The following is a 268,790-nucleotide window of genomic DNA, read 5'->3' on the forward strand; positions in this document are numbered from 1 at the left end:
CACATTATTGGCATCAATATCTTCATATCTTATTTGTTCTTTTTAAATTCATTATTCAGAAGTTAAATCCCAGGTATTAAGGTTGGCTGAAACAAAACAGTGGAAGAGGTAAAGTTTCTCCTGCTCCTTCGTTGGGTCTTCCTTTCCCCCTTAACCTCCATCTCAGCTTCCCAGTGCCATCTGAAAGCCTCTGGCTGTGCCTCACAAGCATTGCAATGCTGCCAAAGCTTTAGGCCCTCATGAGTATTGCCAGGTCCAGATCCTCCCATTCTTCTTCCTCCATCAATACACCAGAGCCCTGATTTCTGTCTAGCTGACAAGACTGAGAATGGGCTAAACAGATAAACCAGACTTAACCCGTTTCTGTCGGTGGCCCTCTTAATAACACAGTATCCTGATAGCAACAGTGGCCTCCCCAGAACAGCTCCCCAACCTCAGTTTCTGTCAGTTGCTACACCTACATCTTCCCCAACCTCTCCACCTCCCTATGCCCACCCTGCCACAGTTAGAACACATGCTCTAATATGGACAAAATAATTCTTGTAGACCACAAAATAAGAATGCCTAAAAGCAGGATTGCTCCAGAAAATCTGAGGCTAGCCATTGCTTCCTGGTTTCTTCTCAGGAACCCAAATCTGCTCTTCCCTCTGGACCAGAATCTGATCTCAAGTTCTCTAAGACCATCAACTCGGGACTAGGAGCCCCGTAGCTCCAGCATCTGCGTGACCGGAAATGGGATGATGTGGCCACTTGCTGGAGACGTTTCAGCACGTTGATTGCAAAGCCCAATGAGTTTCTTTCAGGTTTTGTTTCAGCTGCCAAGAGCCCAGGGCCTCAAGCCTTGTGAGCAGCTCCAGGAATCTCAGGGAATCGAGAAGAGATCCAGGGCACTGGCATTGGCAAAGATGTTGCTGGTGTGGCCGGGTGTGGTGCTGAAGTGGCCTGGAGGGTGCAGCCCATTCGGAAGAGCTGTGGCTGGAAGGAGTCTGTACATAAGGGACAGGTAAAAATGAGCAATTATATTTGAGACAGATCCATTCATTCCGTGGCAATGTATTTTTTTCACATGCTTTTCTTTTTACAGCAAGCAAAAGCACATGAAGCCAGTGACTATGAAGTCAGTCAAATTGAATTGACTCAGTTTTTCTCAAGTCTTCAAGCGTGAAGCATTGCAAACCTTCGAGTGTACACTGGGGAAAGAAAGGAAGGAAAAAAAAAAAAGGACTTCACGGCGAAAACTAAGGAAATGCCTGTGAAAAGAAAACGGCAAGATAAAGCAACACGATTTCAAATCTTAATCTCCTGAAATGGTGGTTCTAAAGCTGCACTTTCCACACTTCTGAGTGAGACTCTTCAAAACTCCGTGTCGAATCATGTTATAACCTTGCTTCTTATCTGTCTGCGATGGCTTTCAAGGGCCAGTAATTCCCCACATGCAGCAGAAAAGTTCACAGTAGAGATCTGCGCGCTTGGCTAAGCTTCCCGCCTTGCTTTTTGTGGAGCGCTGGTGGAGGAGAGAGCTTTGTTTCTTTCAGAACTAATGCAACTGCCAAGGACACAGGCTAGAAGCAAACCCAATCACTCACTTGGACACATACTCCACAGGACAACAACTTAATATTAGACTCTCTGCTTTTGTCCAGTAAAACACATGGCCAGGTAGAATGCCCCTGCAATTTTTTAAATTAAAAACTAGCAGACGAGACCACAACTACGGGGGAGACTTTTTTGTTGCCCTCTTGCCAGACACCCTCCCTTGCCCCATCACCAGAGATGACCTGGAGTCTTGGGCGCTGCCTGCTGGGGTGACAGCAGTGCTGGCGGCTGAGGAAAGAAGAGTCATGGAAATCCTAAACTGCAGAGAGAGGACGTCATCTGCCATAGGAAGGGTGGAGGCCAACTCACCGTCTCTTTCTCTACCTGCCTACTGGCCCTTGGACTGGCCTGAGGATTTGTACAGGAAGAGGCAGGCGTGAAGAGCTATGAACAGCATTCCCTGTATCAGGAGCCATAAATGCAAGTGTCAGCCAGGGTCTGGCAGGTAACATCAGCAAGTAAAATGGGTGAGGTCTAAGAAAAGAAAAGGAAGGAAGACATTATCTACTATGTTATTTGTTTTTGTTTTTTAATAAAGACTTTTATTTCTTTTAAAAAAAGATTAAGATGGCCGAGGCAGGTGGATGACTTGAGGTTAGGAGTTCGAGACCAGCCTGAGCAATATGGTGAAACCCCATCTCTACTAAAAATGCAAAAATTAGCCAGTCGTGGAGGTGGGCACCTGTAATCCTAGCTACTCGGGAGCCGCAGCAGAATTGCTTGAACCCAGGAGGCAGAGGTTGCAATGGGCCAAGATTGTACCACTGCACTCCAGCCTGGGAGACAGAGCGAGACTTCACCTCAAAAATAAATAAATAAATAAATGAAAATAATAATAATTAAAACAGAGATAACATTCCAAAACAAAAACAAAATTAATTCCTCTTGGCAAGCTGATATACTTTCTTGTATTAGGCACGAGATCTATTGTTCCCATTTTCCCCTGACTTCCAAGAGGCTCAAACCTATATTTTGTGCTTCCCTTTGATTTTTTTGGACACAGCTGTCTTTCTCTTATTCCCACCTGTCTCCTCTCCCAATGTACACACACAATTTGTACACACATACATTATATGCACACATATATATGCCACATACACATATAAGAGCATCATAGGCTCTTCTATTTTTACCTCTGGCATTTTTCCCTTTATTGGAAGTTTTATCACAAATCCTTAAAATAGTATGCAGAGTAAAGTAATAAATTAATAAAACGAATGCTTTCTACACTCAGGAGGCTGATGTTTCCAATTCTTTAACCAGACTGCCATACCATTAGGTGCCAAGGAATCCAGACAATGTAGAAACACAGACCAGATTCCACCCTTGGTTCCTACAGTGGTGTGGAGGACAAAACCTACAGGATTCTGCCCACTCTTGGGTGAAAAAAGTCCAAAATAGCAGAATCCGGAGCCCTATTTTTTAACCACCTTGAAGCACCTTCTCCTGTTCCTCCCACTCTCTCACTCTCTCGCTCTCTCTCACACACACACACACACACACACAGACACACACACCTGGTACACAGATGTGGCATAGATAACGGAAGTATAATACTAGTTTAAACATTCCAGAGTTCTTAATTCCTTACTATCAAGTCGTGTATTAATATGTGCCAAATTGGCCAGGCATGGTGGCTCACGCTTGTAATCCCAGTGCTTTGGGAGACTGAGGCAGGAGGATCATTTGAGCCCAGGAGTTGGAGATCAGCCTAGGCAACATAGCAAAACCACAATTTCTCCAAAAAAAAAAAAAAAAAAATTTTAATTAGCCAGGCATGGTGATGCATGCCTGTAGTCCTCACTACTTGGGAGGCTGAGGAAGGAAGACCACTTGAGCTCAGGAGTTCAAGGCTGTAGTGAGCTGTAATCATGCCACTGCACTCCAGCCTAGGCAATAGAGAAAAAAAACACAGATATATATATATATATATATATATATATATATATATATATATGCCAATGTCTTATGTTTTATTTTCTTCTTTTTTAGGTTTTTGGTTTTGTTTTGGAGATGGAGTCTCACTGTCACCTAGGCTGGAATACAGTGGCGTGATCTCATCTCACTGCAACCTCCACCTCCTGGGTTCAAGGGATTTTCCTGCCTCAGCCTCCCAAGTACCTGGGATTATAGGTGCCTGCCAACACGCCCGGCTAATTTTTGTACTTTTAGTAGAAATGGGGTTTTACCATGTTGGCCAGGCTGGTTCGCACTCCCGATCTCAAATGATCCGCCTGCCTCTGCCTCCCAAAGTGCTGGGATTACAGGTGTGAGCCACTGCACCTGACCCGTTTTAGGTATTTCTATGTAAAACTCTGTACCAAATGTCCAAACTCAATGGAAAGGACCATTAAATTAATTCCAAATTCTAACTCCAAAAGTATTCTAATTTTTAAAACATCCTGTTATTTTCATTTTAAGGATTCAAAGGATTTCTCTTTGGAAATTTTTTGCTTTTGTTTCTGTTTTCACTATTTTCTCTGTCTGCAAGCCAAAATTATGAATAGAGATGATATACATTAGGAAGGAGCTATAGATTCAAAATTAATCTCCACCAAAGTTAATTCCTGCATAAATTAAGCTGAATGTGTTTTTTCAACACCATGAATCAAGTTTAATAGCTATAAATAAAACATGAACTTGAGTTTCCTCATTTATAACTTCAAATCCATGATACTTTAGCACAGGAGGGGCAACATTTTCTTTTTTCTTCTTTTTTAGAGCTCTGAGGCTAGTCATCTCAGAGATTGTAGTAAATATTGTTGGTTCAAATAAATTCCTCTCTATGGCTGAAAAAGCTAATACTAAGAAGCCCACAGAAAAATTCTCTCTGCATTCCTTTGTATGCTTATGCGAAACATCATGACTCTCCTTTTAGGACCAGCAAACCGGTAGAAAAATTGCCAGAGATTTGAGCTTTGGGGATTGGGAAGGCTGTTCTGCTGCACGAAGTGCATGGCCAGTTGTTGGCCTCAAGTTACTCTATGGCTATAATTAAACCCTGAACTGGTATTAAAACAGGATGTCAGGGTGACCCTGTTGAGACCTAACCTGTAGTAGGCGCTGTGGTGCACCCCACCCAGTTTGCTTGGCCCAGTGCACCCTCCCCAGCTGTGTGAATGTCTAGTGTCAACACACTTACCAGGGAAATTATGCCCTGCCCCACCCTCCCACCAAGGCCAAGGCAGCCCACAGCCAATGAGAGCACAAGAGGCCAACCCCCTTGCCTCCATTTTTGTCTTGAGGTTTATACTCCATAACTGCATTGTTTAATGTGGTAACCATTAGCCATACTGACTATTTAAATTTACATTTAATTTAATTAAACATTTAGACCCTCAGTTATACTAGCCACATTGTAAGTGCTCAATGGCCATAGGTAGCCAGTGACAACTCTACTGAACAGTGCAGATTTTATAGAACATTTCTATCATCACGGTAAGTTCTACTGGCCAGCACTGCTTTAGTGTCTACCCCTATGGATCAGACCAGTGTGAGGCTTCCCCTGAAGCAACGTCCTTGCTCAGCTCTTTCCCTCTCCCTATCCAGCTTTCATACCGCCCCCTTTAAGTTTTTAAATTCTGTTTCTTAAGAACACTCCCTCAATAAATCTTCTGCATTTGAATCCCTGTTGTGGACGCTGCTTCTAGGGAATGCTATCCAAGATACCATCTCTATTGCTTTCAGCTTATTGTGAACCAAAGGGTAAGCATTTATGCATGGACGCCTTGGATTTCCTTACTCTAGAGATAAAGTGTAGTCATGTTTTCTGCAGTTTGGCTTGAAGCATCAGTGAGCCTAAATTTCATAAAAGGAAAGGGGTTCTGAGATCATAATGAAGTAGTTTCATTTCCCCACCGGAGCGGAAGTGACTGAGGGCTGCAAGTCTCTGCAAGAAGCTGGGTCCTGTGCTCCACTTGCATGCAATGGCCAGATGGGGGCACTAGCTGAGGCGTGCTGGGAAAGCCGACGGTAAGAGCTATGGGTGTGAAAGCAGAATACATGGTCCGCAGTGGGAGACAAGCTATTGACGATGTGGCCAACAAGGACTAAGCAGTAGGCCACCACCCCATTTGTATCTAGAGGTAAGTTATGCTCTAATGACAGAGGGAAGGGAGCCCCAATACTAATACCGAATAACCAGGCTGCTGAGTGGACTTCCAGAACTGGATAAAATGTGTTATAAACACACAAGTGTAGCCATCAGGGAAATGCAAATCAAAACCACAAGGAGATTTCACTTTACACCCATGAGGATGGCTATGCTGAAGAGGAAAAAAACAAATGTTGGCGAGCATGTGGAGAAACTGGAACCCTCGAGCATTGCTTGTAGGAATGTAAAATGGTGCAATCACTTTGAAAAACAGTCCAACAGTTCCTCAACAAACTACCCATAGAGTTACCATATGACCTAGCGATTCCACTCCTAGGCATGTACCCAAAAGAAATGAAACATATGAAATGATACAAAAAAAAAAAAAGTGTGTAGGTGAATGTTCATAGCAGCATTGTTCATAATAGCCACACAGTAGAAAAAACCCAAAAGTCCATCAACTGGTGAATGCATAAATAAAATGTGGTATACCGACAAAATATTATGCAACGACAAAAAAGAATGGAGTATTGACATGTGCTACAACATCAACAAACCGTGAAAGGACACAACATGAATGGATCTTGAAATGTCAAAAATAGATAAATCTATGGAGACATAAAGTTGATTAGTGGCTGCCAGTGGCTGGGGAGGTTTGGAGGAAGTGTGGAGTGACAGATAATGAGTTATAAAGTTTCTTTTTGGGGTGATGACAGTGTTCTAAATGTGATTGTAGGGATGGTTGCACAACTCTGAACATACTAAAAAAACACTTTAAATGGGTGAATTGTATGGGATGTGAATTACATCTCAATAAAGCTGTTAGAAACACACACACACACACACAAGCAATGTGAGTTTTTTGCACCGTAGCTGTGTGACAAAATCATTTACATTGCAATGTTTGTTTATCTTTAAATTTATACCTGGGGACCCCTCCTATACTTTTTCAGATGAGCCTGTGACTCAGGCTAAATGACTGGCAACGGCACACTAACCTCTCAATTTCTTGAATATGTTCTATTTTATCTTTGTCTTCTGAAGTAACTGGTCAGATAAATATTAAATCAGAAGTATTGTCTGATGAATGGATCACCAACAGCTTCACGCAAGGAATGTAAAAGCTAATGTGAAAATAAGGGCATGCCACATTCATCCTCAAACAGGAACACATACTGGGAAGATTATGAAATTTAATACTCTCAATATAAACTTTCTCATCCTAAACAGGAGAATAGATGTTAAATAGAGAAAATCAATGTATTCCCTGTTCTGACCTAAGTCTTCCCTTTGAGTCTTCAAATAAGTAGGTTTTCCCTTCCCAAATAGTCCAACCTGGAACTGTCCAATAGAAATAAAATGCAAGCCACCTATGTAATTTTAAATTTTCTGAAAGTCACATTTTTAAAAATCCAAATAAAGGTGTGAAATTAATTTTAAGAGTATATTTTAACCAAATAGATCCAAAATATTAACAATTCAACACGCAACCAATATAAAAAAGTATTGGCCGGGCGCGGTGGCTCAAGCCTGTAATCCCAGCACTTTGGGAGGCCGAGACGGGCGGATCACGAGGTCAGGAGATCGAGACCATCCTGGCTGACACGGTGAAACCCCGTCTCTACTAAAAAATACAAAAAAACTAGCCGGGCGAGGTGGCGGGCGCCTGTAGTCCCAGCTACTCGGGAGGCTGAGGCAGGAGAATGGCATGAACCCGGGAGGCGGAGCTTGCAGTGAGCCAAGATCACGCCACTGCACTCCAGCCTGGGCGGCAGAGCGAGACTCTGTCTCAAAAAAAAAAAAAAAAAAAAGTATTGAGGCATTACTTTTTTTAATATTAAGTCTTCAAAATCCTGTTTGTAGTTTACACTTATAATAGACCTCAACTTAAACTACATTTCAAGTGCTTGTGGTTGCTGTATTGGACAGCTACTACCTTAAACTTAAAATCTATGCATCAGTCTGCCTGGCACGGTGGTTCACGCCTGTAATCCCAGCACTTTGGGGACTGAGGTGGGCGGATCACCTGAGGTCAGGAGTTCGAGACCAGCCTGGCCAACATGGTGAAACCCTGTCTCTACTAAAAATACAAAAAAAAAAAAAAAAAGCTAGGCATGGTGCCGGACACCTATAATCCCAGCTACTCGGGAGACTGAGGCAGGAGAATCACTTGAACCCAGGAGGCAGAGGTTGCAGTGAGCTGAGATCATGCCATTGTACTCCAGCCTGGGCAACAAAACTGAAACTCTGTCTCAAAAAAAAAAAAAAAAATCTATCCATCAGTCAGTAGACCAGTGATTATTTTCAGTGATCAAGTATAGATAAGTTGGTCTTCCAGGGCCTCATCTAAAACTACCTGAACCCTAATATCCCTTTAAGCTAAAAAAATCTGAAGCTCTGGGATTTCTCATTCTAAAATCTCCTCCAGCATATCTAACCAGTCTGATTTTTAGTCATGCCTCCTACCAATCAACCACAATTTGAAATACTTTTGTATGTGTTTGGGCCTGTGCAAAAATTGGCCCATTTTCAGATGATGTGGTCCATGTGCAAATTGAGGAATGAGACAGGTCGAGGAAAAGAGAATATTTTGGTTCATGGCTTCAGGATAATTAAATCAATTTTTAAACCATGTTTTATTTAGTCTAAAAGCGATCAGTTTTACCTACATGTGTGCAAAATGTAATAATATATCCATACAATATTAAGTAAATACAAACATACAGGCCAGGCGTGGTGGCTCACACCTGTAATCCCAGCACTTTGGGAGGCTGAGGTGGGCAGATCACCTGAGGTCAGGAGTTCGAGACCAGCCTGGCCAACATGGTGAAACCCCATCTCTACTAAATATACAAAACTTAGCTGGGTGTGGTGGCAGGTGCCTGTAATCCCAGCGACTCGGGAGGCTGAGGCAGGAGAATCACTTGAACCCAGGAGGCAGAGGTTGCAGTGAGCCGAGACAGCGCTGCTGCACTCTGCCTGGGCGACAGAGGGAGACTCTGCTTGACCCTGGGAAGCAGAGGTTGCAGTGAGCTGAGATGGTGCCACTGCACTCCAATTTGAGTTACAGAGAGACTTCATCTCAAAAAAAACCAAAAAACAAAAAAACTAACAAACATGCACACAAGGATATTTATTGCTGTGCTTTTTCTTATAGTAAAATATTATAAATTAATTAAACGTTCACCCAAAGACAGTTGCTTTTTTTTTTTTTGTAAATCAGTGAGGCAGTTCCAGACTAAGGTTGAAAGATCCCCAAGATATTTTGTAAAGTGAAAAAAGCTAGATCCAGGACAATGGATATCTTTCTGTGTATGAGGAAAAGAATGTGTTTTTATAATATATTTTATCCAGTTCTAAGCCAATTTCTTACAATTTCTTATAATAAATTTATACACACACACGCACACATTTAGCTATTGATTGTTTTTCTAGAGAACCCTGACTAACATAGGTAGTTCATACAAAAGCCCATCACACAGTGGTGTTAACAAGTGCTCAATAAGTGTTATGTGGTTCTGTGGTTAAGGCTAGCTTCTTGTAACCTCAGGCATTCCTTGGCTTGTACATTCATCGCTCCAATCTTCCATCTTTACATGGGTATTTTCTGCCTGTGTGTCTTCACATTATCTTCCTTCTGTGCATGTCTATCTCTATGTCTGAATTTCCCTTTTTTATGAGGACATCAGTCATGTTGAATAGGGCCTAGCCTAATTCTCTCATTTTAAATGGACTGCCCTTTTTCTCTTAAGATGCATAACCCTATTTCCAAGCAGTTACCACATTCTGAGGTGACTGTGGGTTTGAAGTTCAACATCTATTTAGGGGGACACAAATCAATCTATTACATGATCCAATGACAGCATCCAGGGAAGACAAAAACCTGAGAAAGCGTTGGGAGCCAGCAGCTACGGACAGAAGAACTACATTAGTCATGATGCTGTAGATTGCATTTCATTAGAGAGTTAAGGGTTTGGCGGGGAATAGAGGCAGCTAGATATGAGCATCTCCTTTCATCTTTGTTTCTAGCCAAGGAAACCAACTGCAATTCTGAAGAACACAAAGAGAAGCACTCCAAAACATACTGCAAAATGCCTGTTCCCTAAGGCCAATGCAGTTGGCCTGTGCTGTACTGAAACTAAAATGAAAATAAAAAGTAGAAGAAAACACAACTTTGTACTTATTTTGCTCCAGTCCCAAGGGTATAATGAAAACAGATACTTTCAGCTCAAGATTTTGCTGCCAGGATTCTAGTCGGATTTGTCACAATGCCCTAGCCAACTATACATTCATTATTTATTGGGAATCCAACTTCCAAAGGAGGCATTTTCACAACCCATTCAGATCCCATCAGCATCCAAATCTTCCTAGAGGGATATTTGTTGATTTTATTTCATCCAGTTGAGTATCCTGGTTGGAGCCCTTAAGTATGCATCGCTTAGATATTACTCACTCAGAGTTTCATTAAGGACCAAAGAAAGCCATCCAAACACATTCTGAAGCAATAGCCAGATCTGCTGAGCCTAAAGCAAGGAAAACTCTGGCTTTTTGTGCTTAGGAGTCTCTTCTTGGCAACCCTCTTTAAAGACAGAGCATCTTTTAATGGTCTGTCAGACAAGCCCTGGATGCTGTTCATGTTTAGATTTGTGAGATTACTTGTGAAGTGGGAGTGGAGGGAAGAAAGTAAAGCTGAAGGCAAAAAAGGTGAGATGCACCGGGGAGGTGACGGTGGAGATGAGTAGATTGACACCCTGACAGATGGTAATCAATGGCCTTGATTACACACAATGACCACTGTGAGGGTAAATTCAGAAGTAATAATAATAATAATAATTTCTCCTTACATTTACTGAACACTTACTAAGTGCTCTGAGTATTATTTTATATAAGCCTCATAATAACTATGAAGTGGGAACTACTATTGCTCCCATTTTAAGGATGAGAATACTGAGACTTAGAAAGATGAAGTGATTTACCCAAGGTTGCACAACCACTTAAGTAGTAGTGCCCGGACTGAAAATCAGACACTCCTACTTGGAAGCCAGCCTCACAACTCCCACTATTTATTCTTTTGTATGTAATACTTGATATATACACAATGTATATATAAGACACATATGTTATTGTCTTAGTCTGTTTTGTGTTGCTATAAAAGAATACCTAAGGCTGAGTACAAGAAGCATGGCACTGGCACCTGCTTGGCTTCTGGTGAAAGCCTTGGACTGCTTCCACTTATGGCAGAAGGTGAAAGGGATCCAGCATGTGCAGCGATCACACGGAAAAACAGGAGGAAGCAGTGGCCAGGCTGAAGGGAGTGGCAGGGAGGAGAGGTGCCAGGCTCTTTTTAACAACCAGCTCTCTTGGAAACTAATGGAGTGAGAGCTCACTCACTCTCAAGGGAGGGCATTAACCTTTTTATGAGAGAGCCACCCCTATGACCCAAACACTTCCCATTAGGCCCCACCTCTCAACAGTACCACACTGGGCATGAGGTTTGGTGGGGACAAACAAACCATATCTAAACCATAGCAGTTATACAGCATCGTAATAACATGAACACCCATGAACCTATCATGCAACTTAAGAACTGTCACTCTTTGTCTGATACCTTTGAAGTGACCTGTGTGCCTCTACTCATCCCCTCTCCTCTCGACCCCTAGCAGGATCCATCATTTTGAATTTTGTGTGTATCATTCTCTTGGTTTTATAAAATAGCTTTACCAAATAGGTAAATATCCTTAACATTTTAGTTTTAGTTTGCTTTTTGAGCTTCTATAAAATGGGGTCAATCTTCTATACACAATTCTGTGACTTACCTTTTTTTTAACTCAATGTTATTTACCTAAAATTTGTCAATGTGGTATCAGTTAGCTGTACTTTGATCCTTTTCACAGAGTCCATTTGTGTAAATAGACCACAATTTATTTATACATTCTCCCATTGAGGAGCATTTGGGTTATTTCCAGTTTTTGCTGTTACAAGCAATGATGCTATAAACATTCTTGAACTTGCTAATGGGTGCACATGTGCAAGAATTTCCCTGGGGTATTGCATGGTGGTAAAGCATGCTTAATTTTATGAGATAATGTCAAATTATTTTCCAAAGTGCTTATACCCATTTACACTCTTCAGTCATGTTTTAAGAGTCCTTCTTGCTCCACATACTCACCAACAATAGATATTGTCAGGCTTTCTAGTGTTTTCTAAGTTAGTGGGAGTAAAATGATATCTCCTTTGGTTACAATTTGTATTTGTACATTATTATTGTTACTATAAGTCATATCCAGACAATATTTGTTTGCATTTACCTCAGTTTAACCCTCATGTTTACTGGGTATTTCTGAAACTGGCCCAATATCCCCATATAACTGATGCTTATAGTCTTTGGATAGACATAGAAATTGACCCTCTTGGTCTTTAAGCTTGAAATTTACATTTGTCTTATCTGAGTTCCTTTCTCAGGAAACTGATCCTCAGGCCTCCTAGACAGTATCAAGGAAATGAAACTTACCAGATCACCACATCCATACAATAAGACACCAGACCCCTCATCTGTCATGATTGCTTCCTTCCTTCTCCCTAATTCCTGTTTTCCTACACATAGTTACATTTCTTCCCTGCTATATAAATCCCTAATTTTAGTCAGTTGAGAAGACAGATTTAAGACTTACCTCCCCTTCTCCTTGGCTGCAGCACCTTGATGAAGCTTTCTTCCCTGGCAGTGTTTGTTGTCTCAGGGATTGGCTTTCTGTGCAGTGAGCAACAGGACCCAGACCGAAACCCTAGCATTTCAGTAACATTTCTGTTCCTCATTTTTGCTTATATTGCTGAACTTCCTAATGGGATAAGTATTCTTCTTCCTGAATTACATCCTTTAGAACTTCATTTAATTAAGAATCATTGGTTGTAAATTATCTCATTCTTTGCTACTCTAAAGATGTCTTTATTTAGCCCCTTTTCCTGGGAAAGTACTTTTCCTGGAACACAGTATGTTAATCAGTTGGAAGATATTATTCTGTTGTTGTCTAGTTTCCCTTGTCAAGGAGTCTCCTGTCAGCCAACTTGTTTTTATTTTGTAGGTGATCTTTTTCTCTGGCTATTTTTAAGATCTTCTTTTCGCCTTCAGTATTTTGTTCTATTATACAAAAATGTGCCTAGGTGTGGAATTTTAGTTTGCTTAGTATATGTTGGTCTTCCTATAGCTGTGGATTCATCGCTGTCATCTTATTTGGAAAATTATAATCCATGATATGTCAAATATTATCTCTCCTCTACTTGTTCATTTTATCCTTTGTATTGCTTAATTTCTCTGCCATACTTTTTATCTCCCTATGCCCTTATCTAGCACTAACAATAATTTATCCTACTTTTTTTGATAGCTCACCAATTTTCTTGTCAGCTATTTCAAATCTGTTGTTTAATCAATCCTTTGTGTTATTAATATCTAGGTTATGGCTGGGTGTGGTGGCTCATACCTGTAATCCCAGCACTTTGAGAGGCCAAGGCAGGCGGATCACTTGAGCCCAGGAGTTTGAACCTAGCCTGGGCAAGATGGCAAAACCTCATCTCTACAAAAAATAAAAAAAAAAGTTAGCCAGGTGTGGTAGTGTGTGCCTGTGGTCCCAACTAGGAAGGCTAGGGTGGGAGGATCCCTTGAGCCCAAGAGTTCAAGGCAGCAGAGAGCTGTGATCACATCACTGCACTCCAGCCTGGGTGACAAAATGAGACCTCGTCTCTATTTTTTTTAATTACAAAAATTTTATTTATATAATTATATATATAGAGAGAGAGAGACAGAGAGAGAGAGAGGTTATAATTTTTCATTTCTTCATTTTATTTCAAATCATAAAATGAATGCCATTTCTGATTTTCCAGGTCACTTTATAATCTCTTCCATGCATATTTTCTAAGTAAATTTTTTTATCTTTAACTTTTCTTTAAAATGCTAGGTATCTAATAATTACAATATCTGAAATCTGTGGAGTATGGGTCTATATCTGTTTTTAGTTTCAGCTGACACTCAATATGTATTCATTTCCTAGTGATTTCTATACAAATTATGATCAAATTGGTAACTTAAGACAACACAAACTTATTATCACATAGTTTGGGGTCAGAAGTCCAAAAGCACTGAGCTAAAGTCAAGGCTGATTCTTTTGGAGACTGTAGGAATGATGTTCCCTTGCCTTTTCTAGCTTCTAGGGGCTTCCATCATTCCGTGGCCTATGACACCTTCCTTACATCATTCCATCCTCCAACCTCTTGCATCTTTTTCTTTCTTTCTTTCTTTCTTTCTTTCTTTCTTTCTTTCTTTCTTTTCTTTCTTTCTTTCTCCTTCTTTCTTTTCTTTGTTTCTCTTTCTTTTTCTTTCTTTCTTTTCTCTTTCTTTCTTTTTCTTTCTCTTTCTCTCTTTTTCTTTCTTTTCTCTTTCTTTCTTTTTCTTTCTTTCTTTTCTTTCTTTCTCTTTCTCTCTCTTTCTTTCTTCCTTTCTCTTTCTCTCTCTTTCTTTCTTCCTTTCTTCCTTTTTCTTTCTTTCCTTTTGTAAAATGAAATGAGGTCTTGCTATGTTGCCTAGGTTGGTCTGGAACTCCTGAGCTCATACAATCCTCCCACCTCAGTCTCCCAAAGTGCTGGGATTACAGGCACGAGCCACCACACCCAGCCAACATCCTCTGCTTCTGTAGTCACACTTTCCTCTGCCTCCCTCTTGTAAGGACACTTACACAAGTGTGATAATACAGAATAATCTCTTCACTGCAAGATCCTTAATCACATCTGCAAGGTCCTTTTTGCCATGTAAGGTGATACTAACAGTGCAATGTTGACAGGTTCCCTTACCAGGTTACTTAAAAGTATATGCCCGCTGCCTGAACCCTGAAGGCCAGATAGTAAGCCATGGCCATGGTACCCAGCTGAGGAGCAGGTGTCCCTGAGAGCCTAAACATCCCAGGGAGTATGTGAGAACCTACCAAAGAAAACAGTACCATCACATAAACACAGCAGGCAAAGGGCCCGAAAATTAGCTTAAAAACAGCTTAGAGAAGGGAGGTGGTACAGATCTCTAGAGCTGTGCTGCTGCCACTCAGGAGTGCCCTGACCAATATGTCTCAATAAACTCATCTACTTGACAAGCGGGACTTCTCTAAATCATTCTTTGGTCTTTCGGCACCTTCCCAACTTGGGAGGGAAGGGGATATTACAGTCTCAAGTTTTTCTCTTAATACACAGGATCCAGGGCTTAGGACTGAAATATTTGGGGGTGCCATTTTTTTAGCTCATTACATACTCTCTGTGTCAGAGACTCAGTTGACAATAAGTATCCATTCCCCAACTCCCTTGCTAGTAATGAAAACACTAATTTTTAGTCAAGTTTGTTGTTGGCCAGTTAAAACTCCCTAGTTTTTGTTCACATCAAGACGTGATCATTGTGGTTAAATTTTTGACAATAAATTTTAAGTGGCAGTACTGTGTGCAACCTTCAGAATGTATTTTTTTAAAATAGGCATGCGCTTCATCCTTTTCCTTCCACAACCGGCCTGGAATGTGAGCATCTGGAGCTCTAGCTGCCATCTTGGGTCACAAGAACAAGAAGCATAACATAGATTTGGGAGGATCCATGAACTGTAAAGAAACAGGTCCCTGATGAATTTTTGATGAATCTGTCCTGGACACCTACCTCATGACGTCTTTTAGATGAAAACAAATAAACTGTGTGTGTCTAAGCCACCATTATTTGTTCTGCTGCGTGAGGCTAAACTTAGTCCTAACTCATACCATCATTATGTCTTTTGTTTCTTTGTATATTGGGGGATTTTTTCATTGTAATTATCCATTTGGTTTCACATAATCTATAGGAATCCTGAAAACCTGAATTAATGACACCTTCCTCCAAAAGGGATTTGAATGTATGTATTTCTGGAATTACATATGCTAACAACAGGGGACAGCGTTAGCCTTCTTAATTAGGCACAGGGCCTGGCAGCAGCCTCAGAGCTCAGCTTTCAATCCCTCATTTGTGGCTGACATTGGCATTTCTCCTCCAAGTTTTGCAGTTTGTTTACCATGCAATGCTAGCTTTAGCTTACTATGCATGTTTGCATGTTGTTGTTCTATTTTGTTTTGTTGACATTGGAAAGTTCCCTTTGTTTCTTGTAAGAGCTCAATGTATTAAAAAAAACATGTTATAATCTGATTGTATTGTCATTGTAGTGGAATACGACTTCAGAGGCTTGTTCACCATTCACCCAGAAGCAGCACTGATGCCCCTCCCATGCCAGTTTCACCATTAAATGTGTTATGAAGGGTTTATGTCTGATTGACCCATCCAAGACTTTGATGCAAGCTTGGTACAAGCAGAGCTCTTCTGAAAACAAGCTTGTTAACACTTTCTATATGTGGTAACAATTCACTCATTTATTTGTATTGGGGATTCGGTTTGCACTCATTACTATTATTTTCTTTTAGAGTGTCTGGGACCTCTTTCAAATAACACGAGTTCATTCCTCTGCCTGCAAAGATTCTGACCCCTCCCCAGGGATGTGTGTAACAAAAGTCTACTAAGGGAAATATACTATTACTCTGCAACTTGCTTTTTTAATTAATAATATGTCATTTGGCCTTTCAGTACCTATAATCACCTCATTCTTCCTTCATAGCTGAATAGTATTCCATGGTACGTACCACAATTTATTAGACAATTTTACCATTGATAGGCCCTTAGGTTGTTTCCAATATTTTGATATTATTAATACTGCTGTGCTATAATAAGCATATATATACTTGTATATGTGCATATTTGTGAGTAAATTTATAGAAAGACTCTGTAGAAGATAAACTTATTGGTTCAAGGGGTATGAATATTTAACGTTTTGATGGATGTTGCCAATTTGTCTCCCCCAAAAGCCATGCTAATGTAATGTGTTTGTGACAGAGACTACTAATGCCAACTTAATATTAATTTTCCCGAATTCTATACTGAAAGAATCCCTATTTTGTTTCAGAGTGGTGGTGTACCTAGCCAAAGGCAACATCTCACAGCCTCACTCTGAGCTAAGTGTGGTCACAGGACTAACTTCTGTCCGCTGAACTATGAATGAAAGTGTGTGGGGCATGCTGGAGTGCCACTTACTGGAAGATGTGCCACTTTCCGCCCTTCTACCTTTATTCCTTCTTCAAACCTTCTCAGTGGTTTGATGGCAAAGTCCTTGCAGTCATCATGAATCATGTAATCATATTGAGGATAGGGGTAGCAGAGAAGAAAGAATGGAGGCTGAATCATGGAGAGCCACTATGCAATTTTAGACTACCTACAGCTTGACTTTCATTATATGAGAGAATTAACCCATTATTTTCCAGGTCTTTGCTACGTGCAGGTAAATGCTATTCCTAAATAACACAGCGCCCCTCTCAATCATGTAAACAATACACTAGTCCCACTGAGTACTTGCTGTGGTCCCTGTCATGTGCTGTGGACTGTCACTGCAGTGTCCTTGCTTACTACCACAGTGGCTGTCCTTTCTGCATGGGTCAGTGCAACCAGGTAGGTGGCCTTGTACATTGACTTCTCATCCTTTCCTTCCCAACTGGTGACCTCAGTCCACAGGACTAGTAGAACAAACTTTAAATTTTCATTTTTGGCTCAGATCATCTAGGGAAATCAGTCTACACAAATACACACACACACACACACACACACACACACACACACACATCCAGTACATACAGAATACCAAATGACTTTTCAGAATCCACGAATCTTCCCATACTTGAAGTAATCCTTACTTCAGTCTGAAGAGTTTTCCAAAATAACCCTTCAGCCCCTTTTAATAGAAGGCCTATCTAATGAAAAATGTAACCGTTCTGTGGAATAAAACATTACAGACTTAATCATTCAAAACTGCTACTAAATCAATGTACTGCTTGTTGGTTTGTCAATACAGCTTTTTCAATTAGACAATTCTATTACAGTGATGAATACCAATGGCACAATTGAGAGACTGCTGTTCTAAATTATGGTCTGTTTAGCCTAACAATCCATATTTGCTACTGAACAAATGCGATGACTATAGCCTTCTGAAGATGAATGGTCCTCTACTGGCAGCTGACCTGTCCCTGGTGAGGACTGGGCAGGAATGATTCTCATCATATTCCTTCATGGGATCCTTCTGGCTGACCATTGTAATGGCACTTCGCCTCCCTTCACAGTGCCCTCTCCTACACCAGGAACACCTACCCTGCTGGTGATGGGTGTTGTAGATAGTGCCTGACAAGTAAGTTCTGAGTTCCACACCAAATCCCACTTTTCCTGGTAAATAAAAACAGCACGAGGTGAGGCTCATGGGCTTTTTTTCCCAGCACTTAGGGAGGTCAAGGCAGGAGGATCGCTTGAGGCCAAGAGTAAGAGCCCGGGCCGGGTGCGGTGGCTAACATCTGTAATCCCAGCACTTTGGCAGGCCGAGATGGGTGGATCACCTGTGGTCAGGGGTTCGAGACTAAGCTGGCTAACATGGCAAAACCCGTCTCTACTAAAAATACAAAAATTAGTCAGGCGTGGTGATGCATGCCTGTAGTCCCAGCTACTTGGGAGGCTGAGGCAGGAGAATCACTTGAACCTGAGAGGAGGAGGTTGCAATGAACCAAAATTGCACCATTGTATTCCAGCCTGGGTAACAGAGTGAGGCTCTGTCTCAAAAAGAAAAAACAAAACAAAAAAAACCAAAACCTGGTTTCCTTATCAGCAGAATGAGGATAATAATCTCTACTTTCTAGAGTTGTAATAATTACATTAAAAGTGTATGTACGTTCCTCTGACACATAGCGGATACTCAGAAAAGGTTACTTGACTTTGAATCTATCAAACATATGGATACAGCAAGCCCTATTCCTCAAGGAAGAGGCAGGAGCCTCCACTTCTCCATGACAACATTTTGTTATTGCTTTCCTCCTCATCCTTAGCAGAAGTACCTGCTTTGGGGTCCACGAATGTCAGTGGGCAGCATTTTTGCTTCTTCCCTGACTTTGTTGTAGTCTCTTAGCTTCCAAGTCTTCCATGTTCAATGCCAAAACGGGCTCGCCTGCATTTAAGCGAATGACAAAGCACGAGAAGGCAGACAACTTGACTTCTTTCCTTGTTTTATGCCCCCAAGGCATGGGCAGGCAAGGTCCGAGTTGTCTCTGTTTGCCCTCCCTACCACCCTTCCCGACACACTTCTGGGCCTCTCCTTGGAACCTCCACAGAGGACAATTCAATTTAGCTCATAAAGGTGGGGCAGGGCAACCAACTCATCTTGCTTTTCCTGGGAATTTCTGGTTTTCATACTAAAAGGCCAGCAGCACCCCAGGACAGATGGTCACTGGAGGTGGGGGGCACCACGGGCATGTGGATCTGAACGGCTTCTTTTGGGGGCCTTTGCCTACTGGGTGTTGAGTAGGCCTTGTGAATCAGTGCCTGACCCTCTGGGTTTCCACTGCCTTCCGTCTTGACTTCAGAGACTCCTCCCTAAGGACCAGCACCAGGGTCACCACCTGTGGTCTCACTAGGCCTTGTAAATAACAGTCCAGCCAGAGGGAGCAGCGCTTCTCAGCGTGCCCTTTCCTCACGGCAGATTGGCCGTTAGATGTGAGCTGCACTACTTAACAATCCCCATTTTCCCCTCACTTTCCCAGGTTGCTCATAACAGAACCATGAGGAGAGGCAGGTCCTGGGGCCCCAAACTGAAGCCTGGTCTCCCTGCTGGTAACTAATGAGAGCCTCCGAGGGCTGAGGCCCGCATTTGTTACTGTGTTGACTCTTTTGTGAGGTATTTATCCTTTGGTAACATATGCCCTCATACATATATATACACACACAATTTTTTTTAAGGTATAGTCTCGCTCTGTCTCCCAGGCTGGAGTGCAGAGGTGTGATCTCGGCTCACTGCAACCTCCACCTCCTGAGTTCAAGCAATTCTCCTGCCTCAGCCTCCTGAGTAGCTGGGACTACAGGCGTGCGCTAACACACCCGGCTAATTTTTGTATTTTTAGTAGAGACAGGGTTTCACCATGTTAGCCAGACTGGTCTTGATCTCCTAACCTCATGATCCGCCCACCTCTGCCTCCCAAAGTGCTGGGATTACAAGTATGAGCCACCACACCTGGCCTATGCCCTCATATTTAACATCAAATAGTTACTCAGCACCCACACTAGCTGCCCAGCATGGCACCATGGGGCATATTCCCCTGCCCTTGAGGAGTCCCTTGTCTGTGTTCCTATGTCCTCTTCAGGGTTCTGTGACATCCATCCTAGGCACTTTATTTCTCATACACTTGCTCTGGCTGGGCTCCCAACATTGTGGGAGGCCAAGGCAGGAGGATTGCTTGAGTTCAGGAGTTCAACACCAGCATGGGCAACATAGGGAGATCCTGTCTATACAAAAAATAAAAAATTAGCTGTGCATGGTGGCGCATGTCTGTAGTCCCAGCTACTCAGGAGGCTGAGATGAAAGGATTGCTTCAGCCTAAGAGGTGTTGCAGTGAGCCATGTTTGCACCACTGCACTCCAGCCTGGGAGACAGAATGAGACCCTGTCTCAAAAAACAAAACAAGGCCAGACATGGTGACTCACGCCTGTAATCCCAACACTTTGGGAGGCTGAGGCGGGTGGATCACTTGAGGTCAGGAGTTCGAGACCAGCCTGGCCAACATGGTGAAATCCCATCTCTACTAAAAATACGGGGGAAAAAAAAATAGCTGCATGTAGTGGCACGCACCTGTAGTCCCAGCTACTCGGGAGGCTGAGGCAGGATAATTGCCTGAAGCTGGGAGGCGGAAGTTGCAGTGAGTAGAGATCGAGTCACTGCACTCCAGCCTGTGTGACAGAGCAAGACTCCATCTCAAAAAACAAAACAAAATAAACACACACATATACTTGCTCTAAGTGTTCTTTCTTGTCTGATCAGGCTGGTCTCCTCTTAACAATGGCTCTTGAGATTTGCAGGAGGCTCTGTCTTTTCAGAGAGCTTATGCAGACCTTATCCTGTTTGATTGGCAGACTCTCTATCGCCCGTTTTTCGGGTTACAGGTAGAGGCCTGCAAAGGTTGAATGACTTGTCCAAAGATCTAGAGCTCATGAAGAGCTGGGCTGGGACTGAGTCCTCCAAAGGCATCTGCTGTTCTTGCCTGCCCAGTGTCAGTTCCCCTTCTCATGGTGGCAGCCTGACTTTGCTGTGGGAACTACCTCAATACCCTCTCTGTTGTTTGAAATTTGTGGGCTGATGATTGGGCCTGAATAATGAGAGCACCCATCCTCCCTGACTGTCACAATTAGCTCAAGGATGGGCTGGTGACCCAGCCAGGCCCATGAGCCTCAATCCCAAGGCCTTTGCAGGAACTGATGGAGGGGAAATTGTTCTCTGCCCACTGGGGTTGTTCAGCTGGGATGATATACACCCAGTCACTTTTGCCACCATGGAGGAAAAGCCTGCCTGAGAATACAGTCAACCCAGAGGAAAGAGATCCAAGACTCTAACAGACACTGCCCTGGAAGCATGATCTGAGCTTTTCGTGTTTCATTCAGCATGCCAGAAGGTAATTTATCCCTGCACTTCATGGTTTCACACCTCCTCTTTTTGTATTAACTCAATGTGAGTTGGGTTCCTGTGTCTCGAAGCCAAAAAGTCATTACTGACACAATCACAGCCTCTTTCTCTGTGATCAGCGTCTCTCTTTCTCCCAACATGCCACATGCACTCCCATCATCAACATCTTCACTCCAAGTGATCTCCCCTGGCCTGTCCCACCATCCCTCCACCCCAGGCCAAGGCTTCTTCCCCCTCTGTCCAGCCTTCCTTAGCTTCCGTGTCCTGCACTGCTCTGCCCCCTTCTTGATTTCTGTATATGTTGGAACCACACAATTTAACACTTAATGCCACAGTTGTTGGCTCTTGTTTCCATATGTTGCTCTTGTCTCTTCGATTAAGTTTTAAGTTCTTCAAAATCAGAGATTGTGTCCCACCCTTCTACAGATCCTGAAGCAATGTTGGGAAATAGTAACTAAATTTGTGTTGAGCACATCCTGTGCACCAGACACAAGCCTAAGACCACTATGTGCACTAATCATTAAATCCTCACAACAAATCTGTGAGGTAACTATGATCATTACCCCTATTTTACAGATGAGGAAATCAAGGCATAAAACGGTTGAGGAACTTCCTCAACAGGCTAGGAAGTGGTAGAATTAGGATTTTAACTCAGGCATTCTGGGCTTCAGAGCCCAGACTTAATTATTACACTACACAGCTTCTTAATCCATCTTTGATAAATATCAATTGATTGAACATACAGAATTGCGGAGTTACACCAAACCTAAAGCAGTAGGTGGTAGCCTCTAGGGAGTCACTCTGATCATCTGAAACGTTTTGTACCCTTCTGGAAATTGCATGTGCACACACACACACACACACACACACACACACGCACCCCTGACAGAAGGAAGAGTGGTAACTAGAAGCCCTGATTCTGGGGCTGCTTTGCTGTCTTCACCCTAAACTTCAGTCCTTTGTCATGATTAGGCATTGGGAAGAGCATGAGAAAGATGTTGTCTTCACTCTCCAAAAGCTTGACTTCAGAGTAAGGCTAGAAGCTGACCTGAGCAGCAAAGAAATTTGCTTTCAATGCCTCCTGCCTCCCTATTCTGTAGCATTCACAGGGCAGTAAGCATTCATCATGTCTGTCTGCCCAGCATCCACTTCTCTCACTCTCATGACAGCGCTTTGATTTCCCTTTGGGGGACCAGCATTCCCCCATTGCATGCAATGATATTGGACAGTCAACCAAGTGTCCACCCTCCCCCGGCCAAGGAGTAAGTACATGACCCACAAGAGCCACCTGGCCTCTGCCCTGGGAATTTGAGCAGCACAAGGAGGAAATTCAGTTGGAGGTAATTCAAAGACGTAGAGCATGAGTGCCCATCTGCCACACCGAACTCCTGAGCTTCTTTGCTTTCTTTCCTGTCCAAAACCTGATTCTTGAGCTTTCTCCTCAGTTCCACATGCTACCCGAGGTGGCTTTATAAATGCCAACCTGGCAAGGTTGAATTACATTTCCCAGAATTTGCTTTCCTGTATGTTTCCAGTTAGGGTGGGCCATGTAGAAGCTCCTGGTGTGAGATTTGCAGGGTGGAAGTGAAGCGGCAGCAGTTTTTGTAGCTTGCACACCTTGTCACTTTCCACTGGCTCACCGCGTCAGCAGGAGGCAGGGGCTGGGCCTGTAGCTGCTCTACCCTTCTCAGGATCCTCCTTCAGCTTTCCCGACTTCTGAGCCAGACAGGTCTGCTGAGCTCTGTGATGAAGGATCCTGACTTCTGCAGGAGACCCATGCCACCCAAATCAGAGGCACGGTTTCAGTCCCTCCTCACGGTCTCCAGCGGGTGGTTTCCAGCTTGTTCTTGTTCACCGCATCTCTCTGACCCAGCTGCCTGCCCTGCGGACTGCAAGTTCAGCATCAGACCCGAGGGCAAGAGCCTTACAGAGACTGCGTCAGCAGCTCCCACGGATGGGTAAGATCAAATCCTGGTAAGAAGTCCCTAGTGCTGATTCCTGTTACGCTGCTTTCTGGAAGGCAGTGCCATGTGGAACCTCTAAACTACAGCATTCAGAGCTCCAGGAAGGGAAAATTTCAAGTCAAATAGAATTCTATACACCTTGTCTTTGGAACCTTCAGCCCTCAAGATTCCAACATCATGACCTCAGTTTCAACACAGTTGTCCTTAGTTCTCATGTCACGCCTTTGATGCTGCCTGTTGTCGAAGCAGTAGAAGCCAACGATGCAATCACTCTCTTGATAGGTGTGGTTCTCAGCATTACAGGCATCTATGCTTGCTTGAAGGTATATGCAGAAAAGAGATATGGACAGATGTGACTTTGAAGGGCTTACTGAATCAAACCTCACCCTGAAAACCTTTGTGCTATTGAGGCTAAACCTGAGCTTTGGTGTCTGACAGTTTCCAAGAATCAGTAAATAAGGGAGTTTTACATTCTTCATTGTTTCCCTGAAATGGGAACAAACAGATACATATATAAAAATTTTAAAAAATGTTTTCTTTACAACAAATAATGTGCAGAAAAAATGCAGCCTATAATTTGTATTTGCTGTTTAGAAAGGAAGTCAAAGAAGTAAGATGGCTGAAATTGACACAAGTAATATTTCATAGTTTTAGACTTCTCAAAGCATGTGAAATAGGAAGAAGGAAGTTCTTGCCCAGAATCTTAGGAAACCATCACTGTTCAGTTATAATTGCTGCCTCCTGATTCGTTGAGGAGTCTTTTCTCCATATTTTTATTAGATTTTTGTTTTGTTGTCTTTCGAGGTAATATTGTATTTAAATATCAGATGGTCAGCCAAAAAGGGAAACTTCTATCTCTGGGGAAAAAAATGTTTAGAAAAATGTATTTAAGGGCTATGCACGGTGGCTCACACCTGTAATCCCAGCACTTTGGGAGGCTGAGGCGGGCAGATCACGAGGTCACGAGATTGAGATCATCCTGGTTAACACGACGAAACCCTGTCTCTACTAAAAATACAAAAAAAAAAAAAAAAAATTAGCCGAGCGTGGTGGCAGGTGCCTGTAGTACCAGCTACACAGAAGGCTGAGGCAGGAGAATGGCTTGAACCTGGGAGGCGGAGGTTGCAGTGAGCCGGGATCGTGCCACTGCACTCCAGCCTGGGTAACAGAGCGAGACTCCATCCCAAAAAAAAAAAAAAGAAAAATGTATTCAGTGTATCTAATATTGAAATGAAATGCAGAAAAGATTTAATATTTAAAAAAAAAAAAAACAACAACACTATAGGCCGGGCACAGTGGCTCATGCCTGTAATCCCAGCACTTTGGGAAGCCAAGGCGGGTGGATCATGAGCTCAGGAGTTCAAGACCATCCTGGCCAACATGGTGAAACCCCGTCTCTACTAAAAATACAATAATTAGCTGGGCATGGTGGCATACACCTGTAATCTCAGCTACTCGGGAGGCTGAGGCAGGAGAATTGCTTGAACTGGGACCCGGATCTGAGAGGTGGAACTTGCAGTGAGCCGAGATTGCACCACTGCACCACTCCAGCCTGGGCTACAGAGCAAGACCCCGTCTCAAAAAATAAAAATAAAAATAAAAAAATAAATAATTAAAAAAAACAGAAAAAACACTATAGACATTGACATAGAAAAGAGATTTAATGTTAAGAAAACAACTTTATATTAACTGAGTAACATCCTCCTGATGAGAAGTACTATAGTAAATACCCATTATGTTATTAAAAAAAAAAAAAAAAAAGAAAGAGGCCGGTTGCGGTGGCTCACACCTGTAATCCCAGCACTTTGGGCAGCCAAGGTGGGTGGATCACTTGAGGTCAGGAGTTTGAGACCAGCCTGGCCAACATGGTGAAACCCCATCTCTACTAAAAATACAAAAATTAGCCAGGGGTGCTGGCACATGCCTATAATCACAGCTACTTGGGAGGCTGAGGCAGGAGAATTGCTTGAACCTCGGAGGTGGAGGTTGCAGTGAGCCAAGATGGCGCCATTGCATTTCAGCCTGGGTGAAGAAGCAAGACTCTGCCTAAAAAAAAAAAAAAGAAAAGAAAAGAAAAGAAAAAGAACTCCCTAGTGCTTTGCTTCTCTAATTGATCCCTGACTAATTTACTACCCTAAATCTTCCTAAGAGTCCTCTTTCATGTAAGTTATTCAGAGTCTATTTCTGTTGCTTGCAGCCAAAAAATTCCAACTGTACACATTCCATAATATATAAGAAAATACTTACAAATTATAAAGCACCACATACATGCATGTTCCAATTACATTTGTTAGTACAGACTATGCTGGAAAGATGAAGTCTTGGATCAGACAGACAGATTCAAAACCGAATGCTGCCAGGTCATAGTTGCATGTCTTTGGACGGTTACTTACTTTTACTGAGCCTGTTTCGCCTCTTTAAAAATTTTTACAAGTGAGTAGCTAGTAGTTAGGATTAGGTGTCTGCTATGGTTTAGATATGGTTGGTTTGTCACCACCAAAGCTCATGTTGCAATTTGAGCCCTGATGCGGTGCTGTTGGGGTATCGGGTCCAGTGGGAAGTGTCTGGGTGATAGCGGTGGATCCCTCATAAATGGCTTGGTGCTCTTCTCCCAGTAGTGAGCTCTGTCTCTTGTGAGACTGAATTAGTTCTCATGCGGATGGAATCATTCCCCTGAGAGTGGGTTGTTATAAAGTCAGGAGCCCTTCGGCTTTCCCTCTCTTCTCGTGTGTCTGCTTCCCCTTTGACCTTCTCCACCATCTTGGGAGGCAGCATGAATAAGGGCCCTCACCAGAAAGCAGGGCTGTGTCCTCGAACTTCTCAGCCAGCAGCACTATGAGCTAAATAAACGTCTTTCTTTTATAAATTATCCAGCCTCAGGTATTCTTTTATAGCATCACAAAATGGAGGAAGACAGTCATCCACGCATACAAGGCAAACTTCGCATACAAAGCCTGACCTCTCATTGGCTTAAACAAGAAACAAGTATTTTTGTCTATTGTCAAAGTTGTCAAGGTAAACAGCCTAGGGCAGGTATGGTGGCTCCCAAATCACCAGCGACAGACTCCTTATGCTTTTGTTTTTACCCCTCTGGACAATAGGCCCATCTTCATGCTCCACAGTGTCCACACCTTGCTGATAGGGAGACTGGGAAATATAGTCTTTATTCTGTGCTGTGATTAAAATGGGCTCCTGTTGTTGAGGTGGGAGGGGAGAGTGGACATGGGGAGGCAACCTGCTGCTCTGCTGCCACGGAGACAGTAACAGGCTGTGGCGAGAGTGTGGAAATCCCTTCCCTCTCCTCCCCTTTCAGGCTCCTGTGCTCTCTCCCTGTTCTCCCCAGCACCCTTCCGAATGCCAACATTCACTGTGACAACAGTTTGTGATAGGACTTTCATCCTTAAGCCCAAGTAGCAAAATAAATGGAAAAAGTGCTCTGACAACCTCCACTTCTATACAAAAATGGTGAGGTTAAGAGTTTATTATCATGCCTGTAATCCTAGCACTTTGGGAGGCCAAGGCTGGTGGATCACCTGAGGTTAGGAATTCAAGACCAGCCTGGCCAACATGGTGAAACCCCATCTCTACTAAAAATACAAAAATTAGCCGGACATGGTGGCTAACGCCTATAATCCCGGCTACTCGAGAGGCTGAGGCAGGAGCATCACTTGAACCGGGGTAGTGGAGGTTGGAGTGAGCTGAGATCATGCCACTGCACTCCAGCCTGGGCAACACAGTGACTCCATCTCAAAACAACAACAACAAATGATAGCACTTACCCCAGAGTTTTGTGGTGGGGATTTAAAAATATAACATATGAGAAACAATATAGTAAGCACTCCACAAATATTAGCAGCTATTATTATTACTCTTATTGTCAACAGTATCATGTTCAAAAGGTGATCCTGATCAAGACTCTAGAGACAGGCCACTTGTTTCCCTCTGAGTTTACTCTTCACTGCCTTCTTTTTCTTTCCCTTTTTTTGGAGATGGAGTCTCACTCTGTCATCCGGGCTGGAGTGCAGTGGCGTGATCTCGGCTCACTGCAACCTCTGCCTCCCAGGTTCAAGCGATTCTCCTGCCTCAGCCTCCTGAGTAGCTGGGACTACAGGCATGTGCCACCACATGCAGCTAATTTTTTGTATTTTTAGTAGAGATGGGGTTTCACTATGTTGGCCAGGCTGGTCTCAAACTCCTGGCCTCAAGTGATCCACCTGCCTTGGCCTCCCAAAGTGATGGGATTACAGGCGTGAGCCACCGCGCCTGGCATACACTGCTTTCTTTAGCTTCCGTAACCTCAACAGTGAGCAAGAAAATAAGGCTTCTGACATTCTTCCTAGGAAGCTTCATGGAGCAGATTATAAAACATGCCCTAAGTGGCCCATAGTGCATTTGTGGGGACTGTGGCCATCAGGACTCCCCTAGCTGAGGCTTCTCTGTCTGTTTTCTTAGGGCCCGTTAGCCTACGAGCTCTTAGGAGTGCAGGAAGACCCTCTCTTTCCCCCTGGGTGGTAACAAAATTTCCCCTGGTCCCTCGTTCCTGAGCCCTAGTTCAGTCCCTGTGGCGTGCTGGCCAGGTCAGTGCTCAACAGGATTCCAAACCTGTTGGCTGCAAGCACAGACCCCCTCTGAGTGTGAATGTTATCTCTCACCAGATAAGGCAGGTGCTCAGCCCAGATCAAACACTTGTTTATCTACAGGGTGGTGAGAGCCAAAACTCTGCTTCTGTTTCTCCCTGGGGGTTTATTTGCTTACCCTTATCACCTCTGAGCAGTGGTGTTGTTTGCATAGAGTTCTCGGTTTCTGGCTTGTTAAATTGAGAGGCACCCCAGCTTCTTGGAGGGATTGGAGTGTTGAGCGACTCCTCAGGGAGGTGCAGGAGAACAGCACTGGATGACGGGTCAGGAGATGAGGGTCTGCGTCCGTCTTCAAATGCAGAAATTGAGAGCAGAGTTCTCGAAGGCCTCTTCCAGCACTGACGTTTTCTGACCATGAAAGCCTTGGGCGTGATAAAGAAGAAAAGTTGAAGACTTAAAAGGAGGAAGTGTGAGTGTCTTCAGCCTCCTGTGTGAGGGAGAACTGTGAGTCTCTTTTGACCACAGTTTATTTTGTGTTGCTTCTTTTAGCTGCATGGTCCATAAGCCAAAGGTGAGCAGGTGGAGGGCTGCTACTCACTAACTTGGTAGTGCAGAAATGGCTTTTAAAAACAGTGGCTATATGGCTGGGCACGGTGGTTCATGCCTGTAATCCAAGGCAGGCAGATCACCTGAGGTCGGGAGATCGAGACCAGTCTGACCAACACAGAGAAACCCCGTCTCTCCTAAAAATGCAAAATTAGCCGGGCATGGTGGCGGATGCCTGTAATCCCAGCTACTCGGGAGGCTGAGGCAGGAGAACTGCTTGAACCTGGGAGGCAGAGGTTGCATTGAGCCGAGATTGCGCCATTGCACTCCAGCCTGGGCAACAAGAGTAAAACTCCGTGTCCAAAAAAAAAAAAGTAGCTATATCCCACGTGAATCTGGAAAGCAAAGAAGATGGGGAGAAATTCTAAAATTCCTGCAGGAAGTTTAGTGATGGTATAAAGAAGTCCTTACTCTGAGAAATACTTCATTAAAATCAGAACTTACAGAATAAATGGTTGGTGGAAGATAGAGGCATGTACTATTTACTTTACAAAATAGTTCCTCACTTTATAAAAAGCCAAATATTTTCTCTTGGAAGTCAGCCTTGTGATGCTACCAGTAAGACTGAATCTATAATAAAGCTAACGATCCAACTTTTGGTTAAAAAACCCATTCTGCAAAAACAAGCATAGGCATGCTATGCAGTGCTGTTATATACGAAGTGGGTTTTTTTCATAAACACAATCACATTTTTTATTGGAAGACATTTCTGTAAGATAATGTTTTTCTCAAGGTCCAATTTGGCTTGCGTGCCTCCTGGGAATTAAAAAAGGACAGATTTTTCCAGCCGCATTTGAAAGACAAATTCCGTGTCCTTGTGATGAAAGGTCTGCAATGCCCACATCTCCCACAAGGGGGCAGCGCACCACTGGGTCTTCAGTTACAAGGACGGCCTGGGGTTCCGAACGCGCGGCTGGAGGAGGGCCTCCTTCGCAGAGGAAGAAAATCCACTGCAAGTCGAGAAGAGGCGGACCTGATGTACCACGACATAATTGAATTTCATGGCTCACGAACTCTGTGTATTTGCCAGAAACTTTTGGGCTGTTCTCATTCAAAAAAGGATGAAATCATTTTGTGTGTTGAACAGTCCTTAGACATTCCCAGAAAAAAATATATATATATTTTTTTCATGTATATATACAAAGTGTATCCAGCTAAATCACAAGCAAAAGTGATTTTAAGCAGGTACCAAGACACGCCGGATCATAAAGACACTGTTCTCCCTTCAAGCTCCTTTGGTGAGTTTATGGACACGCATGAGGTAAGCTGCGCCGTTCATGTTCTACTGCGTGTGACTTTGTACTGACCTTGAGTGGAAAAGGTATTTGGGATTCGAAAAAAGTTATTAAGTAAAAATAAATTCGCAAGAAAAGAAATGTAGTATGAAAGATCCATTTGAGTGTTTAGGGGGAGTTTTCCTTTCCTATTTTTGTACTGGGCTGGGCTTGCATTGATGCACATAAAGGATAATAAAAGTAACTTAAAAAACCAAGGGATTCCACGGTGTCTGGTTTACAACAGCTGATGGAGAAGATACAATTGCCAAAAAGGAGTATTGGGTGCCAGGACCCAGCTCTGGCCTAAAGAAGCACGCATTGGTCGCGCCCTAGTTGTCACCTCATGGGAGGAGCAGCCAGGAGCGCTGTGTTTGATGGCTCTGTGAGGCCACAGCAGAATCCAGCTACCCCTCCCAACATCCATTTCCCTGCTTCCTCAGTACCAGAACTCCCAAACGCTGGCCGGGTATATGATTGCACACAATCAGGTTTATTCTTCTCAGTCTCACTGTGATAGGTGTGAACACAGGACCAAATCATGATCAATGGATACAAGCAAAAGTGTTCTTCAAAGTGGCAAGATGTTCTTTTTCTTACTTTTCCTACTTTTCTGCTGTCTGGAATGTGGATGTGATGGTTCAACTGGAACAGGCACACTGTTCCATGAGAATGGCGGGGGAAGAAGACACAGGGCAGCAGGTCCCTGGTCACTGTGGAGCCACTAGAGCAGCCCAGACTGCTTACCTAGATTTTGATGAGAGACATAAATCATTTTAATCACCAATCAACATTTTCATTTATTTATTTATTTATTTATTTATTTGTTTTTGAGACAGGGTCTCTCATTTTGCTCAGACTGGAGTGCAGTGGCACGGTCACCACTCACTGCAGCTTCAACCTCCTGGGCTCAAGTGATCCTCCTGCCTCAGCCTCCCAAGCAGCTGGGACTATAAGCTGTGGTACCACACCCAGCTACTTTTTTAAAAAAAATTTTCTGTAGAGACAAGTGTCTCACTATGTTGCCCAGGCTGGTCTTGAACTCCTGGCCTCCCAAAGTGCTAGGATTACAAGCATAAGCCACTGTGCCTGGCCCAACATTTATTAAATGTTGTATAAAGGGGCCAGGGGCAGTGGCTCATGCTTATAATTCCAGCACTTTGGGAGGCCAAGGCAGGCAGATCACTTGAGGTGAGGAGTTTGAGACTAGCCTGGCCAACATGGCAAAACCCCATCCCTACTAAAAATAAAAAAATTAGCTGCGCGTGGTGGCACATGCCTGTAATCCCAGCTACTTGGGAGCCTGAGGTGGGAGAAGTGCTTGAACCCAGGAGGCGGAGGTTGCGGTGAGCTGAGATCATGCCACTGCACTCTTCCTGGGTGACACAGTGAGACTCAATCTCAATTAAAATTTAAAAAAAAAAGTGTTGTATAAAGGGTATTGCTGAGTGATCTGGTTTTAAGTTGGCTTAGGGATAGAGCTGGATCAGAACACCATAAGCAAAGCTCAGTTGTTAAAGAATACTTCATAAAATTGATCCATGACTATATAAATGCAGCTGTATTTGGTCACAGCCCTTTTACCTAGAATCTCCTCTTATGCTCTAAGTTAAAAACACAAAATCCTGTTCCTTCATTCAAGCTTGATGTTTGATGTAAAATATACAAAACCTATGGACAACTGCATTCATGGCCATGGCACTGTGAGGATAATCTGCCATCTGCTTCCTCTGTGCTGTTCTACTAACAACCATTTTTCTGGTTCTGGAGTTGAGGACAAGGGTTTAGCCTCTAGATCCCTACACAGTGACAAAGATTCACAGAGTTTTCATACTGCCACTTGTTCATCCTAAACCTGGTAGGGAAAACTGATGGTTAAAGAATTTCTCACCACTCCAGGCAATATGCAGGTACTTAGGGTGGAATAACAGAGGACATTGTCCTAGCAGCTCTGAGTCCTCAGCTGGTTGGACATGGGACAGGACTTCTGTCAGCAGGTCCTGATAAGTCTGAGGGCAGCATGGGCCCAGTGCCCCCAAGCTCTCAGAAGAGCAGCATTAGGCCCCATTTTATTGGGATGGCTGGGTATGGCCCTGAGAATGGTGCCTGGCAGTCTAGTCTCATCCAAAGCAGGGAGGTGGGGCTCCACAACACAGTGAGAGTGGCCAGACATTCAGAGATAGAGGCTTCCTGGGTAAGTGTAACCAACCCGCCTTTTAAAAAACATAGCTAGCAGATGCTGACGCCGCCAGGAGCCCAGTACTACCAGCCATGGTCAACTCCACCGTGTTCTTCAAAATCGCCATTGACGGTGAGCCCTCAGGCTGCATCTCCATCGAGCTGTTTGCAGACAATATTTCAAAGACAGCAGAAAACTTCTGTGCTCTGAGCACTGGAGAGAAAGGATTTGGGTATAAGGGTTCCTGCTTTCACAGAATTATTCCAGGGTCTATGTGTCAGGGTGGTGACTTCACACACCATAATGGCACCGGTCCATCTATGGGGAGAAATTTGATGACGAGAACTTCATCCTAGAACACAGAGGTTCTGGCTTCTTGTCCATAGCAAATGCTGGGCCCAACACAGACGGTTCCCAGTTTTTCATCTGCACTGCCAAGACTGAGTGGTTGGATGGCGAGCATGTGGTCTTTGGCAAGGTGAAAGAAGGCATGAAGATTGTGGAGGCCATGGAGCGCTCTCGGTCCAGGAACGGCAAGACCAGCAAGATCACCATTGCTGACTGTGGACATCTCTAATCAGTGTGACTCATGTTTTGTCTTAACCACCAGACCATTCCTTCTGTAGCTCAGGAGAGCACCCTTCCACCCCACTTGCTCATAGTATCCTAGAATCTTTGTGCTCTTGCTGCAGTTCCATGCTTTCCTTATTCCCTTCCATGCCTTCCTTATTCCCTTACATGCCTAGCTGGATGAATTGCAGAGTTAAGTTTATGATTATGAAATAAAAACTAAATAATAACAACAGCAACAAAAACATAGCTAAAAGCCAATTGCCCACATATTTTTCAAACGAGCCATAGCACCTGATTGCAGACTGCTATGTTATAATCAGGTTGCACAAGCCAGCTTCATATCTGAAGTCTGCATGTCTCACTTACTTTAGAGGACAGTCTGGTGGTCAAAAGAAAAAAAAAAAAAAAGTCATTACAAAGTAGCATTTCCCTGGAAGGTTCCCTGCAACCCCCATGAGAATTATTCCAGAAATCCCTTACTAAAACAGTCTACAATTTACCACCACACCCAGCAAAGTTAAAGAATGGAAACATATTTGCAGTAAAAAGTGCACAATAGCCTAGAGCTTCATGGTTCTGAGACTGTTTTTTTTTTTTTAGGCTTCACTAAGGCCTGGATGCATTATTCTAAATACTGTCAACACCTGTCTCTAATTCCACTCTCACAGAAAGACTTCAAAACAATTACACAGAATCTCAGATAAATGGACATGAAGAAGGTTCTCAGTTGGCAAACCTAGGCATTTTGGCACCTAAGGGTTTATCCCTCACTACATATGAATGAAGCGCCATTTTGGTTTTTGCATCAGTTTGGTTTATATGGTCTAGTGCTGGAGAGCCTCATCATTTCCTGGCATACTGAAACACAAAGCCACGGGCTGGGGGAGAGGGATGTCCAGTGACTCCTGGTCCAGGAGGCTACCTGTTTTTCACTCTGTAGATTCAGGAGAGTAAATACTTTTTATCTCACTTGCCAGCAGTTGGTAGTGGCTCCTAGCAGAGTGTCATAAAGCTTGTGAGGCTCAGGGAGAATGAGTGGCATGATTGATTAGTCGTGTCTGCAACAAATTAGGGGCAGGGAGGGGTGTATGTAGATGGGTGGAATAGGAGTATCTGCATTTGAAGCAATGCATTTCATCAATTCGAATGAGAACATCCTTCTGTCCATTCATGCATCTTTGAAATTAGGATGAATCTTATAATCACTGCACCAGATTGTCTTTTCTAAAACTAGCCACAGTATTTCAAAGTCTCACATGCTTTTTTTTTTTCTTGAGACAGGGTCTCACTCTGTCGCACAGGCAGGAGTCCAGTGGCATGATCTCAGCTCACTACACGCCTTCACCTCCCAGGTTCAAGCAATTCTCCCACCTCAGCCTCCCAAGTAACTGGGATTACAGGGGTGTACGACCACGCCCAGCTAATTTTTGTATTTTTAGTGGAGACGGGGTTTCACCATGTTGGCCAGACTGGTCTCAAACTTCTGACCTCAGGTGATCCACCTGCCCTGGCATTCCAAAGTGCTGGGATTCCAGGCATGAGCCACCACAACCAGTTCACATGCTTTTTCGGAACCTAGTCAAGACCCCATCAAAAAGTAGAATTTACTTCATCTCCACAAAAAATTTTAAAAATGTAGCTGGGCGTGGCAGCACACACCTGTAGTCCCAGCTACTCTGGTAGCTGAGGTGGAAGGATTCCTTAAGCCCAGGTCGAGGCTGTAGTGAGCTATGATGGCGCCACTGCACTCCAGCCTGGGCAGCATAGCAACAGAGTAAGACCTTGTGTCTCTCTCTCTCTCTCTCTCTCTCTTTCTCTCTCTCTCTCTCTCACACACACACACACAGAAAAAGGAAGCAGAGTTTATGTCCTCTGCCCTTGAACTTGGGATAGGAGGTTGTGATTGCCTCAACTAATAGAGTGTGGCAAAGTGATGCTAAGTAAAGTATGAAGCTAGGTCATTAATAAAACAAGATAGCTTCTGCCTGGTGTTTTCCTGGGATGCTCACCCTTGGAACCTGGCCACCATGCTCAGAAACCCTATGCCATGTGGTGAGCTCTGCCCCTGCTTCTCAGATCTGGTTGAGGTCCCAGCTAACAGCCAGCACCAACCTGCAAGTAGTATGAGTGAGTGCCATCTTGGAAGCAGGTCCACTAGCCTTTAGTAGAGCTGCCTGCCTCACGCTATCTGGAGCACAGATGAGGCTTCCTTGCTGAACCCTGCCCAAATCAGACTCCTAAGCAAAATAAATGATCGTTAGTATTATAAGATATGAAGGTCTGCAGTGGTTTGTTATACAGCAATAGACAACTGAAATAATCGTGGTCAGCCAGCAGTCTTGACAGTTGTCACTGCCTGCACGTATGTATACACAAAAACATGTTGAAGAAGCGTAAGTAAATTGAAAGAAATCCCCGAAGGCAATAGTGGAACATGTTTTAAAGAAATGCTACATACCAACATTTTTATGCACAAACGACAATATTATTATTATTATTATTATTATTATTTTTTGAGATGGAGTCTCGCTCTGTCGCCCAGGCTGGAGTGCAGTGGCCGGATCTTAGCTCACTGCAAGCTCCGCCTCCCGGGTTTACGCCATTCTCCTGCCTCAGCCTCCCGAGTAGCTGGGACTACAGGCGCCCGCAACCTCGCCCGGCTACTTTTTTGTATTTTTTAGTAGAGACGGGGTTTCACCGTGTTCGTCAGGATGGTCTCGATCTCCTGACCTCGTGATCCGCCCGTCTCAGCCTCCCAAAGTGCTGGGATTACAGGCTTGAGCCACCGCGCCCGGCACAAACGACAATATTATAAGGAAAACCATGAACACTGATGGCTCTGAATTCAAAAAGTGATTTACAAGAATTAAACTCTGAATATGAAGGAATCCGAGGAATAGCATACCAAATTTATTTTGTATAAATTTTCCTCTATTTTAATTTTTTTATTTCCATAAGTTTGGGGGAAACAAGTGGTATTTGGGTACATGAGTAAGTTATTTAGTGGTGATTTGTGAGATTTTGGTGCGCCCATCACCCGAGCAGTATACACTGAACCTGATTTGTAGTCTCTTATCCCTCATCCCCTTCCCATCTTTCCCCAAGTCCCCAAAGCCCATTGTGTCATTCTTATGCCTCTGCATCCTCATAGCTTAGCTCCCACTTAGGAGAAATGCAATGTTTGGTTTTCCATTCCTGAGTTACTTTACTTAGGATAATAGTCTCCTGTATATATTTTTCTTTTTAAGGATGCACACAAGTGATACATAATGGAAAAAAAACTATGTGTAAATAAAAAGAACACTCAATTAATATAAAGCAAACAGTAAGTGATAAAAAAAAAAACCATTTTATCATAGTTTCATCATATCAGCCTAGCATCAGTGGTATCAATGATATCTTAGATTTAATGAAATACAGGTGTTTATTGTTGTTGACTCTATTATATTACCAAATACAAGTGTCCTAGGAGAGATTTCCACAAATTTTCCATTTTTTCTTTGCAAATTAAGAAAAAGCAGATATAAACTTTTTAAAAGTTCAATTTAATTTTTACTTTCATAATTATATCCCATTGTTCTATAAAACATTGGGGCTGGGTGCGGTGGCTCACACCTGTAATCCCAACATTTTGGGAGGCTAAGGTGGGCGGATCATGAGGTCAGGAGTTCAAGACCAGCCTGGCCAACATGGCGAAACCCCATCTCTACTAAATATACAAAAATTAGCAGGACATGGTGGCACATGCCTGTAATCCCAGCTACTCGGGAGACTGAGGCAGGAGAATTGCTTGAACCCAGGAGGCAGAGGTTGCAGTAAGCCAAGATCGTGACATTGCACTCCCGCCTGGGCGACAGAGCAAGACTCCATCTCCAAAAAAAAAAAAAATGGAAACAACAACAAAAAAATGCTTAATTTTCTCAACTTAATATTCCAAACAAGTGACTCTCCATGATCACTTGAAATCACATACATTTTACATATTATGAATGTTTTAGTTGGCTCCATTTTCTTGAATGGCATAGCATCAGTGGTATCGATGACATCTTAGATTTCATAAAATACAGGTATTTATTGTTGTTGACTCTATTACCAAATACAAGTGTTCTAAGAGAGACTTCTGCGAAGTTTCCTTTTTTTCATTGCAAATTTTAAAAAAACCTGCAGATATAAGCTTTTTTAAAGTTCAATTTAATTTTTATCTTCATAATTATATCCACAGCATTATTCTATAAAACACTGGGAAACTAAAAATAAAAAAACACCTTAATTTTCTTAATATTTCAAATAAGTGACTCTCCATGATCCCCTGAAATCACATATATTTCACATATTATGAATGTTTTAGGTGGCTGAATTCTCTTCAATGGAGGTGGGGGAGGGTAGGCTTAATGAAAGTGTGATAAAGTCAATAATTCCAAAGGCTTAAAGATAAGGTGAACATTAAAGAAACAAAGTGAATTAACTACTAATTAAGCATTTATAAAGCAAAATGATGTGACAATGTTAACTTTACTACTACTGTTAAGGTAACAGAATCAAAGCTTCCGTAGATCTCAAAAACAAGTTTATTCATAAAATGCATTTTTAAAGTATGACCAAAAATAAGACTACAAAACCCCTACAATCTTGTACATTTCACCACCACTTACCACAGTCAATAACCAAAAGTCTCACCAATTCAATTCCTGTATTTTAAGTAAAAAAGAGCTTTATAAATCATAGCATTTTGTTTTATGAATTAAATTGCTGAAAATAGTTACCCAAATCTAGACCAACCGTGCCATTTTGAGAGAGAGAGAGAGATATATATATATATATTTTTAAGACAGAGTCTCACTCTGTCGCCAGGGCTGGAGTGCAGTGGTGCGATCTCGGCTCACTGCAACCTCCACCTCCCGGAGTAGCTGGGATTACAGGCGCCCGCCACTACGCCCAGCTAATTTTTTGTATTTTTAGTAGAGATAGGGTTTCATCATGTTGGCCAGGCTGGTCTCGAATTACTGACCTCGTGATTCGCCCGCCTAAGCCTCCCAAAGTGCTGGAATTACAGGCGTGAGCTACCATGCCTGGCCCACCATTTTGATATTTTATACAATAATATTATGTCCAGAAACTTACTGACACTGAAATCTCTCAAAATGTATTTCTGAAGGTTAATTCCGTTTTTCCAAGGCAAACTCTTTTAAACCAAATGAAATGATTCCCACCACAACATTATAGACACTAAAACATAACACAAGCATAAAGATCAAATATGGAACTTCACGGACACAGAACAAATCTGAAATATGTTTAATTATAGACAACTATTGACTTAGAAATGGAAGGGAGAAGAAAAGCACTGGCCCTGGAGACAGTTTACTCCGTGCTTCTGATACCCACGCGCAGCAGCAAGCAAGTTGGCAAACACGCCCCAGGAGAGGCTGGAGGCTGGCCCAGGGGCTTGTGTCTGGGGGCTTTTGTCATCAGCCAAATCCAGCTTTGTTCAATGAGGGTCAGAGGATTCCAGAACCTATCTTAAATTCTGTGAGTCCAAAGTCTTGAAGTCAAATTTTATGGAGTTTCGTAACGATTAGTACTCTCACCGTTTGGTCAAATGAACTACAGACGCAAAGACCCCTTTTATCTGGACTCCAATCCAAACTTGAAATGGGCTGGGTGGACAACGTAACATTCTGCAGAAGGCTTACAGAACCTGCGACTCCCATTTCTATTCCCTCAGAATCTTTCTTTGACCGCTGAACAGGGTATTCACTGAAAACAAGATCAAAGTAAGAGCGCGTAAATCTTAGCTTTCACCATTTTATTTCTACACATACACTTCAATGACTCTAGTTCTCAGTTGGTTACTGGGACTGATAAATACTTACAGAATCTTTCTAATACTGAGTTGTTTGCAAATAAAGAGACAATTTCAACCTCAATCCTATCCCCAAAACATGTCATAAAAAGGGTTATTAGTTCTACTAAAAACTTCTAAAAGTCATTTCTGTTCAACATGTATCTATGTTTTCTCTTTTAATATGAAAGTTCTAGGTTGATCTAGGATTCTTTAATACATTTACTTGGTGCTTTTGATAACCTTTGATTTATTGTAATTTTCCTCCAGATTTAGATTGCTGGATATCACAGGCAAACAATGTGCAAAGGCAATGGCTGTGAGTAACATTTGCAGAACTTCATCTAAACACTTCCAGAATGAAAAACATGCCAGCTTCTAACCCCCAAGCTCCGTTACACAGACCCAAGCCTAAGGACCTTTTGTATACCACTTCTATGGGAAGGCGTCACAGAGTGGAGATGTTAGACCTAAATGTCATTGTTTCCAACAAGAAAAAAGTGGTTCTGAGAACATTTGATTTTTTTCAGCTGAAAATATAAATTGATACGGTAAGAGAAGCAGAAGGTTAAAGTCATAAATCCCATCTGGTCTAGATTGGAAAAGGAGAAAGAAAACACTCCTCCCCAGTGGAGATGTGCTCCTGATAAAATACAGAAGCATCACTCCTCAGACGGCCTTTTAAAACCTACTAGTATCAATTATGACAGCATCTTTATTTCATAAATGCTGGCAAAGGCCAAGAACGTAAGAAGCACAAAGCCAATCAGAAGCAAAATGGAAATGGAAGAAGAATCTACAGGTAGATGATCTACTATTTTCTCTTCCTCTCAAACCCTACAAATCATTTTGATGAAAAGAAAGAAAACATTCAGATGAATAAACGGTTTAAATACAGACGTCTTTCACGTATCTCTTGGCAAAGGCTGCAGTTATTTAGTATTCAAAAGATAACATAAAGATTTTTAAAAACCTTCCATATTACCTGTTGAAGTTTTAAAAGAATATGTGTATGTGATTCAAATAATACTCAAAAAAAAAAAAAAAAAAAAAACAGCATGTTGAAGTTATTCAAAAAACAAGTCATGAATAACTAGATGATTTCTTCTAGGAGCTGTTGGTTCAGCGGCCAATAAATATTTACAATTTAATTGCATTACTACCAAGACAGACTGGCAAATGAAAATAAAGCTAAATATCATTGTACTTAAACCAATTCCCTTTGCTGGTACAATACTTGACAGTAAAACTCCAAACCGATTTGAAGATTAGACTGCACATCTGTTCTGGTTAAGTGTAAAGTTTACATTGCACTAAGCTTCAAATTTGCATACAGACCTAACTTTACCGACAGAACGAAATCCACTGTAGTAAAAACTTCCAGCTGCAAAAGTGTTTGTGTGTCTTATGGAATACAAATCCACGTGTGGATTACAAAGAAAACTGGAACTATTTCTTCAAGTAAGCAGCCTAAAGATTTGGTCACCAAGTAAAATAGTGATGTGCCACCACATGGCTTCACTAAGGGGACTGGCAGAGCCTAACATGGGGAGGAGACTGGGGTGGAAGAATCAGGGAAGAACAACGGGCAAAGGTGCTAGAAGAAGGGAAAGTAGCAAGTGATCGGTCTACCCCACATTCTCCCAGAACGCCTCAAACTTTTCCTCTGCTTTTCACTCACAGAAACCATACTGTTTGTGTGTTTTTTGAGACAGAAAAAATCTCTGTTGCTCTGTCTCACTCTGTCGCCCAGGCTGGAGTGCAGTGGTGTGATCTTGACTCACTGAGACCTCCACCTCCCAGATTCAGGCAACTCTCGTGCCTCAGCCTCCCGAGTAGCTGGGATTACAGACGTGTGCCACCACGCCCAGCTAATTCTTGTATTTTTTGTAGAGACAGAGTTTTGCCATAACCATACTGTTTTGATCTACAGCGTTCACCCTGGCCAGGTGCGGTGGTTCATGCCTGTAATCCCAGTACTTTGGGAGGCCGAGGCGGGTGGATCACCTGAGGTCAGGAGTTCGGGACCAGCCTGGCCAACATGGTGAAACCCGTCTCTACTAAAAATATAAAAATTAGCTGGGCATGGTAGTGGGCACCTGTAATCCCAGCTAATCGGGAGGCTGAGGCAGGAGAATCGCTTGAACCTGGAGGTGGAGGCTGCGGTGAGATGAGATCATGCCACTGCACTCCAGCCTGGGCAACAGAGCAAGACTCTGTCAGAAAATATAAAATAAAGCATTCACTCTGGTTTTTTGTCAGTGGTATCCCTGCACACAGTACTTAAACAAGTACTTTCCAACTGTAGCCCTGTTTTTCAGAACCCCTTCCAGCTTCTCAAAGGAGCTAATAGAGAAGAATTTTATAAATGTGAAAGTCCCAGATATATTGAGGATGGTGTTTTTCTTCTTACATTATTAATGAAACTTTATTTTTGAAAGATCCTTCATTTATAGGCTTGCTATTTTTTCCGAGTGACATTTAAGAAAGATATAATTTTTCCCCTCCAAGTACATATTGCTTAGCTAATAAAGTATTCAGAAATACCATTAACTCACAATTTTTATCAGATCTTTAATTTTTGTTTTGTTTTGCTTTTTCTCCTTTTCACAGGCCAACCCTGAGCAAGTATATCAGACCTTTTAAATGATCTAGTATCTACGATGTTAGCGCCCTTGGGATTCAGAGAGTAGCATGCACAGTAAAGCATTCACCGGAACTCACCCAGCCTAGATATGCAGAAAGCAAACTCAGTGATAAGGTCTTTCCTGAAGACCATTCAGGAGCCTCAGGCTCTGTTGGGGTCTATCACAATGATGTTATCTAAATTTAGGCAAGGAACCCTTTCCCCATCTCTTAGAGGCAGTGAGTGTTCTAATCACTTCAAGATAATATCTGATAAAAGTCTTGGGCGAACTTTTACATACTTAGAAGACACAACTAAAATTATAAATAGACTTAATGTATCAAAAGAAGATTAGTGTACAGTTTACTAAATGTAAAGTGTACTCATACAAAATGCTTAGAAAACAAGTTATGTAATACCATGAAATTTTAAATCATATCAAAATGAACTAAGTCAAAGCAGGGAAAAAAAAAAAGATAAAAAAGTTCAATCTAATCCTACTTTACACCCACAGGTAACTTTAAAAGGAGCAGTGTGCACTGGCAGACTTACTACTTCCAGAGGTGAAGGCCGCCGGCGCCTCCAGCTGTCAGAAAGAGCTCCCTGTTCTGCGGCAGGTGTCGGACCTGCCACACAGTAGATTTATGAGCCTAAACAGAACAAGAGGCACACAACTGGTTTATATGCTAAATGGTGCCCTGGAAGAGAAACTCTGCAAATAAAGAACTTTTACTGCTATAATTTCAATGGTTATAAAAGTAATTAAGGTTATTTTCTGGCACGCTTCTTTATAATGGCTACAGAGATTTATAGGAGCACATAAGAAATTAGAAAAAGCATCATTTTTCTTTATTGCTTTATGAAACAAAGTTCTACTGCATTTTTAAAAAGACAGGTATTAAATTTAAAGTCCATTTAAGTTTACAGTACCAAATACATTATGAATAGATTTTACATATGTAAATACCTCTAGTTCATTCTGAGGGGGAAGACACTCAAAATATAAAAATATATACTTTTGTTTATGTATACAAAAAATGTGGACTGAATTTTTAAAAATGCACTTTGGTTCTGAGAACAGTTTGAAGTTCACAGCAAAACTCAGCAATAAGTATAGCGTTCTTATAGACTGAATTTTAACTAAAATTTATAGACTGAATTTTAACAGCTCCCAGAGCCTTATTTTCAATGTATTGCCATTGACCTGTCCAGTCTTCAAAATACAGACCACGAGGACTTATAGACAATGTTTATGGTCATAATAAGCTAAGGTCTTTATCATTCACATTAGACTAAAGACTAAAAACCAGCAGCTGGAAGGTTAACAGTTTGTTAGCACCTCAATAGCAACCCCTAAATCCATCCCGGCAATACTGCATTAACTGGGGGGAATTTAGGAGACAGAGAGAGACAGAGGGAGGGAGAGAAAGGAGGTGGGAGGGAATGAATGACTGCTGCTTTGTAGAAGCAGCGGGGCTGGCTATTGTGGAACACCACATTTTAGTGAGTGATTAGTCTTGACCTTTGATTTCAATAGTCTTTTGAGAGAATTACCATTAGCTGATAAAGACTCATATCTCAAAACACATATTTTAAGTGTGTAACGGTCTCCCAGTGATTAGGTTCAAGCTGTTGAGACATTTTATTTTGTAGCTTAAACTTCTCTTCTTCTTCAGGAAGTTGAGAAAAACACAAAAAGCAAGAGGGGAAATGACCTCTTAAAATATACCAGAGTCATCTATTTGGCAGATTTAGCAATTACTGGGTTAACTAAATATAAGTTTAAAAAACTGGGCCAGGTATAGTGGCTCACGCCTATAATCCCAGCACTTTGGGAGGCTGAGGTGGATCACTTGAGGTCAGGTTTCAAGTCCAGACTGGGCAACACAGCAAGACTCTGTCTCTATGAAAAAAAAAAAATTTCTAATTAGCCAGATGCGGTGGCGTGTGCCTATACTCCCAGCAACTTGGGAGCCTGAGGCAGGAGGATCACTTGAGCCCAGGACTGCAGTGAGCCATAATCATGCCACTGCACACCAGCCTGGGTAAGAGGGCAAGATTCTGTCTCCAAAAAGAAAAAAAAAAAAAAAAAAGCCAAACAAACAAAATAAAAAATTGGAGATGACACTATTATTTATAGATAATGATATATGTGTTGCAAATTATACATGTAACAGTTTAGTAAAGTGATCTATGTTGTTGATAGATATTTAATATATTCTGAAATGACAAAAGCAAACCAATACTTTATAATTATCTTGTTAAGAATTTCGTTTTCATAAGGCAGTGACAATAATTTACACACAATAATAATAATGAGACAAATAGGAAGGTTCAAGAAATCCTAACTGAATCCACAGGAGAGAGAGAAGCAAGGGAGTAAATTCTTACTTCATGAGCAACTTGTATATTTTAATCTTACGGAAACAAGGAATCCATAATTGATATTTCTTTCCTTTTATACTTTAGGAAGCTCAAATCACATTTCCAATCCATTTCTTGTGAATGACAGGACCTTTTTGCATGAATTTTATGTAATGCCCCCAGTCCAGAAACTATCTTTTTTTCAAACCAGTATTTTCCTTTTGCCCTGCTTTCCTCATCTATTGGTCTAATGCTGTAATACCATATTTCCCTCTCAGCTACCTCAAATGCAAGGCAAAGTTAAGTAAGTAAATAAAATATTTTTGAACATCTACTATAATCACAGTACTCAGTGCTTTCAATAATTTCATTTAATATAGCAAACTGGAATATAAAATAAAATGTAATGACATCATGTACATATGGTTATATTTTGAAAAATATATAACCAGGTATTAGCACAAGTATTATATATTTATTAGGAAACACGAGGATGGGTTTTGTTGATCAAATTCCTATTATCAGCTAGGTTTCTTCTAATTGCCCCTAAACTACAAAATAAGATTCCTACCTAACTGAGATCTTTATTATAATCAAGAAGTCTAAAGTTGATAAACTTTGGGGAAGTACTCTTTGCACAGAAAAACTTGTCAAGATCTCACAGGAATATATCAAAAATAGCTCCCCTCACATAAAGACCTGGAAGAAACCTTGGTGACTAATTCTACTTATCAGTCTAAGCCAAGCTATCATTCTTCTTCATATAAAGACATTTCCCTCATATTTACCTTTTCTGAAACAGAGGCAAAACCTTTGGTTGGATGCTGTGTTCTCATGTCAAAAACATGGAACTTTCCTTCCAGAGATGTGGCTACTAACTTATTCATACTTATGTCTTTTCTGTCAAACTCCAAGCTACATACCTGAAAACAGAGAATATTTATTATTGGTAGTCTCACCAGTATTAACTCAGGAGGCTCTTTTAAACTAAGTAAAACAGCTTTAAAATGGTCAGATAATGTGAAAGCACTCCAACAATCATTTTCTCTTTTAACTTTTACCATAAAAATTTTTTTCCAGCCGGGCGTGGTGGCTCATGCCTGTAATCCTAACACGTTGGGAAGCCAAGGCAGGTGGATCATGAGGTCAGGAGATCAAGACCAGCCTGGCCAACATGGTGAAACCCTGTCTCTACTAAAAATACAAAAATTAGCTGGGCATGGTGGCGTGTGCCTGTAGTCCCAGCTACTTGGGAGGCTGAGGCAGGAGAATCGCTTGAACCTGGGAGGCGGAGGTTACAGTGAGCTGAGATCACGCCCTTACCCTCTAGCCTGGGTGACAGAGTAAGACTCCATCTCAAAAAAAAATCCTTTTTTTTTGGCCAGGCATGGTGGCTCACACCTGTAATCCCAGCACTTTGGGAGGCTGAGGAGGGCGGATCACGAGGTCAGGAGATTGAGACCATCCTGGCTAACACGATGAAACCCCATTTCTACTAAAAAATATGAAAAATTAGCCGGGCGTGGTGACAGGCACCTGTAGTCTCAGCTACTTGGGAGGCTGAGGCAGGAGAATGGCGTGAACCTGGGAGGCAGAGCTTGCAGTGAGCCAAGATCGCGCCACTGCACTCTAGCCTAGGCAACAGAGCAAGACTCCATCTCAAAAAAAAAAGAAAAAACCATTTTTTTTTTCCATTAGTAAGATCAACAAAACTATCTTGGGTTCCCATGCTCAGTGAATGCCTTTGGGGAATCATTATTTAACTTTTTATGTTATTTAACAGTTAAGTAAAGGCTGACAGTAGAAAACAGGAGGAAACCACAATCTTTGCTAAAGGTGTACAACTGAGGAACCAAAAATCTGAGCTGGGGAGGTGACTACTGTTTCAGACTTTCTGTATTGGCATAAAAAGGCCTTTTACTTGCTTATTTTGAAATCTTACTACATGGCCCACAGGGGTCTGCAGACAGGCTGAAGGGGCTGGTGACTCCCCCAACATTGTACATACCACATGTGGGTGTGAGCTCATTTTCTGAAGAGAGGATTCAGGATTTTCATTAGATTCTCAAACGAGTTTGGCCCCAAAAAGTTAAGAACCATTGGCAGAGGCGTTGACTGAGATGAGTTACTAGAGGTGTCTTCCTTTTGTAGTAATTCAGAGGTGAATGGAAACATGCGTAGAGAAACCAAAAAGCATCAGAATGTACTTTACCCCATTTTTGATGTTTGTCTCCCACCGTAATGCCATATTTCTGAGATCAAATAGTTTGATATCCCCATTGTCATAACCAGCACAAACAACACGTTCTTCTTGATTATAAGCATTGCCTGGAAATCAAAATACAACATTTCACATCCTTATAAATGCATTCATATAAAGGTTGCTTAAAAAAATCTTATGAAACTATACATATAGCTTATACTAAATCAGATTTTAAAAATCACACTGGATAGAATCCCACCTTATCAATCCTGACAGGACATCAAGATTATTAATGTGGTTTCCAATAGTTTTTTGGTTTGTTTAAATCTCTCATAAGAGTTTGGATATTTGTCCCCCCAAATCTCATGCTGATGTAAGATCCTCAATGTCAGAGGTGGGGCCTGATGGGAGGTGCTGGGTCATGGGGCTGGATCCCTCGTGAATGGCTCAGTGCAGTCTTTGTGGTAATGAGTTTTCACTCTTCTAGTTCATGAGAGGTCTGGTTGTTCAAGAGTCTGGCGCCTCCCTCCTCCCCTCTCTCTTGCTCCCTCTCTCGCCATGTGACATGCCTGCTCCCCTTTTGCCTTCTGCCATGAGCAGACACTTCCGAGGTCTCACCAGAAGCAGATACTGGCACCATGCTTCTTGTATACTCTTGCAGAACCATGAGCCAAATAAACCTCTTTTCTTTATAAACTACCCAGTCTCAGGTATTCCTTTATAGCAATAAAGGAATTCAATGCAAAACAGACTAATATAAGCTCATTCACTGTAATTCCATACTGAAAGGATATGTGAAAGCGTTTATTGAATTCAATTTAAAGAAAATGTTTTATAGGAGATGGAGACCATCCTGGCTAACACAGTGAAACCCCATCTCTACTTAAAATAAAAAAAAAGTTAGCTGGGCGTGATAGCGGGCGCCTGTAGTCCCAGCTGCTCGGGATGCTGAGGCAGGAGAATGGCGTGAACCCGGGAGGCGGAGCTTGCAGTGAGCCGAGATCGCGCCACTGCACTCCAGCCTGGGCGACAGAGCCAGACTCCGTCTCAAAAAAAAAAAAAAAAAAAAAAAAATGCTTTATAGTATATCTGCAAAGGCTAGCAGGCCAACTATAACTCAAACACAAAGGGGTCTCGGAGAATAAACACAGTTATACTTCTGTTGCTTTCTTGGCAGTAACTATATTTGAACGCAAACAGAAATTTTAAAACTAATTTATCTTGAAAAATGCTGTTCTGGTGTGATCCCATCTTTCCAAGGAAATCTGAAAATAAGCTGTAGCACACTGTAACATATTTTTAGTAGTGTGGATGATCATACCTGAAGTAAGTTTATAATCTGTAGTTAAACTCATCCTCCTGGAATTCAAGGATTTTTTTCCAAGTATCTCTTGCTGAGGAAAGAGTGTTAAGTGAGAAGGAGGCCCCTGTCACTGTGCTAGGCTATCTGGGCATCCTGTCCCCAAGCTTTCATTCTCTACTGCCTCTAACTTCATTTTTCTCATAAACTCCAGCCCTGCATTTCCACTGTGGGCCCCACCTAGATGGTACGCCATCATCTTAAACTCATGATGTCCCAAAATGACCTTACCATTTTCCTTTACAAATTATCCCACCCCTTGTATAATAACATCATTCACCCCACAATCAGCCTGAAAACTCAGTCATCTTGGACATAATCCTTTTCTTTGTTCTTCATATCCAAAAAAATTCCCCAATTCTATGTATTCTGCATAATATTATCTTCTGAATCATCCACTCTGCTCCCTTCTCAGTGCTTGTAACTTAGGTCTTCCCTGGAATACTGCCAAGAGCTCTTGAACTCATATTCTCTGTGCCACCCATCACTCCCGCTAAATACCATTAGTTCATTGTCCTAAAGCTCGGATTTCATCTCCTCCTTGCAAAAACCGTCAAAAACTTAGAACGATCTTCAGGCCATCCTAACACCTCTGGCCATTGTCCTGAGCCATCTCTAAGGATATTCCTACTATTATTCTCTTCTACCATCAGCCCGCCCTATCCACGGGTTCTGCATCTATAGGCAACCAACCATGGATCGAAAATATTTGGAAAAAAATTCGAATCTACACTAAAAATGTACAGACTTCTTGTGCTTGTCATTATTCCCTAAACAATACAACAATGATTGATGCAACATTTACATCATATTAGGTATTATAAGTAATCCAGAGGTGATTTAAAGTATACGGGAGGATGTGTTAAACCATTCATGAGAACTCTGCCCCCATTAATCTCCTCCCACGAGGCCCCACCTCCAACAGTGGGGATTACAATTCGACATGAGATTTGGTGGGGACATAGATCCAAACCATATCAAAGGGCAAATGTCAATTAGTCTTACAAAATCAATATTCATTTTAAGTAAATTAATAAAGGAACACAGTTATCAAAATTTATAAGAAATAACTTTGCAATGGCAAACTATTTTCTGGAAAATAAACATACTCTGTACACAGTGTAATGTATGATTTGTTAGGTTACCGTTTGCATCTGAGGCTTGGTTTATCCCCTTTAATGGTGTCTGATTTTAAATTAGGTCACTATTATCTAATTAAACAGAAACACATAATAATAAGCACAATTCTCAGCACTTTACATGTAATTAACTCATTGAATCTTCATGACGACACAACTAAGTAAATTCTATTATTAATTCCATTTTATAAATGAAACAACCAAGGAACAGATAACTTTGGTAACTTGCTCCAGGCCCCACAGCCAATATACTTATTGCAGGTGAGAATTCAAATCCAGGATCCAGAGGCTGACATTAACCACCATGTATATTTGCCTCAGTAAATAATCCACAAAACAGACTATAAAGAGACTAGTGTGAAATTTCTTGCAGGATCGTGCTTTTTACCATCTGATAATTCAAATGCAAGAATTCTTCAATAATTTACCAAATGCCACAGTCCAACAGTCTCTCTTGTTTTCTCCTTGTACAGGTTCCATATTAGCAACAGGATCATCTTTTTGCCTTGGGTCCCATACCTTCACAGTTCCTGCCATGCATAAAAGTAAGTTGGCAAAAATTCAAAAGTGAATGATCATGTTTCTTTTCTACATTGTTCTTCTATGGCTTCCTATGTACATGGCAATATGACAGATGTTATGGCATCTGAAAATATCCACATTGTTCTGACTTCTAATTGGGTAAGTTTTATTTAATATCAGAGATATCACCCATATGTGACTATCTGGCTTGGTTTCCAAATTAATAGACACACAGAAAAGCCAACAAGTGTTCCTAAGTTATCTACAAATGATGATTGACAAGGCAAATGTGAATGTTACGTAATTCAAATCATGAGCCTAAAACAAATGTGTTATTTATTAGAGAAAATACCAGTGTTGTTTTCATTTTTACTTTTTTCCTTACTACCCATTTAACCATCGGCATGAATACACTCTAATTTTGAATTAATGGTTTCTTATGTTGTGAGTTCTAGAATACTATTTCTTTTCTTTTTTTTTGAGATGGAGTCTCACTCTGTCACCCAGGAGTGCAACAGCATGATCTTGGCTCACTGCAACCTCCACCTCCCAGGTGCAAGCGATTCTCTATCCTCAGTCTCCCGAGTAGCTGGGACTACAGGCACCCACCACCATGCCCAGCTAAATTTTGTATTTTTTTAGTAGAGATGGGGTTTTGCCATGTTGGCCAGGCTGGTCTCAAACTCCTGACCTCAGGTGATCCACCTGCCTCGGCCTCCCAAAGTGCTGAGATTACAGGCATGAGCCACTGTGCCTGGTCTAGAATACTATTTCATATACAATTAAGTTTAATTTTCCTGTGGCAATGGTGAAGAGGAAAATGTTAAATAAAACTAACAAATTCTCAATTTAATTTCAACCCCCTCGTTTTAATTCATGTTATGGGACTACTTACTAAAATAGTGTCACTACCTACAAGAAATGCAAATGCATGTAATAAAATGGCTAAAAGGCAAGTACCTGAGAGAGAATAAGAAAAGGGCAAAAAAAAAAAAAAATCCTTAAAAGGAAAGTAACTCAGGAAAGGTGGAGGTACAACATTAGATTTACCTCCAGGGATAAAATAAAGATCATTAAGAGGCTGCTTGACTTTAATATTTATTTATTTAGAGACAGGGTCTTGCTCTGTCACCCAGGATGGAGTGCAGTCATGCGATCATGGTTCACTGGAGCCTCGACCTCCTGGGTCCAAGTGATCCTCCTACCTCAGCCTCCCAAGTAGCTGGGACTATACCACCATGCCTGGCTAATTTTTAAAGTTTTTGTAAAGATGGCATCTCCCTATGTTGCCCAAGCTGGTTTCGAGTGATCTTCCCACCTCAGCCTCCCAAGTGCTGGGATTACAGAGATGAGCCACTGCACCCAGCAAAAGCCTGTTTAAAAAAAAAAAAAAAAAAACCCATATATAGAGATAAGAGATTATCTTTCTCTACCGGATTTATACACATTGATAGGATTTATAGTAAGTTTGCAAAAGATAAATGAGCAAAGAACACAGAGTATTCATAAAACAAAATTAACTAGTAAATATAGAAAAAAACACAAATTGGAAAGGAATACCATTTTGTCTACAAAATAAGATAGAAAAAAAGAAAATCAACGCTAACAGGGTAGACTTGAAATCTACCTCATCTACTGTAGCTAACTATAAATAAGTACTTTGGAACGCTTGTCAGTAAATTTTAAACTTTTTTTTTTTTTTGAGACGGAGTCCCACTCTGTTGCCCAGGCTAGAGTGCAGTGGTGCAATCTCAGCTCACTTCAACCTCCCACTGCCAGGTTCAAGCAAAACTTGTGCCTCAGCCTCCTGAGTAGCTGGGATTACAGATGTGTGCCACCACACTGGCTAATTTTTGTATTTCAGTAGAGACAGGGTTTCGCTACATTGCCCAAGCTGGTCTCAAACTCCTGGTCTCAAGTTATCCGTCCACTTCGGCCTCCCAAAGTTGTGGCATTATAGGCATGAATGACTGTACCTGGCCCAATACATTTTTTTAAAAATCATCAAATAAAATATGTTTATTCCAAAAGAGTTACTACATATGACAATACTCATTTACTCATTATTTTTAAGCCACTCTCATAAGACAACAAAAAAAGCAAACTGAAGGCTTATAGGGGAATGGTTAAGTATGGCCATATGATGGAATATTATATAGTCATTAAAATGATAACTGTGGAAACAGCAATATGTGCATATGACAAAACATTAAATGAAAAAAGTTTCTAAGATACAAATTCATATTCACACTTATAACTATGCAAAATTATATATAAGACCTAAAAGAAAAAGAAAAATCTAATGGTTGTGGTAGTGTGGTAGACTGAATATTATTTTTTCCCTCTATACTCAATATTGCTTTTATGAGTAAAAAAAAATAAGTGATTTCTAAAACACAGCTGCTCTTGAGTACCTATTAGAAAATTATATCTCACTTTTCTTTTAAAGCAATTTCCTCATGGTCTTGAGCAGTCATTAAACAACTAGGCAAATCAATTATAATAGGTACCAAATTTCTCGTGTACCCCTCGTGAAGCAAAAACATTTCTGACTCTATTAAAGTCATGCAGTACCACTTTGGACACCAAAAGACCTGGCCCTTCCTTGTTGGTCACTGCAGGGTGGAAGAGCTGAGCTGGTGCCTTTGGAACTCTCCAGTGGATGGATCACAGAACTTCAGTTTTCAACCAGCTGTCAATATGACAATTTTCACAAGTACTAACTCTGCCTTTTAAAAAAAGAAAATGAAAAGCTGCCACCCACATTATATCGTCAGCTGCCTCAAAAGCCTGTAAAGACATTTTAAATCCTTCAGGGTTCAGAGGAAACCATCATTGTTAGTAGCTGAACCGGCTCAACACTAAAATAGTGGTAAGAAGTGCTATGAATCTATCTCCAAATACCCAAAAGTCTGAAACAATCGAGAGAGAAGCAATCAAACTTGCCTGTTAAAAAAGTAGCAGCAAGACTGTTAGATTTAGGGAGTCAAGGTAACTGAAGGGGATTTTTACTCAGAGAGGACGTACTGCTGCATAGAGATTTCCATTAAAATAAATAAACAAAATACATAGAATACATGGACTCACCATCTCGGCTGCCGGTCACAATTTCAGGAGCTCCTTCTCCAATTCCTAGTCCACCTACGCCATCTATGGCATTTATAATTTCTTTATGGCCCTTTACAGAATATACTGGCATCTCTGGAGCTTCTAAATTCCTAAACAACAAACACAGCTTTTTACACCACATGTCCCAAACATTTAAGTCTGCTACTGAAATTCAAAAATACATATTACAGTTAGATTTTTTTTTGTATAGAAATTAAGGTTTTGCTATGAAGATAGTGTATACATTTATTTACACTTCTGAAATTTTCTCTCCATTTAGCTTCTTTCAAGTCCCCAATGAGAACTGTCATCATTCAACTTGAAATTCCAATCCTGAGCTCACTATACGTAGTGTTCAAAGACGATCTCTCCAAGACCCCCACAGATGAATTACCAGGTATGCTTGTTGATAAACATGGATTCAAGGGCTTCTCCTCAAACATAAGGAATCAGGATCTCAGATGGGTCCCCAAAACAATGACTGTGGTGCACTGAAGTCTGAAAAAATACTGCTTCAAATATACAGTAAAGCTCAGGGAGGTCAAGGCTGCAGTGAGCTGAGATCATGCCACTGCCCTCCTGCCTGGGTGACAGAGCAAGACCCTGTTTCAGGAAAAAAAAAAAAAAAGAAAAAGAAAAAGAAAAGAAAAGAAAAAACCACCATGTATCTGAGGACCTGGCTCTCAGGACAATTTTTTTCAATTCTGGGTTTTAGTGGCTGTTACAAAAATATGGGAAGTGAACAGAAGATGGACACCATTAGCTGGCCTTACTAAATCATCATACTCATTAGAATTCTTCCAAAGCAGGCCTCAGTAGTTGGATCTTATGACTGTTTTAAAGGATAAAATATGAGTAGTGTTTACTTTGTACACATTTCTTCCTTTATAAGGTACTATTTTCCCACTGAAGTCCACACTGATTTTCATCTATTGACATATTTTTCAGTGTGTCATCGTACAACAATATGTATTACTGAAAGACAGGCTGAAGTTCGTCTAATAGGTCAATTCACAGAAAGGCATTCAGGAAAGTATTGATTACCACAGTTGCACTACTGGGCAATGAATGGCTTGACTAGGTGATCCTCACACATTCCTTTTCTTGCCCATCTCCATTTCTCCCCTTCTTTTGCTTTTCTACTGGAACTTCTATTTATATTTCTCTTAATAATTTAGTTTTCAATAACTTACGGATATTTAAAATGAATGTGGCTATTCATGAAATATAATCCCAATTTATTATTGGGCCAAGATTTATTAGTAAAACCTTACTAATAAAAAATTTGTGGCCAGGTGCAGTGGTTCATGCCTGTAATCCCAGGACTTTGGGAGGCCAAGGTGAGTAGATCACCTGAGGTCAGGAGTTTGAGACCAGCCTGGCCAACATGGCAAAACTCTGTCTCTACTAAAAATGCAAAAAATTGTCAGGCGTGGTGGTGGGCACCTGTAATCCTAGCTACTCGGGAGGCTGAGGCAGGAGAATCACTTGAACCCGGGAGGTGGACGTTGCAGTAAGCCGAGATCGCATCACTATGCACCAGCCTAGGCAACAGAGCGAGACTACATCTCAAAAACAAGAAAAATTTTTTGAGATATTTCAACCTAGTTTAGAAATTACATTTACCATCATTATGAACTAATCAAGAGATTAAACAAGATTGTGGTTCTACTTGAAATGACTGTTTTACTATTTTATAGACTTTAAAACATTATTTTTTAACATGAAATTATACGACTTATCATGAAAGTAAGTTGGTAATATCTGTACTATACTAGGAAACTATATTAGAAAGATGGTCAATGGTACTATTTAATATTTTGAATACTCTTGTGTTGAAATATATTTATTTTTTAAAATAGCATTCAAACTTGCCCCTCTCCCACTATCTCTCAAAGCATATGACAAAGCATCTAAGAACTAACGAATACATGCTAATTTAATTATTAAGGAGTTAAAGCAAGGAGAAATTAAAATAGTTTCATTTTGTTTAATGTTATGATTCTAAGAGATAAATATGTTAAAGTAATGTAACTATAAAGTAGCAGGTTCTAAGTGAGACTCAAGAAAGTCATGTTAGAAAACATGATGCAGGAAAGACAGTTTTTCTAGAACACTCTAGAACTTTCTCCATAATATTTTAGAACACTGCTGTATACTATAAATGATTACAATAATAGATTTTCCTGCAAAGTAATTAAAAAGGAATTTCAATTCATTCCACTCTAAATAAGAAACAACTCTAGGTAAAATATGAAAAAGGCATTTGGCAGAATTGTGATTTTGCCCATTCAAAACAAGTTTATTTTGATTTGTTCAACAGATATGCTTCTAAAAAGTTGTGCTTAGATGTTAAAGCTTGAAAAAACAAACATTCTGCAGTGCTAAATCTATTGCTGAAATATAAATAATTAATACCTACTTTTTCAATGTTATTCATGTGCATTTTTATATACTATATTTTTAAAGTTGGAGGGGGAATAGACCTGTATTTACAAATACATGGCATTAAATGCTAGCACCAAACAGTGTGTGTGAAAATAAGCATTGATAATATTATCCAAAATATCTAAAGAAAAATAGGTTAGTATTTTTAAATGGATTTTGAATATGAAATCTAGAAATATGTATTAAGAGAAAATTCTCATATTTTTATAGTTAAAATGGAACATATAAAGAAAGATTTTAAAATTAAAATTCTCTCTTTCAGAGAAAGAGTAATGAAACTATCAAATAAATTGCCTGTCTCATCTGTCTGAATACTGACTAAATCATCTTACCATATATGAAGGTTTCCACCAAAATCTCCAGTAGCTAAATATCTCTGCTGTAAAGATGTTGCACCAAATGTTCCACATTTAATAGGTTTGGCCTTTTCAATCTTGATAGAAAGGAGGAAGACAGGATATATTATTTATGTAACCAGATATTTATAATCTATTAATATCATATTTACGGCTCTATTATGGCATTTAAATAAGACAATATAAAAGGCAATTAAAACATCTTCTGATGAAAATAATCATACACTTTTTCCTTTAGTCATTTTTCTTTAAAGTATGTAACTGTCAAAAAGAAAAAGTGTTAATTTGCCTTTCCTCTCCTCTCACTAATGAGACATTCAAATGCTGACAGCTCTACAATCTCTATTGCAGATATGAAAGTTTCAGCATTTCATGTGATATTCTTTAAGATCCTCAACAGAAATGAGAACATAATGAAGATATTATCTTTCCAGATGGTTATGGGAACAAAAATATTACGTGTCTCTTATAGTTTTCCCTGCAGAACCCTATAAACTAAAGATGTTTATGTCCCACTTTCTCTGGGGCCTTTTCAATGCAGAGAGATTTATAAACCTGTGTGTATCAAGGCACTACTATTGGTATGGATCAGCCAATCTTTTGAGGTTTCTTTAAAAGGCTACTGCTCCAAGTATCATATATAATCACATTAGTAAAACAATCATATACAAATATATTATTTAAGGTATGGGGCTTATGGAAATCAGGTGAAGAAGACTATGTAGCCAAAAAGGTCCTTGGAAAGGATCTAATACAATACTCTCCTGTCATAAAAGGAGACCAAAGCATACGGCTTTAGAGATTCGCCCACTCATACAACATTCAACATTTAATGGTTGCTACCACATGCAAGTCACTGAACTAGGCAAAAAACGATACAAAGATGAATGAGATTGGCCAGTCCCTCAAAAAGCTAACAACTCAAATATCAGTTCCCATCTGGTTCCTCCAAAATATACATATTCATTATACTACTCCTACACCTCCCCGGGTCTTCCATTCACCTTCTTTTACTTCCTGATGTTTCTGATTTCTCCACGGCCCCTCCCGCCGCCAACTCTACCTGCCCAGGTCACTAAAGTCCCTCCTACAGTCTAACTGCTTTTCCTGCTGCCTTGGCTCCTGAGATCTCTGCAATCTGGAATTAGATGAGGCCACTGATGTCTGTCCCACACCACACTCTTGCCATATAACACTTCCCATTGACTGTCAGCCTCAATGGGGCAAAACTATCCCTCTTGGTCTCTAACAATTTTTACATTTTAAAATTCTTAATGTTTATAAAAGTAATACCTGCTCCCTATAAAAATTCAAACAAAACAAAAGGATGGAAGGAAAAAGTAAGTCCCTTTAACACTTTCCAGAAGTAATCCCCATCCTTCTAGATCTTCTACATATTTACAAACACACACGCGTTTGTTTCAGTACAAGGCAAATCACAGCACACTGTCGTTTGATTTGTTTCACTTAACAATACATCTAGATAAACTTTATTCCTTTTGCAGGGTTCTCCAGTTTCCAGGACATCTCCCCTTGTAACTCTTCAGTTTTCATGCCTCCCAGGTTGGCCTGTTTCAAATAATTTTAAAAATAATTTCCCTGCCACTTTCAGTGTTTATCCAGGCATTTCCATATAGGTATACATACCAATTTCCACGAATAAAATAAAAGTCACTTAACACAAACTATAACAACTTTTTTCTCTGATTCAGAAGATACCATTATATGGCATAGGGCTTTGGAAACTCCCAGACTGTTGAACTTTCCTACTATTTGTGATCTGGATAAACTGGAGTTACTATGGCCAAGTCTAAAAGCATTCATACCCTCCTCAGAATTGTCTAGTAAATGAAATCAGTCATCTACGGTAACGTCTGTAAAACACCCTATTGATGAGAAGCACAGAACCACAGAATGTTTCTCTTTTTAATGCACAAGTGGTCTGAGATGGCATCAGTTATTCACTGCACCAGAAAATTAATACTCGTTTATTCCTATTTTCCCCCAATTTTATGAAAAAGAGTATCTTAAAATGGGGCAACACAGAAGATCAAAATTTTGTCAACTTAACAACACACACAGTTTCTAACTCCAATTTATGTTTTCCTCACCTTTCCCTTCTCCTCAAAGTACCTAAAAATATATTAATAGTGCTGGCCGGGCGCGGTGGCTCACGCCTGTAATCCCAGCACTTTAGGAGGCCGAGGCGGGCGGATCACGAGGTCAGGAGATCGAGACCATCCTGGCTAACACGGTGAAACCCCGTCTCTACTAAAAATACAAAAAACTAGCCGGGTGCGGTGGCGGGCGCCTGCAGTCCCAGCTACACAGGAGGCTGAGGCAGGAGAATGGCGTGAACCCGGGAGGCGGAGCTTGCAGTGAGATTGCGCCACTGTAGTCCAGCCTGGGCAACTGAGCGAGACTCCGTCTCAAAAAATATATATATATATATGTAAAATAGTGCTAAAGCACTTAATCACTATTAGGGCATGATTTCTATGGTGAAATTAATTCAGAGTTCCAACCTACACCAACTGATGAAACAGCTATCCACCTCTCCCTCCCCTTGGTCTCACACTGAACCTGGGTCTTGCCAGCTCTAAGTCATTGATAATGGCTTCCATGTTCTGAGGCAGAGGGTGGAAGCAGACCCTCTGAGGTAAGAAGCTGGTAGTCCTGATGCACAGCAATGTGGTTCCAGGAGACAGGGGATTAGAAGCTGTGGAGAGCTTGCATCATCTATTGACCCAATTCTCTGGGAACATTTTTCTCAGAGAAGCACTGGGAAGACTGGTCACCCATTTTCTTCCCCCCAACCAGCTAAAGCATTCTGCTTCCCAGAATTCCACTGCTATCCCCTGAAACCTCTGATGAGGGTTTCTGTGCTTCCTAGGCCATGGAAGAGGTAAAAACTAACCTACACTCTTTGGTCCCTACAGTCTTCTAAAATTTTACGGTTGGTAATACAAAACTGGAAGCAAAAACTTTCCTCCCTGTTATTCTTTTACTTAACTTTCACTTTTAGACTCTGTAGACTAGAGAATCTCAAACTATACTCCTGGAACACACTGATCTTCTGTTACTAACATAATACATTAATTAGAAAACTCGCCAAGAACAAAAGCTGATGGATGTTTTTTTTTCAAATTTTAAAGTTTAAAAAAAAATAATTTTCTTAGCTTGCCTGGTAGAAAATACTAGCAAATGAACACCAGTTAAAAAAACTTGGACCATGCGCAATGGCTCATGCCTGTAATCTCAGCACTTTGGGAGGCCAAGGAGGATGGATCACTTGAGGTCAGGAGTTCAAGACCAGCCTGGCCAAAATGGCGAAACCCCATCTCTACTAAATATACAAAAATTCGCCAGGCGTGGTGGTGGACACCTGTAATCCCAGCTACTGGGGAGGCTGAGGCAGGAGAACTGCTTGAACCCAGAGGGCGGAGGTTGCAGTAAGCCAAGAGCGCACCACCACTCTCCAGCCTGGGAGACAAAGAGAGATTCCGTTTCAAAAAATAAATAAAATAAAATAAAATAAAACAAATTAATAAAAATAAAAAACCTTGGAAGTGAAGACTTAAAAACTGTGTGGTTACTTGCGATGTAAAAATCAGAATATCTATATATATAGAGATATAGATATATAGATATAGATATATAGATATATGTATAGAGAGAGAGTCAGATTTTTCTGCTGAAAATCTCTTCCCTGTACAAAGATGGAACTGACTACTCCAATATTTTATGGTGTTCCAAAAACAGCACTGCAATGTACAGATTCTTTGACACCTGCACAAAAATATTTTATTCACGCAATTGTGTCCCCCTTTCTAAAATGTGAGCACCATGAGAGCAGAGCCTTGCCTAATTTTTTTAACGCATAGTAGGCACTCAACATTTGTTGAATGAAGGTATAAATGACCATCCATGAATCTCTCAGCCCTGAGACTAGGGACAGACAAACCAGGGCTGGAGTTCACTTTCTTTGTTCTCTCTTTTCTCCTGCCATACTTTCACGTGCCAGGGTTCTGACAAACTGTTCAGTTTCTGGTGTCACTGACATGCAATCATGAAAATAGCATCCATCTATTGAATACCTACATATCAGATATGTTTTAGATATTCTTCCAGTCTAGACCATCCCTTTTCTAATATATAGAACACTGCAAACTAAGTGTTCAGAACACCACTTTCAAGATGACAAAACAGGTTCAGAGGACTGAGTGACTTGCCTAAGGTCCCAAGAGCCAGGTAGAACCCAGGCTTTTTCTTTTAAACTAGGCTGCCTCCAGGTTTATATGCAAATCGATTAAATAAACATTTTATTATTGGAGTCCTCATTCTGTAAACCTGAGAGTTATTGGAAATATCAAAGGAATGTTCCAATCTTGATTGCTGAGGTAAATGGTACAACGGCATGAATTAAATCTACTTTCAGATCTCTGTCCTTTGGTTTTTACCTTCATTCATGTCTTTACAAGATATAAGATATTATGCTTCCCTCATGTTCTTTGTTCTTTTCTTATATTAAAGAAACACAAAGATATTTATAGACACTAGTGGTCTGTTGTGTAAGAACCAAATTAAACTCAAATTGTACATCTTGAACATATTAAACGTATTAAAACTGATCAATTGTGTGCACTGAGGACTGCACTTTGCTCAGAAGGGCTGAGCTCTGTTGGCAAACGGACTTACAAAGTAGGCATGTTTCCTCTTTCCTCAGACATTTATGGAAATAATAATAATAGCTAAATTAACAGGACAAAGGTGAAGCTAATTTTTCATAGTTCACAAAAGGGTTCCCTCTTTGCCCCGATAGATAGTTTACCTACGGAAAAGAAAAGATGAAAATAAGTTAGTGCCAAATCAAAATTTTTCTTGCTAGAAAACTAACTGGCAAAAAAAAAAAAAGTTCTATCTTGCAAAAATTGTTCAACAAAGAAAATCTGTATATGCTAACAATTTTTGCTATATGATACTGAAAATGGCCATCAATGATGGTCATAATTGACCTAGCTGTTCGTTTTCTTGCTATAATAAGAAGTTAAAATGATTAAAGAAGCTCAAGATCAATAATTTCTGTGTGAGCTATTTTTGTTCTGCATGTGGGTGGGTCTAGTACAGCTTGTCAGTACTTCCTCCTCCACATCCTGGCAATACTTAATTAACATTAAAAGATTTAGCCAACCAAATGCTAACAAGCAGTAAATTCAGTAGCACCGGGACTAAAAAAGCAGAATTTTATTAGCTTATTGCTTTTTTTTAAATATAAACATCTACAACTGTGATTCCATTTTTCAGGGCCATCCCTAGTCCATATGGTATCTTTGTGCCAATTAGAAAAAAGTTGCCCTTTAGAGGCTGATGAAGCCTCACACATGTAAGCCTTAATGAAAGAAAAAGAGCGTTTAACTCCCATTTGAGCACTCAGCCAGACACCTTTGTGTGGTGCAAAAAACTGCTCAACGGAACATGGAGGCCCTGCCCTCCATTCCTTATCTATCCTTTTAGAACTAAGATAAAGAAGACTTCCGACAAAGACTGATATGCTTCCTTTACATCTTTTTTTCTTATATGCACGCGCTTTGCAAGCTCCAAGTCAGTGATAAATTTAAAAAAAAAAAAAGAAAGATGCATGAGCTTTGGAGCACATGACTTAGGGGTAGCTCTACAATGATAAATCAAGTCTGTTTCCTAATATTATAATAAGTGACCCATCTAGTTCAATGGTTCTCAGCCCTGGGACTCATTAGAATCACCTCGCAGAAGTTTAAAAAAATTCTGATTTCTAAACCTTACTTAGATGCAATAAAGAGGTACCACTGCGTCAGAATTTCTAGGGGTGGGACCAAGGCACAAATGTTTTTTTTTTTTTTTTTTTTGAGACGGAGGCTCGCTCTGTCGCCCAGGCTGGAGTGCAGTGGCCGGATCTCAGCTCACTGCAAGCTCTGCCTCCCGGGTTCACGCCATTCTCCGGCCTCAGCCTCCCGAGTAGCTGGGACTACAGGCGCCCGCCACCTCGCCCGGCTAGTTTTTTGTATTTCTTAATAGAGACGGGGTTTCACCGTGTTAGCCAGGATGGTCTCGATCTCCTGACCTCGTGATCCGCCCGTCTCGGCCTCCCAAAGTGCTGGGATTACAGGCGTCAGCCACCGCGCCCGGCCGCACAAATGTTTTAAAACACACACACATACACACAAGCCACAAAATGCACTCAAATGATCCTGATGCACAGTAAGGAGTGGGAGTTACTGGAACAGTATTTAACCTATATTTTTAATCTTTTTTCCACTGCACCAGAGCAGCCAAATACAATGTAAGTTCTTTTTTGTTTTGGTTTGGTTTTTAGACAGTCTTCCTCTGTTGCCAGGCTGGAATGCAACGGCGGATCTCGGCTCACTGTAACTTCCGCCTCCTGGGTTCAAGTGATTCTCATGCCTCAGCCTCCTGAGTAGCTGGGATTACAGGCACGCACCACCACGCCTAGCTAATTTGAGATGGGGTTTCACCATGTTGGCCAGGATGGTCTCGCTCTCCTGACCTTGTGATCCACCCGCCTCAGCCTCCCTTAGTGCTGAGATTACAGGCTTGAGCACTGCACCCGGCCCACTGTAAGTTCTAAAAGGTATTTCTGTATTAGTTGTACCCTCTTTTTGGACAGACAGTAGGCTCTTTAGAAGAAAGGACTCAACTTTTAAATATCTTTGGTCCTTGTTAAACACAGTACCTTGAAATAGTGTGTTCTCAGATCTAATTCATGGTAGAAAAAAAGATCTAAAGGATCCAGGTGAAAATACACTTAGTGGTTATTCCTGGCATTGAGATTATGGGTGATATTTTCTTCATTTTCCTATTTTCTAAATGTTCTATCATGAATACATATTACTTTTCCTGCAAAAGAAAATTATCTTTTTAAAATTTGCTGAAACTCCCCAGAGTCGCTACGAAAGACAAAGTACTCTATTCCACTTGATGGAGTAAGTGTAGTTTTGAAATATGTTCAAATCATATATTTTCATTTTATTATTTTTTGAGACAGAGTCTCTCTCTGTCACCCAGGGCAGAGTGCAGTGGTGCGAACATGGTAGCCTTGACCTCCTGGGCTCAAGAGATCCTCCCACCACAGCCTCCCAAGTAGCTGGGACTACAAGCTCGCATCACTATGCCCAGCTAATTTTTGTATTCTTTTTTATACAAAAAGTAGAGACAGGGTTTCGCCATGTTGCCCAGGTTGGTCTTGAATTCCTGGGCTCAAGCAATCCACCCCTCTGCCTCTCAAAGTGTTGAGATTGCAGGCATTAGCCACTGCACCAGGCCTGTTCTTATTTTAAAAAGTCACAAGTCTGAGCCCTGATCCTGCCACTGCACTCCATCCTAGGCAAGAGTGAGACCCTCTCTCAAAAAAAAGAAAAAAGAAAAAAGAAAAACAATCATGTCCCATTTTTCTTTGAAAAAGGAATAAATGGCTAGGCGCGATGGCTCATCTCTGTAATCCCAGCACTTTGGGAGGCCGAGCTGAGTGGATCACCTGAGGTCAGAGTTCGAGACCAGCCTGACCAACATGGTGAAACCCCATCTCCACTAAAAATACAAAACAATTAGCTGGGCATGGTGGCAGGCGCCTGTAATCCCAGCTACTAGGGAGGCTGAGGCAGGGGAATCACTTGAACCTGGGAGGCAGAGGTTGCAGTGAGCCAAGATCACGCCACTGCACTCAAGCTTGGGTGACAGAGCAAGACTCTGTCTTAAAAAAAAAAAAAAAGAAAAAGAAAAAGAAAGAGAAAAGAAAAAGGAATAAATCCTTTAAATGCCTTTTTTTTAAAATGGTGGTTCACACCTGATCCAGCACTTTGGGAGGCAGAGGCGGGAGGATGGTTTGAGCCCAGGAGTTCCAGGCTGCAATGAGCTATGACAGTACCACTGCACTCCAGACTGGGACAGAGCTACGCCATCTCTAAACAACAACAACAAAAAACAAAAACAACCCAAAATGCAATGTAAAGAAATTTTCCTTTGTGTAGAAATCAGGAAGGGCATCATACATTAGATAATCTGAACTGGACATTAGAATAGCAACAGGTAGCCAGGCTTGGTGGCTCACGCCTGTAATCCCAGTATTATGGGAGGCCGAGGCAGGCAGACTGCTTGAGCCCAGGAGTCGGAGACCAGCCTGGGCAACATGGCAAAACCCAATCTCGACCAAAAAAAAAAAAAAAAAGTACAAAATAATTAGGTGTGGTGGCACACACCTGTAGTCCTAGCTACTTGGGAGGCTGGGGTGGGAGGATTCCTTGAGCTGAGAAGGCGAAGGTTGCAGTGACAGTGAGCTGTGTTTGCACCACAGCACTCCGGGCTGGGTGACAGATTGAGACCCTGTCTCCAAAAAAAAAAAAAAAAAAAGCCACTGGTTACCGGAAGCTAAGTGATGAACAATATAAGGAAAGGTAGAAAAGAATAAGCCATGTTTCATGTTTGTCATTCAGGGAAATTTAAAGCGGAATGGGGTCTTACATACTTTTTATTCTAGGCGTAACAGTCCAAATTGTATCCATCCTTTATCTACCAGTTTAATCCCTACCTCCTTCAAGCCGATTTTCTCCATAGATTTTGATCCCCAGAGTTCTTAACCTACCCTGCACTTGTAGTCTATTACAACTCTGATCTGACTACGACTGATCTTTTTTTTTTCAGGTAACCGAAATCAAGACTTTTTAAAAACTATAAACAGCTACAAAATGCTAGTTACTATCATTATTCTCTAATTCTTTCACTAGTAATCTTCAAAAAAAAACAAAAACAAAAAGTTGTAAACCTAATCTTTCCACACCCTGCTTAAATCCTTTCAATCGTGTCCCGTTTTTCTTAGAAAAAAGGCATAAATTCCTTTGAATGTCCTACAGATCTTGCAATGTCTGGTTCCTGCTTATCCCTCTAGTTTCTTAAGAGGATAAATTTCTTCCCATCACTGAGCTTCTGCATGTGCAGAAGCCCTGGAAACCGTGTCCTTTACTCCTAGTTTGGCCTAGTTAGCTCCCGCACATACCAAAATCTGTTTTCACTCATCCCAAACCTGTTTTCACTCTCACTGAACCGTAACCGTGTTCCTTTGTGTGAGACAACTCATCTCGGTTTGTACTTATGTATCGTTGCTTTGATTATTGAACTGAGTATCTCTCCCACTAGAAAACAAACTCCATGAGATCGGGGACATTGCCATTCACATGCCTAGGAATACCAGGCACTCAATTGATACCTGCCGAATGTGTTAGGTTGCCTCTTCCAACCACACCGCAGGCATCCTGGTGCCCGCTTTGGCTGGACTGCACTTGGGGTGGCAGGAGGGTTGGGCGCGGAGGAACTACCCCGCGGATGAGAAAGAGGTTTTAAATGGGAAACATTCCTCAGTCGGCGGTCAGCTTCTCTGGTCTCGCGCGGCTCAAGCCATGCTTTGGGGGACGCTGGACGAAGGCTCTGGCAAAGAGGAATGCAGACCCCAGGATCCGCACTCGCCCCCAACGGCAGTCCGGATCGTCGATCTGGCACCCACCTCTCGAAGCAGCTTCAGGTCCCCGTGCTGGATCTCGTACAGCTGAATGACGCCGGTGCCCCGTGCGAAGTTGCCCATGGTCACAAATTTGGCGCTGCAGGGCACCCATTTACAGTCAAACACCGTGTAGTTGAAGCCCTTCTGGATATGGGCGATGATCTGAGGCTTCTCGAAGGCCGACATGGTGCAGCCGATTTCAGTTCTGACAACCGCCACACCCAAAGCCCCCCAAAACACTAACCTGGAAACCAGACTCCAAACATTGGCAATTTGTCCCTCCTGCTTTCCGTATTCTGCCCCAGATGCCCTAGGAAGTTGGCTGTAGTTATCTCTAGATAATGCCAGATGCGCTCTGGCGATCGCACAGAATGTTCCTTCACAACAGCACAAATTTCTTTATTGCGTTTACCCACTGCCTTTCGCACACATACATATTAGAGATTATAAAATGCTTGAGCTCGGAGTTGCACGGCTGGAGTGAGACCATGAGCATCAGGCATACCTTAGGACAGCCGAAATCCCGTTTTCCCCCGGCCCCAAATCCTGCAGGTCCCCGGCCTGTGACGTTTTAGGAAAGGGGCGGAGCTGCGGGGTTAGTTGACGGAGGCTGGGTCCTGCGCGGTGCAGCAGCGCACGTGTTTCAGCCGGAAGCGCCTTAAGATTCCGGGGGATGGAATCCGAAATGGAAGCGCAGAGCGCCGGGGCAGAGGAGGGCTTTACCCAGGTCACCCGTAAGGGTGGCCGGCGGGCGAAGAAACGACAGGCTGAACAGCTGTCCGCAGCGGGAGAGGGCGGGGATGCGGGCCAGATGGACACAGAGGAGGCCAGGCCGGCGAAGAGGCCCGTCTTCCCACCCCTCTGTGGGGACGGGCTCCTGGTATGTGGCTAGGACCCTAGGACAGCAACCAGGCAGGGGCCAGACGCGGATCAAGCCGGTGGCCTCTGGGGAATGTTGAAGCTGCGGTGGGGCTGTTCTGCCGCGATGCTCAGAGAGAAGTGATTCTTTGAAGTGTAACTAGTTCAGTTAAAGGAAGCCCTTTATGGATCAGATGTTATTTTACAACTCCATCACCATCCCTCCATAGCCTTTTGAGTTGTGTGTTCTTTTATTACAGAGTGGAAAAGAAGAAACAAGGAAAATTCCAGTCCCAGCTAACAGATACACACCATTGAAAGAAAACTGGATGAAGATATTTACTCCTATTGTGGAACATTTGGGACTTCAGATACGCTTTAACTTGAAATCAAGGAATGTAGAAATCAGGGTAAGGAAAATCTCAACCATTTCCCAATACACCAGGCTTTCTCTCCTACAGAGATGAAAAGGCGTGAATAGACTTTAGTTAATGGGACTTATTGTGTTGAATAGTTTTTGTCCAGTTTAAAAACTTACCATATTGAGTTTGAACTTCCCAAATGCCTTAAAAATCTGCGTTTGATACAAATATTAATTGAATTTGTAAATTAGTTCTGAGATCATACCAAAATACTGTCTCTGCTTCTGTGTATCTTTTGTAATGTTCTGTGTCAAATTCAGAAAAGGTCGAGTAAAGAGATTGTCATAAACAGAAGTAAGTAAATAATGAACATAAGTACTTGGTGCTTTACAAGAAGTATATACAGTCAGCGTCGGGGATATGTTATGGGATATGTTTTGTAAGATGACTTAGTCCTTGTGCGAAGAGTGTATTTACACAAACCTAGATGGCATGTGCATATTTATGTATTTTTTCATATGGAAAACCAAATGTTCCAGCACCATTACTATCAGTCATTTCATCTACTTGATCTGCATTGCCAGTATCCAGTGCCATATATCAGATTTCTGTATATTTTCCATTATACTGTTATGAGACCACCATGGTATGAGCAGTTGGTCATTGATCAAAATGTCATTATGCAGTGCATGACTGTGTTTTAATGGTGCTTTTTTGATAAAACTATTATTTTGATAAGAAACATATGCACATATGTGTGTGTGTGTGTGTGTATATATTTTTTTTTTAATTTTGCGCTTTCGCCCAAGCTGGAGTGCAGTGGCACGCTCTCGGCTCACTGTTAACAGGCGCCCGCTACCACACCTGGCTAATTTGTGTATTTTTAGTAGAGACTGGGTTTTAGCATGTTGGCCAGGCTGGTCTTGAACTCCTGACCTCAGGTGGTCCGCCCATCTCAGCCTCCCAAAGTGCTGGGATTACAGGCATGAGCTGCCCTGCCCGGCCTATATATGTGTATTTTAAATTCTATGCTGTCAATCCAGGAACTAGACATTTAAAATTAATTTACTTTGGGCTTTCTGTTCTGGGTGCCAGTTTCATACCAGAATGTCCATTTTTCAGTCATATCTTCAGTGCCTAAACTTTTCATGTGCTTTACTGTCCTATTTATTGCGGGATAATCACTTTGGATTCCACTAACATTTATTGATGCTGCCATATACCAGACACATAGTGGTATTACAACATGCTCTGCATCATTTAGTCTTCAGGATATTCCCATCTTAAAGATGTGAGGAAACTTGGCCATAGTCATCAGGCTAATAAGGGAAACTTCCTATTATACTAGTAGGGAACACTCAGGATCTTCTCCTCTGACCTCCTTATTTTACTGATGAGAAAACTCAAGACCTAAAGTAACTAGGAGACTTGTCTAAGGTCACATGTAGGATTGGAACTAGGGTCTAGTTCTAAATGGGAAAGCCCCGGGGACTTTGCCATTACACAAACCCATATGGTTTTAAATTTGTTGAGTACATGGTCTCCTCAACTAGATTGTGAATGTGCATGGTACAGTGGAGATAACAATTTTGAAATCAAACCTGTGTTTGAATCTTAGCATTTTTGCTTTTTAGTACTTTAGTTTCCTCACATGCAAAGGTAGTCATATGACTTAACATTCAAAGTTGTTGTGAGGGTTAGAGTTATGGTGTGTAAAGCATGTTATTTATAGTGCATGTTATTTACAGTGTGTGTTATTTACAGTGGTAGGCATTTTATGAATAACAGTTATTTCTGCATTTCTCAAATAAAGTTTGAGAACAGGTTCAGTGCTTCAGTTATTCTTTATTTCCCCAGTCAGCGGGTGCAGGTAGTGAGGCCTGGAGCTATTGGTTTAAGAAACATCAGCATGTAATTGATAACTAAGAAGATTAAGTCAGGAATCCCAGGGAAGACTGCCTTGAGAGAGAAGAGAAGAGGACAAGCTTGGGCATTGAAGGGATGGACAGAAGGTAGAGGTTCTTCAGAATGCAAGAAATTAGGTTGTGCCAGAGGAGTCTTGCTGTTAACCCCAAAATCTGATCATATAGTGTGGTTAGTTATTTGACACTCTTTGGGTGAAACAGCCAAGCTTTGGAGCTGGAAAGGTTTTGTTTTGCCAATAAAATATAGCACTTACCCAACCAGAACCTGTGTCACACAGATTATATTAGGGAAAGGTGGTGGTGAAGGAAATTCTCTGATAATGGGAAAGGACATTTCTAGTATTTCGTTAAGACATTTTCTGTTTGAGTCTCAACGGTATTTTGTACCCTTTTTTGTTTTTTAACAGACTTGTAAAGAAACCAAAGATGTTAGTGCTCTGACAAAAGCAGCTGATTTTGTGAAAGCTTTTATTCTAGGCTTTCAGGTGGAGGTGAGTAATTCTATGATATCTAAAATGGGGACTTGAAAAATACTCAATGTGAACATCTCAATGGATTAGGCATTAAAAAAAAAAAAAAAAAAAAGGCCAGGCGCAGTGGCTCACACCTGTAATCCCAGCACTCTGGGAGGCCGAGGCAGGTGGATCACTTGAGGCCAGGAGTTCGAAACCAGCCTGGCCAACATGGCGATGCCCTCCGTCTCTACTAAAATTACAAAAAAATTAGCCGGGTGTGGTGGCACAAGCCTGTGGTCCCAGCTACTCGGGAGTCTGAGGTGGGACAATCACTTGAACCTGGGCGGCAGAGGTTGCAGTGAGCCAAGATCACACCACTGCACTCCAGCCTGGGTGACAGCGTAAGACTGTGTCTCCAAAAAAAAAAAAAAAAGCTTTCTAGCTCTAGAGTTTGTGGATTTTCGTTCCATAGTGCTTTGCACTTTACTCTTTTTCAGGTGTGCAAACGGAAGGGGCTTCACAGTGTTTGTTTTATATTATAGGATGCACTTGCCCTCATCAGGTTGGATGACCTCTTCCTAGAGTCTTTTGAAATTACAGATGGTGAGTGTGTGGTGGTCTGTGCTCTTGTGTCGCTGACTTTATATTGTGATGTGACTCTCAGTTTTCTAATAGCATCAATTGAGCTGTATTTTTAGCAACTTTTTAATATGTATATATACACTTTGTGTCATTTAGAGAAATTTAGTTTATAATTAAACTTCATGTGGAAGTGGGTGGTGCACTAGAATGGCTTGCCTCCTGAGATGTTGCTTTTCTTGTTTAGTTAAACCCCTAAAGGGAGACCATCTATCCAGGGCAATAGGAAGAATCGCTGGCAAAGGAGGAAAAACCAAATTCACCATAGAGAATGTGACACGGACGCGGATAGTTTTGGCTGATGTGTAAGTATCTGATCTTGAGAAAATTATTGTCATAATTTTTATTTGATCTTTTAAGAAAGTCGTAACAGTTGTATTTCATGTATAATGTTGCTGCTAAATCTTTGTCAGTACAGATGCTCATAAACCCATTGTAAATTGAAAATATCAGAAGTCTAAAGTGCATTTAATATACCTGACTTGTGGAACATTATAGCTTAGCCTAGCCTATCATAAACGTGGTCAGAACACACATTAGCCTACAGTTGGGCAAAGTCATCCAACACAAATTCTACTTTGTGACAGAGTGTTGAATACTGTACTAAAAATGAAAAACAGAATGGTTGTATGTGTACTTGAAGTAGAGCGTTCTGAATGTGTATCAGCTTTGCACCCTTGTAAAGTTGAAAAATCCCAGTTCAAACCATGTTAAGTTGGGAATCATCTGTATACTTTTGGGTGAATAGCCACCAACTTTGAAAGAGGCTTAAGTTGAGAAAATTTCAGAAATTGTGTATTTTCTCATTTAACAATGAGGAAATGTTACAAATGCTATGAAAAGAAATTATTATTACAGATGAAGATTTACATAGTATCTCGGGTTGGGCGCAGTGGCTCACGCCTGCAATCCCAGCACTTTGGGAGGCCGAGGTGGGTGGATCACCTAAGGTCAGGAGTTCGAGACCAGTCTGGCCAACATGGTGAAACCCCATCTCTACTAAAAATACAAAAATTAGCTGGGCGTGGTGGCGTACACCTGTAGTCCCATCTACTCGGGAGGCTGAGGCAGGAGAATCACTTGAACCTGGGAGGAGGAGGAGGTTGCAGTGAGCCGAGATCGTGCCACTGCACTCCAGCCTGGGTGACAGAGCGAGACTCTGTCTCAAATAAATACATACATACATACATACATACATACTCAAGGGAATCTATTAAATTAGTAGGGGAGAACAAGCAATCAGTATTTTGGATGCCCTTGTGAGTCTTTAGAAATATATATATCTATTTTCTATATATATATATATATATATATGTTAAGGCCTTTTATAAAGTGAGGGGAATATTGTACGTTAGGCAAAACTAGAGAGCAGTTATATGTGAACATAAATAAGATGATAGGAGCTTAAAATAAAGGTGCCGGAAGTGAAGCTGGGATTACCCCTGTCTGAGGTTGAAGCTGCCCAGGCTGGGGATCTTACTGGCAGATGGCTCAGAGATTATGTAATGCTGTGAAGTTGGGAAACTGAACAGTTGACTGAGAGGAGGAGGGTTCTGCCTGCAACTCAATCATGAAATAATTTCATTTAATATCTCAGTTTTACTCTAAACTGAAGGACTCCTTATTATATAAAATCTAAATTTTGTATATTCTTTACACTTTAAGGATAACTATAGTACTGTGTTGGTGGCCCTCTTAACCTGAAGCCAGGAATATAATTTTATTTTTTGATCTTTATGGATTGAGTCTAGATTCAGAAATACGGAGGCTTGGGAGAAGCATTCAAAAATGTGGAAATGCACACCATATGTAAAACTATGGCCAAGCATGGTGGCTCACGTCTATAATCCCAGCACTTTGGAAGGCTGAGGCAGGTGGATGGCTTGATCTCAGGAGTTTGAGACTAGCCTGGGCAACATGGTGAAACCCCTTCTCTAAAAAAAAAATACAGAAATTAGCCAGGTGTGGCGGCCCACACCTGTAGTCCCAGCTACCTGGGAGGCCGAAGTGGGAGGATCACCTGAGCCCAGAAGGTGAAGCTGCATTGAGCCGCGGTCATGCCACTGTACTCAACCGTCGGTGACAGAGTGAGACTCTAACAAAATAAAAAGAAAAATACCACATATAGTCTGGGCACAGTGGATCATGCCTATAATCCCAGCACTTTGGGAGGCCAAGGTGGGAGGAAGGATTGCTTGAGCCCCGAAGTTCAAGACCAGTCTGGGCAACATAGGGAGATCCCATCTCTACAAAAAAATACAAAAATTAGGCAGGCGTGATTGTGCACACCTGTAGCCCTAGCTACTCAGGAGGTTCAGGTGGGACGATTGCTTGAACCCAGGATGTCAAGGCCACAGTGAACCATGATGGCACCCCTGCACTCTAGCCTGGGTGACAGAGTGAAACCCTGTTTCCAAAAAATAAAAAGTTAATTAATTTTAAAAAATCCATATATAGATGCTCCTCACCGTATGGTGGGGTTATATCCAGATAAACCTGTTGTAAATTAAAGATCTCATAAGTCAGAAGTTCATTTGATATCATAGGATACTACTCTTTGAAAATTGAAGAGCATTCTGAATGTATATCACTTTGGCACAATTATAAAGTCAAAAAAAAAATCTTCAGTTAAGTCATGGACTGGCTGAGTAGCCCTGAAAGCTTTCATGAATTTAGAAATCCATGGCCTGCCGCGATGGCTCACATCTGTCATCCTAGCACTTTGGGAGGTCGAGGCGGGCGTATCACCTGAGGTCAGGAGTTCAAAACCAGCCTGGCCAACATGGTGAAATACAAAAAAACTAGCCTGGCGTGGTGGCACATGCCTGTAATCCCAGTTACTTGGGAGACTGAGGCAGGAGAATTGCTTGAACCTGGGAGGCATAGACTGCAGTGAGCCAAAATCACGCCACTGCATTCCAGCCTGGGCAACAGACTCCGTCTCGAGAAAAAAAAAAAACAAAAAAGGCCAGTGTGGTGCCTCACATCTGTAATTTCAGCACTTTGGGAGGCTGAGGTGGGTGGATCACCTGAGGTCAGGAGTTCAAAACCAGCCTGGGCGACAGACTCTATCTCAAAAAAATAAATAAATAAATTTAGAAATCTAAAACTGTAACTGATTTGCCAATGAAATTATATAGTTAGTCTGTCATTAAGTTTATTACTGGTAAATTTATAAGTATATTTATAAGTGTTAACCTAAAATTTACTAGTTAAACCAACTTTTTAAAAGTTTATTGTGGCATAATTTACACACAATAAAATTCTCCTGTTTTGAGTATCCAGTTCAATGAGTTTTTGGCAAATGTTGTGTATTGTAGTCCCATGACACTCATACAGTTCTCTTACCCTGAAAGTTCCCTCGTGCATGTTTGTGGTCAATTGCCTGCCCCCACCCTGTTTCAGGACAACCACTCCTCTAATTTCTGTCACTCTTTATTTTACATTTTCTAGAAATTCATATAAATGGAAATATATGGTATGTAGGCTTTGGTGTGTGACTTCTCTTAATTAGCATGTTATTTTGAATTTCTCCATTTTGTTGGGTGTATCAGTAGTTCCTTTTTATTGGCAAGTACTATTTCATTGCACAGGTATACTGTTGACCCTTCAATATTGCAGGGATTAGGAATGCTGAACCCCCAACATGGTTGAAAATCCATGTATGACTTGACTCTCCCAAAACTTAACTACTCCTGCTTTTGGCTGGAAGCTATTCCAATAACAAATAGTTGATAAACATATATTTTGTATGTTTTACGTATTATATACTGTACTCTTTCATAAAGTAAGCTAGAGAAAAGAAAATGTTAAGAAAATTATAAGGAAGAGAAAATCTATTTACTATTCATTAAGTGGAAGTGGATTATCATAAAGGTCTTCATCCTTGTCTTCATGGTGAATAAGCTGAGGAGGAGGAAGAAGGGTTAATCTTGCTGTTTCATGGGTGGCGGAGGTGGAATACGTTGAAGGGGAGGCAGGAGAGGCAAGCGTACTCTGGAACTTTACAGAAATACATTGTAATTTCTGACTTTTTTGTGCTTTCCTTCTCTAAAAATGTTTCTGTAGGGTACCAGTCTTCCTCCACAGTTTGTTTAGTTTTAGTGCCCACATCATAAAAGGGTCTGTGTCATAAAAGATGTCAAAAGCATCTTGAATAATCAGAAACCTTCTGCCAAATTGCCTAATGTCACCTTGTTTTCTGACACTGCTGCTTCTACATCATCTTTCCTCATCACCCATCACTGCTTCAGAAGCACTCACCTCCATCAGGTCGTCTTCTGTTAATTCCTCTGGCATAGTGTCTGTTACCTCTTAGTTTCTCCGAGATCTGTATCTTGAAACCCTTCACCCCTCATTTCTGGCCATATCCGCAGTCTCTTTCATGATTTCTTGTTTGGCTCTGTCGTAGATCCTGTACTGTTATGCAAAACCTCTGGACATGGTTTTCTCCAGCAGGAATTTATAGTTGCAAGCGTGAGGCTTTCACAGCTCTTTCCATAATAGTGACAGCGTCTTCAGTGGTTATAGTACTTCCAGACTATGATGTTCTTTCCATCGAGTTCTCTTCCATAGCATTGACACTGTTTTCCATAGAGCACTGTATGTGATGAACCTTAAAGATCTTTATGACTACCTGTTCTGGAGGCTGAATTAGAGCGTGTTTAGGTGCAAGGAGACCACGTTGTTGCCTTTCAGTGTTGAACTCATGGGGTTCTGGGTGGCTGGGACATTGTTCAATAGCAAAAGAACTTTAAAAGGCATTCCTTACTGGCAAGATAACTTCCTGACTTCAGGGACAAGGCATTGATGGAATCAATCCAGAAAAGAGCTCTCCTTGTGCAAGCCATCCAGACGACAGGCCTCTGGCGTTACCTTTTCCCTTCAAGGATCAGGGTTAGCAGCTTTATAGATAAGAGCAGTCCTGATCATAAACCTGACTGCATTTGCACAAAACAGTAAAGTTAGCCTAGCCCTTCCTGCCTTAAATCCTGGTGTTTGCTTCTCTTCTTTACTAATAATTGCCCTTTGTGATATTTTTTTCCAGAACAGGACATTTTTCATCTGCACAAAAAACCTGTTCAGGCAGATATTATTTCTCCTCAATGATTTTCTTAATGGCGTCTGGGAACTTGTCTGCTGCCCTTTGGTGAGCAGAAGCTGCTTCTCCTGTTATCCTGACATTTTTAAAGCCACCTCTTTCTAACATTATCAAACCATCCTTTGCTGGCATTAAGTTCTCCAGCTTTAGATCCTTCACTTTCCTTTTGCTGTAAGTTGTCATATAATGACTTAATTTTTTCTCCATCATATTAGAGTCTGTAGATATGTCTTTCTTAGAACAATCCTGCACCCACATAAAAGCTGCATTTCCAATTTGAGATTGTCAACAAAAGAATCACAAGATCTATAAATTTGGAGAGGAAACTTTATTTCTTATAAAGGGTTGCTCTGCAGGGTGGCCATTCTGACAGGCTGGGAAGTATACCCTTCAGCAGAGACCAAAAGCAGGCACTTTGAAGGAGGAAAGAATGAGACAGGAATTTATGCTGAATGGGTTGGCCAGTATACTTATTTAACAGGTTATAGGAGGAGCTATGAATATAAGAGGGGTCCTAATGCTTGTATACTGAATAAATGTAACATACGACCCCTGGTTGCTTTGTGGGGGAGACTTAACATTTAAAATATGTGACAGTTAGGTCCTGTACATTACAAGATGAAGTAGGGACAAGGAGGTGAAGACTGAATGCACTGCCTTTGGAAGCTGGTAGAACCAGTCCATGGTCAGTGATCTCTTACCAGGAGAATGTTACTGGGATCAGTCTCTTGTCCAATCAAAGCTGTAGTTACGGTTTGTGGAACAGAGTGTGGGAAGAGGGAAGCTGGGGTCAATCTGTATCTAACTATTGGTGAGCTGTAATTGTTTTAATATTGTTTATCATAAGGCCAGTGCTTGTTAAGCTGCTAGAGAAAAAAATATCCTGTGGCAGTTAGAATGTCATTTACTCTTTTTTTTTTCTTTTTTTTTCTTTTATTTATTTATTTATTTATTTATTTATTTATTTATTATTATTATACTTTAAGTTCTAGGCTACATGAGCATAACGTGCAGGTTTGTTACATATGTATACTTGTGCCATGTTGCTGTGCTGCACCCATCAACTCGTCAGCACCCATCAACTCGTCATTTACATCAGGTATAACTCCCAATGCAATCCCTCCCCTCTCCCCCCTCCCCATGATAGGCCCCGGTGTGTGATGTTCCCCTTCCCGAGTCCAAGTGATCTCATTGTTCAGTTCCCACCTATGAGTGAGAACATGCGGTGTTTGGTTTTCTGTTCTTGTGATAGTTTGCTAAGAATGATGGTTTCCAGCTGCATCCATGTCCCTACAAAGGACACGAACTCATCCTTTTTTATGGCTGCATGGTATTCCATGGTGTATATGTGCCACATTTTCTTAATCCAGTCTGTCACTGATGGACATTTGGGTTGATTCCAAGTCGTTGCTATTGTGAATAGTGCCACAATAAACATACGTGTGCATGTGTCTTTATAGCAGCATGATTTATAATCCTTTGGGTATATCCCCAGTAATGGGATGGCTGGGTCATATGGTACATCTAGTTCTAGATCCTTGAGGAATCGCCATACTGTTTTCCATAATGGTTGAACTAGTTTACAATCCCACCAACAGTGTAAAAGTGTTCCTATTTCTCCACATCCTCTCCAGCACCTGTTGTTTCCTGACTTTTTAATGATCGCCATTCTAACTGGTGTGAGATGGTATCTCATTGTGGTTTTGATTTGCATTTCTCTGATGGCCAGTGATGATGAGCATTTTTTCATGTGTCTGTTGGCTGTATGAATACCACACATCTACAGCCATCTGATCTTTGACAAACCTGAGAGAAACAAGAAATGGGGAAAGGATTCCCTATTTAATAAATGGTGCTGGGAAAATTGGCTAGCCATAAGTAGAAAGCTGAAACTGGATCCTTTCCTTACTCCTTATACGAAAATTAATTCAAGATGGATTAGAGACTTAAATGTTAGACCTAAAACCATAAAAACCCTAGAGGAAAACCTAGGTAGTACCATTCAGGACATAGGCATGGGCAAAGACTTCATGTCTAAAACACCAAAAGCAACGGCAGCAAAAGCCAGAATTGACAAATGGGATCTCATTAAACTAAAGAGCTTCTGCACAGCAAAAGAAACTACCATCAGAGTGAACAGGCAACCTACAGAATGGGAGAAAATTTTTGCAATCTACTCATCTGACAAAGGGCTAATATCCAGAACCTACAAAGAACTCAAACAAATTTACAAGAAAAAAACAACCCCATCAAAAAGTGGGCAAAGGATATGAACAGACATTTCTCAAAAGAAGACAGTCATTTACTCTTTAAGTGTAGGGTGTGTGACAACCCTTGCCCGGGTGGTCTTAGGTCTTGTTTACAATTTGGTGTCTTATTGCCATAGTCTGTTCTGTCTTGCCTGGGGTCCTAGGGGAAGATAAAGGGGTTTTTGGCAAAACTGCAGGTGTTGTCACATCTGCTGTTGTAGCTGCAGTGACACCTCCATGAATTTTTTCTTTTTTTACAATGGGTCCTATGGTATAGTCATTTATCTTGAAGTGGCGGGCAGCTGCAGCTACAGGCCTCAGTCAACAGTACATGTGAAGCAATTCAGCTTTTCTTTTTTTTTTTTTTTTTTTTTTTTTTGAGATGGAATCTCCCTCTCTCGCCAAGGCTGGAGTGCAATGGTGCAATATCGGCTCACTGCAACCTCTGCCTCCTGGGTTCAATGGATTCTCCTGCCTCAGCCTCCCAAGTAGCTGCGACTATAGGCGTGTGCCATCATGCCTGGCTAAATTTTTTGTATTTTTAGTAGAGACGGGGTTTCGCTGTGTTAGCCAGGATGGTCTCAATCTCCTGACCTCATGATCCACCCGCCTCAGCCTCCCAAAGTGCTGGGATTACAGGCGTGAGCCATCGCACTTGGCCAGTTCAGCTTTTTCTTGAGGTGTCATGACTTTTCTGTGCTTCTTTGGAGCACTCCCAACATCACGAGTGGCACTTTGTGTGGGGCCCACGTTGTGTAGGTCACATGGTCTCAAAGCTTGCAGTATGCACTAAGTTTAAAAATAGGCAAGAACCGTGAGAGATCACTTTCTACTGTGAGAGACAATTTATTGGAGAGTCAAAACTGCTCATGGGAGATGATCAGCATCACATGGCATTCTAAGTGGATACTTGCAACACCTGAGCTCACCACAAGAGCAGTAGGTGGAAGCTGTGAAATTGTCGTACAGTATGCACTACAGATAATTTTATGGAGTTATGATTTAATACTGCATCTTTGCATTTGTTTCCGTTTCTGTTGACTACAAATGGCACCATACATGGCTTGTGTTTGTGTGTGTAAGTTTTGATTGATTTTAACTTTTTTTAATGGTAGTAAATAAGATAGACTAGTATCTACATATAATTTATGCATTCATGACATAGCTTTTTCTAATTTTTTTTTTTTTACATTTCTACAGTACTCAGCTCCTCTCTGGGTTTTTTTCAAGTCTCTAAAATATCTTCCAATATATGTGTTGAAAAAAGTTTGTGTGTAACGACCCGTGCAGTTCAAATCTATTATTCAAAAGTCAGCTGTACTATATTTTGTTTGTCCAGTCACAGTAGATGGACATTTGGGTTGTTTTCAGCTTGTGGTTGTTATGAATAATGGCGCTACTGAATTACTTATGTCTTTTGTGTTTTCTTACAAACTAAATTACAGACTACTTGAAATTAAGAGATGTACTATCTCTTGCTTTTGCTATAGACAGGCTAGTTGGAAATCCACGTTTAAAAGTTTATATTAATTATAATAAAGCTGTAAGATGGGCTGTTATGTACCTATAAAAGGTATTTTTGATGAGTTGCTAATAACCTGATAAAATACAGTATAATGCGAGCCAGATAGAAAACTAAAAACAATTGGTTCCAGGTATATTTAATATAGCAGATGGGAAATGATGTTGCCTCTGTGTCTTGAAGCCTCCATTCCTTTCCAACTGTTGCCCCATTACTTTGGTTCTTTCTGCAGCAAAACTACTCCCACTTTATCTGTTCTTTTTGTCTTTATTTCCTCATCTGTCATGCTCTGTTTTAAATAATTTTAATCAAAGTTAAACATACACATAGTTTTAAAAAGCCAAAAATTGGCCGGGCGCCGTGGCTCACGCCTGTAATCCCAGCACTTTGGGAGGCCGAGGCAGGCGGATCACAAGGTCAGGAGGTTGAGACCATCCTGGCTAACACGGTGAAACCCCATCTCTACTAAAAGTACAAAGAATTAGGCAGGTGTGGTAGCGGGAGCCTGTAGTCCCAGCTGCTCGGGAGGCTGAGGCAGGAGGATGGCATGAACCTGGGAGGCAGAGCTTGTGGTGAGCTGAGATCGCTCCACTGCACTCCAGCCTGGGCGACAGAGTGAGACTCTGTCTCAAAAAAGAAAAAAAACAAAAATGTCTGCTGCCTACCTCCATTTCACCCTTTTCAGGGGAACCAATTTCAACTCTTTTAGCTTATCTTAAAAAATTATTTACCTCTGTATTTCCAGATATTTTGTTCATACAGTTCATATACAGTTTTATTTTTCAGATTCACTATTGACATTCTACCATCAAAGATGAAGGTTTAGCTGTCTTTCACTCCCTTACTTCCACCACGTACACTCAGCCTTTCTGACACTCCGATTTATTCTTCTTTGTCCTCCTGATGGTCCCCTTGTGGTTTTTGTTAGATTAATGTTCAGTATTACCTGAAAACAGAAATCAGTGCTCAGTGTACTTATAGCTGAGCCAGGTGAAGAACCAGGTGAAATACTGTGACTGCCTTATCTTTCTTTTGCAGCATTGTTTTCACTTGAGGAAGTAACTCTTTTGTGTCTATCTCCTTTCTTCTCTTTCATCCTACTAATTCAGTAAGAAGCTACACGTTGTATCTCCTCTTGATGTATTTGAATGCATCTAATATTTGAGAAATCTCTCCTGGAGAGGTCTATTCCCCAAACGCCCCCCTGCTCTCTGCCTGCATTCTGGCTGCACAGCCATCATCCTGGGTTCCCTGTCCCCTGCCTCTTGGAGTCTCTTTCTCGGAGTTCTGCTTCTTGATATTCCCGCTGCTGATTCAGGCAGCAGTTGACTTGGGTCTGCACAGTCAGTTCTGTCTCCTCCATCTGCTTTACACCTTTCTGGACTTTGCTACTGTTATCACTCTCTTCTTCCTTTTGGGCTTATATCTTTATTGTCATTTTAGTGGAGTTTGGGGAGGAGCATTTGTAAATGTTTGTTTTGTTCATCTGCAGGTGTCTGGAGAAAGAGCATTACAGAGGAAGGGGAAAGCACAAAGATCTTAAGTCGAGGGCACATCTGGCAGTGAGCAAGGAGGCTTGGCCAAGGACGAAAGGGAGAGAGTGGAGAGTGATAGATGAGGTCAAAAATAATAGGGCCTTGAGGTCCTCATAAGGACTTTGGCTTTTACTCTGAGTGAATAGAAAGTCATTGGATGATTGTGAGCAGAGGAAGGAGGTGGGATATGAGGGGGCGAGGGGCAGTGAAGGTGGGTAGGATCCATAGATGGGAGGTCCTGGGATGGGAGTGAAGGATTATTTGTGTTGATAGGAGCTGGAATGACAGAAAGTGGTGGAGGGAGAGTTGGATGTTTGAAATCGAAATTATAGGGGGTTGTAGTTTTTGGTAATGACTAAGTCCAGGGTGTGACCATGGATGTAAGAGGCTGGAGTAGGGTGGACAATACCCCGTGTTGGCATAAAGAGTGTATCAAGGACCTCAGAGGCTGGCATGTTGGGATTATCATCTTCGTGGGTATTGACATGATTGAGCATGGAGATGGGAATAGCAAGAGAAAGACAGCAAGCCAGGAGCTGACGTCTTCACAGGTGATCTGCAGGGGCAGCTGAGGACCCCAGCCAGGCAGAGTGGGGGGTGATGTGGCCTGAGAGCGGATGCAAAGCCAAAGGGTTTTCAGGGAGGTAGGAGGGAGAGCATGTGGTCTGGATGTGGCATGAAGGCACCTGCTCCTCCCCAGGCCCCAGAGGTACCTGGTTTGTGGAGGAAAAACGCAACCATTTGAGATCTGGCCTTAGTTAAAGCCAGAAGGTGAAGGGAATATTAACAGGGGTTGAAGATACAGAAGCTTTAGCTGATAACTGTTGTACAGGGCACAGTGAAAACAGTTTGGAAGATGGACTCAAAAAGGCAAATTTGTCATTCGGTAAAGAATGCCCATTAAAAGGGTCTAAATGATCCTCAGAGCCCTGAAGAAATTTAGATAATCTTTAGAAAACTTTGCAGTTGAAAACCAGTTATGTTGACATTGAGTACAGTGTTGCATTTATGGGTTTTCAGTAACCAGCTTAGCCAGTGTGTCGTCTTGGGCAGGCTTTTTGATTTCTTATAAACTTCCTTCCTCATCTGTAAAACAGGAAGGTCATGTGAGGATTAAATGAGGGCATGTATACAAAGCCCTGGCACATAAAGCATTCATGGGATGGGAGCCATCATTAACGAATAATCTTCACAAACTTTACTTTTTCAAAAAATTCTGTCTTTTCTAATAATTTTTTATTGGTATACAATTTATATATCATAAAATTCACCCTTTTAAAAAGTGGTTTTTAGTATATTTGTGGAGTTGTGTAGCCATAACCACTGCCCTCGTTAAAGAATCTGACTCAAATATGATTTTCCAGCATTTTTGGAGTACAGGACTTAGGTAAGGAAGTGCTTTTTTGTTTACAATGTCTTTTTTTTTTTTTTTTTTTTTTTAGAGAGGGTTTTGGTCACTCAGGTTGGCATGCTGGCACTCTACAGGCACGTGCTACTACACCCAGCTGTTGAATTTTTTTGTAGAGATGGGGGTCTCATTATGCTGTCCAGGCTTGTCTCAAACTCCTGGCCACAAACCATCTACCTGCCTTGGCCTCCCAAAGTGCTGGGATTACAGGTGTGAGTCATTGCATCCCAGCCACTAATTTGTCTCATTTTATTTCTTTCAGGAAAGTTCACATCCTTGGCTCCTTCCAAAACATCAAGATGGCAAGAACTGCCATTTGCAACCTAATCTTGGGTAATAGCAGTTTCTTTCTTTGGTGTTTTCTCTGGGAGGGATAAGGAGTTAATTGCGGAAGTCAAAACTACATTTGCAAAGCAATTTGGGGTAATATTAAAGATAGCAAGTAGAAACCCTTGGGAGTTGGCAAAGGTGGGCCTAGAGAAGGAAGTAGAATTTTTTTTTTTTTTTTTTTTGAGCCTGAGTCTCACTGTGTTGCCTAGGTTGGAGTGCAGTGGCATGATCTTGGCTCACTGCAACCTCTGCCTCCCAAGTTCAAGCGATTCTCCTGCCTCAGACTCCTGAGTAGCTGAGACTAAAGGTGCATGTCACCACGCCCGGCTAATTCTTGTATTTTTAGTAGAGACGGGGTTTCACCATATTGGCCAGGCTGTTGTGGGACTCCTGACCTTGTGATCCACCCACCTCAGCCTCCCAGAGTGCTGGGATTACAGGTGTGAGCCACTGCACCCAGCCAGAAGTAGAAATATTTTTGCTTAGATTCCATTTGTCTGCAAGAGAAGAGAAAGTGTTTATTGGGTAATATTGCTTAAATCTTTGCTGCTTTCCTGATAAGGTGCAGAGAAAAACCATTCCAGAATAGCAGGGAACATCACATTTTAGGTTCAACCAAGGAGGAGCTGCTGAACAGCTTCAGTTAATTTAATTGATCCACTTAACCCATTTTCTTGATCCTGCAGCACAGTCAGTTACCTTCTGATAAGAGTTACAGGATCTTAGCGGCTTGCTCAGAAAATTGGGATTCTCTGGTTCCCAGGCCTCAGTGATTGGCTTCTTTTTGAAATATTTTAACAACACAGTGCCTTTCGCTCTTAGAAGTTTAAAATATTTTTTGGAGAATATTTCGGTATTATTTCCTATAAGGTTTTTTTTTTTTTTGGTAATTTCAAGAAAATGTCTCTGTTCTTTCTAGGGTTCTAGACCCTTTTTCATGTTACAGTCTGCCCTCTGTATCTGCAAGGTCCACATCTGTGGATTGAACCAATGGCAGATCAGATACTCAGAAAAATACATATAAAAATCACTGCAAATTAAAAATAATACAAATTTTAAAACACAATACAGTATTAACTATTTACATAGCATTTACATTGTATTAGGTATTATAAATAATCTAGAGATGATTCAAAGTATATGGGAGGATGTGTGTAGTTAATGTGCATATTTTTTATATAAGAGACTTGAGCATTCAAGGCTTATGGTGTCTGTGGAAGTCCTGAAACCAGTCTTCCTTAGACACTGAGGGGTGACTGTAGGCTCTATAAGTGTGAGTCTATTTGTGTAAATACTTTTTTCCCCCTTTGCAGGAAATCCTCCTTCCAAGGTTTATGGCAATATTCGAGCTGTGGCTAGCAGATCAGCAGATCGATTCTGATTTCAAGTCAGAGACTTTTTATCTTGCCTTTGGACTCTGGAGAAAAATACTTTACGAGGGGTCGGTCACAAGAAACCATCTGAAGAATTTCAGTCATTTGAAGCCTCTGTCCCTTCTTCCATTCTCAGCCAGAAGCATAAACAGAAAAGAAAGATTTAAGAGTATTCACACTCAACAGGTTTTAGAATAATTTAAATATCAAAAATTGATTCTATTATACTTACACATTAGGTATAATTTATCATTTATCTGAAATTACATGTAGCAGATTACATAGTCTGTAATCCTCAGAGGGAAACTTCTTTAAACAAGAAGTTAAAACAGCTCTATATGAATAAGTTTAAACAGCTCTGTATGAATTTATACTTTTATATTTATAAATTTATAACTTCATAAAAATTTATAAACATTTCTTCTTTATAATTGTAATTTAATAGATTATCTCAGAAAAACCTCTCTGAATGATAACCCTTCCTTACTACTGGGTGATGTGTAAATATTTGTTGGGGGACAGGGTCTCACTTTGTCACCCAGGCTGGAGTTCAGTGGTACGATCTCAGCTTACTGCAGCCTCTACTTCCTGGGTTCAAGTGATCCTCCTGCCTCAGCCTCCCTAGTAGGTGGGACTACAGGTGTCCACCACCATGCTTGGCTAATATTTTGTATTTTTTGTAGAGATGGGGTTTCACCATGTTGACCAGGCTGGTCTCGAACTCCTGACCTCAAATGATCCATCCGCCTCGGCCTCCCAAAGTGCTGGGATTACAGGCATAAGCCACTGTGCCTGGCCTTGATGTGTGAATATTTGAGAGGTCATAAGCAGTGGTTTTGGCTATACTGTACTACACCGTATACATCAGTAAGAGCTCATCTTGGAACCTGTTTTGCAGTTTTAAAAATTAAAGACCTACATCACAGGGTTGATGTGAAGAAAGTTTTATTTTTCAAATGAGTATTTAATGAAAGTATACATAACCAGTGTTGGGTATACAGATGCTTCTCAACTTACGATGGGTTTATGTCCAGATAAGCCCATTGTGAGTTGAAAATACCAAACGTCGAACATCACAGCTTAGCCTACCTTAAAAGTGCTCCGAACACTACATTAGCCTTGGGCAAAATTACACTTGGGCAAAATCGTCTAATACAGAGCCTATTTTATAATAAAGTATGTTGAATGTTTCACATAATTTTTGAAGATTACATTGAAAGTGAAAAACAGAATGGTTGGGTACTTGAAGTACAGCTTCTACTGAATGAATAATTCTGAAGTTGAAAAATAGAACCATCATAAAGTCTTTTTCCTCTAGTTAAGGTGAGATGTTTTTTCCCACCCAAAAAACTATACTCTATAAATTCAGATTAGCTCATTTCTGCGTGTTTAAATAGTATGATTATACATTATAAACTGGAGGGAACTTTATTAAATGTGACTTTGATACTTCTTTTGTGTATCTCTAAAACCCTTGATGAAAACATGTAAACTTCAGTGATGGGAGTATTAGAAAGTTCATGTAGGAACTAAAAGAAAAATTGTTACGCTTATTTCCTTTATATCAGTTACATATGCCACTGTTCTAAGCTAGTTTGTACAGTACGTGGGATTGGATATACTTAAATGTTTTTAAAAATGTCATTCATTCATTAATGCTTTTTTTTGCAAAATACTCAACTGGGAATCCAACTGGAAATTGCAGAGTATGTCCCACCTCAAATTATTTTTCTATCCTCTGGCAATAGCAGCATGGAGCAAGGATGTGTACAATGGTATCAGATCCTTTTACTCATACCTTTTTGAAAAAGAGATTTGGGACTTTTTAAATTCTGGAGTCTGTACAGGTTTCCAGAGGTACTTTCCTGGGGAATGGGTCCATGCCTGTAATCAGGTTTTCCAAGCACTTGGACTGAATTGAACGATTGCTAGGTGACCATAAATGTTTTGAATCGACTTTGAAGGAACGGAGCAGGCAGGAAGTTAAAAGCATCATTTCAACTGGGAAAATACGGGTTATCTGTATTAAAGGGAAATAATATTTTGGTATTATCCAAATTACTTCCTTTTGAAGATTTCCTATGTAATTACAACTGTCAGTAATACAAGAGAGCAAATATATTTCCCTAGCAGCTGCTAAAATTTGGAATGCTGAACTTCGGTTTAAGGACTGCTTTGGACCCCCCTACTTAGTTAAGTGTTCGTATCTCCTGTTCCCCAAAAGTAGTACTACTACTACTTGGGGCTTTTGAAAAGGGAGAGAAAATGTTAGGGGGAACCCAACTAATAATTCTTGGGATGGGAAAGTATGAAGACGGAATAGAGGTAATAAATTTGACCATCATACTGGCTTCCAGGTTCTTAACCTGGATCAAATAATTTCATTAAACCCTTCTCTAAGGCCAAGACACTAAATCTAATACTTCCAACCTTACCTGTTTCTATGGCACTTGTCCCTCTATGTTGTAATTATTGTGTCTGCCTGCCACCCTAAGGCTACTTACGATTTTGGATACTCAGTATCTGGTACGATTTCCTGACATACACTTTACATATGTATTCATTGATACATTGCCTGGGGGATGGGCCTGAGAGAATAGCATTTTCTTAGGTATTCGTGGCTGACAAGGGAGACCCATGGGGTTTCCTCCCAGTCACTTGCTCCAGAAGATTTGGGCTCCAACTCTCATGTCACCTAGAACTAGGATGGTATGTATGAAAGCTCATGCTCCTTGGATATTCATCTTGTCTACTTTTAAGACTGTTAGAAATAGGTTAAAAAAAGGGCTGGGTGCGGTGGCTTAAGCCTGTAATCCCAACACTGGGAGGCCAACGTGGGAGGACTGCTTGAGCCCAGTTTGAGACCAGCCTGGCAACATGACAACACCCTGTCTTAACAAAACAAAACAAAAACAGCCAGGCACTGGCATGCATCTGTGGTTCCAGCTACTCTGGAGGCTGAAGTGGGCGACTGCTTGACCTCAGAAGACTGAGACTGCAGTAAGCCTTAATCATGCCACTGCACTCCAGCCCAGATGAACAACAAAAGATCCTGTCTCAAAAACAAAAAAACAAACAAAAAAAACAAAAAACAAAAGGGAGCGGGGCGGGGGGCTTGGGGCTTAAATTCATCTACTTGCTTAGACTTAACCTTTATTCCTGGGATGTTTTAACAAGTCACATAACCCATTGTTAACTAGTGCACATCTGGCGATACAGGTATTCTGGATATAAAATATCCCCAACTTCTCTGGGCCAGGGATGTCATTTGCGGGAGCATCTCAAGTGCCTATTACAGTGATGGACATGTAGGGGCTGTAAATAAATGAAATAATGACTAAATGAAAGCAGTTACCAAATAAATGAAGTCTCAAGAAATACCAATTTTACCTTTTACACAGTGACAAAACACTGAATAGCACTTATTATAAAATCACAACCTGCATAAACAGTATCACATTAATTTATTATTTATTGGGTAAACACTAAGAGCTAGGTAATGCTCCAGACAACTAGGCTGGGGCTATCAGTGAACAAGAGACAAATCACTACCCTTGTGGAGCTTTCATTCATTTTATTCAGTAGTCAGGGAATACAAAATACGTAAGTAAACTGTGTCAGAAAAGGGTAAATGCCACTGAAGGAGGAAAAACAGAGGAAAGGAGAGCTAGGTATATCTGTATTTTTAAATAGGGTAGCCAGGACAATTCCTTTTGAGCTAGGCTATAACTGAACAAACACCTGAAGGCATTAGCTATGAGATGGGGAGGGGAAAGGGGCAGAAAGGGACAGATAGCGCAAGGCCCTACAAGACGCAAACCCAAGACTCCAGGTACCACAGGAGGCTAACATGGCTGGAGCAGAGAGAAGGGTAGTAAGGGAAGTCACGGGGGGGGATGGGAGAGTACTACAGGAATTTGTAGGTTTTTATAGAGATTAAATGTCACTTTACCAGACTGTTTCTAGTAATTTAAAAGACTGGGAAGAAAAAAAATTCTCATAGCTATGGAAAGCCATTAAAGACCACTGAATACATTCAAGCAAGTTTCAAATATTTTATTTTCTTATTCATACAGTATGAAGTTTTCTAAAGATCCCACAACATGACGTATCATGCAGAAGAAAAACTAAACATTCAACATAAACCACCCCCTCCCCTCCCCACCCCCACACACAAACTAAAAAAAAAAAAGAAAAAAAGAAAAAAAAAAGAAAAAACCCTCATTCCCCGGTAAGGAAATAATGTTTGCACTATTTTTCTGTAACGCCAGCCAAGATATGCACAAGCAAGAGAAATAGAAAGCATTTGCTAAAATATTTGTAACAAATACTTATGTACAAAAAATTCACAAAAGACTAGTTCCCCCCTGAAGCAGAGCACATGGCAGTTGACACTGGAACAGTTCAAACCACTGGCTGGGATTATAAGCCATGCCACTGATCCAGAGGAAGAAAGTTACATGTAGTGGAGATTTTCAGTTTGAACATTAACATTTCCAAAGTTTGGCAACATTATCTTTCAAAATTATGCAAATTATGTAAACAAGAGGTACATTTTAAATTGATCTACATGCAAAACTCCATGTCATGCAAGGACACCAAGCACCGGGATTTTTCTCTCACAGACAGAGCCCATGATGTGCAGCACTCAGTTGAAGGAACAGCGATGACAGGCAGGTGTGCTCAATTTCAGATTCATTCACCTTGATTCAACCTGCCCTTTTCTACTGATTTTAAAACCAGTTTTTATAGAAAAACTATAAAGGGAAAGACTACTGTCATACAAAGCTAACCAAAATGTTTTTCTTCCAGCCAATAGTACCTTTGCAGAAATGGGAAGGGATAAGATCAAATGGTAGAACATGATACACTACTTTTATATCACACAAATTTATTATCATCCATTACCAATTATATAAGCAAATCAAGGGAAAAAAAACATTATGCATGCTCTATCCCTCGTGGTAAAGAAATTTAAGACGTATAAATTTGGATAAAATTTTGCTCTTCTGTGGCATATATGTTAGCAAGATTTCTCACACTTAAACCACAAATATATGTGGGTGTTTAGATACATACATGCATATTAAATATCACCAGTTTTTTAGATTAGCTGCAAGTCTTTTGAAACACAGAAGGGAAATTCATGATTCAAACACAAGTTTAATGACAAATTATTTACCCATGTAATCAAACAAATGGATATCCTAAGTAGTTACATGATCACTTCAGGTATTCTTCAGTAAGTGATACATACAATATTAGTCATGATTGCCTCAGACAGCTTCTGGCCTTTATGTATAAAATCACAACTAGCACTTACATTACTGAGGGACATTTAATAAATGCAATGGCTCCTAGTTACAAAGTAACAATGAAGCAGCCGTAAGCACTGTGCAGTTACTATATGAACACAAGACCTAGCTCTTGGCAGTAGCAATGAACTAGACTTTCTCCTCAAGCAGAGGTGTATTAAAAGCTGCTCAGCAATGAGTAGTAGTCCCTGGAAATATATTCGTAAGTATAAATAAAGTTACAGACTCCTTTGTTACAAAAATGTAATTAAGGTAAATAATAGGACGTTAACAAATGCTTTGTCAATCTCTCAGAGGAGAAAGCACAGGAAAAGGAAAATAGCTGGCCTAACACCCGGCTCAAATTGTACAGTCTTCTATCTATATATAAAACTGTGTGAAATAAAAGTAAGGATGTTTTATGTTCTGCTTGGCACTTTTGTACTCTATTGTTTTGTTTCTGAATCAAGTATATTAAATTAAAGCCAACCTACTACATATATAGAAAGCTACATATATCTATATATAAATATTTACATATGTATATATAGATACTTTCTTGTTATAAAAGATGAAGAAAAATAAATTAAAAAGCCAACCCCTTCCCTTTCTCCACCACATTGATATGCTCTTTTCATGCTGCTGTCCTTCAGACTTTAAAGTGCTACACTGAGTTATTGAGAGAATTACAGTTCAATAACACTTAGTTGGCTTCATGAGGCTCATGTTGGAAAATGTGGCTTCACAGAGAAAAATACTTCCATTTAAATACACAGAGAGCATTGCTGGACGTCTTGAGCAGATCTTCAGAGATGGAGAAGAAAGCAAAAGTGTTGGGTGGTACTCTCTGATAAGAGTCACACATCTACCACCATCTTTTTGTGGATATCTAGGCCACCTACAACCTGCAACAGACAGGAACAAATCAAACTTCAGTGTCTGAGAAACTCCTCATTCATGGTCTGCTTCATCAAATTACAATTTTAAAAAATATTACTAGGGGGCTGGGCGCGGTGGCTCACACCTGTAATCCCAGCACTTTGGAAGGCCAAGGCAGGTGGATCACAAGGTCAGGAGATCGAGACCATCCTGGCTAACACGATGAAACCTCGTCTCTACTAAAAAAAATACAAAAAATTAGCTGGGCGTGGTGGCGCGTGCCTGTAATCCCAGCTACTGGGAAGGCTGATGCAGGAGAACCGCTTGAACCCGGGAGGTGGAGGCTGCAGTGAGCTGATATCGCGCCACTGCACTCCAGACTGGGCAACAGAGCAAGACTACATCTCAAATAAATAAATAAATAAAAATTACTTTAGCTATATTCAGGTGGTGAATTTAAAGACACACAAAAAAACAAAACAACAAAACTTGAGTGACCTCCAGTTAGAATTTTCATGGTTTCTTTCTCCTAGGATAACAGGCATTATTTTTTGGGTATTCTTGTACAAGGGCCAGATAGTAAATATTTTAAGTTTTGTAGGCTACATGTAGTTTCTTTCACATTTTCTTTTTTTTTCCAAAACAACACTTAAGGTAAAAAGTATTCTCAGTTCAAAATCAGACATAAACAGGCCATGCACAGGATCTGGTTTGCTCTGCAGTTTGCTGGCCCCTACTTCAGTAGTTTAATACTACACGATAACCAGACACTATGACAAAAACTGTCCTCACAATCAAATATGCGCGTCACTGTCAGTCTGTTCTAGAAAATTTTAAAAGTACCAAGTAAATAAACATTTCTGCATATTATTTTTCTGTAGAGTCAAATACATGTAGTTATACACATCTCAGTGAATACTGACACGGTAATGTGAAAGTGTAGTATCTGTATCATTTGGGGGGAATGTTTTATTACATTTAATCTACATAAACAGAATGCATAGGTCATAAATGTCCAGTCTGATGAATTTTCACAAAGTGAACACCCAATAACCAGCACCCAGATCTTCTAGTCACCAGACATCTCCCCTCCCCCTCCTCCCACCCAACACGGACACACACACACACACCAGTAGCTACTATTTTCTGTTTCTGTACATTTCATAAATTGAATCTCTTTCATGTCTGGCTTCTCTCAACTTTATGATTGTGAAATTAATCCATATTGTTATGTATACTTGTATCTGTATTATTTTTAAATTCAAACTACAAAATAGCCCCTTTATATAATTGAAAAGCAAAGCACAAAGTGCCAACTAATTCTACAACTCCTGCTGTGGAAAAAAAAGCAGTTTGTCACCCTGGCCTCATTCTCTATTTGCTTTTATGCAGTGGCAATAAAGTTTTCAGCTGACTTTCACTATTTACCTCTAGGTCTCTAAGATTTTTAGCTTTCACACACATTTCTTCCCTCTATCTCCCCCTCTACACACTTCACAAACTCTGTACCATTCCAATGGCTTTATCATTATTTTCATTAGAAATTCAGCATTTTTCAGCCGGGTATGGTGGCTCACGCCTGTAATCCCAGCATTTTGGGAGGCTGAGGTGGGCAGATCACTTGAGGTCAGGAGTTCAAAACAGGCCTGACCAACATGGTGAAACCAGGTCTCTAATACATTAAAAAAAAAAAAAAAAAAAAATTAGCCGGCATGCCTCCAGCCTGGGCAACAAACTGAGGCAACACTCCTTCCCCCGACCTCACCCCCCCAAAAAACCTAGCATTTTTCATTGTTATAACTATAGAATACAAATAAACAGAACTATTTATTATGATTAGTTTTTCTTTCCTGCACGTTTGGTACACAGTTAATTCCTTTGCTGGGTGTTCTATGTTAATTATAATTCAACCCCTAACTTTTGTTCTAAATACATTCAACTAAAAATATTATGTAATTCTATCAATTTTATTGTCTTGAAAGCACTCTTTGAGCCTTCCAACCTGCTGCACTCTAGACTTTTTGTCTTCAGGCCTGTCATCTCTGGCGCTCTTCATCATATCGGGGATCCTCCCTCTCATGCTGGACCCTCAGATTCCTGGATCCTACACTCTCTACTTTTTTGATTTATGACCTTATTGCAGTGGGAGCACACATCCTCCAGTAGTTTCCAAAATGCGAAGGCCTTACATACCTAAAAGTGTCTTTCTACTACCATTTGAGTTTATAGAGAATTTTAAGTTGGAAATAACTGTCCCTCAGAATTGCAAAGGCAAAATGCTCCATGTTCTTGTGGGTTTCCAATACTGCTACTAAGAAATCTGGTGCCATTATGACTCCTGGTTGTTTATACAAAACCCCACTCCCACCACTCCACCCTACCACCCCAGCTCTCTGGAAATCTGCAGAACCAGTTATTTGCTCCCACTGTCTCAAAACTTCATGACAGTGTGCCCAGGTCCAGATGTTTACAGACTATGCTGGATGCTCCATAAGCCCTCTCAGAAAACACATTATTTTTGGCTTTGGAGTATTTCCTTGATTCATTTTTGATTATTTGTTTCTTTCCATTTTCCTTCTGGAATCCTAGCATTTGGGTGTTACGACTCCGAAAATAGGTATCTAAAATTGCATTCCCAAAAGCTCTTTTATGTATTATCCAACTTTTGTTTCAAAATTCAATATACAATATCCCCGAGGATAATGACAGGTTTCGGGTTTGCTTTTAAAGTTTTTACTGGTCTTGGCTAATCTGTTTGTTTTGAACTTATTTTTTTGGACCTGGTTTCATCTTTATATTCCATACATAGAGGTTTCCTTCAGTGTTTGGTGAGATCCTTGGCTTTGCTTCTGTAGAAAGGGCACTGGAACTTTGGGTGAATGATGGGGTTGTTGAGTGAGAGCTATACTTTGAGTGATCTGGTAGCACCATTTCTTTGGGGAGATAAGATTTCCTAAACAGGGCTTTTTCCCATCTCTTGCCTAGACAGTGTAAGTCCAGCTGCCAGGGAGTCAGGAAGTCAGGTACAGGGCACAGATGTCAATATGCAAATATGTTTACTGTCACTTAGTTCCCCAACACATATACCCCATCTCTGCCTCATGTTTGCCAGTCTAGAGACTCTCCCCAGTCTCCTGCTAGGGAGCAGGAGAGAGAGCTGTCCAGGTGAACAGAGTAGGGAAGGCGATCTTGTGTGTTCCAATTCCTTCTTAAAACAGACTTTAACCAATCTTTGATTTTAGTCTCACTTTCATCCTCACTTCCAGTAGCTTGTGACATCAATTTCTGAGCCTTGCATGGATTCTCCATTATAACCCAGTTTGGTTCTCAGATTTCCAAGCTGATAAAGCTTAGAATCATTCTGCTAGGTTAGTTAACCATTCAACTTTCTAAATGTTCTGAATTACCACATTTAGATGCTGTTTCTTCTCTGCTCTTCATTTTTGTCCTTTTGAGTTCATAAACCTTTAATTCATTGCATTTGATTGGAGTTTGGGGAGGAGGTAAAAATAAATTATACATGGGTTCAATTCACCAACTTTAAGCCTGTCACTAATCATTTGTAAGAATTATTTGTATATATTAAGTACTCTGAAAATTTTGAAGAACATATATAGTATGCAATCTTTTAAAATAACTTCCAATCTTTCACTGTTATAGCTTGAGAAGTCAACATAAAAAGAACTCAATGAAGTCAAAATTACAAGTGCTTGATCAATGTTTATAAAAGTTGGTTTTAAGCACACGAAGAACATTTTTCTCCACTCCTAAATTATGCCCCTTAAAAATACAAGCAAAAGGCAATTGATTACAAATACTGGTGGCCAGACACAGTGGCTCGTGCTTGTAATCCCAATGCTTTGGAAGGCTGAAATGGGACGATTGCTTGAAGCGAGGAGCTGGAGACCAGCCAGGGCAACATAGCAAGACCCCTGTCTACAAAAACTTAAAAATAGGCCGGGCACAGTGACTCACGCCTATAATCCCAGCACTTTGGGAGGCCAAGGCGGGCAGATCACAGGGTCAGGAGATCGAGACCATCCTGGCCAACATGGCGAAACTCCATCTCTACTAAAAATATAGAAATTAGCTGGTCATGGTGGCATGTGCCTGTAATCCCAGCTACTCAGGAGGCTGAGGCAGGAGAATCACTTGAATCAGGGAGTCAGAGGTTGCAGCAAGCCAAGATTGCGCCATTTCATTCCAGCCTGGCGATAGAGCGAGACTCCGTCTCAAAAAAAAAAAAAAACAAAAACAAAAAAAACATGAAAACTTAAAACTCAAAACTTAGCTTATGTCTTCAATATAGATAATAGCTTAATTTCCTTCCACTGATAAGTGATATATGTATTATATTTTATATATGCAAGTAATCTTCATTTATATGATTATATAAATACCATTTATTTATATAAATATAAATACCTCTTCCAATACCACCGAAGCCAAGAATTTTCCATTTATTATATTCCCCTAAGGCTTAGAATTTCTCCTTTCCTTCTTTTGAAAACTGGCTGCTCTTTATGATGGTACTACCAGCCTGGTCTCATGTCACACTCAACCATATGCCAGTCCACAGGAGTCCTTCAGTGATCCTTGGCAATGGTGAAGGAGGTGAAACAGAAGGAGAGAAAAGGTTTGCGGTAGCGCCCCCTGGGAGTAGTTCAGTGTCTTAAAAGTCTCAAACCCATCTAACTCTTCCAAAAAGATGCAGTCTATTCTTTACAGTGCCACCCCACTTTTTGAAAACAAAATAAAAAGATGGTTTTTGCTTAAGGATAATATGAACTTCTACTTAAAGGTCAAAGTAGCTACACTTCAGCTCTTGCATAACACACAACTATCAAACTCACTTGTTTTTCCTTGTGTGATTCACATTTAAAAATAAAAAGGAGAAAGAAAACCTTTCTATGGAAGCATCCAATCATTACTGACAGAAAAATTTCAAACCTTTGTTATCTTTGCCTCTACTCTGGATGCTCTAGTTTTCTCTAGTATCTCTAGCTTGCAGTTTAAAATCCTTGTAACACATCAAAAAGCCTACTATCTATACTTTTAAGGCATAAGTACAGAAGAGAAGCTAAGTGGTTGTGGTTGTGCTTCTGTTCAGAAGCAATGAGTGATTAAATGAACCTTAAGAGTATAATCTAGTTGTAATTTGAGAGGCTATCAACAGTAAAAAAGTGGTATCCTTGTGGCATTTGATCAGAGGATCACTGAGAATGTTAATTCTTGAGAATAATAATTGTTGATTTTGTTAATTAGTAATTACAACGAAGATACATTTCAAAACTGAATATGGGCAATTAGGAAAAATCAAATATATGTTTTTAGGACAAAATACGGAAATTCTCTATTAAGTGGTTTTTAAAATATGCTGCTGAAACATAACAGAAGAACCAGCTCTTTTGTACTTACAGCACAGAATTCTTCAAAGGATATTCTTCCATCTCCATCCTTATCTGCATTTATTATGGTTTTGTCTACAATTTGCTGTAACTGTGTATCTTTCAGATTGTTCCCCACCATCATCTTCAATACCTGGAAGAGTTCCCCATTGGAAATATAGCCATCTTTATCCATGTCATAGATACGGAAAGCAACTAAAAAAAGGGAAGGAAAATCAATTCCAATTACAAAGCAATCACAAGCAAACGCTTTCAATAAGAAAGAAAATAGTAAACTGACAAACATCAAAATTGACTATAAGGATGTCTCCTTCCTTAAAATAGAGTTGTCCTTAGGCACAGTTTAACATAGTTGGTTAAAAGTATGGGCTTTTGAGGCTGCCTGAGCAGATTTAGTGGAGCTTAGAGTAAGTTAACTATCCCTGCTAAGCTTCAGTTTCTGCACAGAAAAAACACTAGAGATAATAACAACTCCAACAACCTCTCTTGTTCTTTAGAACATTTCTTCCCACTGTCACTAAAAAAAAATCTCTTCTCTAAATTACAAATGTAGTTTACATGGTTGTTTTCAGTAGAAAGAAACTGTTTTGCTTCTATCCAACTAAAAGCAACAATGACACATTATTCAAATATAGTAGTGGCAAATGTCTTAAAAGGATTTTCACCAGAATGTAAAATTTCAGTTATGTCTAAGGATCTGGAATAAAAGACATCTTTTTCATTATTTTAAAAACCATTCTATAATACGGTATGAAATGATGGTAGTATAAGAGAATGAAGTCAGTGAAGAAAAATACTTACACCTCAACTTCTGCTCCTTATCTCCTTTGACACTGAACTGAGAGACGCCCTCAATGAATTCTGAAGAAGAGTTAAAAATGTTCACAAATCAGAACTTCCAATTTTTTTACACAAAAAAACATATTTACCTTACATTCCCATAAAAGGATATTTCCTTGCTGCAAAACAAAAGTACTACTAGCAACATTTAAAAATAAAATTGTCAAATTTGAAACCGCAACAAACAAAGTCTCTCTGTATTTTTTTATTTGAACTTGGAGTTCTCTAAGGTCAATCAATTTGAACAAACATTTGTTAAGTGCAAAATAAGAGGACACTCAAAACATATTCTTTAAGTTAACTCTTTCCTCTTAGAATATGACTGTGACAAGGGGCTTTAAAAAAAAACCACTATAAATTGTTCTGACACTACAAAAATAACTTTAAATTTCTACTTCAAAACTGTGAACCAATATGCTGTTAGAAGTTTCACGACAAATCATTTTTCTTCACCACCTGATAAGCACTAAATCATAATCAGTTTTATATCCCTCCACTTATAATTCTGTTCTCCAAACTAAAATAACAAAATCTACTGACAAATCTCTAGTGAAATGTTTATTTACTTGTTTAAAAAAAAAACTGGGCGTGGTGGCTCATGCCTGTAATCCCAGCATTTTGGGAGGTTGAGGCACGTGGATCACTTGAGGTCAGGAGTTCGAGACCACAGCCTGGCCAACATAGTGAAATCTCGTCTTTACTAAAAATACAAAAACTAGCCAGGTGTGGTGGTGCACACCTGTAATCCCAGCTACTCAGGAGGCTGAGACAGGAAAATCGCTTGAACCCAGGAGGCAGAAGTTGCAGTGAGCTGAGATGACACCACCACGTTCCAGCCTGGGCAAAACAGCGAGACTCCATCTCAAAAAAATAAATAAATAAAAGGAATTGCAGTTTCTAATGTTGTATATAAGAATATACAGTATTGTCCTAAAGTGAGATTAATTTTCTAAAAAGAAAGGAAATACTGAGTCTCCCCTGCTTTTTGGTAGATTATCCTAAAGAACAACTTAATCATTTATGAACCACAAAGTAAAAGATCCTATTTCATTAAGGTGAATATACCACAGATGTTGAGGTTTTAACATAATCTATTATTGTAAGGTCACAATGAATATAAACACTTTTTTTTTTTTTACATAGAGCTGTAGGAATACAAACAGGTTATCTAACTTGTGATTATAAAAAATAACTACTTTCTTACCTTTAAAGTCTACTTCTCCATTCCCATCTGTGTCGAATATATCTATTACTCGCTGTACTAAAGGATTCTGTTGTAACTCAGGCAGAGACATGAACTCTTCCACACTCAAAGAACCAGAATTGTCCAAATCAAGCTTCTTAAATCTCTTTCCTAGCCTTTTAATTTCATCCGCATCAACTAAAAGCAAACAAAAAAGGTAGCAAGAATTTTTAAAAAATGTTCCCAAATCCTTTCAAACAGGCAGTAGCAAGATTTTGAAAAATTTAATAGTTATAGGGGGAAAAAAATCCAACAGTTATCCAATAGTTTAATTTCCAATTTGATAAAAAGAGGTATATATTATAATGTTAACTAATTTCTTCTCATAGAATAAATACAACATAAATACTTGTATTTGGTTACCTTTCTGTTTGTTTGCACCTGCCATTACATACATCCGCTGTATGCTGAGTCTCAAGATAGTCCAGGCCTGATAATGCTAAGCTGATCATGGAGGTCACAAAAGATTATTTCAGGACTGACAATGCCAATGCTAAGCTGATCACGGAGGTTCTACCACACAGATTCAATCAACCTCTGTTCTGTACACCAAAGAACTTTCATTTTCATTTTTCTTGTTAAATTTTAATTTACTTTCTTTCTAATAGTTCACGACTCAAAAATTCAAAGGGTATTCAAAATTCAAAGTTTCCCTCCCTTCCCACCCTGAGATATCCATTTCCTTTCCCTGAAAGCAATGTTGCCGTTTCCTGAATATTCTTCCAGAGATACTTTACAAGTATGAGCAAATAAGCCAGCTTTTACTTAACAACCAAATAGCTAACAAAATTCACTTGTCAACACTTTAAAAGAGAAAGAATAACTAAAAAGAAATGTTTACATTAGTTTGTAAGTACTCCATAAAAATTCAGTGTCAGGTCTCTTATATACATTCTTGAAAAAGCAGGGTTTAAGCTGTTTTCTTCTAAATTACATCATTTTAATTCCTTTAAAATATCTGACTAATACACATAAGTAATTTTGATCATGACTTAACAGAAATAGTAATTACAAATATATTTTTTAAATTACATACAACAGGCCAGGTGCAATGGCTCATGCTTGTAATCCTAGCACTTTGGGAGGCCAACGTGGGCAGATTACTAGAGGTCAGGAGTTACAGACCAGCCTGGCCAACATGGTAAAACCCCACCTCTACTAAAAATACAAAAATCAGCCGGGCATGGTGGCACGCACCTGTAATCCCAGATACTCAGGAGGCTGAAGCAGGAAATCGCTTGAACCCAGGAGGCGGAGGTTGCAGTGAGCCGAGATCACGCCACTGCTTTCCAGCCTGAGTGACAGAGTGAGACTCTGTCTCAAAAAATTAAAAATAAAAATAAAATAAATACAACAACTTTTAAAAAGAAAATTAAGAAGGCAAATGTTATACTGCCAATGAGTATATATGTATTATGGCCCACAATGCTAGAGAACAGTACAAATACAAGCTGTCTTGACAGCTTAAATATATGGCATCCTCACTATAAGAACTTAAAAATTAAAGCATATATTTTAAATATAAATTATATTAAAATAGAACTATAATTATCTATACTATCAAAGTAAAAACTACAGCTACAAGGTGGTGTTCTAATATGAATTAGTTCACACATAATTGGTAAAGAGGAAGGAGAGTAGTATTGTCAGTAATCATGGAAATTTCATTGATTCACAGGGATTTTTCTCAGTATGTTATATAAAAGGATCAGGGGCAAGTTTCTTTAAAAAAAAAAAAAAAAAAGGCTGGGCACAGTGGCTCACGCTTGTAATCCCAGCACTTTGGGAGGCTGAGGCAGGCTGAGGCACCTGGGGTCAGGAGTTTGAGACCAGCCTGGCCAACGTGGTGAAACCTCACCTCTACTAAAAATACAAAAATTAGCTGGGAGTGGTGGCAGGGTGCCTGTAATCCCAGCTACTCGGGAGACTGAGGCAGGAGAATAGCTTGAATCTGGGAGGCGGAGGTTGTAGTGAGCTGAGACGGTGCCACTGTACTCTAGCCTGGGCAACAAGAGGGAACCTCTGTCTCCAATAAAAACCTCAATATATGAAGACCTTAAGAAAACAACAGTGAAGAGGTGCCTTCCTTTAGAGAAAACAAGTTTAGTGGCTTTAAGAACCTCAAGTCTTTCTAACATTGTTATGCTGTCTGGTGAAAACTAAGGACACAGATGAAGAAGTAGTGAAGACAATTTCTTTTGTTTTTATGCTCCCTCACCCCCAAAAACTATTAATAATAAGGTAGCCATACATTGGCTCACCACTGAATTTTAGAAAAGTAGCTTCTACTAAAGCAAGTAACTTCAAGAACCTATACCATACCTTAATAGAAGCACAAGTCCCCATTTAAGGCTCATAAGTGATGGGTTATGGTGTTTCATTTGTACAGTTAATTTGTACTTGTATTTTTAAGATCATCACCGTTTATGTTAATACTCTGTTACAAACAAAGCTGCATAACTTGAATGGTCTACTCTATCCATGTTTTTCCCAGATGTGATTTCATAGCATGTGAGGTTTTCTAGAAAACATGTATCAGAAATGCTGGGATGAAAAATTTATCTAAATACTGCTGCAAACAGCAAAATACATATACAGTCATGCATCACTTAACGATGGGGTTACATTGCAAAATGCATCATTAGATTTCGTCATTGTATGAACATCAGAGTGTACTTACACAAACCTATGTGGTACAGCCCACTACACACCTAGGCTATATGGTCCAGCCTATTGCTCCTAGGCTACAAAATCTGTACAGCATCTTAATGTACTGAATACCGTAGGCAATTGTAACACAATGCTAGATATCTGTGAATCTAAACATATGTAAACATTCAAAAGCTACAGTTAAAGTATAGCATGAAAATTTTATTTAAATGGTACATCTGTATAAGGCACTTACCATGAAAGGAGCTTGTGGGACAGGAAGCCGCTCTGGGTGAGTCAGTGGTGAGTGGTGAGTTAATGTAAGGGCCTAGGACATTACTGTAGACTTTATAAACTCTGTACACTCAGGCTACACTAACGATGCATTTCTCAATGTAACCCATCGTTAAGTGACACATGACTGTATATGTATTTTCAGCTCCATTATAATCTTACAGAACCACTGTGTATATGTGGTCAGTCACTGACCGAAAATTGTTATGTAGCACATTAATGTATATAAATAATCTCATCAAAAAGTTCACATAAACACTTCATAAGCACATCAACTACATAAGGCATTTTATCCCTCTATTAAAGAGTATTCCTTCTTTAATGGAATATGTGACATAAATGCACTGTTCAAATAAACCTTATTTCCCCATTTTCTATCTATAAAATGACATACCCTTAATCCTGAAAGAGAAAAAATATAATCAAAGTCCTACAAATGCTTTTCGCTTATTTATTTACATGTCTACTCCACCTCAGGGCACAGTCCATGACTTTTTCATTGGTGCTCTGGGCATCACATATAACAGGTGCTTAATAATGGTTTTAATAATGTTTTAAGTGAGTATTAATAAGTATTTCAAATGTAAAACTTATTGATTAAAATGCCACCAGTATTTAAAACTACTAGCTAACCAGGTACCAATCAGCAAACCATTCAGAACAGTGTCTCAAAGTTCATAGATTTTGCTGAAGAGGTACCCTCTTCAAGCTTGCCTTAATTTTTTACACATATACCAAGGATTAGTTATTCTCTTCTTCCAACCTTTAGTTTACAATTACAGACTAGGAAAGGTGATGGGGAAATTAAACATAGTAGATCACAAAGGTGATCTACTATGAGTGGATAAGAAAAGACAATGTCTTCACTAAGTGGACAAATCAGGATCATTTCCTCTAGGCTGTATGATTAATGGGAAGAGGAAAGGCAGAAATGTAGTATCATAATATTTATGCAAACTATTTATTAGAGTCTATTTCTTGAAGTAGGGACATTAATTATAGTTTAGAAAGTTGTTTATCAAGAAACTGAAATTGAGGCACTTAAAGGATTATGTTTTAGTTACTCAGAAAACTCCTCTAATCCAGGAGATAGCATTCCAGTCTTAATAAATGAATAAAAAATATTAAGAATACTTGAGAATAAAGAATCATAAATCAAATAAATATATTTGGCTCAATCCATCTTCTTTACACTGCCAACAGTAATCTTTCTAAAAGGCAAATTCAGTCAAATGGCTAGCTCCCGTGCTTTACATTTTCTAGTGGCTTTCTAATACAAAAAGTCTAAAGTCCTTGACAATACTATCCTCAAATTTAAATTTCCATCTTATCTCTTTCCCCATTTCCTTTTCTTTGGCTACAATGCTCTTGGCACAACTCTGCTAGAGTATAGATTTTATACCTCATTTCCTTATAAACCTCCTGCTGGAATGTCCTTGCCTGAATTCTCCATTTATGAGACACCTGTCAATTTCTCTCTAGGGAGAAAGGTGTTTGTCACTAATGATTTATAGTTGTATCATTACCTCACTCACTGGCAAAAGCCCTTAGAAGGAGTAGTTAAATTTTATTTACTTGTTTTAATATCTTGTAAAACATTATAAAGTAGTTGATATCTGTTCTGGATGAATAGCCAAAACTTTCCTCAAAGGCAAAGCAATGTGCCAGTGATCACATTTTACCTTGACAATAAATGACTTCTTAAAAAGCCCCTTTAATATGACTAGGAGGGAACAAGCTCTATCTAATCTTTCCATTCATCATCATTCCCACATATCCTATGTAGCTAAAACTGATCTTGAGCTAAGAAGCCAGAGCAGTGTGTGAGGAGGCAGTATTTTTCTCCAACCACTGATTTATTTCCTCATCTCCCTCCCCTCCTTTCAGCTAGGATTACAGTGATGAGTAAGACAGACTAAATACTCAGTATTTGCAATCTAGTTGAGACTGAGCAACTAGAGGAATCCATACCTAAATATCCAGAACATTTTTAAATGGCCAGCTTGGAAAGCAAAGCCAGGAAAAAAATTTAAAGCCAAGATCTAAGAAAGTTGTCTTTCAAAAACAAATGGTAAAAATAGTTATTTTAGGTATCAAACAAAATTATTTATTTGGTCATTACTGGCACCCGAGGGGCAGTTATTTAAGCACTTCCATTTGCCAGCAGTGTTGCTGTGTTGCAGTACGATATTAGAGTATGAAACAGAGTTTTAATTCTTGAAATATCAGCATTAGCAATCACCTACAAATTAGGAACCGATCTCTAAAGTAGATCAAACCCATCTCGTTTGTACCATTAAATTTAGTTTCAGTATATTTACAGAAGATCTGCACTTAGCACGAGTTAAATACTGAAGAACAAATTCCAACTTTTGGTGCCACTTTTCAGTAAATATTTTTTTTTCCTACTGCTTATGATCATATTCCCTTAAAAGAGATGGACAAGGAAAAACAAACAAACCTCACCCTCTTGACTCATCTTGTGACTCAGAGATACTCTTTTTCATATGTTTTGCCAGGTTGAAACTCATGTTATTTTTCTACTTTTTGGAAAGACAACTTTGGGAGGAATGCCTTAACAGTTGAAAATGCCTACATATTCAATTGAAATTTTATTAGACAAAATATTAAAATAATCTTCTCAAGTCATATACTGTTATCTAAAATTTAAGCAAGGTGGCAAAAACTTAAGATATTTTAGTCAGAGTTTATAAAATATAAAAATTACTAATAAGAAATTGGTAGATTGTTTATACAGAAAACAGACTCTTGAGACTTAACCTCGATCAATGCACTCTGACAGTTCTTAGGGATAAATGTGAAATTCAGATGGTAACTCATTTAAAAAAGTGACTTCAAGAATCTTGTTAATGTTACTACATTAAAAGTATTAAGACCTTGCTCACGTTGCTAAATTTGCTACACTAAATTTCAGTATTTTCAACTGGACATATTAATACTGCACCAATATACTACTAATAGAAATAGGAGGTTACATATTCATTCATCATGCTTTCAGATGATGAAACATAAATCATCTCCCTTATACTTACATATTTCTCTCATTTAGAAAAAAAGGAAATAAGAAATTTCAAAATAGGAAGGTTCTGAAAGCATTGCTATTAATACACACACACCAAGCTGCTATTCAACTGCTGAGATTAAAAGTAAAGACAACTTAAAGAAGTGTAAACTGTTTTAGGTGATGCTAAAATTTTTCGGAATGAAAAGAAAATGAAATAAACAGAATGGTAGAAAAACAAAACTTTCCTCAAATTTTAGCCAGTTCTCAATAATTGTGTATTAGAAAACAGCAACAAGGCCGGGCGCGGTGGCTCAAGCCTGTAATCCCAGCACTTTGGGAGGCCGAGATGGGCGGATCACGAGGTCAGGAGATCGAGACCATCCTGGCTAACACGGTGAAACCCTGTCTCTACTAAGAAATACAAAAAATAGCCGGGCGAGGTGGCGGGCGCCTGTAGTCCCAGCTACTCGGGAGGCTGAGGCCGGAGAATGGCGTGAACCCGGGAGGCGGAGCTTGCAGTGAGCTGAGATCCGGCCACTGCACTCCAGCCTGGGCTACAGAGCGAGACTCCGTCTCTCTCAAAAAAAAAAAAAAAAAAAAAAGAAAACAGCAACAAGACTATTGCTTCATCAGGAAATTCTTTTAACAGCTACTTTATAAATAAGTTATTACCTATTAATACACCAAATTACTAAAAACACAGCAAGTCTCTCTAAATTCTAACAATAATACTTTGAAAGAAACAACTACATGTAATGTTGGACCCAGGAGAGAATTCTGGAAAAGAAAAACACTTCGCAAGTTTCACCATTTTTTTCAGTCATGTATGTGGTTTAATATTCTTTAGCCAATGTTAATTTCTTGATGTTGATTACTGTACCATAATTCCGTGAGATGTTAACATCCTCACATTAACGGAAGTTGGCTGAGGGGTATTCAAGAACTCTATTATCTTTGTAACTTTTCTGTAATTTCTCCTGAGTCTTGGCTCCAATTTGTGACAACTCTTGATTGATTGTCCTTCATGACCTTGAAACTTTTGATCCAGTATTTTGTAAAACTTCCCTCAGTTTGAGCTTCCTGAATGCAAAAGAATGCCACAGAAATGATATTGTGTCCTCCAATACACTGTATCAAGGGGCTCATGACGTCAACATGTCTTATTACTAGTGATGTTAACTTTGATCACTTGGCCAAGGTGGTGGCTGCCAGATTTCTCCACTATAAATCTACTATCTTTTCCTTTGCAGTTAAAAAAATATCCTGGGCGGGGGCGGGGGGGAGGGTAGGGAATACTTTGAGACTGTGCAAATACTCTTTTCTCCTCAAACTCTGACCTAATTTTGGCATCCATCACCGGGTCCTGTCTGATTTATTTATTATTGTGGTTATTTGCCTAATAAATTTCTTTTCGCCGGGCGCGGTGGCTCAAGCCTGTAATCCCAGCACTTTGGGAGGCCGAGGCGGGCGGATCACGAGGTCAGGAGATCGAGACCATCCTGGCTAACATGGTGAAACCCCGTCTCTACTAAAAATACAAAAAACTAGCCGGGCGTGGTGGCGGGCGCCTGTAGTCCCAGCTACTCGGAGGCTGAGGCAGGAGAATGGCCTGAACCTGGGAGGCGGAGCTTGCAGTGAGCCGAGATCGCGCCACTGCACTCCAGCCTGGGTGACACAGCGCGAGACTCCGTCTCAAAAAAAAAAATAAATAAATAAATAAATAAATAAATAAATAAATAAATAAATTTCTTTTCCCCTCTTTCTTTCTACATTAATTGGGATGCTCCTGTTAAAAAAAAAAAAAAACACCCACACAAAACCAAAACCAGTGCCTTCTCTACCATTTATTAAAATACATCGGCATGGACTCATGAGTATTTTAGTACATGAATTAAAATCCAATACTATCATTATTTTGTTAGTCACATTGTTCCAGCTTTGGTCTTTATTAGATCTTCAGGTTGGCTCCTATGTGGCCTTTCAACAATCTCTTTTTTTTTTTTAAAGTAATTCCTTAATTTCTGGCACCATAATATGTTCAAGGCTTATCCCAACTATACATACTATTTCTAAGACACGATCCCCCAATCTCTTTTGTACAGCAAGAAATTTAGAATCATATTATAGAATGAGAACTATTAGAAACTACTACTCTAACACAGGATCCTGGAATCTCTATCTTAGAGGTATTTTGAAAGAAAGCCATCTGACATGGCAAAATTATCTATGGAGAAGCTTGTATTGAGTAACTCTTGTGAAGATCACAAGAAAAAAACCTCATAGTGTTATCAATAGAAGTTACTGAGAAGTTTTTCAACATAAAGATTAACTTAAAAGCTTTACAGTCTTTTATAAAGACACCTCCTACGAAGGTAAGTGGCTGTATTTTCATGTGACCCCAATGAGAAGTAAAATCCACCAGGGGGCGCAGCAGATAAAACCTTCAAAAAAGAGCTCCAAAAAAATTCTCCAGTTTTATAATGACCTTGTTGTGTACCAAGCAGAAGTTTAATATTTATATTCTGCATAGTTTGACTACCAAATGAACAAAGCAGAGAGAGCACCCTACCAATATTATGACAGACTTTAAATAGTATATTATGAAATAAACATGAACACAGTCATACATGTATGTGTTGTACCTTTTCTTAAATACATGAAAAACTTTCATCCACTAAAAGGTCTACATTCGAGAAATATATCATAATCTTAGACTGCAAAAAGTAATGAGTCTTTTTGGAGCTCCTAGATTATATTTTCTTACATACTTTAAAGATTATCATGCAATTGTCAAATATGCAAAAACCACTACCAACAAAAGAAGTATCACATTGTAACAAAAATGCAAATTTTTTTTTTTTTTTTTGGATATGGCATCTCACTCTGTCACCAAAGCAGGAGTCCAGTGGTGTGATCTCAGCTCACTGCAACCTCTGCCTCCTGGGTTCAAGCAATTCTTGTGCCTCAGCCTCCAGAGTAGCTGGGATTACAGGCATGCACCACCACGCCCTGCTGATTTTTGTATTTTTGGTAGAGACAAAATTTCACCATGTTGGCCAGTATGGTCTTGAACTTCTGACCTCAGGTGATCTGCCCACCTTGGCCTCCGAAAGTGCTGGGATTACAGGTGTGAGGCACCACGCCTGGCCTAAAAATGCTAAAAATAATTTCAGCCAACTTTGAGAAATAACTGACCTTGAAATAATGCATTATTAAGTATATGGTTCTACAGGTTTTGACAAATGCATATACCTATGGAAGCAACACTACAATCAAGATAAAAGAATATTCCATGACCCCTAAACACTCCCTTGAGCCCGTTTGCAGTCAATCACCCTTCTCTCACCACCCTAGGCAACCGATGTTCTTTCTCTAAATTCTATCTAGAATTCCGTGTCTACAGGACCATACAGTAGGTACTCGTCTATCGTCTTTTACTCACCAAGTTTTTGACACTAATCCATGTTATTGCATATGTCAGCAAGTTTGTTCCTTTATACTGCAGAGCAGTATAGTCCACTATATGGATATACCACAATTTGTTTATGCATTCATCTCTTGATAGACATTCCTGTAAAGCTACAATAAATATTAATGTGTAGTTCTGTAAACAAATGTTTTCCTGGAATTGCTGGGTCACAGGGTTAAGTTTTCAGAAACTGTCAGTTTTCCAAAGCAATGTACCATTTTACTCTCCCATCAGCAATATATGATTATTTCAGCAGCTCCACATCCTTGCTCACATGTGGTATTGCCTATTTTTTCATATATTTTTATTAGTTAATTGTACTTTTTTTAAAAAAAAAAAAGCATTATCTAAAAGATTTGTGAAATTATATACTGATCCAAGTCCTTTGTTAGGTATTTTCTAATAGTATTTTCTCCCAGTCTGTGAGCTGCCTTTTCATAGGTGTATTTTAAAAACCAAAACCTTTCAATATTAATGAAATCCAATTTTTTCCCTTTATCATTCCTGTTTTGTGTGCACTAAAAGTCTTTGCCCATCCTTGATCATGAAGATTTTCTCCTATGTTTTCTTCTAGATGTTCCATTGTTTTATGTTTAAATCTATGATCTATGGTATTTGCCTTTCATATATATATGTAGATAGATGACTTTTTATTCCATACAGAAATATAGCTGTTTTGTTAAAAAGGCTCCCTTTACAATGGCACCTTTGGCAAAAAAAATATATATATATCTATATATATATATACACACACACACACATAAATTTTCTGACTCTTCTAATACCCGTGCATGTCCACATGGAATTAACCACCAATTTGGTAAATTTTTAAAAATCTTGTTAAGAATTTGATTGGGAAGGTCTTGAAGAGGCTATAGATAAGTCTAAGTAGAACTGACATCTTTGTAACAAGTCTTCTAATCTATGAATGTGGTATGTATCTTCATTTGTGTAGGTCTTTTTAAGTTCCAATAATTTTCTGTAATTTGGTGTACCGATTTTACACATATTTGGTTAAACTTACACCTGAATATTTTACAATTTTACTCTATTATGCATGGTACTTGTCCATTTCTTTTTTTTTTTTTTTTTTTTTTAAGATGGAGTTTTGCTCTGTCGCCCAGGCTGGAGTGCAGTGGCATGATCTTGGCTCACTGCAACCTCCACCTCCCGGGTTCACGCCATTCTCCTGCCTCAGCCTCCCGAGTAGCTGAGATTACAGGTATATGCCACCACACCCAGCTAATTTTTGTATTTTTAGTAGAGACGGGGTTTCACCATGTTGGCCAGGATGGTCTTGATCTTCTGATCTCATGATCTGCCTGCCTCAGCCTCCCAAAGTGCTAGGATTACAGGCATGAGCCACCACGCCCTGCCCCATTTCATTTGTAATTGTTCTCTACTATTACATAGAAATTACATTGTTTGGGTATATTATCCTTGTATCCTACAATCTTGCCAAATTCACATCAGTCCTAGTAACTTAACATTTGCTATATATATATATAACCACGTCATCTGAGAATAAAAACAATTTTACTCCTTCCTTTCCAATCTCAGTGTCTTTTCTTTTTCTTGACCATGCTGTTACTAGGACTTCCTAATACAATGGTGATTAGAAGTGGTCAAGAGTGGAAAATCTTGCTTTCTTCCCCAATCTTAGGTGGAAACCATTCAGCCTTTCACCATGAGATATGAGTATGAATAAAGCAAAGGTTTTTTAGCAGATGCCCAGTATCTGTCTGAGGAAGTTCCCTTCTATTCCTAATTCACTAATATCATGAATTATATTAAATTTTGTCAAACACTTTACTATAATTACTGAGAAGATCATGTGGTTTTTTTCGCTTTTATTTGGTCAAAATAGAACTCATTCACCCAATGAATGATGTCCAAAGATGTCACAAAAGAAGCTGAACACTTATAACAATCCTAAAAATACATTCTTAGAATTGTTTTCAGAGCTCAGTGAGCTTCACATTAATTTCTGAATGTTAAAATCACATTCCTGGTATAAAAATCCCCTTGGATGTGTTATATCATCCTTTTTACACACCACTGAATTTGACTTGCAAATACTAAATGATTGTTTGCACATATATTCTCAAATAATGTTAGTTTATATTCCATATTGATTTTCTTACAATGTCTTTGGTATTACCATCAAGGTAATGCTAGCTTCTATTTTCTAAGAGTCTAGATAAGACTGGGTTTCTTTCTTTCTTTTTATTAAATGTGACAGAATTTACCAGTAAAGCTGTTTGACCCTAGTATTTTCTTTGTAGAAAGATTTTGAAATATGAATTCAATTTTATTAACTAACAAAAGGCTATTACGATTTTCTATTTCCTCTTATTATAAGTTTTAGTAATTTGTTTTGCAAGGAATTTGTCCATTTCATCTAACGTATAGAACTTATTGGCATAAAATTGCTTATAACATTCTTTTGTTATCCTTTTAACATCTGTAAGGATCTGTAATGATTTCAGTGCTTTCATTACTGATACTGTGATTGTGTTTTGTTTTCTAGACTGCTCCTTCAAAATATAAATACCACATATCACTGACTTCTTCCTTCCTTATATAAAAAAATGACTAAAAATGACCAACACACTAGAACTCATTCACCCAATGATGTCCAAAAATGTCACAAAAGAAGCTGAACACTTATAACAATCCTAAAAATACATTCTTAGAATTGTTTTCAGAGCTCAGTGAGCTTCACAAGACAATCCAGCATAGAAAAGCCATGTAACGTAAACAGTCACAAGAAACCTTGAAGACAACAAACTCAAGATGAGGAAACAAACCCAAGGAGTTAGGTAAGCTGCTCAATGTTATAAAGCTTGATGACAAAGTGAGGTGACTGGGATTTCTTGAAATACTTTCTGATCTAATTTCTTTTCTATGTTAGTTCCATCTGAAGAATCAGCAAAGAGCCTTAGGCTAAGAGATACTATGCATCACTGCTATTCCCCCAACCTGCATTTCTGGGCTAAATGTGGAGAAAAGAGAATAAGAGTCTTCCCACTCCAGGTAGATAAAAATCAGACCATGGATTTCTAAGACGTCATTTCTAACCCTTCTCTCAACATGTATATTACGTTTACCCTACTGAAGACTTGTGTATTATTGTTTTTCTCCTTTTGGTTTATCCACCTTATGGTTCAAATCAATATAGGCAGTAAGTTAATGAAAAGCATGTATTCATAGTATCATACAGATATACCTTCAAGTATTCTGACTGTTATTAATAACCCTGCTTAAAGAAATATTTTTTAAAACCAAAATGTGTATTGCTTAGTTCAATGACACATCTTATTCAAAAGGTTCAAATCAAGGTAAGCAGTAAATTTAATAAAAATGTAGTTATAATATCATACAAACACATCTTCAAGTATTCTCAGTTATTAATAACCCTGCTTAATGACAAACTGTTTATTTTTTTAAACTAAAATGTATATTGCCTAGTTCAATGATACATCTTATTCAAAAGATGTGGCTCCTAAAGCATTTCTTTGTTCTATATATTAAGTCCAGTCCCATCCTATTACACCACATTTTCCAGATCTTCCTCTTATTTTATCTACTGTTCCTATGTGATTTTGCATTTGAATGTTAGTTGCACCTTTCTTTAGCTTTGTACCACACTCCACTCCCCACCCTATTTTCCTTTTTAAAAAATTATATTTCCACAAAAGAATGCATATTTAAGAGTCTTCTTTTACTTTCAGCCTCCATTATTCAAGACTTACTTACACGTATGGCTCCTCCAAAGCATAATGTGGTTTACTGCCAAGAATGTCATACTGCATCCCCCAGTTTCTTTTTTTTCTCGTTGACTTTATCTTAACATTAAAAAATTCCACCACACAATTCATATAATGGTTTTTACTTTCTTCCTGAAGACATTCTTCATAGACAACTCTGTCATTTCGTTCTAATTTGAACCAACTGCTTTCTAGGCCTACGGCATAGTTGTTATCCTGAGATTTTCACTGGTGTGTTAGGAATTCCGTTTCTGGGATCTCATTTCATCCTCTTTCTTGAACTTCTATTTCATTTTGCTGGGTACATATTCAAGAACTTATGCAAGTTAACCTTCCCAAGTCCTTAAATTTCTGAAAATGTCTTTGTTTGTTCTTACATTTGAGTGATCATTTGGCTGGTATCAAATTCTGGATTAGAAACTCAGAACTTTGAATGTATTACTCCACTGCCTTCTACCAACTACTGCTGCTGCGAAGAAGTCCAATGCCAGCGGACTCCTATTCTTTTTAGGTAACAACTTCTACGCCTGGAGGCTTTTAGGGTTTTTTTTTACTCTTGAAATTTTAAAATTACAAAAGAAGTTGAAACTAAATGTAGATGCTCTTTCATCTAATCTTGGCAATCAGAATGCTTTTAACCAAAAGTTTCAATTTTTCAAGAAAGAGAAATTTCTCCTTTTATTTAACTGATTATTTCCCCTTCTATTTTATCTAATATAGCTCCTGAAATTTCTTTCAGTCAGATGCTATCACTCTGTGTTCTCCAAATCATTCTTTCCTTGCACATTTTTCCATATATTTTATCTTTTGCTCTAACACTGAGAAAGATCCAAGAAGTTTTATTTTTGTTAGGCAGATAGCTAGACTTTTTCACTAGCCAAAGTAACTGACTTCTTCAAACTACTCAAATTTGTGCCAGATAACCAGATTACTATACATCAAGAATCTCATTACTGAAACTACAAATTTCTTAGTGCTGCCACAATACTAAAATTTGACAGTGCGGATAAAGAAAATAAAGCTAGTCCTTCCTTTTGTTTTTCTTTGTTTTCTTTTTGAGACAGAGTCTCGTTCTGTCTCCCAGGCCAGAGTGCAATGGCACCGTCTCAGCTCACTGCAACCTCTCCCTCCCAGGTTCAAGCGATTCTCCCGTTTCAGCCTCCCAAGTAGCTGGGATTACGGGCACCCACAACTATGCCTGGCTAATTTTTCTACTTTTAGTAGAGACGAGGTTTCACCATGTTGGCCAGGCTGGTCACGAACTCCCAACCTCAGGTGATCCGCTCGCCTCGGCCATCCAAAGCGCTGGGATTACAGATGTGAGCCACTACGCCCGGCCAGTCCTTTACTTAAGACTATTTGTTTAAAAACTTGAAATATTTAAAATATACTAGAGAGTCCAGGGATTTTTTTTTTTTTTTTTTTTGAGACGGAGGCTTGCTCTGTCGCCCAGGCTGGAGTGCAGGGGCATGATCTCGGCTCACTGCAAGCTCCGCCTCCCAGTTTCATGCCATTCTCCTGCCTCAGCCTCCTGATTAGCTGGGACCACAGGCGCCTGCCACCACACCCGGCTAATTTGAATCCAGGGATTTTTAAAAAAGGTCTGTAACCCTCAAACAAGATAACTCAAACCATTTAAGTCCATGTACTATACTTAAGAAAATTCTTTGTTCTTCTCGTCATTACTCAATTCTAATGCTTTACTGAGAGCAGGCAAAGCATAAGTAATTCTCAGTGACTAGGTGAAATAAATTAGAATTCAGATCACTAAACTACCAAGTAAATGATAAATGACAACTGGTAAATTATCTAAGAAACATTAACTGTATGATATATTTATGAAGATGTTAATCTAAAGCAACAACTGCACAAGTCAATTTCAAAATTAATGGCACACAATGTTTTAATGATAAAGGGCATTTTAGGGCCAGGCACAATGGCTCACGCCTGTAATCCCACCACTTTGGGAGGCCAAGGTGGGTGGAGTTCAAGGTCAGGAGTTTGAGACCAGCCTGGCCAACATGGTAAAACCCCGTCTCTAATAAAAATACAAAATTAACCGGGCGTGGTGGCGCACGCCTGTAATCCCAGCTACTTGGGAGGCTGAGGCAGGAGAATCACTTGAACCCAGGAAGCAGAGGTTGCAGTGTGCCAAGATCGCGCCATTGCACTCCAGCCTGGGCAATAAGAAACTCTGTCTCAAAAAAAAAAAATGCTGAAATGAAGGAGGAAATCAAATTAACTACAGATAATCTTTTTCTCTGAAAACACTGTTTCCAAAACTGCAAACCTTCCTGAGACGAACGTGATTAAGAGCAAACATTAACAGCAAAGTTATTATGCTTAAACTTTCACATCACCTGTGAATACTCAAACCAGAAACAAAACTGCTTGAATGTGAAACTGTTTACTAAAAACAGAAACAGTGTTCTAATGGCTAGAAAGGTTTCTAGTGGCAGTTCATTATGCAAGGTTCCTTTACAGTCTGCCAAGCTCTTCTTAGGGGACCTTCTAACAAAAGAAAGATGATAAATCTTTTTAGATAAAAGATTTAATCTTTCACCTACATTTAGTCTACAAAACAGCCCTTGTGTTTACTAATTTTATCTAAACCATTCAGAATTATACTGGCTTTATCAACAATTAGCTGAATCTGATTTTCCACTCTTACTTTCAATTGTGCCCCAATCTAGTCCTCTGCTTAAATTATCTAAAGTAGTATCTTCAACTCAGTCACTTTTCCAAGTTATCATGCCAAGTTAGAACTAAGGCCTCTACTTTGAGCAAATCACCTCAACAGAGTATACATTTCCTAGTCCAGAGAGGTTAGTCAACAAAAATAAAGTCACAATGGCCTACAATAAATTTATTAAAAATCCAACACTGAACTGAATGACATATATATACACACACACACACATTGTGAGATATATATATCAGAATACCTATGTCTTAGACAAATCTAGTCTTACCTAGAATTATTCATGTAGACAATTATAACATTAATTTTGTAAGATTTACTAAAGACAGACCATATAATACCGTGATTTAAAATATTGACTATGAAGCACGATGGCCTAAGATCAAATCATGGCTTTGTTACTTCACCTGCTCTGTGACTTAAGCCAGTTATTTAAAGTCTCTTTGCTTCTATTTTCTCATCTGTACAATGGGGAAAGTAACTGTGCCCCTCTCCTGAGGCTAATATGAGGATTAAAAGAATTAATGTATGTAAGGTGCTTAGAATAGTTCCTGGGACATGGTAAGCACCATACCATTATGGGTTGTTACTACGTATGAAAACAAATGGGGTGACTAGTAACTACCAGGTTTTCCCAAAGGTATACAGGCTTTAAAATTATCCAACGAGTTGTCTCTGTAATCCAGCTCTGAGCTCTTGCTAGCTGATTCAGTCAATCAATATTTACTCAGCATCTGCTTTATGCCAGGCATTATGCTTCTACTGTCAAAGTCCCAATTCTTTTACTGGTGAAAATTAGCTTAAATAGTCACTTATTCTTATTAAAGCTTAAAATCTGCATGCCATTCTGAATTGTAATTAAATAATTATTTCTTGTTGATTTTATTATTGGTTACTTCCTTCTTCCCTTTTCCATTTATTTAAAAAGCCCTAACTTTTCAATAATAGAAATTTCAAACACACACAAAGGTTGAAAAAAGAGTATAATGAATTCTATATGCTCATTATCCAGTTTCAACCATTAAACATAAGAAATATTTTATCTATATCCCACCCAGTTATTTTAGAGCAAATCCCAGACATATCATTTCCTTGTAACTAATCAGTATTTTTTTTTTTTTTTTTTTGAGACTGAGTTTCACTCTTGTTGCCAGGCTGCAGTGCAATGGCGCAATCTCAGCTCACTGCCACCTCCGCCTCCCGGGTTCAAGCGATTCTCCTGCCTCAGTCTCCCTAGTAGCTGGGTTTACACGCATGCACCACCATGCCCAGCTAATTTTTTATATTTTTAGTAGGTTTCACCATGTTGGTCAGGCTGGTCTCAAACTTCCAACCTCAGGTGATCCACCCACCTCGGCCTCCCAAAGTGCTGGTATTACAAGCATGAGCCACCGCACCCAGCCTAAGCAGTATTATCTCTAAAAGATAAAAACTCTTTAACACATCATAACATTACCACACCTAAAAATTAATTATCAAATAATCAGTGTTAAAATTTCCCCAAAGGTCACAAATGATTTTGTAGATTTTAAAAATCAATCCAGATGTAGCAATTAGACAATGTGTTGATAAAATGAAGATGACCTTGATGGCAGTGTCAGTGGAGTTATAGCAGCCGAAAGCCAGACTGCCGTAGACCAAGAAATTAGCAGAAATAAAGAAATAAAGGTAATTGTGTAGGCTCTTCTTTAAGAGGTTCAAATACAGGAAAGAACGGACAGAAACTTCAAGGTACATGCAGGATCAAAATCAAAGAGAAGTTGACTGTGTTTATAAACTGAAGAGAGGAAGAAGCTGAAGACATATGGGGAAATAAAGATGAATTTAACAAAGTAAGATCCTAGAGATGAGATGGCACAAGATCAAAAGCACATGGTTAGCAAAGGCTAACCATGAAAATGGGAAGGCCTGATACTGAAGGAAAGGAGGTTAAGATTAAATGTGAGATCAGGCAAGTTTCTCTTGTGACAGGCAGAGGTGAGGGGGGAATGAGGCCAACACTTAAATCATCCCCAAGTTTTCTTAGTCCCTAGTTTTCTCAAGCATTAGGAACAAAATCATTTATTAAAACCAGGTAATGCAGGTAAGTTTGGGTAGAATGTTGATGATGTGGATAACATATAAAGAGACTGAAAGAAATAACTACACAGTCAAAGAATTAATCCACATTCTAATCCTACGCGGCTTTCAAATGTCACCCCTTCCACGAAGCTTTTCTTAATTTCCTTAACTAAAGGTAATTTTTCCTCCTTGGAACCTGTGTTTTTATTTCTCATAATAGTTTACTCATACTGTAATAATCTATGTATTTCCCTTTTTCCCAGTGGCTAATCTGTAAGTACTTGGTAGGTGCTTACTTATCTGTGTGGCACATGAAAGAATACAGTATGTTACAGCACGTAATTTAGAGTCCTGTTAACTTTTTTAAAAAGCAGCACAACTTTACACTGAAAGAAGAAAAGCTGAGAGGACACTGGGGCTGGGGCAATTAAACAAGGCCAAACAGAGAACACTGGCTTGAGCTAGGTATGAAAGGGATGAGAAGGCACGACAGGAATTAACCTAAATAGGGAAGTATAAATAGTGAAGTGTGTCAAGGACTGATTTAAACAATCTTATAAAATGACAGTACTATTCACAGAAAAAAAACTAAATAAAACTAAGCTCTTCCAACAGTAAAGAGGTTTTGGAAAAAAAAGCAAAAAAAAACAAAAAAAAAAAACTACAATGTGTGGGTGAACAAAGAAAGTGGCAGTTTTAATGTGGACAAGGTCATTTGAGGAAATTGATCCAAATCATAAGTAAAATATGATAAAAAAGCATATAAGATTCTAGTGAACCAAACAGGAAAAAATAACTATGTAACAGACAAAATAATTTAGGCAGATTCACAGCTGGCTGTGAACAATGACAAGTATAGCTCTTTAGTGACAAGGCTCAACAGTTTTCAAAGTGTGGATTAAAGTGATAAGAAAGAAGACTTACTACTAAGTTCTGAGGATTAACTGAAAAGGACAGCTTTAACAGTGTATGAAATCTATTTCAAATGCTTACCACACAAAGAAAAAACTGTGACTTTTGCCATCCCAGATGTATGTAAGGAATATCCATCTGCTTTTTGCCCTAGGACATTTTTCTCTGGCCCTCAGTCCCAGATTTAAAGAATGAGCAGAAAAGAATCTGGGAACTATGGTTCCCTCAAGACCTCTGTTCCTTGACTGAGAAATAAAAAATTAATGTCCTAGTACCTCATCCCCATTGGAGTTTATGCTAGCAACAACCAATCCCAACTCTATTGCAGCCTAAAGCATAGCTAATTACAGACCTCTGCACCTCTTTCTTTCCACTGTCAAGTGGAGGAATAATTCACGTCACATGCTCAAACTAAACGGTAAGCAGAAGCTCAATTTTGAGTGGAACTCTTTCCATTCTAGAGAAACTATAAAACAGACTCATCGCAGGGCGCAATGGCTCACACCTGCAATGCCAGCATTTTAGGAGGCCGAGGCAGGTGGCTCGCCTGGGATCAGGAGTTCGAGACAAGCCTGGCCAACATGGTGAAACCTCATCTCTACTAAAAATACAAAAATTAGCCTGGCGTGGTGGTGGTTGCCTGCAATCCCAGCTACTTGGGAGGCTGAGAGAGAACTGCTTGAACCCAGGAGGTGGAGGTGGCAGTGAGCCGAGACCGCACCATTGCACTCCAGTCTGGGCAACAAGAGCAAAACTCTGTCTCACCACCAAAAAAAAAAAAAAAAAAATCTGACACACTGACTTTACCGGAGACAAGTATTATAGATGTGCATAACACCCAAAGCACCAGTTTGTAACTTCTGTCTTCACCATATTCTGGAGATAAGTTAGCAGTGCAGTAGTGACTCAAAAAATAGTTCTCAAGTCCAGAAGGCCACTATAGTCTACAAGAGGGTTCAATAAGTTTTTTTCTAATAGGCCAGATGGTAAATCTTTCAGGCTTTGTTGACCATATGGTCTCTGAGCAATTACTCAACTCTGCCACTGCAGCACAGAAAACAGAAAAAAGGGCATGGCTATGTTCCAATGGCTATGTTTTAGTAATAAAAACTGCTGGCAGGCAGCAGTTTACCAATATTCCTGGTCTAGAGGGTAGTAATTAGGTCTAGTTTTGGTCCATTCTAACACTATTCTAGATGTAACATTTTATTTCATGTTTTAAAATAGAAACATACATGCCTTCATATGATCCTAATTACATTAAAAATTCATAAAAAGGCTGGGCACAGTGGCTCATGCCTGTAATCCCAGCACTTTGGGAGGCCAAGGCAGGTGGACTGTTTGAGGCCAGGAGTTTGAGACCAGCCTGACCAACACGGTGAAAACCTATTTCTACTAAAAATACAAAAATTAGCCAGGTGTGATGGCGCTCACCTGTAATCCCAGTTTCTTGGGAGGCTGAGACACAAGAATTGCTTGAACCCAGGAGGTGGAGGCTGCAGTGAACCGAGATCATACCACTGCCCTCCAGCCTAGGTGACAGAGCAAGACTCTAAAAAAAAAACTGTTTTTAATTTTTAAAAAATCATTAAAAAAAAAGTCTGGGAGGAAATAGCAAAATAAAATGTAAATAGTGATTGGGATGCAAAGATTATGGATAACTGGTCATAGATACCACCATTTTTTTTAGTTTAAAAAACTGTGGAAGTTACAAAATAGATAATAAACAATAATTTGAGTTTATGTTAACTGCTATTAAAAAAAAAAAAAATAAAGGCCAGGTATAGTAGCTCATGCCTGCAATCCCAATACTTTGGGAGGCTGAGGTGTATGGACTGCTTGAGCCCAGAAGTTTTAGACAAGCCTGGGCAACATCGTAAAACCTGGACTCTACAAAAAAATTTTTTAAAAGCTTAGCCAGGAGTGGTGGTACATGCCTGTGGTCCCAGCTACTCCAGAAGTGAGGTAGCAGAATCGCTTGAGCCCCAGTGAGCCAGGCTGCACTGAACCATGGTTATGCCACGGCACTCCAGCCTGGGCAACAGAGGCCGACTTTGCCTCCCTCTGTCGAGTTTTAAACTCCCTCTATCTAAGTTTGTCAGACACAACAAAAAAGCCCCAACAAAAACAAATCAGGGTACTATTAATACCTGACAGCTGAAGGAGAATAAAGTTAGTCAAATAAAGAGCCGACCAAAGACCACTCTACCCAAACTCATAAACAAGCGAAGGTGGTAATAGGAATGAAAGGAATTGACATGTGTTTTGGGGAAAAAAAGGAGATTGCTGAAACATAATGAGCAATGGGAAAGTGGTCTTAACACAAAACAGAGTGACATCTTATCTCAAGGTAAGAGGTCTCCTCAAGCAAGGCAAGACCAGCCTCATGAAACGGGGGTTGAAGAGGCTATGTCTGCTTGCAAGGAAGGCTCAGAATGGTTGTGGGAGTTCTAGAACCTCATGTTATCTTAATCTATTGGCCTCTATTCCAACTCTTACAATCTCCTCTTTCCCAACCATTGTCCTTTCACACAAAAGATCTTATTATTTTTAAGCTCCCTGGTCATCTTAACTGGTCCTTCAATCAAGAACTTCTAAGTAAGTCATTTTCTTTAAGTTCTCCAATACAGCCAAAAGTAACCAGCCAATCCACACTCCTTATACTCCTCATTTTCCAAATATTTTACAATAGCAATTTGGTCTACCAAAGTTCTGCCTTCAATAAGCACTTTATTTTATGTAACCATAAAATAAGTTATTTCATGTTCCAATTTGTTCATGATAATGGGATCATTATTATCTCCAAATCCGACTAAGTCAGATAACCAATCCAGATTTCCATTACTTTGAGAGTGTACAGCCTACAGCATTCCTGGAATTGTATTTTTCGTGGGTTCAACAGACAACAAAATCTAACTCTAGGTAGTTGAAGCAAAGGTTGTTTTTCAATGCTAAAAATTGTTAGGAGGCTAAAAAATGAGTCTGGGTTGAACTTTTAGGAACAATTCACAAAACTACACTACAGAACGAGGCCATCAAAAAACATATGGTTTGACCATCCCAAATCTAAACATCCGAAATCCAAAATGTTCTGAAATATGAAACTTTTTGAGTGTTGACATGGCATGCAAAATAAATGCTTTTTGGAGCATTCTGGATTTCAAATTTTTAGATTTGGGATGCTCAGTCAGTATATATAATGCAAATACAGGCATACCTCAGAGACACTTTAAGTTTGCTTCCAGACCACCACAATAAAGTGAATAAAGTGAACTACATGAATTTTTTTGTTTTCCAGTGCATATAAAAGTTATGTTTACATATTACTGTTGTCTACAAAGTGTGCAATAACATTATGCCTAAAAAACAACATATACACCTTAATTTAAAAATACTCTATTGCAGCCGTGCACGGTGGCTCACACCTATAATCCCAGCACTTTGGGAGGCTAAGATGGGCAGATCACGAGGTCAGGAGATCGAGACCATCCTGGTTAACATGGTGAAACCTCGTCTCTACTAAAACTACAAAAAAATTAGCCGGGTGTGGTGGCGGGCGCCTGTGGTCCCAGCTATTCAGGAGGCTGAGGCAGGAGAATGGCGTGAACCTGCGAGGTGGAGCTTGCGGTGAGCCGAGATCACGCTACTGCCCTCCAGCCTGGGCGACAGAGCGAGACTCTGTCTCCAAAAAATAATAATAATAATAATAATAATAATACTTTATTGCTAAAAAATGCTAAGGATCATCTGAGCTTTCAGCGAGTTATAATCGTTTTGCTGTTGGTAGGTCTCGCTTCAATGCTGATGGCCACGGGCTGATCGGGTGGCTGTGACAATTTCTTAAAATAAGACAGCAATAAAGTTTTGTCACATCATTTGACAATTCCTTTCATAAAAGATTTCTCTGTAACATACAATGCTGTTTGACAGCATTTTACCCACAGTAGAGCTTCTTTCAAAATTGGAGTCAGTCTTTTCAAACCCTGCTGCTGCTTTATCAGCCAAGTTTATGGAATATTCTAAATCCTTTGTTGTCATTTCAACAATGTTCACAGCATCTTCACCAGTAGATTCCATATCAAGAAACCACTTTCTTCACTCACCCATAAAAAGCAACTCCTCATCTATGAGTTCAAGTTCCATCATGAGATGGCAGCAAATCAGCCACATTTTCAGGCTCCACTTCTAATTCTAGTTCTTCTGCCCCTTCTATGACATCTGCAGTTATTTCCTCCATGAAAGCCCTGAACCCCTCAAAATCATCCATAAGAACTGGAATCAGCTTCTTTCAAACTCTTGTTTATACTGATATTTTGTGACTTCCCATGAATCAAGAACGTTCTCAATGGCAAATCTATAATAGTGAATCCTTCCCAGGTTTTTTTTTTTTGGAGACAGGGTCTCGCTCTGTCATCCAGGCTGGAGTGCAGTGGGGTGATCTCTGTTCACTGCAACCTCTGCCTCAGGAGTTCAAGCCATTCTCGTGCCTCAGCCACCTGAGTAGCTGGGATTACAGGCATATGCCAGCATGCCTGGCGAACTTTCATATTTTTGGTAGAGACGGGGTTTCATTATGTTGGCCAGGCTGGTCTCAAACCCCTGACCTCAGGTGATCCGCCCACCTTGGCCTCCTAAAGTGCTGGGATTCCAGGTGTGAGCCACTGTGCCTGGCCCTTTCCAGAATGTTTTTAAATTACTTTGCCCAGATCCATCAGAGGAATGACTATCAAAGACAGCTACAGCCTTACAAAATGCTTTTCTTAAGTAATAAGACTTGAAAGTCAAAATTACTCTTTACTCCATGGGTTACAAAATGGATGTTGTGTTAGCAGGCATGAAAATGTTACTCTCTATGTACATTTCCATCAGACCTCTTGGATGACTCGCTGCATTGTCAATGAGCAGGATTACTTTGAAAGAAATCTTTTTTTCTGAGAGGTAAGTGTCAACAGTGAGCTTAAAATATTCAGTAAACCATGCTGTAAACAGCTGTGCTGCCATTTAGGCTTTGTTGTTCCATTTATAGAGCACAGGCAGAGGAGATTTACCATAATTCTTAAGGTCCTATGATTTACAGAATAACTGTGCACTGGCCGTAACCTAAAGTCACCAGCTGCACTGTTCCCGAGAGTCAGTGCCACCTTCATCTTCTGGATAACTTCCTGCTGCATCAGCACTTGCCGCTTGAACTTGCAAGTTATGGAGATGGCTTATCTCCTTATACTTGAAGAACCAACCTCCGCTAGCTTCAAACTTTCCTTCGGCAGCTTCCCCATCTCTCTCAGCCTTCACAGAATTGAAGAGTTAGGGCTTTGCTCTGCACTAGGCTTTGGCTTAAGGGAATGTTGTGGCTGGTTTGACCTTCTATCCAGACCATAAAACTGTACCCATATCAGCAATAAGGCTGTTTCATTTTCTTATCATTCATTTGTTCACTGGAGTTAGCACTATTAATTTCCTTTAAGAACTTTTTCTTTGCATCCATATCTCGGCTAATTGTGTGGCACAAGAGGCCTAGCTTTTGGCCTATCTGGGCTTTCGACACACCTTCCTCAATATGCTTAATCATTTCTAACTTCTGATTTAAAATTAAACATATCTAATTCTTTCTCACTTGAACAATTAGAGGGCAGTGTAGGGTTATTAACTAGTCCAATTTCTTTTTTTTTTTTTTTTTTTTTTTTGAGATGGAGTCTGGCTCTGTTGCCCAGGCTGGAGTGCAGTGGCCAGATCTCAGCTCACTGCAAGCTCCGCCTCCTGGGTTACGCCATTCTCCTGCCTCAGCCTCCCGAATAGCTGGGACTACAGGCGCCCGCCACCTCGCCCGGCTAGTTTTTTTTGTATTTTTTAGTAGAGACGGGGTTTCACCGTGTTCGTCAGGATGGTCTCGATCTCCTGACCTCGTGATCCGCCCGCCTCGGCCTCCCAAAGTGCTGGGATTACAGGCTTGAGCCACCACGCCCGGCCTAGTCCAATTTCAATACTGCTGTCTTCAGGAACAGGGAGGCCTGAGGAAAAGGACAGAGTTGTGGGAATGGCCAGTCAGTGCAGCCGTCAGAATACAGACAACTGGACTAAGTTCACCATCTTACATGGACACTGTTCATGCTGCCCCAAAATGATTACAATAGTAACATTGTAATCATTTTAGATCACTAACCACAGACCACCATACAGATATAATAATGAAAAAGTATGAAATACTGCAAAAATTACCAAAATGTGACACAGACAGGAAGTGAAAACATGCTGCTGGGAAAATGGCAGAGACAGACTTGCTTGGCATAGCGTTACCACAAACCTTCAATTTGTAACAAACACAATTAGCTGCAAAGTACAATAAATCAAAGCATAATAAAACGAGATACACCTGCATACTACCCAAAGCAATTGACAAATTCAATGCTATTTCTATTTAACTACCAATGACATTCTTCACAGAATTAGAAAAAACTATTTTAAAATCCGTATGGAACCAAAATAGCCAAGGCAATCCTAAGCAAAAAGAATAAAGCTGGAGACATCACACTACCTGATTTCAAGCTATCCTACAAAGGCTACAGTAACTAAAACAGCATGGTACTGTTACAAAAACAGATACACAGACCAATGGAACAGAATAGAGAGCCCAGAAGTAATGTTGCACACCTACAACAAAGTTGACAAAAACAAGCAAAAAGAACTCCCTCATTCAATAAGTGGTGCTGGGATAACTGGGATAACTGACTAACCATATGCAGAATATTGAAACTGCCTTCCTTATGCCACATACAAAAATCAACTCAAGACAGATAAAAGACTTAAATGTAAACCCTGAAACTATAAAAACCCTGGAAGATAAGCTAGAAAATACCATTCTAGATAAAGGATCTGGCAAAAATTTCATGACAAAGTCACCAAAAGCAATTGCAACAACGACAAAAACTGACAAATTGGACCTAATTAAACTAAAGAGCTTCTGCCAAAGAAACTATCAACAGAGTAAAACAGACGACCTACAGAAAGGGAGAAAACATCTGCTAACTACGCATCTGTCAAAGATCTAATATCCAGAATCTCTAAGGAACTTAAACCTAAAAGCAAAAAAACAAATAACCCCATCAAAAAGTGGGCAAAGGACACGAACAGACACATTTCAAAAGAAGGCATACATGTGGCCAACAATCATACGAAAAAAAATCTCAACATCACTCATCATTAGAGAAATGCAAATCAAAACCACAATTAGATACTGTCTCACACCAGTCAGAACGGCTATTACTAAAACATCAAAAAGTAACAGATGCCAGCCAGGATGCAGACAAAAGGGAACGCTTATACACTACTGGTGAGAATGTAAATTAGTTCAGCCGTTGTGGGAAGCAGTGCAGCTATTCCTCAAAGAACTTAAAAAAATTACCATTTGACCCAGCAATCCCATTACTGGGTATATATCCAAATGAATATAAATCATTCTGCCGTAAAGACACATGGACACATATATTTACACTATTCACAATTTATTATTCACAATAGCAAAGACATGGAATAAACCTAAATGCCCATGAAGAGTAGACTGGATAAAGAAAATGAGGTACATATACAACATAGTATACTACGCAGCCATAAAGACACAAGATCGTGTCTTTTGCAGCAACACGGATGCAGCTGGAAACCATTATCCTAAGCAAACACACGAATAGAAATCCAAATACTGCATGTTCTCACTTGTAAGTGGGATCTCAACAACGAGAACAGGTGGACACAAAGATGGGAACAACAGACATCAAGGCCTACTTGACAGTGGAGGGTGGGAGGAGGGAGAGGATGAAAAAATGACCTATCAGCTACTATGCTTATTACCTGGTGGCAAAATAATCTGTATACCAAATCCCCGTGACACACAGTTTATCCATATAACAAACCTGCACATACCCATGAACCTAAAATAAAACTTTAAAAAAAGAGGTACACCTGTTTTCCAAAACCCCCAAAATTCAAAACCCAAAACATTTATGGTCTCAAGATTTTTGGATAAGGAATACTCAACCTGTATTCCCTGTCCATAAGGAAGCTGCATAGTAAATCTGAAAGCTTCTGGCTCCAGAGCATTGCACACACCACACAAATCCAAATCACAACCAGAATCCTACCAGCAGAAACAATAAAAATAGGAAAATAACAAATTCTAATTCACTTCTACCTTCCATATCTCACGAGTATATCTGTGGCAGAAATAAAGTAACATTAAGAATTCTGACTGCAAAGGAATCTGAGATATGTACTTGTGAGTTTTAGTTTCTAAAATACCAGAAAGTTTAAATAGTATTGAATACCTTCGGTAATATAACATGAAACTCTGGTTTCCACACCAACAAACATACTACAATGGGAGAGTACAGAAGACAACCAAATTAAGGGAATGAAGTTGCTCAGAGGATATAAAGAAATTAGGATTCAAAGATGGAGGGGAAAGCGGGTGGGGAAAGAATAGATGGGGCTAAATAAATAAAACTACAATGTATATGAACAGTGTAAACAAGGACTTAAGAATTACTAAGTCCTTATTTTGTATTAGTAAATACTAAAATATAAATAAAATACACTGTAAGAATAAATGTTGTTTTATACATCAATTAGTGGTTTTTTAGACTTAATTCTTAACCCTAAGAGCTAACAGTAACAAAATAAAATAAATTTATATTGTAATAGAAAACCATAGAGGGACGATCTTGTATTTTTTAAAGGGACGGCAAAATGAACATGCCCTTGATACAACATCCCATTAACAGGCTACAATCAAATTGGATATGGTAAGTAACCAGACCACTGGTCTAGCCTAAGTCGTTTTTTTTTTTAAAAAAAAAAGGGGTTACTGGAATATTAATACAAGCAAATTAATTCTAAATTAACATCCAATCTTTCAAATATTAAACTTCTATCAAAGGTATACATTAAAAGACCTTTTTCAAATTTAAAAATAAGACATTTTAAACATCAGAAAAAGGCTTTACACACAGACTTTTATTCTGAAAGTTTGCTTTTCAAAGAAAGAATCACCCCCACCCCTCCCTAAAATGTAAAAAACAAAAAACTTAGTGATTCTATTTGTTCAAAAAATAAAAAGTGAAAAAAAAAAAAAAGGACTTAATGAATGCTGTGTGCCTTGTCTGTCTCTCCTTCCAGAAAATACGGAAAGCTGTACTTTTCAGCCCCAAACAGGGGCAGTTTGGTGGTGCTGCATAACTAGCTCTGGCCTATAAATATGAAATATGAGCACAGCTGATACAAATCACCTCTGGGCCGAGACAGATAAAAGCACTGCCTACAGGTCCTTGGATTTCCCTCTTCCTCACTGATGTTGGGAACATGCATTAGAGATGGTGGCATTCCAAGACAAGGGAGCCTGGATCACTGAGTCATCAAAGAGAAGAATTCCTACAAATCTGCTTTGAAACTTCACTTGAAAAACTTCTGTTAAAGACACTGAGATTTTGGGGTTTATTTATAACTATAGCACAGTGTAGATATTAGTAATAAACAAGTCTATTTAAAAATATTCCTACTTTGGTAACATAAAAAGACTGTGTGTCAAATTCACTATCCATTTTAAATAGCTAAGGGCTAACATTGCTACAAAGGTAAGTAAATATACATTACAGAAGTATATGATATACACACACACACAAACGCGCAGAGACAGAGATGAGTGAATAAAAGTAACTCTTGAAAACAAGAATATGACTTACAGTGTGAGCACATTTCCAAAGGATAACTTGCCTCATTTCCCTGGGGGAGGAGGGAAAAAAAGAAATAATTAGTCATAAAATAGGCACAAATTTCTTTAAAATATTAAACCTAAATATTTTAAGTCAAAAACATAGGGAAATAAGCCATAAACTAATAACATGACATCTATAAATTACCTTTATATCTTTAAAAAATAAGTAAGAAAACAAATAATAATACTGTAGAAAGAGTTCTTGAATCAAACTGTTCTGATTTATGGCTCTGTCACTTAGGATTTACGCAAACAATTGATTGCAATATGTTTTAAATATTTTCTAACACCCTAAATATGTTATATGCCAAATTTGAACACATTAGGGACTGTCAATGCTCCAACTTGTCTTGCTGGGTGAATTGATTTTGCGGTAGAGCTTAGAACAAAGATTCCCTTGCCAACTCTAACTGAAGAGTTTCCTGAGACTGCAAAATGAGCTGTTAAAAAGAAAAAAACAGAAATCTGTTACCATTTTTCCCTGTATTGAAACGTAATTTTCTATATGCTGAGCAACTAAAATAAGAAAAATATTAATGGAAAGGTGAGTCTAACTTGATAGCCAGCCACTTGAAAACCATTTCAAATTTCTCTTTTCATACAAAGTCTTATTTCATGAATAGACCATAACTTAATTTATCTGAACTCCTAATTTATATATATAAAAAAAGTAAACCTATCCGTTTTCTATACTAGGATTTTACGTGAAATATACTTAAGGAAAAGTGTTCTAGAAAAACTAGAGACCTGGGTCAATGCCTACATTTAACGACTCTGAGAACTGGGCCCAGGGAGGTCAAATATCTGCTGGAAGATCACACCATTTGATTAGCAGTGGAATCAAAAGTACTTCTAAATCTAAAACAGTAAAAATCCCAAGTAGTGTAATAGATTCAGAAGTAGAATCATTAAGATCTTTAAAATCGTCTATAGAATTTAAAGTAACATAAGTTAAATTTTTAAAGTTCAGTGATAAATTGAATACCAAGCATCCTATATTCTAACCTTGACCCTGCCTAGCAATTCAATAGCAATAAGTATACAGTTGCTATTAATTCAAGTGTACAATTAACACTGGCATATTTAAATATATATCTACAGAAGCTATTGAAAACCTAAATTTTTTTTTTTTAGTGTGGCTGGCTTTTAAACTCCACAACATACCTTTAATCCTATGTAAACCTAAAGTCTAATCAGTAAGTTACCGCATTCAATTAACTGACATGGTACCAGCAGCTAGTCTTTTTCTTGCAAGTTATAGCAGATAATTGCAATTTTCCATAACTGGTAATATTAGGTCACTTTAAATATCAAATGTATGTTAAAGTAAGGATAAAAGAAAGCAAACATTAATAAAGCTTGATATTAATGAATAGAAATGGGTTTCTGCTTATTTTGCACATTACTTAATTGATCTTAATATTCTTACCATGATTCTTATCTTTACTGCCTTACATAGTCTTGCTTAATTTTTTTTTTAATGCTTTTTTTGTTTTCCTTATTCCACTCTACCTTAAAGTTAAGTATGTTTCTTGCAAGACTCTCAAAAGCATACCGGTATTTTATTTACTAAATTTTGCACTGTCACTGTAAGGTTTTTAAAAAAAAAAAAAAAAAGTATCATTACTGTTTTATAAGTGAAGGTAAAAAGTAGTTATATGGTAGTTTCAAGCAGGATTTTAAAACTAGCTCCTTTTTTCTCCAGCCCACTAACCTTTAGAGTGTTATCAATTCTTTGTAAACGATACCATCTATCTCACCTATTTATCTGTATCACTCCCAACTAGACAACGTCCACAAGACCTAAGAACCAACCAGGCCAGGGCTCCTAAGGACTTTCCCATTAACAAGGAATAACTCGTCATGCTCCTAAACTTGGAATCCATATATCCAAAACATTATTGCAACCACAATCTGTCCCAAACTGACCACATCACATCCCTGCTAAAATTCAATAGCTCCCACTGCCTTCACAATAAAAACCAATACTTTTTAGAAAGCTAAGTAAAATCCTTTAATTAAGACAACTCATATCTCTGTAGTCACTCTCCCAAGCCGCACCACCATCTCTACCCTACATTCCCCACTTTTTACTCCATATTCTGTATTGTTCGAACTTTTACAGCAAGAATGTCTTCATAGTTTACCTTCCATTTAAAAAAGGAAACCAAAGCAAAACATGGCAATATAAAGATAATTTTGTCAATATGGTCAACATAATTTTGTTCCATGTTCAGTCTTCCTCATGCTTAGTCATTAGTAAAAAAAGGAGTCTTGGACATTCCCCTTTATACTCCTCTCCCCACCCCCTCATGGTCAGCTTCTTAAGCTACTAGCTGGGGGTATTACATTTATCAGTAATTGTTTCATTCAGGTTTGGCGTGCGGGCTATAGTTTATTGATCCCTGAATCTAATGCATAATTACATTTAAACAAAAAATACACATCAGTTTGTAAATTATTATATCAGACTTAACTGGAAAAAATAGCATTTCTGAAGGTAAATTAATTCTGCAGTGAATTTCTAGCCGATAGCTCCAGTCCAGGATTGGGAAATACCAAAATAATGATAGATACTGAGAGAGATATACCCAATAAGGTACTGACATTTACTTCTAAGAGAACCACTCAACTGAAAAAAAAAAAACCATAAAATTACATCTAAATATAAAAAAAGTTCTAAAGCTAACATGTTTTAAGTTTATATAAGAAAGCTTGAAGAATTCAAACATCATCCCACATGACCAAGTTATTGACAAGATCACTCGATGATGAGGTCCTTAAATAAATCCACTTGCCTTAAGTTCAAGATAGACTTTCCTTACACTATACTGATTTAAAAATTTAGTAACATCTGCCTATGAAGGAGAAATGCTACATGAACCACTCGACCAGTGTTTAAAAAACTACTAAATCAGAAAAATTTTATCAAACAACATTCATCAGGCATTACCTGTGATCACCTACATAACAAAAGAGGTAAGCCCTTAGGATCTATGTCCCAGCTTACTATCTGGAGAAAGTTTCCAGGTTGCAGCACAGGAACGGGGAACAGAAACACAGTCCCAAGACACTGCTGAATTGAGAAGTCAGAGATACATGAACTTCGTAAGGCCAAGGAGGTTAGACTTATGAGGAAGAGTACTTTAGAAAAGGGAGACGCATGAGAGACCTTTGGAGATCTGCATAAAAGTCTCCTCCAGTCTCTGCTTAAGTCTGAGAGGAAACTTCCCAAGTCCAGGAAAAGAACTAGTAGCAGGTTGAGTAACTTTTGGGAGTTTGTGCAGAGCTAGGAATAGTTCATGATCCCATAAGCCACAATGGAGAAACTTTTAAATACACAGGGAATTGGGTCCAGTCCTCAGAACGACTACATTGGCCATGAATTAAAGGCTGTTCCGAACTTACCTTAAGAAAGACAGAAAACAAGTCTCAGATCAAATTTGGGTCTCAGTAATTTAAGCAGATGACAAAACAAACTCTTACATTCTTTAAAGGAATAAAACAAAATCTAGCACAACAGCATAAAATTCGCAATGTATGACATCCAATATAAAACATAATAGGATGCTACAAAATGGATGAACCTCAAAATCATGTAAGTAAAAGCCAAAAACAAAAGACCACATATTTTATGATCCCATTTATATGAAATATACTGAAAAAGAAAATACACAGAAACAGAATGTAGAGACTGGTGGGTGCCAGTTGCTGGGGGAGGAGGAATGGTGAACTATTACTTTTTGGCTATGGTGTTTCCTTTTAGGGTGATGAAAATATTTTCAAACAACACAGAGGTGGTGGTTGTACTACATTATAAATGTACTAAATGCCAGCCTGGGTAACATGGCAAAATACTATCTCTAAAAAAAAATACAAAAAAGGCTGGGCGTGGTGGCTCATGTCTGTAATCCCACCACACTGGGAGGCCGAGGTGGGCAGATCACTTGAGGTCAGGAGTTCAAGACCAGCCTGGTCAACACGGTGAAACCTCATCTCTACTAAAAATACAAAAATTAGCTGGGCATGGTGGCGGGTGCCTGTAATCCCAGCTACTCGAGAGGCTGGGGCAGGAGAATCACTTGAACCGGGGAGGTGGAAGCTGCAGTGAGCAGAGATCGTACCACTGCACTCCAGCTTGGGCAACAAAGCGAGACTCCACCTCAAAAACAAAAACAAAAATATGAGCCAGGCATGTTGGCATATGCCTGTAGTCTCAGCTACTCAGGAGGGTATTATGGGATGACTGCTTGAGCCTGGGAGGTCAAGGGTGCAGTGAGCCATGAGCGCACCACTGCATTCCAGCCTGAGCAACCAAGCAAGACTTAGTAAGTAAGTAAGTAAATAAATAAATAAATAAATAAATAAATGTCACTGAACTGTTTACTTTTAAAATGATTTTGTTATGTGAATTTCATGTCAATAAAATGTTTTACTTGCTGTTTAAAGAAATAATGGCTCCAAATCTTCCAAATTTGATGAAAACTTTAAATCCCCAAATCCAAGAACTTCAATGAACTCTAAGTAGAAGAAACATAAAACAAAAAACACACACACACATAATAAATTGCTGTGACACAGAAAATCCTAAATATAATCAGAGAGGAAAAAAGATTAACTACATACATATAACAAAATTACTACAGCGTATTTCTTTTTAGATACACCAAGGACAGGAAACAATGGAATCTGTTTAAAAGTGTTAAAAAAAAAAAAAAACCATTCAGTTTTTATATCCAGCAAAAACATCTTTCAAACATTATGGCAAATGCTTCTTCCAGAAACAAAAACTGAAAGGAAACATTAGGCTCCAACATATATTCACTACAAAAAAAAAGTCAAAAGAAAATTCTTCAGGCAGAAGAAAAATGATACCAGATGGAAAGCTGGATCTAGACAAAGAAATGAAGAATATCAGAAATGGTAAACGGTAAGTATAAAAGACATTTTTCTCATTTTTAAATGTCTTTAAAATATGACTATTTAAAAGCAAAAATAATGTGTTGCGGGGTATATAAAGTGAACATATAACAGCACAAAAGGGCAGCGAAAAAACGAATGCATGCTGTTGTCAGGATCTTACACTGTAAGAGAAACACCGTACCATTATTTGAAGTAAAGCATGGTATGTTAAAGATGTATATTGTAAACTCTAGAACAGCTTTAAAAAGGAGACAAAATAAAATGGTATCACTGTGATGGTTAATTTTGTGTCAACCTAACTGGGCCAAGGGATGCTCAGCTATCCAGCTAAACATTATTTCTGAGTGAGAGTCTGCTAGGGTGCTTGTGGAAGAGATTAGCATCTGAACTGGTGAACTAAGTAAAACTGATTGGATAACATCCTATCTGTCCAGCACCTGAATAGAACAAAAAGGCAGAAGATTGAATTAGTTCTCTGCCTCACTGCCTGAGCTGCAAAGTCAAGCTTTTCCTTCCCTCAATGCTCCTGGTTCTCAGGCCTTCAGACTCAGACTAGAATTTACACCATCAGTTCTTTAGCTCTCACGACTTCAAGCTACAGCACCAGCTTTCCTGGGTCTCCAGCTTACAGACAGCAGGAGCAGAACTTCTTAGCCTCTATAATCATGTGAGGCAGTATCATACAATAAATCTCTTTCTAGACATATGTATCTCTGGTTATTTCTCTGGAGAACCCTGACTAATACAATCAGAAAAAATAATCCAAAAAAAGGCAGACAAATAGGACAAAGAAACAAAAAGCAAATAAGAAAAATAAGAAATAGCAAAAAGGCAGATTTAAAAGCAAACATTTTGAGAATTATACATTTCATAATGCTAGAAAGAGCCAATTCATCAGAAAGATGAAGTCTAAAAACATACCAATCCTACACAAATTCTTTCAGAAAGCAGAAAGGAAGGGTACTGTCCTGAACTCATTTTATGAAGCCAGCATTACTGTGATGCCAAAATCAGACAATATCACAAAAAAAGAAAACTATGGCCGGGCATGGTGGCTCACGCCTATAATCCTAACACTTGGGGGGCCAAGGCAGGCGTATCACTTAAGGTCAGGAGTTCAAGACCAGCCTGGCCAACATGGTGAAACCCGTCTCTACAAAGAATACAAAAATTAGCTGAGCATGATGGTAGGCATCTGTACAATCCCAGCAACTCGGGATGCTGAGGCCGAAGAATCGCTTGAACCTGGGAGGTGGAAGTTGCAGTGAGCTGAGATCACACCACCACGCTCCAGCCTAGGCAACAGTGCGAGACTCCGTCTCAAAACAAAAAACAACAACAACAAAAAGAAAACTATATCTAATGTTTCTCTATGACCAATAATGTAAAAATCCTTCAGAATATCTTAGCAAATTGAATCCAAAAATAAACATCATGACCAACTGAGGATTATTCCAGCAATGGAAGGTTGGTTTAATATTCAAAACTAATGTGATTCACAACATTAACAGAGAAAAAAGAAAAAAACCACACGGTCAACCAAACAGATACAATAAAAGCATCTGACAAATTCCAACACCCATTTTTGATAAAACAAGAGTAACTCAGCAAACTAGGAATATTTCTCACTCTATAAAAGGTTATCTACAAAAATTCTTCAAAAAGTGTTATATGTAATAAGATTCTCCCTAAGATTAGAACAAGATAAAGACATCTGCACAAATACAAAAGGCAAGACAAAAGAAACAAAAGGTATACAGATTGAAAAGGAATAAATTGCCTTTAGTTGCAGATGACATAATTGTGTATGTACATAAATCCTAAGCAAATTACTAAAAAGCTATCAAAGCTAATAAATGAATTAAGCAAGATGGCAAGATAAAAGGTCAATATACAAAAGTTAAATATATTTCATGTTCTGGAAACAAATGGAAAACGAAATTCAGAATACACTTCCATTTACAAAATCATCAAAAATACAAAATACTTAGAAATAGTTAATAAGAGATGTGCAGGGAGAAGACTATAAGACATAGCTGAGAAAGATCTAAGAAAATCCAGCTATATTTGTTAATAGATGAGAAGGCTCAATGTTGTTAAGATGGCAATTCTTCCCATAATGATCTGCATATAGAAGACAATCCCAATAAAAATCCCAGCAGAATATTTTATAGAAATCAATAAACTAATTCTAAAATCCATATGGAGATGCAAAGAACCTAAGAGCCAACGGATCTGAATGAAAAAGAACAACAATGGTGAAGGACTTACAATATCCGACTTAAAAAGTTATAAAGGGATGGCCGGGCGCGGTGGCTCAAGCCTGTAATCCCAGCACTTTGGGAGGCCGAGACGGGCGGATCACGAGGTCAGGAGATCGAGACCATCCTGGCTGACACGGTGAAACCCCGTCTCTACCAAAAAATACAAAAAAAAAAACTAGCCGGGCGCGGTGGCGGGCACCTGTAGTGCCAGCTACTCACAGGAGGTCGGGAGGTGAGAATGGCGCGGAACCCGGAGGCGGAGCTGCAGTGAGCTCAGATCCGCCACATTGCACTCCAGCCTGGGCGGGCAGAGCAAGACCTCACCAAAAAAAAAAAAAAAAAAAGTTATAAAGGGCTGGGTGCAGTGGCTCCCGCCTGTAATCCCAGTACTGGGAGGCGGAGGCGGTGATCACCGGAGGGCTGAGCCGAAACCAGCCTGGCCAATATGCAGGAAATGCTGGGTTCTACTGAAAATTAGCCGGGCATGGTGGCAGGCACCTGCAATCCCAGCTACTCAGGAGGCTGAGGCAGGAGAATCACTTGAACCTTGGAAGCAGAGGTTGCAGTGAGCCGAAATCGTGCCACTGCACTCCAGCCTGGACGGCAGAGCAAACTCGTCTCAGGGAAAAAAAAAAAAAAAAAGTTATAAAGCTAGTCATCAAAAGAGTGGTACTGGTGTAAGAACAGACAAAGATCAATTGGACAGAATAAAGTAAACACACACACACAATTTTCAAGAAAGGTTTCCAGGTAATTAAATGGGGGAAAAAAATCTTTGCAACAAATGATGCTACAACTACTAAACAGCAATATGCAATTAAAAAAAAAAGACACAAAGATTTGAACAGATATTTCACAACAAAAGATATGATTAACATCAAATAAACACATGAAAAGACATTTAATATCACTAGACATTAGAAAAAGGCAAGTTAAAACCAAAGTGAGATATTACTATACAGGCAACTAGCATAATAAATATGTCTATAATTTTAAAATGGACATACAAAGTGTTACTGAAGATGTGGAATAAATGATTATGTGGTGAACAAAATTCTTAGCCCTTTGAAATTCTGAATTCCTTGTATACATACATTTTCTCCCAATTACTAAATCAAACACTAATCTAGTTACTGCTGCAGAAGGATTTTGCACATGTAATTAAGGTCCCAAATCAACCACCTCTGGATAAGACTTATCCAGGTGGCCCTGACCCGTAAGAGCCCTTTAAAAGCCGTTTTCCTTGTGTGGTCTAAGAAGGTGAAAATGAAAGAGTCAAAGCAGGAGAGGAATTCAACACAAAGGAAGTGGAGGGGCCACATGGCATTGAATGCAGGCAGCCTGACAGGGATGAGAGTGACCTCTAGTGAACAGGAGCAAGGAAACACAGTGCTCAATCTCACAAGGGCAAAGAGCTGAATTCCGCCAATAATGTGAACAGCTTGGAAAGCACACCTCCCCAGAACCCCCAGAGGAGAACTTGGTCTGGTTGGCACCTTGATTTCAGTCTTGTGATACTCTGAAGAGAACCCAGTCACGCAGTGGTGAGCTTCTGATTTACAGAACTATGAAATAATAAATGAGTGCTGTTTTAAACTACTATGTTTATGGGAATTTGTTACACAGCAACAGAAAACTAATAACCAAACTTACAGTGTATGTGGCTAAAAGTAAAAACATTGACATACCAAAGTGTTGGCGAAGATGCAGAGCAAATGAAAATTTTATATCTTGCTAGTGAGAACTCAAAACTGTACTGCCATTTCAGAAAACAGTGTGTTGGACTCTTAGCGTAACCGGAAATGAAAACATGTCCACACAAAAATTTGTACTCACATGTCCACAGCAGCTTTATTCAGCTTTATTCTTAATAGACCAATCTGAAAACAACCTAAATGTCTTCAACTGGTGAACAGATATACTGTTATATCCAGACAACAGAGTACTATTCAGTAATGAACAGGAAAAGACTACTAATACACCCAATAACATAATGAATCTCAAAAGCAATATGCTAAATGAAAGAAACCAGACACAAAAAGCTATGTGCTGTATGGTTCCATTTATAAATACTACAAAAAACAAACTATAGTAACTGAAAGTTCAGGGGTTTTTGGGGTAGAGGGGGAGAGCAGGGAGTGAATGAAAAAGGTACCAGGTAACATTTCAGGGTGATAGACCTATTCTACATCTTGTCTGTGGTGATTACAAAACTATATACATTTATCAAGGCACATTAACTATATACTTAAAACTAGTTTTTATCATAGGTAAGTTATACCTCAATAAAGCTGATTTTTATAACTCAATATATTAAGGACCTTAGTCCCAAATATAATGGAATTGCTTAATACATAATTTAAGTCTCCGGTTAAGAAACAATCTCATCACTTTCTTTAAAATAATAAAGTTTCACAGCTGTCATATTATTCAAAATTCAAACTATATGAATTTATTTTTATAAGACACACATTTCAAGATAATGTATTCATAGCAAATAACATTTTCCAGATTAATCTTACAGAATCATGAGAAACCAAAAATTATTTACACTTACAGTAATCTTGACATTTATAATTCATCCCTTAGTCTCTCCTTCCCTGATTTTAAACTCCATGAAGGCACCAACTGTCTTATTACCTTTTGATATTCTTTGCCAGATTTAACATTGTCCTAAATTTACTTTAAGGGAAGAATTTGATTAGGTGCATGGTAAAAGTCTGAAACAGTTTAAGTCCTATTTAAGCATCAAGCGCTGAAGTACAAGGTTAGATTAAGGGCATTAGAACACCCGAATTCTTAAAAGTCCAGTTATTAAAGCACTTTAGATTTTCTCTTTCCTTTTGATGCTCACTTTTCATAATGAGTATTAAGCATTTGGATCTGCATACATTTTAAATAAGCAAACAGTACTCTAATACTGAAGTAATATTTATAGTTCACAAAGAGTCTACAACCAAATAAGGAAATGTTGTCATCTCTTAAAGTCTACTAGATAAAGATAAATGTCTAAATATTCTGACTGCATATCCTCTGAAATATTCAAAGCTTTACGGAATGTATCCATAAAATTTATTTTTATTCTTTCAAACTTTGTCACTTTAAGATCAAAGCAACTCTAAACCAAAGAGAACCAAGTTTTTTTCATTTCTTCGCCAGAAAAATTTTTTAGATAATATTTTCCTGATTCCTACTGATTTTGGATCCCAAAACTGACAACCATAATAGAATTTTTTTAAATGTTGAATAACATGAACTTGAAGAAAGTTACCTTAGGAATCATTCCAAATGTCTTTACCTGCTGAAAGACAGCTTGATGACTGCACAATTAATGTAATTATTATAATGAAATTAGTTTTTTCTAGGGTAAAGTCACTGACCATCTTAGTAACTGTTCTACAACAGATTCTCCCTCTTCTTAAGAAATACAAAGCAAAAGGCATAAAACCATGGATGCATGAATGTCAGGGACAGGGAGTGAAAAGATCAAAAGACCAAAACAGGAGATAAAAACCAATCATACCAATGACAGATCCAAGCTTCTTTAATGATTTTAGGAGTAGGGGGAAAAAAATCCTAAAAATTTCTAGTCTGATAAATGCTGCCATAATTACAATCTATAACTTGTTTGAATCCATCCAGCAAATGTCTGAAGGCACATAATATATGTTACCTATTTTAAAGATCCTATTACTAACTTTGACAGTTAAAACATATTTCCCATTAAATGACACCTACATTACCCCCACTCCTGTTTTTCCTTCTACTATATAATGTTAACCACAATTTTTGTGTTTATCTTGTATTGTGCACAATTTTGCTGAACGTATTCATTAGTACTGTAAGTTATCTTTTGTAGATCTCTTGAAATTTTTCTATGTAGATAGTCATACTATCTGCAAATAGGATCTGTTTTTCTTTCCAATCTGTATGCCTTTTTATTCTTTTCCTGCCTTACTGCACTGGCTAGAACTTTCAGCACTATGCTGAAAAGAGCAGAAATCCTTGCTTTGTTACAGATCTTACAGAGAAAGTACTCAATCTTTTGCCATTAAGTATAATGTGAGCTGTAGGTTTTCACAGACGTTCTTTATTCAACTGAGAACATTTCCCTCTACATTTTTCTAAGTTTTTGTTTTGTCTTGGGTTTTATTCTTTAGCCTGTTAATATAATTATACAGACTAAGTTTCAAACAGTGAACCAGCTTTGCACCCATAAAACAACTATAACTGATTATGGTGTATAATCTTTTAAAAGCATTAACTCTACTTGTTAATGTTTTAAGGGTTTCTGCATCTACACTGACATGAGGATGTTGATCCATAGTTATCGTTTTTGGATTTTGGTATCAAGGAAACAGGGCTACTCAAATTCTATTTCACACTGGAAGAAGCGTGATAGTTTGTGTTTAAGGAACTGGTTAATTACTTCAAAGCTGTCAAATTTATGTGTATAGAATTAGTTATAGTAACCCCTTATCTTTTTTCACATCTGCGGGTCTAGAGTGATGTTCCCTATTTCATTCCTTATAATGGTAATTTCTGTCTTATTACTTGTCAGTCTTATTTATGTTTTTGAAGAATGAGCTTTTTTTTTTTGAGATGGAGTCTTGCTCTGTTGCCCAGCCTGGAGTGCAGTGGCACGATCTAGGCTCACTGCAAGCTCCGCCTCATGGGTTCACGCCATTCTCCTGCCTCAGCCTCCCGAGGAGCTGAGACTACATGCGACTGCCACCACGCCCAGCTAATTTTTTTGTATTTTTAGTAGAGACGGGGTTTCACGGTGTAGGCCAGGATAGTCTCGATCTCCTGACCTCCTGATCCGCCCGCCTTGGCCTCCCAAAGTGCTGGGATTACAGGCTTGAGCCACCGCACCCGACCAGAATGAGCTTTTTGTTTCAAAGGTTTTTCTCTATTGTTTTTGTTTTTTCATTTCATTTACTATTTCCTTCCTTCTGCTCACTTCAGGTAGATTTTTCTCATCTTTTTTTCTAGGTTCTTGAAGTGGGAGCTTAGATTATTGATTTGAGGGGTTTTTCTTTTCTTTTTCTCAATTGTGTGCATTTAGTGCTATAAATTTCCCTCTCTGGATCGCTTTAGTTGTATCCCACAACTTTTGGTATGCTGTATTCTTATTTTCGTGAAGTTCAATGTATTTTTTTAAATTTCCCTTGAGACTTCCTCTTTCACTCATAGATTATTTGGCAGTGTTTAGAGATTTTCCAGTTATCTACTATTGATTTCTAGTTTGATTCCACTTTGGTAGAACACATTTGATTTCAATTCCTTAAAATGTATGTTTATGTTTTTTGGGGGGTTTTCTGAGACAGGGTCTCCCTATCGCTCAGGCTTGAGTGTAGTGGCATGACATGGCTTACTGCAGCCTTGAACTCCTGGGCTCGAGTGATCCTCTCCCACCTCAGCCACTCGACTACAGGCATATGCCATCGTGCTCAGCTAATTTTTTTTTTTTTTCATGGAGACTGAGTCTTTTTACATTGCCCAGGCTCGTCTCAAACTCCTGGCCTCATGTAATCCTCCTGCCTTAGCCTCCCCAAGCATTTAGGATTATAAGCATGAACCACCATGCCCAGCCGAGGTTTACTTTTATGGCCCAGGACATAACTTTCCTTGCTATATGTTCTCTGGTCACTTGAAAAGATGAAGCATTCTATAGATAGTACTGGATGATTACCTTGTTGAGTATCTTTCTATATCCCCCTTGCTGATTTTCTTGCTTGGTTATTTCATCATTTGCTGAGAAATAGGTGTTGACGTCTCCAACTATAATTCTGGACTTGTCTATTTCTCTTTTCAGTTCCATCAGTCTTTCTTCATGTATTTTGCAGTTCTACTGTTAACACATTTAAAACTGCTATGTCTTCTTAGTGGATTAACCCTTTTATCATTATACAATGCCTAGTCACTTTCTCTGGTAATTGCTTTGTTATGAGGTCTACTTTATCTAATATTAAATATAACCATACCTGCTTTCTTTGGATTAATGTTTGCATGATAAATCTTTCTCCTTCCTTTCACTTTTAACATGCCTATACTGTTATATTTAAAGTACATTTCTTACAGAAATCTTATGATTGGGTAATCTCTTTAATTCATTCTGCCAATATGTTTAATTGGGGGGGGGTGTGTGTGTATACATACATATATTTGGAAACAGGCTCTCACTCTGGAGTGTAGTGGCACAATCTTGGCTCACTGCATCCTCCACCTCCCAGGTTTAAGCAATGCCCCCACCTCAGTCTCCTTTGTAGCTTGGACCACAAGCACTCGCCACCATGCCCAGCTAATTTTTTCTATTTTTGGTTGAGACAGGTTTCACCATGTTGCCCAGACTGGTCTCAAACTCCTGAGCTCAGGCAATCCACATGCCTCAACCTTCCCAAGTGCTGGGATTACAGTTGTAAGTCACCATACCCAGCCTTCATTTCTGTTTTCTTTATCCTGTCTCCTGGCGGGTTAAACTTTTTTTAAATTCCATTTAGATTTATCTATGATGCTTCTGCATGTATCTCTAGAGCTTTCTTAGTGGTTGCTCTATGTACATTATACAGATAACTTTTCACTATCTTATTAGTTCATCATTCTACCCTCCCCCTGCTCACAGCTATCTTAAATATTTCCTCTACATACCTTTAGAACCACATCAGTGTTGTAATTTTTGCTTCAACACTCAAACATAATTTAAAAACCCAAAAGGAGAATGTCTATTGTATTTACCCATATTTTCACACTTTGAATTGTTCCTTCCTCTTTCCTGATGTTCCAAGATTCTTTTATCATACCCCTTCTGTTTTCAGAATGTCTTTTGTTATCTTTCTAGGGTAAGTCTGCTGGTGCGACATATTCTCTTAGTTTTCCTTCATATGAGAATGTCTTGATTTCCCTTTCATTCCAGAAGGATGTCTTCTCTAGATACAGGTTTCTGAGTTGGCAGTCCTTTTCTTTCAGCACTTGAAAAATGTGAAATTTCCTTCTGGCCTCTATGGTTTCTGATGAGAAAACTGCTATCATTTGAACTGTTTTCCCCATCTACATGAAGTGTAATTTCTCTCGTGCTCATTTAAAGACTTCTCTTGTTTTTATAAGTTTGACTTTGAGATGTCTTGGTCTGGATGTCTACAGGGTTTGTCCTGCTGAACATTCACTTGGCTTTTTAAAACTTAGGGTCTTTTGCCAAATTCGCAATATTTTCAGCCATTATTTCCTTAAGTACTTCTTCAATCCTGCCCTCTCTCTTCCTCTCCTTCTGTGACTCCAACGACACAAGTGTTACATCTTTTTATAGTCTCATGGTTCCCTGAGGTTCTGTACATGTTTTTTTTTTTTTTCAGTCTGTTTTCTGTTGTTCAGATTGGGTAACTACTTCTGCCTGCTAGTTCACTGACCTCTCCTCAGTCTGTTTGCTATTAAGCCTACTCACTGGGCTATTGTATTGGTTATTGTATTTTTCAGTTCTAAAATTACTATTTGGTTTTTCTATGTCTTCTATTTTTTAGCTTAAGTTTTCTTTTTTTTTCCCGTTTCATGTACATCAGTTTTTTCTTTGAGTGACACAGGCTTGTTTATTTTTGAGAAAATGTGTGCCAAATACTCAAGTGTGAATAATAGGTTTTATTAGTTGTTCTCACTAGTAGCTTTGGTATTCTATGAAATAAAGCAGCTAGTTCAGCTTATAAATCACACAAGTGCTGGTTTTTCCTCAAAACTACAATTACGATTTTATATGTACAAGTAGTGCTTTACACTTTTATTTTATCATAGAGAATATTTAAAATATGTGTAGTTACTGGTTGAGATTTAACAAAATAGTGCTTTATCAGTGATATTCTTAAGCAAAAGTGGTGTTTTTTAAAACTGCAAGTATACAGTAATAATACAACTTCTAGTAAAGTAGGGTGCTCCTGTTTCGATTCATGCTAAGGTGCCATCAGTTTTACTAATGATTGCTTTTGTACCATCAGTACAAATAGAAACACAGTAAAGACAAGTCATGCTTTAGTGTTATTATGAAAACAATTTTGACCTCATGTGCTCCCTAGAAAGTGTCTTGGGGATCCCCAAGTATCCATGAACCACTCTGAAAACTGCCAATCTAACCTTAAGATTTTATTTAGGCCGGGCGCCGTGGCTCATGCCTGTAATCCCAGCACTTTGGGAAGCCAAGGCAGGTGGATCACCTGAGGTCAGGAGTTCAAGACCAGCCTGGACAACATAGCAATACCCCATAACTACTAAAAATAATAATAATACAAAAATTAGACGGGCGTGACGGCAAGCATCTGTAATAATCCCAGCCACTCAGGAGGCTGAGGCAGGAGAATCACTTGAACCTGGGAGGTGGAGGTTGCAGTGAACCAAGATCACATCACTGCACTCCAGCCTGGGCAACAGAGTGAGACTCTGTCTCCAAAAAAAAAAAAAAAAAAAAAAAAAAAGTATGTAGATTTTGCCCTTAGGGAGTACGAACATGTAAAGAATTGAAAGAGAAATTTATCAAAGAAAAAGAAAACCCATACAGCCACAGAACCAGTGGACTATGGATCTACTCTATTTGTCTTAATATTCTATTATAGTGGTTTTTTTTTTTTTTTTTTTTTTTTTGAGACAGAGTCTTGCTCTGTCACCCAGGCTGGAGTGCAGTGGCGCGATCTCAGCTCACTGCAGTCTCCACCTCACAGGTTCAAGCAAATCTCCTGCCTCAGGCTCTCCAGTAGCTGGGATTACAGGCATGCACCACCATGCCCAGCTAATTTTTGTATTTTCAATAGAGACAGGGTTTTGCCATGTTGGCCAGGCTGGTCTCCAACATCTGATCTCAGGTGATCCACCCGCCTCAGCCTCCCAAAATGCTGGGATTACAGGCTTGAGCCACCACGCCTGGTCTCTATTGTATTTCTATAATAATCTCTATTATCCTATAATACATATCACAAAGATATCCTGGCCAGGCTACTATCTACTATAATCTACTATAATACACAATCACAAATACTTTCTTATTTACTTCTTTCTTTCTTATTTCTTATTCACACAAAAGCAGACCACATTATTCTGAGTCTCTCTCGTATAGAAAAATATTTTCTCAGTAACCACACAATTACTTTGGCTATGGATGAGACAAGATTCTATCTTAACTAATACCTAAATTAAATGCAAAGAGATGTTTCCACACATGGCATCAGTTTCTCATTAACTTACTACACTGCAAGCTCCATGACAGCAAAGAACTTGTGTATTTTATTTACTCTTCAGTTCATGATACAGAGAAAATAATAAATAGTTTTGAATTATCATTAAATATGTTTTTATAAGTACTTATTAAGTAAATCCCTTTTATTTCTTTGGGAAAATATATTGACTCCAAAACAACCGGAATTTTAGTTTTATATATAGTCCACTTGCAAGTGGATCTTCCTCTGCATGCCAACCACAATTTTTCTATTTCTAGGAATGAGACCTCCAACATTTACGCAAATTCTCAAAAGACTGAGTATTATGTCCAAAAAGGTAAAAATAATATTTTACAAATTGCTTAGTACACTGTAAGCAATCAATTAATAAATCTAAATATTCAAAATCAACACCTAAAATCTGATAGCTCTTTTCTTCTGGTTTTCTTCTAAACATGGAATTTCTTTTCTACTATTCTTTAAGTTCTAAAATCCTTCAGATACCTCAGATAAACTAATTTACATTTCAATGACTTTTTTCAAACTGAACACAATAAATGTTGCTTTCTCAAGTTTCAAAAGATATTTTTTTTAGGTAGAAACTAATGGATCTAGAAAGTAATCCTTAAAAGTTAACTCTGTGACTACAAATAGGGATGGAAAAAAGAAAGATAAAATTTACTGAATACAAAAAAACAGAGAAATAACATTTACATGCTGAGCACTCTATTAAAGACTTTACATACATTATCTCATTTATCCTCCCAAATAATCCCCTGGGTAGAGGTTATCAAGAAGCTTAAAGCTGGGCGCGGTGGCTCACGCCTGTAATCCCAGCATTTTGGGAGGCCAAGGCGGGCGAATCACGGGGTCAAGAGATCAAGACCATCCTGGCTAACACGGTGAAACCTGTCTCTACTAAAAATACAAAAAAATTAGCTGGGCGTGGTGGCGGGCGCCTGTAGTCCCAGCCGCTACTTAGGGAGGCTGAGGCAGAAGAATGGCATGAACCTGGGAGGCAGAGCTTGCAGTGAGCCGAGATTGCACCACTGCACTCCAGCCTCAAGGACAGAGCAAGACGAGTGCGCAAAAAAAAAAATGAAGCTTAAGCAGCTTGCACAAGGTCACGCAGCTGGTAGTGGTAGAGACCAAATTTGAATTCAAGCTAATATAAATCCCATAACATTCTTATCAACATATAAAGCCACAGCCTTTCCGGATTATACAAGAGGAGCAAGAAGTTATTGCAGCCATTTTCTTCTCATCTTAGAACACTTAAATGCAAGTGGTTTGTTAAACTGCCAACTCACACTGGCATAGCAATTTTAAATGTCTTCCATATATCTAAAACACTAGTCACAATCGCAGAAACATGACAGTGAGAGGGTGTCAGATAGGTGAAGACAGCTGAAGAGTAAATGGATGAAAAATGTGAAATACTATTACACGGAAACTTTCCAACAACTTCTTGCAGGTAGCAACAATAATTTGGTACTACTTTCTAATTTAAAAACACATATAATAACCTCCTCAAAAACCAGAAAATTATATATGTATGGCATTTTCAATAATTATAACTGAGAATATCAAAACAAGAAATAAAGTCCTGGCAATGGGACAGTTCGGATAATGGTAAGATACCATATTGACTACGGCCACAGGAAATGGCTGAAGTAGAGAGAAAACTAAAGGTTAGTAAAATGGAGGTGGTCAACAAACACTAAAGCTAGAATGTCCATAAAGATGTAAAGTGATGGTGGAACACAGACGGAAATGTGAGACAGGTACTTAAATTCTGAATGAAAAATTGAGTAACGAGAAAGATTTGAGTTAGCAATGAGAACAGATAAATGGCTTAGCAGGAAAATGAAGAATAATCTATTATGGGTCAGCAAGTTTTGGCCCTAGGTCAATAAGCCTACCACCTGTTTTGTTTTTATTACAGCTCTATTGAGATATAATTTATATACTATACAAACCATCCATCTAAAGTATACAACTCAATAGTTTTAGTACATTCATACCATTATGCAACCATCACACCACAATCAAATTTAGAGCATATTTATTACCCCCAAAAGCCTGTATCTACTGGCAGTCATTCCCCAACTCCCCCGCGGGCCAGCCCTAAGTAACCACAAGGTCACGCAGCTGGTAGTGGTAGAGACCAAATTTGAACTCAAGCTAAGTTCAAGTCAGCCCTAAGTAATCACAAATTCTGACTCTACATATTTGCCTATTCTGGATATTAAATACAAATGAAATTATACAATATATGATCTTTTATGACTGACTACTTAGTGGAGTATTTTCAACGTTAATTTAATGTGTTGTAACAAGTATCAACACACTTCTTTATACTGGTGAACATTTCGTTCGTACGGACATACCATATTTATTCATCAGTTAACAGACATTTGGACTGTTTCCATTTTTGGCCATTATGAATAACGTTATTATGAACATTCATGTCCAAGTTTTTCACTTCATTTCACATGTTTTTCTTTTAGGTATATACCTAGGAATGGAATTACTAGGTCATATGGTAACTCTATGTTTGACATTTTGAGGAATTATTTTCTAATGCAGTTATAAACATTTACATTCCCACCTGCAAGGTTTGAGGGTTCCAATTTCTCTACATCCTTGACAATACTTATCAGTCTTTTTTGATTATAACTATCCTAGTGGGTGTGAATTGTTATCTTGTTGACACTTTGATTTGCAATTCTCTAATGACTAATGATGTTGAGCATCTTTTCATGCACTACTGACATCTGCATATCTTCTCTGGAGAAATATCTACTCAGAACCCTTGCCCATTTTTAAATTGAGTTATTTGTCTTTTTATTGCTGAGTTACAAGAATTATTTATATATCCTGAATAGAAGTTTCTTATCAGATATGATTTTGAGAAACTCCCCCCTTCTGAGCATTGTCTTATTTTCCTGTCCTTTGAAGCTTAGATTTGTTAATTTTGATGATATACAATTTATCTTTTTTTTCTTTCATTTCTTTCAATGAAAGAAAATGGTTTTGGTATCATATATTAAGAAACTATGTGTCATCTGCATTTGTAAAGTTTTATTGGCATACTGCCATGCTCATTCATTTATGTACTGTCTATAGCTGCTTCACACTACAATGGCAGAATTGAAATGCTGCAACAGACTGTATGGCTCACAAGCCTAAAATATCTATTATCTGGTCCTTTGCAGAAAAAGTTTTCCAACTCATGATCTAAAACAATGCCAACAACTCCTAATTACCCCTAACCTAAAATGAATAGCTATGCTCCACCTGAAAGAGCTTCAAGGGAGATGACAACCTTCAGAGAGGAAGCAGAATTTTGGTTATAGTAACTAGACAGATTATTTTGGTGAGGAGAATGACAACATGAGGGGATAGCTATGTACTGGTGAGGGAAGAGGTCAGTATAACATCAGAAGCCAGATATAGTTTTTACTATTTAAAATCCCATCAGTAATCTGGGACCCTTATTCAGAGTACCTAATAAAATGGCAATGAGGTTGTTTTTACTATCATATGGCCTAGACTCCGGTGATGGGAAGTAATCTAGGGGCAGGTTATAAAAACTTAAATGGCAGAGTAAGGAATGTGGCCTTTTTCTAGTATGCAAGAGCCATTAAGAATACAATGAGACCGAAGGAAAAACCTTCTATGAGACTTCTAAGAAAGTTTTGCTCCTTAATTAATAAAGAAGCATTTCCTGCTCTTCTTCGGCCAGATGCTAGTGTCTAAAATTGGGGCAGCGCTCTGCTGACATGCAGAGAAGCTTTAAAGTAAGCAGGGCTTATGTTCTTGATGAAACTGAACTGCTTTCTCAAGTTTCAAAAGATTTTTTTTAGGTAGAAACTAATGGATCTAGAAAGTAATCCTTAAAAGTTAACTCTGTGACTACAAACAGGGATGGAAAAAAGAAAGTTAACATTTACTGAATACAAAAAAAAAGAGAGAAATAACATTTACATGCTGAGCACTCTATCAGAGACTTTACATATATTATCTCATTTATCCTCGCAAACTGAACTGCTGAACCAACCCTGTAACTCTCTGGCTCTGAGCTTCTCATTCTGTGAAATAACAAACTGCTTATTATTTAAGTCACTTTTAGTTAGCTATTGTTACTTGTAGCCAAAAATACCCTGATACATTCTTGACTGTTAATCACTACATTTCTGAATAGTGGGCTGCACAGAAATTAGGATTATGAAACCTAGACCTGCCAAGAATACTACATACTGGTTTCCAGTAGTTCAACTGATTCTTAAAAAAATATAAACAGCATTTTACAATTTATCAAACATCTTAATTACCTACACCAACACTCAGAAGAACTGTGAAGCGGGCAATCTTGAGGTTATTTTACAAATATAAGGGTTTTTTTTTAGAGTACTCCAAAACAGGCCTTCCAATTCCATAGCCCAGTCTTGCTCTACCAAATCATGTTACTTCTCATAATATCAAATTAAATTTACTGAAAAGCGAAGTAATCAACAACAAAATTACAGTATTCTTTCAGCACTTGAACAATTACTTGACATTATACAATTCCATGAGTAATGTGACCAGAATGAATAATAAAATGCCAAAACAGCTGCTACATGTTAAGTTCAAACTGCACAAGCAGAGTAGCCAGAAGAAATCTAGCACTTTATAGTAGCTCTACTGAAGCACTCACTATAATATTTCCCTCCACAGTTTCTGGGGCTGTATCTTTTTTTCGTTCATCTTTATACCTCAAACTATGTTTGATATATCCAGTAAGTGAACATTAAAGGTTTGCTAAGTGAAGGATATCAAAGATGTAGACTTGTACTAACACTTTACTAGGTGTTCTAGAATCTCCAGAACAACAACAAAAAAACGCTATGATAAATCAGCTTAGGTAAACAAAGGTAAACACTGTTCATAAATTTTGAGTTTCCTTTATTTATGAAAATGTTTCTTTACCCTTTACAAATGAAAGTAACACCCTGACATATAAGTGTCTACTCACATATGTAACAAGAATTTTGAAGCATAAAAGAAGCTCTCTTTTACAATCAATAGCACTTTCCCTTCTGGTAGCTCTCCCATTTGTGCCTAACACACTGGGGGTTTTCTAAGCATTTATTCACAGGACTTGCAAAGGTCTCCCTAGTCCTAGACGATAAGTATAACTTAGCTCCACTGCACTTCTGCGTTAAGTGACAGATACCACAACAGCCATTAGATTTACAAAGATGAAAAAAATGCATCCACCGCCCTTGAGGAGCCAACAGCTTAGGAGGGCAGGCAATTAAACATAATGAAATATGGAAGGTACCACTGAAAGTTACTTACAAATGGCCATTAAATGCCATTAACATTTTCACAGAATGCCACTGTGGATCTTGACGTTTGCCAGACAGAGAAAGGGGAGAGACGTTGCCGACAGAAGAAAGAGTACAAAGGCACCAATAAGTGAAAAAGGATTAGGCATCTGAGAAAGCAGCAGTTTGAACTAGTTACAGCATAAGGATGGCTAGAAGTAAGGGTCACAGCCTGAGTGTCATGCAAAACAGTTTAGATTTTTAATTCTGGAAGATGTAGCCTTGACTTTCAAATCAAAGCACTGACATAAGATTTCCTCATCCAAAGAAAAACTCTCATGGCAATAGCTAAAGCAGAATGAAGTAAGAAACTACAGGCAAAAAGAAAAAAGTATTATGTGGGCTATCAAAATAGCCCACTTGAGAAATAAATGAAAGCACGACAATGTCAATGGCAACGGGGATGAAGAAGTAGCAGATTCAAGAGGCATTTGGGGGATCTAAATGAAAAGACATGTTTGCTATGTAACATGGTATTTATGTTCCTCAAAAAAACCTCATGTTCTTAAATTTAGTCCGGAAGAGACACTTAAAACCTATGCAACTTTGTAACCACAGTACTAACAAAAACAATACAAATCCTAATAAAAATATTAACATAAAGATGTGCTGAATAAACATAATAAAAGACTTTTTAAAGGTACAAACGAAAGTAACAGAAAAAGGTATAACGATCATTTGAAGCAAAGTTATCAAAACAAGGAAAAAAATGCATAAAGATCTAGAAGAGTTGTGCAATAAACTGTTCCAACACAGATAAATAGCCAGTATCAGTCCGGAGGAAGGATGTGAACTAAATGGACAGTATACAGTACCATACTCTGTAGCTTGCTGCTTTCAGCTGTGTTACTATATTTTGAATTCATCTACCACCACTTGGTGGCACAAAGCATTAATATGCTGCGAATATTATGTTTCCTTGTTTACTGAGAATAAGTCAATTTGTGTTACAGAAATAAACAATATATTAAGTGCAACTGAAAAATGCCTTAAGACTTAGTAGTGAAGAGATAAAGTATGACTGTACAAGGTTTCCAGGGGAAAGTGCATGGATAAACACTGTCTCCATTAAGAAAAAAATAGAGAATAATGAAGCATCAATATGAAGATAAATGAATGTGGTTTTGGTTATATTTAGTTGAGTTTGAGGTGTCTTAGAAATATCCTTATTTAAATAGTATCCAGTAAGCAGAATTATGAACTGGAGAAGAGAACAATGTGGACTGAAAAATATGAATGAATCATCAGTACACAGGAAACAGATGAAACTCTGAGGGAAAAAAAAAGGAATTTGTGCATTCACTCAAGAAATATTTACTGAATTTCTATAATGTGTAGGGTCTTATGCTGGCAGCGGCGGCATATAAAAGTTGTTAAATTAGCCTAAATTTGGCCTCAGGATGCCTCTGCACTTGAGTCCTTACATAACCACAGCCTGCCTCAGTAAACCAATTGAAAACCTAAGAGTACACAGATGGTCCCTAACTTAAAGTGGTCTGACTTACAATTTTCAACTTTACGATGGTACCCATACAATCATTCTGTTTTTCACTTTCAGTACAGTATTCAATAAATTACGTAAGTATTACAAAATAGGCTTTGTGTTATCTATTTTACCAACTGTAGGCTAATGTAAGTGTTCTCAGCACATTTAAGGTAGGTTAGACTAAGATGTACATTAGGTGTATTCAAGGCATTTTCAGCTTACAATGGGTTTATCGGGATGTAACCCCAACGTAAGTCAAGGAGCAGCTGTAATTTTACAACACAGCTGAGTCTCGGTCAATTACAGCAGCCGAGCTTCAGTCAATCGCAGGCAACCAATGACTCAAATAAGGTAAATGACCTGTAACCAATTAAGCGCTGTACCTCACTTCTGTCTTATACTTCACTTCTATTTTCTATCTTTAAATACTACTTGACCATGCTGCTGGTTGGAGTTCTTAGATCTGTTCTGATTCTCAGAGCTAACCCATACACAGATTTTTCTTTCTCAAACTCTGCTAAATTGAACTTGTATAAAGATTGTTTCCTTTTAACAGATGAAAAACAAGACAGACAAGCTGCACATTCTCACAGAGTTCACATTAAATCATGGGGAGACAGAAAGCGACCAAATACCTCAAAACTAATCAATTATGTGCTACAACGGAAACATTAAAGGTACTAAAAGAGTATAACATAGAACATGACCCGACCTGCTCTGGAGTGTGTGGCTCCCACTTAACTGAGGGACTTTTGAGGCATTCCTGTAGCATACACAAAGGTTCGGATGGTGGAATAAACATAGCAAACAATACTGGGTCAAATGACACAAGGCCAAGTGGCTAGAGCATAGAAAACAAGTAGGAACATGGTGGAAGAGACAGAAGTAAGCAGATGTAGAATTTATGGAGTCTTATAGGCTACATTAAAGATTTTAGTCTTTATAATGCCAGAATTTTAAACGGGAAAGTAATACAAACATATATGAGAGAGTCTTGGACCAAACCTAGATCAAAAGCTGGCAACAGACTAAAAATGGTCAGAGAGGTAGAAATAGCAACTAGCAACAGTAGAAAAGGTCACAGAAGCCAAAAGAGGAGAATTTCAAGAGTTCCCAACAAGGTCCAACATTACAAAGCAGAAAAACGTTAAACCAAATGCATTTAATGAATTCCTATGGGATCTCCAGACACTCTACAGTGGTCCCTCAGTATCCACTGGGAACTGGTCCCACTTCCCCATCCCCACCCCTTAGAAACCAAACTCCACAGATGCTCAAGTTCCTGATATAAAATGGCATAGTATTTGAATGTAACCTATGCACATCCTCCTGTATACTTTAAATCACCTCTGGATTATTTGCAATATCTAATACAATGTAAATAGTATTTATACTAAATTTTTATTTGTATTATTTTTCATTATTTTTTTGTTCCAAATATTTTCAATCCATGGATCCAGAACTTATGGGTAGGGAAGGCCAACTGTATACTGTCACCACAATTTAAGGCGTTGTCATTCCCACTTTTGATACATATGTACTGCACTAAATAAGGTCTAGAGAGTTTATGATATTTGTTCAAGGTCACATTGCTAATAAATGGCAGAGCCAGAATCTAAATTCAGATCTTCCCAACTCCAAATCTCATGCTGGTAATTAGAAGATTACTGACAATGTGGCTGGGCACAATGGCTCATGCCTACAATCCCAGCACTTTGGGAGGCTGAGGCAGGCAGATTACGAGGTCAGGAGCTCGAGACTAGCCTGACCAACATGGTGAAACCCCGTCTCTACTAAAAATACAAAAATTAGCCAGGCATGATGGCACATGCCTGTAATCCCAGCAAAGAGGCTGAAGCAGAAGAATCACATGAACACAGAAGTCGGAGGTTACAGTGAACCAAGATTGTGCCACTGCACTCCAGCCTGGCCCACAGAGTAAGACTCCATCTCCAAAAAAAAAAAAAAGATTACTACTAATGGAAGTAAGTTTCATTGACATGCAGGTGCAAAATCATTGTAGACAAGCAGTATCTAACGGAAATTTCTGCCACAATGGGTATGTTCTTTATCTACACTGACACAGTAGCCACTAGCTAAATGTAGCTATTGTGTACTTGCAGATACTGTGAATGAAGAACTGAATTTATACTTTTACTTAACTTTAATTAACTTTAAAATTTAAACCACCAATATAACTAGGGTCTTCTGAATTAAACATCACTGAACTGTGGTGGACTGAAAAACAAGAAATGTGCCGGGCGCGGTGGCTCACGCCTGTAATCCGAGCAATTTGGGAGACTGAGGCAGGCAGATCATGAGGTCAGGAGTTTGAGACTAGCCTGACCAACATGGTGAAAACCCGTCTCTACTAAAAATACAAAAATTAGCCAGGTGTGGTGGCACACGCCTGTAACCCCAGCTACTCAGAGGCTGAGGCAGAGGAATCGCTTGAACCTGGGAGGCTGATGTTGCACTGAGCCAAGATTGTGCCACTGCCCTCCAGCCTAGACAACAGAGCGAGACTCCATCTCAAAAAAAAAAAAAAGCAAGAAAAAGAAAAACAAGAAATGTACGAACAGATGTTAACAGTCCAGAAGCAAGGTAAAAGCAGCGTGACTGCCAGAGAGCGAGACAGAGCTGAAGTATTCCTCTGTTTATAAGCTCACTCTTTACTTGAGAAAGAGTATATTAGTAATTTATAATTCATGAAATTCTATTTGTTAGGGAACATAGGTACACCAGGAACAAATATGTAAGTACAGATTTCTCTTATTACCCATTATCACGTGTTTTTCCAGAGATTCCAATTTTTATTAAAGATTGCCTTACAAGATATACTAGACAATGCCAACCTATTGCATGCCTAAAATAGGGACTTGCTTATGGCATTACACTCTGGAGGATATGAAAGAAAAGCATCCCTGAATCTAGACAGATTAAAAATAAAGTACTAGTGGACAGTGCTAGTAAGGGCCAAGGGTAACATCCTTTCTGTAGGCTGCTATGCTTCATTCTATTGTAACTAGGTTTTAAAATGCATACCTAATTCTAACATAAAAATAAAAATGAATACTCTGTGTTTAAAGAGCTGGCCAACGCACCAGTGATTTTACTAACACCACAAAAACAAGTCAGTGTGACATCTCATCTACCAGAATGTTTTTTGGGGATACCAACAGGGCTACCAATGTGGCCCTCTTTTCATTACTTACAAGAAATGTTTAAAAAACAAAACAAAACTCTATGAGGAAGAAAAGTATAGGAATCTATGAATTGTTTAAATTATTAGTGCTAAACTTCAAAAGATTTCCTACAGAAATCTTCAAACATTTTAAATATTTCATAGTACAAGACTATAAAATCCAAAGACAAACACAGGATCGCATTTATCAAAATTTTATTCCTGAACCAGACCTATAAATTAGCCAGAATTATACCGTCAACTCACAAACACTGAGGACATACGGGAGTCTATGGAGAAAATTCAGAAAGGGAAGAATAGATGAGGCCTACTGGAGAAAAGGCTTATTTGGAAAGGTAAAAACGAGGAATAAATTTTAATCAGGCTTGAGTTAAAAAAGATGCTTTATCCATTACACTTCAGAGGTCATTTTCTCTTTTAAGAATTTGTTATCCATGTAATGTGTAATAAGATATCAGGTAGAAATAAGTACAAAAAAAGGTTCTAGTAAAATGTTATTTTCCCCAGAGTAATTTCTTAAGAACATGGTCATAGTTCAGACCCTCGTTAAAGTAACAACCTCTATCATTATAAAATTGCTACCTAATTAGAATTATCAATTGTTTCTGACTCATTGTTTACATTTCAAATATCATTAAAAACTTTGTAATAAAACTGACTGTAATGAGTAAACTATGAGTTTACTCATAGTTTATAATAAGTAGCATATCATTAAAGCTCTTTTACAATCAATCTTTTAAATAAGAACTAAATTAAAATCCATATGTTGCCACAGGCAGAAAAAAAAAAACGAAAAAACCCCACACAAAAAACTCTTCAAAGAATATATAAACAAGAAACTTAATACTGGGGGAGGAGTGGCCAGGGAAGACTTACTTTCCATTTTAAATCTTTCAATATTATTTGAATTTTTAAGTGACTATATTAATATAGTGTCTTTAGAACTTTAGAAAAAAAATTAAAATACGGATCTAAAACTGCATGTTTCCCCTTCCATAAAAGCTGAACTCAAAAAATGATTCCTTTTAGACCTATGTAAATTGATCAGAAGAACAAACAAATCTGAGTTACTAAAGGAAAGACTGCCCAAGTATTAAGCTCTTTTTTGGTTAAAACCCCTGTTTTCTAGATTTATTTCCTAGGTCACTGACCCACTGTTGCCTTCTCCTAAGTCCTAGCTACTATTTAGTTATATTTATTTACTCTTCGTTAACTGCCTAACAATCCCCCAAACTGGGTAACACAATCCTCTTCCACAGCCCTCACCCCTCAAAACCACCCCAGTTCCCTGAGCCTCAATGTCATCCTCAGCAAATTAACTTGCCTCAAATTATCCCGAGATACGAAGACGATTTAGGCCACCTGGTATGAACTCCATTATTAAAACGTATCTGTTGCCATGGCCTATTTCTCTTCATTCTGATTTTTTCTCTCTTTTAATGTCTATCCTTTCCTTTTACCCTCTTCTTTCTAACTTTTCTAGAGCTCATTCCATTAATTACGCTCTTATAGCTCCCTCTCCTGGCTTTTCTAATTCTCAAGAATATCCACATCTTTCCCTTACCAAAAAAGAACTTACTCCAACTGTAAACCACTGAAGTTAATTATCCTTTGTCTTTCATAAATGTCTCAAAAAAAAAAAAAGGAACTGACACTCATTGCCTTCAATGTCCAATGAGCACCTATTTCCTTAGTCCACTTCACATACTCCTCCTTCAAAGAGTACTTAACATCTACTATATACCAAGTATTTGGAATATAAGAATGAAAAGACAAAGACAAGGCTTCTGCATTCACAGAGTTTACATTCCCCTGCAATCTTGTTTGTCACCTAGGACATGACTGAAGTTATTCTTAAAAATTATCAATATTCCTCTAATGACCAAGTCCATCAGTATTTTTTTAATCTTCATCTTTACATCCAAACAGCTATAACCCTGACTCAAATATTTTACTTCCAGGCCAGGCCTGGTGGTTCACGCCTGTAATCCCAGCACTTTGGGAGGCTGAGGTGGTCAGATTGCTTGAGCTCAGGAGTTTGAGACCAGCCTGGGCAACATGGCAAGACCCTGTCTCTACAAAAAATACAAAAATTAGCTGGCTGTGGTGGTGTGCACCTGTAGTCTCAGCTACCTGGGAGGCTGAGGTGGGAGGATGGCTTAAGCCTGGGAGGCAGAGGCTGCAATGAGCTGAGATCGCACCACTGCACTCCAGCCTGGGCAAAATAGCAAGATCCTGTCTCCAAAAAGAAAAAAAAAATTATTCTGTTTATTTTCCAAGTACATTATCACATTTGTTAAATAATTACAGTATAATGTCTCAAGCCTATCTATCTATCTATCTAAAACCAAGCTCACCTTCTTCTAACACTACTTCTAACCAGCAACTCACTCCTACTTTCCTGGTTTTATTTGTAGTGTGCTACCTTTATATCTAATCACTAGGTTAGGTCATCCTTCATGACTGTTTCCTCATCATCAGTTTCTAACTCTTTTCAACTCTGTATTTAAAATGCCTCCATTTTTATTTACTTTCAAATCCTCATAACTTCATACTTGTAATACTACAAAGCAGTATTCCTTTGTGGAACTCACCTCACCTAGTTTCCACCCTTTCCAAGTCACCCAGCATCTTACTTCCAGATTAATCAATGGTTCCCCAGTGGACCAAACTGTACTCACGGTTAAACCATTTACAACTTAACACATGATTTCCTTTCCAGTCTAAACTCTTATATAACCTACATAATAGTTTTCATCTTTTTCTCCTTCCTTTTCATGTTAAAAGGATGAGAAAAATTCCCCTTCTTGTCTAAGGAGAGTCATATACTCCCTTCTACCCCCTTGGAGACATTAAGTTGTCAATAATCCTGTCTTTTCTCTTTGAAAAGATGCAAAAGATAATCTCTCCCGTTTTACTGACTTTTTTTTTTTTTTTTTTTGAGACGGAGTCTCGCTCTGTCGTCCAGGCTGGAGTGCGCTAGCACAATCTCAGCTCACTGCAACCTCCGCCTCCTGGGTTCAAGTGGTTCTCCTGCCTCAGCCTCCTAAGTAGCTGGGATTACAGGCGCACGCCACCAAACCCGGCTAATTTTTGTTTTTTTAGTAGAGACGGAGTTTCACCATGTTGGTCAGGCTGGTCTCTAACTCCCAACCTCGTGATCCGCCCACCTCAGCCTCCCAAAGTGCTGAGATTACAGGAGTGAGTCACCGTGGCCCGCTCTTTTTCTTTCAATCCCAAGATAAATCCTTCCTCAACACTAAATTCTCTAGCTTTCATCCTCTCTGCTACTCGAAGTTTTAAAGAGCAATCTAAATTCAATGTCTCACTACATCCAGGCTTCCCTTGCCACCATTACAACAAACTACTGTTGCCCAAGTCATCAAAACCCTCCTATTATCTCCAAAAGACATCTTTAAGTCATCTTTCTTGATCTCTGCAGTATTTATTCACTGCTGACTCCTTCCTCCTTAAAACTCCCTTCAATCTGGCATCATGCTGCTCATTTCCCAACTCTCTTATAGGCTATTCAATGACAAACTTCACAGGTTCCTCGTCCTCTACCTGCATTTTTACGTGTACCATCTTTAGAGTTTACTCTCTTCACTTCTCGTTTTATATTCTCTCTACACAGTATTTCATCCAGTTTCATGGCTTCAAGTACTACCTAACATAAATGCACAGACAATGCTCAAATCTTTATTGCAAGCCCCAGATGTCTCTTCTGAGCACAAGATACAGACAGCCAATTACCTGTTGTCCATAATCACCTAGATAACCCAAGATTAATATTCCCTCCCCACCCCCTGCCCCCCAACACAGTCTTGCTCTGTCACCCAGGCTGCAGCGCAGTCACGCAATCTTGGCTCACCACAACCTCTCCCTCCCAAGCTCAAGCTATCCTCCCACCTCTGCCTCCTGGGTAGCTGGAACTACAGGCGTGTGCTACTTTGCCCGCCTAACTTTGTATTTTTGTCCAGATGGGCTTTCACCATGTTGCCCAGGCTGGTCTGGAACTCCTGAGCCCAAGATTCACCTGCCTCGGACTCCCAAAGTGCTTGGATTGTAGGGATGAGGCACTGTGCCTAGCCAACCCATGTTTCCTTTAAATTCAACATGTGCAAAAATAAAAATCCTCATCACTCCCCCAAAGCCTTCTCCTACATCTCCTAGGAAAATATGCATTTCTAACAAGCTCCCAGATGATAATGATGCTGCTAGTCCAGGATCCACTTCTTGAGAATCACTGTTCAAACACATGTGCCTCCTTCTACCTCCAGGCTATCAAGTTCTTTCTGCTATCTCCTAGGCCATGATATGTACGTAGTAGGCATTGTTAATATTTCACAGCACTCTATCCTATTGAACTTGGAATCTTGCAACATAGCATCCCAAGCACTAATTACCAAATAATAGAAGACTAGAGATGAAACAATAGTCATCCCAGCAAACTGGAAGTTTCTCGAGGACAGGAACAGTATTCCCCATGTAGTCCTAAAACCTAACCTTAACCAAATAGATGCTCAATAAATATTTGCTAGGTGGATAGCATTATCCAAAGCCAGAAACCAAAGCAGAATTCATCACCTCTTTTCTTCCCCATAATCCAATAGTTACCAAGTTCTTTCTTCTACCACCTAAATGTATCTCCTGCAGGGTCCCTACTATTCCCATCTGCATTGTTACTGTATTCTCCCCATCTGCATTGTTACTGTATTCTTTCACGTTCTTCTGTCTCACATAAATTACTGCAATTATTTCTTAATCCCCATGTCTAGATTCATCTATCCTATTATCCACAGGGCCATCAGAATGGTCTCTTTAAAAAAGTAAATGAGACAATGTCATTCTCCTGCTTGAAAACAACTTCCCATTGCTTTCAGGAAAGAAAAGGTTAACTCCTTCATGATATGCAAATCACTCTATGATCTAGTGTCAAACCACCAGACACTACCCTCTTCCTCTCCAGCCACGCTAAACTAATACTTTAGTTCTCTGGATAGCTTGTATAGCTCATGCTTCCATGACTTCTAACAGAAGCTCTCTATGTGATGTGCCCTTCCTCACTGGCTAAATACTCAAAGACTCAGTTCAGACACTTTCTCTTCCAGGAAGCTTTAAGTGACATTCATCCCCAGTGTGGATTAAGCCTCTTCCCATGTACTCTTACAGCATCCCATGTTTAGTTTAATAGCACACAGCACACTGCATAATCACTGTCTTATTTACCCTACTTGATTAATTTCCTTGGAGATAACAATCATGTCTTATGTACATATAGTTAGTGCTAGGTATATTAAGAGACATTTGACTAAACTTTAAATAAACACATTCCTTCCTATTCTCTAAACAGTGGTTCTCAAAGTTCAGCCCACACCACAATCATCTGGAAGACCTATAAAACTCAAGATTGTTGGCTCATCTCCAGAATTTTGGATTCAGTTGTTCCAGGGTGGGGCCTGACAAGTTTCCAAATGATGCTGCTGTTGTTGGTTTGGCAACCATTTTTTAAGAATCAATGCTCCAAATGTACATTGTCTCTTCCTACCTTTAGGATTCAAAGTGCCTTCTTCTAGATGCCTGCAACTCTGCCTACTGCAACCCTAATCTTTTTAGACCTAGCTAGCTCAATTGTCACCTCCTTCATAAAACTTGTCCTAATCCCAGGTGAAAATGATCTTGCTCCTTCCTAAATTTCTATCATGCTTTGTGTGTACTATTCATATGACACTCATCATACGCTAACTTACTTCACAGTTACTGGCATTGTCTTACATTCTCTACTTAAATGAAGGTAGGAAACCTGCCTTAATCATTGCAATATCCTCCACAACAGAGAGCACAATAACCAGTAAACAGCAGACAAAATCTGCAAGTATTTGTTGATAGAAATGAATCCCTGTAGCTTGCCCCAGAGTCCGGGACCATGGTCTGACTTAATCCTCCTGGCCCAAGGTGACTTCCTTATACTGCCTTGCTACCTATAACAGTTGCCTGATCCTTCCATACTTGTCTGTCCCTCTCATTGCTGACTGACCCTTAGTTTCTTTACCTTATACCTTGAGCCATTTTAATTTTCTCATTCACTATGGGACAAAATGAGTGGACAAATTTTCTCAGGACAGATGTGAATTTTAATTCCGCTGGTCATAAGACAGGATTTTTCCTAAAAAGTGGTCTTTGCCACAGAATCTGAACTAGAATATGTTGTGTAAAACTCTACATACAATTATAGACGACAATAAATTTAAGTTCTAGGTGCAGATCATGGAGATGAAAAAAAGTTTAAAAGCACAAAGACATGAAAAGGTCTTTGTAAAATTTAAAGCTCTCTTAAGAAACAAAACGTAAAACAACTACCTTTATATTACGTTCATATAAGTATCTAGAACAAAATCCGTATTATCTATTTCAACAAAAACGGATACAAAACACCTGGTTCAGCAGAAATTCCTAGGTCAGTATTTACAGAATTTTTTTTTTAACATATAACCTTCATTCTCCCTCGACGCTTAACAATTTAAAACTCAAGGGTGAAGGGAGGGAAAGACTTTAACTTTCAGAAAACAAAAGAAATAAACTGCTTTTAAGGCACCAACTAAATACCTGTCAGAAAAGATCCTTGAGAGTTCAATTAAATCTTATAAGCCTTTTTACTTTCTTCATACTTGAATTAACTAGTGATATTTCATAAATACTGTAAATGCTGTTGACAAAATGTAAATAATAGTAAGAGTTCTAACAGATTTTTCCAAAGGGTGTGGAAGTTTTCAGAACTGCATGTTCAATTAACCAGAAAAATTAACCAGATCATTCCAAAGCCTGATTTACTTGGGTTAATCGACATCCCATATGGCAAAGTTGAGTTACGAGTATGGTCTTGATACTTTCAAACCAGTACTGTATTCAACAGACCAAAATAACCCTAAAGTTGGAAAGCCACTGCCAACATTACGTAGGTTCTGAAATGGTATTGGGAGGACGAAAGAGGGGGAAAAAAAAAAAAAAGAAAAAACCAACAGTTGAATTAGGAAATAAACACTGAAAAGGGAGCTGTTAAGAAAAGGAACATATTGACCTGGCAGGAAACAATATCGTTTGATACATCGTAAAATATTTTAAAAGACAAGAAAACAGAGTAACAGGAAAATAAGAAATTTAAGAGCTAAAGGAGAATTTCCCAAATTCAGTCTGTTGTTCAAAAAACAGAGGAAGGGGTGCACTGCAAGAGAGTTACTATTTGGAAACCATATCACTTCGCTACATAATACATAAACAACAAAAGGCTAGATCATTGTTCCTCAAATGTGTTGTTTATAAACCTAAGTAAAAACACTCCCTGCAATGAACAAAGATCTTCAAGATTCTGACCTTCAAGTAAAGTATGTGCATAAGGAAATTCTATTAAAGCACTGAAATGTAATTTTTCACTTCAAAAGACTATGCCAACAAAAAGATTATACGATGAATGGCTATGATCTTCCTAAAGTGTTTTGTGACTTTCAGGTGCCAAAGTTGCCTCTCAGAGCTGCCTCGAAAGTTGGCAGGGGAAAACTTTCTCTACACATCAAAATCGGCAATCATTTAAATCTGCTTCAATCTGGGTTTTAAGTGCACCAGTGAGCACTTACTCATTTGCCCTATATTTTAAATAAAAGCTGAATTACCTGAACATTCTACTTTCACTTTCTTCCCTATCACCACCAAATCGATTTTAAGTTGTAAGCAACAGCATTTCTCCCTTCAGTAATTCACCACATATACTGAAGCACTTAAATTCTACATACAGGGTGGGATACCACACAGTGAAGAGATGCCAAGAAATTACCCACCGTCAACCAGTTTAAGTCTTCTGACAACTGTTCAAAGACTTTTAGAGAAAGCCTAACAACTGAATCACATGATGGAGTATCTGATATACACGGAATAGCACTCTGAACTTTCCCTACTGTGTATACAACTCTTGATTACAAAGAGGAAGCTAACGACAAGGGCTTCCCCGAGCGAGAGAACCGGTAAGGTAACAGGCTAAAAGGGCGTCGTTGATTTCTTGGCTACAGCGACAGAGACGGGAGACACACCCCTAGCGTCGGTCTGAAACACTACAGCAGCGAATTCTACCTAGGGATTAATGTGAGGGTAAGGAAAGACAAATTTAAATCGCCATGATTCAAAAACAACCACTCCGAGAGAGACACGCGAAGGTAGCAAAGAAAATGAAAAAACCCTTGGTAGTAAGGAAAGCACGAAAAAGTAAGCGTCCCCATTTCTCTCACACCAAGTTCGCGTATGTTTTCGTGAACACCTTGGATCTTTCCGGTTCGCCAGGGCAGCGAGGAAAGCAGCAACGAAAGGAAACCCCGCAAGGCTGCGCACGGCAGCTAAACCGACGCTCGCAGGAGAGAAGTGAGTGGCAGGGTTCCCTGCCAAGACTCTCTGCTGGGAAATAGGGAGTGAGTGGGAGAAGCAGCAGCTCTGGAGAGAAAGTGGGTCTTATGTAAAGCGCCATTTGCCACATATTGTTATTCTCATAGGATTTCAGAATACCCTCGAACTTGAAAAACAGAGTGAGCGTGGGGGGGGGGCTCCACGTGGAGGAGGGTCGCGAGAAGGGGAGCGCGCCGGGATGATGGCCGGGGGTGCCGGCGGGGGTCGATGCCCGGCGGGAACGGCGCCGCGGGGGTGGGGCGACGGCGGGGCGGCGGCCGGGCGGCGGAGGGGCGCCCCGCAGAGGCCGGGGGCGGGCGCGGGGGACCCGCCGCCGTCCTGTCAACAGCCGCCCCGCCGCCCTCGCGGGCTAACCCGCAACCGCCGCGGGACCCGCCGAGCCTGGGTCTCTGGAATTTTCCACGGGGGACAGCCGATCAGGGGCGTAGGGGCTCGCCCCCGCACCCGACCCGGACGGCGGCAGTAGGGGGAGGGATGGTGCATCGAGGAAGCCAAGGTCTCACCATTTTGCTCGGCGGGTCGGCGGCTCGCTGGCTTGGAGAAGTGTCGCGCTCAGGCGGGCTCGCAGGAAGCGGCGGCGGCGGCCCAGCTGCGGCCCTCGGGTCGCCGGCGGGGAGGGGGCGCGCGTGGGGGAGGGGAGGCGGCGCCGCGGGGCCCGCGCCGGCCGGGTGATTGGGCACGCGACGGAGCGGGCAGGGCAGAGGGAAATAAATTAAGGTCGAGATTCAGAGCCGGAGAGCGCTGGACGAGCAGCGGCGAGAGGCAGGAGAGGCAGAGAGGAAGAAAGGAGGGGGAGAAGGGGCGAAGAGGGCCAGGAGACTCGGGGGCTGCAGCCTCGCGCTCGCGCCGGAGCCGTGACGGACTCACTGCAGTGGCTCGCGCTGACCCGCAACCTCAAGGCACGAAAAAGGGGGAGGGTGGAGAGGGAGGGGAGAGCGGAGCGCTGCAGCGCGCGGGGCGGAGGCGGGGGCGCGCGCGGGCCGGCGGCGGGGGCGGGGCTTCCGCGAGCGCCGCACATCCGGGAACCCGCGCGCCCCGCTCGGCGGCGGCTGCCGCGGCGCTCTGGCAAGCTCTGGTTGGGGAACGCTGCGCGCGCGGACCACGTTCGCCCCTCAGCCGGCCGTCCCATGCGTGCAGGGTGGGGGGAAGACCAGGGGCGGGGGCGCGGACGTCGGTGACGTCGTGTGGCGGAGCCCTTCCTGTCATGTGGCTGGAGGCGGGCGGGGAAGAAGGCAAGGCTGGGAGGGGAAGGAGGAAATGCGAGGGTTCCCGGGAGGGAGGAAGCGCTAGGGGTGCGCGAGTGCTAGCGAAAGGGGGAGTTGGGCCCTGGATTGGAAGCCTGGCGGGAGAGGAGGAGCAGAGGAACAGTCTTAGTGTGTCAGAACCACCCGGATGCCGCACCAAAAAAAAAACAGGAAAAATCCAAGTCCTGCGAGAGGCAGTCAAAGGTATCTGTGTATCCGTGTACCGACTTGGATCCACTACAGAATTGCACGGCCCTTCAGGACTGCTGTCACCCCGGTGCAGCACCCGCAGGCCCATCTGTAATATGATTTGGCAGAGTCAGGAACCAGGTTGCAAAGACAGGGAAGCGAGCCAAAGCTGGCCGCAGCTCGAGGCATGGGGAAAACCTGGACAAACGAGGAGAAGAGATACTTCCCACTCGCAGAAAGACTTTCCACCCAGCTCTGCATTCCCATAAACCGTCCAGACTCCCCTTTGGCGGAGTCCATCGGTCTTTGTTTAAAAAAAAAAAAAAATAGATTGCCCGCTTATCCTTTTAGTAGAGCTGTATCCACTCTTGTGGCGATTATCTTCCCTGAAAATTCAGATTACAATAGGAAATTGCATCGAGAAAAACATAAGGAGGAAATTTATGTTTGAGAGAAGAAATAAAGCTGTCAGGGGAGGTGTGATGAGGATAACCAAGAAAACATTTTGCAACTATTTTAACTAGTTACTCCTTTTCAAGCCTTGATAATCGCGCACGCTGTGTGTTTGAGAGTGTGTGTGTGTGAGAGAGAGAGAGAGGATGTTTTCTGAGTGATCGGAAACTCCTTATTGATAAACCCTTTGAGTCGTTTTATAAAAAGCCATTGTGTTAAAAAAAAAAAAAAAAAAGTCTTAATGCTCCTTATATGAGAACTTTATTCTTTTTCTGTGCTCATTATTTTTCCATATGATGAGCATGCATTTTTTCTAATAAACGCTCAGCGATGTGCCCTAGGAGTAAATGGTGCCTCTCTCTCTCCCCCGCCCCCACCCGCCCCTCCATGCCTCCCCTCCCCCCTTCAGAAGCTACTTTGCTGCTTTGTCAGGATGAATAAGGAAAAGAACTTAGACATAGCAAGCTATGTCACACAGTGAATGTATCAAGGAAAGGCCAAGAAGGGACACTTTCTTCCACTTTCTTCAACATATTTGATTTAAATATGTTGCTATTTGGTACCAATATATTACAGAACAAGAAAAAGTCCCTAAGCTATACGTGTAACGTTTTCTAGGTATACTATTTAAAATTAGTTTTTTTATCATAAAAAGAAGTGCTTTTTAAGAAAAAGTACTATATGCAAAATTCTTCCTCTCTCAACTACATTTGTTTGTGTCCCTTGGACATTTTCAGTGAAAATCAAATTATTTTAACTAAGGGGTATGTATTAAGAAGGAATTCGAGCTATTTGGAATACAGTGGATTTAAAACAACCCATAATTTCGTTGTGTTGGAGGCAATTTATACTAGTCCGAATCCAGTAAGGTAAGTAAATCCAAAAGGCACCTTTAATAGATTTTTCCTCAAAACGCTGGGGGGAAAAAGTATGATAAGCAGTCATTCTCCTTTTTGTGTCTTTCCATTAAATTTTGGTGTAAAGCTTGGTATAAGTGGGAACAGGTACCAAATAGTCCTGCAGAAGCATACTTATTTTTAAATATGTATGTATCAAATAGCCCTGCTAAAAGCATACATGTTTTTAAATAACTAGATAAATGTATAGGTAATGGACATATCTTTGTGGCTTATTTTTCCTAGAAAATTTAACAAGCTTTTAGATGATTATCACAAAGAATTACATCATATAAATTAAAGGGAGAAACACTTAAGACAGGGATGCCAGTTACAAGAATTAGTAACAGGTAGGCATGAGGTGATAAAGGATACCAATGGCAGAGGAAAGGAAAGGCGAATATGAACAACTTGAAGCAAAAATGGACTGGCTATGCAACATAGTAGATGTGTGGAATAGGGAGAAATAAAAGGTGACCAGTTTTCGTTTTGATGATAGGAAATAGTGTTACCATTAAGAGAAATGGAGAAGTCCAAAGTTTGGCTATTGAGTGAAAAGAGATGAGTTTAGATTTAAAGATTCAAAGTTTTAGTTGCTGATGAGCTATGCCAGTGGAAGCACCCAAATAGAAGCTGAAAGTGCAGGTTAGAAAGGAATAGAGATATGGGAATCAACTGTAAAACAGATTAAAATGAAATCTTCAAAGTTTTCCTTATTTAATTAGTGATAGGAGAAAGAAGAGACCCAGAGATAATAATAAAGCTGCTAGGTAGAAAAAAAATTAAAGGAAAAGAGTTTTAAGAAACAGGGTAGACCAGGTAAAGTGGATTACGCCTGTAATCCCAGCACTTTGGGAGGCCAAGGTGAGTGGATCACCTGAGGTCAGGAGTTCGAGATCAGCCTGGCCAAACTGGTTAAACACTGTCTCTACTAAAAATACAAAAATTAGCTGGGTGTTTTAGCATGTACCTGTAATCCCAGCTACTTGGGAGGCTGAGGCAGGAGAATCGCTTGAACCTGGGAGATGGAGGTTGCAGTGAGCCAAGATCGCACCACCATTGCAGCCTGGGCAACAGAGCAAGACTGTCTCAAAAAAAAAAAAAAAAAAAAAAGAGGGTAATATTTACAGTCATGTTTGACCATAGGCAGCCAGCCTCAGGCTTCTGTGTCTCCACAATTACCATTAGGAAGTTAGAAATGTCACAGGATATTATTTCCTCCGTAGACCTTTAAGATAATAGTGACATCCAGAAGGTTGCCTTACTCTTAAAGGACTGATCACTGCCATTAATTCATATATAATATTTAAGGGTTGCAGGAGAAACAAATTACCTTTTCTGTAGTTGTCTAAGGTATTCTTTACAGCATTACTCCCCAAATGGCCACTTTTAGTTATGATTATACTTACTAACATCAACTAGAAACTATGTTTGATTTTTCTACTCTTGTACATAGGAAGAAAATGCCAATTAAAAATGAAAGTCAGTTAAAACCACTTGAAGCCAGGCGCAGTGGCTCACACCTGTAATCCCAGCACTTTGGGAGGCCAAAGCGGGCGATTCACGAGGTCAGGAAATGGAGACCATCCTGGCTAACACAGTGAAACCCCATCTCTACTAAAAATACAAAAATTAGCCGGGCGTGGTGGCAGTCACCTGTAGTCCCAGCTACTCGAGAGGCTGATGCAGGAGAATGGCGTGAACCCTGGAGGGGGAGCTTGCAGTGAGCCAATATCACGCCACTGCACTCCAGCCTGGGCGACAGAGCGAGACTCCGTCTCAAAAAACAAACAAACAAACAAAAACAAACAAAAAAAACCCACTTGAAAGCAATGTCTGTTCCTTTTTAAAATGGCAAGTTGGAGGAAACTTCAGCCTCTCCTCTTAGATAAAATGCATGCCCCAGGTTAAGAATTCCAGGTATAAGAATACTTTGTACCTTTTTGCCACATAGTTCCATACCACAAGGTTTCCTTCTCAGTGGACACTGAGATTGCATAGGGAATAGATCACCTTCCTTCCAGAATTCTTTTTTGTAGTGAGGTGAACACGGGGATGTAAGCTAGCCCTCGGCTCCAGGGTGTGGTTGAGAAAGGGTTCCCAGGCACCTGAGATGCCAAGAGAAGTGGGTCATTCCCTTCCTGTTAAGCAGCAGAGGTTTTTGCCAAGGATCTAAATTCCATCTTGGAAACTCATTTCTCCATAGAAACCATTTCACAAAGAGTTCTATAAACAATGGCCTTCCTGCAGAAAGCCTACTTAAATTATAATGTAGCTGAAATTCTTTATATTTGCTACTAAAAGTTCAATAGTAGAAAATAATACTCTTAAATATATGTATCTTTTTGAATTAATGCATTTGGGAAAAAAATGTATTCCAAGTACTAGATGGGTTTTTTTATTTAATCGTAAATATAACTACTTTTAAAATTATGGACTGTATGCAACTTTTCCAATTCCTACAAGAGAATTAAGAATATTGAATTTGTTCAAAATTAAGCCTTCTATCACTTACTTTTTAGATGAAATACAAATTAGGACAGTTTTTAAATTAGTTTCCTAATAAAAAAATTATATGGTAAATTAGTTACATAAGTTGTTTCTATACTATGCACTGGAACAAAAAGAAAAGGAAAGAAAAATACTTCATAAGATTTATTCCTAAACGTCTTGCATTCACATCTAATTTTGTGTGTTAGAAGAAAAGTCCACGGTGTTTTTAAACACGGTTTGTTAACACTCTTTACATAATGAGCTTTATTCTTTTTCTATGCTAATTATTTTTTCATATATAAGTACATTAAAGTTGGGTAATTATCTACATAAAAATCTACATAAAAAAGAAAGAGAGGACAGAAATCAGAGAGTTTAAACAGTATAGACCTGGGTTAAGGCAGAACTAAAGGGAGCACCTACATTTGAGTGGCAGAAGGAAAAAGAAGTGATAGGAAAGATGACGAACAAACCAGGGGGTCAGAAGACCCAGTAAAGATACACTGGAAGCTGAAAGGGAGGAATTCAAGATCAAAGGTTGATCAACATCATCTAGTGGCTAGGGGAGTCCAGCAGTGTGGTCAGAGAGGACCAAGACAGATGGAGGTGTCCATTGAGGTGTACTAGATTATGTCATGATGTTGTTTATCTGAATTAAAAGTCTGTCTCATTTATTTGGTCTTTATCACATAAAAGTGAATACCAAGAAAAAGCCTGGTTATTTGGACTTTGATAGGATTTCCATTTTACTAGTTTAGTAAGAGTACTTTATACCATCTTCTTAAACATAACAGAAAATATGATGTAAATGTAAAACAAAACTATTATGGCACTGGAGAATACCTATCTGTCATACTTGTTGACCCACTAATGCATGTATGCACTCAAAACTATCTGCATGCTTAGCTCCACACATGAATCAGTGACTGGAGTAAGACCCTAGTTCTAATCTCACTTCTGGTTCCAGGCCATTCCTGTGTGAATTTTGGATAGTCATCTAGCCTAAGTTGCCTAATGTGATAGTCAATAGCCACTTTTAGCTATGTAGGTTTACATTAATTTAAATGAATAAAAATTCAGTTCTGTCTTGTTAACTACATTTCAAGTGCTCAATAGCTGCATACCTAGTGGCTACGGTATTGGACATTGCAGAAAGTTCTATTGGGCAGTACTCATGTAAGTTCTTTGCCTCAAAGTGTTCACCACCAACCACTAATGTAATGCTTGTTTATTACAAAGATAGGAACGTTTCCAATATAATGAGTTAATTTAAACTACCTTAAGTACTCTTAACAATTTGAACAAACATGCAATTAAAACCTGTTTGGGGAAAAAAAAAAAAAAAAGAGGGCCAGGCACGGTGGCTCACACCTGTAATCCCAGCACTTTGGGAGGCCAAGGTGGGTGGATCACGAGGTCAGGAGTTCCAGACCAGCCTGACCAACATGGTGAAACCCCGTCTCTACTAAAAATACAAAAATTAGCCAGGCATGGTGGTGCGTGCCTGTAATCCCAGCTACTCAGGAAGCTGAGGCAGGAGAATCGCTTGAACCTGGGAGGCGGAGGTTGCAGTGAGTTGATACCACGCCACTGCACTCCAGTCTGAGTGCAACTGAGGGCAACAGCAAGACTCCATCTCAAAAAAAAAAAAAAGACAGAAAAATATATTCAAGCAAATGAAAACATACTAATATCAGAAAATATATATTAGATGTTTTATATATGAGAGACTGAAGACAAATGTTAAAGAATATTATCAGTACTTTTACCAAAACGCATATATTCTTTATTAAAATGTGTCAGTTAAACAGTATATTACAATGTAAAAAGATATTTTGCAACAAATGTAATAGAAAAATTTTAATTTATAAAAATATTTTAGCAACTGCATAAAATTAATAGTTAATTTACTTCAGAAATTTTACTTTGTTTTCATGAAAGATTTTTATTTTTCCCTATAATCCAATTTTCACATTTTACCCACAGCCTTAAGATAGATTTCAAGTAGCAATCAGAACACTATAGAAAAATTTTTAATGGCCAGGCATGGTGGCTCACACCTATAATCCCAGCACTTTGGGAGGCCAAAGTGGGTAGATCATGAGGTCAGGAGATTGAGACCATCCTGGCCCACATGGTGAAACCCTGTCTCCACTAAAATACAAAAAATTAGCCAGGTGTGGTGGCGCACACCTGTAGTCCCAGCTACTTGGGAGGCTGAGGCAGGGGAATTGCTAGAACCCGGGAGGCAGAGGTTGCAGTGAGCCAAGATCGCACCAACGCACTCCAGCCTGGTGACAGAGCAAGACTCCATCTCAAAAAAAAAAAAAGAAAAAGAAAAAAGAAAAATTTTAAAATGCAGAGGGCATGTGGTAAGGGATATTTGGGTCACCTCACAACAATTCTTAAGAGATCTTTAATAAAGGATTAGGATTTCAGTTGTTTATTCTATCTAAAAATATAAAAATAGCATTTCTTAGTACTGAATCAGGACTTTGTGCATGAACATACTGAATCCAGTTCTTTCAATTGTCAAAATTTTTCTCAGGGAACTTTGATGGTAGACTGTGGTTCCAAAGAAAAAATAAGAGTACAAGCTATTTTTGGAAGGAAAGAAAATGAGTAAACTAGTCAAAGAAGATTGGTTTGGTGTAGAATATTCATTCATTAGCTTAACTCATCTGATACTTGAAAAGGTATATACTCCAGGATCAGGCTGACCACTAGAAAAGGGAATGTTATTTTCAAACTATAACTCACATGTACTAGGGATTAATTGGTTTTGGATGGCAGACCTCAAAAGTCCCCACTGACTCGTCTTGGGAATAAGGAGCCAATGCCACTGCAGTGCCATTCAGTTCTGAGTAAACAATGATGAGAACATAACTTAGGGTGGCATTTTCTAGGTGGGGATGTATACAGAGCAGGGGACACTGAGGCCATATATTAGGCATTAGTAATATATGTCTTTGTAGGACATGTCTTTGCATGTCCTTTACTTCTGTTGTTTCCACTAGAAGAAAGTACTCTGAACATTGTGCTATTGTTTTTGAGTAAGCCTGTTTCTCTTTCGCCTGACTCTGGACACTGCGTAATTGTTTAGTGGCATAAATGGAATAGCTTAATTCTGAAATATCCTTAGGGGAAACAGTATTGGATCATTAACATGGTTATTATAGAAGATGTTTTAAATATGGAAAAGGGTAAAGAAAGGAAAACCGTCTGTAATCGTAACACCATAATCATTATTTATATTTGGATGTATAGTCAATCATATATATATATAATGTATAACGATGTATTTATTGGTGATATACTGTTTTATTAAATGCTTTTCCACTTAATATTTGGGGAATGTTCCTTACATCTTTCAATATTCTTTATGAATATTTTTGATTTTATATATCCAATTATATTAGTATATGCCTTAATTTATTTAGCAAATCCCTTATAAATTTTGATTTTGGTTGTTTTCAGTTTTTTTCTGTTATAGACAATGATATGTTTATCTTTGACAAGGTCCCACTTTGTGGCCAGGCTGGAGTGCACTGACACAATTGCAACTCACTGCAGCCTCAGCTTCCTGAGCTCAAGCAGTGCTCCCTCCTTAGCCTCACAAGTAGCTGGGACCGCAGGTGCGTGCCACCATACCCGGCTAACTTTTGTATTTTTTTTGTAGAGAGGGGGTTTTGCCATGTTGCCCAGGCTGGTCCCAAACTCCTGAGCTCAAGAAATCAGCCTTCCTCAGCCTCCTAAAGTTCTGGGGCTATAGGTGTGGGCCACTGCACCCAGCCAGGCATAAAGATTTTTTAAAGTTTGTGCCCCCGTAAATTTGTACACCCATATAGGCTGAATAATAGCAGTACTAATATATAACCCAAATATTACCATCTTTAACCTAATTATTTATTTTATTCTTACAACTACTGCATTCCTAGCACTCAACCTGAATTCAGGCACCACAACCCTATTACTATCCCGTGCCTGAAACAAACTGACATGACTAATATCCATAATTTTATCAATTTTATTATCCCTAGCAGAATCCCCATTAACAGGATTCTTGCCTAAATGAATTATCCAAGAATTTACAAAAAACAAGAAGCACCCATTTTCCCACAACTATACAAACTAAATATTGGTATTTCCTTTAAATGTAGGCTTTTAAACAAGTAGCATCTCATCTGAATTTGCATTTCTTGGTTTTATGGTAATATTGAACAGTTTTCCAAAGTTTTGACCTTTTACATCAACCACTAAGAATATATCCCTGTGACTTACCTGTTCAGTGCCCACTTTTCTTGGGGAAATTTGTCTATACATTTTGTATATGAAGGATATGATCCCCATACATTTGTTAGGATGATTCTGCCGAGTTTGTAGTTTGACTTTTGATTCCATTTGTGGCATTTTTGAAGTTTATTTTTCATCCTGTGTATGGGAGAAAATACAACACATGGATGACAACTAAAAAGCTCATATCCTTAATATATAGGTATCCTAGTTAATTAAGAACTATTTTTTTCTTATTATTAATCTATGACTTCTGTGCTGAAAATTGCATGTGTATATATTCAATGACTAGACTTGAAGGCAAAATAGTAAATTAATGAAAACTTTTACTTATAGAACATGGGTTAATTCTTACTTGACATTGCCTACTTTATCTACTATTGAATAATTAATCTGATTCATCAAAAACTTCATTTTTACCTTAAAAATAAGCAAAACTAATTTATCAATCATTTTTTCAATGAAGGGTCAAATGAAGTATGCAAATACTACATTAAGGCCACATAATGAGCTACCCATACAACTGACAAATGACGTCTTCAGAGATTTTTTTAAAAACAATTGAAGATAATATGGTCTGAAAATGTCATATGATATAGGGTCAACTGCATGTGTTATTTTGTTATAATTTGTATCAATAACACACATAAACCACACATGCATTGGTTATAAAATGTTTATATGTCATATACATTGCTTTACAGCGTTTCTCTGTCCAAGCACATACACCATTCTAAAAATTATGCAAAATTTTTTTGGGAGGCTGAGGCGAGTGGATCATGAGGTCAGGAGATCGAGACCATCCTGCCTAACATGGTGAAAACCCATCTCTACTAAAAATACAAAAAATTAGCCAGGCATGGTGGCAGGCACCTGTAGCCCCAGCTACTCGGGAGACTGAGGCAGGAGAATGGCATGAACCCGGGAGGCGGAGCTTGCAGTGAGCCAAGATCACGCCACTGCACTCCAGCCTGGGTGACAGAGCGAGACTCCATCTGAAAATGAAGAAAAAATTATGCAAAATTTTATATTATGTTGTTCTTTCTCTCCATGGTACCCTAAGTAAAACAATTGACAGAAAATAAAACCAGCCACTCATTTGTACCTAAAGTTAACTGCAATGTTGTTCCTCTATATCTGTGTTCTATGAATGTAATAGAAGGATTTGCTTCAACAAAAGTAATATCATAACTAGATATAGTTACAAGTCTGATTTAAATTCTAAGTAGTTAATTCCTTCTGTTTTCCTGGTAGAACAGATTCTTCCTTGTGCAATATTCTAAATTAGAAATATCTTTTATAAGAAAGAATTGACTGCTTATATCAGTTCTCTTTGTAATAATTAAACTTGTCATATACATTTGTTTTTTATTTTAGGGCAAACTTGTTGGAACCAAACTCAAAATATTCACTAGCACATTATCTACAATGCTGTTCTTCCAGGAAAATAAGAGTAATCAAAAAGGTATATTTTGAAGAAATGTAGTTGTAGAAATAAATACATATGATATAATTTCTGCATATATGATATTGTAAATTGTTAAGGTATAGTAAATGAGCCATGCCTCCTTGTTCAAAATTATATCACGAAAATTAATCAGTGTGCTTTAAAAAATAGTCTACTCTTTTGAAAAGAATTTATAACTTTGTATAAGATACATACAATTTATAATACTGTAAGTAGAACTTATTTTTGCATAAATGGCAAATTGCACTAGTGCTAAAATTCTCAAGGTCAGAGCTGAAAATTGCACTGTAAATGCATTTTGTGCATTTTATCAGAATGAGGAAGTTGGTTGCATTTCTAAGAAAATATTTAAAAGTGTGTATTTTTGAATAAAAATGAAATGTTTGGTAAATGAGTTTTTTTTTTCAGTGAATCCTACATGTTCTTTGATTTTTAAAGAGCATGTTCATTTCCTCACAAAATCAAAAAGTTCTGTTAACCACTCAAGTGACAAATGTGAAGGAAGAGAGGCATTAACATGTAAACAAATTACCTATATTAAAAAAAAGTAGAGTTTCAGGGCCCATTCCACTTTAGGCACAAATTTTGTCAATGGTGATTTTGCTTAGTTTCAATTTGTTTTTCCCATTATATATTAAAATTGCTGCTCATTTTAGTTCCAAGACATCACTATAGTCATTAGTTACCCTGCCTAAGAAGAAAAGATTCTTTCTTTTACTATAAATCAGTGTCTTTACGATTAGCAGGGCCCTGTGTCTTTTCCCATTGTCAGCATCTGTATAAGGGTGGTTTGCCAAGAAAAAAAAAGACTTTTCAAAAAACAATGGGGAATAGTGAAGTGTGAAGAATGAAGAAGCAATAGAGCCTCCAGCATAACGATTACAATCAGGTCCTTCCAGAAACTCATGCTGGAGCTGTATGCTTTCTGGCCGTCATCCCTCCTTTCTTGCCTACACTAATCTCAAATTCTGAGCTTTGAAATCCCCACCCTACACCTGTTTCCAACCCAGTCTTCTATCCTTGCTTCTTTTTATGAGATCCTATAAAGCACTGAAATTAGCAATTATAGTGGATCAACCCAAGAGCCAGAGGATGGTTTTATTTGCAGAAAACAGGTAACAGAAAGCACTTTAAAATTGATTGTGCTGTCTACAATGTTGTGTAAACATTTGGTATGACTGAACAGAACCTCCCCTGTTAGGTAATTGGATAAATTACAAAGTAAGAGTACTGCCCACTGTGATATTTTGTAATCTGCTTTTCGTTTAAAAAACTGATGTTATAGAAAAAAGACCTTTCTTCTAACTTAGAAACATTAGATCCTATGGTCCTTCTTTAAATGTGATTACATTTCCTATTTTTAATCTTTTTTTTTTTTTTTTTTTTGCGACAGGGTCTCACTCTGTCACCCTGGCTGGAGTGCAATGGTACAATCTCGGCTCACTGCAACCTCCACCTCCCAGGTTCAAGTGATTCTCGTGCCTCAGCCTCCCCAGTAGGTGAGATTACAGGTGCGTGCCACCACACCTGGCTAATTTATGTAATTTTAGTAGAGACATGGTTTCACCATGTTGGCCAGAATGGTCTTGAACTTCTGATCTCAAGTGATCTGCCTGCCTCAGCCTCCCAAAGTGCTGAGATTACAGGTATGAGCCACCACACCCAGCTTATTTTTATCTAAGTTACACAGCAACACAAGAAACTCTTCTTAATGGTATATCATAAAGAGAGATTGCATAAAATGAAACACTGCATAATGGTATTCATTTTAAATTAAATCTAAATATATAAATATCCAAGCTCTAATTAGTAATGGATATTCTTAGTGTACAATAAAACTGCATTAATCTGGACACCAAAGATGTTGAATCATTTGCCTTTAGCAGATGCTTTGAGAAAAAGATTGGTCTTTGGAGACCTAAACAAAAAGATCCTGGTGTTCAAAGGATGTGTTTAAGAATAAGGATTTATGAAGTTGAGGTCATGAGAGGAGTCTCAGAAGACTCAAATCAAGGAGTGGTAGAGATGGGCATGTTCTTATAATAGAGTAACTTAGGCGTTGGCTTAAAAAGATCTACAGGATGTTTAGACAGTGATGGGTAGGCAGGTTAGACACTATGAACACTGAGTTTAAGAACTTTGAACCACAACAGCATACTCCAGGACCCAATATTGGTGGAGAAGCATTGAGAGATCTGAGCCTGGCTGGTTAGCGTGGAACGAAGAATCACAGGTATGGCTGGAAGAGCGTGGGAATAAGTATTCATAGTTTATAAAGACACAATTTTAAGCACTTTGAAGCCTCTACCATGTACTATTTTTAAGTCTTCTCAGTTGACTGAGTCTAAGAAGAGTGGAGATTAAGTGCTGGGGCTGGAAGTTTAACCTAGATCTGTGTGACTCCAAAACCCAACCTTTTCACCACTATGTTATACTGCCATTTGGTGCATAACTATGGGGCGGCGGGGGGCGGGGGGTGCGGGTGTGCATACACACGCATTATACATTTCATTATATATTTCATTTTCTTTTTAAAATAAAATAGGATCATGCTGTTTTGTGACTGTTTCTCTCATCAAATCTTGTGTTCACGTAACGCATTAAGTTTTGGAGAGCTCTGGTAACAGTGGTTCAAGGTACCTGAACCTAAGCCTAAGAACCATGTGTAAATAAAAGCCAATTCCCTCCGTAAAGAACAGTACCAGAAGGTCATACTAAAGCTACCAATGACTTGGGCAATTTGTCTGTCATCCAGTAAGCCCAGAAGTTGCCTTGAGAAAAGAAATAATGGTCCAATTTCTTTGACTTTGTCAAAACAGTCAAATCATGGAGACATTTTAAGACATTCATGACCACAAATTCACCAATATTTTCTCATTTAGAACATTTTGGGCTATTATGTAGAAATGGCAGAAATACAATCTTCTCTATTGTTTCCAAACAAGTTTCTGCTCATTAGATGATATTATGCAATAGTAAATTTTTTAAGAATTACAATATTGCTTATACAATAAATAAATAAGTGTATTTCCAAGATATATGGGAAGCAGATATGTGGAGTAAGAAAATGGTCTTTTAAACTGTCGTTTTTTTTTGTTTTTTTGTTTTTTTGTTTTTTTTGAGACGGAGTTTCGCGCTGTGTCACCCAGGCTGGAGTGCAGTGGCGAGATCTCGGCTCACTGCAAGCTCCACCTCCCAGGTTCAGGCCATTCTCCTGCCTCAGCCTCCGAGTAGCTGGGACTACAGGCGCCCGCCACCACGCCCGGCTAGTTTTTTGTATTTTTAGTAGAGACGGGGTTTCACCATGTTAGCCAGGATGGTCTCGATCTCCTGACCTCGTGATCCGCCCGCCTCGGCCTCCCAAAGTGCCTGTGTTTAAACCACAATCTTGCTTTGGTTCCATTCCTTGAACATGTAATCCTGCCAAATACTGTTTTGTTATTTCAAAGTTGTTGGTTGTATATATGAAATATGACGTTGAAATAAAAATCTGAGAAGTAATTAAAATGAAAATCTGAGAATAAGGTAGTGAAATGAAATGTAATCCCAGCACTTTGGGAGGCTGAGGCAGGTGATCCTGCAAGGTCAGGAGATGAGACCATCACAAGCTAACGAGGGTGAAACCCCGTCTCTACTAAAAATACAAAACTAGCCCGGTAGGAGTGGCGAGCTGTGGTCCCAGCTACTCGGAGGCTGAGGCAGGAGAATGCGTAAACCGGGAGGCAGGGCTTGCAGTGAGCTGAGACCCGGCCACTGCACTCCAACCTGGCTGACAGAGCCCAGACTCAGTCTCAAGTCTGAGCAGAAAAAGGTTTTAAAAATCCATTTTTATTACTCATATCTCCAGTTTCACAAGTTTAACTGTTACTCTTTTAATAAAATCCATAAAGCCCATTATAGAGATCAAAAGAGGCAATAAGCAGCTCATAAATGAAACAGCCTAAAAAAGGAAACATATTATAAGAAAACATAGAATAGGGAGAGGTTTTGTTTTGTTTTGTTTTGTTTTATGGCCTTTGTACAGACTTCTCTTATCTGGAAAGGCTACTAGAGCATTTGGGATGTGGGTGAGGTCATGTTATAGGTTAAAGCCTTTATTTTTAAAGGAATGATTTACTTACTATTTATTATTAATAAGGTCATTATTGAATAAAGCCAGAGATCTCAGTGATTTTTGAAATGTGAAAACATTTCATTACTTTCTATTGAACATTATCATTTGTATTTCACACTTTCCAATACAGAAAGCTAAAAGAAATACCTTCTTCCTCAAAACTACATTATCCTTAACTGGTAACTATTCAAAAAGTCCATTTTAATTTTTTTGAAAGTCTTTCTTTAAAAGCTAGATGATAATAAGTTGTACTATGGTGATACATTGGTTTTAGACACAAATTTCATTTAAAACTTAGATTTCATATTTGGAACTTTTTATCAGGTTGGTTCTGTACTTGAGATGCTATCCACATTTTGAAGTTGTTCTTAATTTATAATGGTAAGGGAACTTTTTAAATTGAGGTAAACAATTTGTTCCTAAATAAAAACAGACTAAACTTGATTATCAAAATCTTAGCATGGCAAGCTTTCATTTATTTACAATAACAATATAAATAATTATCCTTAAATGTGACATAATTTTTTTAAAAAACAACATACATGTGACGTCCTAGCCAGATCAATCAGACAAGAGAAAAAATAAAAGGCATCCAAATTTTAAAAGAGGAAGTCAAATTATTTGCTAGCAATATGATCTTATACCTAGAAAACTTTAAAGACTCCTCCAAAGACTCCTAGATTTAATAAGTGATTTAGTAACATTTCAAGATACAAGATCAGTGTTTACAAATCAGTTGCTTTTTTTTTTTTGAGACCGAGTCTCGCTCTGTCACCCCAGCTGGAGTGCAGTGGTGAGATCTCGGCTCACTGCAAGCTCCGCCTCCCAGGTTCACGCCATTCTCCTGCCTCAGCTGGGACTACAGGCGCCCGCCACCACGCCCAGCTAATTTTTTGTATTTTTGGTAGAGATGGGTTTTCACCATGTTAGCCAAGATGGTCTCGATCTCCTGACCTCATGATCTGCCCACCTTGGCCTCCCAAAGTGCTGGGATTACAGGCGTGAGCCACCGCGCCCGGCCCAGTTGCATTTTTATACACCAATAACAACCAAGCTAAGAACCAAATCAAGAAGTCAATTCCATTTAGGATAGCTACAAAAAACAAAACAAAACAAAAAACCCCGCACAAGATTCCTAGGAATGTATTTAACCAAGAAGGTGAAAGATCTCCACAAGGAAAATTATAAAACATTGATGAAAGAAATTGTAAATGACACAAATAAATGGAAACATCCCATGCTCATGGATTGGAAGAATCAATATTGTTAAAATGGCCATATTTTCTAAAGCAGGGCAATCTACAGATTCAATGCAATTCCTATCAAAATACCAACTTCATTGTTTCACAAAATTAGAAAAAACAATTCTAATATTAATATTAACCAAAAAAGATCCCAAATAGCCAAAGTAATCCTGAGCACAAAGAACAAAGCTGGAGCCATCACATTAATGGACTTCAAATTATATTACAAGGCAAGAGTAACCAAAACAGGATGGTACTAGTTTAAAAATAGACACATAGATCAATGCAACAGTATAGAGAATTTGGAAATAAAGCCACTTACCTACAGCCAACTGGTCTTTGACAGGATTGGCAAAAGCATACATTGGGGAAGAGACATGCTATTCAATAAATGGTGCTGGGAAAATGTGGACTGCCATATGTAGAAGAATGAAAGTGGAACCCTATCTCTCACCATATATAAAAATTAAGATGGATTAAATATTTAAATATAAGACCTGAAAATATAAAAATACTAGAGGTAAACCTAACCAAAAACTTTTCGCAACATTGGCCTTGGCAAAGAATTCATGACTAAGACCTCAAAAGCAATTGCTACAAAACCAAAAATAGACAAATGGGACTTGATTAAACTAAAAACTTTTGCACTGCAAAATAAGTAACAGAGTGAACAGGCATCCTGAACAATGGTAGAAAATACTTGCAAACCATGCACCAGACAAGGGACTAATATCCAGAATCTACAAGGAACTCAGACAACTCAACAACAACAAAAACCAAGTAACCTCATTAAAAAGTGGGCAAAAGACAGAAGCAGACATTTTTCAAAAAGAGACATATAAATGGTCAGCATCACTAATCATCAGAGAAATGCAAATTAAAATCACAATGAGATATTATCTTACATCAGTCAGAATGGCTATTTTAAAAAAACAGATGTTGGCAAGAAAAGGGAACACTTATACACTGTTGGTGGGAATGTAAATTAGTACAATCTCTATGAAAAACAGTGTGGAGATTTCTCAGAAAACTAAAAATAAAACTATCATTTGATCCAGCAATCCCACTACTGGGTATATACCCAAATGAAAGGAAATCATTATATCAAAAAGATACCTGCACTTGTAGGTATCTATGGCACTATTCACAGTTGCAAAGATACAGAATCAACCTAAGTTTCCATCAGTGGATGATTGGATAAAGAAAATGTGGTGTATATCTGTACCATATATACTTAGCCATAAAAAAGAATGAAATCATGTCTTTTGCAGCAACATGGATGGAACTGGAGGCCATTATCTTAAATGAAATAACTCTGAGAGTCAAATACCACATATTCTCATTTGTGAGAGCTAAAAACTATGTACACATTGACATAGAGTTTAGAAGAACAGACACTGGAGACGGGAGGACAGGAGGATTGGGAAGAAAGTGAGGGATGAGAAATTACTTAATGGGTACAACATACACTATTTGGATGATGGTTACACTAAAATCCCAGACTTCATTACTATGTAATTTATCTATGTATCAAAACTACACTTGTATCCCCAAATTTATACGAATAAAAAAATGGGCCTCTGAATTTGGAACACCAGACTTTGATATCCTAAGAATATATCTCTTTTGATTTGTATAGTTCAAAATTATCAAGTGTATATATTTTAAGTCGCTTACAGTTTTCAAAAGAAACACTTTGTGCTTGTGGTGTTGTGGCTTCTATATATGGATTGAGTAGAACATCATATAGATGTCCTTCTCACAGTAACACAGTTGGAGGATGGCAGGCCTGTAATTAAGGAGGAGTGATGTTTAAAACTGAATTCAATGCAGTTAGCTTTTGTCATCATCCTAAAATGTATCAAACATCAGTTAATATAGGATGTTTACTTGAAGGACAAATCCCTCAGAAATGCTCACAGAGGCTGGGTGAAGATCAGTCCTAAACATCATTAAATCCTGTTTTGGTATTTTAACAATCATTCTTTGAATCTGATTTCTCCTCTTTGGCTTTTTCAAATGTGTTTGAATTAAGATCACTCATTGGTTTATCAGACTTGTAAGATGAGAAAGGGGGTCCCGAGGTGGGTGCAGTGGTGCAGATGTGTAGTCTCAGTTAACTGTGAGGCTAAGGCAGAAAGAATGCTTGAGCCCAGGAGTTCAAGGCTGCAGTGCGCCATGATGGTACATGTGAATAGCCACTGCACTTGAACATGGGCAACAGAATGAGATCTGGTCTCTTAAAAATAAGAGAGTTCTTACGAAAGGAAGTAATCAATGCATTCTTAAAATCAGATAATGTATTTTATTAATACAGAGGTTGGTGAATCAAATTCAGGTCTTTAAGTTTTCTGTATTTTGCTCTGCATTTTCTTAGTCCTTTCAGGGGAACAAACTAAAACTTTGCCCCAATTTCTCCACCATGTGGATAGAGCAATCACAGCACATTTTGGGGTCCCAGTCCATTGGTAGGATATAATTTTTTTTTTTTTTTTTTTTGAGACAGAGTCTCGCTCTGTCGCCCAGGCTGGAGTACAGTGGCGCGATCTCGGTTCACTGCAAGCTCCGTCTCCCGGGTTCACGCCATTCTCCTGCCTTGGCCTCCCGATTAGCTGGGACCACAGGCGTCCACCAGCACGCCAGGCTAATTTTTTTTGTTGTTTTTAGTAGCGACGGGGTTTCACTGTGTTAGCCAGGATGGTCTCAATCTCCTGACCTCATGATCTGCCCACCTTGACCTTCCAAAGTGCTGGGATTACAGGCGTGAGCCGACCGAATATAAATATTGTTAATGTGAACTTGAATTAAAAATGGCTTTTTAAAGTGAGCAAAAAGTCCAGTGCAGTGGCTCATGCCTATAATCCCAGTGACTCTAGAGGCTGAGGCTGGAGGATCTCTTGAGCCCAGAAGTTTGAGGCTGCAGTGAGCCACGATTGTGCCACTGCACTTTAGCCTGGGCAACAGAGCCAGACCTCCACTCTAACAAAAAATTTTTCTTTTGTTTTTGAGACAGAGTCTCACTCTGTTGCCCAGGCTAGAGTGCAGTGGCATAATCTTGGCTCACTGCAACCTCCGCTTCCCAGGCTCAAGTGATTCTCATGCCTTAGCCTCCCAAGTAGTTGGAATTACAGTGCGTGTCACCATGCCCAGCTAATTTTTGTATTTTTTTGTACAGACAGGGTTTCACCATGTGTTTCACCATGTTGCCCAGACCGGTCTCGAACTCCTGACCTCAGATGATCGGCCCACCTCAGCCTCCCAAAGTCCTGGGATTACAGGCATGAGCCACCATGCCCAGCCCAAAAAAATTTTCTAAAAATCACAGTTCCTCTCTGGGATGCGTTTTTCTCATCTCTAAACTGAGAAACTTGGAAGAGATGAAGGCTAAGCTTCATCCCTTCCACTTCTAAAGGTCTATGCTTCTATTTTTTCCAACAGACCTTTTGAAACCTAGCAGGGCAAAACCAGGCAAGGTCCAATTGCAGCCTCTAAGAGGAACACAGAAGAGCCTCTTAATTTCTTGGGCTCAGCAACCGCAACCATTTTATTTCAGGATATTATTTTAGTCTTCTGGCTACAGAACTGAATTTCCAACCTGAATCACATGGATCAATGTCAGAGTGAATTAGGCATTCTTATTCAAAATGTACATGTGAACATATATTTTAAAAATAAATCTAAATAATATACCAATATAAAAAAGTTCCCAAAACAATTTTTTTTTTTTTTTTTTGAGATGGAGTCTCGCTCTGTCGCCAGGCTGGAGTGTAGTGACACAATCTCGACTCACTGCAACCTCCGCCTCCCAGGTTCAAGTGATTCTCCTGCCTCAGCTTCCTGAGTAGCTGGGACTACAGGCACATGCCACCATGCCCAGCTAATTTTTGTATTTTTTAGTAGAGATGGGGTTTCACCATATTGGCCAGGATGGTCTCGATCTCTTGACCTTGTGATCCACCCACCTTGGCCTCCCAAAGTGCTGGGATTACAGGCGTGAGCCACCGCACCCGGCCACAAAGTGATTTTTAAAAGGGAAGACAGGTAAATGGATCATCATGTGTGCCTGTAATCACCATTTACCTGGAAGGCTGAGACAGGAGAATCATTTGAGCCCAGGAGTTCAAGGCCGCAGTGAGCTATGATTGTGCGACTGCACTGCAGCCTGGGTGACAAAGCAAGACCTGGTCTCTAAAAAAAATTTAAAAATAAAATTTTGTAAAAAGGATCATCGGATATCTCTGAATCACAAATTGCTTTTATTCCTGGGAATAAGACAAAACCACCAAACCTCCAAACATCCAAAGACAGCATTCAAAGATGCCTTTTGCAATTTCAAAAGATCCTTATTTCTGCCATGATGCAGCTAATAGAATATGTACAGGGGCTCTTTCTTTCTTTCTTTCCTTCTTTCTTTCTTTCCTTTCTTTCTTTCTTTCTTTCTTTTTCTTTCTTTTTCTTTCTTTCTTTCTTTTTCTTTGAAGGAGAAAGGTCACTAGTAGATTAGACTTTAATGTTTCAAGAGATTCCTTGGCATAGAAATTATTTTCAATGCCCAGAATGATGGAGGAATAGAAGATAAATGGGAGGGAAAATGGTTTGGATATATTTAGAAATAAAGATCTTCTAAAATAGCAAACACAAAAGGAGAACTAGTGGTAATTTTTATGTAATTGTTGAAGATGTTTGAAGGCTTTGTTGTCTTTCTTCACTTATGACCAAATTATTTTCTAAGTTGTTAAAACTCAAAATACTTAATTTTTCCTATATGTCCTTTACATGCATTAAATTATTATGTAATAATTTTATTGAAGATTCAATCAGCAACACAGTAACAGTAAATGCATGGTACAAGACCTCGTATTATAAATCATACTTAATGTATGGTATCAATAAATTCACAACCTAACAACCAATCTGAAATCTAACTTCTCGTTGGAGGAATGAGATGTATTTTAATGATAGGTAATTGATTAGGTTTAATAACGAATTTAGAAAGCCTCCAGTTTGCCAGCAGTCTAAGTTATAACTAGGGCATACCAGCAAAAGGTAGCACTGGAATTAACACACAGACTCAAATGTTAGTTCACCCACATTCTGCCTACTATCCCTTCTCCTCCTGAACTACACCCCCATGTGTCTTTTGCATACAGAGCTCTCTTTGAAGCCAGCAAGTGTTTCATGCGTGGGAAATCAGGGGAATCAAAGCTACCTTATACAAAAGCATATGGTTAGGAGGGCAGGGGATGCTGAAAAACACTGCATACATACTTACAGTCTCCCTATGGGGAGCTCCTCTGACTATGAGACCCTCAAGTTTTGCATTTCTTATGCCTACGGTGTTTAAATTGGTGGCCTCAATTTTATAACACCAGGGTTTGTTTTCACATTTAGTTCCCTGGGATTTTTTTAAACTGACTTTGACAAAAAGGAAAAAAAGAAAAAGAGAGTGCAAAATAGGAAAAGAAGGCAGGGAGTGGAGAAAGAATAAATCATTATGCAGCTCTCAGCCCCCACAGGGAAACAGCAGTACAAACCCACAGATCCAGAATTGTCAAGCAATGGGGCTGTTTGTTTACAAGTCACAGAATCCGTTACGTAACTAGGGAAGTTAAAGAAACCTGGTGATTGTGTGACAGACCGATTCTTTTGAAACAGTCAAGAGACTTCATCTCTGAAATAGATTCATGCAGATGTTGTTTTCTTATTTTTAGTTGCTCTATAAATTTAGTTTTTGAGTTTTCCATGTAGATAATGACCCCTTATTCTTTATTATTTTTATTAGATACATTAAAACACTTTCTTACCATGGGAGTTTCTAAAGTATCAGCATGCATTTTTAAGGGAAATTGGAATAGCTTTTTATCTTCTGACGTATTATGTTGGTAAAAAAGTAATTGCGGTTTTTGCCATTGAAAGTAAGGGCAAAACCACAATTACTTTTGTACCAACCTAATAGAACTCCTGTCTGATTTAGCAGGAAAAATGTATTACATGACCAATAGATCAGTTCTAGATTCTGTCCACCCTTCACCCCATTACTTCTTCTCTAAAAAAAAATACTTTTTACTTTTATTCTCAAAGGAGGTGATCTTCTTTTTTTAATTCATGGTTTTTTGTTTGTTTGTTTAAGTTCTGGGACCATAAAGTGTTTATAAGATGCAGACCTTTAAAAATATTTCCATGTAAGCCAGGAACAGTCGCTCGCCCTTGTAATCCCAACAATTTGGGAGGCTGAGGCAGGAGGATCGCTTGAGGCCAGGAATTTGAGACCAGCCTGGGCAACATAGCAAGACCTCATCTTTAAAAATATAAAATGTATTTCCATGTAAATACATTTTTTTTTAGATCTGAGACAGTGTAAAAATTTCAACTCTAAAGAAAAAAATTAGAAAATCAAATGATTTAAATAAATCATCATATTGGATTATAGTAAATTTAATAAGTTATTCTCAATAAACGTCTTAGATAAGAAAGTTTTTATGATCTCTTTAGTTGATATCTGCATTTATATTTAATACACTTTAAAAATGTGATTTTTTTCCTGAAAACTTATAGCCACATTTCAGTGCTCTATTAGTAAAAACGTGAATCGACTCTGAAAGATTATAATTAATCAACTTCTGATAGCAAATTAAACTAAAACTATTGAGGTTGCAAAGTCAGTAACTTTATGAGACATTGTTTTTCTCATTCAGCTAACTCATTCTTCAGTGGGGTCAGTTTGGTGTCATATGTTACTCCATGGGGAAAAATCCCAAGGGGATTGATGGAGAAGGAAAAATCCTAAGGGGATTAATGGAGAAGAATTATGTTTTTCACCAGGCAGAAAAAAGCCCTGAATTCGGTCCCTCAGGAATCTTCTCAGGGTGTTTTCTGCTAATGGTACCAGAGCCCTATGGCCCTATGGTGCCAGAACTCTATCAGTTCCAGGAGGGAACTGCGCCACTGAGACTCAATACCCAGAAGGCTGCTCAGCTCTTGTTCCTGCTACAATAGACACCGAGAATACGGATTAAAGCCTCTTTAGTCTTTTGAGGTATGTGAGGAATGGCTATTTTGTTTTTGTTTAATTAGGGTCTTGGTATAGAGCAGGACAGTTAGTCGCCTATGTCCTTCTGTCCAATTTAAAGGTAGGGCTGAGCTGATTCACTGTCTAGAGATTAGTAGTGCAATGAACTACAATTAAACAATAATAATAATAATAATAACCTTTGCTCAAGGAGAATGTTTCAATAACTTAGATGTTCCCAGGCCAGCAGTATCATAAAGCCTCTGCAGTTGGGCGTCTGATATTTACTATCTTAGAACAGTGGTATGAATTAGCCAAGGTCTCTCCATTTATTTAGTTGTCGGTGAATGCTAAATAGAAATAAATGGGTCAAAATTAAAGGAAAAGATAGATACCAACTTAGCATAAACCTCTCTGAATTACTATTCAAATTCTTGGGTCCTTCTGGACTTTAAGACCACGTTTTTTCTATAATAGGCAAGAAAGATGATTTATGCAGTTTATTTAGAGGTAAACTTTATGGAAAAAATGTTATACACATCCATACAATATGTGGGTTATAATCATTGTTTTAAGAGACAATGATAGCATACAGAGGTGCCTACAAAGTTTTTATTTAAAGAGCCAGGGTCTCTGTCACCCAGGCCAGAGTGCAGTGATGTGATCCTGGCTCACTGCAACCTTGAACTCCTGGGCTCAATCAATTCTCCCTCCTCAGCCTCCCAAGTAGCTGGGACTGCATGCACATGCCAGCATGACCAATACATTGTTTTTTATTTTTTTCAAGATAGGGTCTCACTGTGTTTCCCAGGTTAAATTTTAAACATTATCTTTGTCTTTTTTGCCTGCTGCCCAAAGTCATACGAAAATGTATCATTATTATTTAAAATGAAATCATAGTTGTAATAATACTTTACTAATAATATTTTAATTTCAGTACGGAGCTTAAACTTTCAAAGCACTCTTAGCTACGCAGGCTAATTTATTCATGATTAGAGTTCTTTAGCACACGTAGTCCGTTCCTCTGAGATATGAAATGGCAATGATATGTACTCATCTTATTACAAAGCGAAGATGGGATAGATTTTAGATATTTCAAAAAATAAGTACTTTTTTTCTGTTTGTACAGTAGTCCCCCCCCCCCTTATCTGTGGTTTCACTTTTCACAGTTTCAGTTGCCCAACATACAATGCAATAACATATTTTGAGAGAGAGACCACATTAACGTTTATTACAGTATATGGTTATAATTGTTCTATTTTGTTATTTTTATTGTTAACTTCTTACTATGCCTAGTTTATAAATTAAACTTCATCAAAAAGTTATGCATGTATAGGAGAAAACAGTACATATAGGGTTCTGTGCTATTTGCCATTTCAGGCACCTAGTGGGGGTCTCGGAATATATCCCCTATGGATAAGGGGGAACCACATACTTCAATACAAAGTTGAAAAGGCTCTGACCATATAGTATTCATGTTAATTTGGTATTTAAAAAACCACTAAACCTGAGTGAACTAATTCTCAAAAAAAAAGGATATGTGTAGCTTTTGTTTCTTCAATAAAAATATATGGAAGTATCTTTTAAGAGTGATTTTAAACTACTTGTCTTTTAAGATAACTTTTAACTGATGATTTGGGGGCACTCATAAGCTCTCTGGGGATAAAACTAAGGTTCCATTAGAATATCTTGATTTAGGTCAGGGACAGTGGCTCTTGCCTGTAATCCCAGCACTTTGGGAGGCCGAGGCAGGAGGATCGCTTGAGCCCAGAAGTTCGAGACCAGTCTGGGAAACATGGTGCGATTTCTTCTCTTAAAAAAAAAAAAAAAAAAAAAACTTGGTTTAATTAAAGAGAAGAAACTCCTTTCTGTACAGGGCAGCTTTAAGTGTAACTTCTTGGTGGTATCTGAGGTGGCAGAGAAAGAATGGTGTCTGGGGTTTGATTATCTGCACTGTGATTTAAGTTCACTGAACCTTGGTTTCCTCATCTATAAAACGAGAATGTTGTCTTGAAAAGCAGGTGCTTAGTACTATTATTGTAGGCAAAGGAGTTCAACTAAATGACTTCTTGGGTTTCTGTTAAATGCCAGAATTAAATAGTTGTAAAATAGATGAACCAATTTCCCTTCAATCGTGAGTAGTTTAAAATGCCACCAAAGATGGCAGAATGAGCCATTAAAATGGCTTTTATAAAACTTTCTTCCTTCTGTTTTTATCAACTGTAAATTAAAGCTATTCTATTCATAGTCTAAAGCTGAGGAAATAAGCTTTTGTAACCTACTAATATTTTCACCCCCGGGAAAATAATTGTTCTTAGAAAGGCTAAAATGGGCCGGGCACCATGGCTCTCGCCCGTAATCCTAGCACTTTGGGAGGCAGAGGCAGGTGGATCATCTGAGGTCAGGAGTTTGAGACCAGCCTGGCTATCATGGTGAAACCCCATCTCTACTAAAAATACAAAAATTAGCCAGGAATGGTGGTGGGTGCCTGTAACTCAGCCACTTGGGAGGCTGAGTCAGGAGCATCGCTTGGACCCAGGAGGCGGAGGCTGCAGTGAGCTGAGATCATGGCATTGCACTCCAGCCTGGGCAACAAGAGGGAAATTCCATCTCAAAAATAAAAAGAAAGAAAAGCTAAAATATTCCTATGCTTAATCCTACTGTTGGAAGCATAAAGATTTGTTATATTTCTTGCATGGTTTTAAAAACCAAGGACTGTTTTCAAAACTTAAAGCAATGATTAGGTGCCACATAAATGTCAACTTATATATCACCTGAGGACTTTAATGGAGCACATAATAAATACTAATTAATTTAACCAACACCCCTGTGGTAAACACATTATTACCCCTCCTCCCCTTTGAACAGGCAGGGAGACTAAGATTCCATGAGACCAAGTAACTCACCCTGGGGATGTGTGGAAGAAGTTGCTGAGCCAGAAAAAGGAATGGAATCTGAGCCCTATGTATTTACAGTTTTTAAGAAGAGTCTTATTCCTCATGGATGAAAACATTTCTGCTTCCCTTTACATTTATATATTTGTGAGGATAGAGTAGATTATGTATACTACTGAGACACCACCACCCTTCCCAAATGTTAGCTCTTTGTTTCCAGGATGTGCAATGACAGATAATTTGTTGGTAATGCTAACACTTCAATTAGTTAGATCTACACTTACTTAGTAAGCTTCAAATTGTTCCTATGGATGGATTAGAAAATGGAATTTAATAAGAACAATGAAGACTGAAAGCAACAAGGAAAATAAACAGATTTTTCCATTAAGCAGATAGGTAATTTTTTTATATTTTATGTTTTGAGACAGGGTCTCACTCTGTCACCCAGCCTGGAGTGCAGTGGCAGAGTCAGGATTCCCTGCAACCTTGATCTCCTAGGCTTGAGTGATGCTCCCACCTCAGCCTCCTAGGAAGCTGGGACTACAGGGTGTGCCACAATGCCAGGTTAATTTTTTGTATTTTTAGTAGAGATGAGGTTTTGCGATGTTGCCCAGGCCGGTCTCGAACTCCTGGACTCAAGTGATTCACTTGCCTTGGCTTCCCAAAGTGTTGGGATTACAGGTGTGAGCCACCACGCCTGGCCATGCAGATAATTGATTTGCTTTTTTATTGTGATTTTACTTTTATAATTTTTCCCAGTAATTGTTACTGGTAAGATAGTCTAGGAATTATTTTGTAATCTCCTGTCCTATCTCCTCAGTTTATAGAGGGCACGCAATAAGGACTTATTGGCTGAAACATAATACTCCTCCCAGTCATAGATTCATCAGTGACTAAAATGGAATGTTGTATAATGAATAATACAATGTTTGAGCAATTTACTCATTCTAGCATTCAGTTAATATTGTGCATTTACTCATTTAATCAGGTAATTTGTGATTAGAAGAATCCAAGAAATAAACCAGAACTAGCCATGTTGATTTCAACTCGGTTAACTTTGACAAACACCCAGTGCAATTCTTTAGAAACTAAAATTTTGATAACTGGACTATGACTTATGATTTTTAAAAAACGAAAAGAGATTGAATGTGTCAAGAGCCAGCATAACATACATTTGCCCAAATTTTATTTCCCAGAGCATCACTTTTCCTAGGCAAGAATAAATGCTAGAGGCTGCCTGACTGCCACTATTGGGTAGCATAAAGAAACAGAATTCACCATCATTGGGTAGTTTTTTTTTCCATACTACCCTGCAATACTGGTTTATTTAGCATATGTATAAGTTCCTTTCTGTCATACTTTTGGAGTTTCGATGTATAAAATAACACCTTGAAATTGTTAGCTATAACACAGAAAAATAAAATTGAATTTGGTCAACATCAAGGTACTGCAGTGCACTTCTGAAAATAAGCCTTGCAAATGTTTTCCCACTAGAATATTTATGGATATAGCAATTTAGGTAGTCATTCACTAGAGGAGTTTATGACATGCCAGTAGCTGAAAGATGAGAATAAACCCTACAGTTTCCAGTTGCAACTAAAGAAAGATGTAAAAACAAAAACAAAAAACCCAAACACATACACTTTTTTTAAGGACCTTTTTTCCTTTTCTTTTCTTTTCTTTTTTAGATTGGTACTAGGTTTAAGAGGTTTACACATTTGTAAAACTGTCTGTATGACTATTTCTGAAAGACCACATTCCTTCCTGTTTAAAGTTAAATAACTCCTGAAATTTTAATTTTAGTTTCTCAAACAAGATAAAACCAGTTGAACTGCTTTATATTATTTCCTGAGTCAGAAATTGAGGCCAACAGTATTGAAAAGGTAACCATGAGTTGACTTTTTGTGTTTTGTAGGTTAATAGTAGCAAAGAAAAGGGCAAGTTGTTTATGTCCTTAAAAATAATTTCAGAAGAAATTAAAGAGTTTTCATCTCACTATTAATCACATTATTTCTCACTCCTTTGTCAGAGGAAGAATTTATAAATGTCAGTAAAGTCCTTTTTATGCAGAAATTATTGAATTTAAATACATGCTAATTGCTGCTACTGATAGCTCTATCTGCAACAGGATTAAAGCTGTTACAATATATTTTAAGAGTCTTGGCAGATGAGTGTTCTTATAATCATCATATTTTAGAGGCCTTTCTAAATCACGAGTTACATGAAATAAAGAACCTAAAACAAATTAGGCAAGATCGTTTCATTTGTACGTATTATGTGCCAGGTATTTTTTTTAAAGTTAAAAAAAAAAAAAAAAAGATTGTTTCAGTGGGCTTCCCTTTCCCTCTGGGGCCTATTAAATACTATACAAACAAGTCTGCCTCTTACTTTGGCTTATTTGGCGTTGGTACACACCTCTTAGGCAAGTGGGGCCAGCTCTCTAGAACTGGCAGTCTCGTCTTGAACAGTTTGTTATTCATATTTCAGTCCTCTTTTTTTCACACCTGTTTTTCATTTCAGGATATTAGAGTATCTGATGTTGATCAAATCAATGGAAAATAGACTGGGATACAAGCATTTCAGACTAGCACATTAGGACTGGGTTTATCTCACTCAGTGGCACAAGCTGTATGATATCTGAGTGGGAAAATATTTGTTTAGAAATGTCTTTTCACCTCTCTGTCAGGGTTACAATGGCTTGCCAGGCCAAGCATTGAGCAGAGAAGAAAGGCATCCATTTTGAGAAGCCACATATTTTAGATGACATATGCAGAAGCAACGTGCATTGGCATTTCATCATTTAGAATCTTATCCAAGTGCCAACATTTATCCTAACCTGGAAGGGAAGGGTGCCAAAGTAAAAAAATGTGTTTAGTTTGGCCTCATGAAATTCATGCTTAGGCAAATCTTAGGGGCAAACAGGGTATACGTTCATGTGTAACACCTATTACTGTTAATAGGAGTTACCACATAGGTCCAAAAGAAAACATAGCCTTTAGAATTGAACTTAGACCTTGGGGATCAAAAGATCTCCCCAGCTAATAGCTGACGGGAATTGTGCAGTCTCAAATTTGCTCCCTGCTAACCTGACATCATTGAATTTGGAGAAGCAGAGCCAGGTTCGTTCAGGGGTAGCAGAGACAGAGAAAGTGAAAAAAAAATTGTTTTGAAAATAAAAGTGATTATAAATCAGGCTTTTAAATTAAGTCACAGAAATCCCTACCTAATTATATCATGAAAACAAGTTCCAGCTCATAGTTCTTAGAAAAGAGAAGGTTGTGACAGATTTATTCTTGTTTACTACTTTCAACCCCAAGCACTCTTGATTAATTTTTCTCAAAACAATAAAATTAGACTCAGCTAATAAAATAATATGTCAATTTGGAGATCAATTTACTTTTAATTTTCAGGGATTCATGGTAAGGGAAATCAGATGGTCAAAAAAATCTGACCTACAGAACAACACAAATTTTGATTTATATCCCATCACTAACCTTCTCGACCCCAGATGTGAACAAGGGGCCAGCCAGTTACTGAAGCAACAGCGTGTTGAGAAACTGCTGTGGGCGGAACATTATGTGAGGTGCTGAAGGGAGACAGATGTAATAGAAAAGTATAGTTCTTGTATTCAAAGAAATGTATAATTAAGGCTGAATGTCAGTACAAAGCCTATGGATAGGTTTACATTTACTTTTTTGCTTTGACCTTGCCTCTCTCCTTTGAAAATGATAGTAAACTAGGGGATAAGGGGGGGAAAGTAAGGTCCTCAGTAGTCCATTAATTAGGGATATGCAAAGATCTCTGAACAATTAGAGCCCTTAACTGTCTTCAGAATAGGATAGGAATTAAGAAGACAAGGTTTGAAAATAGATAAACCTGAACCTGTCACTTGAAACTTTGCAAGCCCCTGTTTTCACAATTGTGAAATGGTAGCAATAATTTTCAGGGAGGCTGAAGAAATTGAGTAAGAGAAAATATATGAAGAATTTAGAATAGGGCTTGTCAAACAGCAACAGTTCAAGTAAACAGTAGTCTTCATGGCCAGGTGCAGTGGCTCACGCTTGTAATCCCAGCGCTTTGGGAGGCTGAGGCAGGCAGATCATGAGTTTGAAACCAGCCTGGCCATCATGGTGAAAACACATCTCTACTTAAAAATGCAAAAATTACTTGGATGTGGTGGTGGAAGCCTGTAATCCCAGCTGCTTAGGAGGCTGAAGCATGAGAATCTCTTGAACCCAGGAGGCGGAGGTTGCAGTGAGCTGAGATGGCACCACTGCACTCCAGCCTGGGCAACAGTGCAAGACTCTGTCTCAAAAGACAAACAACAAAAAAAAAGTAGTCTTCATTATTATTAATGACGGATAGTGGCTAACATCCATTCAATAGCTAATATCCTGTGCATGGAATGTTCCTGACTTTCTTCTCTAGTATTTATTGGTGGCTCAATTGACCACTCAGGGAGTGTCAAATACAACTGTATAACCTTGGTCAATTTCTTCTTGGGTTCCATCCAAAGACTGACTCTGCAAACTGCCCCTGCTGGAGGTGTCGGGGTTTGGGGGTGGGGTGATGTAAGGGGGTGAAGAGTCATGCTGTACTCAGTGAGGATTACAACCAGGAGCATGTCTTAGCCAAGTCAGAGCCACTGCAGGCACCTCTTAGCTTTGCACCTATTAAGACTGAGTAGTGTTGTGTGTGCCAGGCTGGCCCCATGGGTATCCTTAGTAGATCATGTGAGTGTTTTCACTGTGTCCCTTCTAGACCATGCAAACTCCAGTAATGGGAATCTCGTTTTGGAATGAAGTGTTGTTTTCATACAAAGGAAAATACAGTAGCTAGTTCAGACTGTTCCGTGATATAAGAGGCAATAAGCCCTGCTTAAAAGGAAAAAAGCCTCCAGAAGTGAAATCACAAATGCTGCATTATGATGGGTTGCAATAAACATGGGTGTGTGTAGAAAGAGGATGTGGCAACACTTTTGTCTCCTGCCATGTCAACTGAGGTGATGGGAAACATGACAGCCTAAAAGAATTAAGGGTAAGTGGTTGGAAAGAAAAGCCAGTCTTGGAGTTAGGGAGAGCAGGTGAATAGTGCCATCACAGAGTTTCATTATTTTTGTGCATGTGATTAAGATTTGACTTGGGAATATCATTAAAGTGGAGAGCTTGAGAAATGTCTAGATATATGTGAACCAAACTGTGTGCAGCTTAGATTGATGCAGAAAGAACACTTTTTTATACTTGTAAATGTTTTGATACAAATTAAATATAGAAAATACTACATCTTATATCTAAGAAGGAAGAAAAATAATCTGTGGACTTTGACCCCTAAGCTCTGAAGACACATGCTAATAATAATTGGCAAAGGTATTTGTTTTACTCTATAAAGTTAAGAAGTTAAACCCATATGCAGTTGTCTAAAATTCGATGGATATGCAAGCGTCATGGATGAACACAGGAAGTGTAAAAGCTGTTCAATCTGTCCTGCCACTAGTACCACCTAGTGGTAGCCAAGATGATGTGTAAGCATCTTTTTAAAAATTGCTTTAAAAAATTGTAAAAGCAATGCATCAATAAAACTCATTGTTTAAAACAATTGAAACATACACAATACTTCAGAGTAAATTGTCAGGGGTCTTTCAATTCCAGTCTCTCCCAACCCCACTCGTCTTCCTTGTTAATAGTAATCTTGCCTTTCCTATGCATTTCCTCAAATTTCAGCCTCTCTCTCCCCTATCCTCTCTCTATGTGCTTAACACTTTTAAAATACACATGGAATCATTTAATCACATATTTTATGGGGTGATGTTTTTCACTTAACAAATATCTTTAAACTTATTCTCTAGCACAGTAGAAACTATTGCTAATGGGCCCAGACACTAGGAGTTGCTCATAAGCTCGAGTATCAGGTCTGCTTTCAGATTCTGAGCTGGAAGAGTTATGTGGCTATTGAAAATGCCTTCCCTGGATGAGTTTCTTGACTCAGATTAGCCTTTATCGGACATGGTCAGCTTCCCACCTCCTCCTTCCCTCCTGTAGTCTCATCGTCTGTTACTCCGCCTCAGAGACCCCAGCTGCCATCATCCTCATTTAGCTTCCCCGCCCCTCACCACTGCAGAAGACTCCATTCTCATCTCCTGCCTCCAAACTGCCTCCAGGAAGATTGCTTCATAACTCAAATAGCATTCTATCATTTTACATTTAAAAACTTCCTCTGGTTCCCACTTTCTGTAGAACTAAAACTGCTCAGCATGTGTAGAAGGCTCCTCATAGCCTCGCCCCAACCCATGCCTCTCTCTTCCCTAGGCTCCAGCCACACAGAGTTCCTTCTTCCAGAGTGGATCATATATTTTCACAGGCCAATACCCTGCAGTACCTTCTGTATGCCTGAAAGCAGCTCAAATATCATCTATGAAGCTGCCTCCAATTCCCACAGGCTCCTCCTTTATGTTTTGATGTATTTTGTATTTTTCCTAGTATAGCACTTGCCTCATTTTATTGTAATTATTTGGCTATAAGCAACTTGATTACTTATCACACTCCTATTGCTATCTCCTGCCTCCAGGGGACCTGGCACATGAATGTTTATTGAATGAATAAATGAACTTTAATAAGGAGTACAGTGAGTAAGCCCTAGGGTAGTGTTTTCCAAACTTTAATATGATAAGAATCTCCTAAAGTGCTTATTAAAATGCAGATGCTTTGGATTTACTCTCAGAGAGTTTGCTCAATTTAACAGATCTAAAAAGGTAGAGTTTAGGAATCTACATTTTAACAAGCATCCCCAATAATTCTGATGGCCTGTGAGAAGCCCTCTCCTAGAATGCAAAGCAAATAATTTGGCGGGGGGGGGGGGGGGGGGGAGAAAGAAAGAACATTTGTTCCTCATGATGGCACACATTGAAGAATGTGCTTATTCTTCACATTCACATGTAAGAGAGATCCCTCGGGGTCGTTGTTCCAGGCACTCCTGAGAATAAATAGATACCAGAATAAGTTTGAGAAAACCACAGTTGGCTGGGAGCAGTGGCTCACGCCTGTAGTCCCAGCACTTTGGGAGGCCAAAGCAGGCGGATCTCTTGAGGTCAGGAGTTCCAGACCAGTCTGACCAACATGGTGAAGCCCCATCTCTACTAAAAATACAAAAACTAGCCGGCTGTGGTAGTGGTGCACCTGTAGGCACAGCTACTTGGGAGGCTGAGGCGGGAGAATCACTTGAAGCTGGGAGGCAGAGGTTGCAGTGAGCCGAGATTGTGCCACTGTACTCCAGCCTGAGTGACAGAGCGAGACTCTGTCTCAAAAAAAAAAAAAAAAAAAGAAAGAAAACCACAGTGAAGCGAATTCCATGAAGACTATAAAGAAGCATCAAGCTCTGTGTAGAGGGCTAGATTGTTTCTTTGTAAGGACAATTGTCATCAACTCCCATATGTTTGTTTTGTTAAAATAGCCACTATTTAGCCAGGCCCAAGCTGTTTTCACTAATACATTGCATTTGTGTCAAGCTTCTCTTTGGATATTCTCCAAGCGTTTTAGCAGCTTTAAGCCTGTCTTCCCTTGTTCCCTGAGGGAGGAACAAGCACAAGTTCACGCCAACTCATTAGAGAGGCATTGCTCAAGAGCAGCTCCTGGGGCACCAGATGCAGGCAGAAGCGAGGGAGTGGGATCCCTTCCAGCCCCCTCCCCTCTGCGCTGTCTCATTTTCCCCACCCACCCTCCCAAATGCTCCTTATTGTCTTCAGCAGGTGGCTTCCACCCCTGCCTTCAAGTCTGCTCAGACAATCTCCCTCCCAAGATAGATAAGCTCCAAAAAGATTCACAGGTTCTAGACAATGCAGAACTGCCAAGGACCACACTGGGCAAAGCAATACCTTCATACAATCAACCTTAAGGCGTTTTCCAGAGACAATGGTAAACGTGGATTAGGCTTTTGATCAGAAGGCAGAATGTTCATGACCAGCCTGGGCAACATGGTAAAACCCATCTCTACAAAAAATACAAAAATTAGCTGGACGTGGTGGTGGCCACCTGTGGTCCTAACTACTTGGGAGGCTGAGGTGAGAGGATCACTTGAGACTGGGAGGTCAAGACTGCAGTGAGCCAACATCGCACCACTACACTCCAGCCTGGGCTGTTACAGAGCAAGACCCCTGTCTCAAAAAAAAAAAAAAGAAAAGAAAAGAAAAGAAAGGCAGAACCTTTAGGCAGCAGATGTCCACCAGATGCATGTGTGCATGTGTGTGCGTGTACACGTGTGTGTACAGCCATGAGTTTTAATACATGTATAGATTCATTCAACCACTGCCGCTATCGGGATACAGAACAGTTCCATCGCCCCAAAAAGCTCCCTCCTGCTACCCTTTTGAGTGTATCCAAGCTTCATTTTAAGGCTTTAATCTTATAAAAATCTCCAGGGAAAGGTTAAATGCTATAGAAAAGTTAAAGGTAGTCTGTGTTCAATTATTTGAAGAAACTTGTCATTCAGGGTTAGATTATTTCTGTAGGGTGAGGACAAATTCCCATGACCTATATAGGTACTTAGGTTGTCTTTCCAGGCAAGTTTGGTTAGCTATCCCATCCTACCCCGTCAAGCAGGAGCTATCTAGTCCAGGATAAACTCCCTTAGTGGAAGCCTGATTATTTAAAATTATGTTACCATACCCATTATTTTTAGATTAATTAATAGGAATCCAACATCATTAGCTTGTAGCCATGAAAACTCTGAAAATAGACTCTCAGCGTGGTCATATGAATTGCATTTCAAAGTGTAACCATCTAGACTTGGGGGGAAATTAAGGACCTTACACACACACACTCATATACACATCATATAGATCTTCACACCAAACACAAGCCTAAAAAATAAACTGTGAAAAGATCAAGATTCCAACTGGGTTTTGAGTTAGAAAAAAACATTAGTATTTTTAAATTTTTTTTTTGTCAAAGAAGGTGACTATCTGATAAAGGTAAAGGAAAAATCAGCTGTTTCGTTTTTGGGAAATTCACAATGCTCCTAAGTTTAGTGGGCTTGTTGAACTTTTCTGAACATTCAAAAAATATTTTTGTCAAATAATTTTGACATTTCCAATTCTGCTTCAAGCATGGAGGCAGGTTGCCGCTAACACCATTGTTACCTCTTGGGCCATCGTCCCCCTTAGGATAGTCATTTCAGTGGAAGGAAATACCCTTGGCTATCAGAGGCCAAGAGTCTGTAAACTTCTAGAGGAGGGTAAGCGTGTTGGAGTCATACTGATTCGGATTTTCATTCTGTCTCCTCTATTCACACTAGCTATGTGACTTTGGGCAGGTAGCCTAACCTCTCTGAGCTTAATAGCCTCATTTTAAAAAATGTAAATCATATGTAATTTTCAGGGTGGTTTTGAAAATCAAATGAGATCATATATATACAAAATGTCTGCCATACAAAAGATAGTCAATGGATGCTAATTTTGTCTTTCCTTTCCCCATTTAATTCATCTCTCTACCTCCAAATACAGCCTCGTCAAAACTAGGTCAGTCACAATTTATCTTATTTTTTAAGACCGTGGAAGGAAAAAAAGAGGGTTTAATCCTTCTCCTAATCTACCTTGTGACTTCTGACTTTCCCTGGTAGGAAATGATTTCTTAGAACCAACGTCAAACTATTACTTTTTTCTTTTTGGAGAAGTTTTACTTTACTGTCTTCAGTAGAAAAGAAGAGTAGGTGGTCTGGATTCCCCAGATGCGGATCAGGAAAGGCAAGGTTATGCTGCAGTAATGAGCAACCCCAGAATTTTAGTGATGGTTTGTAGAATAGTTTCTTGTTCATCTCTCCACCCCAAAAAAGCAGAGTGATACAACATAAAGGACAGATAAGGGATAGAGCAAATACAGCAAAATGTTAACTGTGAAATCCAGGTGATAGGTATGGGAATGTGTGTTATGCAAGTCTTTCAACTTTTCTATACATTTCAACATTTTTCACAATAAAATATTGGGAGAAAAGTTTATTTCTCACTTATGCTATGGGTCCAACAAAAGTTGGCTAGGGTTCTATGCCATATCTTCTCACTCCAGGACATAAGATGATCAATCATCTCGAAAGTGGCTATTTGCCATGGCAAAGGGAAAGAGAGTTCTGTTGGCATTGCATAGACTGTTGAATAATTTCAGCCTGAAATGACATGTGTCACTTCTGCTTACAACTCATTAGCCAGAGCTACCAGTACATGGCCCTAGCCCAGGCCACGGAGGTCAGATCCTATCATGTGCCTTGATGGGGGAGGGCTGGAAACATTTGGTAAGCAGCACAAGTGATTACCCTGATGAAAATAAACAACTTCATAAACTTCAAAGAATAATATACCTTAGGACTATCATCATTAATAATACGAACGTGACAAGGCAAATTCACTGGAACAAAGTCAGTAAGAGAATTCAGAAACTTTTTTCTTTCTCATCCACTTTCCTACTTTTAGTCTCCTTTAAAGGGAGCAGGAGAACTAACCCCATAAAGGCTGATATATTGCAAACTTCTTGTTGGCTAGTTTGCAACCAGTCAGCCAGCTAGCCAGCCAGCCAGCTCTTTCTAGAATCTCATCACCTTTTTGTTGAGTCAGCTCATCTTCCCTGAGTCAGTGAGAAGATGTGGAAGCTGTCCAGAGATCTTAAGAAAAGCAGAAGTTAGGTTGAGGGTGGTAAAGCTTTTCAGAAATAGGATAGTAAAATATCTGAGTAAACAACATTTCAATATTTTTCTTGACTCAACGTTTTAGAGGAGTCAGGAAAGACTTCACAGTGACATTTAAGCTGGCACTTGAAGGCGTTTACAAGGTAGGAAATGGAGTAGGGCATTCCAAGCAGAGGGAACAGGCTGTGCAGTGGCAAGAAAACTGCTTTGGACTTGGTAGATCTGCAGGAGAATAAGAAATTCACTGTAACCAGAGACTAGAATGCATGTCAGGATTACTGTTAAAGTAGGGCCAAAAATACTGTATTTTTCATTTGTTAGCAAGTGGAGAATGAAATACCCTACTTGTTAAGGAAAAATTTTAGTCTTACCTAGTGCTCTAACTGTAGTTAACATGGCTTCAAAGAGAAAATATTATGTGCAAGTAATTTGCTATAAAGAGAACTATAGGCAAATGAGTTTCTAGCAACTGAATACTTCTGTTTGTTGGCAACAATTGTTGGCAACAATTAGTATATCCACAGTAACTTTCTTTGGGAAAACAAGCTACCTACTAGGCTGCAAACAAATTAAGGCAAAACTACCAGGTTTTAAAAACAAACACTGCAAGAGAGTGGGCAGGTAATGAGGTGATTTTAAATGAAATACATTTGTCAAGAGAACAGTGATGGGGAGAAGAAAAACAAGGAACTTTACATGTGATATATCATTTAATCCTAACACATGTTGTGAAGTGAATGTTATTATCACCATTTCATAAATGCGAAAACTAAAGATCAAATAAAGTAGCTTCTTATAAAATGAACCGTTTAAATTTGAGCCTTATTTTTGAATCTCTGAGACATTTTTCCTCTGTAAAATGGAGACATGACACATGCTGCCTACCTCACAGAGCTGTTAAGAAGATTAAAATAAATAACAAAAGAAACTGACATCATTCTTGACCTTGATCTTTTAAATCAGAAAATCTTAAGTTTTCTGATTCTGTCTTGATGTTTGTATATTCTTCAAAACCGTGTCTTTATATAGGAGACTTAAGATGCCTGTTTGTGGAAAAAGTCTTTCTAGCATATCTTAAAATATACTATTTTTAACTATTTTTAGATAATTAAAAATGTTACCTTTCCAAGCATCAAAATAGAGTATAATCTTTGGCCATTATCTGAAATCCATTCATGGAATATTTTAGGAAAATAAGTTTTATTTTTTAAACTCCTTTAGTTTTTCTCTTGGCATTTTAAATAATTTTGTTTGAAAATGTATTACTCCTTTTCTTTTACTTTTTTTTTTGAGACAGAGTCTTGCTGTGTCACCCAGGCTGGAGTATAGTGGTAGGATCTCAGCTCACTGCAACCTCCACCTCCAGGGCTCAAGAGATCCTTCCCCCTCAGTCTCCTGAGTGGCTGGGACCACTGTTGCACACCACCACGCCCAGCTAATTTTTGTGTTTTTCAGAGAGACATGGTTCGGCCATGTCACCTAGCCTGGTCTCAAACTCCTGGGCTCAAGTGAGCCGCCTGCATTGGTCCCCCGAAGTGTTGGGATTACAGGCATAAGCCACCGTGCCCGGCCTCCCTTTCTTTCTTAATGAAATATACCGAATAATGATGTTATGTGCCAGGAACTGTTTTAAATTTTTAATGTGCATTAACTTATTTAATCCTCATAACCATTCTGCAAGGTAAATACTATTATCTCCATTTTCCAAATGAGAAAATTGAGGCACAGAGGTATTAAGTGACTTGCCTAAGACCACTCAGCTAATAAACAGCTGAGCCGGGATTTAAATTGAGGTATTTTCACCCAGAATCTGAATTTTTTTTTTAGTTTTAATTTTTTTAGACGGAATACCCTTGGAAGCCCAGGCTGGAGTGGCGTGATCCTGGCTCACTGCAAACCTCCTCCTCCTGGGTTCAAGTGATTCTCCTTCCTCGGCCTCCCAAGTAGCTGGGATTACAGGTGTGCTCCACCATGCTGAGTAAATTTTATATTTTTAGTAGGGATGGAGTTTTGCCATGTTGGCCAGGCTGGTCTTGAACTCCTGACCTCAAGCAATCTACCCCCTCAGCTTCCCAAAGTGCTGGGATTACAGGCATGAACCACCACGCTTGGTGGAGAATTTGAGTTTTAAACACTGAACCATGATACATTGCTGACGACAATGGGCCCTCTTTCTAAATTAATCAGGAATATCATTATGCTTATCAATTTTTGATATCTACAGAAACTACTGTGGTTTAGTACAGGATTGTGTACTTACAGCATAGAGATGTCCCCATCTGCTATTCTTTTGACTTACTTTGTCTGCTTTTTATAGTTTTCTGTCCTCTCTGAAAAAAAGAATATTTTCAGTATATCTACCTCTACAAATTGTCTTCTTCCCTCTAATTGTTCTACTTCCAATTTTGTAAGAGTCAGAAACCAGATCACCCCACCTGTTAGAACTGTGTCTAAAATAGGAGTCATGAGGACTTGAGAGAAGACCCAAGCCTTTAGTGAATGGACTTTGTGACATCTGACAGGGATCTTTATTTTTTGGCATGTTTTCTGTTCTTAACTGTGATCCAGATAGTTTAGATGGCTGGATAAGTGACTTCTCAATAAGCGAGGTGTCACAAAATATAAACTCAAGGCATTTCTATTCTTCCACCTGTTCAAAAGTGTTTTAGTCATCATCATAATTGGAAGGATGGCCTAGTTCCTCAAGCTTCTGGGTAGCCATCTGATGCTTGGAGGTAGAGAGACGTGGCTACAACTCGTGTAAAAATAGCCCTTCCAGATGGCTGAGGGGCAAAGTTACAACTCAGCAGCTCGATATAGCTGAGCACTCAAATTTTGGAGTAGGAGGAGAGCTATGTGAAAAGTAGCCAGAGAGACTGGGCTGGAGCCCAATCATAAGTAGAACAGTATATGCCAGGAGAGATCACTTAACGTGCAGATTAGCTGTTAAGTTTTTCTGTTACTTCATCTCCATCTCCTCCCCACCTCCCTTGATTCAACCTGACTTCTGGCCCTAAGGAAATACATACACATACAACATACACAGATATGCACACACACTTTCCTTTTTTTTTTTTTTTTTTTTTTTTTTTTTAAGGAGTGTAAAATAGAGATACAAACCATAACTCTCAAAAGGCTTCAGAATTCTTCTAGTCTAACCCTTTGTTTTAGAGATAAGCAAATGGAGACAGAGAAAGGTGTGGTGACCCGGATGTGAGCAGGACTCACACGCTCCAGGTGCTCTGCCAGGGCTCATCTTCTGGCTCGTTTGTGGGACAGTGTGAGCAGTTATCCCAGGACATGTTTCCTCCATGTCTGCCTTGACTCATTTCAAACTCTAAATAAAGCCTTTAGTTAGGAAAAAGAAAAAAAAAAAAGTATGGGCCGGGTGCGGTGGCTCACACCTGTAATCCCAGCCCTTTGGGAGGCCAAGGCAGGCATACCACGAAGTCAGGAGTTCGAGACCAGCCTGACCAACATAGTGAAACCCCATCTCTACTAAAAATATAAAAATTAGCTGGGCATGGTGCTGCGTGCCTCTAATCCCACCTACTCAGGGGGCTGAGGCAAGAGAATTGCTTGAACCTGGGAGGTGGAGGTTGCAGTGAGACGAGACCATGCCACTGCACTCTAACCTGGGCAACAGAGCGAGACTGTCTCAAAAAATAAAAAAGAAAAAACAAAACTATGGATTATTGCAAACGTCATGATAATGTCTCCACCCTTAACACAAATACTCAAGCTCTAGTCACTGGCTTGGAAAAGTGTTTCACCAGTGAACATATTTACTAACCAAATTAGTAAATATTAAATTAAAATGTGTAGTTCCCACTTTTTATTTTAAGCGTTTTAATCACTCTGCATTTCTATTGGGTATTCTGGAAGAAAACCTAAGCCTCTGTAGTAAATCTATTGTTTTAAATATCTCAATGTCTGTTCAAATAATTGAGTTTTAGTTTTAAAAAACAGTGATTAGGAATGGGTTAGTACTTATGTTTTAGCAATTGTAATGAAGACTTTTTTTTTTTTTTGAAAAACAAGCTTATTGAGAAACATGTTACACTCCTTTAACATCATTTATGATCCCCAAAGGCAAGGCATTGCTGTTCCCTGGTGGCTGTACAGCATCACTGCAGGTAAGCTATTTGCAGGTGGAAAAGGTGTTGAGTGCCAGCCTTTGAAATTCAGTTCTACAATGAATCAACTCTTTAAAATACTCCCAGCAGCTTGCATTTTCTTATAAGAAGCGTTTACAGGTAGCAAAAACAAACAATCCCCAACCAACTTTTTCCAACACAGTAGGATTTGTGCTGCCCAAGTAAATATTACAATATTTTTGGAAAATAGCATGTTACTTTTCAAGAGGAAGTTTCTTTACTTCTTATGGAATTTATCCTTAAACTGTATGGTAAATGGGCTTTGTGCAAGGTGCTGGAAGTAGGCAAGGAGGCCTCAACCATGATGTAAACACACTATTATAGCACCATTGCTCTCCTGCTACTGAACCACATAGCTCACCAACTGGGGAGGGGTCACCACAGAAAGAGTAGTGGAGCGAGAGAGGGACAAGCATTTTTTGATTGCCCACCAAGCACCTGGGCCTGTGCTAGCCCTGTTAAATTTGGCTGGAGCAATCCTGCTAAAAGGTCAGACTTGATTCATGAATAGGTGTGCTAATTCTACTCCAGATACATTCCCTCATCCTGTAGCATAGAGGCCTGAATGAAGCTGGCCTAGAGCAGGGATCCCCCTGCTAGATAGCTATTGCCCAAATTAAGAATGCAAATCAGGGCATGATTTTCAATGCCTTTATTAAGAAATATCAAAAGTTGATTACAGGTCCATATGCAGTTTTACAAAGTTCAAGTGAAGAAGAATGTAGGGATGCCATCAATGTGCATGTCTGAAGACTGTGGAAGCTTGTCAAAGGGGTAACCCTACAACTCCTGTCACTTTAACAATGGTCCACGGCAATGCTTTTCCCCCATTTCTACTAGGCTAGGCCATTGCACAATACCTTAAGTTACTTACAAGAGTTTTAATACATTATAAATACGTACATAATTGTCCTTCTGGTTTGTTATCATCCTTCCCTGAAAGAGTAGAGCTGTTGATAGGAAGCACAACATTGGAGCCCCATTCGCTGCTGTTTGTGTTACATTTTCACAAAGCCTGCTTTGAAAGCTGACAAACACTGCAAGTTACATGTTACCGTATTACACATGGGAGGACCCATACACATGGTTATTTTTAAATTTAACATTGAACAAAAAAAAGGAGGAATCACTTTACTTGGAAACAAAACTCCATAGTCAGTCAGTGGAACAGTCAAGAGCAGGACAAGCCTGCCAGGGCCACTGAACTCCGGTCACGAGTGGTCAATAGTATGACCGAGAACAACTGGATGCAGGAACATCAGCACAAAATACAGACGGAAGTATTATCGGGGGTGGTACATCACCATCTTGAATGTGAGGGATATTGTATCAGAGGGGAATTACACTTTCAAAATAATCAGGGCTAGTAGGTCATCGGGACCAGATGGGGAACAGCAGTGGTGCGGCGTGCCTTGTTTAAGGCTTGCGCTGGTTTATCTAAAAGTGGGTTTCTGAAAAGATTGTCCAGCAGCATCAGAAAGAGCCACTTTCAGAGGAAGGACTCCTTGTTCACCCACATCAGACTGCGTGTCTCGTTGGGCTTGCATTCGTACTCAATGACGGAGAAGGGGCTTCCCCACTGGCAGTGATCCCGCTTGTGGTAATTGTAGAACTTGACTTGCCACACCGTCTCGAAGGTCCCGATGTCTGTGAACTGAGGGAAGAGAAACATGCCCGATAAAAACCTCATTCTGCCACGAGCAATAGAAGAGAGCTAACATTACTGTCATTGCTCCTGGATAATCAAGCAGACCCGGTCCAGATTCTCTTGGTCTGCAAGGCTCGGAAGCCTTTCGTTTAGTGGTCTAGCTCCCTCCTTTGTGATGGGAGATATTTTCCTAAAAAGCTGTCTGTACACCATTCTTCTCTATAAAATCTGATTTCCATTGCTTGTGTGCCACTTGCTATCATATTGCTTTTAAGAAAAATAACTCCAAAGTTTATCTTGTTTTTCAAGTTTAATTTTTTGAAAACTTAGAATTTTAAAGCTTACTCTAAAATGGCCCCTGCTGGCCAGGTGCAGTGGTTCACGCCTGTAACCCCAGGCTGAGGCAGGATGCTAGCCTGAAGCCAGGGGTTCCAGAATAGCCTGAACAACAAAGCAAGATTCTGTCTCTAAAACCAACCCCCATATTCACCCCCCAAATGGTCCCTGCTACAGAAGGGGAATGGCAAAGGGAAAAGGAGGAATAAGGTTTACTGGCTTTTCTCAAAATACAATGGTACAAAACAACCTATGTGCAATACATCTACATAAGATATAATTTCCACCATTAGTTTTAATTCCAAAGAAAAATATTTCATTGGAAGTGTTTGTTAAAGGCTCTATTTTAACTACTAAACATTGAGTACTTATAAGTCAGGAGTCCATGCCTACATCTTGGGCTTATACATTATCCAAAACCATATTTGAGTATCTACTATGCATGTATAAAAATTTGTATAGGGCAGGATTGTTGCTCTTAAGAAGTTTGCATTCTACTTCCAGAAGGCAGGCCCTGTAAATCACTGCACAGAACTCTCCTGAGGTATAAAGCACACATCTCTTGCCACTGAGAAGAGTACATGGAATACCCTGGAGGCCACTGGGCAGATGCTCAAGTGGCCTGTGGGGTAGCCTGACCCTGCTACTGCCTTCTGGAGCTATTTAGGGGATCTGGCATTAAACCACATGATGCCTGTCGTTATTTTCTCCTCTGACCCTCCCCTGTCATGGGAGGGGACAGGGACTGACTTGGCAGTATTCTTAGACTTGTCATGAGCCAGAAGACGTGGACAGAGGAAGGCAGTGAGCATTAGGAGTCTTATGCTTCTTGCTGATACAGGAGGAGGGTGATCAGGTGCTTCCCGGATAGCTTTCCAAGATGCTCTCAAAAGTATATCTTGCACCATTGCCTCATCCTGCTAATTTGATCCCAAAACAAGATCTAGGCTTTCCTTTGGGAAATTTGCTTGATTTGAAATAGTGGATGATATACCTAGAGTCCACAGACCTCCCAGGTATGAAAGTGAATTATCTCTTTTTAGAGAGTTGTGGCTTAAAGACCTATATAAGCATACAGCAGCTTTATTCACAATAGCCCCAGGTTGGAATTGACCCAAATGTTTATTCACCTGTTGATAGGCAAGTTTTGGTATATTTATAAAATGACCTTTTGCTGAACAATACAGGAAGACATGCTAATTCAAGGAGCAACAGGGGTGGATTTCAAAGACATGCTGAGCAAAAGAATCTAGGCCCCCAAAACACATACTGTATGAGTCCATCTACATAGTGACCGAATGCAATCTACACTGACAGGAAACATCTGTGGTTATCTAGGGCCTGGGGTGAGAAGGGGAATTGATGCAAATGTACAAGAGGGAACTTTTTAGGGGTGATGGAAGCATTCTACATCTTGATTGGGGTGGTGGTTACATGGCTGTACATATATGTTGGTCAAAACTCATTGAACTGTATGCTTAAGATGAGTCAATTACATGTAAACTATACCTCAAAGTTAAGAAAAATAGAAATATCCATTTTTAGTGAGCTATAAGAAAACAGGTATTCTAAATGCTGCTAATGGGAATTGAATTAGCCTTTTGGAAGGATCATTTGTATGAAGCTAAAGGTGTGAGTACATTCAGGCCCAGCAATTCCATTTATAATTTATCTTAAGAACATCACAAAGTTTAGAGTAGTAAACAATGCAACACTAAAGGTCCATCTTTAAGGCACTATTTGTGGCATATCTATATAATGGAATACCATGTAGTACTTTTAAATGTAAAGTATTTAATATAGTTTTTATCTTATATTGTTACGTGAACTAAGCAGAGTACCATGAAGAACATGAAGTATTAATTCAATTAAAATTATACTTGGCTGGGTATGGCACCTCACACCTGTAATTCCAGTACTTTGGAAGGCCAAGATGAGAGGATCGCTTGAGACCAGGAGTTTGAGACTAGCCTGGGCAATATAGTGAGACCCTGTCTCTACAAAAAATGTTTGAAAATTAGCTGGGTTTGGTGGCACACCCTGTGAGACTGAGATAGGAGGGTTGCTTGAGCCCAGGAGTTTGAGGCTGCAGTGAGTTATAATCATGCTACTGCATTCCAGCCCGGACGATAGAGAAAGACCCTGTTTCAAAAAAAAAAAAAATTGTGTATATATATATTTAATATTAGAAATTCTGATAGACTGTTTTATTTTTTCCCGTGTTCTTTTTAAATTATTATTATTTTGAGATGGAGTCTAGCTCTGTCGCCTAGGGTTGGAGTGCAGGGGTGTGATCTCGGCTCACTGCAACCTCTGCTGTCCAGGTTCAAGCAATTCTCCTGCCTCAGCCTCCCGAGTAGCTGGGATTACAGGCACATGCCACTATGCCTGGCTAATTTCTGTATTTTTAATTTTTATTTTATTTTATTTTGAGACAGAGTTTTGTTCTCGTTGCCCAGTCTGAAGTGCAGTGGCGCGATTTCGGCTCACTGCAACCTCCGCCTTCCGGTTTCAAGCAATTCTCCTGCCTCAGCCTCCTGAGTAGCTGGGATTACAGGTGCCCACCACCACACCTGGCTAATTTTTTTTTTTTGTATTTTTAGTGGAGACAGGGTTTCACCATGTTGGCCAGACTGGTCTCGAACTCCTGACCTCATGATCCACCAGCCTCGGCCTTCCAAAGTGCTGGGATTACAGGCGTGAACCACCGCACCCAGCTGATTTTCTTCTATGTTCTTATTTGTATTTTCAAAATTTAATGATTACCAGAAAAAAAAATTAAACCAAAACTGTATTTCCCAAAAGTATTACCAAATAGTCATTATCCTTACCATAAAGTACTATATGCATTATTAGTAAGTACTACTGAGAACATTGGAATAAAAAATTGGAACAGTTCATCCAAAAAAAAAAAAAAAAATGGCTGGGTGCAGTGGCTCATGCCTGTAATCCCAGCACTTTGGGAGGCCAACATGGGAGTGCCACTTGAACCCAGGAGTTTAAGACCAGCTTAGACAACATGGTGAAACCTTGTCTCTACAAAAACTTAAAAACATTAGCTGGGCATGGGAGTGTGTGTCTGTAGTCCCAGATACTCAGGAGGCTGAAGTGAAAGGATCACTTGAGCCCAGAAGGCAGAGGTTTCAGTGAGCTGAGATCGTGCCACTGCATTTCAGCCTAGGCAACAGGGCAAGACCCTGTCTTTAAAAAAAAAGGAAAAAAATGACTAACACCTGCAAAAACATTCAAATGTAATTAATTAAATATAAACTTTTAAAGATACACTATTCCTCTAATAACTTGGTGACAATTTCTGAACACCAGAAACAATCTAAGCATCCAACATTAGGAAAATATGAAAATGGCAGCATATCCATATGATAAATTTACAGAGCCATTAAAAAGGAGTTTAGGGTTGTCGATGCTTCAAGGAAATGTTTAGAAAAATGTTAAAAGATGAATTGGTTTATATACATTATGAGCTCACATATGTAAAATAAGATACATAGAAAAAATGAAAAATATAACCTTCTAAGAAATCGAATTTTTCTATCTTCACTCAGATTTTTAAATTATACTTTACGTTCTAGGGTACATGTGTACAACATGCAGGTTTGTTACATATGTATACATGTGCCATGTTGGTGTGCTGCACCCATTAACTCATCATTTACATTAGGTATATCTCCTAATGCCATCCCTCCCACCTTCCCCCACCCCACGACAGGCCCTGGTGTGTGATGTTCCCCTTCCTGTGTCCAGGTGTTCTCATTGTTCATTTCCCACCTATGAGTGAGAATATACGGTGTTTGGTTTTCTGTTCTTGCGATAGTTTGCGAGAATGATGGTTTCCAGCTGCATCCATGTCCCTACAAAGAACATGAACTCATCCTTTTTAATGGCTGCATAGTATTCCATGGTGTATATGTGCCACATTTTCTTAATCCAGTCTGTCATTGATGGACATTTGGGTTGATTCCAAGTCTTTGCTATTGTGAACAGTGCCGCAATAAACATGTGTCCATGTGTCTTTATAGCAGCATGATTTATAATCCTTTGGGTATATACCCAGTAATGGGATGGCTGGGTCAAATGGTATTTCTAGTTCTAGATCCTTGAGGAATCGCCACACTGTCTTCCACAATGGTTGAAGTAGTTTACAGTCCCACCAATAGTGTAAAAGTGTTCCTATTTCTCCACATCCTCTCCAGCACCTGTTGTTTCCTGGCTTTTTAATGACTGCCATTCTAACTGGTGTGAGATGGTTTCTCATTGTGGTTTTGATTTGCATTTCTCTGATGGCTAGTGATGATGAGCATTTTTTCATGTGTCTGTTGGCTGCATAAATGTCTTCTTTCGAGAAATGTCTGTTAATATCCTTTGCCCACTTTTTGATGGGGTTTTTTTTTCTTGTAAATTTGTTCACTCAGATTTTTTCTACAATAAATGTTACTTTTAAAATCAGAAAATTTTTAAATAGTGAAATGGATTTATCATCTTACAAAAATATATACAGCCTGCAAGCCCAAGGGATATTAAAAATTCTATTAAAAATATGTGCATTCTAATGAAATTATGACTGTTCACAATAGGTTAGTGGTGGTATGTATAAATCAAAATCTCATTTTATACCTCACCAAGACTTTTAGAGGATTTAGTATTGATTATTTTTGACCAGCACAAGGCATTGCACACTTTAAGTGCAACTGAATTTTACAATTAACATTTGAATTCTAAATTATAAAAATATTTTGTAATAAAATATACACTGAAATAAACTTTATACTAAAAATATTTTATAATACTTTTCAAACACCAGCTAATTTTTTGAAGGAAGCAGCTTAAAATCATGCTAGGTGAGAGAAACAATGCTGAGATTTTTATTTTTCGAAATAAAAGTCAGTTATAAAAATGAAAAGCCCACCAAGCTGATTACAACCACAGACAAGAAAAACGTAAGGCTTATGTCTGAAAAAATTTTTAGAAGTCTCAATCTAAGAATTCTCAGTAACAAGGAAGACCAAAGTTAAAATCTGCTGATGGCAACAGTCACAGCTAAAGATATATTTAAGTGTTCGTATTAATATTTCAAATTTGGTTTATTAATGCTGGACCTAAGGTCACACTGAAGTAAATGTAAGTGCTAGTAACTATGTATATGTCTTCCTCTCCCCCATGCCTTAGCTGTTTACACTTCCCATTAGCCCTCTTCCTATTCTTTCTTTTGGAGTTCTATTTCCTGGGCCTCTTACTACCTAGCTCAGAATTTCTTCTTGTCTGGGTAGGAACAGATGGGGTCTTGAAAGCTGACATTCTTCTTAAAGAACAGGAACAACTCCACAGGCTCTTCACTCCCTCCCAGCCCATCTGTGCCTTCTAAGGAATATCTACCCAGGCAGGCTCCTGGGTGGTACAATTTATGCATAGGTATAATTCTGTCTATTTGTATAGCAGTCTATTTTATGTGATACTTTCACATACATCATTCCACTTTAATATTGTGCCTGGTTTTGTTATCTCCATTTTATGGATGAAGAAACTAAGATTCAGAGAGGGTAAATGACTTGCCCTCAGTCTAGACTCCAAAGCCAGGCAATGATAGGAGCCAGACAAGAACCTAGGTCTCCTAATTCCTAGGTAGGAGCTATTTATCACTGTACAAAACTGCTGATATAAATCGTTATAGTGGACAGTTTTTTTTCCCTCTCTGGATGAGAAATTACATGGATTGTCATAGGTAGAATGCTTTAGGGCATTGCTGTGGACTGAATGTTTATGCCCTCCTCCAACCCCAATTCATATGGTGAAGCCTAAATCCTAACTGTAAATGGTATTTGGAGGTAGGGCCTTTGGGAAGTACGGGGGTCATGAGGGTGGAGCCCACATGAATGGGTTCAGTGGCCTCATAAGGGACATGAGAAAGATGATCTCTCTCTCTCTCTGCCATGTGAGGATACATCAAGAAAGTGCCTATGGATGAAAAAGAGGGTCCTCACCAGATTATTGCCTTGATTTTTGGACTTCCCAGCTTCCAGAACTCTGAGAAATAGATGTGTGTTGTTTCAGCCATCCAATCTGTGGTATTTTGTTTTAGCAGCCCCAGCGGAGACAGACACTCTACCTGGACATTTTGTTTGCCATAGTATTCTTACGAGTTGCAAGCCTGGGTCCACTTTTTACTTCACAACTAATGTGGAAGATAACACATCTGATTCCAAGGAGAGGAGACTCATCTGTTGTCCTCAGTAACAAATGAGGAATCTAAAGAGCTTGTTTTAAACAATTTTGGTGGCCTTACAACCCATTGGCATAGAATCTCCAGTGTACTTCTTTCTATTCACCATGCCACCTACTTCTACAGCAGACATGAAATTAATCAAGATCACTTAGAAATCCATTGACTTGGGAGGACAGAACAATCTTAAAAGAAACATGATGTTACTTTATTAGTAAACAAATTCAGTATAAATATGCATCTGTGACTTTTAGTGTGGTGTGACCTATCAATTTCCACTGAATTTCAAGCCTTTCTATTCCTGTATTGTTTGAGGTTTTATTAGTAAATGTTTCCCATTTCTCTTCACTAAACAGGACTAAAAGTTCTAGGTCTTATAAAGTACATTTATCTTTATAAGAAACTGTTAAACTTTTCCTAAGTGATTGTGCCCATTTTATTTTCTCACCAGCAATGAGAATTTCAATTGCTCTATATCCTCTCCAACACTTGGCATTGCCAGTCCTTTCAATTTTAGCCAGTCTGGTGACTATATAGTGATAAGACAAAGAAAGGAAATAAAGAGGCTGGGTGCGGTGGCTCATGCCTGCAATCCCAGCATTTTGGGAGGCCAAGGCAGGTGGATCACAAGGTCAGGAGTTCAAGACCAGCCTGGCCGAGATGGTGAAACCCTGTTTCTACTAAAAATACAAAAATTAGCCGGGCGTGGTGGTGGCTGCCTGTAATCCCAGCTACTCGGGAGGCTGAGGCAGAGAATCACTTGAACCTGGGAGATGGAGGTTGCAGTGAGCCAAGATTACGCCACTATACTCCAGCCTGTGCGTCAGAGCAAGACTCTGCCAAAAAAAAAAAAAAAAACAAAAAAACTGGAAGTAAAGAAGATATTAAGGCTGGGTATGGTAGCTCATGCCTGTCATCCTAGCACTTTGGGAGGTCAAGACAGGAGAATCACTTGAGGCCAGGAGTTCAAGACCAGACTGAGCAACGCAGCAATACCATGTCTCTACTAAATATAAAAAAGTTTTGCTGGGTATGGTAGTGCGTGCCTCTGGTCCCAGCTACTTGAGAGGCTGAGGTTGGAGGATCACTTGCCAGAGGTCAAGGCTGCAGTGAGCTAGGATCATGCCACTTCACTGCAGCCTGGGCAGCAGAGACCCAACCTCTACAAAAAAAAAAAAAAAAAAAAAAATTAGCCAGGTATGGGTCATACACAGTGGTAGTCCCAGCTACTCAGCAGGCTGAGGTGGGAGGATCGCTTGAGTCTGGGAAGTCAAGGCTGCAGTGAGCTGTGATCTTGCTGCTGCACTCCAGCCTGGGTAACAGTGAGATAACAGCCTGGTAATAGTGAGATCCTATCTAAAATAAAATAAAATAAATAGGAAAAAAAAAAAAAAAGAATATCAGGATACTATTTATCTCTAACTGTGTGATCCTAAACATAACTTGGTGGGCCTGAGTTTTCAATGAAAAGTGTATTCCACTACCTAATCTCTAAGGCCACTTTTAGCTCTAACATGGTATAAAGATTACAAACGGCGGCCGGGTGCAGTGGCTCATGCCTGTAATGCCAGCACTTTGGGAGGCCGAGGTGGGAGGATCACGAGGTCAGGAGATCGAGACTATCCTGACTAACACGGTGAAACCCCATTTCTATTAAAAATACGAAAAAAATTAGCCGGGCTTGGTGGTGGGCGCCTGTAGTCCCAGCTACTTAGGGAGGCTGAGGCAGGAGAGTGGCGTGAACCTGGGAAGCGGAACTTGCAGTGAGCTAAGATTGAGCCACTGCACTCCAGCCTGGGTGACAGAGCAAGACTCTGTCTCAAAAAAAAAAAAAAAAAAAGATTACAAACTGCTGGGCATGGTGGCTCATGCCTGTAATCCCAGCACTTTGGAAGGCCAAGGTGGGCGGATCACCTGAGGTCAGGAATTTGAGACCAGACTGGCCAACATGGTGAAACCTCGTCTCTACTACAAATACAAAACTTAGTTGGGCGTGGTGGCAGGTGCCTGTAATCCCAGCTACTCAGGAGGCTGAGGCAGGAGAATCGCTTGAACCTGGGAAGTGGAGGTTGCAGAGAGCCGAGATTGCACTATTGCACAATAGCCTGGGCGACAGAGCAAGACTCCATCTCAAAAAAATAAATAAATAAATAAATAAATAAATAAATAAATAAAACTTACCCTTAAGGGTGTTATGCTGGTTATTTTTTGAAGAAAGTCAAATTCTCAAATACTGTCATTTACGATCACACCAAACAAAAGAGAAAGCCATTCAAGTCCCTGTAGAATTCCTTTTTGGTTGGGCGCAGAGGGGAAGGTTAGGAATGTGTCCCAGCATCTTAGATGATTTACATGATTTTAAAAAGTGAAATAAGATTCATAAATTTGAGCCGGGCACGGTGGCTCACGCCTGTAATCCCAGCACTTTGGGAGGCCGAGGCAGGCGGATCATGAGGTCAGGAGATGGAGACCACAGTGAAACCCCGTCTCTACTAAAAATACAAAAAATTAGCCGGGCGCAGTGGTGGGCACCTGTAGTCCCAGTTACTCAGGAGGCTGAGACAGGAGAATGGCGTGAACCCGGGAGGCGGAGCTTGCAGTGAGCCGAGATGGTGCTACTGCACTCCAGCCTAGGTGATAGAGCGAGACTCCGTCTCAAAAAAAAAAAAAAAAGGATTCATAAATTTGGGCAAATTTTTAAAGTGGCAGTAATCCTTACATTTTGATTCAGCTGATTTTCAGGTCCCCTTCACATAAACATATTTTACAGCTGCAATTATTTAACATTATATGTTACACAATTGTATATATTGTCTAACTAGTTACAATTTTGTCACAATGTTATACAATTGTATATATTGTCTAACTACATATTCATTGTTACCATTTTGTCACAATTATACAATTGTATATATTGTCTACATATTGTTACAATTTTGTCACAATGTTATATAATTATATATATTGTCTAACTACACATTCATTGTTACAATTTTGTCACAGTGTTATACAATTGTATATGTTGTCTAACTACACATTCATTGTTACGATTTTGTCTCAGTGTTATACAATTGTATATGTTGTCTACACATTCATTGTTACAATTTTGTCACAGTGTTATACAATTGTATATGTTGTCTAACTACACATTCATTGTTACAATTTTGTCCTTGTTTGTTGAGGCAGGATCACTCTGTGGCCCAGGCTGGAATACAGTGGTTTGATCACAGCTCACTGCAGCCTTGAATGCCTGGGCTAGAGTAACCCTCCCACCTCAGTCTCTGGAGAAGCTGAGACTACAGGAAGATGTCATCACGCCTGGCTAATTTTTTTTTCTTTTTTTTTTTGTAGAAATAGCATTTTGCTATATTGCTCAGGCTAGTCTTGAACTCCTGGCCACATACAATCCTCTTGCCTTATCCTCCCAAAGTGGTGTAATTACAGGTGTGAGTCACCGTGCCTGACCTAATTGTTCCAGTTTTAATGATGACATAGGACTCTATCATGATGTATCATGACAATTAGACTACTCCCCAGATATTAGATATGTCAGTTGCCCTCTAGCAAAAAGTGCTTTAATAAATAATTTTTATATATATGTCTACTTTAATAGGAGTGGAATTATTTGGTCAAAAGAAATGAATCTTTATTGCTCTTCCCATATATGGCCATTTTGGTCCTTTTAAAGTGTACAACCCGTTTTACAATGTTGACAGCAAAGGTGGCATTGTTTAGAAAAATGATACCATTGGGCCAGGCATGGTGGCTCGCCCCTGTAATCCCAGCACTTTGGGAGGCTGAGGCTGGAGGATTGCTTGAGCCCAGCAGTTTGAGATGAGCCTGGGCAACATAGAGAGACTCCATTTCTACAAAAATTTAAAAAATTGGCTTGGCCTGATGGCATGTGGCTGTAGTCCCAGCTATTCAGGAGGCTGAGAGGCAGGAAGGTCTCTCGAGCCCAGGAGTTTGAGGTTACAGTGATCTGTGATCATGCCACTGCACTCTAGCCTGGGTTACAGAGTGAGATTCTGTCTCTTATTTAAAAAAAAAAAAAAAAAGATGTCATTGGGAATTACTTTTAAAAAATAGATTTCCTAGTTTACTTTTCACTACCAATTACAAGAATGCACATTTCTACATTTTAGTTTCTTCTTCTGGAAAATGTTTTGTCAATATTTCTGTTGAAGATTGGTGTTTTTAAAATATCACAGACTCTTCAAGAAGTGTCATATTTCTCAGTATTGTTTTATTTTCACTTTACACTGTGTAGAGACATAATTATTTTTCTTTATGATTTCTATTTAAAAATCAAGTGTTAATTTTTCTAGTCAATTTTGATTGTTCCATTATTTTAGATTTTATAATTTAACTTTCCCACTTTAACCTTAATTTATATATTTATGCCTATATATCATTTTACAAAGAATTTAAGATGGTGTTCAGCATTTTACATAAAATGAAAAAATACATATGATAGTCTGAAATATAAGCATATTAAACATAATGCTTGATTTGAGCTTAGATTTGATGCTAGGCTGTCTGGTTACTGGTGCAAAAATTTAAAAAACACATATGGTCTATTATCAGTGATTTTAAAGTTTTTTTTTTTGTTTTATTTTGTTTTGAAACGGGGTCTTGCTCTGTTGCCCAGGCTGGAGTGCAGTGGCCGGATCTCAACTCACTGCAAGCTCCGCCTCCCGAGTTCACGCCATTCTCCTGCCTCAGCCTCCCGAGTAGCTGGGACTACAGGCGCCCGCCACCTCGCCCGGCTAGTTTTTTTGTATTTTTAGTAGAGACTGGGTTTCACCGTGTTAGCCATGATGGTCTCCATCTCCTGACCTCGTGATCCGCCCGTCTCGGCCTCCCAAAGTGCTGGGATTACAGGCGGGAGCCACCGCGCCTGGCCGATTTTGAAGTTTTTGCAGAACTTTTTTCTACCCAATAAGGCAGCACATGACCAGATGAACAAGAGAGATGCCTGCCCTCTCCCCACCCCTTCCAGTGAGCACTGAAATATCTCAGGTGGACCCAGACTTCAGAAAACAGTCTGAAAAAGAATGAGTTAAAACATCTCAGCCGGGCGCGGTGGCTCAAGCCTGTAATCCCAGCACTTTGGGAGGCCGAGATGGGCGGATCACGAGGTCAGGAGATCGAGACCATCCTGGCTAACACGGTGAAACCCCGTCTCTACTAAAAATACAAAAAACTAGCCGGGCGCGGTGGCGGGCGCCTGTAGTCCCAGCTACTCGGGAGGCTGAGGCCGGAGAATGGCGTGAACCCGGGAGGCGGAGCTTGCAGTGAGCTGAGATCCCGCCACTGCACTCCAGCCTGGGCAACAGAGCGAGACTCCGTCTCAAAAAAAAAAAAAAAAAAAAAAAAAAAAAAAAAAAAAAATCTCATTAGAAGGGAGAGAAATATTCTGTTTCCCAGAAGAAAAAAAAGTTAAAAAGCTTTTCTAGCTCTAATTTGTAACAAAACAAAACAACAATGAAAACACTCCCCATGGAACAGTTAGGGCATTTAGCTATGAGCTGTTTTTACACACAGCTGTTTCTCAGAGCAAACTTTCGTAACTTTTGGAAGCCCAACGTCAGTGTGCAACTCAGTTAAAGTGCTTCTAAACTTGTTTAAGGGTGTGGTTTTTGATGGATTAACTGGTTTATCAGTAGCATCTAATATTTCTAGAGGTCTGAAAATACATTTTGAAATTCTGTAGAAATGGATGTTTTCCTCAGAAAAACATAATAGTCACTCAATAAAACCCCCAAAAGGCAAAAGTCATGGGCTAAATTGACAGCAAGACATTCTTTCTAAGTATCTTTACTTTCGGTCCTGACTTTTATGGGAAATTTCTGTCAGACTTTCAAGTAACAGTTAAGTCCTACGGTATGTAAACTGTTTCAGAACATAAGCAAAAAAAAAAATATTCCTAATTCACTTTGCAAAACTATTAACCCTAATACCAAAATTTAAGACTGCAAAGGCCTTCTAATTGTTCTTTGCTTTTCTGTCTCCCCTTCTAATCTAAGCACTGGCCACTAGAGTGTTTTTAAGGTGCCTATCTTATCACATTACCATGAAGGGGTACTACACAACCCCTTGAAAGCCTGGCAGGAGAAAATGACAGCCCTATCTGTTGGAAGTGGCGGAAGACAGCATCAGGACTGGCAGAGAAGCTGGAAATAACCTAGAAAATCCTGGTAGAAAGATCTGCAGAAGGAATAGAACCTCAAATCTGACTATAAAGTCTGCTGTAATTCCTAGCTAACTGCGTATGAAGGATAGTGGGAGAGGGACACCCTACAGGGGCCACTGAAAAAGCAGACAAACCAGCAAAGAGTCAATCCTTAAAAGACAAAGTTGTGCTAAGATTAATAGTTGCTATGTATGTATGTATGTATGTATTTTCAGTGCATTCCCTAACCTCAGAAGTAGGTGTCAGAGTAAAGAATTTTGGATTGGCTGGGCATAGTGGCTCACTCCTGTAATCTCAGCACTTTGGGAGGCTGAGGCAGGTGGATCACTTGAGGTCAGGAGTTCAAGACCAGCCTGGCCAACATGGTGAAACCCCGTCTCTACTAAAAATATAAAAATTAGCCGAGCGTGATGGCGTGCACCTGTAGTCCGAGCTACTCTGGCGGCTGAGGCAGGAGAATCGCTTGAACCCTGGAGGTGGAGGTTGCAGTGAGCCGAGATCATGTTACTGCACTCCATCCTGGGTGACAAAAGTGAAACTTCGTCTCAAACAAAACAGTTTTGGATTGACAGAGCAGCTGGAGAAATAGGGGAACTGCAGGGTGGGTATGTTAAAAAAAATCTCAGTATAAGCTGTCCAGTTCCTTGGCTAACTGCTAAGCTCCATGGGCACAAAAGGAGACCAGGCTAAAAAGGCAGCAACGGGAAGTTGTAAAAACTGAGCAAAGAGATCAGCTGCTGCAAACTGCTGGAAGACAGAATTTGAAGTTTGAGTACAGGAATGTTTACTGCCAGCTAGAATACAAAAAACCAGTAATACCCAGAAGAATAAAGCAGAAACTAGAGTTGGTAATAAACTATCCACAAGGTTAAGTTTGTAGCCAAAAATTACCAGACATGTAATGAAACATAAAAGTGTGACCCATATTCAAGAAAAAAAAGTCAGGCTATAGTAATTTACTCTAACTAGAGACAGGTGTTGGATTTATTAAGTATTTCAAACCAGCAATTACAAATGTGCTCAGATAAATTAAGGAAAACATGGTCTCAATTAGCCAACATAAGGAATCTTGAGAAACTGAAACTACAAAAAAGACAAATGAAAAGAGCCAAAAAATATAATGGAATTTAGAAGATAAGCACAAGACTAGAAATAGAAGAATCAGTGAACTTAAGGATACATCAGTGGAAATGATCTAATCTGAAAATCCATTTAAAAAAGAAAGAAAATTGAACATGTCCTCAAAGACTTATGGGACAATATCAAGCTTTTCAACGTATGTTTAGTTGGGGTCCTACAAAGAAAGGAGAGAATGAAGTATTTAAAAAGTGTTTAACAAAACAATGGTTAATAATGCTCCAATTTTGGTGAAAACATTAACCTCTAGATTCAAGAAATTCAATGATCCCCAATGGGGAGAAAAACCACTTAAGTGCATCAAAACCAAACTACTGACAAGCAGAACTCTATGAAGGGATCATTTTACTGTATATGTATTATACTTAAGTTAAAATATTTCAAAACAAACAAGGAAAGGGAATAAATATAGGATTAGAAAACAATGAAGTAGAAAAACAGAGTGAAGCATGTGAAAAAAAAAAAAAGCTAGGATTTTGAAAAGGCCAATAAAACTGAAATCTCTAGCTAGACTAATCAGAGGGAAAGAAAATAAAAATTTTGAATATCAAGAATGAAAGAGTAGACAGGGTGCGGCAGCTCTCGCCTGTAATCTGAGCCCTTTGGGAGGGCAAGGCAGGAGGATCACCTGAGGTCTGGAGTTCGAGACCAGCCCGGCCAACATGGCAAAACCCCATCTCTACTAAAAATACAAAAAATTAGCCGGGCATGGTGGTGCACACCTGTAATCCCAGCTACTTAGGAGGCTGAGGCATGAGAACCGCTTGAATCTGGGAGGCAGAGGTTGCAGTAAGCCGAGATTGCCGCCACTGCACTCTAGCCTGGGAGGCAGGGCGAGACTCTATCTCCAGAAAAAGAAAAAAGAATGAAAGAGTAAAAGAGTAGACATTATTAAAGATCCTAAGACATTAAAGAATGGCGGAGATTATAAATAACTTTATGGCAATAAAGTTGACAATTTAATTGAAATAAATGACTTCAAAGACTAATTACAAAAACTCAGGAAATAAAATCTGAATAGCCCAATATCTATCAAGAAAATTGGATTTGTAATAAAAAATATTCAAATAAAGTATAATCTGAGCCTTCATTGGTGAATTCTATCTGACATTAAGAAAAATACCAATTCTATATAAACTCTTCCAGAAAGTAGAAGAGTGAACACTTTCCAAATCATTTTATGTAGCCAGCATTACTCTGACAGCCAAAACGAGACAAAGGCATTATAAGAAAAGAAACCCATAAACCAATATCCCCCCAGGAACATAGATGGCAAAAATCCTTAACAAAATATTAATGAATCAAATCCAGCTATACATACCAAGAATAAACCATGACCAGTGGTATTTAACCTGGGAATTTGAGGTTATTTTAACATTGAAAAAGCAATGTAATCTACCATAAATAGAATAAAATGCCTTATGATCATTTAAAAAGATACAGAAAAACTATTTGAAAACATGTTATAATACACTCATGATTTAAAAAAAAAAAAAACTCAGTAAACCAGGAATAGAAGAGAACTTCCTCAACCTGATAAAAAGATTTACAATAAAGAACCTTACAGCTACTCTACTTTGTGTTGAAAAACAGAATGCTTTCTCCCTCAGACTGAGGGACAAGAATGTCCACTCTCACCATTTCTATTTAGCAGCAAACTGCTAAGGTCCTAGCCATTGCAATCAGGCCATAAATAAAAGGAATACAGACTGGAAAGAAAAGAGAAACTATTTACAGATGACATGATAGCATATTTTAAAAATCCTAAGGATCTTCCAAAAACAGCTATGAGGATTAGTAAGTGAGATTAGCTAAGTCTCAGGATCCAACACCAATATACAAAAAATCTATTTTATTTCCATATACCAGCAAAGATTCCACTTACAAAATTCAAAAATATGAAATAATGAATTTTACAAAATATGTATCAAGTCTGTAGAGGAAATACTGTAATATATTGTGGAGAAAATTAAAGATGACCTAAGAGATATTTCATGTTCATGGTATAGAAAACTCTATATTAAGATGTCAAATATCTTTAAGTTGACCTATAGATATAATGGAAACTCTATATCCCAATTTTTTGGAGGAACTGACAAGCTCCATTCTAAAATTTATGTAAAACACAAAGGACCTAGAATAACCAAAATAACTTTGAATAAACAAAGCTGGAAGGTTTATGCTACCTGTTTTAAGGACTACAATATAGATCAAACAAGATTGTTTTGGGTCTTCTATGTCTTTTGCATTTCCAAATTTAAAAAACTGACATACATTGAGTATGTAAAGCAACTAGAATTCTCATACACTGCTGGTGGATATATGAAATGGTACAACCGTCTGGCTATTTCTTACACAGATAAACACATACTTACCATGTGATTTAGCAACTGTCCTCTTAGATACTTACTCAAGAGAAATGAAAATGTGTTCACACTGAGACTTACACTCAAATGTTCACAGCAGCTTTACTCATAATAGCAAAAGCTGAAAACAACCCAGATGTCCATTTATTGGTAAAGGGAGAAATTATGGTATATCCACACAATATAATGTACTACCCAGCAATAAAGTGAACCAACTACTGATACATGCAACATAGGTGAATCTCAACATTATACTAAGTGAAAGAAATCAAACAGCACTGTTCTATTTACATGAAATTCTTAAATAGTTAAAACTAATATTGAGACAGCAAGCTCAGGATAGGCTAGGTTGGGGAGGAATTAACTGCAAATAATTTTCAGGGTAACAGAAGTGTTCTGTATCTTTACTGGGGTGGTGATTCTATAGTAGCATCTACTTGTCAAAACCTATGTAACTGTAAAGTTGGTGCATTTTATGTTAATCATATTTCAAAGTTAATTTCAAAAACTTCAATGAATCTCTATTAGTCATTAGGATAAATCCAGTAGCAAGAAGGTTCTATAACATCTAACCCCTACATACCTCTCGGGCTTTATCTTGTACCGTCTCTGCCTCACTCCATGCCAGCCATGTTGGGCTTCTCATCCATTAGAACACATATGCTACCTCCAGCTCTTGACTTTTGCAACTACTCTTTCCTCAAATGCTCTTTCTTTCCCCAACTCTTATTCATCCTTGATTTTTTCCTCAAGAAAACCATCCCCCAAATCTTGGACTAGGATAAGACCCTTGGTATATACTCTAACAGCACTACTTTTTCACTATACTTTTCATATTGGCAATTATTTGCCTTATTACTGATAATCATGTATAAAGTGTGTTTCCATCCTCTAGATCAGAAGCTCTATGAAACCCGGGTTATCTATTTTGTTCACCAGTCTTCTGAGTCCCTGATATACAGGAAATCCTCAAATCTTTGCTGATAAAGCAAGCAAATTTTAAAAATCTAAAAATTCTAAATAAAAGAGCCTATATAATTTAACAATATATTAACAATACATGTTTAAGTAGGGCTTATTGTAAGAAATAAAGTTTAGTATTTGGAAGTGTATTTCTTTATGTAATTCATCAAATATATCAAATAAGATAAATTATCTCCAACTACTGCTAGTAGCAGTAGTTGACTGCTACTAACAGTGAACATTATTCTAGAAACATTAGACAATGCAATACAAATAGTAAGTGAACATGTCAAGATTTCAAATTAACAGTAAGTAAAAATTAAAGTATTTCAATCAGATTAAAAATATGTAAAAATGACAAATTATAACTAGTGCAGAGAGAAATGGATACTTGAATACAGATGATAGGAGTGTAAATTGCCTAGCTTTTCTAGAGGTCAGTGAGGCAGTCTTATAAAATGCCTTAACATGCACATTTCTTCTAGGAATCAAGAAATCATTAGATAATTGTACAGTACTGAGTGATTTTAATGTGGCTTTCTTTATAATACTGAAAAATAGAAATCATCAGCAATAAGTGGCTGAGGATAATTTGATACATTCATAAAATGCAATACCCATACAGACTTTAAAATGACATTCCATATATATATGGGCATATATTTGACATTGACAGATGTATCCAAGTAGAAAAAAAGTATATATATGGAATGACACTCAAATATACATATTTAGTGACAGGGTGTTACTCTTGTCACCCAGGCTGGAGTGCAGTGGTAGGATGATAGCTCACTGCAGCCTCAACCTCCTGGATTCAAGTGAGTCTCCTGCCTCAGCCTCCCAAGTTGCTGGCACTACAGGTGTAGTATCACCACACCCAGTTAATTAAAAAAAAATTTTTTTAGACTCAGGGTCCCATTATGTTGCCCAGGCTCACACATATATATTCAAAGACATAGAAACAACTTTCTAAGAACATTTATTGGCATGGTTTTTTTTTTTTTCTTTTTCTTTGAGACGGAGTCTCGCTCTGTCGCCCAGGCTGGATTGCAGTAGCGCGATCTTGGCTCACTGCAAGCTCCGCCTCCCGGGTTCACGCCATTCTCCTGTCTCAGCCTCCTGAGTAACTGGGACTACAGGCGCCCGCCACCCGCGCCCGGCTAATTTTTTGTATTTTTAGTAGAGACGGGGTTTCACCGTGGTCTCGATCTCCTGACCTTGTGATCCGCCCGCCTCGGCCTCCCAAAGTGCTGGGATTACAGGCGTGAGCCACCGCGCCCAGCCTAATTGACATGTTAACAATATTTCTCCCTTGCAGGAATTATACATTTCCCTCATTTTTGTACTTTTCTCTGTTGAAAGTTGATAGAACAACAGAGCACTGTCTAAAAATAGTTCAAACATCGGATGCAAAGGGATGAGCTGCTAGGTTATTTCCTTAGGTGACTGTTGTGGTTTTTAAAAGTATACTGGGGACTGTGAACACTTTAAGGTTCTAAAGGTTAGATAGGTGTTTCTCGAAGTGCATTCCCACACCATCCTCTTCAGGATCTGGTATGCTAAGAGTTTCTTTGTTCCCACCCTAGCTGTATTGAGCTAAGATCAATGGAGAGGGAACCTAGGACTGGAATTTTAAACAAATTCCCAAGGAGATTCTTATGCAGAGTGATATTCGAGAACCCCTGTGATGCTGCCTATAAAGCTACAGGGCAGACAGTTGAAAGTTGCTCTTGCAGAGGGAAAAGGCTGCCCAGTTTGCAAGCAGCAGTTTAGGTGAACCTTCCTTTCCCTGTGCTTTGGCAAGCTTGCTTCATCACCTATTTATGATGTTTGCACATATAGTTAAATCTGTATCTTGACTCTATCCTTTCTACCCGTTTGTTTTATCTTACTTGGGGCCATATTACCAGGGTATATCATTTTATTATATATGATATCTGATAGGATTATCATGTGGCTATCACAAGGATATCACATAGGATTATCAGATATCATATATAATAGGTATATTATTATAATATAGGTATATATATTATATAGGTGTATATATAATAGGTGTATATTATATATAATAGGTGTATATTATATATAATAGGTGTATTATATTATATATTACATATAAGAGGTGTGTTATTTCCCATGACACTTTTTTTTGGCTCCTCCATTTAGCTTTAAGTAGCAAAGTGTCATTCAAATCAACTTTCTCATAACCAGAAAATTGTGGCCTAACTGGAATCAGAAACTTTTCACAGCCAATTATCTAAACCAGTTCTAATGTAGACAATAACTGGGAAAATGGCAGTGTAGGTACTGTCTCTTCCAGAACCATCTGCTTCTACTTATGGTGTCTTTTCAGCAGCTATAGGGTCAGTCTGTCATGCAAAAGAGCATTAATTAAGCAGTTCTCTCTCCAGCAGATATTTGAAGGAAATTCACAACTCAATTTCCACAGTAATTGGCTCCCAATACACCTTTTCTTAGAGAGAGATAGTGACCATTTTCTTTTCTGTGATTTCCATTTTCCATGGCACCATACTCCTACACCCCCAAGCGGGCCTTACCGGCATGGTGATCTGGATGGGTTGCCGTTCTCCACTCTTGGTTGGGGTCACACCTTCTGTGTCATATGTACCCGTATAAACAACTCTGTCCCCATCAGGCTCTTTTGACTTCAGTTCCAGTGGGACAAGCACACCACCAATGGAAATATTCCTGCAATAGACTTGAGTTGACCACATATGGTTGAAATTAGCCTATGCACCCTGTCCTGTTCTGGACCAAAACTCTAGGCAGGAAACTTACAGGGTTTAGCTAAGGGGACATTGTGGTGTGGGAGAAAGTTCTGAAAGTTCAGGAGGCACTGCTTCTCCTCTTTAGTTTGGAATTAAAAACCAACCTATATCACCAGCCCCAGACATTAGGATTCAGTTGGCCTGAGATGAAGTTTGTACACTGTTAAATTTATTTTAAGGTTATCTAGGTGATCTTAATATGCAGGTACGATTGAGAATACTGAACTCGTCCTCTAATATATATTTTTTTCTCCTGTTCCAACAACCAGGGGTCCTATGATTTGGAGTACCTCAAGCCTTCTACACCACCAGAAATTCTCACTGGCATCATTCCTTTGTGTTAGGATAATGGTTCTCAAAGCTAAGTCCCTGGACCAGCAGTATCAGCATCACTTGCAGACCTTAGAAAACAAATTCTTAGGCCCTACCATAGACTAAACTAGCAACTCTGGGGAGAGCGCCAGCATCTGTGTTTTAACAAGCCCTTCAGGTGATTCTGATGTGTACTCAGGTTTGAGAACCACTGGGTTAGAGTTGAAAAATCCTTGATAACATTCAAATGTAACCAGAAAAAATAGTTTTGTTCCTAACAAATTAACTTTTAGATTAGTTTGAACACTAGAGGAATACTCTGGAAAAAAATGGAATATAGAACAGATAACTCCGGGGATAAGGTTGGCAAGAAAGAAGGGAAAGGAGAAGCCTGGATTATATCCAGGTGCACAACACCGGGAAATGTGAGAATAAAGGGTGCATGGAGCTGTGGGGGATGCTGACAAATAGATGGACCAGGAGTACCAGAAACCATCCAGATTTGGTTCTAGGTCCTTGCACCTTGGAAGACTAATACAAGTTTATTGAATTAAAACGTAAGCTATAAGTAGTGTCTGATGAATTCAAAGTCCTTCCACCCCTCAATAATGCCCACCATGTAGTAGATACAATAAATGCTGGCTTATTTTCTCTCTGCAGACTAGACTTTTTGGTAGACAGAAGAGAGAGGTAAAGGGCTCCACCTGCAGTTCTTCCCGGTAGGCTACTGCATGCTCCCACACACTTTCCCGCCAGAGGTCTACTGGGTGCATCACCCAGTGGTCGCTGGGAGGAGATCATCCCCGCCACGGATAAACCAAAAAAACATCCTCTTGCTGTGAGGATGTTGCTAATCCCAGGCACCATCACCAGGCTGAACAGACAACTCAGGAGAAAAAGAAAAGCTTGCTTACGGCATGGAAAACCGTGAAACTAGGCCAGAGAAGGGGCTGCCGCTCTCTTACTAGTGCCTGCTGCTCCACCCCAGGGTCCTAGCCACGGAATGGCGAAGGGAGTAGGGAGCATCCCTCAGGGAGCCCCAGTAACCATCCCTCCCCTGCCTTTCCACCTCATTCCTCCTTTCTCCCTCCTTCAGCCTTGCGGGCAGATCCGGTGGGCCGCCTGGACGGCGCAGGGGGGCTGGGATTGCGGTGGGTGAACCCTGCGGATGTCTCCCATCTGCTCCACCCCGACCGCCTGCGGTTCCGCGCCCAAGGCTGGACAGAAGGCAGGAGAAATTTTTAAGAAACAGACAAGCAAAAACCCTGGCTTCTTGTCGCTGATTTTAAAGAACTCATTGAGGTCACCGCGATAGGTGGAGGGAAGCGAGAATGGAGGACCACAAGCCGAAAGGAAGGAAGGGGACGAAGGCGGACAGGGAGTGACCTCTTCCCCCAACCCCCGGGCCCGCTGGGCGCGGAGCGAGGCCAGAGGTCCCTGAGAGGCTCGGGCTGTCCCGGGGGCCTCGGTCCTCCGTCTGTACCCCATGGGGGACCCTGCCGCCACCAGGTGCCCCGCACTCACTCGACCTGCAGCGTGCTGGGCTTAATCTTCACCTCAACCTTGTAGGAGGAGCCGGTGAGCAGCTTGATGGTGCGGTTCTGGCCGAAGCGCTGCCCGTCCACCTTGTAAAACACCGGGCCGTCATTGGGCTGGATGCGCAGCGCGATGGAGAGGCGCACGAGGCCCGGCAGGTCCCCCATGTCTGGGCGAGGGTCTGGCGCGGCGGCTCCGGGGGGCGGAGGACAGCGCGGGCTGCGGCCGAGTGGCTGGAGCGCGAGGGGCGGAGAGGAAGCGCGGGGAGGGTGAGGGAGGTGGTGGAGCTGAGGCTGCCGCTAGGAATCCGCGCCGTCCCCGCTGTCCGCCCAGGCTTTTGAGGAGCAACTCCTTAGGCTGTGGCCCCCCTCCCCACTTGGCGAGGAAGTGGGCCCAAGAGACTGCTCCAAGGCCGCGCGATTCCCCATCCCCCGCTCCCGTGCGGCGCCCTCCGCGCACCCGAGGGCTCGCTTCGGCCCGCAGGCCGCCGCGTAGATCCGCGCAGCTGGGGGCGAGGGAGTTGATCTTGTTTACGCACCACAATCCCCTTCAGCTGGGGAAGCGGTCATTTAGGCTCCTCCTAGAACAGCCCCGGGCGGAAGGAGGAGAGGCTTGGGAGGCACTGGGAAGGCGCTGGGGTTAAGCGACCACTATGGCAAGGAGCGAGACCCCCGGAATCTGGATACCGCCTCGGCCCACTACGTGAGGTGGACACTGCTGCTAGCGGATCCGGCGCCAGCTAGGCGGGAGGAGGCTGAAGGGGGAAAGGGAGACGGGAAGGGGGACAGGAAATCGCTAGCTGGTGATTTAAATTTCAGGAAATACGAGTCTTTCCAAAGCTTAGGGGAAATGGCCGAGGAAAGGCGCAATTCCACGTGATGTAGCCACACTGGATTAGGAATGGATGCAAGAGAAAGAAAATAACCATATTGAAGGAGCTACATCTTCTTGTGGGTGTGCATTTCCATTACATGTATGCTCGTCTCAAAAATGACATACATAAATATGTGCAATGAATTACATATATTTACACAGATTTTGAAGGGTGAGCTGTTAACCCTGTAAAAGGCAACTGGCATGAGCCTAAGGCATTCTGGTGACAAAATGGTGGGAGGGGTCAAAGGATTATTGGCAGGGCGCCCTATGCGACACCGCAGAGTTTAGATTTTCATATTAAGCGTGATTAGACAGTTTTTGTTGCAGAGGTCGGTTGACAGCTGACTTTTGGAAGCGAGGAGAGACTCAAGGTATGAGGACTGTGCTGGGAATGGCTTCTCGGAGCAGAGAGAGCACCTGCTTCAGCACCACCCAAGTGGATAGTACCAGAGCCGGGGAGCACACCTGGGAAATGAAGTGGGCTAGTGAGAACAAATGGGTAGGAATGGGTTTGCTCGGCAGTTTTTGTTTACCTAAGTTAGACTGCTTTTTTAAAAAATAAGAAGCTATATGTATTATATATATGTAATATGGGTGTTTATTGCAACATTGGTTGCAAAAATAAAAATAAAACCTAAATCAAATGCTAACCAATAAATAAATGACTGAATAAATTCTTATACACCCATACTATAGAACGTCACACAACTATCAAAATAATGAAATATAGGTTGCATTGGCAAACACATATGCAAAAACTGTTAATGATAAAAGTGGGGTGGCTAGGAAACAGCCTGAGAGCGAGCATTTTGTCTGTTCCTGTTTCCCCAGCATGCCCAGAACAGTGCCTGACACATAGTAGGTGCTCCAGAAATAGTTGCCGAATTGACTTATGGTTGTCGTCTTAATCATGTCCATATGTAAATTCTTTCATATCTTTAAAATTAATTAGATCCTTGTGATTTACCTGGAATGATGAAAAGAAATCTAATTGCAAGTAGCATCTCTAGTGTTTTAGAACAATGAACATTTTAAAAGAATATAAATGTATATGTTTTTATTAGCACTTTTAAAAGAATGAGAGGGTTACACAGTAAGCTTAATATTGGTTATTCTGGTGTATAAGTAGTGGAAAGCGGGTATCTTTTTGGGGTCATTTAAAAGCCTTTTTGGAAATTTTGCCTTTTTTCCTCAACATTTTGTTTAGTAACCCCACAATCTCAAGCCAACTTCCACCTGTGTATCAAAAAGAGCAGTGGACTTGGAGGATGATGGCTCCATTTTAAAACCTGGTTCTAAGGCCGGCATGGTGGATCATGCCTGGAATCCCAGAACTTTGGGAGGCCAAGGCGGGCGGATCATTTGAGGCCAGGAGTTCAAGACCAGCCTGGCCAAAATGGCGAAGCCTGTCTCTACTAAAAATACAAAAAGTTAGCCAGGCGTGCTGGCACATGCCTGTAGTCCGAGCTACTTGGGAGACTGAGGCATAAGAAGCGCTTGAGCCTGGGAGGCAGAGCTTGCAGTGAGCCAAGATCATGCCACTGCACTCCAGCCTAGGTGACAAAGCGAGACTCTGTCTCAAAAACAAAACAAAACAAAACAAACCAGAAAAACAGAAAATCCCTGGTTCTAGCCTGGCTGGGTAGTGCACTCTTGTAGTCCCCACTACTTGGGAGGCTAAGGTGGAAAGATCACTTAAGCCCATGAGTTTGAGGCCAGTCTGGGCAACATAGTAAGACTGCCATCTCATAAATAAATAAAATATAAAAATAAAAAAAAACCCTGACTCTGCCACTTCTTAGTTTCTTTATGCAAATAACTTAACATCTTTATGTTTCAATTTTCGTCCTTTGTAAAATGAGGATTAAAATACTTCCTTCTCAACGTTGTGAGAATTAAATGAGGAAATGCTTATAGGATATGAGGATAATGCTGGGCAATATCCATTAGAATAACATTTTCAGGACTATACAATGTAACGTCTTAAAACGAAATTAATAAATGTAAAAGTAATTGGAAAATTTGTCATCACTGATACATATGTGCAAAGAATATGAATATGGAGTCTGATGGACCTGTGTTTGTGTTGCCATATCTGTGGATTACAAGCTGAGTGACCTTGAGCAAAGCTGCTTTAGCCTCTTGTAGCCGCAGTTTTTTAATTTGTAAAATGATGATGGTGACATAGATGATGTTCATAGAACCGAATGAAATTGTGTAAAACATGTAAGAGTATCAGGCTCATATAGACACTCAATACATTGTAACTATTTTTATTTAAAAATATACTTACTGATTATATCAACTTTTAGTTTAGATTTAGGTTTGTTACTGGGGTGTATTGCATGATGCTAAGGTTTGGAGTAGAAATGATCCCATCACCCCAGCACCGAGCATAGTTCCCCATAGTTAGTTTTTCAACCCTTGCCCCTCTTCCTCCCTCCCCAGGTAGAAGTCCTCAGTGTCTATTGTCACCTGTGGAATAAGGACTTACTAGCCGGGGAGGGAGGGAGAGGGGTAAGGGTTGAAAAGCTGTTTTATGTCCATGGGTACCCAATGGTTAGCACCCACTAAAAACGAGAACGTGTGGTATTTGGTTTTTTCTTCCTGCATTAATTCATTTCTTGCTATATATTTTTAAGGTAGCTAGTGCTTTCAGTCTTATTATAGATTTGTTAATTATTACCTCAGATTAGTGACCTTTAACATTGTCTGTCTAATGGACAATGCTTATTATCATTCTTTTGAAAATTGTGAAATTGAGCCCAAGTGAACGATGGACTTAGTTGTCATTCAGAGGAATCACATGCTATGGTTCAAACAATTCTCCTGCCTCAGCCTCCCAACTGCTTCTGTTCCCCCAAAATGCCTATGTTGAAAACAAATCCACAAAGCAGTAGTCTTAAGAAGTGGGTTCTTTTGGACGTGGTTAGGTCATAAGGGCTCTTCTGCCCACATGAATGGGATTCATACCCTTGTAAAGGAGGCTTGAGGGAGCTCGTTTGCCCCCTTCTACCCTGTGTGGATGCAGTGGGAAGCTGCCATCTATAAAGCAGACAGTGAGCCCTCACCAGATACCAAATTTGCTGGTGCCTAGACCTTGGACTTCCAAACCTCCAGCATTGTAAGCAATAAATTTCTGTTGTTTATAAATGATCCAGGCTAAGGTATTTTTTTTATAACAGCATGAACAGGCTAAGACATTGTGCTAACAACTGTTCCATATTTCACTGTTCCAGTCTCTGCTGAATTCATATTGTAGAGTTCAAAAACAGCATTATGACACAGGACATAGTTGTGTGCATGTATATGAAAATAAAGTAGTTAAGAGTGCTGGGACTGGATTATACACATATGTATACACACAATTATGTCATGTGTCATAATGTGTCCTGGGCTTGGGTTATACACACACACAAACACATATACACAATATAATACCAGCACTTTTAACAATGTATTTTCCTTTTTGTTCATGTTTGTTTTCAGGTACAGTTTAACATCTGCAAAAGTTATTTCTTATTTTTGTTTTTAAATTAGTGTCAATGATTTATGATGTACTTGACTCCTTCCCTTTGCCTACCTCAGAATGTCTTAGCATTAGAGATCTTAACTGGTACACTTTACATTTTATTTTATTTTATTTTATTTTATTTTATTTTATTTTTGAGATGGAATCTAGCTCTGTCACCCAGGTTGGAGTGCAGTGGCGTGATCTCGGTTCACTGCAACCTCCACCTCCCAGGTTCAAGCAATTCTTATGCTTCAGCCTTCTGAGTAGCTGGGATTATAGGCATGTGCCACCACACCCGGCTAATTTTTTTTTTTGTTGTAGTTTTCAAAGCAGAGACAGGGTTTCACTATATTGGTCAGGCTGGTCTTGAACTCCTGACTCAAGTGATCCACCTGCCTCAGCCTTCCAACATGTTGGGATTGCAGGTATGAGCCACCGTGCCCAGCCAGGTACACTTTACATTTATCTCAGGGCTTCCTTTCTGGCTAGATTTAATATACACAAAGACAAAGCCATCCTCCTGGACCAATTCTGAAGAACCTAGGTCCTCCCTTAGGCCCCCGCAAAGGATTCTGTAGCCATGGCAATGAGCAATAGGCCTCATTTGTCTGCTAGGCTCTTAGGGGATCTGGTTTCCTCCTTCTACAGTCACATGCAGCTTGGTCTGGGTGATGGCGATAGTAATGTCAGCTTTGTATTTTGTTCTGGGCCAATTTAGCATAGCAATTTATGTTCCAAATAATGCTTTTGCTGTTTCCCAACATAAATCTTATCTGTCCTGAACAACCAGGACAGCCCCACTCACTTTTTCTCCACAAATGTAAGTGAATACTCAATTAAAACTAGATTCCATGACGATAGTTTTCTACTTTTTCTGTTCTTGACTCCTTTTGTGAGGCTGGCTAGAGTTCCATGGAAAAAGAACACAAACCTCCTTACATTAGGTGGAAATATCTGTATTGTTTCCACCACACCAATACTTCTAATTTTATATCTCCAGGTTCAAACATTTGTCTAAGTTGCAGATTCACATAACCAACTCCTGACAGAATATCTCTACATACATATCTAATAGGCTAACAGGTGTCCCAAGCATAACATGGTTGAAAGTGAATTCTTAATTTTTTTTTAACCTCAAATTCATTCTCCGTGAAGGTTACTTTTTTTTTTTTTTTTTTTTTTTTTGAGAGTGTCTCACTCATTCTGTCGCCCAGGCTGGAGTGCAGTGGCTTGATCTTGGCTCACTGCAATCTCCACCTCTCAGGTTCAAGTGATCTGCCTGCCTTAGCCTCCTGAGTAGCTGGGATTACAGGCGCCTGCCACCATGCTGGCTAATTTTTGTATTTTTAGTAGAGTTGGGGTTTCGTCATGTTGGCCAGGCTGGTCTCGAACTCCTGACCTCAAGAGATCCACCCGCCTTGGCCTCCCAAAGTGCTGGGATTACAGGTATGAGCCACCGCACCCCACTGAAGGTTTCTTATCTCAGTAAGAGGCATCATAGTTTACTCAGTTGCTCAGATAAAAAACATATTGGTTTATTCTTGATCCCTGTCTTTTTAACCCTTTGCATCCAATCTATCAGGAAGTCCTATCGGTTCTTTACAAGCAAGCTGTTTCCAGGCACTTCTCACCATTCCTACTGTTACCACTGTAGTGCAAGCCACTGTCACCCCCAGGCAGAACACTGCACATGGCATCCTGATGTCCGTCCCACTCCCACTCTTTCCCGTTACAGTCTGCTGTGAATATTTCCGCGCCTGCATCATACTGCAGGTCCTCACTCACTTTATTTTTCTTCAGAGTACTTGTCACCAACTGTAATTACAAAAGAAACTTGCCTACTTGTATATTGTACCCCCACCGTCCTCTGCAACCCTGTATAAATACCTTTAGGCCAGATATTATATTCTGTTTATAACTATATTCCCAGTACTTAGAACTGACCCAACTGTATAAGGGTGCTCATATTGGCTCGATGAATGTACAGATACATTACTTATTCAAGATTGTCATTCTTCTCCTTCACCAAGGCCCAAGTCAAGTTCTTCCTTCTCCTTGAAGCTATAACCAACTAGTCTAGCCCCCACCAACACTCACTTCCTTTGAAGTCCTACAGCAATCATGGTATGGGCAACTTTCAATTAATCAAAATGTTGGGAGTCATGGAGGGCTGGGAGAAGATAAGGTGGCATGGATAATCCAAATTCATGATAAAAATAGAATTAGTAAAAAATCCAGTACAACATTTATGTAATATTTTTGATATATCTAATTTCTAGGGCATATTTTCCCTGTATAGATTTCTTTCAAAGGTAAAAATGGTACAGCTACTTTTAGGAACACAAAATGTTACACAATTACAAAATTTACACAAATTGTTAAACCAAAAAATAGCAGTCTTCTTTGATTTTCAAATAATACAGCGAGGTCCACGACATATGAGTGTATCAATGAACAAACTGTCTTTTTAGAGTTCTGTATTTTCCAGCCATAGTCTGAGATACTGATCTCAATTTTGTTTTTGCTCTCTGCTTCCCCAGCACCATCATTTCCCATCTTCATACTGAGCAACCTCACAAAGCTGTCATTCTTCAGTCTTTGCAAACAAGGTTTCCATGCATTGGACCTAAGCCACTGGTCATCATCATTTTCTTCAGAGTGTTCTCTGAAAAACTAATGGTACTGTGTGAATATGGTTACTGAGCAAAATAACACATTAAAGTTTTTATTTATTTATTTATTTATTTATTTATTTAAGATGGAGTCTCACTCTGTCTCCCAGGCTGGAGGGCAGTGGTGCGATCTGGGCTCACTGCAAGCTCCGCCTCCTGAGTTCACGCCATTCTCCTGCCTCAGCCTCAGACTACAGGCGCTCGCCACCACGTCAAGCTAATTTTTTGTATTTTTAGGAGAGACGGGGTTTCACCGTGTTAGCCAGGATGGTCTCAATCTCCTGACCTCGTGATCCGCCCGCCTCAGCCTCCCAAAGTGCTGGGATTACAGGCGTCAGCCACTGAGCCCGGCCAAAGTTATCTTCTATTCTTAAGGCTGCAAATATTTTTTGTTTAGTGCAGATCAAACCAAACAAGGACCATTTTCCGAGTCTCCTGTGATGGATCCAATCCATTACATCTTTTTCTTTTCCAAGAAAAACAATTTTCCATAACGTTTTCTTTCTTTCTTTTCTTTCTTTCTTTCTTTCTTTCTTTCTTTCTTTCTTTCTTTCTTTCTTCTCTGTTAAACACAAGTGACAATGATTCAGGTTGCTTACCATGTTCCCCTTCCCCCCATTTTTCTAATTGTTCAAATATTTCAAACATTGTTAAGATGCTGACGTTTTGATTACTGAGGTTATTCTAATTACACTTAAACTTTCAAATGTTTAACAACAGCATATAGCTCAGATTTCCAGAGAATGGTGACAGAATGTCAGGCTGTGGCAAAGTAGGTTGTATTTGATTGGTGAGGGGTTTAATGCTTAGCAGATGGTATCAACTAGCAGATGTTTTTAAATATGCAGGTGTTATGGCAATTTTAATATTTTTTCACAGATGCAATATTGCTTTCTAAATGCAATTATGTTGCAAACCAATTAATATACCTCCGGACAATTAGTAATTGATTAACCATAACAATTATTTTATATACTATCTTATATGTTTCTCTTTTTTTCTTTTTCATGTCTTATGTTTCAGACTATAATTTCCTCTTCTTTCATATATATCACAAAACCTAGCACAGCTGAATTAGTCAGGATTCTTTTGCAAGTGGTTGTAAGTATAAAAATTCGGTTCTAACCAGCTTAGGGGATGATTACCTGGGTGTGTTATGTAACAAAAGGAAGAGTTGATGAAGCAATACACAAGGGACAGAAAGGATCAGCTGGACTTCAGGAATAACCAGAACTAGAAACTCTGGAGCCAAATGAGTGGAAAGGGAGAATCATTGCTCTATAAAAGGGGGTACTATTTCCCAAGAAGGGACCAGTGAAGGTTCTGGGAAGGGAAAAGAAAAAGTAAAACCAATAATAAATGACAGAGGTGGGATTTGAGCTAAGATGGTCCAACTCCAGTGCCTGAACTCCAAGCACAGTGCCTGCCAAGCCCACCATCGCTGATAACCCTTATTTTTTTAGTCTAATAACTGTAACTCTGTCTAATCTTACAGAAGACATAGTTACGGAGTTCAAAGACCAGATGGGAGTTTTTGTTTGTTTGTTTGTTTGTTTGTTTTAACAATCTCTTGAAGTTTGTTCTACATCTAGAGTCCCGTGATTAACTAAGAAATAAACTGAATAAGGGAAGTTAGGGTATCTGGCTATTTCCACTTCCCACCCCCAACCTCTCCTCCCAACACCCACGTGCATTGCCACATACTCAGGTGCCCGGAACCCCCCACACTGAAGTAGCAGGCACAATCCCCATCGCTTGTCTAAATGTACAGGAGGTATTTGTTGACATTAAGAAATCCCAATGCCCTTAAATTGCAAAATATAATGAGATTTCCTACTAATGATGACTGGTCTGGCTCCAAGCTGCTGTTGGGATCATGTGATTGACTTGGCAGAGTGACCGTTATTTTCTTGCTTACCCCGCATTATGTTTTACAAAATGTCATTCCTGAATAATCACAGGACTTACAATACTGACAAGTGAGAACTAATAAACAGTGGAATAGACTGTGTACTCTAGAGGAAAATCAGATGACTGATTGAAAAACAAAGCACAATTCTCAAAGATCAAATTGTCACTTAAAGTGCAATATACTGTTTGAGAACATTCTGAAAAGTGGGAATAAGGAGAATATGGGGAGTTACATAACTAGACTAGGAAACAGTGAACAAACTTACATTTTTTTTGAGGGGAAAAAAGATGATATTATTATGTTACAAGGTTCAGAAAATCTGACCAGTGTTTTATGGAAAATAATGTGCAGGGAATTCCCCCCTCTTCCTTTACTAGCATCATGGATTACACGTAGACATTCCAAAGATGGGAGTTAAGTGTCAGTTTCAGGGAGTGTCTGGTACAGCAGTGTTCACAGACTGGGTGTCCAGACATGGGACTGGGTTATAAGGTGGAGTAGAAGGCTCTTAAGAGCAGCAATATGCCAGGAGTTAGTGTTATGAATCCAACAGATCTTGTTCTAACATAGGCAGCATTATTACTTATCTGTGGATTCATAAAAAATGACCCTGGCCGGGCGCAGTGGCTCAAGCCTGTAATCCTAGCACTTTGGGACGCCGAGACGGGCGGATCACGAGGTCAGGAGATCCAGACCATCCTGGTTAACATGATGAAAGCCCGTCTCTACTAAAAAATACAAAAAACTAGCCGGGCGAAGTGGCGGGCGCCTGTTGTCCCAGCTACTAGGGAGGCTGAGGCAGGAGAATGGCGTAAACCCGGGAGGCGGAGCTTGCAGTGAGCTGAGATCCGCTACTGCACTCCAACCTGGGTGACAGAGCAAGACTCCATCTCAAAAAAAAAAAAAAAAAAAAGACCCCATAACTTAGCAGCTTAAAACAACAAATATTTATTATCCTACACTTTCTGGGTGTTCAAGAGTTCGGGATCATTCAGTTGGGTGGTTTTGGCTCAAGGTCTTTCATGAGGTTGCATTTAAGCTGTTAGCTGGGGCAGCAGTTTCTGATGGCTCCACTGGAGCTGGTGCATCTGCTGCCAAGTTCACTCACATAGGTGACGGCAGGTCTCAGTTTCTCTCTGTCTGTTGGCTGGAGGCTTCAGTTTTTTGCCATATGGGCCTCACCACACGACATGGCAGAGATGGAAAGAGAGGAGGAACATGCACTCAAGCCAGAAGCTGCAGTCTTTATAACCTCATCTCGGAAGTGACATGTTATGGTTTCTACCATATGCTGTTGCACTGTGGGAGAGGACTGACTACCCAAGGGACTACACTGACAACCAGGAGGCAGGGATTGTTGGAGCCTGGGTACCACAGGCACAAAAACATCCATTAAGATTGTTCTGTCTCAGAAATGCCAGGCCAAATCTGAAATATTCCTAACAAGAAAGCCCAAGAGAATAGACATATTTTGGTTTGAATAAACAGCATTTTGTGTGTGTGTGTGTGTGTGTGCACGCGTGTGTGTGCGTGTGATCATTGCTCTACAAATATTTAAAACAGAGGTCAGCAAACTATATATAGCCTTTGGGCCAAACAAGGCTGCCTATTTTTGTGTAGTCCATGAAATAAGAATGGTTCCACATTTTTATTTACTTATTTATTTATTTTTTGAGATGGTGTCTCACTCTGTCACCCAGGCTGGAGCGCAGTGGCGTGATCTCAGCTCACTGCAGCTTCCACCTCCCGGGTTCAAGCCATTCTTGCTTCAAGCCTCAGCCCCATAAGTAGCTGGGACCACAAGTGCGCCACCACGTCTAGCTCATTTTTTTTTTTTTTTTGTATTTTTAGTAGAGACAAGGTTTTGCCATGTTGCCCAGGCGGGTCTCAAACTCCAGAGCTCAAGCAATCCACCTACCTCAGCCTCCAAAGTGCTGGGATTACAGGCGTGAGCCGTCGCACCTGGTTGAGCTGCTGCAGCCGGCCTCATATTTTTAAATAGTTGGTAAAAAGTCAAAACGATAACTATACTGATGACGTGGGAAAACTACATGGTTCAAATTTCAGTGTCCATTAAATAAATTTTTACTGGAACACAGTCAAATTTTGAACAAATTTTGTGATGTTAAGTATCTCTAAAATATTAAACCAATGTTTCATAAACTGTTTAAACAGAACATCGATCTCACAAGAATTATTAGGTGTTCCATGAGAAATGATCTGTGGTCAAGTAACTGTGGGAAATCCAAAATTTAAAAATATTAACATATATGTGTGTATACATATGTATGTGTACATACACACACACAATTAGAACCTTCTAGAGCTTTTAGTTTGATACCGTAAACATACTAAATTATATTTCCAAAAATATAATTTAGTATGTGATGTTTTCTAAATGTTTTTCAACTGCCAAAACCCTTTCCTCAAAACTAATGTTAATATCACTGAGGGCACTTGTGTTCCACCAACTACTGTTCCCATAAGTATTGAGATATGTTGCATTAGATACACACCATACATATTTCCTGTTATGTGCCACTTGTTGAGAGTATAGAACAGATGCACACCATCTACTATTAATCTTTAAAATAAGCATAATCAACCTGTATCTTGCTGTAATTATGTGTAATAAACTTAGGGGTATCATGACCTCTGCTCATTGTGAACTCCTTCTTTCTCTGAAGACCACCCATCTTTGGTGGGATGAGGGCAGGAAGAACAATGGAAGCAACAGACAGCTACAGTCCTCAGCAACTGAGGCTCACTCAGGAAATCCACCAAGACAATGAGTCCCTGGGTCCTTTCTTGAAGCAATATAAATTCATTAACCCTGGTCATGACTAGAAAAGAGGAAGAAAAAATAGGCACATGACAAGCCCAAGATGTTTCCCAGCTCAGAGTGGGGGTTTGAAATACCCCCTTTTATTCACCCACTTTTATGGCGGCAGAACCATTCCCTTACTCATTTGTACTGGCTGTCTGGTCTTGCCCTATTTCATGCAGTCTTAGTGGAAATGCTGAACACAGTGCTTTGTGCTGGCTGTCACTCAGGGAAAAAAGTAGTATGGAGATGAGTCAGCCAGTGACAGGGTCATAAGGAGATTGTCTATGATTTTCATGAGGGGAGCTGGGAGTTGTGAGCTGTCAAGGTTCTTGTGCATTCTGAGGTCTGGGCATTCTATTTGAATAATGGCAGCTTTCCAATATCCTTTTTTTATTTTTTTTTTGGAGATGGGGTCTCACTATGTTGCCCAGACTGGACTCGAACTCCCCAGCTCAAGTGATCCTCCAGCCTCCCAAGTAGCTGGGACTACAGGTATGCACTATTCTATCCAGCTCAGCATCCTTCTAATAAATACTTTTTATTGTTTAAGTAAGTCAGAGTCAATTTTCCTTTCTGCCAATCAAATAATTACAGTGGAATTGGGGTCAGGGTGCAGTATAATCAGAGAATATATTCTAAGATTTTAACAGTAACAGTTGCTTTCTAAAATTGTTCTTGTCTATATTTTCTACAATGAATAATGAATATGTATTATTTTTATACTATCAAATGAAAGGATAATAGAGCTACTTTTACCAGGATCAAAGACAGAGATAAAACCAGGCACCTGAGGTTTGTTGATTACCACAATTGAGCCTTGAATTTGGCTCTAAGGTTCCTGGGAGTTAAGGAGAAAACTTGGGACAGGAAACATATGGGTTATTTAGTCTGACAAAAAGAAGAAAACATATTTTGTTAAAGAGATGAGGTTTCTCCTGGCACTGAATTTAAGGAGAAATCTTGTACATGTGTGTGTGGGTTCTTGTGTAAGATACATAGAGTAACTTAACGGCTATTATCTTGAAATGTGGTTTTACAAAAGACAGAATGCTTTTCAAATGGATTTTTATATTATTATGGTATAAAAACTAAGAGACTCACAGTAAATCTTAACATAATGAAGATATCTATGCAAGATACGAAAATAATAAGGTCAGATAAATTTCATTCTTCAGGTACCAACCTAATGCAGGGAAATCCTACCAACCTAATGCAGGGAAATCCTAGCTCTTACTTTCACTTACCTTAAAAGCCTCACTATTTCCAATGTAGATCCAATTCACAAAATAATTCTTCTCCTTCTCCTTCTCCTTCTCCTTCTCCTTCTCCTTCTCCTTCTCCTTCTCCTTCTCCTTCTCCTTCTCCTTCTCCTTCTCCTTCTCCTTCTCCTCCTCCTTCTCCTCCTCCTCCTCCTCCTCCTCCTCCTCCTCCTCCTCCTCCTTTTTTTTTTTGAGATGGAGTCTCACTCTATCGCCCAGGCTGGAATACAGTGGCGCCATCTTGGCTCACTGCAACTTTCGCCTCCAGGGTTCAAGTGATTCTCCTGCCTCAGCCTCCTGAGTAGCTGGGATTACAAGTGCATGTCCCCACACCAGGGTAATTTTTGTGTTATCAGTGGAGATGGGGGTTTCACCATGTTGGTCAGGCTGGTCTCGAACTCCTGACCTCGTGATCTGACCACTTTGGCCTTCCAAAGTGCTGCAATTACAGGCATGAGCCACCACACCCGGCCAACACAACATTATTCTTCACAAGTGAATATATTTGTGATTAGTTTGTGCACATTCCTCACTGAACGGCAGAAATTTAATCAAACACATCCAGTCGAGTTGGCTCTTCTTCCCAGTTATCTCTTTTCACCTCTTTGTCAACTCCAAATTTCTATAAATCCTCTCTGATCCAAGTTCACCTCTTGGCCTCAACTAAGGACAATCAAGTTTTTGCCTACCTTACTTAATAAAAATGTATGGTTTAGTTAGTAGAATAATTTCCATTTATTGTTCTAAAACAAGGCCTTTAATGCCTTACCAACCTATCAAAAAATATTATCTTGGGACTTCTGCTTTTGACATGATGGTGAACTATATAGTCTTAAAGAGCTCTTCTCTTACCAAACAACTTGAACCAACACAAAACCTAATTTTTATAATATTGCTTGTATCACAGAAAACAGGAAATTTTCCAAAGGAAAACAGTAACAACAACAACAACAGACACCCAGGGAGTCCTAAGTGCCTCTGAGAAGGCAGAGTTGAAGAGGGGCAAACAAAATTAAGAGATCAGCCCTGCAATCCAGAAACTCAGCTGATGGCCCATGGTAAGATGAGGGAAGTTGGGGGAAGGGACAAGTTTAAAACCCCAGGTGCTCCAAATATGGATTAAAAGTGGTTGCAGGCCAGGCGCGGTGGCTCAGTCCTGTAATCCCAGCACTTTGGGAGGCCGAAGTGGGTGGATCACCTGAGGTCGGGAGTTCAAGACTAGCCTGACTAACATGGTGAAACCCCGTCTCTACTAAAAATATAAAAAATCAGCCAGGTGTTGTGTGTGCCTGTAATCCCAGCTACTCAGGAGGCTGGGGCAGGAGAATTGCTTGAACTCGGGAGGCAGAGGTTGCGGTGAGCCAAGACCTCATCATTGCACTCCAGCCTGGGCAACAAGTGTGAAACACTGTGTCAAAAAAAAAAAAAAAAAATTGTAGGTTTGTAACAGCCTCCAACTCCTTAATGAGGTGAATAAAAATCATCTCTGGAGGAAAAATTCTTAATTTAAGCCACACATTTTTCAACAGATGAATTTCAGCAAAATATCAGTTCATGATCAAAGATCACCAAAACCATATAGAAGAAAAAAGAATAAGATTCCACACAAACAATAAGCAACACACTTAGACCACTAATGACTTCAGGTATGAGAACGCCAGCTAGGAAATATAAAATATGGATGAAATATTCAAAGAGATAAAGGATGAAGCCATAAAGATGAGTTAGGTCATGAGACTATAAAATATGCTAAGGTAGCTATAAAAAATAATTTAAACTTCAATGAGACCAGGTAACAATAATCCATTTCCAAACAACATTACAGAGCTGGGGAAATAATCAACTATCCACCAGCAGTAGAATGAATACATTATGGGCAATAGAATACCATGCATTAATGAAAACGATCCAACTAGAGCTGTATGTTGTCATATGAATGCATCTCTCAATACTAAACTAAAGAAACAAGATCTTCAAGAATAAAAATAATAGGATCCCACATACTTCAAAAACAGGCAAATTATGATACCGGTTGGAGATATTTGTGTGTTTATATGTGCACATAAATGATAAAGGAAATCAAGAAAATGATTATCATGCCATCAAGATAGCTGTAATCACTGGGAGTGTGTGAGGGAGGGATGTATGAAGGAGAGAGGCACATGGGGTTTCTAGGACGCTGGAAGTATTCTATTTCTTGACGAGTGGTTATGCACATATTCATTTCATCATTTTTCTTTGAAGTGTTTGCACATTTTATGTACTACTCTGTGTATGTATCACATGATAAAAGCAAAGAAAAAAGCCACACAGGGACCCACACTCCCGCCAATGAGGATAGTTATGTTGTTCTTATCTGACCACATCCATTAGTAAGCGATATATCAGAGCTGCCTCTCAAAAAAACAAACAACAAGAAAACAATCAAAAAGCAGAGAAATTTATTAAAATGGATTGTACGACAGTTAAGAATGCTTGTCCATCAAAGACACCGTAAAGGAGAGAAAAGGCAACCTACAGAGTGTGAGGAGATATTTATAAAAATTCCAGAAAAGTCAGATATACACTAAGGGCTCAGCTGGGGTAACTACCTCATTCTAGGTGTCTGATGCCATCTCTGTCTCTAATTCTGCTTGTAAAAATAGTTTTATTCTCCTTTCATATTATAAAAATAATACATATTCATTATTTGTTGTAAGAAATATAGACAAGGAAAATGAAAAGAAAAGCAACTGTTACTTTTAAAATTTTAGTGTATATTATCTGATTCTACATCCTACTACCATGCCTCAACTTCATTATTGTTATTTGGTTGCCAGTAAGGAAAATTGACTCTGATTTACCTGAACAATGAAAAGGCTGGGCATGGTGGCTTATGCCTGTAATCCCAGCACTTTGGAAGGCTGAGGCAGGCAGATCACCTGAGGTCAGGAGTTCAAGAGCAGCCTGCCCAACATGGCAAAACCCTGTCTCTACTAAAAACATAAAATATTAGCCGGGTGTGGTGGAAAGCACCTGTAATCCCAGTTACCTGGGAGGCTGAGGCAGGAGAATTGCTTGAACCTGGGAGGCAGAGATTGCAGTGAGCTGAGATTGAGCCACTGCACTCCAGCCTGGGCCACAAGAGCAAAACTCTGTCTCAAAACAAAACAAAACCACACACAATGAAAATTATTTATTAAAAGAATATTACAGAGGCTTGTTCAAATCAAGCAGAATGCTCAGGCCATGGAATATACAGGAATCTTGGTGGCCCTCAGCTGTCAGCAACTGAAATCATGGGCAATCTCCCTAGGACTCTTCCTTGGATTGTTTTATCTTTAAACAACTTTTGTTCCTGAATGGTTACACTCCAGATCTAAAATTCCAGCAAAGGTGCTTATTAGTGGGCATGGAGCACTGTATTAGGAAATTCCCCGAATACATGGAATGTGACGAGGGCAGGCACCCAGACTAAAGGAGTATGTGTATATTTGGGGGGAAGGTTGTAAGGGGACAGTTATTTTCCCACGAAAACAAGGGAAAAATGATGAGCCATCCAAAACAACAAACATAAGACCATCCTCTGCATATTGTTTTAAGGCAGTGTTTTATTTTTTATTATTTTTACTTTTTATTTTTTTGAGACAGAGTCTCGCTCTGTTGCCCAGGCTGGAGTGCAGTGGCATGATCTCGGGTCACTGCAACCTCGGCCTCCTGGGTTCAAGTGATTCTCCTGCCTCAGCCTCCCAAGTAGCTGCGATTATAGGAGCATCCTGCCTTGCCCGGCTAATTTTTTTTTTTGTATTTTTAGTAGAGACGGGTTTCACCATGTTGGCCAGGCTGGCCTTGAACTCCTGACCTCAAGTGATCTGCCTGCCTTGGCCTCCCAAAGTGCTAGGATTACAGGCATGAGACACTGTGCCTGGCCTTAAGGCAGTGTTTTAAAACTTAATATTTCTCAATATTTCTGTGTCCTTAAGGATTCCCTTATAATTAGTTTTAGCTTTTATATTGAAATATACAATACATCCAAAGAGTGCAAAAATTGTAAGGGTATAGGCTGATGAATTCTCACTGTGTAACTATCACTAATATCAATAAATAAAATAATGTCCCCCAAACTCCCCTAATCATTACTCACATATTCCTTCCCAAAGATAACCACCAACCTGATGTGTAACATCATGAATTAGTTTTACCTGTTACTGAATTTTGTGTGAATGGAATCTGTGTGAATTCTTTTGTCTGGTTTTTTTTGATAAGTGTCTTTGTGAGATTCACTCCTGTTGCTATGTTTGGCAGCTGTCTATCTGTGCATATGTTATATAGCCTTTCCATTGAATAAAAATACCATCATTTATTTGGTATATTTATTTACTGTTGAGGGAAAGTAAGCAGTTTCTACCTTTTAGCTAGCACAAAGACTACAGTGATGAACTCTATACCATTTTTTGTGTGTATGTGAACATATGGGTGCATTTGCAAATGTTCAGCTTCAGCAAATATTGCCAAATAGCTTTCCAAAATTGTTTTGCTAATTTACATCCCCCCATCAGTGTACAAGAGTTTCCAGTTCCTCTACATTCTTGTCAACATTTGTGATTGCTAATCTTTGAAATGTTAGCCATTTTTGGTGGGTGAGTAATGGTATCTCATTACGGTTTGAATTTATGTCTAGGTTTTAAATTACATTTCCATAGTGACTAATGGGATTGAGTGTTTCCCTCATAAATTGAACGGGCCTTTAAAATATTCTCCTTTGTAAAAAATACCTGTTGTGTCTTTTGCAAATTAAAAAAAGTCTATTTTTTCTTATTCATTTGTAAGAATTATTTGAATATTCTGGATATGATTTCTTTGTTGGCTAAATATATTCCCACTACCTGTTTCCACTCTGTAACTTGTATTTTCATTCTCTCAGTGATGTCTTTCGATAAACAGAAGTTCCTCAGGTTAATATAATTCTATTTCTTAATTTATTTCTTTTTGCTTAACCTAAGTTCTTAAATATCTTTCCCCATATTTATTCATTAAAGCTTTTGTTTTCCCCTTTCACATTTAGATCTACACACATTCAGAGTTGGTTTTAACCTCACTTTTATCCACTAAAAAATAAGGTATAATTTATAAGCAGTAAAATATACTGCAGTGAGATACTCAATTCTGTGAGTTTTAACAAACACGTGCAGTTACGTAACTACCACCACAATTGAGACATAGTGCATCTCTATCACCTCCCCAAATACCCTCATGTCTTGTAGTCAACTGTTTCCCCCATTCTCAGGCCCAAATAATCATTGGTATTTTTACTGTCTATATTTTTCTCACCCAGAATGTCATATGAGTGGAATCATACAGTACGAGCTTTTGAGGCTGACTTTTTCACTTTACATAATGCAGTTGAGAGTCACCCATGTTAGTGTGTATCCGTTTTATTGCTGGATAGTTTTCCATAGTGTGGATGTATCATTGTTTATTCATTTACCAGTTGAATTATATTTCAATTGTTTCTAGTTTTGGACAATTATAAATAAAGACGCTATAAACATTCATGTCTATTCATAGCATTTTAGGTTAGCTTTACTTATCATTTAATTTGGATAAATATATAGAAGTTGAATTATTGGGTAGTGGGATAAGTATATGTTTAACTTTATAAGAAATTACTGAATTATTTCCTAAAGTGGCTGTGCCATTTCATATTTTAACCAGCAACATATGAGTTTTCCAGTTGTTCCACATCCTCACCAGTACTTGGCATTATCAGTTTTAAAATTTTAGCTGTGCTAGTAGATGTGCAACAGCATCTCATGGTTTTAATTTGCATTTCCCTAATGACTAATGATGTTGAACATCTTTGCATGTGCTTATTTTGTCACATATATATCTTCTTTGGTGAAGTATTTACTAGTTTCCCGTTGCTGCTGTAACAAATGACCACAAAGGTAGTGGCTTAAAAAAACATAAACATATTATCACACAGTTTGGAGGTCAGAAGTCCTAAAACAAAGTGTTGGCAGAGCTGTGTTCGTTCTGAAGGCTTAAGGGGAAAATCAATTTATTTGCCTTTTTCTATTCTTCAGAGGCCACCTGCATTCCTTGGCTCATGGACTGAGTCAGCAGCATATTATCTTCCAGTCCCTCTCTGCTTCCATCATCATATTGCCTTTTCCTGGCCTTGACCCTCCTTCCTCTCTTTGATAAGAATGCTCATGACTACTTTAGGCCACCTGGATAATACCTGCCTCAAGATCCTTAACTTAGTTACATTTACAAAGCCCCTTTTGTCATGTATGGTAACATCTTCACAGCTTCCAGAGTTAAGATGTGGACATCCCTGGAGATGGAGAGGCATCATACAATCTACATAAAGTGTCTTTTCCATTTATTTTGCCCAGTTTTGTACTGGGTTGTTTGTGTTTTATTATATAGTTTTGAGAGTTCTTCATATATTCTGGATTCAACACAGACTGTGATTTGCAACTATTTTCTCCCAATTTATGCCTTGTCTTTTCATCTTCTTGATGATGTTTTTCAAGGAGCAGAAGTTGTTCATTTTGAAGGATTTCAATATTTCAATTTGTTTTTCTTATCGATCATGAGTTTGTTGTTGTATCTGACAAACCTTTGGTAACCTAAGGTTGCAATGATTTTTTCCTGTTTCTTTCTTCTGCAAGTTTTCTAGTTTTAGCATTTATATTTAGAGCTATTATTCATTTTTAGTTAATTTTTGTGTATGATGTAAGGCATGGATCTTTTTCAGGACTTTGAATCTTGAATAAATTATGCAAAGACTAAAACACAGTTAGAATTCATTAGGCCAGGGGTGGTGGCTCACTCCTGTAATCCCAGCACTTTGGAAGGCTGAGGTGGGCAGATTGCTTGAGCCCAGGAGTTCGAGACCAGCCTGAGCAACAAGATGAAATGCCATCTCTACAAAAAATACAAAAATTAGCTGGGTGTGGTAGTGCACACCTGTGGTCCCAGCTACTAGGGAGGCTGAGGTGGGAGGATTGCTTGAGCCCAGGAGGTAGAGGCTGCAGTGAGCTCTGCTCATGTCAATGTACTGAAGCCTGGGTGACAGAGCCAGACTCTGTCTCAAAACAAAAACAAAAACAAAACAAAAAACAAACAAAAAACACATCAGCCACAGTGGTAGTTCGTGGTGGATATCCTGGTATCCACAGTGGTAGTTCATGTTGGATAACCTTTGTAAGTTCCAGAGTAACAATAGTGTCTGACAGAGAGCTCCCAAGTCCATTGGAATTTCATGGGTCATAGAAACATCTTTTGTTCTAGTAAGGTGACTCTTGGTGGGCACCTGGATGTTGAGGTTGGTCACCAGAAGGACCAAGCCATGATTAGACACTTGGAAGTTTTAGCCCTACTCCCCCACCCTCCAGGAAGGAGAGAGGGGCTAGAGATTGAATTAATAATTGATCAGGCCTATTTCATGAAGCTTCCATAAAAATCTGTAAACTATTGGGTTCGGAGCTAAGCCAGTGGAGGTGCCTAGAGGGTGCCACGCCCACAGAAAGTCTGGATGCTCCGCTCCCCTTCCCATATACCCTGTCCTATGCATCTCTTCCATCTGGCTGTTCATCTGTATCCTTAGTGATATCCTATATAATAAACCTATAAATGTTGAGTAAGTGTTTCCCTGGGTTCTGTGAGCCATGCTAGAAAATTAATTGAACCTGAGGAGGGGGAGCAACTTGGAATCCTGAATTTGTAGCCAAATTATACAGAAATTGTGGGCAACTAGACTTGTGATTGGCACTTGAAGTGGGGTGCAGTCTTGTGGGAATGAACCCTTAATTTGTGGGATCTGACTGTACTCCAGGTAGATAGTGTCAGAATTGAATTAAATTATAGGACATTAGTTGGTGTCTGCTGAAGGGTTGCTTGGTGTGTGGGGACAACCCCCATCCTCCCGTCCCCCATCCCCCTATATTTTGGCAACCAGAGGTGAAGTATACTGTGTACTGTGTTGACTGGTAAGGAAAAAAGACATGTTTTGTTTTTCTGATACTCAAGGCAACTATATTGAAGATAACAATTTTACGTTCAACAAAACAAAACAAAAAATCCCTAAGCAAACAAGATCCTCAAATAATAACAACAAACAAAAACACCTTCCTTAGAAACCAGTATGAGATGATAAATATGTATTTCTCTACCACATCCAAACATTTTAAATTAAAGGATTTATTACAGGCATGGAAAAAAGAATGTGACTGATTGACATTGTACTGCTTATTTGAGGAGATATGTGAGAAAACTTGAGCTGAACAGTATGATTTTTATTTATCCTTATTACGTTTAGATTGACAGACAGACTAATATTCTAGAACATTGTTTTTTGGGCCCATCCCCTGTTTATATGTCTCTTTTCAGGTTCCCATAATGAAAAGAGATCTTCCCCTTGTAACTATATTCTAATATTAAGTTCTTGTTTGGTGGAAATTTGAGAGAGAATCAAATATGAGTTCTTAAAACACTCTGGACCTCTAAATGCTTACACTCTATTTTTTATGTTTATCTTTGCCTTTATTATATTGCACATTGTATTTGTTTTATTAGTGGTGACATAAGAATTTCCATGAATAATTTCTGAATGAGCACTTGCAAATGCTAACTACTACAGGATCAGAGATGAGAGAACATGAGCCTTGGTACTAGATGGACCTGGGTTTCAATCCCAGCTTTGACAGTTATTAGACTTTACAGAGGTTCTTAGCCTCTTTATGCCTCAATTTACCCTTCTGCAAAATGGAGATGATACCTTCCTGGGATGCACAGATTAGCTGCTCTATAAATATGTCTCTATAGAGGAGGACATGGGGGTTGAGAAGAGACAGAATTTGCATTCTCAAGGGCATTTACCGAAGAGCATTCTGGAGTGAATCCTAAGGGATGGATCTGACTTGCATTTTGCTTGCTTTTTTGCAGCCGTGACAAACTATGAGTTCCTCCCCTACTGCCTGCCTGCCTCTGCTGTTACCATGGTGATCCAGGTTCATTTTAGAAAGAGTCTGTGACAGGACAGATTGGTTTTTGCAATTTGTAAAAATCTCACTCTCTAAAAATAAGGACCAGGCAGCCAGGGTGGCAGTAACAACACGGTATTGGATAGAGTTTCTGCCACCTCTCAGCTACACGGTAGTAGTGGAGAACCTATTGTCAGCTTGGCATGCTGCTGGATTCTGGATCTCTGGGTTTATCTGGGGAATAGTCAACTGACTGATAAATTGTAGCAGTTAAAGATTGCCGTTAGCTTTTCAGTTTCCTCCCCTTCTGTTTCTTTTTTTACACCGCATCCCCTCATGTTCTGCCCCTTTCTAGCATCAAACACCTGCTCTCAAATCATTCATTTTTACCAAGTAGACACAGTAGAAGTCATTTAGTGGGCAATAAACATAGAGATTCCTATAAATTGATTTAAGAAAACTTTTTATTATGGAAAATTGCAAACATGAAAAAGTAGACTGAACTCATTGCCCAACTTCAAGAATTACCAATTCATGACCAACACACATCCCCATGCAATTTCACCCTTGCCTATATTTTTGAGCAAATCTCAAAAATTGTTGTTACTTAGTTCATAAATATTTCAATAGAACCTCTAAAAGATGAGAGTTGGGTTTGTGTGTGTGTGTGTGTGGGTGTGGGTGTGCATGTATGTTTTTAACATGACCACAATTCTATTTAAATTGACCTTGGAGTTGCTCTTTAACACCTTGGAGGAGTTTTAAAGAAAAAAAGTTACTTTCTTATGCTTCTTTTAGTGAAGGTTTAAAGGCTGCAAGAACTTCCCTCCTGTAACAAACAACTAGAGAATTGTGTTTTCAGACAGTGGACAACAGGCAACATAGGACTCTGAAACCTGACAGGAGGAAAACCAATAAGGCGAGCCCTGTGATGGTTGCAGCTCACTGTCAGGAACCAACTTAGGGCCACCGCGCAGGAAGGAGAACTGAAACAGAGCCTGGCCAGCCCACCGAATTAAGAAAGGAGCAATCAGAGTTAGGGGGGCCTGGCTAGGATTTGCAGGGCAGAATATCAATGAGTAAGGAATGGCAGGGGCAGGGACCTTGACTTTTTTTTCACATAACGATGTATTCATTCATTCATTCATTCATTCATTCATTCATCATTTAAAGATTATTTAGTGAGTTCCTCATATGTGCCAGGTCCTGTTCTAGATGCTGGGGTTGCAGCCTGCCTGATGATGTATTGTCCATCACCAGCAGTAGTTCCAGGTTTCATACTGACCATCCAACCAGTAAGACACAGTGGGACTGAGTCTAACACTAAGTTTACTCTGCAGATGGGAAACAGCATGCAAACATCTTTGATTGCATCAGTGGTCCCAAAACTGCTTGCTGGGAATGCAGTTACCATGAACCAGATCAAGGTATGTGTAACTCATTTTGAAACAGAAAATGTACTTGCCTAATACTCCACCTGCCTTTTGATATGATTTCAGTTACATAGGGCCAAGACTTAAGTGCCACTTCGCTGCTTTTCCAGTAAACAAGACAGATAACCAACTCATGGTATGTAATATTTGACATTTATGCAAGGAAATTGTGCTTTGAGAAGGCAATCCCAGGGTCATCTCTCCAAGCAGGCCTGCGGTTTGCCCTTTAGTCACCCGCATACTTTTGATGGGGATACACACAAACCTGGGTATATCATCAAGACAGTAATGATAAATGTTATGATGGTCAATAAAATAGAAAGAGATAGAGGATGATGGAAGGTGCTGCTTTATACCTTAGTGAGGGGCGTCCTTGTGTATGTATCATTTGCATACAGCTAAGTATATCCATAAGACAATTGCTCAGAAGTAGATTTGCTGAGTCAAAGTATATGTGCTTTTCTAATTTGGTAAATATTGCCAAATTTCCTGTTGCAGAGTTGCTCCATTTTGCATTTCTGCCAGCAATGTGACTACTCTCCCCTACCTTCATCAGCACAGGGTACAATCTAAGTTTTGCATTTGAACCATTTCATACGTGAAGAATAGCATCTCATCATTCCGTTGTGCCTTCCTTTTATTATACATGGCATCACACATTTTCACAAGCTTAAGAATCATTTGAACTCTCTTTCCTGTAAACTGCCATTTCATATCCTTTATTCATTTTCTATTGTCTTTATCATATTTCTCTGTATGAATTCCTAGTACATTAGAGGAATTAGCCTTTTGTCCACGATCTGTAATAACTTTTTTTTTCCAGTTTGACATTTGTCTTTTTCTTTTGCTTGTGACATTTTTTTCACACATACTTTTTTTACTTTTATGTAACTTAGTCTATTAATCTCTTACAGCATCTCATTATGAAATTATAAAAATAATTTTATCCCATGGTTTTGGATAGAACTTTCCTGATATCGTTTTTAACGTTTACATTTTTTATCTATCTGGAATTATTTTGATATAAGGTATGAGATATAAAATCTAAATTTATCTGCTTTTCCCACTTGATTATCATCACAACACCCCTATTTTTTTTTTTTTTTTTTGAGACAGAGTTTCACTCTTTTTGCCCAGGCTGGAGTGCAATGGCACGATCTCGGCTCACCACAACCTCCGCCTCCTGGGTTCAAGCAATTCTCCTGCCTCAGCCTCCCGAGTAGCTGGGATTACAGGCATGTGCCACCACCCCGGCTAATTTTGTATTTTTAGTAGAGACGGGGTTTCTCCATGTTGATCAGGCTGGTCTTGAACTCCCGACCTCAGGTGATCCACCTGCCTCGGCCTCCCAAACTGCTGGGATTACAAGCGTGAGCCACCGCGCCCGGCCTACAACACCCCTATTTATTGAATAATAATTTGATTGTATTTCAAAGCATACATATCTGCTCTTTACTGGCCAAATAGAATATGCACACTTTAGGGCTCCGTCAAAAGCTATAACCTCAAAACTATTGATGCTCAAGTTTTATCCTAGTAACGCACTATAGAAATGATCCCTGAAAGTAGAGTTTTTCAAGTTTTATCCCAAGCATTGTGATGAAAGATGATTTATGTGGAGGATTTTTAAAAGGATATTCATCTGACGTTTGTGTGTTTGTGTGTGTATTTCTTCTTATTTTTCCATTTTCAGTTTTGAAAGACAGATGATTAGAGAGTTTTATATATGGCTCCTATTGTCTTAACACCCATCAGAAGCAGGGCCTTTTTCTTTATTCTTTTATTTTTCACACGGAGTCTGGCTCTGATGCCAGGCTGGAGTGCAGTGGTGCGATCTTGGCTCACTGCAACCTCCACCTCCCAGATTCAAGTAGTTCTTCTGCCTCAGCCTCCCGAGTAGTTGGGATTACAGGCACAAGCCACCACGCCCAGCTAATTTTTGTGTTTTTAGTAGTGATGGGGTTTCGCCATGTTGGCCAGGCTGGTCTTGAATTGCTGACCTCACGTGATCCACCTGTCTATGCCTCCCAAAGTACTGGGATTACAGGTGAGCCACGGCTCCCAGTCTGGGCCTTTTTCAAGTTGAGCGTTTACTTCTTTACTTAGGATCTGTTGAGAGATTTTTTTAAATGGCTATACAAAATCTAAGACTGCATTTATTATAGAGGTATTTTATTCAGTGCCTTCTGTATGAAATACACAGGAAGCGATTTTTTTCCCTAAAAATCAAGAGTCAAAGAAGCTTTGTTTATCCCGTGGAAATGTGGCTCTTTTGGCGAGTTGATGTTAATTTAATGACTGATTTCTTTTGGCTGCCAAATAACACAATCTAGGGTCATAGGCATGCTGGGTGTTGTTTGAAGCTTGCAGGCTCTAGAGTGGGGCAGACCTGGATCAAGTCCCTTCTGTTGCCCAGATAAGCTGAGTTGCTTTGGGCAAGTTATTTAACTTCTCTGTCCTAGCTGCCTTATGTGTAAGACAGGAATAATAATAATGACAGATGCCTTATTAAATTGGGAGGATTAGATGGGATTAAAAATAAGTAAAAGGTTTAGCACAATGCCAATACATAGTAAGCATTCAATATACACTAGCTGTTACTATTACTGTGGATTTATTTTGATCGAAGTGTTAAGAATCATACCATTTTTTAAAATGTTGATAGCATTTGGAAGATTAACAAAAGCCTTAGATGCATTGACATCTGTCCCTCCCAAGAGGAAGTGAATTATTTCTCTTTTGCTATTATTCTCAATAGCCTATAAACTATGCACTTGAAAAAGATTAAACTATCCAAAAATAAACAAAGTGTGAATGAATCCTATTTATTTTATAGAATTTCAGAATCTAGATGTTGGACTTGAACTTAGATATTATCTAGTCCAATCTCCCTTTCCAAAGTTATTTGGTAAATATGTAAATAAACTCAGAGTTTAACTTTTTCCCCTATGCATGAGATTAAAGTATCTTTTAAAGAAATGTGAAGTCTACTTGAATCAGAATAAAATATATACATATTATTCATATTACTTCTAAACTTTAGAATGTCAAAATATTCTCAGAACTGAATTGTGATCTGATATTTCATTTGATCTAAATGCCATTGGGAAGCAGTTTCCTCCACTTTTTATGGGGGGTGGGAAGTGACAGGGCATGAGATCTCACCACGTGGGGGCACCACATCTAGCTCCATGCCCTGTGCAGCGCAGCCAGGCAGTAGCCAGCGAGGACTGCCGCTGCTGCAGACAGGAGGTTGTGCTGACCCAGGAATAACAGCTATGAGCTGATGATGTCGGTAACTTTTAAAATAGCTTATTTAAAAATCTTTTCAGTGACCTCAGCTACACTTAATGCTAGTTAGCTCATCTGGACATAGGCAGGAAATGTAAGAAGGATAGGTGACAACTGGAACTCGAAGCAGCTGTTATCTTAAGAAGCTCATTTTAGGAAAGAACTTGTCTGAACAAGTTGGAGATTGAAGACACCCTCGGGATCTAGTGACCATGATGTAGTTATAGATCCAGTGTGTCTCCAGCTGTGCAAGTCTACGGAAAATCTAGCATCACAAGAACAGTTACACATGTGTTTCTATCGCTCTGCCCATATCTTCTGTGATGGTGACTCTGGTGCCCTTTCTAGGTCTCCTGTATATTTTGGAGATTCTGTGGATAACTCACATGGACTCATGGGCTTAATTCTATGTAATAAGGTTTCCTCTATTGCCCCTCCTTACGATTCTCTCCTGCAGCCGTGCAGTCAACACAAATGAAAGAGAGATAAAGGGTAAAGGAACACGTTGAGGGAAGATGGGATGGGTAAGTAATCCTCCAACCCTTGATTTAGATTTTCAAATGAAAAATAGATTAAGTTCCACTCCAGAACATACATTTAAAGAAGATGAATAATCCCATGGTGGATTTTGAAGAGGAGTCAGAGTATTGCATTTGAGGTGCAGATCACAAGTGAAATCTTGAAGAATGAATGGACTTTTCTTACAAGGATCAATGCAATGGTTCTTTCAGGGACAAGCAAATATGGGAAGTATATGACTCTTGAGATATATAGTTGATCTGTCTCATAGCATGCATTTAATTTTTTTTTTTTTTCTTTTTTGAGACAGAGTCTCGCTCTGCCACCCACGCTGGAGTGCAGTGGCGCAATCTCTGCTCACTGCAAGCTCCGCCTCCCAAGTTCACGCCATTCTCCTGCCTCAGCCTCCCGAGTAGCTGGGACTACAGGCGCCCGCCATTACGCCAGGCTAATTTTTTTGTATTTTTAGTAGAGATGGGGTTTCACTGTGTCAGCCAGCATGGTCTCGATCTCCTGACCTCGTGATCCACCCGCCTCGGCCTCCCAAAGTGCTGGGATTATAGGCGTGAGCCACCGCGCCCGGCACATTTAAAATTTTGAAAGGTACTAACACATTGCTCTCCAAACAGATTTTTACTAATTCATATTCTCACTATAGTATATGAGAGTGCCTGTGGGCTCTCGCCAATATGAAAAAATTTCCAAGCCTGAAGAGCAACAAATAACATATCCTCATTGTTTTAAGTTGCATTTTAAAAATTACTAGTGAAATCACAACAAACAGTCTCTCAGACCACAGTGCAATCAAATTAGAACTCAGGATTAAGCAACTCACTCAAAACCACACAATTACATGGAAATTGAACCACCTGATCCTGAATGACTCCTGGGTTAATAATGAAATTAAGGCAAAAATCAAGAAGTTTTTTGAAACCAATGAGAACAAAGAGACAGCATACCAGAATCTCTGGGACACAGCTAAAGCAGTGTTAAGAGGGAAATTTATAGCACTAAATGCCCACATGAGAAAGCTAGAAAGATCTCAAGTTGACATACTAACATCAAAATTAGAAGAGCTAGAGAGGCAACAGCAAACTAATCCAACATCTGGCAGAAGACAAGAGATAACTAAGATCAGAGCAGAATCGAAGGAGATAGAGATACAAAAACCTACAAAAAATTAATGAATCCAGAAGCTTTTTTTTTGAAAAAATTAACAAAATAGATAGACTGCTAGCTAGACTAACGAAGAAGAAAAGAGAGAAGAATCAAATAGAATAAAAAATGATAAAGGGGATATCACCACCGACTCCACAGAAATACAAATTACCATCAGAGAATACTGTAAACACCTCTATGCAAATAAACTAGAAAATCTAGAAGAAATGGATAAATTCCTGGACACATAACACCCTCCCAAGACTAAACCAGGAAGAAGTTGCATACCTGAATAGACCAATAACAAGTTTTGAATTTGAGGCAGTAATTAATAGTCTACCAATAAAAAAAAAGTCCAGGACCAGACAGATTCACAGCCAAATTCTACCAGAGGTACAAAGAGGAGCTGGTCCCATTCCTTCTGAAACTATGCCAAAAAATTGAAAAGGAGGGACGCCTCCTTAACTCATTTTCTGAAGTCAGCATCAACCTAATACCAAAACCTGGCAGTAACACAACAAAAAAAGAAAACTTCAGGCCAATATCTCTGATGAACATTGATGCGAAAATACTCAATAAAATACTGGCAAACTGAATCCAACAGCACATCCAAAAACTTGTCTACCAAGATCAACCCAGCTTCACCCAAGGCTGGCTCAACATACGTGAATCAACAAATGTAATCCATCACATAAACAGAACCAAAGAAAAAACCACAAGATTTTCTCAATAAATGCAGAAAAGGCCTTTGATAAAATTCAACATCACTTCATATTAAAAACTCTCAATAAACCAGCTATTGATGGAACATGTCTCAAAATAATAAGAGCTATTTATGACAAATCCACAGCAAATATCATATTGAATGGGCAGAAGCTTGAAGCATTCTCTTTGAAAACCAGTACAAGACAAGCGTGCCCTCTCACCACTCCTATTCAACATAATATTGGAAGTTCTGGCCAGGGCAATCAGGCGAGAGAAAGAAATAATGGGCATTCAAATAGGAAGAGAGGAAGTAAAATTGACTCTGTTTGCAAACGACCTGATTCTATGTTTAGAAAATCCCATCATCTCAGCCCAGAAACTCCTTAAGTTGATAAGCAACTTCAGCAGTCTCAGGATACAAAATCAATGTGCAAAAATCACAAGCATTCCTTTACACCAACAATAGACAAGCAGAGAGCCAAATCATGAATGAATTCCCATTCACAATTGCTACAAAGAGAATAAAATACCTAGGAATACAGCTAACGAGGGATGTAAAGGACCTCTTCAAGGAGAACTAAAAACTACTGCTCAAGGAAATAAGAGAGAACACAAATAAATGGAAAAACATTCCATCCTCATGGACAGAAAGAATCAATATCATGAAAATGGCCATACTGCCCAAAGTAATTTATAGATTCAATGCTATTCCCATCAAACTACCATCGACATGTTTCACAGAATTAGAAAAAAAACCACACTTTATGGCATCAGAGAAGACTCCATATAGCCAAGACAATCCTAAGCAAAAACAACAAAGCTGGAGGCATCATGCTACCTGACCTCAAACTATACTACAAGGCTACAGTAACCAAAACAGCATGGTACTGGTACCAAAACAGACATATAAACCAATGGAACAGAACAGAGACCTCAAAAATAACACTACACGTCTACAACCATCTGATCTTTGACAAATCTGACAAAAACAAGTAATGGGGAAAGGATCTCCTATTCAATAAATGGTGCTGGGAAAACTGGCTAGCCATATGCAGAAAACTGAAACTGGACCCCTTCCTTACACCTTATACAAAAATTAACTCAAGATGAATTAAAGACTTAAATGTAAAACCCCAAACCATAAAAATGCTAGGAGAAAACCTAGGCAATACCATTCAGGACATAGGCATGGGCAAAGACTTCATGACAAACATACCAAAAGCAATTGCAACAAAAGTCAGAATTGACAAATGGAATCTAATTAAACTAAAGAGTTTCTGCACAGCAAAAGAAACTATCATCAGAGTGAACAGGCAATGGGAGAACTTTTTTGCAATCCACCCATCTGACAAAGGTCGAATATCCAGAGTCTACAAGGAACTTAAACAAATTTACAAGAAAGAAACAACCCCATCAAAAAGTGGGCAAAGGATATGAACAGACATTTCTCAAAAGAAGACATTTATGCAGCCAACAAACATGAAAAAAGCTCAACATCACTGATCATTAGAGAAATGCAAATCAAAACCACAATGAAATACCATCTCACGCCAGTCAGAATGGTGATTATTAAAAAGCCGAGAAACAATAGATGCTGGGAAGGCTGTGGAGAAATAGAAACACTTCTACACTATTGGTGGGAATGTAAATTAGTTCAACCATTGTGGAAGACAGTATGGTGATTCCTCAGTGATCTAGAACCAGAAATACCATTTGACCCAGCAATCCCATTACTGGGAATATACCCAAAGGAATATAAATCATTCTACTATAAAGACACATGCACAAGTATGTTTATTGCGGCACTACTTACAATAGTGAAGTCGTGGAACCAACCTAAATACCTGTCACTGATAGACTGGATAAAGAAAATGTGGTATATATACACCATGGAATACTATGCAGCCATAAAAAGAAATGAGATCATGTCTTTTGCAGGGACATGGACAAAGCTGGAAGCTATCATCCTCTGCAAACTAACACAGGAACAGAAAACCAAACACTGCATATTCTCACTTATAAGTGCTAATTGAACAATGAGAACACATGGACACAGGGAGGGGAACAACACACACCAGGACCTGCTGGCGGTGGGGGGCAAGGGAAGGGAACTTAGAGGTCAGGTTAATGGGTGCGGCAAACCACCATGACACACGTATACCTATGTAACAAACCTGCACATTCTGCTCATGTATCCTGGAAGTTAAAGTGAAAAAAAAAATTACTAGTTAGATGGGCATTTTTCATCATTATTGTCCATCTATATTTCTTTTGTAAAATACGTTCTCCTGTCTTTTGTCCCGTTTTTTCTCTTAGATTTTCTTTTCATATTAGATTTGTAGGAGTTTTTCCTATGTTGTAAATAGTAGCTTTTTGTATTTTATACTTATTTCAAATATTTTTCTAGGCTGTTATTTGGGTTTTAACTTAAAAAAAACACAAATAATAGCTAATATTAACTAAGCCCTTACTATCCACCAGACATTCAGCTAAGAGTTGTACACAAATTACCTCATTTACTCTTTTTTTTTTTTTTGACAGAGTCTCACTCTGTTGCCCAGACTGGAGTGTAGTGGTGCAATCTCAGCTCATTGCAACCTCTGCCTCCTGGGTTCAAGTGATTCTCCTGCCTCACTCAGCCTCCCGGGTAGCTGGGATTACAAGTGTGTGCCACCAGGCCCAGCTAATATTTGTATTTTTGATAGAGATGGAGTTTCACCATGTAAGTCAGGCTAATCTCGAACTCCTGACCTCAGGTGATTCACCCTTCTCAGGTGATTCGCCCTCCTCGACCTCCCAAAGTCCTGGGATTACAGGTGTAAGCCATCGTGCCCAACCTACCTCATTTACTTCTCATCGTAACTTTATGAGGTAGGGAACTATTATTGCCCTGGTGTTACAAACAAAGAAACTGTATCACAAAAAAGCCAAGTAACTTGCCCGAGGTCACATGGCTAGGAAATATCAGCGCTAGGGTTAGAACCCAGGCAAAATCTTCACCACTCTTCTATATTGCCTTCCTCACAGGCATTACTCAAGATCTCATTTAATCTTCACAATGACCCTAGAGGTGGCTACGATTGCGCTCTGTGGTAGATCTCATTTCACAGGTGAGGAATCTGAGACTCAGAGAGGTGAAAACCCTTTGCCCAGGGTAAGAGGTAGGGCTGGAATTTGAATGCAACTCTGTCTGAGTCGAAAACACGTGATGTTTCTCCATGTTACAATTCCAAGGCATCTTTCTTTTACCTTGAGGGCCTCTCTTGAAAGATAAAAGAAAGGTAAAAACTGAGGTGAGCTTGGGAAGACCCTGCTAGGAACTGCTAGAGTCATAGGGCTTTTTGTTCAGGACTTCTAAGCTCCTTTAGAGACCTGCCCAGTTTTCTGACTGCGCTGATACAGAATACTCCCTTCCTCTATCCTAAACCTGAACGTGCATCATAGTATGATATGCCATACTGCACTGGTCAGTGTCTAATGGGACACTGGAGTCTGTAGGCCACTTGCATCTAAGAGGACCTCTTTTCCCTTTTTCTGGACCACGGCTTGCCCCCTACCCACTTCTGCTTTTGGAAACATGAGTTGAGAGCATGGGGGAAGGTGGTGCTAGAATACATCATCTCTGTAAAAAGAGATTTCAGGGTCTTTATCATGGGCACCCTTCAAGAAAATTTACCTTATGGTGGGGACCAGGCATCCAGATTGAGGGGACCTGGCTCCAGAGATTGTACAGTGATCCTGGCCTTAGATAGTTTGTCACATGAGAGATGCATTTTGGGTAAGCCTGTGTTTTATTTAACGAATACACACTTTCATCTGAGACAGCTAATAAGCATATAACTATTGGTAATTCGAGAAAAGACAAGTTAAAAAACCATGAGATACCGTTTATATCCACTAGATTGGCAAAAATTGTAAAGTCTGACAATACTAATTGTTGATAGAATCCTGCCAATGTGAGAATAAATGTGTAAATTTTGTGAAACAATTTGGTGGTTGTTATCCTGTAAAATACGATAATGTGGGCCGGGCACGGTAGCTCATGACTGTAATCCCAGCACTTTTGGTGGGTGGATCACTTGAGGTCAGGAGTTTGAGACTAGCCTGGCTAACATGGTGAAATCCCGTCTCCACTAAAAATACAAAAAATTAGCTGGAGGTGGTGGCAGGCACTTGTAATCCCAGCTACATGGGAGGCTGAGGCAGGAGAAAGGAGAATCATTTGAACCTGTGAGGCGGAAGTTGCAGTGAGCAGAGATCGTCTCACTGTACTCCAGCCTAGGCAGCAAGAGCGAAACTCCGTTCCAGTCCTCAGTATATCTGTGGTTCCAGTCCTCAGTATATCTCCAACATAAATGAGAGCACATAGGCAAAAGAGGACAATACTCATAGAATGAACATTTGTAAAAACAAAGAACTGGAAATAACTCCAATGTCTATTTGCAGGAGAACTATAAATAATATCAGGTATATTCACAGAACAGAATGTTATACAGAGGTGTAAATGAGTGAATACATGTACAGCTATATGCATTAACATAATCCCTGTGATGTTTGAACTTTAGGAATGTAATATTGGGTAACAAAAGCAAGTTATAAAAGAATATATATATATAATATTATGTTTCCAGTTCTTGTGCAATGTATTCTGTTCATTCTCTGAGGTTATTATGAGAAATAGATTTTTTTTCTTTTCCTCCTCGCATTATTCTCTGACACAGTTCTTTGTGATTTGCTTGTTTTCATGTCTACCTTCATCTTAACGGTTTTCTTCCTGTGCCTAGTTATCTTTTGGTGCCATTCATGTTCAGAAATAAGGCACTAAAAGTCTTACTTGTGCTTGGGTGGTATTTTTCAACTTATCTTGCTCCCAGTGGCTGGCTGGGCAGAGACCTGGTCGTTCGTTGGAGACCTCCTCAGTGTTCATATCTGATAGTCGTTTACCCAGAGAGGTATACCCTAATCATCCCCTGGATGGGTGTTGACCTGGTTACCAACATCCCAGACCCAAAAAGAGGGGGTGAGCTGACTGTTATCTCACTGTCTGGTATGCAAACTTTTCTATCTGTTTTCATATGTCCTTTATCTCCATTTTTAGCTGTGATGGTTGTCTTAGAATCCTCTCGTCTTCCTTATTCATTATCTCTGAAATGAGCAGTTCTCAAAGTATGGTCTACAGGCTTCTGAGGGTCTCTGAGACTCTTTCAAGAGTTTAAGAGGTCAAAACTATTTTCATAGTAATACCAAGATGTTATTTGATTTTTTTTTTTTTTTACTATGTTAACATTTGCACTGACAGTGCAAAAAAATGGTGAGTAAAATTGCTGACACGTTGGCATGAATCAAGGCAGAAACTGTGTAATTTTCACTGTGATTCAGTCAGGGTGGAAAAAAAAAGCAATCAAACTTCGAAATGTCCTTGAAGTTGCAGTAAAAGTTATTCATTTCATGAAATCTTTACCCTTGAGTGCATGTCTTTATAATACTCTGTGTTATTATAATATCTAAAGGAAAAACATACATGTGTGATTCTTGGAGCTGTGAGCTGAACTAGCCACTTTTTTTGTGGAAACATAATTTTTGCTTGAAAGAAATGGCAATCTGGTTATTCAGACTTGGGTATTCGGTAGACATTTTCTTGAAAATGAATAAAATGATCCTGTCACTTCAGACAAAATGGTATTGGTTGCCAATGATATGATTCAAACTTTCAAGTGAAAATTAGAATCTTGAAAAGCTTGTTTGCTACCATAGCCTTGACAGTTTCCCAATAATTTAATATTATTGTGATGAAATTGGGGATGATATTTTCAAAAATATGATTTTTAAAAATATTGTGGAATGAGCCATCAATATTTAGAAGATTTGTGTAACTTGGTGAGCCAATATTTTTCAAATGAGCAATGCATCATGCTACAAAATGGTGCAAGGATAACATAAATCTATTTGAAGTGCAAGGCAGATCAATAAATAACAGCACACCAAAAGTTTATTGATATGGCTTTAAATTTTACATCATGACTAGAAGCTTTGAGTTTTGGTGTGTTTGTAGAAGAATATGCACAATTATCTCAAAAGACTATTAAAATACTGTTTCCTTTTCCATACTGTGTGAGGTCAGATTTTCTTCATTTACTTCAACCATGACAACATATCACAACTGTTCAAACACAGAAGCAGCTATGAGAACCCAGCTGTTTTATTGAGCTAGACATTAACATGCTTTAAAAAATGTAAAACAATATCACTCATTATTGACCTTTTTTTTTTTGTTTCAGAAAACACAACATTTTCACCAAGAAATGTTATTTGTGTTAACTTGTAATGGATTATTATTGTTATTTTAAAATGAATGAGTGAATACCTTTTAAATTTCTCAGTTTTTAATTTCTAATTGGTAAATGTCAATAAGTAGAATCCACATAACTCAAAGCTCCTTGGGAGTCCTCAACAGTTTTTAAGAGTATAGGCCAGGCGCCTGATACCTGAGTACTTTGGGAAGCTGAGGTGGGTGGATTGTCTGAGGTCAGGAGTTTGAGACCAACCCCATCTCTACTAAAAATACAAAAATCAGCAGTGTGTGGTCGTGGGCACCTATAATCCCAGCTACTTGGTGAGCTGAGGCAGGAGAATCGCTTGAACCCGAGAGGCGGATGTTGCAGTGAGCCGAGCTCACGCCACTGCACTCCAGCCTGGGAGACAGAATGAGACCTTGTCTCAAGAAAGAAAGAAAAAAAAAAAAAAAAGAGTATGAAAGGGTCCTGAGACCAGTAATGTTTGAGAACCATTGCTCTACGAGGTAAACTTCTCCTCTCCTATTATAACAGAAGTGGGCCAATTATTGGGCTGTGGTCGTGAGAGAGTGGAAATCAACTTAACTCCCGTAAACAGGCTTTCCAATATATTCTTTCGCCAGAGCCCATTCTCTGGGCGTGAGGAAACAGGCTTCTTACTGATATTTCTTCCTCCAAATGATTAGGGTTATTCTGAGTAATTAATTTTTTGGTTAGCTCATATAGTTCGTCAAGTTCTTTTTCTAAAAAGTCAAAAAGGCATATGCGTGTATACTTTCCAAGCCCTTAAACACATGAAAATGTCTTTTTGAAAAGTCTTCAAATATATATGATAGACTGGCTGTGAGTCTGGGAAATTTCGTTGCTAGTTTTCTGATTTGTTAGTTTGGCTTTCTGCAGTTCCATTCTGCTCTGCTTTTGAACTATTGAATTTGTAGCCATTTATCGGACCAGATCTTGGAGTTTTGCCGGAAGCTCCATGCAAGAAAGGAACTCACTAGTGTCAAATACTTTTACATTCTGACTAAGTTTCTAGACCAGGGGTCAGCACACTTCTCCTGAGAAAAGCACAATAATAAATATTTTAGGCTTTCTAGGTCATATAATTGCTGTCACAACTACTCAACCCTGCTTTTGTAGTGTGAAAATGGCCATTGATGATATGGAGACAAATAAGCACGGCTGTGTTCCAAGAACACTTTTTATTTATTTATTTATTTATTTAGAAACAGGGTCTTGCTCTGTTGCCCAGGCTGGAGTGCAGTGGCATGATCTCAGCTCTCTACAGCCTCTGCCTCTGAGGCTTAAGTGGTTCTCCTGCCTCAGCCTACCAAGTAGCTGGGACTACAGGTGTGTGCCACCACACCTGGCTAACTTTTGTATTTTTAGTAAAGATGACAGAGGTTTCACTATGTTGGCCAGGCTGGTCTTAAGCTCCTGACCTCAAGTAATCCACCTGCCTTGGCCTTCCAAAGTACTGGGATTACAGACATGAGCCACTGCACCTGGCCCAGGAACACTATTTATGGCACTGAAATGTGAGTTTCATATAATTTTTGTGTGTCACAAAATGTTATTCTTCTGTTGATTTTTAAAACCATTTAATAATGGAAAAACCATTCTTTGCTCATGGACAAGAATTAACAAGAAAGGAAGAGTGGAGGGGAATGTCATCTCCAGGCCATGGTTTGCTGACAACTGTGTTAAGTCATTCACCATTCACGTAGGACTTGCTAAAGGGGTAAAAAGGTTCTACTAGGTCAGCCAAGTGCTGGGCTACTGCTGTGTACTGAGATTGGGAAGATCGAGGAGAGGATTGCTCTGGAGCCTGGTCAGTGTGCTGGAGTCTCCACTCCTCTACTTCTCCCTATTTGGGAGGGAAGGACATGCTTCCCTTGCCTCAGAGCAAGGGAGGGAGGTTTCAGGGGGACCTTCAGAGTGTTCCAAACCTGAAAGGTTTAAAGACGGGAGGCACGGGAACAGGGCTGCACTCCCATTGCTGGAGGCCTGGGAGCTGGGATTCTGAGGCCAGATGCAGATCGCTTCAGGGAAGCATACCTGGGGTTGGCTTAAAAAGGATCCTGTCCAAGAGGACCAACAGGAAGGATGAGGGACTTGTCACAGTTTTCCTGCAGGGACTCGCTCCAGAGGCTGAGCAGGGAGTGGGAATCAAACCACTGAAAGGGCCACCTTGAAAGGTTTGTCATCATCTGTGTCCAATGGCAGAACCAGCATGAACATCCCAGAAGAGAAGGAGCCAGCCATGGTACACCAGCCATGAAGGTCACCAGGCAAGACCTAGTGCAGGGAGGGCTGTCCCTAGTGGGGCATGGGCCTGGGGCAACCGAATGAGTGGGGCCACTTGAAGGGCTCCACTGTAGGGCATCTTGATGGTCCCTTAGGTTATCGTGAAAAACTGAATTTTTCAAATTAAGTTGTAGTGATGTGTAGGAATGAGGAGTTAAGGCCCAAAGCCTAATAGACTGTCCCCTTTCCTCAGGCACTGGGACTGCTCAAGAGACAAGCCTGATGATGTATCTTTCACCTTCCGCCTTGGATCCTGGAGAAATCATAAAATCAGATCTAGCAAATGGGGCTGGACAGGGAGCTAGGCTATGGTGAAGATGCTGATCATTACCTTCTCCCTCTACTCCAGTTTTTAAGTTGGAGATGGGGAAACATGTAAATTTAAAAAAAAAAAAAAAAGGTAGGCCGGGTGCGGTGGCTCAAGCCTGTAATCCCAGCACTTTGGGAGGCCGAGGCGGGCGGATCACGAGGTCAGGAGATCAAGACCATCCTGGCGAACACAGTGAAACCCTGTCTCTACTAAAAATATAAAAAAATTAGCCGGGTGTGGTGGCAGGCGCCTGTAGTCCCAGCTTCTAGGGAGGCTGAGGCAGGAGAATGGCTTGAACCCGGGAGGCGGCGGAACTTGCAGTGAGCCAGGATCGCACCACTGCACTCCAGCCTGGGCAACAGAGCGAGACTCCGTCTCAAAAAAAAAAAAAAAAAAAAAGGATTATAGTGTTTTATATTACACTGGACTACAGTTATATGGCAAATAGACTGATCTGGATTTTATTAAAGCTAGGAGCTATTAGGAAATCTGTGAAACCTGCCTACGATGTCATCCAAGGGACAGAGAAAAACCTGATTGTCAGAATGGGGAGTACTGAGAAAAAAAATATGATTTTATGATTGTACCCTACGGGGTTCAGCTCCTTTATGGATGTGCTGCATTTTCAGCTATCAGCTCTTTATACGGGCTAGTTTTTGTTGTTGTTGTTGTTGTTTACTCTTTGTCCTTCAAGAGGTGGATCTCTATATTTCAATGTTAGAATTGGTGCTAGAACAGGAACTTCTGTTCCTGTTCCTATTGCTGTAGGAAAAAAACCAGATTCTTGTCACACGACCAGGAAAGATTAGACATGCAGACACTTTGAAGGGTGAAGGGTTACAGAATTTATTAGGAGAAAAGGAAAAAGTCTCTCTCAGCAAAGCAAGAGGGGTTCCTGTTAACATGCCCCCATCTCACAGACTGAATCCCAGGTTGCCACCCAGGAATAGGAGAGGTCAGGCTCCTCCCCGCTGCAAATGGTGTGAACCTCCCGAGGCCCCACCCCATCCTCCCAGTGCACAGGCCGGTCAGAGGTTCTCTGGGGAGCCCTTTCTCTCACTGTCTCACTATCATTCGAGCCCAAACAGAAAGTAGAGTAAATTTTAGATTCATTAAATCTGGGCAGGAGCAACCCCATGAGCACAGGGTTTAGCTGGGGGAGGGTACTACTGCACACAATAACAAGGTACCTCTTCCCCAGGGCAGCCTTGACTTGTGCTGGAGTGCAGCACTTGGGGGCTTGCTAGACACGGCTTGTATCTCAGCCTTCAATTGCCTTCATGGCCATCACTGTTCAGTAAACAAACTACAGGGTGCTCTGTAAACCTGCAGCTCCCCCTAGCATACCCTTTCATGAGAGCAATTGCCCTCATTCGCAGGCATAGTAGCCACACTTCTTTAGGTGGTTGACTCTGTGCAAGAGTGAGCTGGCAGCCAGTGCCCGGCAGTACTGTTCCACGCACTGGGCCTGCTGCATTCCCCTGAATTTCCAGCAGGACTGGTATTTGGTCCTCATCGACCCTCAGCAGTTCACACCTCCAGTAGTTAGAGCTCTGGGCTCACCTGTATTAATGAGATTCTTCTAGAGGATTCATTCTCTTAGTTATTGGTTGTTAGTGGTGTAATGCCTCTGTTTAAGAATACTATAAAAAACCTGAAATCTGAATGCTTTCCAACCAGAGAGTTATACCCCGAATTAAAATCTTCAACTTAACAAAGCCACATCCTTTAAAAAGCAACCTTCTATAACTCCATAATCCTCAAGGGGAGAGGAAGAACTGATCAAATAAAGATCCCACTGCAAAAAGAATTCTTACTTAATTTAAAGCCTTTCTGAATGAAGAGAATGTGAACATAACAATATGAAAATAGTTGCATTGGAATCTCCATCTGTACATGATGAATATGAGAAAGTAGAGAAGAATTGGAAATGCTTTCTTTCTTTTTACTAAAATGACCTTTTTATTTTTTACTTTATTTTACTTTTATTTTTATTTTTTTGAGATAGAATGTTGCTCTGTTGCCCAGGCTGGAGTGCAGTGGCATGATTTCGGCTCACTGCAACCTCCACCTCCCAGGTTCAAGTGATTTTCCCACCTCAGCTTCCCAAGTGGCTGGGATTACAGGCACCCACCATCACGCCTGGCTAATTTTTGTATTTTTAGTAGAGACGGGGTTTCACCATGCTAACCGGGCTGTTCTCAAACTCCTGACCTCAGGTGATCCGCCTGCCTTGGCCTCCCAAAATGTTAGGATTACAGGCATGAGCCACCACTCTCAGCCCTTTTTTATTTTAGAATAATTTTAGTTTTACAGAACAATTAAGATACTACAGCATACCCATTTACCCTGCATCCAGTTTCTCCTATTATTAACATTTACATTAGCATGGCACATTAGTCATTACTAATTAACCAAAATTGATATGTTTATCATTTTAAAAGTTCATACTTTCTTCTTCTTCTTCTTTTTTTTTTTTTTTTTTTTTGAGACAGAGTTTTGCTCTTGTTGCCCAGGCTGGCATGCAATGGCGTGATCTCGGTTCACCACAACCTCTGCCTCCTGGGTTCAAGCGATTCTCCTGCCTCAGCCTCCGGAGTAGCTGGGATTAGAGGCATGCACCACCATGCCTGGCTAATTTTGTATTTTTAGTAAAGACGGGGTTTCTCCATGTTGGTCAGACTGGTCTTGAACTCCCAACTTCTGGTGAAAGTTCATACTTTCTTTAGATATAATTAGTTTCCCCCTAATGTCCTTGTTCTGTTCTGGGATCCCATGTAGATATTATATGATATTTAGTTGGCATGTCTCCTTACGCTTCTCTTGGGAGTGACAGCTTCTCAGACTTCCCTTGGTTTTGATGACCTTGACAGTCTTAAGGGGCACTAGTCAGGTCTTTCATAGACTATCACTCAATTGAGGTTTGGTCTAGTGTTTTTCTCATGATTAGATACCAAGGGTATATACTATAATCTGATTTATGACCATGATGTTAACCTTGATCACCTGGCTCTGGCTGAGGTTGCATTTATCATGTTTCTCCATCATAAAGTTACTCCTTTTTTCTCCTTTCTGTACCATACTTTTTAAAAAGTCACTATACACAGCCTATAGTTAAGGAGCGAGGATTCATGCTCCACCTCTTTGAGGGTGGAAAATCTAGATAACTTATTTGGAATTCTTGGAATCTTGGAATAGATTCGTGTATTCTCTCTTATTTATTTACTCAATCATAAATTTATTTATTTTTAGACTTTGGCTATAATCCAATACTATTTTCTTTATTTTCTTGTTCCAAATTTTCTAGCTTTGGCCACTAGGAGTTCATTCAGTTGGCTCTTGGGTCCCTTTGATCACCATCCTGGTTTCAGTCTTTCGTGTTTTTAGCTAAACATTTTTAGCACTTTCTTACTTTCTGGTACTGCAGGATGCTTCGGGGTCATCTTTTACATTTCCTGCTGAAATCTTAGAGCCATCCATTTCTCCAAGGACCTCTCATTCCTTTTATTGGAGAGTCGTATTAGTAATCAAGATCTGGGAGCTAGATGTGCTTGACACTACCAGGCTGTTGTTGCTTCTAGGCCTTCTCCGCTAACAGAGCAAGGAAATGTATGTGTGAAAGTGCTTTTTTTTGAGCAAGTGGGTATGTATATGTTCACACTTTTATATATTCTTAAATCATTTCCATATGAATTTGTGTATCTGTTGAAAGGGGATTACTCAGTCTGTGGGCTCAGCTCCCTCTCTTGAACTGGAAGCCCATTGGGCACCAACTAGATATTCTCTAATATGTTTAAGTGAATTAGACAACTTAATGGTTTCTTTTTGTTGGGAGAAAGTTCTCCATGGGTCTTTTGTGTATATATACAACTTGCAAGCAGAGGCACTCTATTTTATGGATGCTTGTACAGTGAACAACAGCTTTGAAGATAGAGGTTGTCTCCTTCCAGAGTAAAGGGCAGTTTCACTTACTGTCCAGTATAATAAAGATAAGGTCTGCCTCTGAGACAAAGTTTGGGCAGGTTTGCTTGCAGCGCATTACAAAAGATTCATGTTCCCTAAGCTCTGGGTCCTCAGTTATGATGCAAACCCTCCGTATGTGCAGCATCCGTCTAGGCTGCTCCACTTTGTCCTTGGTAGACTTAGGGCCAACAAGCATCAAGACCAATATGGAGCTCATTCTGTTTACTGTGCTGTGAGTAGCAAAGTCCTTTGTCTTACCCCAAACCCCAGAAGTCTTGTGTCTTCTGTGAGCATCCCTGAAACAGGCAGGCTGACTTGTTAGCTTACAAGTAGGGTAACATCTCGGACTCTTCTCACAGGTTTTGACACCTTTTACTTAATTTGTATTTGGCTCTAGAGGTGGTCTGATATTTCTCAGCTAAATTTAATGTCTCTTTTGAATTACCAATGCTAAAGAATAACTTTTAAAAAGATAAAACTATGACTCTTACATATAATAGAATGAAAACATGTCAAAATTTTATTTAACTCATGAATTAAAGGGGAAATTAGCCAGAGGTCACAACCGGTTCAAAGGAAAGGTCAAAGGCCAATTTATATAAAGCAACGTTGAAATTCATTTACCAGTGGACACAAAATTGACTTTTTCCATGGGAGGTGGGGTGGAGCGAGGGTGTGGGGTGAGGTGGAGTCTACTGAACTTCCATCAGTCAGAATTTATTTGCATGTTTATAGACAAGAATTATTCGTATTTATCCACAATCTACAGAGTTCTAAAATAACTCCAAGACAAGAAAAGACACAGACTCCATAGAAACAAATAACTTAGAAAGGTGTGCTGTAAAGAATGCATAGTTTTCCACTGGAGATGCTAAGTAATCATTTTTGCTTATTCAGAAGTCTTAACTTTCACTTACAGCAATAAAATGTACTACAAGAATAATGTTTCCAAGGTTATTGATCAAATGTGTGCAGAAAGAGATCTTAAAAAGGTCATTCTAGGCTGGGTGTGGTGGCTCACACCTGTAATCCCAGAATTTTGGAAGGCAGAGGCAGGCAGATCACCTGAGGTCAGGAGTTCAAGACCAGCCTGGCCAACATGGTGAAACTCTACTAAAAATACAAAAATAGCCGTGTGTGGTGGCATGTCCCTGTAATTCCAGCTACTCGGGAGGCTGAGGTGGGAGGATCACTTGAACCTGGGAGGCAGAGGTTGCAGTGAGCCGAGATCGGGGCCACGGCACTCCATCCTGGACGACAGAGCAAGACTCTGTCTCAAAAAAAAAAAAAAAAAGTCATTCTAGACACACATACATAAGATATTGGAAGAGGTTCTAATGATCTGATCTGGGAGAGGGATCTGACACAGCAGGAGAAAACTTGCTCAAACTCTGTTGAGAGGAAGTTCTAAATGGCGTCATTGATTCAGATAGTTCTCTTTACTGACCACTAGGTGTCGCTAAGCAGGCGCGATGACACGTGGCAGGAGGGGAAGGGGCAAAGGCAGCAGCATCTAATCAATCAATGGTGACGTTCAGCAGATTCACCAATGCGGGACGTTCCTTGGTGGCAAGACGTTTTTACCCCTGCACCTATTCAGGCCCCTGGCACATAGTAAGGACTTAATACCATGTTTCTTGAAATGAATTATTCGGAACGCAGGGGTGCTTTTACACGGTAAGCATCCAAAGATACTATGAGATTTCTGAGTGAGGGTTCTTTAAAGCCTTCCGATCATGCTAGGACAGACGGTGAAGACATTCCAAATTAGAAGTCACTTGGTCAGTTAAACAAAGGGAGATACGTTTAACTATGAAATCAGACTTGGTAAATCTATGAGTGGTTTCCATTGACTGTACAGACGTAGCAAAATACTTGTTTGAGTGCAGATACAGAACATTACCCTTTTATTTGTTCCTGTTTTGCTCAGGTGACATCAAATGTTGATCCCTCTACTCTCAGCCCCCAACACTTTATAATAATTTCTAATTAATTTTGGTGCGATGAGAAACTGATAAGAAACCATCAACGATTTTATGTAATGGATATTAGCATAAAATGAAAAGTGAGAAATACAGGGGCAGTGACTGTTGGCTGGAAACACAGCTGGAGGGAAGAGGAGAGGGAATCAGGAAGCTCTCAGAAAACCCCAAGAACAGAACTTCTTTCCCCTAACTTTCCTGGCTCCTCAGATGCCCTCGTGGATGTCTGTCAGTTTTGCCTTTCTCGGGGCCATCACTTGTCTATTGTTAATAGCATCTTGGTTTTACTTTAGGGCACACCCTCCCTTCCCCCATTGAGCATGGTCTTGCGAGGGCTGTTGGTTCATATGTTCCCCCTCCAGATACCCAAGAGAGAAGGTGAGTTAGGCCAATCAGAGGCCTGATCCCTGGAGACTACTGCAGAGTCTGAAAACCACTGGCGTTCTTTCATCTTGGTGTCTTGCTTCCTGGAACCCTACAACTGCCCTGATTCCTGTCCTTTCAAAGACCCCAGTCTTCATTTTCCCTTCAGTCTGTGGGCCACCCCATTCTCTTCCAGTAAATTCCTATTCGCCTCTATTAGCCAGAGTTGTTATCTGTTGATTGCAGTGAAAGAACACTGACGGGTGTAATGAGGAAATTCTAGCCCTACGATTGCTTTTATCATCTCTGTTGAAGTTATCATTGAAAAGGATCAGCTCTAGGATAACGGAGATTTGCCTTGAAGATGAGGAGTAACTAATATTTATGGATACTAGTTATGTTTCAGACACTCTTCTAAATACTTCCATGTGTATCTTATTTAATCTTCAGAATGACCTCATTGGATAAGTGTTATTATCCCCATTTTACAGATGAGAAAACTGAGGCACAAAGTAATTAATGAATTTGTTCATTTTCACAGGGCCAGATTAACGTATCTCAAAGTTTATTCTATGGAATATTGGTTTTTCAGGATTGTATTGGTTTCCTGGGGCTGCCATAACAAACTACCACAAACTGGTGGCTTAAAACAATGGAAATTCATTGTCTCACAGTTCTGGAGGCCATAAGTCTGAAATCAAGGTGTCGGGAGCACCATGTTCTCTATAGCAACTCCAGGAGAATTGTTGCGTGCCTCTTCCAGCTTCTGGGGGTTGCCGGCCATCCTTGGTGTTCCTTGGCTTGTAAATGCATCACTCTGTTGTCACATGGCTGTTTTCTGTGTGCCCTTTTCTTATAAGGACACCAGTCACATTGGATTAAGGGCCC

General features: G+C 39.6%; 5 protein-coding genes and 1 pseudogene across 8 annotated transcripts; 3 read left to right on the top strand and 3 right to left on the bottom strand.

The window, feature by feature from the left end:
• Window positions 1–23,405: 23,405 nt before the first annotated feature.
• LOC116270292 lies at window positions 23,406–23,584 on the top strand (annotated as a pseudogene).
• Window positions 23,585–36,612: 13,028 nt separating this feature from the next.
• Window positions 36,613–64,271, bottom strand: WDR92 (WD repeat domain 92). Its single transcript, XM_009184335.4, has 8 exons — window positions 63,956–64,271; window positions 54,382–54,482; window positions 51,581–51,711; window positions 48,400–48,501; window positions 45,482–45,597; window positions 44,058–44,192; window positions 41,458–41,555; window positions 36,613–38,194 (listed from the first exon to the last, which is right to left on the bottom strand). The coding sequence occupies exons 1-8, from the start codon at window positions 64,136–64,138 to the stop codon at window positions 37,987–37,989; spliced, it is 1,074 nt and encodes a 357-aa protein (XP_009182599.1). The 5' UTR covers window positions 64,139–64,271; the 3' UTR covers window positions 36,613–37,986.
• A 255-nt stretch (window positions 64,272–64,526) lies between these two features.
• PNO1 (partner of NOB1 homolog) lies at window positions 64,527–85,087 on the top strand. Its single transcript, XM_021924894.2, has 7 exons — window positions 64,527–64,832; window positions 65,071–65,220; window positions 67,505–67,588; window positions 68,095–68,155; window positions 68,379–68,496; window positions 80,269–80,339; window positions 81,650–85,087. The coding sequence occupies exons 1-7, from the start codon at window positions 64,626–64,628 to the stop codon at window positions 81,715–81,717; spliced, it is 759 nt and encodes a 252-aa protein (XP_021780586.1). The 5' UTR covers window positions 64,527–64,625; the 3' UTR covers window positions 81,718–85,087.
• A 657-nt stretch (window positions 85,088–85,744) lies between these two features.
• Window positions 85,745–159,127, bottom strand: PPP3R1 (protein phosphatase 3 regulatory subunit B, alpha). Its single transcript, XM_031655237.1, has 6 exons — window positions 158,764–159,127; window positions 123,983–124,022; window positions 95,335–95,511; window positions 94,092–94,151; window positions 93,301–93,485; window positions 85,745–87,908 (listed from the first exon to the last, which is right to left on the bottom strand). The coding sequence occupies exons 1-6, from the start codon at window positions 158,974–158,976 to the stop codon at window positions 87,861–87,863; spliced, it is 723 nt and encodes a 240-aa protein (XP_031511097.1). The 5' UTR covers window positions 158,977–159,127; the 3' UTR covers window positions 85,745–87,860.
• Window positions 159,088–171,320, top strand: LOC116270337 (spidroin-1-like). The gene is made up of 3 exons (XM_031655500.1): window positions 159,088–159,330; window positions 159,394–160,354; window positions 169,852–171,320. The coding sequence occupies exons 1-3, from the start codon at window positions 159,088–159,090 to the stop codon at window positions 169,887–169,889; spliced, it is 1,242 nt and encodes a 413-aa protein (XP_031511360.1). The 3' UTR covers window positions 169,890–171,320.
• Window positions 171,321–200,662: 29,342 nt separating this feature from the next.
• Window positions 200,663–224,476, bottom strand: CNRIP1 (cannabinoid receptor interacting protein 1). 4 transcript variants are annotated; one of them, XM_009184342.4, is made up of 4 exons: window positions 224,085–224,476; window positions 223,535–223,779; window positions 221,468–221,618; window positions 200,663–201,679 (listed from the first exon to the last, which is right to left on the bottom strand). In XM_009184342.4, the coding sequence occupies exons 2-4, from the start codon at window positions 223,711–223,713 to the stop codon at window positions 201,515–201,517; spliced, it is 495 nt and encodes a 164-aa protein (XP_009182606.1). In that variant the 5' UTR covers window positions 223,714–223,779; window positions 224,085–224,476; the 3' UTR covers window positions 200,663–201,514. The 4 variants fall into 4 exon arrangements, with proteins under 4 accessions (XP_009182606.1, XP_003908798.1, XP_031511098.1 ...); XM_003908749.5 differs by having other exon boundaries at window positions 224,006–224,476; XM_031655238.1 differs by having other exon boundaries at window positions 223,535–224,476.
• Between the last annotated feature and the right edge of the window lie 44,314 nt (window positions 224,477–268,790).

Source organism: Papio anubis, chromosome 14 (genome assembly GCF_008728515.1).
Source record: "Papio anubis isolate 15944 chromosome 14, Panubis1.0, whole genome shotgun sequence".
Lineage (NCBI taxonomy): Eukaryota > Metazoa > Chordata > Mammalia > Primates > Cercopithecidae > Papio > Papio anubis.

Coding starts and splice junctions, on each gene's coding strand:
- CNRIP1 (XM_009184342.4), bottom strand. CDS start 223,713: ATGGGGGACCTGCCGGGCCTCGTGCGCCTCTCCATCGCGCTGCGCATC. Junction 221,619..223,534: donor CCCAGCACGCTGCAGGTCGA/GTGAGTGCGGGG, acceptor AGTCTATTGCAG/GAATATTTCCATTGGTGGTG. Junction 201,680..221,467: donor CCATCCAGATCACCATGCCG/GTAAGGCCCGCT, acceptor CTCTTCCCTCAG/TTCACAGACATCGGGACCTT.
- WDR92 (XM_009184335.4), bottom strand. CDS start 64,138: ATGTCGGCCTTCGAGAAGCCTCAGATCATCGCCCATATCCAGAAGGGC. Junction 54,483..63,955: donor ACCTGAAGCTGCTTCGAGAG/GTGGGTGCCAGA, acceptor CTTTCTATCAAG/ATTGAAAAGGCCAAACCTAT. Junction 38,195..41,457: donor GGCCTTCACCTCTGGAAGTA/GTAAGTCTGCCA, acceptor TCTTGTTTTCAG/TGAATACCCTGTTCAGCGGT.
- PPP3R1 (XM_031655237.1), bottom strand. CDS start 158,976: ATGTGGCAAATGGCGCTTTACATAAGACCCACTTTCTCTCCAGAGCTG. Junction 93,486..94,091: donor TAAGGAGCAGAAGTTGAGGT/GTAAGTATTTTT, acceptor CCCTTTTTTTAG/TTGCTTTCCGTATCTATGAC. Junction 87,909..93,300: donor CCTTTGAAGAATTCTGTGCT/GTAAGTACAAAA, acceptor TGTCTGTTGCAG/GTTGTAGGTGGCCTAGATAT.
- LOC116270337 (XM_031655500.1), top strand. CDS start 159,088: ATGGCCGGGGGTGCCGGCGGGGGTCGATGCCCGGCGGGAACGGCGCCG. Junction 159,331..159,393: donor GGGGACAGCCGATCAGGGGC/GTAGGGGCTCGC, acceptor TGGTGCATCGAG/GAAGCCAAGGTCTCACCATT. Junction 160,355..169,851: donor CCTGCGAGAGGCAGTCAAAG/GTATCTGTGTAT, acceptor TTTTTATTTTAG/GGCAAACTTGTTGGAACCAA.
- PNO1 (XM_021924894.2), top strand. CDS start 64,626: ATGGAATCCGAAATGGAAGCGCAGAGCGCCGGGGCAGAGGAGGGCTTT. Junction 68,156..68,378: donor GTCTTTTGAAATTACAGATG/GTGAGTGTGTGG, acceptor TTTCTTGTTTAG/TTAAACCCCTAAAGGGAGAC. Junction 68,497..80,268: donor CGGATAGTTTTGGCTGATGT/GTAAGTATCTGA, acceptor TATTTCTTTCAG/GAAAGTTCACATCCTTGGCT.